Below are 288,358 nucleotides of genomic sequence, written 5' to 3' on the forward strand. Positions count from 1 at the left end.
CAAAACTCATAGTGCCTGACAGTGAAGATGCTTTAGGTGGGATTCCGTTTGTGGAGGAAGACTAGCCATGAGACATTTATGAGAAAAAGTGAGAGGGATTAATGGTGGGATCATAACTTTGAAGTTAGCTCCTATAAAGGAAGTCTGGTTAGAAAATTTACCTCCTGATATGGACATTGATATACAATCCTTGTATGGGGATTATGGTTCTGAAGTATCAGGAATGTTTAAACCATTGACTCTAAAAACATTACCGTCTTACTTAGGAGACAACGAAGATGAGTCCATAGTGTGCAAAACCACTCAGGTAAAAAGAGCAGAACAGAATCTGGAGGTAGAGAACATCCATTCAATCATGTCAACACCCACTCAATGTACTCTTATCTTGGGAGAACTTTTAAAAATCAGACCATATTTATGGAATGATGTACAGAACACTCTAGAGAAGGTGGGGATAATAGGGCTAATCGCAAAAAAATTAGATAAATTGAAACATGAATTGGATAACAAGGAGATTAGATTCATCCCTATGAACAAAGTTGGAGAATACTACGAAGGGAAAGAAGGAAACACAATCCTTCTGGTGAGCTATAATGATGTAGAAACCATGGCAGTACTGGACAGTGGGGCAGGCATAATGTGGCAGCCACAAAACCAGTGGGAATCATGGGGAAAACCAACCATTAAACAGACTTGAATGAAATTACAATTGGTGGATGGCCACATAGAAAAACCCCTAGGATTTCTTGAAAAAGTGATAGTTAGTTCTTGTGGAATTGATTATCGACATACTTTTGTGATAGTGGACTTTGTTAAGAAAGTTAATTATGAAATCATCTTGGAAAGGCCATTCATGCAGCTAGTGCGGCTCATTCAAGATTAGGGAAACAAGTGGGGTCAATCAGAAGGGTTATTTTGAAAGATCACACTTATAGAGATGTAATAAAAACACCCATTCAAGATTTTGACTCAGTCTCTTTAGCTGAATCAAATCTTCCATCTTGGTTAAACAAAGACACACATATTTGGATGTGTGGAGCCTCAAAAAATGGGAGTTTAAAATGAGAAGAATGTATCTTAGAAAGGGATTGCACAAATGAAGCATATATACCTGAACCCTTTCCGGAGCATTTGTTTGAGCCATTTGAATGGACTCAAATTTTGGCAACAATGGATGTCTGTGTGTGAATACATCTATGCCTACTCAATTTTGCAATGAGGATGGTTATGACATAATTCCCATACAAATGATCTCAGCCCTTCACATTGAAGATGAAGTTCAGGAACCCAAGGACTTATTGAAACCTGAATAAGTTTTTTTAGACCTCTATTATGATGCTACTGACAAGTTTGAAGAACATTCAGCTACATCCGATGATTCTCGATCAGAAAAAGAACATGTGAGAGCCCAACTACTCATAAAAGGAGGAGAAGAAAAGTTTTTTGACTTTCCAAACCAAAAAACAAGAAGACAAAAATGGTATAGAAGAAAAAGAGAAACAAAAAACTTGAAATCTAGACCTATGCCATTAGTTTCTAGCTAAACACAGCTTTTGATGCAAATAGATGCACATGATTTTGTCAAAGAAAAATCACGAGTAGATATCCTTCAGACAACAAGCAAGAAACATCAAAAACATCAAGAAAAATGAGAAAGGAAACTCGATCAAAACCTAAGCACCAGGATGATGAATCGTCCATGACACGAGTTGAACAAAAGAAAAAATATCAAGAGTTGAAGAAAACTCTAAAGTGTATACCACACTAAAATGGAGGAAGAGAGTAAAGATAAAATGAGTGTTCCATCCCATTACAAGAAATATACCCTCCAAGACCGAAAGATCATAGTCAAACAACCTATAAGGGAACTAGGAAAGTAGGGTGAGTCATATGAAGGACCTAAAAATGCAAAGAAAATAGATTTAATGGAACCAAGAGAAGAGCCCAGACCTGCCTGCTAACGACTTGACTGAAGAAGAAGAAGAAGAGATTTTGTTAAAGTATCTTTGCTTGGTCTTATAAAGATCTCAAGGGGGTGGATCAAGAAATTTATCAACATACCATACCTATGAGAGATGATGCAAAACCAAGTAGACCACGGCCATATACTTATAATGAAACATTTGCCAAAAAGATCAAAGAAGAGATAGAAAAGCTCAAGGAATCCAAATTCATTTATGAAACTAAACACACAGATTGGGTGTCTCCAATTGTGGTGGTACCCAAGAAATATGGAAAATTAAGAGTATGTGTCAATCTCAAAAAAGTGAATGCAGCTACCATTAGAGATAACTATCCTCTCCCAATCACCAAGCATGCTTTAGAACAAGTTGCAAGAAAAGAAGCTTATATTTTTTTAGATGGCTTTTCAGGGTACAATCAACTTTTGGTTGATCCCAAAGATTAGCATAAAAATGTCTTTGCAACTGAATGGGGTATTTTTGCCTATAGGGTAATGCCTTCTGGGTTAACTAATGCTCCTGCCACCTTTCAATTTTTTATGAGCCATGCTTTCAAAGAATATCTCAAGAATTTCTTGGAAGTATATATGGATGATTTATGTGTACATTCATCAATTTGGGCTGATCATTTTGAACATCTCAAAAAGGTATTCGAAAAATGTAGACTTTATAGGATTTGCTTAAATCTTAAAAAGTGCACCTTTATGGGCAGACAAGGAAAATTTCTTGGACATATAGTGTCTAAAAATGGCATAGCAACCAATATAGATAAATTCATGTCATTGTTGAATGGCCTAGACCGACAACAGTCAAAGGGCTTCAAGCTTTCATGGGACATTGTGGATATTACAGACGATTCATTTACATGTATGCTATAATAGCAAAACCCATGTATGTCCTAATTACACTCTTTGTATGGACTGATGAGTGTGAAGAATCCTTCATGAAGCTTAAACAAGCTCTCACTTTAGCCCCAATATTGATGCTTCCAATTTGTCCAATGGGTGTATATTAGCTCAACTAGGAGACGAAAAAATTGATTTTCCCATTTCTTATGCTAGTAGACAGCTGAATGTGGGAGAGAAGAACTATACAGCCACCAAAAGAGAAGGATTAGAGATGATCTATGCCGTAAAAAAGTATAGAAATTACCTTCATTGTGTTCTTTGTGGACCATTAAGCTTTATTGTACTTGGTCAATAGGCCATGTAACACAGGGAGATTAGTGAGATGGTTCATCATTCTTTTGGAATTTGATTTCATTGTAGTTGTAAAAAAGGGCACCACACACCAAAGAGAACATCATTTATCAAGGATTATTTCAGGAGAACACCACCAAAAGGGATAAACAATGATCTACCAGATACATATCTGTTCTCCGTGGAAATGATACCCCATTGGTCAAAAAATATGGTTTCATTGACGACTATAGCTCAAATGGATTCTCAAATACCACTTCCTATTACACCAGGATTCATTGGGCAATCGGCTATGTATCATTGGAAGGCTATACAAAAGAAATCGTGATGGAATATTGCTTTTGTGTCTTAATCCTTAGGAGAAAACTCAATACCTAAATCAAACACACATGACCATAGTAGGACTTCGCTTTGCAGAAGACCAAACTATGCAACGGATCATGAGACTTGGGGTAGTTTGGCCAACCATGAGGAGTGATGTTCACTCATTTTTGAAAAGTTGTCTTCAATGCCAAAAATAAACACCCATACTCATGTGACATTATTTCAAATTTCACTCGTTCCTGTAGGTGGAGTAACTATATAGTTACTTACTTACCAAGCAGAACATTTTTGGAGGATATGAGTAAACACCGCCAAAGAGCTATTGAAACTAAAGCAAGAGATTATGCTCTTATTGGAGACCAATTGTATCGGAGAGGAAAGGATCAACATTTGTGTCTCTATGCCAATGAAGATGAATATATAGCCACTTTAGAACAAGCACATGTTGGATTAGCTGGAGGTCACTTTTCTAGTGAAACCACCGCCAGAGCAATTTTAATGCCAGGCATATGGTGGCCAACACTTATTGCAGATGCCAAAGAATATGTTCAAAGATGTGATGCATGCCAACGAGCAAAAATTCCAACAAGGGTAGATAGCATGCCTTTAAGACCAATGATGGGGGCTAGAGCTTTTGCAAAATGGGGCATAGATTTTGTCAGTCCAATACAACCACCTGCTTATAGAACTCAAGATCAATATATCATTGTAGCTACGGACTATTTGAACAAGTGGACAGAGGCTAAGGCAACCAGGAAAAACGATGCTAGAACCATAGAACCGCATTCTTGTATGAGTGTTACCATATACATGTGGTAGTGATGTGTGTGAACACACCAGGACCGCCGGGGCATTTTTTCCCTATTTAGGAGGTTTTTTCCCCTGTGCATTGTATATACGCCCATCACTCTAGGGCTATCTATCTTTCCATTGCACACTAAGTAATACACTCTCTAATGTGTGCCTTGAGCTTCCTTGTCTTCTCCAAGCTGTGTGCATTTCTCTGCAACCCTAATTCCAACAATTGGTATCAGAGCAGGTTCCATCCTCCCGGGCTTAGTCACCAGCAGCTCCAACACACGCCTGCTCATTTTCTTTGATTTAAGTGAGATTTAGCAAGCGTTCACAGGTCGACAAAAAATTTGGGAGAGCTCATATATCTCAGTCTACTCAGATTTCTAATTTGGGCTCATTTCGGCCTCCGTTCCCACTATAGGCAGTACTACACATGCTATTTCGTCATTTTGTGTAGAATTTTTGTCAGTGTTGTTTTTTGCATAACAGGTGCCTTACAATCTTCTATGGGTTGTGCTATATAGCACGTGTTCTTCCCGCTTTGTTTCTCCTCTTTTAGGGCAGTTTTCACATCAGGTACAACATTTACCATGGCTGAGAACAACACAGATGTGTTCAAGATGTTTGCTAATAAGGACAGATTGGATGGGGACAATTACCCTATGTGGGATTACATGATGCAACATGTTCTTGTGTCAAAGGGCGTCTAGAATATTGTGCAGGGCATTGATGTACGTCCTAGTTCTGAGAATGTAGGCAATGTTGAGGATGTGGCAGGTCTTGCTGCAAGGATTGCTGCTATTAGAGTTGTTTTGCCTACGACAGAAGAATCTTGTTGGGATGTAAAGGATGCGCAGGCTCATGCATTGATTGTGTTGTCTGTGAAGCACACCATTGTTCCTCACATTCGTTCAGCAAAATCTGCAAAATAGGCTTGGGATATTTTGGCTGGTCTTTATGCAAGTTGCAATGAGGCTAAAATTGCTTTGCTGCGTAAAGAGCTGGAGTCAAAGATTATGCATGAGGAAGATGATATGGAAACTTTTCTTGCTGGTGTCTAGGATATCAATGAGCAATTTATTTCTGCAGGTGAAGTCATTATAGACAGTTCCCTTGTGCAGACTGTTCTTGATGCCTTACCAGATTCTTACCAGACTTTTGCTAGTACTTGGAGACTTATGACCCAAGGAAATCCTGAAGTTATCAAGTTTGATGCATTATGCACATGCTGTTGCAAGAGTCACTTTCCAAAAAAAACAAGACTAGACAGCGTGCAGTTGAACATGCTTTTATTGCTTCTCAAAGAAAGGGTGGTAACAGCAATGCAGCCACTTCTTATGGTTCTGCTGGGAGTGGCAAAACTTCTGTTCCCAATGCTTCTGCTGGCAGCACTTTGTCTGGAAATTGTGGTGATAAGGGCAAAAAGAAGATGCATTGCCATTATTGTAAAGCTAATGATCACTTGATCAAGCAGTGTCCTAAGTTGAAGGCCAAAGAGGCTAAGAAGAAAGAGGGTGGTTCCACTGTAAATGGTGGTTCCACTACAAATGCAGCCATTGTTGAGTTTTTTGTGAAAGGAGACTGTGATGCTGATGTTGATGCAGCATGGTCTTTTAGTGCAGAGTGCACTTACAATCCTATTGTCCATTATGCATGCATGTTAGTTGCTGCAGATTCACATGTGTGGTATTTTGACAGTGGTGCTACAAAGCACATTACCTCACATCATGAATTGTTCGCCTCTCTCGAGTATGTCCATCATGGGAATTCAGTCACCTGTGCCAACAATGCCTCTTATTCGGTTCAGGGAGTTGGAAAGATTGTGCTTATTGCTGCAAACGACTGTTCTTTTACACTTGTTGATGCATTTATGTACCTGGGATCGAGAAGAATATTTTGTCTCTATTTGCACTTGCTAGACTTGGACTTGTAGTCAAATTTGTGGATGACAGATGTACAGTTCATGATCTTAGTTTTGGTGATAAAATTGTTGCATCTGGGGTTTTGTGTCGTGGCCTGTATAAGCTCACTTTGTATGACAAGTGTGGACAAAATTTTACAAATGCAGTTGTAGATTCAAGGGCTATTTCAAATGCAAAACTTTGGCTTGCACGTTTTGGTCATCTGAATTTTGCCAGTTTACTGCGTTTGCAGAAATCTGATATGGCTGCTTCTTTGCCACCTCTTGAAGCACATATCAAACATGTTTGTGAAGGCTGTATTTTGGGTAAGATGCAACATTCTAAGTTTCCAAAGATGGTTCACTTAGGGCCACATGCACGTTGCAGCTTGTGCATAGTGATGTTTGTGGGCCCATGCAAACTCCTTCCTTGGGCAAATACCTTTACTTAGTGACTTTCATTGATGATTACTCCAGGCATGCATGGGTATTTTCGCTTAAAGCGAAGTCCAAAGTTTTTATGTGCTTCAAACAATTTTTGGCTATGGTTGAAAATGTCTCAAAATGTGCTTTGGGCGCCCTCTGTTCTGATCGAGGGGGGAGTATATGTCTCATGAATTTAATGCATTTCTAGCTAGTCGTGGGATAAAACACCAATGTACAATGCCTTATACACCTCAACAAAATGGTGTTGCTAAGAGGAAGAAAAGGTCACTTACGGAAATGTCACGATGTATGGTCAAAAGTCAAGCTTTGCCGCATTCTTTTTGGCTCGAGGCCATCATGTGTGCCACTTATGTACTAAACAAGTGTCCTACAAAAGCTTTGTAGTCTATTACTCCATATGAAGCATGGCATGATAGAAAGCCTTCTATTGAGCACATGCGTGTTTTTGGTTGTTTGGCATATGCTTTGGTGCCACAAACACAACACAAAAAATAGGATGATAAGGCTGTCAAATGTATTTTTGTTGATTATAGTGCTGAAAGCAAAGGTTACAGGTTATATCATCCGCAAACAAAGCGTATTCTGGTTTCACGAGATGTAATGTTTGTGGAAGATTTTGTTCAGCCCTTGCTATCATGTACTAGAGACAATAATGTAAGCTCACACAACATTTATGACACTTTGTTGCCTCTTTTCAGTGGTGGAAATACAAATGTAAATTCCAATGAGGCAAATGTATAGTCTATGGGGGTTTCTAAAAATGTTACAGATCAGCATATTATTGATGTAGATGTACATGATGTACTTGATGAGGAAAGGGTTGAAAATGAGCAAACTAGAGGTATGCCCAAATGGCTGGTGCATACATTGTGTGATAGTAAATTGGATGCACCTTTGTCTAGTCGTACTCGTTCAGGATCTTGTTGCAAAGGGTTATGCACAACAAAAAGGCATAGATTATGAAGAGACATTTGCTCCCACTTGTCGTATGACTATTGTGCATTTTCTATGTACATTGGCAGCTCCATTTTGGTTGGGATGTTCATCAATCAGACGTTGTTACTGCTTTCTTGAATAGTGACATATTTGAGGAAGTTTATGTAACCCAGCCTCGTGGTTTTGTCAAGAAAGGACAAGAGGACAAAGTGTGCAGATGTAAGAAGGCTTTGTATGGGTTGAAGCAATCTCCTTGTGCTTGGTATGAGAAAGCTGACACTCATTTGGTCAAACAAGGCTCCAACAGAAAGCACATTGTATGTAAAGCATGAGGGTGATGTACTTTTCATTGTGGTGATTTATGTAGATGATTTGCTGATCACTGGACCAAATGAGAGACATATTGTTGAATTTAAGGCTGATTTGAATGCTACTTTCAAGATGAAATATTTGGGGATGTTGGATCATTACTTGGGTATACAGTTTAAGCAATGTGATGGTGGTATTTCCTTGTGTCAGAAAAGTTACATAGAGACATTGCTATGTAAGTTTGGACTTGAGGATTGCAAACCTATTACAAACCTATTACCACTCCCATGGAAACAGGTTTGAAATTGAGTCTTCATGACGCTGGTGATCCTGCTAATGTCACTCTTTACCAAACTGCTATTGAATGCCTCATTTATCTATGCAACACAAGGCCGATATTTAATTTGCAGTCTCACAAGTCATTAGATTTATGCATAGCCCAGGGTCTAAGCATTTCAGGCTGTCAAGAGGATTTTTCGCTACCTTAGTGGCACTTTACATATTGTCTTATTTTATATCAACGGGATCATTGCTGCCAGATTTACATGCTTTTTCGGACTCGGATTGGGCTGGTTGTTTTGACACGCGAGTGTCCACAAGTGGTTCTTGTTTCATGCTTGGTAGTTCATGTATATCATGGTGAGCAAGAAGCAACCTATTGTGGCCACTTCAAGTTGTGAGGCTGAGTACAGGGCAGTCTTCATAGCTGCGGTTGAGTGTGTATGGATCAGACGCCTTATGGCTGATTTGGGTGTTGGACAGCACACTGCCAACACTATCTACACTGACAGTCAGAGCGCATTGGCAATTGCGAGGAACCCAATTTTCATGCTCGCACAAAGCACATTGAGGTGCATTAGCACTATGTCAGGGAGAGGCTCTCACAAGGAGAGATCAGCTTGGCTTATGTGCGAACACAGGACAACCTTGCAGATCTTTTCAAAGGCATTGTCTCGTGAGAAGCTCGAAGATTTCCGCAAAGCTTTGGGCTTACTCCCCTTTGTGGACTGATCATGTCCTCAGGGCATGGCACTTCCCTTTACTCATGTCCCAGCTCTCATTCACCGAATCACTCCAGGGGGGATTTGTTACCATATACATGTGGTAGTGATGTGTATGAACACACTAGGGCATTTTTTTCCTCTTTAGGAGGGTTTTTCCCCCGTGGATTGTATATACGCCCATCACTCTAGGGCTATCTATCTTTCCATTGCACACTAAGTAATACACTCTCTATTGTGTGCCTTGAGCTTCCTTCGTCTTCTCCAAGCTGTGTGTGTTTCTCTGCAACCCTAATTACAACAATGAGAATGTATTCACAAGACATGAACTTCCAATAGATCTTGTCAATGATAGGGGAACTCGTTTACTCAATGAGGTAATTGAGTATCTTTTGAATGAATTTATGGTCATCCATATTAAATCCGCTCCATATCATCCACAAGCGAATGGACAAGCTGAGCACACAAATAAAATTCTTAGTGCGGTATTGACTAAAGTGGTTAGTTCAGGATTAACTAACTGGGAAATGAATCTACATGCCACTCTATGGGCTTATAGAGTTTCATTCAAGATAGCTTTAAATGCTACACCCTTTAACCTTGTTTATGGTCTTGATGCCATACTACCGATAAAATTTCTATTGCCAACACTAAGGATATTGAGTGGACCGGACATGAATTATTAGAGAGGCTTGAAGATTTAGAAAAGCTTGATGAACAAAGGCTAACAACATTAGCTCACATCTGTGCACAAAAACAGAAGCAAAAACAATTTTTTGATTCACATCTAGTCACAAAAATCTTCAAAAAAGGGGACCTAGTTTTAGTTTATTCCCTTAAGCAACAGATTCCCAAATTCAAGAAAAAGGGAAATGGACCGTTTGTCATTGAAGGTGTATCTCCAAGTGGAGCATTTAAGTTTTCCACTATAGATGGTGAACCAATGGCTAACTGGATTAGTGGATGCCGCTTAAAGAAGTACCATTTGTCACTGATTTGCCAACCAAAATGCATGCAGCAAAGCAGAGAAAGATTAAACGACAACAAGTTATTGATGAATCGCAAGAGGAAGATCGACTTCAAGTACTCAAAAGGATTGCAGAAATCGACAAACACCTATTCCTATCAACACTTTGGAACTAGATGAAAGGCTATGGGAATCACAGAAGGATGCATTATCAACGGATGATGAATGGTTGGATAGAATTGACCTTTGCATCACGATACAACTAAAAAATCATAGCACAAATGCATTAGTAGATACCGGTGCTGGAATGAATGCAATCAATCATTCAATTTACAAGAAAGCTACGAATCAATCTTTAGCATCGGGAATCTCTGCTATCAAAGGATGCAACAAAAACCCCAACACCGGCATTGGGAGCAGTTAACTTGAATGTGATAGTGAATGGGTTTGCATGCCCTCATCAATTTATATGCATACCAGATGAACATATGAATGAAACGATGATTCTTGAAATCTCATGGATACAAGGCAGTACCAGATTGAAACACCAATCAACTCAAGCTATCACTTAAAGGAGGACAACTCTTAGTTCCAATTGCATCGAGCAAAGAGGAAGGGAAAAGAGGTTGCCAACAAAAGAAACCAAGGAATAATCAATATACGGCAACCTCTAGACCAGCAAATGCTACAAGCAGCATGCAAGGAGTCAGGCATATTTGGGTACCAAAAGCACAAATCAAGGACAGTCTGTCTCAAATTTGGGTACCCAAAAACTCATCTACAATACTGAAGAAAGTTTCACATCTAACAACTCAAAGAAAAAAATCTTTCAGAAGAGAAACTAGAACTCAATTGGTTTGGAAACCAAAGGAGCATTTATCTTCTCCACAAACTGTAAAGCCAATGAATGAGAGGAAAGTTAATCTCAAAAAACTCCACAACGACAGTTCATCAACGGAAAACCAAAATACCAATGGAGAATTAAATCTCAGCAACATCCATCATTGACACCTACAGAAACTTGAGAAATCAGTGTGCCAAAGCATCCAGATGGTACAATCAGACAAAGAGCACATAGATTACAAAATCTGTTATTTAGAAAACATCAACAAGAAACCTTGACCACGGAAACCCTTGAGTTAACTACTCAAGACCCAACTCTTGCACCGCATACTCATTTGAATTGCATTGACCTTCAAAGCATGATAGAGCCAACCATGGCTATGCATAGACACGATTGTTCAACCCATGCACACAGTCGTCCCAAAGTACTCCATCTAGGATGGGTGGAAGGAAACTTCATTAATTAAGGGCAATGTTTGAAGAGAGAGGAAAAAGTTGGAGGTTAGTGTGTGGTTTTTTGCAAAATTACCTAGTAATGCCCTTAAAAATCATCAACAGGGAAATTTCAGCTATAGAATCTCCTCGATGAGTGTAAATAGTGTATATACTATCAAAAATTACATTAAAATTTGACTTTCTAGTTTATTTTCATCAATTTTTCTCGATATTGGACCTTAAATATAGAGAAATCCACCAGAAAGTAATAGAATAGTGTTTTTTTGGATTTTCTTATTTGTTGACCTTTCAATTTTCTTTTTATTGCAGTTTATTATTTTCTTTGACTTTTTTAATAAACATATCAAAAATTAATAATAAATAGCAAATGAGCTCAAATGGAGAAACTGAAGATACACTGATGATCAGAAGAACAAGACGGACCGGCACAAAAAATTTCAATCAAAATGACAAACAGAAGGGGGAGGCCTAAATTAGGGCGCCAAAGGTTGTTTTTGCAAATTCTTGCAAAATAAGCTAACGGAGTCCGATTGAGGAAATTTTCAAGTATAACATAGATTTCACGGCCTATTAGGACTAGCAAGGGAATCTGGAGAAAAGTAGTTTGGGAAGTCCGAGTATCGATATCTTAGGTAGTCCAAAATCACCTCATTTCCACTAGTCACTCTAAGAGAAGAGAGCTCTCTACCTTCTTTGCGCGCGATTTTTGGAGTCCACAGTCACCAATTTTCAACACCGTTTCACACGAGACATGAGGGATAAGTTCTAAACTCATCAAAGAACATTTCTATTCAGTGAATAGCAGGTCTAGGCCCAGGAAAAAACCCTAGAATCCCAGCTGTGTACAGATTCCTAGAACACAAAAACGACCATAGCAGCATGTCAGCTCAACCAAATTGGACAAGACTTGAATTGTAGCATACCCCTAGACATTAGAACACTTCTATACATTAGATGACCATTTGATAGGGGTAGAGGGGGTCCCCAAGAAAATAATCTAGGTTTTTGTAACATGTCAGAATTGAATTCTGACTCCATGGGCAGCTTATAGACAAGGTCTATACACAATGTACCTAGATGGTTTCAAGAAAGCAGTCAAGGTAAGCTCTCTAACAACAAGAAACAACTCGAAGACTACAAAGCGTCAATTTTGACATATGGAGTCAAACTGACTCCAAATGAGCCCAAACTCGATAAGCAGAAACAGGACTATGTAGCGGACAAGTCCATGGCTTCAACAAGTGACCAAACAACTCTACACACCAAGTGGTAACAAAAAACGGTGATTTCATAGTCGACAAGAGCACAAAGTGATGTCGGCATGACCAAATCTTACCAAACTCATTTTAGGACTTTTTTTAGATGTAATGAAGATGTGTAAATCATAAAATTGTCTTTTCAAGCAAAGAATTCAACTGTTGTAAATAATCGTATGTGCGATCCTTGCCGCACTGTCGAAGCAAGGGACTTGCCGATACACCGTATGCGAGCCACAAACGGCTCCAAGCACACAACAAGCCTAAACTAGCAAGCTCAAGAAAACAAAGGGTGTGTCACTCACCGCTCTACGCTCACCTTCGTGGTGGATTCCTCGCCGCGATGAAGAAGAAGCTGCAGTCGTGCCGCGCTCAACCGCTTCGCCGTCGTCGTGCCTTCGTAATGCTCGATCGCACACACACTCTCCCTCTCTCTCTCTCTCACACACACACACACACAAGGAGGTGAAGAAGAAGAAGAAGATGGAGATGGAGCAAGAGCACTCTTCAATTGCACAAATGAGAGAATGAGTAAAAATTAGGTTTAGTTGGCTTTTATAGGAGCTCACCCCATTCACACTTGGGCGCCCATGCTTAACCAACTAATCCCTTGAATGTCCAAGTTAAAGTGCGCCTCTCATCGGCGATCACTCTACCTTTCCCTATTGGTCCGACAAGCCCGGTACCTGACTCTACCAAATACATAATACATGTCCGTCGTAGGTGATCAGGTGTCCGTGTGCCGTGAGGGTTAACATGCCCCCCTTCCTGATGTAGATTCCGTCCTCGGAAGCTATTGAGTTGAAGCTGGTTCGTCGAGGTGGAAGAGCATTTGAGATGAATGTCCTTAGCCTTCTTCAGTCACTGCAAAATCAAACAACATTGGCACAGTAATTGCATTCTCTTAAAAAGCATATGCAGTTTTAGGTAGACAAATTGATTGGTAAAAGAATTTCAAACAATTTGTTAGCAATGAACATTAAATTGCAATGTAATCAAAGGCATAAACTGATGTAAAGGCAAAAAATTAAACAAGTCTGGGGTCGCTAATTTGACGGTCGAAAAGCACTAGAGATCGAATATTAATACCATGGGTAAGCTTCTTAATTTTCTGTGGTCAATTAAGTTGTTTAATCGCGAGAGCCAAGTATTCATGTTCAAGGGCTGACTAGAGGCTATATCTAGAAAACCTTGTAGTTAAGCTACCATAAAAGGAATTTCTCATGAAATCATCGCCTGACTGATTACTTTTTCTTTGACCCCCCAAGGTCTTTTCACAATGATTCAATTATGATGTGTGTGCTTATTTTGTATGCCTTGGGTTTTTTGCTTTTCAAGGAAAAGCGCCCACACTGGGAACCTCTAGGGCTCTAGTACCATAGGCGATACATGTGAGTGAAGTACCAAATCAAGCTGAGATTTCTCTTCCAGCTTAAAATTTTACATTGTGGCACTTTGATTTTTTGTTTGTTCATTTTCATCATTTTAATTTTGTAACTTTGGGGGGTCATATAACACTGTTACCCTCCCCAGGCTCATCACATTAGTAAACTCCCTTTATAATACTTAAGCTAAAGGTCAATAGGGTCAAGCCCACTAGAAAGCCCTAGTACATTTCATACAATGCTGCCTAAATCGGATTAAGAACCTAAGTAACCATTGCTTATTAGGAAGGCATTCCCCATGGTATTAAGAGAAGATTTCTAATACCTAGCTTGGTCAAACTAGCTTAGTCGGACTGCTTGATTTTTACACCTAAACAAGTGATTATGACAAAACATTACATTGAATTAAATGTTTGATACTAAGCCAATGCGCTAAATATTATGCTACCAATCACAATCAAAGCAGACAAACATAGATGCAAAAAGATAAAGGCAATGCTAATGGACAAGAAACACCTGTTTGTGTTGATGGTCGCGCTTGATATGAAGGTTCCATGAAGGTCCAAATCCTATCAATAGCAACACGCTCCTGTACACACTAGGAAACAAAAACAATACCTCTAGGAGGCACATCAGTGGGAAAAGAGAACTTCGCTAATCTCTCAACTCTAAAACAGAAACACTCCTATCGTACTAATCTTACCTACCCTCCATCACTCAAGTGATGAGGATCAAAGGTGTTTTATGGCATAGGTTTCTGTTTCACTGTACCAAATGTGACATGTATAGTTCTGAGTCAATGTTTTGACTTTTAATGTGCATACTCGTTTGCTAATTGCTCTTGCTCTTTTTTTTTTTTTTTTGTGAGTATAAAGCTTTATATGTACATTCCCTAAGATTGGAATTGAGAGGTCAGGGAAAAAGGTTGAGAGGGAAACAAGTGAATAATGACTGTCAGCAAACACTCCCCCCTTCCTTGGGTAGATCATACCGTTTGAAATGAGCTTGTCACCCTTTGAAACCAATTGTTCCAGTTGGTAATAGGTGAGGATTTTTGCCAGTAGTTTTCTATTACCCTAGGTGCCTCGTCAAGTTGCAAGGGTGGTAAGGTACTCTCCCAGGATCGAACTTGAAGTGGTTCATCAGGTGATTCTTGAACACTGGGAGGTGTGGATTCTTTTGTAGCTTCATGGAGGTCCACTACTATAGATGGAGGCTGTGTAGAAGCTTTTACCTCTATGGATGTATTACATGAGGAGCTAGAATCTTCATGGGACTCCCCCCTTCCTGAGCTAGGTGGAACAAATCGTTCTTTCTTTGGTACCCAAACTAGCTCTGGACTAGGTGTGTAGCATTCTGTGATTTTTTTCTTTCCATGATCATTGATTCGTTTTGGAGCTACGGGATTGGGCTCACTTGGGTCAGGTGATAGGTAAGAGCACAATCTACGTTTGGGCACCCAGATTTGATCATTTCCTTGATAGTAGCCTTGGGCTTCCAATAGTCGTGTAGGGATCCATCGCAACATTTTCTTACTTTTCTTGGAGTGAGTGGTACGGTTCTTGCTAGGTTTCCGTTTTTTTGCATCAACCATGCTCACTACAGAGGTTTTAGGGACCCACTTATATGTTTTCTCTGTTATATTAGGATGGTTCTTGTGTGTCTCAAGCTTTCTTTCAACTACATTAGTTGAAGCTCTAGAGAGTTGGGCTATGGGGACGTATGGTTCAACCTCCTGGACATGCAATGTCTTGGGTTTTATTTCCTTGGGCAATATCTCAGGGACTATGGCTTGAGTGGTAGGGCTAAGAGTTGGTTTTTGCGTTGTAACACCCCCAGTCCCCCAATCAATAGTGCATTTGGTGGCTATCATCCACGTGCGGCCTAGGTTTATATTACCCTCCATAGTTCCAGTAGGCATGACCAAAAAGTCTTGAGCTACCACCCCATTGTCATAACTGACAGAAGTGTGCCAGATTCCAAAAACCGCAGTTTTTTTCTTGTTGACACCCTTGACTTGGATAATACTCTCAGATAGAGGTGGCTTCCCTAACTGACACCACACCCCATAGGATAGCAGATTGTATTTAGCACCCGTGTCCAATAAGGCGTTATATAGCACTTTTCCATAAGCACTATTTAACTCAATGGGGTATCGTAGAGGTGTGTCAGAGTCCAACCCATCCTCTTCGTGTGCTCCATTTGCATTAGGTTCCGAGCGAGTAGCTCTACCTAATTTTTCCATGAAACGGCTAAACATACTAGTACTAGGCTGTGGAGCTTCGGGAGGTGCATGGCCTTCTCTCACAGTGTTTTGGGTAGGGTATGCTTCCATGATTTCTGAGTCGGAGGAGGAATCACTAGCGGCTATTTTAGGGTCTTGGGTGGTGCTACCTTGTGTCCTCGCTGAGGGTCTAGAGCTTATCGTGGATGGGTAATGGGTGTCCGTATGAACAGAGGCACCCTCAATATGCTCGTGTTCTAACACTCGCCCAGAGCGTAAGTGCATGTGCTTTTGATACCCTAAGGTGTCAAAAAGCTGCTCTAGGAGGCCTTATGACTAGTTTTTAGCGTGTCTTTTGTTTGTTTTTTTGCTAGATTTTTTTGAGCGTGTCGTGGAATGGGCCGTGTGATAGCTCAAAACGAGCGTATCGGTCAGAGGGTCGTGCCGTGCTTTACAGCCCTCCGTTTGGTCACTCTATGCCCTCGGAATCCCTAAAACTGTCAATTTCCAGTAGGGAACTAGGCCCAAACTAGAAAGTCTAAGGGTGCAAGTGGGAAGAGAAAGGAGGAGAGTGGATGACTTGTCCCACATGCTCTCATTCTCTCTTGAGGGAGTAGGGTATATATATAAGAGTGAGTCTAGTATATATCATAAGACTGAGGACTGGGCTTGGGCTTGGGCTTGGGCTTGGGAAAATGATCCCGATCCCGATCTACCTTTTATACAAACCAACCCGTACGTTTTAAGAGTCGTGTTTTTTATTTTCGAAAAATATCGCCGCCCACTCGCTCGCAGAAAACGCAGAAAAAACGCAGAAAATACAGAAATTGTAGAAAAAACACAGAAATTGCAGAAAAAGCACAGAAATTGCTGAAAATGCAGGAAAAACGCAGAAAATGCAGAAAAAACGTGGAAATTGCAGAACTTGACAGAAATTGAAAACGCCGAACTTGAAATTGCAGAAATTGAAAAACGCAGACAATAGCAGAAATTGAAACTTGACAGCAAATGTAGAAAACGCAAAAAACAGAAATCTCCACACACCCCTTCCCTGCCTTTCCTATGATACAAATTGCACCACAAGGAAGCGTAAAGTGCTAACCGAGCTTAGTGTAGGGCATATCCCCGGCAACGGCGCCAAAAATGTGCGCTCCTTGCCGCACTGTCGAAGCAAGGGACTTGCCGATACACCGTATGCGAGCCACAAACGGCTCCAAGCACACAACAAGCCTAAACTAGCAAGCTCAAGAAAACAAAGGGTGTGTCACTCACCGCTCTACGCTCGCCTTCGTGGTGGATTCCTCGCCGCGATGAAGAAGAAGCTGCAGTCGTGCCGCGCTCAACCGCTTCGCCGTCGTCGTGCCTTCGTAATGCTCGATCGCACACACACTCTCCCTCTCTCTCTCTCTCTCTCTCACACACACACACACAAGGAGGTGAAGAAGAAGAAGAAGATGGAGATGGAGCAAGAGCACTCTTCAATTGCACAAATGAGAGAATGAGTAAAAATTAGGTTTAGTTGGCTTTTATAGGAGCTCACCCCATTCACACTTGGGCGCCCATGCTTAACCAACTAATCCCTTGAATGTCCAAGTTAAAGTGCGCCTCTCATCGGCGATCACTCTACCTTTCCCTATTGGTCCGACAAGCCCGGTACCTGACTCTACCAAATACATAATACATGTCCGTCGTAGGTGATCAGGTGTCCGTGTGCCGTGAGGGTTAACATCGTAATTATTTACTTTTGTGCAATATTGGCTTGAAAATCATCATTTTGCTTCACCTATCACTTGTGCACATCTATCTCATGCCACGTGTCAAATATGAGCCCAAAAGATCAAGTAAATCTCAGATTTTGTCAAAAAATGCACTAAAAGCTTTTCAATCCAAATTTCAAGTTATTTGTCACATTTTTTGATCCAAAATCTCCCATATTTCACATAGAGGGTCTATAGCATGTCTAGAACCAATTTGCAAAAAAAAATGTTCAATTTGATGAAAATGTTAATAATCGTGATTATTTACGTTTTTGCCAGAATGAACTCAAACTTCATCTTTGACCTTATGGGACCAAAGTACACAATGTGACAAGCCCACCAATCAAGTTTGATCACATTTGGATCTCAAAAACCCAAAATCCCTTCATAGCTATTGTTTCACAGTATGAAGACTAAATATGGCACCATTTCCACCCTATACACTCAAATGAGCCCACACTTCACTCAGAGTATTTAAATCACATGTTCTTTAAGCCTATGAAGTCAAAAGTGCAAAAAAATGGAAAAAAAAATTGCAGTAAATAATCGCGATCATTTACTTTGCTTGCATTTTTTTCCTGATTGAATGGTTTTGATCTTTACATGTTTTTATGAATCTATGCATGCTCCAAAATTGATTTGAAGCAAAATGGACATCATTTGCCAACAATTTAGACACATGGCATTTCAGAGTAAAATTTATGGAATTTTCTAACTTTGAAACTGTATTGTCCTAATAGGTGCAATGCAAGCTGCTGAGAAAGCAAAGAAGAGAATGTCCCAAAAAGAAAAGCTGCAGCCGAGTTCTGTGAAGATGGCCAAAGTAACCTACATGTCATAAGAACAGCTTGAGGAGCACAACAGTACAATCTTCACTGGCAGATTCAAAAGTGAACATGGAAATCAGGTAGAGTTGCAATTGCTACCCAAGAAGTCTATGATGTAGCAGCTAAGCCAGCAAACGAAATAAGCCAACACGAGGTTAGGACTTCGAGAATTTTACGATCAAGAACCATGTGGAGTAGAATTCCAAAGAGCTTATGAACTACTGTCAACAATCAAAGAAGCCTTGGATCTGCCCAGATCACAGATCAGCAAGGACAGAAGGTTGAAGTAGTCATTAACAAAGACATAGTGGCTGAAGCACTAAAGATTCCCATTGAAGGTATGACAATGATAGCCAGAGATAGGAAGATAGCTGGTACATTCACCAAGAGTACGATTTTCGCCACCTTCTTCGACCTTATACTAAAGCAAGTAGAGGATCCAACCCGTCTATATCACCAGCACTTCCATTTCCTTGCCAAGAAACCACCAAGATACACTACCCCAAATCATGCAGTCGCAACCACCTTCATGCAGGTATTAAAGTCAACAACAAGACAATCAATAGATCATGCTCAATATGTGCTTACAACACTCAAGAGCACAAAGAAGGAAGGAAGAGTAAAATACTTAGGAGCTCCAGAAGTTCTAAACCGAATTGCATACCATGCTATTGAGATGGCCGATAACTTGCCGCCAGCCCCAAATCAAAACACATGGATAATCACAACTCAACCCTCTCCATGAGCCACTAGATCAAAAAAGAAAGGAATTTATAAATCAGATGAGGAGTCAGCAGAAAGCTCACCTGAAGTCCCATCACAGTGAACAGAGTTCAGACAATGAGGAAAAAAGGGACTGAGAGAAGAGATGAAAAGAAAGGTAGTGTCCGCTCATCAGGAAGAACCTCAATAGAAAAAGGCAAGGTCTGAAAGAGAAAAAGAAGCTTATGGACAAAATCAACAAGTTGCAGAACAGGATCTAGAATCATGGAGTCTAAGGAACATCAAGGGTCCTAGAACCAAAAACCTAGAGAAGAAGATCCGAAGGACCTGCTCGAGAGGATGTATGCGGAAGCTGAAGCCCTAAAGATACAAGAGGATTTAAAAGTGCAAAGAAAATTCAGAGAAGAGTCGAATGCTCAACAAACACAACAAGCAAAATTTGGAAAACCAACTGAACCACAGCAGGAACAGGGAGAGATGTCTCCAAGACCACCCTCACCCAATACTGAACAAGAAGATCAAACTTCTCCTATACCAAGCCCTTCACTCACTGACCAATCACCTGAAGGTGGAGAAACAAAAGGAGATGAGAACAAAGAGGAGGAAGCCAATCAAGAACAGCCCAAGGAAACAAGCAAAGATGAGGCTGGTGGACCGTCTAAAGAGCCTCAAGCAAAATTGGTTGGACCTTCTAAAGAGCCTCAAGTAGAATCTGAAGAGTGGTAAACGATGGATGAAATGATCATCCAAGTTAATGAATATGCAATGCAGATGCAGATGATGACAGAGAAAATGCAAACAGCGGCTCTTAGTCGCAGTGCTAAATCTCGAGAGCTTGAATAAGTGATTGATGCTCTCCAAGGTGAGCTTGAAGATAGGATGAATATCATTGAAAATCTTCAAGGCCAAATCAAAGATCTCAAGAACGAGGTAGCACAACACCAAAGAATCAAGGAAAAGCAACAAAAGGAGATGGAAGAATTAGGGGAGCTCCTCACAAAGTTATCAGATGCCTGTAAAAACAAGGACCAACAGTTGGTTGAAGTAACAAATGAACTTATGAGCACTACTCAGTCAATATAAAAGCTCCACGTATAGTTGAATGTAGCAAATACCTCTTTGCAATACTCAGAACAGAGAATCAATTACCAAGTGGAATTTTTAAAGCAAATAAAAAAAAACCCAGGAGTAGCTTCACTCAAGGGGACTGATGAAGTTTACAAGACTTTAGAAAACAGGAAAAAAGACTTGGAACTTGAGTTGAAGTTGGAACAAGCACAAAGAAGGGACCTCGCCCTAATGCGTGTACAAAGAGAAGAACAATTGCTTAAACAGATAGCGGATTTAAAGAGAGCCAATCAGTTGCTGAGAGAAGGGAATGTGGAAACTCAAGAGGAGGCAAGTACATCTAAACAGTCAAATCTAGAGATACCATTAGTCTCCTTTGCAAAAATAGAAACACAACCAACTGAAGGGCAAACAGGGAGTTTTGAATTCCAAGTACCAATCATTGATGAGGAACAAGTGTCTATGGTCAAGCTCTCTAAAGCTGAAGAAGATGCACTTAAAGAGAAGATTTTTCACAAAGTGGATGCTGAATGGAAAGCGGTTATGGATTGGGAGTTGAGGGTTCTTCACTTTTCCAATGTAACTTAGCTCACTCCCAATCAAATCAATTCTCAATGGCATCAACAGTCTCTGCCTTATCCTTTGATAAAGGTGGAGCTATTACAAGTAAAAGTAAGACTCTACAAGGATATGCAAGAAGAGGGGTCAGATGCTCTCCACCCCAAATGGAGGAAAAATTGGCTCAACAAAAACTCAAGGTATCTCATTTTGTTTACAAGGGCACCTTCATTAATCCAAAAAGACCCAACATTCTATCATGTACCAAGGGTAAGGACATGGAAAGCACATAAATCACTAAAGAAGAAAAGGCCGACTTGGCTTAACTACCCAAAACTTTCAGGTCTAGAGCAAGGATCGGTAACTGAAGAATACATGGTGAAAAACCTAACGCGCGCCATAAACTTCTTCAAGAGCCTCCCTGACCTCTCGTGTGCAATGTTATTTAAAATCTGCAGAATGATGCTCACATGTATCCAAGTTTTTCATGAGCTTGAACAAGCAGGAGCCCCCTTGATGTCCTTTTTAGAAGGTAACACAAGGCTTATGCTATGATTTGAGTGGTCAAACTTCAGAAGAAGTCATTTACAGATTCTATGCCAGATGCATGTTCTTGCCATCAAGCAATATGGAATTTGTAAAGCTTTTTACAACGGGTTCTTCACATGGCGTACGAAGATTTTTGGACCAGTGATCAAATTGCTTATCTGATAGCAAGGTTCGTCAAATATTCAGCCATAGAACTCAAAAATAAATTTACAATTTAGTTTCTGCAAGTCCCTGAGAAAGAATGATGCATTATATATCAAAAAGCAATTCAAGCACTAGAAGACCGCCTCGCAAGCGTCAACCCGAAGACTATTTTAGTCCATGAAACTGTGTCAAGGGATGACACAAGCAAGCTAACCCATGTAACATTTTTTGGGAGCTTTATTGTAAAAACACTTATTCTTTTGATAAATTTGGAATATTGTAACTCCTATTGGACGAGTAAATATTGTAATCTATGAGCTGGAGCTATAAGCTTCCAGATTGTATCAAATTAACCTTAGTTAGAGCTCCCAAATAATTAGTTTTTGATCAAAGAAACCTTGGCTAAGGTATAAAAGCCGATTTTGTAAGGTTAATTTCAAGTTTTCTTGATAAAAAAATACACAGTATGAGCTTACGACGCTCACTTCTCCCCTTCTCATGCTTATATCTCCCTCGTCGATTGTCACATTGCAGTTTCATTTGTTGCATTCCAACCACAGGTAAGATCTCTATGCATTGACGTAACCATATCATGGTAAATCATAGCTTTTGACTTCGCCCACCCGCGGCCTAATTTTATCATAACTAGGAATTTAAGCTAGGAAATCACAAAATAAGCATAGGTGGATATTGGGGCATCATTGCTGAGCATTTAGATGCAATCAAGGTCAGAAACAACTAGGTCAAAATCTCAAAGTTGTTAATAATCTCATTTTTTGCACTTCATTGAAAGTGAGATTTGAGGCCATAAGCATGTGTGCTTAGGTCTTACATACTAGTTTCATAGCATTTAAATGTCGTTTGATGTTGTAATGATCATGGTTTGTTTGCCGATTAGTGACTAGCTTTTGATGGCTTAGGTCATTTGAGTGTAGCTTGTGTTAGATACGAGTTGTCTGTTGTTTCCCAAGAGATTGACACCCTCTTGTAGCCTCCATCTTGTAGCCTCCATGCAGTGTTTGGTTTGAGTTATGGTAAAGATTGAAGTGTTCAACAATGGCGTTGTAATTTCTTTGAATGTTTGTTTTGTAGTAACAAATGGCTCCCAGAGTGACGTTTGAATGCTTTAGCCAGGGGAATGAGGTTTGGGCCATAGTGTTCAACAATATGGCGACACGGTTTTCCAGGGATGAACGAAAATATTTTTACTTAGAAATCGGGACCAAAGTATTTGGCACGCTAAGAAGCATAAACTTGTTGGAAGACCGTTGACTGTAGTTACCTTACCCATCACCAAGAACCCTTCCATCAATTCTTTATCTGCATTGACAACAGCTGCTTTGCCAACCTCAAACTACTTCAACTCAGAATATGGTTAGGCCTAGAAGACATGTTCTACTACTTGGCAATGCGCTCCAAAATGCTAAGGATTGTCAAAGTTGCTAAGAAGTTTGAAGCTCTTGCAGCTGTCATAGGGAAAGAAAACCTAGAAGATAACTACAAACCACATTGTCACATGGGAGGTCTAAGAGAATACCCTATTATGAGAGTTAAAAGAATATTTAGGGAATTAGGTTCAAGACACCCATAATATTGTAAAGAAGTCATAAAAATCAAATTTTGATGAATAAAAGAAGCATAGGCTCAGTTTTGGTTCACACATGTACTAAGTTTCTCTCTCCTTGTCTTGTTTTAGATGGATCTTCCTGATTGTCTAGATAACTCTTGAGTGACTTTGCACAAAGAGTATTTTTCAATTATGCGATTGGATTCAGTCTCCATTGGGAAATTGAAGTGGTTTGAGTTCCAAAGGGGACTAGAGACTACCTTGTACCGAAAACTTACATAGCATGGGAGCTATATGTTGAAGCTCAGCCTGAACATCAAACGCAAGTACCTCATAGGTTTATGACCAACCCACAGCTTTGGGTAAAGGAAAAGATCCAAGAAGGCGACGTTAAAGTGTAAGGATATGTTCTCTTTTGGACATACCAAGTCAAGAACTCATACTTAGTAAGAAGGCCCTCATGCTAAACCAAAGATACGGCTTTTGTGGGAAGTCAAAATCAGAATATGGAAGGAGTCAAATGGTGGCAACAGATTCTATTATGTAGCCCAGGATTGGTTCAATAGAGTCTATGGACCTATTCTCAAATACAACCCCCACAATGTTATTGTTACCTTTGATGACTACGAGAAACCAAGGTGCATTAGTGACTTTGTCCAAGCACAACCAATGGTGGTGAACTCAAATAGATATTTCTACAAGATTGTTGTAAATGAACGGCATGCTCATGTAAACTGCTTTAATGGATTACCACCCACGAATGTATCACAAGGGGAGGAATGTTACAAAAAGGAAGACGTGAATTTCAATGCACAAGTTGAAGTGCTAAACTTTGATACTCGAGATGTGAACAAATATAGGGGTAGAACCTCGATTCTAGAAACCAAGAATTGGTTCATAGGACCCTTTCGTATTTATGTATCTCCCTAGAAACACTATGTACCTTTTTGGTCTTCTGCAATTAGAAAAATTTAATTTTGATGTAGCACATTTTTTTGAGGATATAATATTTGACTTTGAATCTTGCTTTTATAATCCTAACTAACTTGAGTGATGGGACGTATGTGTAGATGACTGACACCTTACCTCAAGGAATATGGGCGGATATACTCTCCCACCTTATGGTGGAGGAGCATTTCCAAACTAGAGTGGAAGTGCAAAGGCTTGTCACCGCCACGCATAATGGGGAAGAGAAGAAAAGATTGATGTCTGCGGATTGTATTGTACCTAATACATTTCAAGCTTGGTATCATTACGTTGCAGGAAACCCCAAGTTTAGACCGCCTGAGCATAAACCCTTGCCTGTTGGGAGTATCGAGTGGATACAATCCAAGTTTGGAAAGGAGATTGTTGTCACTAATCAAATATTGTACATAAATGCTTATGAACTTACCCTAAGACCGACAAAGGAAACATGGATGTCCAGAAACATACTTCATTTAGTAATGGCTGCGGGATGCTTTGACATGTTATGTTTAATGTATGGGGTCGTCAATGCAAAAACAACGATCAACATTCCTTTAGCCCGGTATCTTGGAAGTTGTTCTTTGACTTATTTGGAAATACACTAGTTACAATCCTCGCCATGTAAAAGTTTTATACAATGCCTACAACAGATTTCAATGCCTTGCAGATTGTGAAAATATACACAGCTCAGTTGGATGGGACACACCGGTGTGTTTCCAAGAGAATCTGCTTACTTCAATGATTACTTCGGGTACAAGGAGGCAATTATTCACACTGAAATGGGGGTACCTATAACAAACAAATCTCTTACTCAACAATGGTATGACTCACACGCCAATGAATAAATGGTCCAACCAAAGATCAAAAGGGATTATTAGGATCATTCGTCCGATATACTCAAGGAATGGGATAGCTATGCTCCATTGGTGAAAGGATGTCACAATGGATATTACCGAGTGCATTATGTCAGAGCCATTAGGATTTATTGGAAACTTTCAAGACACTTGTAGACTTTTTGAAAGCCCAAAGTTTTGTGATATAGAAATTGGGTTAAATTATTTGTTATTCTTTCTCCTATTTCTCTCATCTTATCTTCAACTGTCTATTCTATTTGATTTAAGGACTTTGAGCAGATTAGAATAATTTACAAGTATGACCTTGGTTGATATGGTGCAGTAATTTACCATGCCTCCTAGAGGAAATGCGGTTGTTGCTGACACAAATGCGCATATTGTTCCTCAACACACCATCAGTCATAGAGACATCGATGCTATGCTTCGCAAGTCTCAACCTGAAAAATTTAGCGGGGAAGGCAAAGATGTAGAGAAAGTTCTTGAAGATTGGATTGAGTGCATGGATGACTATTTTGATTTGGCTCCTTCGTCAGCAGTGAACAAAGTTATCATCCCTAAGTTCAAACTAGAGAAAACAACCAAACGTCGGTGGAGAGACCATTGCACAAGAAACAATGTTGATCCTAATGCTGCAACTTGGGATTATCTTAAAACCCATGTCAAGAAGAACTATCAGAACAAAGTTTATAATTCAGACCATATAAATGAGTTTCTTGATTGTACTCAAGGAACCAGAGCTCTAGAATCATACTATCAACATTTCTTAACCCTTGTCAAGTATGCTCCAGCATGGATGACTCAAGAGGTCAAGGTAGCTCGATTTGTGTCAGGGTTACATAATCCTATGAAGACTAGACTCTAGAGTCTTTGTCTTACCAATTTTGCAGATGTCCTTGATGCAGGCAAACCCATTGAAATAGAGTTATCTACTATCAAAAAGAGGAAACTAGAACCTGTTTGTGTTCGTGAAATCAAAAGGCCTTGTCCCAAGGAGGAACAAAGGTCTAGAAATCCACAGCAAATAAGAGAGAACTTATTACGTATGAAAGCCAGACAGGATCATTTGGGCTCCTTGTCTTGATCCTGGTCATCAATCCAGGGATTTTCCATTTAATAATTCAAGCTTCACAAGATTGGTGGACAATTATGAACATAGAAACTTCAATCCGAATCGGAATTTGGAAAATTTTAGAACCAAACCATCATTAATTTAGAGGAACTTCAATCAACAAAACTTTAACCAAAAGTAGAGACAACCTCAAAACCAAGGGAATTCTAGACCAGGCAATCCACCTTTTGTTCGGAATGGACCGCCTACCAACAATAACAACAATGAAAATGTTAACCGTCAATCTCGTCCAAGGGGAGGAGGAAATCAAAGACCTCAGGAAGACCTCAAGTTCACAGAGCTCAAGGGACTAAACGTGAAGGAAATCAGGCAAACACGTATGTTCATGCTACAATTGAGCATTAGGAAGTGAATGAATAATTTTCAATGATCCAAACCCCAGTGGAGTATCAAGGTAACCATTTTACCTTATTGATTGATTCAGGGAGTACACATTCTTTTATATCTCCTAAGTGTATCAAAAACCTCATTTTGCTTGAACACTCTGATACAGACCTTATAGTAGAATTAGCTACGCATAGAAAGGTTAGATCTTCTACTTCATTGGGTAACTTGGATTTTGTTTTGGATGGTCACAATACTTCTACAAACTTTAGAGTCTTATCCATAAAAATCTACAATGGAATCCTAGGAATGGATTGGCTCAAAGTCAATGATGCTCACATACATTGCAAAGACGCTTCATTGACTTTCAAAAATGACCAAAACTCCAGGCCCTACAGTTATTGGGAAATGGCAAAGCCTAAGCTCAAACTACTGAACTTTACTAAACTTATGAAGAGTCATAGGAAAAATGAAAGGATTTACATAGTAAAGCTTAACCCTAAGGAGAAGAAGATAGATTCACTTGAACCCGAATGGATAACAGAATTTGATGATGTATTTCCCAAACAACTATCACGGTCACCACCCAAGCCTGATGTTGATAATGCAATAGAGCTTACTCGAGGAGCTCAACCAGTTGCTTGTAGACCTTACAAAATGTCAGTACCTGAATCTGTAGAACTCAAGTCAACTCCTTGAACAAGGCTTCATTCGACCCAGTGTTTCTCTATGGAGTACTCCTATTCTCTTTAATTGAAAGAAGGATGGTACTCTACGTCTTTGTATTGGTTATCATGGATTGAACCAGGTAACAATTAACAATAAATATGCAATACCAAGGATTGATGAACTGCTCGACCGATTACATGGAGCTTCTATCTTCACAAAATTTGAACTTAAATCAGGGTATTACCAAATCCATATCAAGGAGGAGAACATACCAAAGACAGGATTTAATACTCGTTTTGGATATTATGAATTTACAGTTATGCCTTTTGGACTCACTAATGCTCTTGCAACTTTTAATCCTCTCATGAACCACATGTTTTGAGAGCATCTTGATGATTTTGTTCTTGTCTTATTTGATGATATCCTGGTTTACTCAAGAAATAAAGAAGAACATGAACAACATGTACAGAGAGTACTTGAACTTCTCTGTCAAAATCAACTTTATGCCAAACGTAGCAAATGCACCTTCTTCACTGACAAGGTGGAATATTTGGGATTTATTGTATCCAAGGATGGTGTTTCTACTGACCCAAGTAAAATTGAAGCTGTATAGCTTGGCCTACATCAAAATTAGTACAGGAAGTATGTGGCTTTCTTGGTTTAACAAGATGGTATCGTATATTTATTCAAGGCTACGCTAAGATTGCATCTCCATTGACTAATACGCTTAAGAAGGATAAAGTGTTTACTTGGAATGAACGTGCTCAAGCTAGTTTTGAGAAACTCAAAGAAGCTTTAGTGAATGCTCCAATACTACAGCTTCCAAACTTCTCAAAGACAATCACTGTGCTCACTAATGGCATTATCTCTCAAGAAGGAAAACCAATAGCTCATGAATCTCGTAAGTTACATAAACATGAGTTACATTATCCTACGAATGACTTGGAATTATTGGCCGTTGTGCATGCTCTTACAATATGGCAACATTATCTTCTTGGAAGGAGATTTGAACTACATACCGACCATAAAACCCTAAAGTGGATCTACACACAACCTGACGTTAATATGCGGCAACGAAGATGGATAGAGTTGTTGTGCGAATATGATTTTGGAATCGAATATAAACCTGGGAAGGAAAATCTTGTGACCGATGCCTTAAGCAGGAAGAGTATTGTAGCAGTTGTCACAACCTCTACTACTTCTTTGATTGGCCTTATTCGAGAAGGTATGGCTCAAGACCCCTATTACATAAAAATCTAATTTTTGATTACCTTAAATAATCGCACAGAGAAGCAAGAGAGGCAAATCAAAGGCTTCCACGTTGAAGGTGACCGTCTTTGTATTTCAAATCAAGGGGGAATCAAACTTCAAATATTACAGGAAGCTCGTGATATACCTATAGTAGGACATCCAGGATACATAAAACTTGTAAGAAAGAGTTTCTTTTGGTCAATAGTAAAGCGTGATGTGTTGAACTATGTTACAAAATGCTTAACATACCAACATATTAAATCTGAACAAATTCAATACCCCGGTGCGCTTCAACCTATTGCTGCTCCACAAATGAAATGGGAATGCATATCCATGGATTTTATTACAGGACTTCCTACATCTCTGAGATATGACTCTATGTTTGTGGTTGTTGATATGCTTACAAAAATGACCCATTCATTTCCTATCAAGATAACATTTACGGCTAAGGATATAGCTCAAGTCTTCATGAAAGTGTTTTCATGAAGACTTGAGCTATATCCATGGATTTTATTACAGGACTTCCTACATCTCTGAGATATGACTCTATGTTTGTGGTTGTTGATATGCTTACAAAAATGACCCATTCATTTCCTATCAAGATAACATTTACGGCTAAGGATATAGCTCAAGTCTTCATGAAAGTGTTTTCATGTATCACAGTTTACCTCGCCGGATACTTTCTAATCGTGATGCGAAGTTCACCTCTCATTTTTGGTAAGCCTTATTCTCAGCTATAGGAACCCAGTTAGCCTTCAGTACTGCTTATCATCCTCAGACTGATGGGCAGACAAAAAGAACAAATCAAATCATTGAAGACATGTTAAAAGCTTATTGTATGCATGAGCAGAGTAAATGGACTAGATATTTGTATCTGGTTGAATTTGCGTATAATTCCTCATTCAAATGCTCAATTGGAATGTCTCCTTTTCAAGCATTCTTGTACTCCACTCAAATGGACAGACCCTCTCATACAAGTTCAAGCATCCAAAGAAATGTTGGATGAAATGCAACTACAAACTGGTTTTATGCGACAGGATATTAAGACTACTCAAGATAGACAGAAGAGTTATGCTGATCCAAAACGATTTGTCATACTTTTTGAAGAGGGCGATATGGTATTTCTAAGAGTAAAACGGATAAGTATGAGAAGTTAAGTGCCAGATATTGTGGACCTTTTGTAATCACAGAGCAGATTAATGATCAAGCTTACAAAGTCTTGTTACCACCACACATAAAGGTACATGATGTTTTTCACGTCAGCTTACTCAAGAAGTATATACCTAATCCGCACCATATTCTTGATGATTCTCTATTATCTACCTCTACCGATGGAACTTTTGAAGTATATCCCAAAGTGATACTTCAAAGTAGAACTAAGCCTCTACGTAATCGGATCATTATTGAATACCTTGTTAAATGATCAACGTATTCTCAGGAAGATGTCACTTGGGAACGTGATGATGTAATGAGACTAAATTATCCAGATTTCATATCGAGGTGAGGACACCTCGAATTTTTCAAGTGTGGAAGGATGTAAGATCCCCAATTTTTGGATCTCTTCTAAAAATAAGAAAAATAGCTTTCAATATCCATCTTGTCAAATTTTGATTTAAGATGCTTGATTGAAAGTATTGTAAGGTTCTAAAGTGAAAAGCAAAGCCATTTTCATGTTGTAGTAGGTTAGACGGACGTTTGGTTTAGTTTTGGAAAATTCCGTTATTTTTAGCTCTTTTATGCTTTTTGGTGCTTTTTTGCAAATAGCAAGGTCAGATCCTTGATCTACGTGTTCCAGGGAAGATATGATTCAATTTTGTAAAAATCTACTTTTCGAGTGCTTTTTACGCTATTTTTAGCTTTTCATGACGTTTAGTGCTTTTAGTGAAAAGCGAGTCCGCTTTCTTATTCCAATGGACGAGGAAACCCGTGGTTCAATTTTGGAAAATTTTACTTTTTACGCTATTTTTAGCTTTTCGTGTTTTTCGCTGTTTTTGAAAAGCAATGTGCTTTTTAGGATGACCTCGACATAAAAATATTAATTTTAGTCTACGTCGGATTTAAAAATGATCACCCGAAGCAAAAACGGGACCAAACAGGATTTTTATGGGAATTATTCTTTTTGAAAAGCGGTACCATAAATACGCAGGGATAGTATGGGAAAGTCATAATTATGACGGGACATTACGGTGCGGCATAGTTTAGCTAAGGTTCCATTAGTTGGCCAGATACTGTTCAATTGGTCAATTTTGCTATAAAAATTGAATGGTAAGTGGGAAAGTTGACCACCAAAAGCAAAGGCATGTTTTTAGCAAAGTGCACAAAGAGTTGGAGCTATTCCTGGCCCAAAATCTAGCGCTAGTTTTTGGCTTGGGCATCACTCTGGTCTGTTGTACTTGCCTATAAATTGACAGTTAGTGCTTAGTTTTCAGTGCCATCTGTTGCGTCTACTACTGTAAGGCTATATGTATCTATTATACAGAGTGGTGCAAGCTCATAAACACCATCTCCATAAGTTCTTCTCTTGAGGAGGAGAAGAAGAAGATTCTCTCTCTACTTGCTTACTATCTCCTCTCTCGTTTCATGGTGTACGCGCTCTCTGGAAGCTCTCGTAGTGGATACCTCTACGAAGCTCTCATCACCGCTCTCTTGTGGCAAAGCAAGAGCTCTCTTGCGGCAAAGCAAGAAGCCTTTCAACAGCCCCTAATTGAATCTAAAGCGCAGTGAGAAGCTCTAAACTCCATAGCCATCATCATCTCTCTCTCTACGTCGTTTTTTTTAATAGTCACCCTCTTGGTGATTGTTTTTTCGTATACGAGTGCATGTATGGATTAACCGAGTATGTATGAAGTTTTTCCATGATTATGTAATCATGTTTAACACGTTGATTTATGCATATGATGTGTTTATGATCACGTGCGTGCATAAAAAGCGCTTTTCGTTTCACGTCATAGAGACGGTAGGAACACTGTTTTGATAATAACTCACAAACCGTTATGAATCAGCCCGAACCCTTTATAACAGAGATAAAACACATCATTTAGAACATTCTCTCTCTTTGGTGTCATCTAAAAATCATGCACGAGCTAAGAGATATGCTCAAAAAACAGCTTGCTACCCACTGCACAACCAAATTTTTTGACTCCAGGCTCCTTGGAGAACCACTATATAGATTCACCAGATGAGCAAACCGACTTAACCAATTAAAAGCTTGATAAAACTTGAGGATAAATGTATTTAGGTTTCCTTTATCACCTCGGGAATGCGAGTTATTAATCGTTCCATAACCGGTTTTACCTACACGTGTAGGGGTGCTACCTAGGGGGGGTACCATATGACGTCATGATTTAACCGAGCCGTTTATGTATGATTTATGGTTTGTTTTGGTGAGTTGAATTCAGCTATTAGATGCCCATAAACTTGTGTGAGGGTATATGGTTAGACATCCCAAACCGCATAGGTAGATATGATTAAAGTGGCTTTCTTTTTGGGTTACTGTTGGTAAAGTGATGTGATAGAGTGCTAGTTTATATTAGGGAGCTGAGCTTGATGCATTGGTTTGAGTTAAATACTTTCATTTGTATGTTTTGCATGCTCCGAAAATGCCAAAAAGTTGTTTTTTGCATATGTGTGAAGTTATGGTTTATGGTTGACCTAAAGGTCGGAGCTGTGTTGCATCATATTTATGGTGATGGAATGTTATCATATGACGTATGCAAAATTATGGATTGATGTGGATGCCTCATATACATGGTTATGATTGTTTTTCACCTTTCTAGGTCAAAAACTAGCTCTATGTGCTAGGGAGGTGAAGTGTAGATGTGATGCATCAACTTTGCATGGTTGGAGTTGTCAAAATTGGATTTTCATATCATGAGTAGTTGCTGGATCGGACTCTTTTTATGCATGAAAGAATCACGTCTTAAGAGTCACTTGTGTATGGACTCCGTTGCAGGGGTTATGTCAAACTCCACGTGGAGGAGTTGGTTCAGTGTGATTATGATTGGTGGTTAAGGGTTGAATTTCCCTCTTGGATTATGGTTGTGATTCTATAGTGAAATCCAATGTGGCTCATGGTTTTTTTTCTGGATATGGTTATACTGTCAAAATTTTTTGCAGCCATGTTATGTTCTAAAGTGGTTATGAGGAATGGTCATGCCTCACCCAAGTTAGGTGGAGTGCTCACCCGTGTGATATGATTAATTATGGTTTATGGTTTTTGAGATTGGCTCATGGAGTGATCTAGAAGGTTTATGGTAGACGTGTAAGGGTAGAGACCCTGTATAGTTTAACTGCTTGAAAAAGATTGTTTGTGCATATGAAAAGTGCTATTGTGATTAGACTCACGTGTTATGTTTCTCATGGCAGCGTCCCTACAAGACTAGGATCACCTACATCGCTTAGCCTTAGACTAAAGGGTCATTGACCTGGGGCTTTGCTCGATCGGAGGTGTTGCCTAGGTCTTCTTCTTTTTGTTAGGCTCATCTACACAGTTAGTGCGTCGGGTTTGAATGACCTACACGATTAACACGTCGGAGATTTTGTCTTGGCTTTGCCTAAACACCCGGTGCTGGGTATTGAAGAGGCATGGCACCTAAACTGATGTGGTTGGTGTTGATACCCTACCACCTACAAATACTTGGGATCCTTTTAGAGCTCGAGTTCATGGAGGGAGGCGAAGCGGCCTCAGCTTATGTCTGGCTCAGGTAGGTTGGAGGTGTTCTGGCTCACTCTCGACGAAGTGAAATTCTCTCTGTCCGTAGTAGAGCGGATGTGGATGGGTGGACCGGTCGATCCCTACACACAGGGCCTGGTGTTGTACTAGTTATTTTGTCATAAATTTTTTGATGTTATGGTATACCTAGATTTTATCATTGCATTAATACATGGTTGCCTATTTCATTTAGATGGGACATTTAAAGATTCTTTGTTGTCATTTTCTCATGTCTCTATACACTCTATTGAAGGAGTACGAGCGGAAGTGCGACGCGAGAGAGAGTGCGAGAAGAAGAGCACGACGATATGGTGAACTCGCTCTACTGTAATGTGTAGAGCATAGTGAGTTCTTATTAGGTTTTTACAAAAGAATATGTGTACATACCTGGCGGCCCGCCCACTTACCTGGGCGACCACATTGGGCTTTATACCCCAACAACCTCCCACTTAAAGTCCAATGTGGTACTTTAAGTGTGAGAGAAGCTACTATACAAGCTAATATACAAGAGATGTAGAGAAGTGATGTACTACCCTACACCTAACTGCTTGCGAAAATGCGCAAAGCTCTCTTAGGGAAGTCCTTTTGTAAGTAGATCAGCAGGATTTTCTGTGGTGTGAACTTTGACAAGCTGAAGTTGCTTATCCTCAAGCATTTCCCTGATGAAATGATACTTCACATCCACATGCTTTGTCTTTGAGTGATAAATTGGATTGCGAGCCAATTGTATAGCACTTTGACTATCACAATATAACACAAGCATTTCTTCTTTGATTCCCAAATCTGTTACTAGTTGATTAAGCCAAATTGATTCTTTGCATGCCTCTGATGCTGCAACATATTCAGCCTCTGTAGTAGATTGAGTAACACAATCTTGTAATCTAGAACGCCATGATACTGCTCCACCAGCCAATGTAAAGACATACCCTGACGTAGACCTTCGGTTGTCTAAGTCACCTGCATAATCTGAGTCTGTAAAACCCTTTACACTTAGCTCCTGACTCCCATAGCATATGCGCATAGTCTTTGTAGCTTTCAGGTATCTCAATATTCCTTTCACTGCCTCCCAATGTTTCTTGCCTGGGTTTGACATGTATCGACTTACTACTCCCACTACAAATGCAATGTCTGGGCGAGTAGCAATCATTGCATACATCAAACTACCCACTGCAGACGCATATGGAATCTTATCCATTTCAGCCTGTTCTTCCTCAGACACAGTACAATCTTGTTTGCTAAGTTTCACATATGGTGGCAATGGAATACTCAATGCCTTTCCCTTCTCCATATTGAAACATTGCAAAACCTTGTCAATATACTCTGTTTGAGATAGCCAAATCAAATTCTTTGATCTGTCTCTCTCAATGCGCATACCAAGTATATGACTTGCCTCACCCATGTCTTTCATGTCAAACAATTTTGCCATCTTTGACTTCAAAGCTGAAATTTCTTCCAAGTGCTTGCCAGCAATCAACATGTCATCCACATACAAAATAAGGATCAGCTAACTGGCATCCTTAGCCTTCTTTGTATATAGACAGTGATCGAACTCATTACGTTTGTAGCCTTGAGAAAGCATAAACTTATGGAACTTATGGTACCATGCCCTCGGTGATTGTTTTAAGCCATAAAGACTCTTTAACAACTGGAATACCAAATCTTCCTTGCCTTTCTCAACAAACCCTTCTGGCTGCTGCATGTAAATTTCCACATCTAAATCACCATGCAAGAACGTTGTCTTGACATCCATTTGGTGCAACACCAAATCTAATATGGCAACCAATGCAAGAAAGCATCTCAATGTACTCATCTTGACCACCGGAGAGAAGACTTCATCAAAGTCAATGCCTTGTTCTTGCTTAAAGCCCTTGGCAACAAGCCTTGCTTTGTACTTTGGCTGACTATCATGAGCGGTGATCTTATACCTGTAAACCCATTTACAAAGTAGAGCCTTTTTCCCCTGTGGTAATTTAACTAGCTTCCATGTCTGGTTTTTATGCAGAGCTGTCATCTCTGACTGCATGGCCAATTGCCAATTCCCGGAGTGCTTCATTTGCACTGCTTCCTTGTAACATGAAGGCTCATTGCAATCAGTCAACATGACATAGTTCATAGATGGAACAAACCTATCAGGAGGTCGCGTGATACGTCCAGATCTACGCACAATAGGTGGCTCAAGCTCAGCCACAACCTGTGGTTCCACTCTATCCTGTCCTTGCTCCTCTTGAGCCCTGACATTTTGTCTTGCACATGCAGGTCCATCTTCTTGGAAGACAACTCTTCTAATCTCCTCAACCCTCTCTGGTTTAGAATGATATTTGGCTTCATTAAAGTGAACATCATTGCTGCGGATAACCTTTCTGGATTCGGGATCCCAAAGTCTATACCCCATCTCACCAGAATTACCATAGCCTAGAAAGATGCACTTTCTACTCTTTGGCTCAAGTTTGTTCCTAAATTCCTTTGGAACATGAGTATATGCCTCACAGCCAAAGACTCTGAGATGCTTGTATGAGGGAATTTTGCCTGACCATACCATCTCTGCCACTGAATCCTTCTGCAAAACCTTGCTAGGAGATCTATTTATAAGATGAACAGCTATTGATACAGCTTCAGTCCAAAACCCATTTGGCAGTTGTGCATTAGACAACATACTTCTGACCTTCTCCTGTATGGTCCTATTCATCCTCTCAGCAACACCATTTTGAGGAGGATTGTAAGGAGCACTAAGTTCACGTTTTATACCTTTTGACTCACCAAAGTCCTGAAAGGCCTTTGAAACATACTCTCCACCATTGTCAGTGCGTAAGCATTTAAGCTTCTTGCCACTCTGATTCTCCACAAGTGTCACAAACGTTTTGAAAACACTAAACGCTTCATCCTTGTGCTTGAGAAAGTAAACCCATACTTTCCTCGAGTAATCATCTATAAATGTCATAAAGTAAGAAGCTCCCCCTAGAGATAGGTTAGGCATAGGTCCACACAAATCACTATGAACAAGTTCCAACTGTGTATCTCTTCTACTGCTTCTTTGCTTATGTGGCTGTTGTGTTTGCTTAGCATACAGACAATGTTCACAGAATTCAAAATCATTAAATGAAAAGCCAAGCAAATAACCAGAACGAGACAAGATTTCCATTCCCTTCTTGGACATATGTCCTAACCGGCTATGCCACAAAGAAACGTTCGGCTGCTCGGTTACATTGATTACATTTTTAGAGACATTTGATACATAAATCATGTAAAGTCCTCCAGACTTTACTCCATGTGCTACTGTCATAGAACCCTTGGATATCTTCCACATGTTCTGTCCAAAAGTGGTGACGTAGCCAGCATCATCAAGTAAACCTGTGCTGATCAAGCTCTTTGTAATTGCGGGAACATGTCTCACATTCTTCAGCGTGAAAGAAGAGCCATTCTGAAACTTCAATTGAACATCTCCAACACCTAAGATCTCACATGTCTGCCCATTGCCTAGCCGAACATGATCTTTAGTGGTCACATAAGAGGTAAACCACTCCTTGTTTGGAGACACATGAAGTGATGCCCCTGAGTCTATAATCCAGTCACTCAGTGCATTTCCATCAGATGCTGTAATAAGAGCTGAGTCCATTGTATTTTTCAAGAAGTAGATATCTCCTTACACTAGACTGTCATCCTCTGCAATAGTGTTTGTCACATTTATTTCTTGAATCTTCACTAAGGACTTGTTCTTCTCACGATGGTCTTCTGCTTTCTCTTTTCCTTTTTCTACTTTCCATTCTCTACAGTCTCTTTTCATGTGACCCTTCTTGCCACAATGGTAGCATTCTATGTCACTCTTGCCTTTAGCACTGCGGGACTTGCTACGAGACTGATCCCTCTTTCCACCTTTGTACTTTTCTTTGGTCCTTCCCCTGACAAGTAAGGCTGTTCCTTTGCCTTTGTCCATTGTCTTTCTGTTGGTTTCTTCAGTAAGCAGACTGCCTTCTACACCTGCTATGGTCAAACCATCTGGAGGTGCAGAATTACTCAAAGCTGTGAAAAAAGTGTCCCAACTTTCCGGCAATGTGATCAACAGGAACATAGCTCTAACAGGTTCATCAAACTTGACACCTTGAGCTGACAACTGACTATAGATTGTGTTGAATTCATTCAGATGATTGGACATAGGTGTCCCTTCTTTCATCTTCAAGTCAACAAGCTTCTTAAGCCAGTATACATGTGAAGCTGCACTCTGCTTCTCATAAAGATCACTCAGCTTTGTCCATGCTTCATAAGCCGACATCTCGTCTGCTACATTGAAGTAAACGCTTTCTGCCAAAGTCAGCATAATGGTAGAAAGTGCCAATTCATCCATTTCGCTCCATTCATTTTCGTCCATATCTTCTGATTTTATCCCCTTGAGCTTTATAGGTTTTATCTGCTTCTTTTGTACCAACACGTGCCAAATCTCCTTCTTCCACAATGGGAAATTGGTTCCATCCAGCTTCTTGATATTGTAAAGAGCAATGTCCTGTGATCCAGCCATAGCTACGCTTCACAGTAGTTTACTTTCCTGGGAAAAATTCAGCAGAGTTTCCCTTGTAAACTGACCTCTAAACCAATATCAACCTATCAAATGAACCAAGAAAGCTTCAGATTCTACATAAATTTCGGCAGAGTCTCCTTTGTAAAATGGCTCTGGTGTACTCAAAAAACAGACCAAAAACAGGTCAAAAAACCACTGTCTCTCTAACACTGTAAGCTGTGGGTAAACCTGTCCTCTGCCTGTACTGTCTCTCATTGTCCTGTCACTGTCGTGTAAGCATAGACTGCGACAATGCCTCAACGGCAGTAAAGCAAAGATGCAATCCCAACTGTCTAACTCACAGTCAATACATCATAGCTGCCTATCTAAGGGTGCTCGAGGGATCACTCCAAGACCTGTATCACCGAAGGGATCTCAACATTCAAGAATCCCCCAGCTCAATAAAACCTCACTCGACCCTCAACAAAGGCTGCAGTAAATCTGATAGTACATAGACTTCCCACAAAGTCATACATCCACAAATTTCCCACTATATGCTGTAACCGCTGCGGCGGTTGTTTGCTGCGTGACTCACAGCTTGCAAACCCTCAACAGACATACATCATCTCTGACAATACATCCCATGTGGAAGTACCTGCAATGTCAGGATGAAATCTAGAATATCAAGCAGCAAACACAAGCTACCTGATGAACTAGTGGATGTCGCCTACAATCTGTGTGTAGATGCGCCCGTGTCGTATGTGACACGTCTCCAAGAACTGTGAGCCGTCCTTCGATGTGTAGACAGCCACAAATCAGCACTCTGGGAGTGCCGATATCCTCAGCACCTGCAGCAGTCGTAGGCCGAAACCCCAAATTTGCAGAGTCGGATCTGCACCCGCCGAGACCACGTAGTCGAAAATGGCCTGCGCAGAACTTTGTCGAAGCCGAATGGTGGCCGACACGGATTTGGGGTCGTGTCTTCACCTGTCGAATCTCACTTCAATCTGAGCAGGTGACTCTGGCTACCTGCAAATGCTGCCCCGAGCCTCAATCTGAGCTTTGATACCAGTTGAAGGAGTACGAGCGGAAGTGCGACACGAGAGAGAGTGCGAGAAGAAGATCACGACGATATGGTGAACTCGCTCTACTGTAATGTGTAGAGCATAGTGAGTTCTTATTAGGTTTTTACAAAAGAATATGTGTACATACCTGGCGGCCCGCCCACTTACCTGGGCGACCACATTGGGCTTTATACCCCAACATCTATTTCACCCTCCACTACTCTCTCTCTCTCTCTCTCTCTCTCTCTCTCTCTCTCTCTCTCTCGCAATGCGGTGTACATATATATTCACCCTCCACAATGTTATATTTTTCTTGAGTACACTTTCATTCATAACATCCATTCAGGGGTAGCACTAGTCGCTAAGTGCCTTTGGATGCAGTCTGGCTCATGGACTAAACACCATGCTTGGTCCAACGCTAAGAGCTCCTCCCCTATGCAAATGCTTCTGCAACTCTGATGTATATTGAAAATTGTATAAAAGTGTAAGTTGTGTATTTATGCATAAACCCCCAGGAAGAGGTATCTCTCAAATTGAGACCAATGATATCCTAATCCATCAAGATATAGCATACACTGCTTATTCTTGTGGTATGGGACACTAGAATATGCAATACATGGATGATGACATGCATAAGCAAATGTGTTTCTTTACGTTTATGAATTTCTATTTTGATAAATGATGTTTTGACACATTATCTTAACTATTCATTTTGATAGGTATGATTTGCAGATTCTTAACTTAGCGATTGAGAACAATTGCTTTCCTAACAGAAAGGTATGTAATGGAAATTGATAAATACATATCTATTGCAATTGAAAGATGTAAAAAGCTTGCTTGATGTATAGACATTGCTAAAGGATAGCAAGTTTATGGATATCTTGTAATTAAATAGCTCTTTACAATCTATGGTCGTTTATGTTTGGACCAGTAGTCTTTCATTTTTGTGCATTGATCAATCTATAAATAAATGCGTGCAAGAGGGAAATGCTCACTCTTGCATGGGGGAAAATTGCACCCAATGTCTATGTCCTCCTTCTCTCTTCTCATCTCTCCTCTCTTGCCGTGTCGGTGTAGCACTTCGTTTTAAGAGGTGCATTGGCATGTCCTCTTCTTCTCTCCCTCTTGCTCTCTATATCTCTCAAATCGTGTATTGCTATCGATGATTAGTGTATGTGCGGTTTGCCATGTATGCAGATTCGATGGTTTATTGCTTATACATTGCTATTTTTGTATTTGGCAAGCCCTCTGTGCTCCCGACTATCGCAGCTATGACATACACTTGTTTTTATTTTTGCTTTTCTCCTCTCTCAACTCTCTCATACCCAAAGTCCCAATGCTTTCTCAGTCAACCTCAGAGGACCACGCACTCCAACAATAATGGTGTCGAATTCACCTAATTTGGAGAAAATGTTTTCCCCTTTGACTTGATGTGAAACCTTAGGAGCTTAGGATGAGACATTCCTTCATACATTGATCTAGTTTGCTAGTAGTGAGTCCCCCATGCATGGTACTTTTCATTTTTCATGTCCATGTTATTTCAAGTTCTATGAAGGCTTTTCCATAAACTATCTTTATCATTTTAACAAACAATTTTAAAGCCACCTTATGGAAGCCAAACAGGGAGATCAAGGTGAGACGTTCAAATTCTACAAGCTTTCTTCTTTTAATCTTGTTCTTTTACAAGTATATTGTCTAGCACCTTTAAAAACTTACATAGGTATTATTATACTCATAATCTAAGAATGGTGGATAGGGAAACCAAATTAGGTGGGAAGGCTCTAAGTCACCTCAAAAGAGTAAAACAAAAGAAAATGATGCCAAGCCACCTCTAAACAGTAGAGTGCTAATGCGCCTCAAGAAAGTAAATACAATGCCACATCCAAATAAGAAGGGAAAGAGGGTGGCAAGCCACCTTAAAAGAAAAAAGCAAGACAAAGAAAGAGACTAGGACGAGGTTCCAAAGGCAAAGTAAAATGCAAACAAAGAGAAAATAAATAGGGGATACAAAGGATAGGGAATAGACTCAAAGGGACAAAAAAAGCAAAAGAAAAAGAAGTGGTCTCTCATTTCCAACTCGAAGAAGCGTTCCACCCATAGGAAGAGTCAAAGAATCACATGCACGAAAATTTTGGAATAGTCCTAGGAATCATCCGTGAACTATGACCATACACATAGTCTTTTGTCGTGTTGTAGAAGAACATCTATACATGCATCGTGTACATCAATTTCAATGACTCTTTTATATAGCATTTCGTGGAGAAAGAATTAAGAAAATAATCATTTTCTCCGATTTCTTTTTTCTTTTTTTGGCCAACTTCACAATAGTGTGTGAATATATGAATTAAAAAACCAAAACAAGTTATAATAAGAACCTTGCTCCCTCGAGCCATGGCATCAACTAACAATCTAGTCACAAAAAGGCACATACATCAGCTAATAAAGGGCACCACCTTCTTGTAACCATACATCACCCACAACAAAGGGAAACTTAGATGGGCCTTGGGGTTGCCACCCAAGGAGTGAGGCCTGCCATAGCACACCCCTTGACCACCAAGCCAATGTAAAGGAACATAACAGTATAAAGAGAAGCAGCAAGTCTCACTTTTTCTTCTTCTTTCTTTTAAGCACACTAATAGTGTTGGTTGTAGATCTTGAGACACATACAATATGGCTAATGAGATCGAGTTTTGGGTCCTAAAATCCACCTACATTATTGTTGGGCTGGATGGATTCAATGGTCGTTTGAGCCTCTATGGTGGTCTAGTTTCTCTTGCATCTCATGTGATGGGCACTTAGTCTCTTTGTTTAGCTCATCATTGTTCATCTTATTGTCACTAACATCGTCCGTTGGCTTGTTGGAACTTGTAGGAGGCTTGATATCCCTAGAGACACACCTCCATTTGTCCATACCGCCAAATTGTGGACATTGTTAGGTTTTAGGACCCGTGGTCGGTTTTGGCCGTGCGCTCGCCTACTAACATTATTTTCTTATAATGGGAATAAGGAGTTGAGAGTCATTGCTCTCATGTGCTCCACCCAATATTGAGTACTCCTTCTCCTTCCCCCTTCTCTCCTTCCCTCTCTTGCACTCACGGATCTCCATCCTCACAAGTGGTATCAGAGCCCAGGAGCCCATCGTCATCCCCTCCCCATCCCGTGTGTGCAACCCTGTCATGAGGAGCTTGGCTTGGAAAGGGAAGCTCTACAGAATTGAATAGCTTGAGTGGAGGAAATCGGGTAGAGTCAAATAGCGAGTTGCAGCAGGGTGAAATTGAGCAAGGTACCTAAGAGGTCTGGCCTCCAGGCTTTTGACATTTTTGCAGAGAATTGAAGTTTTTTTAAACTTTGACTTACACAAACTTTCTGTGCAAGCTGTCGTTCCCACCAATGCCCTCGACAGTCTAGTCCCAGTCACACACATACGAGAGGTAGTGAGAGAGCTTGAGAGATAGCGAGTCAGAGAGAGAGACTTCCTCACTGTGAGAGAGAGGAACTCTCAGATCAAGAGAGAGAGAGAGAGCAAGGTTTTGACACATCAATTTGGGCATGGACGACACATGTCATTACGAGAGGCGGATTTTCGACATCCGACCCCGACGCTAGCGTTCCAACGGACCAGCGTTTCTCGTGGACAGCTATGCTTGACATGCTCGGGTGAGATACCTCTATCATAGAGGAGTGACACCCGGCATCGGCACCAAGCACATCAATTATGCTCTACGGCATAGTTTTTAGCTTCAACTTCTTTGGTGGTTATTTGACTAGCACATTTCTATCCGACGGAAGAAATCAGTACTAACATTTCCATTCTACATTATCACGTAGGTTTACAGGGGAGCCCACATACGACAATTTCTCGAGGTTTTTTGACGTTTATAGGCACAATGCCTTTCAGGTGGTTTTGGCAATCATTTTGATGGCAGTTTCTGTGCGGATAGATACGTTGACAGTTGCATGTTTGTTTGAGTAAACATAGTGCTATTGAGCTCTTTTGAGAGAAAATATCCCCATAGGGATCCTTTTTACTACACGCAGCAGTTCTTAGTGCATGTTCGTGTGCGGTCACTCATGTACATTGAGTTGCTACTACTACCTTTGAGCCCTTTATGAGACTATGGCTAGTTGTTTTGAGTCTGTTTTAGCCTTTGGAGGGCCGTTGTGTGAGGTTTTCTTTGAGCTAGAGTATTCTCAAATGTTGAGATACCTTCGGTGATATAGGTAGCTGGAGTTCCCCTCTTATGGTACCCTTGCCATAGGATATGTATCTGGATGGTTTCTTTTGCCTTTGATGCCGAGTTGGCGGTCACACGGCAGTTGATTTTGAGAAATTTATGGCCAGTGGTTGTTTTGAGCAGTTTATGCGCTTACTTTTGTCCTGTCGGGTTTGGGAGTTTGCTCCTTGTACAGAGGAGACTCTGCTGGATTTTTCTCGCGAGTCCATTTTATGCATTCTTGACACATTTGGTTGTCCTTACACAGTGATTTTACTACATTTGGTTTGAGTTTTTGCTCCTATTTTAGGGAAAACTCTGTTGAGATTATCCCAAGAAATTTGCCATAAAGTTTTGTTCCCATTCTCTTGAGTCATGGCTACGAGTAGTGCTTCCAAAAGATAAGAGTACTACATCAAAAAGTTTGATGGCACAAACTTTGCTATTTGGCAACAACGTATGGAAAAGATGTTTTGATCAACAAAGGCTTGATAGCACCCTTGCGTGAAAGAAGAGAGAATGTGTACATTGATGTTCAGTGGAAAAACTTGAATGAGCGTGCCATGGCGACCATTCGCATGCACCTTGGTGAATCCATTTACTTTACCATAATGAATAAGACCAATGCCAAAGATTTATGGATGCTCTATGTGTAGCATGGGATGGCAACAATGCCTCAAACAAGGTTTTCTTGATGAAGAAGGTTATGCGCATGAATATGAAACAAGGTGCTAATGTTAGTTCTCACTTAAACGAGTTTAACAACATATTTTCAAAGCTTACTTCAAAAGGTCTCAATTTTGATGATGAGATGAAGGCCATTTTCTTACTATGTTCGCTACCATCGTCATGGGACACTTTCAACATAGCCATAACCAATTATGCACCTAATGGCAAGCTAGTTTTTAAAGATGTTTCTAGCGTGTTGCTCATTGAGGAGATTCAACGTCAATCTCTTGATGCAAGTGGGTATGGTGATGCATATGTGGCTAGTGGCAGCTGTAACAAGCAAAGGCAGCATGGTCGTAGCCACAATCATTCTCAGAATCGCAGGCAAGGTCGTAGCAAGAGTTACGGCAAAGACATAAGAAATGTTGAGTGTTACTACTGCCATAAAAAGGGACACTTAAAGAAAGATTGTCGCACATTGCAATATGACAAGGGCAAGGAGAGAGCGAAGTCTGACAAACCTAAAAGCAGCGTGAAAATTGAAGAGATCATTGTGGTTGAGTCTCCAACCATTGAGACAGTTTTTGACGTGCCAAATGATGTGTTGATTTTCACATTGAATTTGAGTCATGATGCATTGTTAGAGCTTGAAGAGTGTTATGCGCAAAATTGGATTGTGGACTCATGTGCTAGATTTCACATGACTCCTCACAAGGAGTGGTTTTCTTTGTACACTGCCATGCATGGCACGGTGAAGCTAGGCAATTCTTATGAGCTTGAGATATGCGATGTCGGTAGCATCAAGTTTTCTATGCGTAATGGCACTGAGTTTATGCTACATAATGTCAGACATGTACCCAGATTGACAAAGAGTTTGGACAGCTGGATGATTTGGATTACACTACCATATTTGCTCGTGGATCATGGATTATCAAGAATGGGAATCTAATCATGCTTAAAGGGCAGAATTTTGGCTCATTGCACTCACTTTATGTCTCATCTATGAAAGAGAATCTATATGTGTAGGCTGTCATCTATATAGTTGTGGCATAGCCAACTAGGTCATATGAATCAGAAGAGAATGAGAGTCTTGTAGCATTTTGGTTATATCCATGTGTTAGATCACTCTTTCTCTTTATGTGAGCATTGCATCTATGGCAAACAAACTAGGTTGACATCAACGCCTTTAGACAAGGAGTTAGGAAGTCCTCTAGATATGTTCATAGCAACTTGTGTGGACCTATGACAATCAAGTCCCTAGGGGGAGCATTATACTTCCTGACATTCATAGATGATTCTACTAGAAAGGTGTGGGTTTATCTCTTGAAGCAAAAGAGCGACATCTTTAGTGTCTTCCATAAGTTCTTAGCCTTGGTAGAGAACCAATCGGGTAGAAAGCTTAGATCTTTGCGAAGTGACAATGGAAGGGAGTACATCTCCTTTGAGTTCAAGGAATTTTGCAATAAACAAGGCATTAGAAGACAGTTTACCACACCTTACACACCCAACCAGAATGGTGTGGCTGAAAGAATGAATAGAACCATTGAGAAACGGGTCACTTCTATGTTGTCCAGGCCAACTTACCTCAAGAGTTTTGGGACATATGTTATATCGGCTTCTTATTTGATCAATTTTTAACGTAATATACCACTAAAGTACAAGATTTTAGGAGATGTGGATGGGCAAACGACCCAATTATGACAAATTACGTGTGTTTGGGTGTGAGGCATTCTCACATGTGCCAAAAGCGCTTAGACAAAAGCTGGACCCAAATCACACAAGTGCATATTGATTAGATATAGTGTGGATGGAGAGATGGGATATTGTCTCTGACACCCGGAATCTAAGAAGGTTATACAAAGCTCACAGGTGATATTCAACGAGTTTAAGATATATAGACAGCCAATAAAAGACTTTGAGTATAACAGAGTACGGTTTGAGGATGTTGCCTCACCACCACTTACACAGAATGTTGGACGTGCTAGTGATGTACCTTCCACTAGTACACACACACATGTTGCTCTAGAGAGAGCAAAATCCAGCAGTCAAGCACTTCAGAGATCTACTCGTATATCTCATGCACCTGAGCGTTTTGAGCCAGGATTGGACTATTTGCTAGTCACTGACTACGGTGAGCCCACTTGCTACAAAGAGGCCATTCAAATGGACAATAGTGTGAAGTGGAAGAATCTATGCAATCTTAGTATAACTCGATCTTAGCAAATGAAACCTGGGAATTACAGAGTTACATGTGGGTAAACAGGCATTGCCATGCAAATGAGTGTACAAGAAGAAGTATACCACACACGATCCCGAGCCTAAGTATAAGGCTAGATTGGTTTGCTCGGAATGTGCCAAACCTAAACTTGTGGATCATATTCATCCGACTCCATGTGACAGTGATATGCAAAACACTGTTTCGGGAGCCAAAAGAAGCAAAAACAAGTTGCAACACTTCTTGTTCTTGTGGTTTCTGTGAAAAATTCAGCAATAGCTTGCTATTCAAGCTCTATACAAGTTGAATATATGCCTAAGCTCAAATCTGACAATGTCCACTGCCTCCGAGATCAAGCTACCATAGCCAAGATCCGTCGCTTCCATCTCGCCGAGAAGCCGTCGCTCGTGCGTCGCCAAAGCTCTGACCAGTTGTGAGTGCGCGTGTGCACGGATGCGCGTGTGCACGATGCGTGCATGCGCGATGTGGTGCGATGCGTGTGGGGAAGGGAAGAACCACGAGATGGTGTGGATGGAGTAGCCTCAAGAAGTTTGAGTGAGGAGGTCCTTATTCTTATTATACAAAGAATAAATAAGTGTACACATGGTGGATGGGCGGCCGAACATCGAACGTTCGGCCCCGAGAAAAGGTGCAGCACCCTTACCCCAACACACCTCTCAAAGAGAAATTGAATGGGAGAGTACTTTCTACATATAAGGCAAAATTTGATGTGGCCCACCTCAAGGAGAGGAATATGAGATAACAATTGGAGCCCGACCTAGTAGCTGCAGTGGGAGCATTTGCAACAGCAGGGATTGTTAGTCGTACGGTGAGTGACACTAGCATGACGCTTTGTGAAGCTTTCTAGATCAAACAAAGTCGTCTACAAGATTTACATGCAGGCTATAGCATGGGTATGGACACTCACCTACCACCAGACCGATACGACTGCGTGTAGATTGATTGAGTGATTTAGTGGGCATAAATTGAGAGAGTCTCTCACCTAATTTCTTGTACATACTACTAATTTAGCTAGTAGGTCTCACTTATCGGTGCATCACCTTTAAGTGGGAGTTTGTTGGGGCAAAGGCGCTGCACCTTTGCCAGGGACCGGACATCCGATGTTCGGTCGTCTTCCCATCGTGTGTACACTTCCTTATTCTTTGTATACATAAGAATAAGGAGCTCCTTAATCAAACTTTTTGAGGTTGCTCCACCCACACCATCTTGTGCTTCTCCCCTTCCCTGCACGCACTGCACCACGCCACACACGTGCACTCACAAGGTGGGCATAACCCAGTCGTGATATGATCTTTATTAGGGAATTTTGGTGCTCCCTTTTCCTTCTATTTAGTGATCCCATAAGTCTACAAACTTACATTCATAAACTACATAATCAAACAAGCTATCTTGCGTCAACTCATACCACTTGCACCATAAGTTTCCATACGTCTCTCCACCCGAAACCATGTTAAGAAATCAATCGTTAAATATTAGACTTTATCATGCTTACAAAGAGCGAGGCATTTTACTACACCCTATCTTCAACCTTCATTAGCAATAAAAACACTCCCAACTTGCGACAAACCCTAGGGCCTGGGAAATCTTCACCAAGAATATTCAAAAGGCAATCAAAGTTGTTAGCTCTAGAAGGAAGAAATATCAAGTGGAGCGCATGAAGTAGCTAGCTGACGAATTAGAGCTACTAACCTCCAAAAATCAGCCTCAAAAGCCGAGCACAAAAGCTGGCTGGAAGCTAAATCTGACATATCCGAACAAAAAATTGAGGAGGTGAGGAAGGCTAGAATGTTATCTAGAGAAAACTACTTACACCCGGAGGAGGCCAATCAAGCACATTTCTTCAGGGAAGGTATTGTCCACTCGCTCACAGATGGGGAAGGGAACGATGTTAAGGACCCATATAAAACGGCTAAATTGATGATTGATCACTTGCGTCGAATTAAAGGTCAAACTGAGGCCCTCTCCCTAAAGTGGATGAAGCAAGGTCTATTCAAGAGTCTCAAAAAAATGATAACCCACTCAGATGTAGATGGCGTTCGACGAGGAGGAATGCTCTCTCGCGCTGCAAGCACTAGGCAAGGAGAAGTCTCCTGGGGGAACGGCTTGATTACTAAGTTTTTCAAAGGCTTATGGGATGATCTTAAGTCCCCGATCATGTGATTGGCTAACCAATCCCTAGTCGATGGAGTTCTCGCCTCAAGCATTGTAAGAGGCCTCATCAAGCCTATCCTCAAACAAGTTTGTTGCTCCCAACTAAAACATTGGTGCCCCATAACTATGATGCCAATGGCTTATATTTTGTGGCAAAAGGACATCAACTAGAGTCACGTAAAATCCAGAGTGTGTCAGCCCAATACAAGAGGAGTCAGAGTGTGGCTCTGACAATGGCACGGAGGCTGGTAATGAGATCGACCCGAACTTGGATAAGCAGGAGGCTGGGAAGCAGAAGGACTTTGAGCACTCTACAGGGTCCAGGCGTCCATGATTGGAGAGGGTACAGAGACACTCTCAATCCATTGAATCTTAGAAGAAGGATAAGGGAAAAATCAAAAAGCACACTAATGAGAGTGAAAGTACTAGAGGTAGTCATAGGTCACGACATTAAAAATTGAGCAAAAATTAGACCGTAACTGAAACAGATGATATGGCAAATGGGAAGCGATCATTACAGCAAGAAGAAGTCCATAGAGCGTAAGTCATATTCTAAAGAAAAGACCAGACACCATGGAAGCTCCACTTATTTGAAAATCACTTTTCCAGTATTCAAATGAGACAAGAAATATGACCCATATGTCAAGTAGTATGAGGAGCTCAAAAACATTGACAAAGATGAATAGAATATCCTCAAACATTGAATGATGCCGCTCGAAAATGGGGTACTACCATTATCCAACTTTCCAACTCCAAACTTACAGTAAATTGATCAAAGCATTCATGCTTGAATATTCAGATCACAGATAAAGATAATTTATACAAACTAGACAAAATCAAACAAGGTCTTTAGACGAGTCAAAGCTATGTAGAGAAGATTAAAGAGCTAACTAGATAGCTACATGAACCTCCATCCAAAAAGTGAATGAGGGCTTGGTTCCTTAGCTGGTTCAAAAGGGAAAAGCTAAGAGAACAGGAAGTTTCGGACTCGATAAAGAAATTCAATGATCTGATACAGCGAGCTCTGAAATTAGAACAACCAAAAAAGGGGAAGGGATACAAGAGCAGAAGGAATTCCAATGACTGTGAGACAACCATTGAAGAGTTTGAGACCACCTCTAGTTCCAGCTCATCTGATAGCGACTCAAATGATAAAGCTAAGAGTAAAAAGAAGGGGTCTTGGGCAAAGAAGTTAGAAGATATGTCCAAGCCTGTTGATATGATGAAAACTAGACCTTTAGTGAGCAAACTCAAAACCTACTATTCACATTGCAGATTGAGAGATCATCAATCAAATGAATGTCTCCAATGCACGTATTGTAAAGCTTATGGGCATGTGTGGAACAATTGCGGGACAAGGATTCATTGCTTCAAGAAAGAAGAGGATTTATCTATTATCACACTGAAGAATCCAAAACTAGTGAATGAAAATGGAGCAAGTGGCTCCAAGGAGAATGAGACTAACCAAGCCAAATACCAAGGGATATTGGTCGGGGTAGAGCAAGAGCCGACTTTGGGAGAAGGAGTTTAAATTGTTATACTTGTGGCAAATATGGCCATTTTGTAGCTTAGTTCCCAAACCAAAAGGATCTGAACAAAAAACACATGATCTAGTACCAGTAAGGGCAATAACAAGAAGCAAAGGTGTAGTCATTGAGGAAAATTCATAAGGACCTGAGAAGAAGCAAGCCGTTGAAACCAAGAAATGGGAGCAACGGTGAGCCACATGGAAGGCAAAAGGCAAACAAAAAGTAGTTGATGAATGACAGGAACAGCATTACAGAGAATCTAGAAAAGAAGATGCTAGAACAACCAGAGTGTTCAACTACTAGGATAATTAAAAAACTATAGCCTTAGCCTTCAGGGGCTCATAAGGAGAAACAACTCACGGAGTCAAGCGAGAAGAAAGCAACGACTAAATTGAATGAATCTATGATTGTTGATGTCAAAAGTTTGGTTGAAGAGGTTAGGCAAGTTAAATGGAACTTGATTGAGGCTGGGAGTACTATCTTGGTGAAAGATCAATCAGAGAATTCATCACAAGATCAGCTAGCTACCAGACAGAGGAAATCAACTTAGTGGAACTGTGAAGATAGCCACATGGAGGAAAGATCTTCTAGTTCAGATTGTAGTTTTGGTAATCAACAATATCAGATATATGTTAAGGTCTCTGAGAAAATCCAGAAGTTGACAATAGAACTAGATGACATCGGATGCACATTACCAAAAGCCACAAAGTTCATTAGACTGAAGAGAAAGGCAAAAGCTAAAGCAAGAGCAGTGGACTTGGAAGCCATAAAGGATGACGAGGTTCCAATCGTTCAAAACAATTACAAGCTCCAAAAGCAGTGGGAGTCATTTTTTGGAGTGATATTGGATGGGGCAGTTGGAGTTGATATCCTCGAAGAACATCTGTGACAAAAATTGGGGATTTACAATTTAAACCCAACACCATTCAGAGTATGAATCATTGACCATAGGATAGTTCAAGCCACATGACTACTTGGTAAGTCATAGTTGGTAAAGAGAAATTTAAAACCAGCTTCTTAGTTCGGGATGCACAGGGAGCGTATGGAATACTTCTAGGCTCATAACTGCTAGTGTAGTGTATCATTATGCCAACCAAACACTAACAATCTAGGGGCCCACAACAGAATCTAGATCAAGACAAACAATATGAGGAGTTGGAAAAAGGCTCTACGACCAGAGGAGGTTTGTAAGAAATATGACACCAAGGAAATTGAGAGGATGTTAGCCTCCATGAATATCTTCCGACTCGTAGAATTAGACACGACTACCATTTTGATGGATAAAGAGCAAGCTGATAGGCAAAGAAAGTAGAGCCTGGATCAATTTCACGGGCTTGAATATTAAGGAAACGACAATTTAGTTGGATAGGCATGCACCATAATAGTCGGGTTTGGAGAAGTTTGATCTCAGATCAGCAGAGTGGAGCCCGGTTTGACGGATACAAAAAGTTTAGATCAAGCTTTTAGAAGAACAAAGATGGAGGCTAGATTGGTAGAGCTAGGCAATCCACTTAATAAATATGGAGAATTTATTTATATTGAGAAGCAGAATCAGTGGCCAAGAAAAAAAAAGGGGTCTAAACTGGGTACTATGAGATGATCAGGAGGTGGAAGAATGAAATCTCGGCACATATGAGAACCCTAGAATGGTCAAGATCAACAAGCATCTGAAGCCAAAGATTAAAAAAAAGGCAAGAGATTTATTTGAAAAATACAAGGATGTATTTGCATGGGAACACGCTGACTTGAAAGGTGTTGATCTTGAAGTGTTTTAGCATAGGACACCACTAAAATCCGATGCCATACGAGTTAGATTGTAGAGATACAGAATGAATTTTAACTATACTAAGAAGTTCAAGGAAAAGATTGACAATCTCCTAAAGGCATGGTTCATCATTGAAAATCCAAGTAGTGACTGGTTATTCCCAATTGTAGTGGTTCCAAAGAAAAATGGGAACTTAAGTGTATGTGTCGATTACAAAAAGCTCAATGCTCAGACTATCAAACTTGTTTCCACTTCCATTTACAGATATGCTACTCAACGAGATTGCTAGCCACTAGATGTACAATTTTATGGATGGCTATAGTGACTACAATCAACTGAAAATTTCTCCGGAAGAGCAAAAAACGATGTTCATCATTGAATAAGGAGCATTCATGTACTTATTCATGCCATTTGGACAATGCTCCAGTCACTTTTCAGAGGTGTATGATGGAAATATTCAGTGAGTTCTTACACAAGTTCCTGGTGATATTTATCGACGACTTCATTGTCTTCTCCACTGAAGAAATGCATCTACTCTTTTTGGAAATGGTTTTTGAGATGCAAGGAGAATAGTTGGACTTCATGGGTCCATTCAAGAATATCACTCCTAAAAAGAATACGTACGTCATAATGGCTACTTTCTATGTGAGTAAATGGGTCAAAGCCAAGGCATTACCAGATAACACTGCAAAATTGACATCAATCTTCTGGTATGAGAACATCATTTGTAGATATGAGTGTCCCATCGAGATAGTCTCAAATCAGGGTACTTCACTCATGAATGAAACCATTCTCATATGTTTTTAATTAAGCATTGAAAATACACACCATACTATCCCAGATGCTATGGCCAGGCAGAGAGTAGTAACAAAATGACGAAGACAATCCTAACAAAGATAGTTCAGAAGGAGCCACATCAGCAGGATGCAAAGCTGTTGACAAGATTATGGGAAAACCACTGGCATGACACCCTTTAGAATGGTCTATGACACAAAGGAAGTTGTCTCGATGGGATTTGCAATCCCAAGTCTCAAGCTAGCGGTGGAGCAGGGTATGGACATTAACACAAATCTCAAGCAACACTTAGATGAATTATTGCAACTGAATGAGATTTGGCAACACATCATGCTAGAACAAGAAGTAGTTTAGGAATGCAAAAATCAATGGCATGACAACAAGGTCAGAGAGTTCAAACAAGGGGACTTATTGTTGTGTGCAAGGGTGCCACCAGCAATCTCAACTCCTCACCCCCCGACTCTCCGACTTCTCCTCCCCGAACACCCCGACTCTCGACAAGGGCTTGAGCAACAGTCATGAGACAAAGAGAGTTGTGAGAGAGAGAGACTTTCTCAAAGGAAAGCAAGCACGAGAGTTTGCTTTTTTGAGAGCGAGCGAGCGAGTGTGTGTGTGTGTGTGTGTGTGTGTGTGTGTGTGTGTGAGAGAGAGAGAGAGAGCAAACAGGTTTTTTCGAACTCCTCGGCATTGGCTTTCCTTTACTGGGCTCGGCATCGACGAGCTTGGCACTGGAGACTCTTGTCCAACGGTGGGAGGTGACATCGGCTTCTCTTTTGCGACATCATTGAGAGTGGCACCGACATTGGTGATTTGCCATTCTCAACATTACTCCTATTACGGGCGGACTTTCGACATCGACCTGACATCGGTTTCATGCAGATGACTCTTGCGATCTATAGTTGTGCTTGCCACACGCACGGGTGAGGTGCCTCTACCATAGAGGAGTGACACATGGCATCAGCACCGATTATGCTCTATGACACGGTTTTTGGCTACGACACCTTTGGCGGCTATTCGACTAGCGCATTTCCGCCCGGTGGCGGAAATCGGCACATAGCGACACCGACACTCAGGTTACATGTTATAAGGGTATTTTCAGCCCCTTTATTGTTGGAATTAGGGTTGCAGAGAAACACACACAGCTTGGAGAAGACGAAGGAAGCTCGAGGCACACAATAGAGAGTGTGTTACTTAGTGTGCAATGGAAAGATAGATAGCCCTAGAGTGATGGGCATATATACAATGCACGGGGGGAAAAAACCTCCTAAAGAGGAAAAAATGCCCCGGCGGTCCTAGTGTGTTCACACACATCACTACCACATGTATATGGTAACAAATCCCCCCTGGAGTGATGCGGTGAACGAGAGCTGGCACATGGAAGTGCCATGCCCTGAAGACAGGATCAGTCCACAAAGGGGAGTAAGCCCAAAGCTTTGTGGAAAGCTTCAAGCTTCTCACGAGACAATGCCTTTGTGAAAAGATCTGCAAGGTTGTCCTGTGTTGGCACATAAGCCAAGCTGATCTCTCCTGCTGAGAGCCTCTCCCTGACATAGTGGTAATGCACCTCAATGTGCTTTGTGCGAGCATGAAAAACTGGGTTCCTTGCAACTGCCAATGAGCTCTGACTGTCAGTGTAGATAGTGTTGGCAGTGTCCTGTCCAACACCCAAATCAGCCATAGGCCATACACACTCAACCGTAGCTGTGAAGACTGCCCTGTACTCAGCCTCACAACTTGAAGTGGCCACAGTAGGTTGCTTCTTGCTCAGCCATGATATACATGAACTTCCAAGCATGAAACAAAAACCTGATGTGGACACTCGCGTGTCAAAACAACCAGCCCAATCTGAGTCCGAAAAAGCATGTAAGTCTGGTGGCAATGATCCCCCCTTGGGATAAAACAAGCCAAGATGTAAAGTGCCACTAAGGTAGCGGAAAATTCTCTTGACAGCCTGCCAATGCTTAGACCCTGGGCTATGCATAAATCTGCTGACCTGTGAGACTGCAAACTGAATATCTGGCCTCGTGTTCCATACATAAATGAGGCAGCCAACAGCAGTTTGGTAAAGAGTGACATCAGCAGGATCACCAACATCATGTAGACTCAACTTCAAACCTGTTTCCATGGGAGTGGCAATAGGTTTGCAATCCTCAAGTCCAAACTTACATAGCAATGTCTCTATGTAACTTTTCTGACACAAGGAAATACCACCATCACACTGCTTAAACTATATACCCAAATAATGATGCAACAGCCCCAAATTTTTCATCTTGAAAGTAGCATTCAAATCAGCCTTAAATTCAGCAATATTTCTCTCATTTGGTCCAGTGATCAGCAAATCATCAACATAAAGAACCACAATGAGAAGTACATCACCCTCACGCTATACATACAATGTGCTTTCTGTTGGACTATTACGAAAGCCTTGTTTGACCAAATGAGTGTCAGCTTTCTCATACCAAGCACGAGGAGATTTCTTCAACCCATACAAAGCCTTGTTACATTTGCACACTTTGTCCTCTTGTCCTTTTATGACAAAACCGCGAGGCTGCGTTACATAAACTTCCTCAAATATGTCACCATTCAAGAAAGCAGTAACAATGTCTGATTGATGTACATCCCAACCAAAATGAGCTGCCAATGCACATAGAAAACGCACAGTAGTCATACGACAAGTGGGAGCAAAAGTCTCTTCATAATCTATGCCTTTTTGCTGTGCATAACCCTTTGCAACAAGTCGAGCCTTATGGTGATCGATCTCACCATCCGGCTTGCGTTTCAACTTGTAAACCCACTTCGTACCAATGGCCTTTTTGCCAGGAGGCAAATCACATAAAGTCCATGTGTCATTTTCTATAAGTGCATCATATTCTGATTGCATGGCAGCCATCCAATTTTCTGAATTTTGTGCTTCATCAAAAGTCAGAGGCTCCTCAACATCATGTAAGCTAGACACAGCCAAAGCATAATAATTTGATGCATAAGATGCATGGCAAGAGCCTGAACGAGTACGACTAGACAAAGGTGCATCCGATTTACTGTCACGCAAAGTGTGCACCAACCATTTTGGCATACCTCTAGCCTGCTCATTTTCAGCCCTTTCCTCATCAAGTACATCATGTACATCTACATCAGTAATAGGCTGATCTAGAACATTTTCAGAAACCCCCATAGGCTGTACATTTGCCTCATTGGAACTTACATTCGTATTTCCACCACTGAAAAGAGGCAACAAAGTGTCATAAATGTCCTCTGAGCTTTCATTACTGTCTCTAGTACATGACAACAAGGGCTGAACAGAATCTTCCACAAACACTACATCCCAAGAAACTAGAATACGTTTTGTTTGCGGATGATACAACCTGTAACCTTTGCTTTCAGCACTATAACCAACAAAAATACATTTGACAGCCTTATCATCCAATTTTCTGCGCTGCACTTGTGGCACCAAAGCATATGCCAAACAGCCAAAAACATGCATGTGCTCAATAGAAGGTTTTCTATCATGCCATGCTTCATATGGAGTAATAGACTGCAAAGCTTTCGTAGGACACCTGTTAAGTACATAAGTGGCACACATAATGGCCTCAAGCCAAAAAGAATGCGGCAAAGCTTGACTTTTTACCATGCATCGTGCCATTTCCATCAGTGGCCTGTTTTTCCTCTCAGCAACACCATTTTGCTGAGGTGTATAAGGCACTGTACATTGGTGTTTTATCCCACGACTAGCCAGAAATGCATTTAACTCATGAAACATATACTCCCCCCCTCGATCAGAACGGAGGGTGCCCATAGTACATTTTGAGACATTTTCAACCATAGCCAGAAATTGTTTGAAGCACATAAAAACTTCGGACTTCGCTTCAAGCGGAAATACCCATGCATGCCTAGAGTAATCATCAATGAAAGTCACGAAGTACAGGTAATTGCCCAAGGGCGGAGTTTGCATGGGCCCACAAACATCACTATGCACAAGCTGCAACCTGCATGTGGCCCCCCGAATTGAACCATCCTTTGGAAACTTAGAACGCTGCATCTTACCCAAAATACAGCCTTCACAAACATGTTTGATATGTGCTTCAAGAGGTGGCAAAGAAGCAACCATATCAGATTTCTGCAAGCGCAGCAAACTAGCAAAATTCAGATGACCAAAACGTGCATGCCAAAGTTTTGCATCTGAAATAGTTCTTGAATCTGCAACAGCATTAGCAAAAATTTTTCCACACTTGTCATACAAAGTGAGCTTATACAGCCCATGGCACAAAAGCCCATATGCAACAATTTCATCACCAAAACTGAGATCATGAATTGTACATCTGTCATCCACAAATTTGACTACAAGTCCAAGTCTAGCTAGTGCGGATACAGATAAGAGATTCTTCTTGATCCCAGGTACATAAAGTGCATCAACAAGTGTGAAGGAACTGCCATTAGCAGCACTGAGCACAATCTTTCCAACTCCTTGAACTGGATAAGAGGCGTTGTTGGCACAAGTGACTGAATTCCAATGAGGGGCTGACTCGAGAGAGGTAAACAATTCACGATGTGAGGTAATGTGCTTTGTAGCACCACTGTCAAAATACCACACATGTGAATCTGCAGCAACTGACAAGCATGCATCATGGACATTAGGATTGTAAGTGCACTCTGCGCTAAAATCCCATTCTGCATCAACATCAGCGTTACAGTCTCCTTTCACAAAAGACTCAACAATGGCTACATTTGTAGTGGAACCAGCATTTGCAGTGGAACCACCCTCTTTCTTCTTAGCCTCTTTGGCCTTCAACTTAGGACACGACTTGATCAAGTGATCATTGGCTTTACAATAATGGCAATGCATCTTCTTTTTGCCCTTATCACCAGAATTTCCAGAAGAAGTACTGCCAGCAGAAGCATTAGGAACATAATTTTTGCCACTCGCAGCAGAACCATAAGAAGTGGCTGCATTACTGTTACCACCCTTTCTTTGAGAAGCAATAAAATCCTGTTCAACTGCACGCTGCCTAGTCCTGTTTTTTCTAGAAAGTGACTCTTGCAACAGTAATGTGCATAATGCATCAAACTTGACAACTTCAAGATTTCCTTGGGTCATCAGTCTCCAAGTACTAGCAAAAGTCTGGTAGGAATTTGGTAAGGCATCAAGAACAGTCTGCACAAGGGAACTGTCTGAAATAACTTCACCTGCAGAAATAAGCTGCTCATTGAAATCCTTGACACTAGCAAGGAAAGTGTCCATATCATCTTCCTCATGCATAATCTTCGACTCCAACTCTTTACACAGCAAAGCAATTTTAGCCTCATTGCGGCTTGCATAAAGACATGCTAAAATATCCCAAGCCTGTTTTGCAGATTTTGTTGAACGGATGTGAGGAACAATGGTGCGCTTCACATACAACGCAATCAATGCATGAGCCTACGCATCCTTAACATCCCAACGAGATTGTTCTACCGTAGGCAAAACAACTCTAACAGCTGCAATCCTTGCAGCAAGACTTGCAACATCCTCAACATCGCCTACATCCTCAGAACCAGGACGTACATCAATGCCGTGCACAATATTCCAGACACCCTTTGACACAAGAACATGTTGCATCATATAAGCCCACATAGGGTAGTTGTCCCCATCCAACCTGTCCTCAGCAGCAAACATCTTGAACACATCTGTGTTGTTGTTGTCAGCCATGGTAAATGCTGCACCTGATGTGAAAACTGCCCGAAAATAGGAGAAACGGAGCGGGAACAACCTTTGCTATATAGCACAAACCGTAGAAGAATATAAGGCACCTGTTATGCAAAAAACGGCACTGACAGAAATTCTGCACGAAATGACGAAATAGCATGTGCAGTACTGCCTGTAGTGGAAACGGAGGCCGAAATGAGCCCAAATCAAAATTCTGAGCGAATGCTTGCCAAAGCTCACTGAAATCGGAGAAAGTGAGCAGGCGTGTGTTGGAGCAGCTGGCGACTAAGCCCGGGAGGACGTGACCTGCTCTGATACCAATTGTTGGAATTAGGGTTGCAGAGAAACACACACAGCTTGGAGAAGACGAAGGAAGCTCGAGGCACACAATAGAGAGTGTGTTACTTAGTGTGCAATGGAAAGATAGATAGCCCTAGAGTGATGGGCGTATATACAATGCACGGGGGAAAAAAACCTCCTAAAGAGGGAAAAAATGCCCCGGCGGACCTAGTGTGTTCACACACATCACTACCACATGTATATGGTAACATTTACACACTTATTCTCCAAGTTTCCAGACACAACGCTTTCACAGGTGATTTAGCAGTGTTTTTGACAGCAGTTTCTCTGCAGTCAGATGCGTTGACATATCCATTTTTGTGTGAGCCCACCTAGCGCTACTGAGCTCTTTTGAGAGCAGATATCCCCACAAGGATCACTTTTATTGCATGCATCAGTTCTTGGTGCTTGTTTGAGCGTGGTTCACTCATGTACGTTGAGTTGTGGACATTGCCCACTGTACTACGTGTGGAGCCATTTTTGGTAGTTTTTTGGCAGTCTTTGTTGGTCGTTTTTAAATCTCGGACCGGAAGAGCCCTTTCTGAGACTGTGGCTAGTCCTATTGTGTTTGCATTAGCCTTTGGAGGGTTGATAGTGTGAGGTTCTCTTTGAGCTGGGGTATTCTTGAATGTTGAGATACTTTTGTTGATACAGGTAGCTGGAGTTCCCCCATTCGGTACCCTCGCCATAGGACATGTATCTGGACGGTTTTTTGTGCTTTGACGCCGAGTTGGCGGTCACACATCAATGGTTTTGTGCAATATATGCCCAGTGCTTGTTCTTTTGAGCAGTTTATGCGTTTTTGAGTTGAGTTCTGACTCCTCATACGAAGGAGACTCTGTTGGATTTTTGTCGAGAGTCCGTTTTATGAGTTTTTGGCACTTCTAGCTGTTCTTATAACTGTACTACATTTTGGTTTGAGTTTTTGCTCCTATTCTAGGGAGAATTCTGCTGAAATTGTCCCAGGAAATTCACCATAAAGTTTTTGGCTACATTCTCTTGATCATGGCTGCGAGTAGTGCTTCCGAAAGAGAAGAGTACTACATTAAAAAGTTTGATGGCTCAAACTTTGTCATTTGGCAGCAGCGTATGCAAGATGTTTTGATCAACAAAGGCTTGATCGCACCCTTGTGTGAAAGAAGAGAACATGTCTACACTAATGATGAGTGGGATGAGTTGAATGAACGTGCTATGGTGACCATTTGCCTGCACCTTGGTGAATCCACTTACTTTACCATAGTGGATAAGACCAATGCCAAAGATTTGCGGGATGCTCTATGTCAGGCTTGGGATGGCAACAATGCCTCGAACAAGGTTTTCTTGATGAAAAAATTGATGTGCATGAACATGAAAGAAGGCAATAATGCTAGTTCTCATTTGAACGAGTTCAACAACTCACTTCAAAAGGTCTCAATTTTGATGATGAAATGAAGGCCATTTTCTTGCTATGTTCGCTACCATCGTCATGGGATATTTTCAACACAGCCATAAGTAATTCTGCACCCAATGGCAAGCTAGATTTTAGTAGTGTTGCTGGTGCTTCTCTCACTGAGGAGATTCAACGTCAATCTCTTGATGCAGATGGGCATGGTGATGCATATGTGGCTAGTGGAAATCGTGACAAAAGGGAATTTCAAAGGCGGTGTGGTCGTAGCCGCGGTCGTGGTCGTTCACAGGATCGCAGGCAAGGTCGTAGCAAGAGTCGCGGCAAAGACATGCAAAATGTAGAGTGTTACTATTGCCATAAAGAGGGACACTTGAAGAAAGATTGCCACACAATGCAGCGTGATAAGGGCAAAGAGAAAGCAAAGTCCGACAAACCTAAAAGCAACATGAAGATTGAAGAGCTTAATGTGGTTGAATCTCCAGTCATTGAAAAAGTTTCTGAAGTGTCAAATGTTCTGTTTATTTTCACATCGGATTTGAGTCATGATGCATTGTTTTCTCATGATGAGTGTTATGGGCAGAATTGCATTGTGGACTCAGGTCCTAGCTTTCATGTGACTCCTCACAGGGAGTGGTTTTCTACGTACACTGCCACACATGGCACAGTGACGCTAGACAATTCTTATGACCTTGATATATGCGGTGTGGGCAACATCAACTTTTCTATGCGTAATGGCACTGAGTTTTATGTTACATAATGTCAGACATGTACCCAAACTGACAAAGAGTTTGATGCAGTTGGACAACTGGATAATTTGGGTTACACCACCATCTTTGCTCATGGTTCTTGGATGATCAAAAAGGGAAATTTGGTCATGCTTAAAGATCAAAAGTTTGGCTCATTGTACTCACTTTATGTCTCTTCTGTGAAAGAGAATTCTATTTGTGTAGCCGAACTGCCATGTATAGAGTTGTGGCATAGCTGGCTAGGACATGAGTCAAAAGGGAATGAAAGTCTTGCAACATTTTGGTTATATCCCTATGTTAGATTATTCTAACTTCTCTTTATGTGAGCATTGTATCTATGGCAAACAGACTAGGTTGACATCATCACTGTTGGACAAAGTGTTAGGGAGTCCACTAGATCTCATACATAGCGACTTGTGCGGACCTATGCTAGTCAAGTCTCTAGGGGGAGAGTTATACTTCCTAACATTCATAGATGACTCTACTAGAAAGGTGTGGGTAGGTTTATCTCTTGAAGTAGAAGAGTGACGTCTTTAGTGTCTTTCATAAGTTCTTAGCATTGGTCGAGAACCAATCGGGTAGGAAACTTAAAGCTTTGCGTAGTGACAATGGAGGTGAGTACATCTCCTCCAAGTTCAAGGACTTTTGCAGTAAAAGAGGCATTAGTAGAAGACAATTTACCACGTCTTACACACCCGCCCAAAACGGTGTGGCTGAGAGAATGAATAGAACCATTCAGGAACGGGTCACTTCTATGTTGTCTACGGCCAACTTACCTCAAGAATTTTGGAGAGACGCTGTTATGACGACTACTTACTTAATCAATCGATCACCTAGTACACCACTAAAGTACAAGGTTCCGCAGGAGATGTGGACGGGCAAAGAGCCCAGTTATGATAGATTATGTGTATTTGGGTGTGAGGCATTCTCACATGTGCCAAAAGTGCTTAGACAAAAGCTAGACCCCAAATCACACAAGTGCATCTTCATTGGATATGGTGTAGACGGAGAGATGGGATATCATTTCTGGCACCCAGAATCTAAGAAGGTCATACGTAGCTCACAGGTGATATTCAACGAGTCTAACTTGCATAAAAATCCAGTGTAAGACGTGGTAAAAATCCAATTTACCACGTCTTACACACCCGCCCAAAACGGTGTGGCTGAGAGAATGAATAGAACCATTCAGGAACGGGTCACTTCTATGTTGTCTACGGCCAACTTACCTCAAGAATTTTGGAGAGATGCTGTTATGACGACTACTTACTTAATCAATCGATCACCTAGTACACCACTAAAGTACAAGGTTCCGCAGGAGATGTGGACGGGCAAAGAGCTCAGTTATGATAGATTATGTGTATTTGGGTGTGAGGCATTCTCACATGTGCCAAAAGTGCTTAGACAAAAGCTAGACCCCAAATCACACAAGTGCATCTTCATTGGATATGGTGTAGACGGAGAGATGGGATATCATTTTGTGGCACCCAGAATCTTACACTGAATGTTGGACATGCTAGTTATGTATCTTCCACTAGTACACACACACACGTTGCTTCAGAGAGAGTGGAATCCAAGAGTCAGGCACTTCGAAAATCTACTCATACATCTCGTGCACCTGAGCGTTTTGAGCCAAGATCAGACTATTTACTAGTCACTGATTGCAGTGAACCCACTTGCTACAAAGAGGCCATTCAAATGGATGATAGCGTAGAGACTATGCAATCTAAGTATAACTCGATTTTAGCAAATGAAACTTGGGAATTGACAGAGTTACGTACGGGTAAACAGGCATTGCCATGCAAATGGGTGTACAAGAAGAAGTATATCATAATCCTGAGCCTAAGTATAAGGACAAATTGGTTGCTAAAGGGTTCAAGCAAACGAAAGGTGTGGATTTCAATGGAATCTTTTCTCAAGTGGTCAAGATGACTACATTGCGTCTTGTGCTTGGTCTAATAGCTATCGAGGGCTTGGAATTGGTCAAAATGGATGTGAAGACAACGTTTCTTCATGGGGATCTTGAAGAAGGTGTCTACATGAAACAGCCAGAGGGTATTGCGATAAAGCATGAGAAGCCAACAAGCGCATAGCTGGTGTGTAGAATCAAAAAAGCTTTGTTTGGATTAAAGCAAGGCTCAAGGCAATGGTACATCAAGTTTGATAAGTACATTCAGTCCCAGAGCTACATACGGAGCCAAGAGGATCATTGCTTGTACAGAAAGAGGTTGAATGAGGGTTCCCTCATCATTCTGATTTTGTATGTGGATGACATGCTCATAACCGAGAAGTCAAAAGATGAGATTGCACTTCTCAAGAATGCCTTAAGCAAGCAATTTGCTATGAAAGATTTGGGTGATGCACATCACTTTCTTGGTATGCGTATCAAGAGAGATCACAAACGTGGTATACATGAACTTTCGCAGGAAGAGTATATCCACAAGGTCTTGCAACGCTTTGATATGCAAGGGGGGAAAGCATTAAAGTACCTCAATGGCAACATACGAAAAACTTAGCAAGCATGATTGTCCCAAATCGGATGCTGAAAAGGCAGAGATGGCAAAGGTGCCATATTCTTCGGCAATTGGAAGTCTCATGTTCCCCATGGTTAGCACATGGCTAGACATTGTCAGCAGGTTTATGGCAAATCCAGGCAGAAAGCATTGGGAAACAATGAAGCACATCTTGAGATACATCAAGGGCTAAGCTAGCAAGTGCTTATGCTTTAGGAACAATGATGCATCCATAGTTGGATACACTGATTTGGATTATGCGGGTTGTGTGGACACTAGGCGATCCACATCTAGCTACGTTTTCTTGTTCATTGGAGCGACAGTTTCTTGGAGGTCATGTATCCAGAAGTGCACTTCGTCTTCCAACATTTGTACATAGTAGCCCCTACATTCTTTAGCCACTTGGGCCACGTTGGCCTTCAAGTGGGAGATTGTTGGATTTGAGGCCCGTGGCCGGTTATGGCCGGCGGGCGGGAGATCGCGCACTTATTATTTGGTTCATAACGATAATAAGGAGTGTGAGAGTACTTCTCTCACAAGCTCCACCCCTACATCCCCTTCCCCCTTCTTCTTCCTCTCTCTTGCACACTCCGCACTAGCTTCATCACTTTCCCCTTCTCCATTCCTTTTCTTGCACACTCCAACCGCACCCATCACACTTGGGATCATAGCACGTGGTAGGAGATGTATCCTACCTCTCGTTGTCATGCAAGGAGCCTCTCACCATGCTACTTGTTGTTCAAAGGGAGGGATGTCATGTAAGCCATCTTGTCTCTTGTTATTGTCATCTTATTAGAGTAGCCATTCCATATTGTAATGGAAACGTGTACTTGGATTATTGAATAATGTCTACATGTATTTGGTTTACACTACGGGTATATTAACGATGGTATGAATTTATGATGACATTGTTATGGAGTTGATGTATAGTAGATCAGTGTGTTGGATATGTGCAAGGGGCGATGGCTTTTGGCTTTGCAAATGTGTCTCTACATTCTGGATACACTTGGTGAGCATTCTGTTGTGGTTAATTTATCACTTTGTTAGTACAAATATTATTTTTCACCATCTCTTATGAGAAAACCATTCTTTTCCATAGGTAGTCCGATTTCACCTAGTGCATTCTTTTCCATAGGTAGTCTGATCTCCCCCAGAGTGAAGGGCTCTTCGCCAATAGCCATAGCTTCTAAATGTAATGCGTGCACCTCGTAACCCTGGTCACAACATGTTACAACATGAAAAACATGAGTTGGCAGTAGTAGCTCAAGCATTTTCAGCTCTCACAAACCGGTAACAGCTACTATGAGGTGTTTCTCTACTCTAGGGGGTGGTAGAAGCACCCCCCAATGAAGATGCACATGAGGGACGTAGTGAAAGTAAGTGAAAATAGTGAAGCTGCAAGAAGGCTTATGGGGCAGCTTTCAATATGCTCAATGGCCCTCCATAGGCACCTCTAGCAAGCCTATGGGGGAGCTCTTTAACCCCCTACAAAAGCTCCTTCAAAACAAAAATTGGCAGGGGCAAAATTCTTGTTCGCACAAATAGAAAGCAGCCAAACTTGACATTGTAGGAAGATAATTGAAAACGTGAGAGTGCTTATGGCACATGAAGGGGAAGACAAGTGCGTCGAGGGCGAGGCGGGGCCGGGGGGGGGGGGGTCGGCACTATTTGACACCTCTTTTTCTGGAGAGGATCTACAAATTGTTGTTGATTATGGACCCTCCAATCTATTTGGAGGAAAAATATAAAGTGGGCGAGGTTTGACCTCATGACCTCCCCATCTTACGACATATGTCTTACCACTATGCTAACTCACGTGTTTCCTTATGGGAGCTCATAATGGGTTTACATTTGCCCAAGTCTACACTTAGTTTACATCAAGCTCAAATTCAAGATCAACGGCTGTGATCTTCATCGACACCTCTTGGAGCCGGGCCTCGTTACTATATGGCACGACCATATGGCTCAAAGGGGATCTAGGGCCCAAATTCGGGGGGCGAGGTGGCTTTAATCTCAGCCGTCGGATCATGCAATAAACTAGGGGTGAATTAAGAGTGAACTAGGGGCGGGTAAACTAGGGTGTGATCATGTGCCATGCCAACATGGGCAGCGACACGAGCTAGCGTGATGGTAGGGCATCGGCGTGGCAACCGGGATGTCTTCACCCCTTCATGCCTCCCAGCATTTACGGAGCCTTTTTGTATTACGCGGGAACACAATCCGCGAGAACATCAAAATGAAAATGGCGCCATAACTCGGACCTAAGTATCTGAGCAGACATCATGGAGGTCCATCTCAAGGTAGGTACCATCTCCTGTAATTGCTTGTGCTACTCTGCGTTCTTTTGCGACCATGGCCCATGCTGCAGCTAACTTCATAATGCTTGCATGCCCAATCCGGCTTTTGTCAAGCATCACACTTCCTCCCGCATGGTTTCATCCTTTTGCAGCCAGCGTCTTCACGCAAGCGATAGTTGGCTCAAGGAACGCTTAAGCGACTTTTCACAGACATGTGGGTGTCATTATTGTGACCTTTGATAGTATCGCTCGCACTAGATATGCCCTCAACAGAAAGCACAGTGTCGGGTTATTACTCATGGCAAGTGGAAATGATAATGCTGTTTCCATCCTCGAGTGAAAGATATGGTTCACTTTCTTTTCGCAAGGTGCAGCTGGGCAGCCTGGCTTGACCCGAATTTGCGTTTGCCTTCATCCGCAACAGCATAGATACACGTTTCTGCAAAAGTTAACTTATGAGATTTTAGATCAGAGACTTAGTTGAAAGGTCGCGTTTCTCTCTTAACGACTCTTTAAAGCAGCAGTAAACAGCATTTATTCATATCAGTGGCGCATATGGAGTAAATTTATCATTATTTTGATGAATAAATATTTTCACATTCGCCCCTCTGAATTGGAGGAGCGTTATGTGGCTACAAGAAGGTGTTAGGTAGACAATCAATCTAGAAACAGGGTGAAAGCAACATTTGGAGCGTAATTTAAGGAAGGTGTGTTGAATAAGCTGAGACTTGCAAATTACTTTATGATTGGAAACAAGATGGTGCAAAGTAGCTGTAGGAACATGACTAAAGCGAGTGCCAAAAAATACTCACATCATATAAGTATTCTAGTAGGAGAGATAATTGATGCAAATGTGGTAACAAAGTAGAAGAGAGATTGTATATGATAGAAGCAACCTTCTTGATAAGCATGAGCCTTTTTAGAGGGTGCTTCCGTCAATCACTTCATTATCAAAATAGACTCCAAAGACTTCCAGTCGTTGCTCTAGAAATGGAAGTGTTGACAACTTCTATATATGAGGCATATCATCCAAGACTTATTATGATTAGTCTCCTTATTGTGTGAGGCGTGTGAAATATGTGAGAGGATGTCTCACTATTACCTATGCACTAATTGTTGGGCTCGACCTCAAGCTCTTGTGAAGTAGAAATGCAATCACCACGAAAGAAGTTTGTGTGTGTGTGAGAGAGAGAGAGAGAGAGAGAGAGAGAGAGAGAGAGAGAGAAAATGAAATGAAATGTTATATTAATGTCTTCAAAAGGCCAAAGTGACATATGAGACTAGAAAGTTACAATGTGGTGGATCTGATACAAAGTCAGAGTAACAAAATAACAACATAGTAAAATAAAAAATACTATGGAATCCTAAGCTGCTCGATGTGAACTAAGCAAAGTAAGCAGCTGGCTGGGATAGTTCAATAGCCAAATCATAGGAGATCTAGCATCGGTCACTGGCGGATCTCATCAATCTCCTCCATGGTAGTAGTCTGATCGAGCGTCGTGCATGCCTGGCCAAAGTGATCAGAATCCTCTAATGCAACCTCCGTCGATGCTGTGTAGTCCTCTGTAGTTGTGGGCGTCTGGATCTCCCCAGCTCAATCGCTTGGTCGATCAGTGTGCCTTTGGTGCGAGACGAATCTGAGCTCTGCTGTGGTAGTAGCTCCTCTAGCTGTCAAGTGTTTGCTCTAAAGAAATCTGTGATCCGTCTCTGAGACTGGCTAGCCTCTTCTCTCATCAGGCTCTCTCTGTGTCTGCACAGCTCGAGCAAAACAAACCCAAGCATCTTTGATCCTCATACCCTATGACTCTGGAGAGTGGTCCAAAACCCTCTCTGAACAAGCAATGGAAGCGGCCTCGTATCTCGTAGTAAACGGGGCAGCGGTATGTGTAGTGCAACTTTGTCTCAGGCTCCATGTCACACAAGGGACATGTCCTAGCCTCTGCTGGTACTACGTTGTATCTCAATCCGCAGCTGGTGTGAAGATGTGTGTATCTGGCCAATAGCACATCGTATCCCATGAGACAAGTGGGTGTCCATGTATCTGGGTCTCGTCACAAAACCGTCCTCCGTAAGTTGGAGAAGATGGTCTTTGTAGAAAGCCATCTTCGTGCCCAACTCTTGTGCTGGTTGTATCCATGTCCTCCTGGCGTCTAGCTGAGTCAAGTCCTGGCAGATGAGCCTGGTGATCTCGGACTGTGTAAGAGTGAGAGATGGTGCATCCAGTGAGTACTGGAAGGGTGGCAATCTGTCTACGTTGAATCCATGCGCCTAAAACCATGATGTCATCTCCCCATACCAGCATGGTGTATCTCTCTGCATGGCTAACTGTCGAGAGGACTCAAGTGTAAGGCGGGCATATCTGTCTCTGGGAAGTTCCCACATGCGGTGTATGAAGGAGACTGATCTGGTGAGCGCCTCAATCACTAGTGGGGGGGCCGCTATCTCTGCTCGGATAATGGCACGTGGTACTGACTCCTTGGCTCTGATGAGTCGCGAGATCATAGAGACCAAAGGTTTCTCCATGTTCCCCTGTCCATCAATGCGAGCCAACCTCCCGTGATGATCCAATGAAGGTCCCCATATCTCAGCCCCATAGCGCAATGCAGAAGCAACCAAAGTGTCAAAGAGCCAGAGCTTCGTCTGAGGCTCCTGAAACTGAACCTGCGAACACATCCTCTCCAATCTATCCAATGTTGCATGGGCTCAGTCAATGTGGTCTCTGCTGCTCTCCTCAATGAAAATGCTGGTCCGCTAAAAACCACTCCAAGGTAAGTGTAAGCATCTGTATACTCCACTGTCTCTTGGCTGTGAATGTAGGTGCCGACCTCCTAATCCACTGTGGGGTGGTATTAAACAACATAACCTTGGTTTGGCCAAGGTTGACAGACAAACCACTTCTGTGGGCAAACCTATGCAAAGCAGCTAAGTGACGTTGCATCCCTTCCAGAGAGTCGGAGATCAACACAATATCATCAGCATATAACAATAGTGGAATCCATGTCCCTGCCAGCTGTGCATCTCTACCACCATCGCTCTCAATGTAGTCAGAAACCTCATCCACATATATACCGAATAGAGTAGGAGAGAGCGGGGAGCCTTGCTTCACCCCAATAGTGGAGTGAACGGGTGTAGATAGACCCTCTGAGGTGCGTACATGCCCCACTACTGACCTGTATAATGCCATGATCCCCCAAATGAGCTCTGTGGATACTCCCATCTCCTGTAGTCTGCGCATCAATCTAGCTCTGGGTACTGTGTCAAATGCTTTGCGGAAGTCGACAAAGCTACAATAGATCCGTCTCCCATGTGATCTGCCCTCCTCATTGATAGCTCTGAGTGTTAAGATATGATCAAGAGTAGAAAAGCCTCTCCTGAACCCTACTTGCCTGGCTGCGCGTGTCCTCTCTCTCTCTGCCCATCTACTGAGCTGTTGCTCAAGAATGGATGCGTACAACCGTGCCAATGTGTGTCCAATCATGGTAGTGCGATAATTCCGAGGCTCCATAGAGTCTCTTGACTTGAAGATAGGTACAATAGTAGATAGGCTCCAAGTATTAGGCAAGCCTTCACACATGGCACGGTTAAACATAATTGCTAGAAGCTCTGCTAGTAGATCTTTGGCATGCATGAAATGCTCAGCCACTAAGCCATCATGATCATATGCTCTCCCAGTTCTCATCCTGTCAATGGCCTTCTTCACCATCTCAGCGTGTGGGCATGGATTGGGAGGGTCGGGAAGGGGCGGCTGTCCAGGAACTGTGTACAAAGATGAAGCGTATTGGCCCCAGGCCTCTGTAGAGGTAATGGCAGGGGGGGAGAGTGCTCATGGAAGAGCCACCATGCCTCACGTGAGTCTTGACTCAAGAATAGCTGGTATAGATCTTGCTCTAGTCGAGCCAAAAATGCCCTCTTCTTCCGCCGCACTAGGCGTCGGAAGTCAATCTGACTGTCTGAGTGATGTCCCCCAAAAGAACCTCCCTCTGAAGTCTAGCTCTAGTCTCGCGGCATTCCGCATCATACCAATTGTTTTGCGGCATGCTCCCAAAACGACGTCTCTGCTCAGACTGAGTGTGTGGGTATGCCTCTACTACTGCATCATGTAATGTCTGTGTTAGTATAGTAGTAAGCTCCTCCAGAGGTCGCCCTGGCGCCTCAGTGCATAGCTGCCGTAGATCCCATCTATATATACAGAGTCCGTCCCCCGCATGAAGGTGTAGCGAGTAGGTGCTGCTGCCTGTGGACTGTGTGCTACATTAAATTGAAAAGAGATGATCGTCGACAGAAGGGCATGATCCACTGCCACCCCAACAGATTTGGGTCCAACCGTGAGATCTTGGATATTAGAAATGACGCTCGGCTCGTCTCCACATGATCCAGCTCTCTCAACATCTCCTAGCATTGAAGTTTCCTAGAATGATAATGTCACCATCTTTAGAAACTCCCATATGTCATCATCCAAAATAGAAAAGGGGGACTGTCCTCTGGATGATGCATAGACTGACGTACTCGGGGGAAAGTAGCAAATAGCAATGTAAAGATATTTGCTTGTCTTGCTCTCAATCTCACCCACATGTACCTAGCCTGCCCATCCTTGCTCTCAATCTCACCCACATGTACCTAGCCTGCTCATCCTTGTCTTGCTTGTCTTGCTCTCAATCTCACCCACATGTACCTAGCCTGCTCATCCTTGCGGGCTATATGTATCATTGGTTGCAACTCCTCTCTGAATAACACTGCCACTCCCCTGAGCCCCACCCTCTGTGCTCTGATCGTGTCTCCTGTCTGCAGGCTGTCTCCCATATGTATCCACTGATGTGAGGCATAGATTGCCCAAGGGCTTGATGTGTCTCAGAGTAGAAGATGATGCCTCTTCCTGTAAAACTATCCTCAAAAGCACCCACATCAAGGCGCATAGATCCATTACAATTCCAGGTGTCAACTTTGAGTGTGGTCCCATAGGCCTTGCACCGTCATGTGGAGCGTCGCTCCAGTATTACCACTCTTCCATCTCGGTAAAAGGCAATCTTTCCTTTTTCCCTTGCCGCTCTAATCTCCGGCATTACCTCTTGCATATGGGCGATCTGCGAGAGGGTAAGATCATCCCCGAGAAAGATGCCCGTCTTCTTAAGAGTTGGCCTTGTCTTCAAAAAGTCCTTCGCTTCCATGAAGGGAAAACGAAGGATGAGTGCCCTTTCTTTCGAGGTTTGCCCATTGCTTCCATTTTTCTTGCTGCCCACTCTCCAAGCTCTTGTGTGCATCGGCTCATGAACCCCCATCAAAGCCATGAGTTCTTTTACCTCTTCTTGTCACAAACTGTTGACGAGTCAAAGCCCTAAAGAAGGGAGCCAACTTACAGTGCCGGCTGAGGGGCCTAAACCCTAAGAATAACAAGTAATAGAAGAAGAAGTCCTACCAACTTATGGGGACCCCGTCCGATGGGGCCCCAAGTGACATAAAGGATTCAAATAAAGCTGGACTCTCACACACACACAAAAGACTTGCGTAAACTGATGACGTGGCAGATCTTCAAAAATTGCGCTAACATGATGACATGGCAAACTGTACGGATTTCCGCGTTTTGCATTGACTGTTGTACGAATTTTCGTGATTTACGTTGGCAGCTTTTTGGCATTGCTTTTGGACCAGAAGCTTTTGAGTTTGAAGGATTTTCATGTAAATTGCTTTTGGGGCCTAGGGCCTTTAAATATGTGCTAAGGGCTCATTCTCTGGCATGCTTCCTGGAGAAGGTGTAGAGTCTGGAGTACCGGCTTGTACTGTGTTGATGCAATATAAAGAAATACCAAAAGGGGCGCCAAGGTTTGGGGCCAATACTCTCTGGGGTGGAATTTTGCATTGCGTGTCGCGTGTCCTCTCTCTCTCTCTCTCTCTCTCTCAGTTCAGTTGTTATTGAAGTGCTAAAAGTCTGTTCAGTCTGTTGTTTTCTATTGGCATGTGGTGCCCGTCTTGTGACACTTCGTCTACATTATCTTTGTCTTTAAGGCTGCAAATTCTCACATGTAAAGCACGCATCCGTCTTCTTTGCTCCTCCTCTAGTAAATTCTTCTCACAAATTCTCCGTCTTCTTTGCTCCTCCTCTAGTAAATTCTTTGCTCCTCCTCTAGTAAATTCTTTGTTGCAAATTCTCACATGTAAAGCACGCATCCTTCTTCTTTGCTCCTCCTCTAGTGTCAGATTAATAATAGTAGGTGTGGACGTGGACGTTATTTCCTTGCCTTTCCTTTCTTGGCAACCTCAATCCATTTCTCGGCTTCATCTGCCTTCTGTTGAGTCTTTGTAATAACATCCACCCAAGAACTCGTCATTTCTTTGTGCTGCTCTTCTCCCTCTTTGATGACACGTACTTGCTCCTTGATCGTGTTGAGTTCTTCTATTATTGAGGGTTGCAATTCTCCCTCTTCAAGTGTGTTTCTTGATCGTGCTTCAGCGAGATCCTTCTTGAGTGACACAATGTCTTCATCCTAAGCTGTCACACGATCTTCCAGTGCATTTATCTTTCTTTCTTGGTGAATGTTTGCACTTTGCTCAAGATGAGTGCTCCGAACTGTGCTCAAGGTTCCTTTTGTTCTTATGGAAGGGAGAGCCTTCCGTTCTTAATGAGAGAATGCTATGATCACAAACAAAGTGAATGGACACTGTGCGTGCAAGTGTATGAGACTGAGAGATAGAGAGAGAGAAGAGAGATACGACACCAGAGACGTAAAACCCTCCTCCGAAGGCCCCACTCTCTATGGCGAGAGCAGTCTACTTATGATTGCACAAATCTCTACAATGCTTGGACTTGCCTACGATGTCGACGACAATGAGGACGACGACAAGACGGGCTGAAATCTGAAAACGCTAAGGATTGAAATCTGCAAAGGTGACGATGTCGATGACGACGATGCGACGACAATTCGCTGAAAACGCAGATGCTGAAATCTGCGTTTTCCGGGCTGAAACTATAAACCTTGCGGAAACTGACCGTGCGGCGAGGACTGCTGCGGGAAGGTGAGATCTGCGAGGTTCGGGACTTGATCTGCGGTTCTAACTGCTGAAAACTGAAAACGTTGATGTTGCTTGAGGTTCCGTCGTGGTAATCTGCAAAACGCTAAGGTTGGTCTGCAAATAAAAAATGCTAGGGCTGAATTCTGTGCTTCTGTAAAGACGCTAGGCTTCTGCTGTGTCTTGACGACGTTGGGGCTGATCTGCTGTGCACAAATCGCCAAGGCTGATCTGATGCAAAAACTCTAGGTCTTCTGGTGAGAGAAAACTCTAGAGTTGTCGCGGGGGTTGGTCTTGTTGAGAAGTTGCCTGTTGAGCAAGGTGCTCGTGCTGCCTCTTCTGCCATTTAGTGCTAGTCTAGGTTTGCTTATATACAAACTTACTCAATTTGCCCTACCTACTTTCCAACAAAAGTCACTTAAAAATAATAAGTGAAAAATGTCAAAAATAGGTAAAATAGGCTAAATGCACTGGAAAATTCCCCTGAAGGATTCTGATGGGAATGCTTATGATCATGCTGTGTGCAACCAAAGGATATGCATCTACACTAAGTGACTGGGCATGCACGGTCTACGAATAGACTCACAAAAGTGCCAGATCACTTCTAATCTAGACTGACTGGACTGACCGAACCCTGATCATGCTGTAGCTTGTCCACGGACACATAGGGTTGGATGTGTCACGTGACATCCTTCTTGAGTGACGCAATCTTTTCATCCTAAGCTGTCACACGATCTTCCAGTGCATTTATCTTTCTTTCTTGGATCAACACGCGTCCTTCGAGCATTTTTATTGCGCGCAATAGGTTGCGGTTCATCTTGCTAATGGTTTCTGTCATTTCTTCTTTGCACTTTTGGATGGCATTCTCTAAGGGGTCGATCTTATCATTCTACTTCCTCTTGCTTAATCGCCACCAAGAAAAGAAAAACGAGAGCCACTATGCGCACATATGTTTCCACATTATGCATACATTTTCCACTATGCGCACATATGTTTCCACATTATGCATACATTTTCTCCCGCATCAAGCATACATTTTGCGTATCCTCGTAATTCTGAAAAAAATCTGCAATTTGAAATTTTCTGGATTTTCTGAATTCCTTCAATTTCTGCTTGCAATCAAACTTTGAAACCGGCCTGAAGGGCGATAGACTTTGGCTTTCATTCGGAACTTTACTTTACTTGAACTCTAGGACACAGAAATCTTTACAATTAAACATGTGATTGGAATTTTCAATTAGCACTTCAAATGAACATGGCTTGGAAGCTAGAGCGCTCCAAGCAGACGCCGACACCCTATTGGCAAAGACTGGCGTCCCTTTCGGTATTTCTTTATTCTTAACAAAATGGGGATAAAACGTGCGTTTCCTTACGAGCTGTCTCGCATAAACTGGGCTGAAAAGACCTGTTTTGGCCTGATTTGGGCAACATAACCGTAGTAGGAAGCTTCACAGACAAAATCCCCACGCAATGAGTAACTTTCGTGGTGCATACGGGCACTTTCCCAAACTTGGCAAGAATCTGCAACACGCTGAATTCTCTGTTTTCTGTCTCGAAAATGCACCAGATCATATATACATCGATACCATCGCTTCCTCGAACCTCCTGGGGGTATAAGGGATCGATTAGGGCCAAAACCCTAAACCTGCAAAAATACACAGCAGGCTGTAATTTCCTATTTTGGGCTTCGTTTCGCGTGCCGATCTCATCCGTAACAAGCCCTCGTACTCCCGCACCTGTTGGGCTACTTGCCCTTTGAATTGGACGAGATCTCTCGCGTGAAATCTCTTCGAATTTACTTGTACCTTCGGGGGATTAGCAATTAGCTAATCCATTACCTGGACAAGAGGCTCTTGCCTTGGCATACATGCATGAACCCACATAACTGTACATACAAATGAATAGCCCTCGAGCAGGGCATCACGATTCTGTATTCAAAAGGGGAGAGAGCTGCGCGAGAGCGGAATCATCGCGCTACATAGTGCAAGGGAGAAGGCAAGCTTTCCATTAAAGCTTCATCACTTGCACCAACTACTCACACACACTCTGGAAGTCACTTAGTGACTCAAAATCAGCCTCCCCTCTTGAAATGGGCTTCCCCTCTTCATGCAAGGTGGGAAAACTGCCCAGGAGCCACCATGTGTCCACTTTGCCTCTTTTGAGCTAATTTCCTATTACCCACCAACTTATAAGTGTAGCGAGGTGGCCTTTTTGAGCTAATTTCCTATTACCCACCAACTTATAAGTGTAGCGAGGTGGCCTAAATGACTTTGAAGTGAGCCTAGACACCCTTTTACTGCTCGAATTTCAGTTCCGGTCGGCCCAACCAACTCGTGGCGACAAGACCTTCCCATGTGCGGGTGAAACTCTCGGTCGTCGGACGTTTCACACTGGCCATACAATGTTCGGCCATTTGGAACTTCAGAAAGAGGGTCCCAAAACTTAAATAAAATTCATTGGAAAGAAACCAACAACTAAGGTTAGCAGTTGCCACGTCCTCGTGACAGGACCCCTATTGCTAGGTTTTCCCGAGGTTAGAGTCTCTAGTGCTCTTCATTTTCCCTTATAAAATGTGGAGTGTGTCCCTTCAGTGACTTTACATATTTTATTAGATCTCGGCTTATATTTTTAGGTTGTGGGGCTTTATAGCTACAGGTAGGGTATTTTTCTCGGTTTCCCAAAAAAGGGGAGATGTCCTTCCCCCATTGTATGAGCATATCAGTTGTATAGCAGAGTTTGCCAGCGTTTGGATCACACTCTCTCTATAGCGCTAGTGTGTGGGAGCTTCACCCTCTCTAGCGTTTTTTCTCTCACCAATGTTTTTCTCTCCTAGCATTTTTACAATGATCTTTTCTTTCTTTCTCTAGTGCTAGGACTCTCCATTGCTCCCCCTCCCCCGTGCGCGGTTTGCATTGCAAATCAGGTGTCCGTGCTCGTTCGGTGGGTGGTACGCGATTGTAGGATGGTTTTGTGGAGGGCAATAGATCCAAGATTCCTTGATTGCCCGGTCTTGAGAGAGGTTTGCTCGCGGTTGTAGGTGGAATCATCACACGGTTCATGTCACTTGCACATTGCTCTGTGTGCCACGTGGACACGTTTCATGGATTTCTAGAGCCAGTTTTTCCCTTCTTCCTATATAGGAGTGTTTAGAATCCTAGGAGGATTAGTACTGATAATTTTGTGAGCCTGTTCGCAGGACCTACATGTTCGGACGAAGCCATTAGATTAGGTTTTCCAAATTTGGAACCCTCTTGCTTAAATGGTTTGTATACGCGTTTTGCTAGATGTTATTACACTACGGTGGGCACTTGGCATGGCGTGCATGTAGTTCTAGGTTAGAGGAATCCAACGAGCCATTCCCCACTTCGATTGGATTCTCGGGTGGGTAGATGTGCGACAGTTTCATCGAAAACTTACCCCCCGGCCAAACTTTCTAATAAATCATTTTTATGATTTCTTTGTTGGGTCTGGTGAACAGATTGCCCTACCTAAGACTAATAAATTCACAAGTCCAATTTCAGCCCTATAGAGGGAACCGGACAGCCAGGCTTTGGAGCATATGCAGATAGCGCTAGCAAGGAGCAGAGTGAGTTCTAGTGTTTTGCTCAAGATCAGCCTAGCGTTTTCAAAAGCCAGCAGCCAATTTTTTGCTCCAACACAGCAAGGTGAAGTCGGCAACAGTTTCAGACCTAGCGTTTTGCATAAAACGCTAGATCTATGCTAGTGCTACTGAGTTATGCAGATCAGCCCTAGCGATCCCAATTTTCAGCCCTTCCCTCGCCGGATCGAGACGGATCTACCGTCGCTAGCCATCCTCATTGCGGTCCGCCGGTACTTCGGCAGCCCATCAAGCCTCCCCTCGGCCATTCCCTCACTGGCATCGAGTGCTCCATTGCTGTTTATCATCGCCGTCATTGAGATCTACATTCTCAATCGTGCTTTACTCGAGAGATCTGCTGTGTTTTACGTCGCAGATCTGCGTTTTTGCAGCCAGTTGTTAGCCCTTCATTCCTCTCACATCGGAGCGCACTTTAGCCCCAAATTTTCCCTTTGATGGCCATCCACAACCCCACATCTAGAAGGATCCAAAGGTGCATCAAATTAACCCCAGAGGTGCCTCGTCTTGAGGAGTTGCCGCGGCGACAGTCATCATTCGAGCTAGTAGAGTTTGCATTTGAGGTATTGCATTGTGTGTACATTCCATTTACGCAATCTAAAGCAAATACCGCATCGGCAACTGTGTGGGGGGCCCTTAAGAGGGTTGGTTGGGACCCCATTGGGTGTCATTCTCCTCTTCTCTCTCTTTCTCTCTTCCTCTACACATATCTACCACACTCTCTCATTCCCTCTCTTCAGGGAAAAGTAAAAGGAACCATCATTCAAGCTAACAGGAATCACTAACGCAAGGAAAGAAAGAAAAGGATTTTGTGGAAGTGTAAAACCTAGATCTTCACCATTTTAGTTCCGCTGCACCTCACAGTTCACCCTTTTCCGCTACACCTTTGACAAGGGAGGCTATTGAGAAGCACTCCACACGTAGAGCTATTGTAGTTTTTGAGTTGGTTCACACTGACCTTTGTGGACCTATGAAGAATCCCTTCTTGGGTAGAGCTCTCTAATTTATTTTGCTGGTGGATGATTTCAGCCTCTTTACTGGGTATACTTTCTAGAGCACAAGCTAGAGGCCTTTGATACGGTGTGCTATTGGCCAGATACGCACATTTTCACACCAGCTCTGGATCGAGACTGGGAGATACAGCGGAGTGCCAACAGAGGCCAGGACATGCACCTTGTGTGACATGGAGCCTGAGATAGAGTTACACTACACATGCCACTGCCCCGTCTACTACGAGATACGAGGCCGCTTCCACTGCTTGTTTAGAGAGGGCTTTGGACCACTCTCCAGAGTCATGAGGTACGAGGATCAGAGATGTCTGGGCTTGTTTCTGCTCGAGCTGCGCAGACACAGAGAGAGCCTGATGAGAGGAGAGACTAGGCAGTCTCAGAGACACATCACAAACTTCTTTAGAGTAGACTCTGACACCCAGAGGAGCTACTACCACAACAGATCTTGTCGCCTCACACTAGAGGCAGATGATCGGTCGAGCGACTGAGCTGGGGAGATCGAGACGCCCACGACTGCGGAGGACTAGACAGCATCGACAGAGGCTACATCAAAGGATTCAAATCACTTTGGCCCGACATGCACGACGCTCGGTCAAACTGCTGTCCATTGAGGAGATTGATGAGATCCGCCAGCGACCGATGCTGGATCTCTTGGGACTTGTGATTGAGCTACCCCAGCTAGCTGCTTAGTTCACGCCTACCAGTTTATGATCCCATAGTACTTTTATTTTATCATTTTATCATTTTGTCATTTCATTTTGTTACTCTGACTTTGTATCAGATTCACCACATTGTAATGTCTGGTCTCATAGGTCATTTTGCCCTTTTGAAGACGTTAATATAACATTTCATTTCTCTCTCTCTCTCTCTCTCTCTCTCTCTCTCTCTCACGTGGCTATTTTTTAGGGTTTTGTCATTGGTTTTTACTGTTTTCAGGGTTTCGAAATCGTGTTTTGCTGTTTTTAAAGGTTTTGTCACTGTTTTTTGCCGTTTTTTAGGGTTTCGTCACTTTGTTTGTGTTTTTTAAGGTTTGAAACTGTTTTTTGTTGTTTTTTTAGGATTTTGTCACTGTTTTTTGCTGTTTTTTAAGGTTTTGAATCGTTTTTTTCTGTTTTTTAAGGTTTTGTCACTATTTTTTGTTGTTTTGAGGGTTTCAAAACTGTTTTTTTGTTGTTTTTTAGGGTTTTTTTCACTCTTTCTTGTTGTTTGTTAGGTTTTGAAACTGTTTCTTGCCATCTCTCTCTCTCTCTCTCTCTCTCTCTCTCTATATATATATATATATATATATATATATATATATATATATATATATATATATATATATATATATATATATATATATATATATATATATATATGATAGACATTTGAAAGGATCTTCCCCCTTTTTTCTTTTTCCCGGGATCTCGAAATGGCCTCCCTTGTCGTCAAGGCCTCTCCCATGGCGAGTAGGGTGAACAAGGCCACATTCATGGCTACCAACAACTGTCTTGCTGCCCTTGAAGAAAAATGTAAGCATGGAGAAAGGAGATGAACGTATTGCGGAAGGAGAAAGCGGCCATCCTCGAGGAAAGAGACATGATAAGGCAAGAGATTAGCATCCTCAAAGTGGAGGTCGCTTCTTTGCGAGATCGGCCATCATGCGAAGAAGGAGAAATTGTCGAAATGAAGGAAGCAATGAAGGAGGAGCTCACAAACACCATCACCGAAGCCATTGAGATAAAAACAAAAGCCATGGCCGACTCCATTGAGGAAAAGATGGATGCTAAGGAGGGATGGGTGGAGGTAGTACGTAAGAACCTCCGGAGGGAAGTCAAAGAAGAAGCCCAAAGAGATGAGCATCTCATTATACAAACAACAATTAAAGAGGAAAAGATGAGACAAGCACGGCATCTCAATGTTAGAGTGACAGGCATTATGGAGACAACCACCTCTACTCCCGAGGAGGATGCCAAAGGGCTATGTCTCAAGCTTCGCTACAAAAGCGAATCTCTCCCATTTGCCAAGGTTTGGAGAGTAGGGAAAGATACAACCAAAAAAAGAGCTCTCATTTTCCACTTCCCCAACGAAGAGGAGAGGATTACTTTCATGAGAAAGAGGGTAGCATTGCGTACTCTACAAGGGCCGCCTATATACCTTGATGACGATCTCACACACATGCAAGTTGAGCATCGACTAGCATGCATGCCTCGAGTGCTACAAGCCCGCAAGGAGGGTGTCATGAGGACGTGGCACCTGTTAACTATGTCACGAGGACGTGGCAATTGCTAACCTTAGTTGTTGGTTTCTTTCCAATGATTTTTGTTTAATTTTTGAGACCCTCTTTTTAAAGTTGCAAATGGCCAGACATTGTATGGCCAGTGTGAAACAGTAGTTTCACTCGCAGACGGAAAGTTGGTCGGCATTGGAATTCCAGTAGTAAAAGGGTGTCTAGGCTCAGTTCAAAGTCATCTAGGTCCCCTCGCCACACTTAATAAGTTGGTGGATACTGGGAAATTAACTCCATAGAGGCACAATGTCAAAATGGGGTCACCCAAAGAAAATCACCCGAGAACTGGGCTACATTGCATTTTTGGATGTGGTCCCAGTGGTGATGTAAGGTGCAGCGGAATGAATGTTGTATTTTCTCAAGATCAGTGATCTTTATTGCTCAAGGTTCCTTTTAGTTCTTAGGGAAAGAGAGAGCTTTCCGTCTTGTAGAGTGCTGTGGTCACGAACAAAGTGAGTGGATTGTGCGTGCAAGTGAATGAGACTGAGAGAAGGAGAGAGAAGAGATACGACACCCGAGAGGTTATAAAACCCTCCTCCGAAGGCCCCACTCTGGTCGGCGAGAGTGGTCTACTTTGATTGCACAAAGGTGTACAATGCGAATGCAATGGACTGATGCAATGGGACTATGCCGATGACGACGACGGTGATGACGACGACTCGATGGCTGAATCTGTAGGCTTCTAATCGCTGAATTCGGGGACTGTTTCGGTGGCTGAAAATGACTGTTTTGGCTGCGTTTTTATGGCTGAAAATGGGGGAACATCTGCAACCTTTCTACTGCTGTCCAAAAACGCTATGGGCTGAAATCTGCAAATCTTCTATTTGCTGAATTCTGACTCTATGTCGGTGACGATGTCGATGACGACGATGCGACGATGACGCGCTGAAAACGCAGATGCTGAAATCTGCGTTTTCCGGCTGAAACTGTAAACCTTGCGGAAATTGACCGTGCGGCGAGGAACTGCTACGGGAAGATGAGATCTACGAGGTTCAGGACTTGATCTGTGGGTACTAAGGGCTGAAAACTGAAAACGCTGATGTTCTTTGACCTTCCGTCGCGGAGAATCTGCAAAACGCTAGGGTTTGTAGTAGATGCAAAAACGCGAGGGTTGAAAATCTATAAATCTGATGCCGATTGTCTGCAAAGGCAAAACGCTAGGTTGATGTGCTGTCTGTTGTAGTTGCCGGGGCTGATCTGCTGTGCAAAACGCCACGACTGTTTCTTCATGCAAAAACGCTAGGTTGATGGATCTGCTCCAAAAACGCTAGGCCTCTTGGGGGGGTTCTGTTGAGAAGTTGGCTGTTGAGCATGTGCTCCTGCTGCCTCTTCTGCCAGAAAGTGCTAACTTGGGTTTGCTTATATATTAACTCAGCAAAATTGCCCTACCTACTTTTGTTGGAAAGTCACTTCAAAATAATAAGTGAAAATCCCAATAAATAGGAAAATAGGCTAAATGCACTGGAAAATTCCCCTGACTGATGCTAATGGATTCTGATGGGAATTTTGATGATCATGTTGTGTGCAACCGGAGGATATGCATCTATGCTAAGTGACTGGTCATGCACGGTATACGAATAGACTCACAAAAGTGCCAGGTCATTGCTAATCTAAACTTGACTTGACTGACTGAACCCTGTTGTGGTGTAGCTTGTCCACGGACACATAGGGTTGGGATGTGTCACGTGACATCCCCTCCTTTTCAAAGTGAGGTACTGGTACCGAACTATATGGCATCGAGGGAGATCGCCAACAGCATCCGGAATCCTGGAAGGGATTCTTCGCCGGCCCACTCTGATGTAAGAGTCGTGCGGTACTTGAACTTCATAAAGGTTTGCAACGCTTGCTTCTTTGGGCCGCGCCGAAAGCGACTCAAAGTCTTCTGTGGCTCCTTTGATGCTTCAACTTCTTCTAGAGACCTGCTTCCTTTGTCTTCAAGAATCTCCATGGCTGAAAATTCCTGAAACCATCTCCAACACAAAACCATGAACATACCCATTCCATGTAAAGTGAAGGAAAAAAATCTTGTCTTCTCTAAAGACTGTGTATGCAATGTAGATGAACATAGAGACGGAGTGACAACCCGTTCATCAAACACATGCAAACAATGCGATCGAATCTTTTTTGTTTGATCGAAATCAATGAACTGTGGCAAATCACAATGGAAATGCCCATGCTTGGTGCTCATACTTTCATGTGCTCTTTCGGAAACTGTGTCATGCCAAGGAAGAGACATGGAATGTGACTTCCTTACATACAAACTTTTCAGCTTTTCACGAAAAATCCGCATATATTCGTGCTCATCCATGAGAGAAACGTGCTCAACATGCAATATGTCATGCCTAGGAAAAGGGATCACATAACGATGCTGACTAAAATACAGGAAACCTTCATGAATGAAACACTCGAACAGTGCGTGCGTATCAATCATGCGAACACATAATACTTCCTGTGATGGTTCTTTGGACCAAGGCTCGAGAGCCAAGATCGCTTCTTGAATGAGCGAATCGTCCTGTGGGGGTTCTTTGGATCTCGATTCGAAAGCCAAGATCGGTTCTTCGTGATTGATCGAATCTACAACGAGGTTAGCTTCGCTAGAAAAAGCATCAACTAACACATCATCCTTGTGAACAATCACATCACCTTCATGCAATTCATCATGCTTGTCTTTTTCATCCAAATCATCATGCAAATCATTATCCATCAAATGATCATGCTTCTCATAATCATGCAATTCCTGTGTGTCATGTTGTGGAGAAAAAGAGACTGAGAGAGTCTCCTTATCTCGAATCCTTTCAACCTTGTCCTGCATATTAGCAATGAGAGAAGGAGAAGGAGAAGTATCCACTCCATGAAAGACAGTAGGAGAATCACTTTTGGCATTGAGAGATAAAGTGCTAGCCTCCCAATCAACGAGAGGGTTGATTTCACGAAACCATTTCATGCCTAAAATCATATCACATCCTGAGAGAGGAGAAACAACAAATCTTCTAGTGAAGGTAGTCTGTTGAATTGCAAACAACACATCAAGGCACTCCTTTGTGATGAGAGCGTCCATACCAGGACGAAAGCCAGAGACCTCGATCGGAGATCTTGGACTAACTTCGAGGCGGGCTCTCTCAACAAGAGAGGGGCTGATCACATCATGCATACTACCTGGGTCAAACAATATGACAAAACGGTGCCCCGACGTACGACCATAACATTTAATGAGTGAATCATCAATGGGAGGGTCCTGAGAAACTTTGGGCACAATCGTGTTATCATTCATTGCATTGACAGATGTAGTGGGTGCTGTGGGTTCTTTAGAGTCATTCGATTCAAGCTTAGGACATGTTCTTTTTATGTGACCCTTAATGTGACAATGAAAACAATGACCTTCCTTAGAATAAGTGCTTTGTTCTTCCGAAGTGATATATCCTCCTACAATTCCTTGTGCTACCTTTTCATCTGGAGTAAGCTTAGGTTTAGCAGTTGTGTTAGCTTTACCCTTAGATTTATTGGAAGAATTCTTTGATGAGAAGCTGTTGGTAGATTGGTTAGAAGAGTTATCATTTTTACCATTGTTACCGTTCTTACCGTTCTGAGGAGTCTGCGAGGTACTTGTGGAAGTCTTGGTCTCCTTAGGCTTTCCCTTGTTGTGCTTCATCTCCTGTGCGAGAGCAGTCGCTACCGCCTTCTTGAGATCGATTGGATCGAATACCTCGACATCGTACTTGATATACTCGTTCAATCCAAAGAGAAAAGCCTCTTTGCGCTCATCATCCGACATGCGTAATTGGGTACCTAGCTGCAAAACACGATTAGAAAAAGACATAACCGGCATACCATTTTGCTTGAGAGCACGCCAATCGTCCTTCAATGGTGCAAGGTACTGAGGTGGCATAAACCGCGCCTTGAGCTTGTCTTGGAAATCAGCCCAACTAAAAGAGAGGGGCGTGAAATCGTCGGCTGCCTCTAGGTGCGCGGCTAGCTGTGCCTCTTGCCATGCGTGGTACCAATTAATGGCATCATCGGCAAGGTACATAGCTGCCGTCAAAACTTTACTATTGCTTGTCTTCTTAGTTGTCGCAAAATAAGCATTAAATTGATGCAACCAAGAATGAATAACAGTAGCATCCATCTTACCGTCATACTTACTGAAAATCAACTTTTCTGTGACTGGGTTGTGTGAATCCGCATCGTGGCTTGCGCCACTTGACGAACTCACACGATCTTTGGGTGGTTCGGTCTTCGAAGCTAGGATTTGGGCTATAAATTCTTGATTGCGAAGCTCCCTTTGAGCTTCACGCTCGGCCTCCTTTTCTGCTTTGCGTTCTTTTCGTTTAGCGCGCTCGCGTTCGAGAGCAAGTCGCTGTTCTTCTTATTTTGCGGCAAGCGCAATGCGCTCACGTTTCTGAGCAAGGCGATTTTCTTCTTGTTTTGCAGCAAGTTTGTCGTTTCTTTCATCGCGCTCGCGGTCCTTGGCATCTTGTGCACGGTCCTTTGCTGCTTGTTCATCCACTTTGCTTGCGAGTTGTGCCAAGGCAACTCGATTCGTTTCTTGTTGTTGTGCCATCATGTCCAACATCGACTTGACCATCATCTCCATAGGAGTGAGGACAACTCGTGGCGTAGATGGCGAAGGGGGAGGGTTCGAAAAATCTCCTGGTGGGGAGAATCCTTACGAGCTTAAGACCCCAAGATCCTAGTGCATGGCCACACCCAAGTAAACTTGGGTTCGTGCGATCGCAACAAGCAAAAAAAAAAATCTTGTGGTTCTTTCCTTGAGTAATGCAGAACACTGCCAAAGCTTTGATACCAATGTAAGGTGCAACGGAATGAATGTTGTATTTTCTCAAGATTAGTGATCTTTATTGCTCAAGGTTCCTTTTAGTTCTTAGGGAAAGAGAGAGCTTTCCGTCTTGTAGAGTGCTGTGGTCACGAACAAAGTGAGTGGATTGTGCGTGCAAGTGAATGAGACTGAGAGAAGGAGAGAGAAGAGATACGACACCCGAGAGGTTATAAAACCCTCCACCGAAGGCCCCACTCTCGTCGGCGAGAGTGGTCTACTTTGATTGCACAAAGGTGTACAATGCGAATGCAATGGATTGATGCAATGGGACTATGCCGATGACGACGACTCGATGGCTGAATTTGTAGGCTTCTAATCGCTGAATTTGGGGACTGTTTCGGTTGCTGAAAATGACTGTTTTGGTTGCGTTTTTATGGCTGAAAATGGGGGAACATCTGTAATCGGCCTGTTAACTTCAAAAAGGGCGGTAGACTTTACTTCAAACCTTGATTTAGCTTTCACCCATTATTAGTCGTCTATTCTACCTGTGCTATAATGACACAAGAGAGGGGAATGGGATACAGATGCTAGAATGCATCTGTATGCGAGTCAGACACCAGACTTGCCCCTAAATTAGGCGCCCCTTTCAGTATTTCTTTATTCTTTAACAGAGGGAATAAAAGCTGTGGTTCCCTACAAGCTGCCCCGCACAACCTTGGCTGAATTTCAACTGTTCTGGCCCGATTTCGGCAACATAACTATACTAGGACCCTTCAAAGTCAGTATTCCCACGCATTGGATGACTTTCCCGACGCATACGGACACTTTGCAAAACCTGGCGAGAATCTGCAGCACGCTGAATTCTCTGTTTTTTGCCCCGAAAATGCGCCAGATCACCTGTACAGCAGTCCCCTTGCGTCCCCGAACCTCCTAGGGGTATTAGGGTCCGTTTAGGGCCAAAACCCTAAACCTGCAAAAATACACAGCAGGCTGTAATTCACTGTTTCGGGCTCCGTTTCGCGTGCCGGTCGCATCCGTAGCAAGTCCTCGAGCTCCCGCACCTGTAGGGCTACTTGCCCTTTGAATCGGACAAGATTTCGCACGTGAAACCTCTCCAAATCACTTGTACCTGCGGAGGATTAGCCGCTAGCTAATCCAATACCTGTGCAAGAGGCTCTTGCCTCAGCAATCGCGCATGAACCCACACAACTGTACATTGGTCAATTGAAAAGCCCACTAGTGGGGCATAACATACTGCCATAGGGGAGAGAGAGAGCAGCGAGAGGTGTGCAGGTCATGACATCTTGCACCTCACTGTACATAGAGGGTAAGCTAGCACTCCATTGAAGCTCTCCCACTTGTGACAGCACTCAAAAACGAGCTCACAGCTGAAAATCACGTTTTTGCCTTCTCTTTAAGTAGTAAACTGGCCTCAGAGTGCCAAGTGTCACTCATTTGTGCATTTTCCCGCTTTAGACCCTTGGGTCTAAAAATATCTCACTTGCAGCCTCTGTTGACTCGGCCACAGAGTAACAAAATGATCCCCATGTCAAACTGCACGTAATGACGCGAAGACATTTTGTCGTCCAAAAATAGCAGTCCCTAAAATTTAGGAGTTTCTGCCATTACATTCTTCTAGGTCATCTGACCCTCTTTGTACACTGCAGCCACACCCAGAACTGAAATGTAGCCTATGTAGCAAAGGATTCCGCTTTGGCTGGCCAATGACCCCACTTTGGTCTAACCATAGTCCTTGTCCAACCTTAGTGCTCTTTAGCCCTCAGGCCTGGACTCTCTTTGAACAGTTCCACACTGGCTATGCAATGCAGGGCAGTTAGATTTTCAGAGGGGTGTTTCCAAAAGGTAAAACAAACGAAATTCCCCAAAGAAAGAGAAAATAAACAAAAATGGAATTGCCACTTGCTGGTGATATACCCCCCTCTTGAAATTTCAAACGTCCTCGTTTGCACCTATGTCGTACATGCTTACAGTCAGCACTCGGGTGTCCGGACACCGTGTCGACACATGTACGACACATACATGCTCACAGTCAACACCTCGTTGACACATGTATTGCCTGCGTGTGAACCCTGTCCCAATGACATAGTGGAAGCGTCACACTTTGCCATTGCTTTGAGTCCATAACTTTCCAATGACAAAATGGAAGCGTCTCATTTTGCCACTGTCTTTTAGTACACGTTGGATTCAGTAACCTTTCGAGCATACCCAAACCGACAGTTCAAGAATGTAGTTACACATGTACTCTTCAATAGAAATAATTGCTGTACCCTTGACAAACTGACAAGAAATACTCACTTCTATAGCACTAAACAAACTTTTGGACATTCCATAAGAGCAATTGCCAAATTGACAATCTATACAACTCTAACATTCATGTAACATGCACTTCATTTGAGCTCACTGTAAGTAACATGTACATCATTTCTTTCAGAAGCGATTGTCACACTGGCAATCCATGTAGCTCTGAATCTCAAGGGGTCAAGTTAGGTTGCAAACCAAGGTTTTAAGTTCCCATACTTTTAGTGACTCTGCAAGCTCACTTTTTTCCATCCACTTGACATCCAGAGGTGAATAGCTTTTGAACTTTACCAAACAGCACCTTGCAACCTTGCCTTTTCTTTTCTTTTCTTTTTTTATGTGCCAAAATCTGTTCCGGGACCAAGATCTCGTCAAGTTCCTCGACTTCCGGCTGATCTTCAGCTGGTATATCTTCTGGCACATCACCCACATAGGGTCTGAGAAGGCTCACGTGAAACGCATTGTGAATCTTCCAACTCTCTGGCAATTTCAGCCTTTATGCAATATCACTGATTTGCATACTGAGCATCGAAAACAATCTTTCTCTGCTCTTCATCTTGATCTTTGGAGATTAACTTGTGATCTATCCTTATGCTGTCACTTTAATTGGGCTGAGAATTCTCTTTTTGACCCAATTTTGGCAGCATAACTGTAGTAGAAACCTTCACAACCAAAACTCCACATACCAAGTGATTATCCACATAATAGAGCACTTTTGCAAACCTGTCCTGGAAATTCAGCACGCTGAATTCTCTGTTTTTAGCTCCTAAAATGCTCCAGATCACTTGTATTACTGTCCTCTAGCTTCGCCGAAGCTCTTGGGACAAAAAGGCATCAAATAGGGTCAAAACCCTAAATTTGCAGAAAAATACAGCAAGCTGTATTTTCTTCTTTCGGGCTCTGTTTTGTGTGTCAATCGCACCAATTCGTTGCCTTTGATCTTCTGCATCAGTAAGACTACTTGCCCTTTGATTTACACGAGATTTCTCGCAAGAAATCTTGTTAAATCATCATGTACCTGTTTTGAATTAGCTTTTAGCTAATTCGGTACCTGTATGAAATCATTCCAAGTGGAAGGAGTCTGTCCTTGTAACAACAGTGTATTCCACCACTGACTTGCCTTGTGCCACCCCAAACTGACCTTGTGTGCCCTGAAATCCTGGGTGCAAACCAATGTTTGCATACATGGGGTTGGGCACCATGCCTTGCATACCCCTAAATATTGTTCCTGGCATGCCAAAACTGCCTTGAACTTGATGTGCTATTGATGAAGATTGTATGAACTCCATAAATCTTGGATTCTCCATCAATTGCTTGAACATGGTCACAGTAGTAACAACCTGCAAAGCTTTCTTTGCTTGGCTTGAACTCTCGCCAATTTCATGTGCAGTTGGAATAGGCTGTCTATCCTTTGAAGAGGAACCCTCTTCCTTGTTGCCATCCATCCTGTATCCAAAGAAAGACTCGTAGTCTTTCTCACCTGTATCCAAAGAAAGACTCTCGTAGCCTTTCTCACCTGTAAATCCAAAGAAAGACTCGTAGCCTTTCTCACCTGTATCCAAAGAAAGACTCTCGTAGCCTTTCTCACCTGTAAATCCAAAGAAAGACTCGTAGCCTTTCTCACCTGTATCCAAAGAAAGACTCTCGTAGCCTTTCTCACCTGTAAATTCACTCGATCTACTTTCAAATTCTGTGTTTTTTCAAGGTCATCCCAAACTCTCTCTGTGTCTTTAACCCAAACTGACCAAGGCTCACTTTTTGAGGAAAAAGTGATTTAATCCCGTCGATGGAACCGTGTAACCGGCCTGTTAGCTTCAAAAAGGGCGGTAGACTTTACTTCAAACCTTGATTTAGCTTTCACCCATTATTAGTCGTCTATTCTATCTGTGCTATAATGACACAAGAGAGGGGAATGGGATACAGATGCTAGAATGCATCTTGCGAGTCAGACACCAGACTCGCCCCTAAATTAGGCGCCCCTTTCGGTATTTCTTTCTTCTTTAACAGAGGGAATAAAAGCTGTGGTTCCCTACAAGCTGCCCCGCACAACCTTGGCTGAATTTCAACTGTTCTGGCCCGATTTCGGCAACATAATTGTACTAGGACCCTTCAAAGTCAGTATTCCCACGCATTGGATGACTTTCCTGACGCATATGGACACTTTGCAAAACCTGGCGAGAATTTGCAGCACGCTGAATTCTCTGTTTTTTGCCCCGAAAATGCGCCAGATCATCTGTATAGCGGTCCCCTTGCGTCCCCGAACCTCCTGGGGGTATTAGGGTCCGTTTAGGGCCAAAACCCTAAACCTGCAAAAATACACAACAGGCTGTAATTCACTGTTTCGGGCTTCGTTTTGCGTGCCGGTCGCATCCTAGCAAGTCCTCGAGCTCCCGTACTTGTAGGGCTACTTGCCCTTTGAATCGGACGAGATTTCGCACGTGAAACCTCTCCAAATCACCTGTACCTGCGGGGGATTAGCCGCTAGCTAATCCAATACCTGTGCAAGAGGCTCTTGCCTCAGCAATCGTGCATGAACCCACACAACTGTACATTGGTCAATTGAAAAGCCCACTAGTGGGGCATAACATACTGCCATAGGGGAGAGAGAGAGCAGTGAGAGGTGTGTAGGTCATGACATCTTGCACCTCACTGTACATAGAGGGTAAGCAAACACTCCATTGAAGCTCTCCCACGTGTGACAGCACTCAAAAACGAGCTCACAGCTGAAAATCACGTTTTTGCCTTCTCTTTAAGTAGTAAACTCGCCTCAGAGTGCCAAGTGTCACTCATTTGTGCATTTTCCCGCTTTAGACCCTCGGGTCTAAAAATATCTCACCTGCAGCCTCTGTTGACTCGGCCACAGAGTAACAAAATGATCCCCATGTCAAACTGCACGTAATGACGCGAAGACATTTTGTCGTCCAAAAATAGCAGTCCCTAAAATTTAGGAGTTTCTGCCATTACATTCTTCTAGGTCATCTGACCCTCTTTGTACACTGCAGCCACACCAAGAACTGAAATGTAGCCTATGTAGCAAAGGATTCCGCTTTGGCTGGCCAATGACCCCACTTTGGTCTAACCATAGTCCTTGTCCAACCTTAGTGCTCTTTAGCCTTCAGGCCTGGACTCTCTCTGAACAGTTCCACACTGGCTATGCAATGCAGGGCAGTTACATTTTCAGAGGGGTGTTTCCAAAAGGTAAAACAAACAAAATTCCCCAAAGAAAGAGAAAATAAACAAAAATGGAATTGCCACTGGTTGGTGACAACGTCTGCAACCTTTCTACTGCTGTCCAAAAACCCTATGGGCTGAAATCTGCAAATCTTCTATCTGCTGAATTCGGACTCTATGTCGGTGACGATGTCGATGACAACAATGCGACGATGACGCGCTGAAAACGTAGATGCTGAAATCTGCGTTTTCCGGCTGAAACTGTAAACCTTGCGGAAACTGACCGTGCGGCGAGGAACTGCTATGGGAAGATGAGATCTGCGAGGTTCAGGACTTGATCTGCGGGTACTAAGGGCTGAAAACTGAAAACGCTGATGTTCTTTGACCTTCCATCGCGGAGAATCTGCAAAACGCTAGGGTTTGTAGCAGATGCGAAAACGCTAGGGTTGAAAATCTGTAAATCTGACGCCGATTGTCTACAAAGCCAAAACGCTAGGCTGATGTGCTGTCTGTTGTAGTCGTCGGGGCTGATTTGCTGTGCAAAACGCCAGGGCCGGTTCTTCATGCAAAAATGCTAGGTTGATGGATCTGCTCCAAAAATGCTAGGCCTCTTGGGGGGGTTCTGCTGAGAAGTTGCCTGTTGAGCATGTGCTCCTGCTACCTCTTTTGCCAGAAAGTGCTAACTTGGGTTTGCTTATATATTAACTTAGCAAAATTGCCCTACCTACTTTTGTTGGAAAGTCACTTCAAAATAATAAGTGAAAATCTCAATAAATAGGAAAATAGGCTAAATGCACTGGAAAATTCCCCTAACTGATGCTAATGGATTCTGATGGGAATTTCGATGATCATGCTGTGTGCAACTGGAGGATATGCATCTATGCTAAGTGACTGGTCATGCACGGTCTACGAATAGACTCACAAAAGTGCTAGGTCATTGCTAATCTAAACTTGACTTGACTGATTGAACCCTGCTGTGGTGTAGCTTGTCCACGGACACATAGGGTTGGGATGTGTCACGTGACAGGTGAATTATGGTCAGATGACCAAGAGTCCAATGGAAGCATCTCCTTAAATTTAGGGAACTGCTATTTTGGGCCATGAAATTTGTTCGCGTCATTAGCTCCGGAATGACAAGAGGAACATTTCATTACTCTGCCGCTAAGTCAACTAAGCAACCGGTTGAGATATTTTTAGACCAGAAGGTCCAAAGTGGGGAATTAATGCATGAGTGTCGCTTGGCACATTTTTGGGTATTTTCTAACTTAAGAGAGAGAGAAGCATTGAAACAAAATGTGGGCTGCATTTTTCAGCCGTATGGTGGATTGTTGCAGGTACCAAAGCTACTGTGCGCTTGCCTACCCTCTATGTACAGTGAAGTGCAAGAACTGAAGCCTTGCACAGCATTCACTGCTCTCTCTCCCCCTCAGTGCACTTATGTGATGCCTCACAAGAGGGCTCTTTATTTGACCTATGTACAGTTGTGTGGGTTCATGCGCGATTGCCGAGGCAAGAGCCTCTTACATAGGTACTGGATTAGCTAGTTGTCAATCCCCCGCAGGTACAGGTGAATTCGGAGAGATTTCACGCTAGAAATCTCGTCCGGTTCAAAGGGCAAGTAGCCCTACAGGTGGGGGAGCTCGAGGACTTGCTACGGATGTGACCGGCTCGCGAAGCGGAGCCCAAAACAGGGAAATACAGCCTGCTGTGTATTTTTGCAGGTTTAGGGTTTTGGCCCTAAACGGTCCGTAATACCCCTAGGAGGTCCGGGGACGCGAGGGGACCGTTGTACAGGTGATTTGGCGCATTTTCAGGGCAGAAAACAAAGAATTCAGCGTACTGCAGATTCTCGCCTGGTTTTGCAAAGTGTTCGTATGTGTGGGGAAAGTCATCTATTGCGTGGGGATACTGTCTGTGAAGCATTCTAGTACAGTTATGTTGCCGAAATTGGGCCAGAACAGGTCATTTTCAGCCCGGATTATGCGGGACAGCTAGTAGGGAGTTTTATTCCCTCTTTGAATACATTAAAGAAATACCGAAAGGGGTGCCAGTCTTTGGGGCCAACAGGTGTCGGCGTTTGCTTGGTAGCGCTCTAGCTTCCAAGCCGTCTGTGTTTGAAGTATCAATTCCCGTTACAGGTTTTTATTTGCAAAGTTTCTCTGGGTCGTAAGGTCTAAAGTAAAGTTTCGGGTGGAAGCCTACGTCTACCGCCTTACGGGCCAGTTTCGGAGGGCAAGAGAGCTATCTACAGTGACGGTCGTGTCATCATTGATGACAAGGCTATCGACTAGGAATTTACGGCCTATGAGGCACCTCACTCAGAGCTACACATGGCGGTATGGAACTGCAATGGTTTCTTGTGGACGCATCCGGGGAGACTAGAAGAGGTGATGGAGGACCGAGATATCATACTTCTGACTGAGACACATGAGAGCCTAAAGAGAGGACTATCGAGGGTACAGGGATATGTATGAGAGTCATCGCACAGAAAGAGCATGCGTCAACACACTTCCAGAGGCTCAGGAGGGATAGCAGTATTATATAGATGAGAGCTACAGGGTAGGATACAAATTGTGACTAGAGATGCGGAGGCGCACCTCATGTGGATCAGAGCGGAGCTACATGAGAGGAGTTTTATCTATATTGCCTTATGCTATTTCGCCCCATTAGGATCGAGGTTTGCCACAATAAGTGGAGACATAGCAGGGGGTGACACAGAGTTTCAAGTGAGAGACGGAGAGGCAGGGGGAGATACATTTTCGCCTTCAGCATGCCTGATAGAGGGGATCATAGAGTACTCCAGCCTTGGCGAAGTCTTTCTCATGGGAGACTTCAACGGACGAACACAGAGCAGACAGTGTGAGACCTATGACACTGAGGATTCCGAGCTTCTACATCCACTAGATGAGGCAGGAGTGGATAGGACATCAACAGACACAGTAGCCCCCACACCCTATGGGAGACATCTACTCAGACTAGGGTCACAACATCGTCTCGTTATCTACAAGACTACAACGGGATGACCCAGTGGCGGAACTCAGGGGGCCTCACATGCATCCCCTCATCAGCACCATAGGGAGGGAGTACAGTGGACTATGTCATTGGATCTAGAGAGGCAACACACTTGATCACATCCCTTACCATCCCACCCATACCCATTGGGGTGTACCACACTTACATCTCACTCTCATTGGATAGCACACCCCCACTACACACGCTAGCCACCCACACACCTCACACCACTATCTACTTCACACATGATCTTTTTGACATATATACTCAGCACATTTATAGTGGCATATATCAGCTTGATCCATTTGCACCCCTCGATACACTTACTGCACAACTCTCATCTGATCTACATGACTCAGCACTCATCAGCTTCCCACATCACACACATTGATAGCACCGGGACCATGCCCCATAACAGATGGTATGATGACGAGTGCAGAGAGCTATACAGACGCCTACGCGGGTAGCAGGCCAAGCGAGATCACTGCAAGGGAGGCTCGTAGATAGATGAGGATCCTCACTGTCGTAAGAAGCGGGAGTTCGAGGAGGCACAGGAGCTAGATCGTTACCACTTACTCATGAGCCGGGATTCAACACTAGCTTGGCGCTGATTACGGGAACCCCACCCATCCACCCCGATTGAGGACCCCTAGAGATGGCATGATTATTCTCAGAGGCTTTATGAGATTCCAGGGCAGCCACCCATACCAAAGTCCCCAGGACCACACCCGATCACATCTACTTTCTTTACAGCAGGTATGGTGGAGAGAGCCATACGCCACCTACAGCATGGGCGCTCCATGGACCACACAGGTATGCAGAGTGAGCACATCATATATGCTGCGGATACACTTGCCCCTTTCATCGCAATGCTCTTCAATAGGGCATTAGCAGAGGGATTGCCATTAGAGTGGACTATGCACACTATGGTGCCTATCCACAAGTCCAGGGATCCACTTGACCCGGACAACTACAGGACTATCATGATTGGCCACACGTTGGCCAAGCTTTATGGAGCAGTATTGGAGGCAGAGCTGACTACATATGTTGAGCGCGAGGGTTTATGAGCACCAGGCCAGGCTGGCTTGAGACGAGCTTTCTCCACCATTGACCACATCTTCACTCTGCATTGTCTGATTGATTAGGCAAATGCGCGGAAGAGACGACTATACTGTTGCTTTGTGGATATCTGCAAATCTTTTGACATAGTCCCCCGCAATAGACTCTTCCAGTGCCTTCAGATACTAGGAGTTCCTCTAGAGATGATTTGGGGGATTTTCGCTCTCTATGAGCGTCTCAGCCAGAGTACGGTGTCCAAGAGGCACTTCACCATCTCTTGCTTGTTAGGTGCAGCGGAATGATTGTTTGCGCTTTGCTTAAGATGAGTGCTCCGAACTGTGCTCAAGGTTCCTTTTGTTCTTATGGAAGGGAGAGCCTTCCGTTCTCAATGAGAGAATGCTATGATTACAAACAAAGTGAATGGACACTGTACGTGTAAGTGTATGAGACTGAGAGATAGAGAGAAGAGAGATACGACACCAGAGACGTTGTAAAACCCTCCTCCGAAGGCTCCACTCTCGTCAGCGAGAGTGGTCTACTTATTGATTGCACAATCTGGTACAAATGGTATGCATGAGAGTGATGCAAGTCTAGGCTATGTCGACGATGACGACGGTGATGACGACAACGACTTTATGGCTGAAATCTGTGGTCTTCTAACTGTTGAATTTCGGGGCTGTTTCGGTGGCTGACAATGACTGTTTTGGCTGCGTTTTTGAGGGCTGAAAATGGGGATCTTCTGCAACCAACTAGGGCTGAATCTGCTGTTGTTATGGAATGCTGAAAACGCTGAGTCTTCTGTTGCAAAAGGGCTGAAAACAAAAAACGTTGGGTTGCCTGCTATAACGCTAGCAAAAACGCTAGGGTTGAGGAAAGGTTGACGATGATGGGGAGGCTGAAAAACGCCAGGAATCTAGGGGGTGCTGGTGAAGACCAAAATGCTAGGGCTGAGTATCTGGGGCGATCAAGCAAATCTGCAAAACGCCAGGGATGGGGAAGTGCTGAGGATGTCCAAAAACGCTACGCTATGGGAAGCTTGGCGCTTGAGGGTTCTTGCTGAGAAGAATGCCTGTTGAGCGGGAAGCTCCTGCTGCCTCTTCTGCCAGAAAGTGCTAACTTGGGTTTGCTTATATATTAACTTAGCAAAATTGCCCTACCTACTTTTGTTGGGAAGACACTTAAAAATAATAAGTGAAAAATGTAAAAAATAGGAAAAATAGGCTAAATGCACTGGAAAATTCCCCTAACTGAATCTGATGCATTCTGAAGGGAATATCGATGATCATGCTGTGTGCAACTAGAGGATATGCATCTACACTAAGTGACTGGGCATGCACGGTCTACGAATAGACTCACAAAAGTGCCAGATCACTTCTAGCTCTAGACTTGACTGGACTCATTGAACCCTGATCATGCTGTAGCTTGTCCACGGACACATAGGGTTGGATGTGTCAGGTGACATCCCCTCCTTTTCAAAGTGAGGTATTGGTACTGAACTGTATGGCATCGAGGGAGATCGCCAATAGCATCCGGAATCTTGGAAGGGACTCTTCGTCGGCCCACTCTGATGTGTGGGTTGTGCGGTACTTGAACTTCATAAAAGTCTGCAACGCTTGCTTCTTTGGGCCGCGCCGAAAGCGACACAAAGTCTTTTGTGGCTCCTTCGATGCTTCAACTTCGTCTAGTGTCATGCTTCTTTCTTCTTTAAGAATCTCAAGGACTGAAATTCCTGAAACCATTTCCAACACAAAACCATGAACATACTCATTCCATGTAAAGTGAAGGGAAGAAATCTTGTCTTCTCTAAAGATTGTGTATGCAATGTAGATGAACATAGAGACGGAGTGACAACCCGTTCATCAAACACATGCAAACAATGAGATCGAATCTTTCTCTTTTGATCTAGAGTAATCAACTGTGGCAATTCACCATGGAAATGCCCATGCTTGGTGCTCATACTTTCATGTGCTCGTTCTACAAATGTGTCATGCCAAGGAAGAGACATGGAATGTGACTTCCTTACATACATACTTTTCAGCTTTTCATGAAAAATCCGCATCTATTCGTGCTCATCCATGAGAGAAACGTGCTCAACATACAATGAGATCGAATCTTTCTCTTTTGATCTAGAGTAATCAACTGTGGCAATTCACCATGGAAATGCCCATGCTTGGTGCTCATACTTTCATGTGCTCGTTCTACAAATGTGTCATGCCAAGGAAGAGACATGGAATGTGACTTCCTTACATACATACTTTTCAGCTTTTCATGAAAAATCCGCATCTATTCGTGCTCATCCATGAGAGAAACGTGCTCAACATACAATATGTCATGCCTAGGAAAAGGGATCACATAACGATGCTGACTAAAATACAGGAAACGGTCACGAATGAAACACTCGAACAATGCGTGCGTATCAATCATGCGAACACATAAAACTTCTTGTGAGGGTACTTTGGACCTAGGCTTGAGAGCCAAGATTGGTTCTTCCTGAATGATTGAATGGTCCTGTGGGGGTTCGTTGGACCTCGACTCGAAAGTCAAGAGCGATCCTTCGTGATTGATCGAATCTACAACGAGGTTAGCTTCGCTAGAAAAAGCATCCACTAACACATCATCTTGGTGAACAATCACATCGTCTTCATGCAACTCATCATGCTTGTGAGAAATCACATCTTGATCATGCAAATCATCATGCTTGTCTTTATCATCCAAATCATCATGCTGATCATTGTCAATCAAATCATCATCATGCAAATCATTGTCATTCAAATCATCATGTTGTTCACAATCATGCAAATCTTGTGTGTCTTGCTTTGGAGAAGAAGAGATTGAGAGAGTCTCCTTTTCCCAAATCTCTTGCATCGGTGCCTGCACTTGAGAAAAGAGTCGCAAGAACTCTTCCCTTCTTGCTTTGATCTCGCGATCAAATTCTGCTTGTCTTGCTTTGTTCACTGCTTGTCTTTCTGCTTCGTCTTCTGCGTGTCTGCATTCCATTTCTGTTTTTCTTTCTTTGTATTCACGATCAAATTTGGCTTGTCGTTCTTTGGCTTCCAAGCGTGCTTGCTCGCGCTCACGCGCTATGGCTGCCATTCTTGTTGCATTTCTTGCTTCACGTTGTAAATTCTGTTCCATAAACAACAACTTCAACTCCTCCATTGGAGTTAGTGCAATCGTTGTTGTAGATGGGGAAGGGGAAGGGTCGGAAAAACCTCCTGGTGGGGAAAATTCTTCTTCGCCTCTCTCATGCTCATCACCTCCAAGCGAAGTATCCATTCCGCTTCGAGTGATGACCATTTTGCAATCGTGGGTTCTTAAGTTCATGAGGAACTTCGGTTCGTGTGGGTCTTGAGGTTCTTGAGGTTTTCTTTCGCTTGCAAACCGTGTTTGAGAAGGATCTCTTCACCCGAGTTCTACTCCTTTCCGCGGGCGCACCCCTTGGCGGCCTTGCGCTCACACCAAGGTTGCTTTTTCCCACCTCACGTCGATTGGCCGGCCGCTAAGTGCACGGTCTGCTCTCAATGAGTGAAAAGAGACACAAGGGGAGGTTGGACAAGCCCTTCTTTCTTGGGATTCCCGTCACTCTTCAACAAAACACGATTAGGAATCGACACACCCAAGCGAACTTGGGTTCGTGCGACTGCAACAAGCAAAAAAATTCTCGTGATTCTTGTGGTTCTTTCCTTGAGTGATACAGAACACTGCCAAAGCTCTGATACCAATGTTAGGTGCAGCGGAATGATTGTTTGCGCTTTGCTCAAGATGAGTGCTCCGAATTGTGCTCAAGGTTCCTTTTGTTCTTATGGAAGGGAGAGCCTTCCGTTCTTAATGAGAGAATGCTATGATTACAAAAAAAGTGAATGGACACTGTGTGTGCAAGTGTATGAGACTGAGAGATAGAGAGAAGAGAGATACGACACCAGAGACGTTGTAAAACCCTCCTCCGAAGGCCCCACTCTCGTCAGCGAGAGTGGTCTACTTATTGATTGCACAATCTGGTACAAATGGTATGCATGAGAGTGATGCAAGTCTAGGCTATGTCGACGATGACGACGGTGATGACGACTTTAGGGCTGAAATCTGTGGTCTTCTAACTGCTGAATTTCGGGGCTTTTTCGGTGGCTGAAAATGACTGTTTTGGCTGCGTTTTCGAGGGCTGAAAATGGGGATCTTCTGCAACCAACTAGGGCTGAATCTGCTGCTGTTGTGGAATGCTGAAAACGCCGAGTCTTCTGCTGCAAAAGGGCTGAAAACCAAAAACGCTGGGCTGCCAACTAACGCTAGCAAAAACGCTAGGGCGGAGGAAAGGCTGGCGATGATGAGGAGGCTGAAAAACGTCAGGAATCTGGGGTGTGCTGGTGAAGATCAAAACGCTAGGGCTGAGTATTTGTGGCGATCAAGCAAATCTGCAAAACGCCAGGGATGGGGAAGTGCTAGGGATGTCCAAAAACGCTACGCTATGGGAAGCTTGGCGCTTGAGGGTTCTTGCTGAGAAGAATGCCTGTTGAGCGGGAAGCTCCTGCTGCCTCTTCTGCCAGAAAGTGCTAACTTGGGTTTGCTTATATATTAACTTAGCAAAATTGCCCTACCTACTTTTGTTGGGAAGACACTTAAAAATAATAAGTGAAAAATGTCAAAAATAGGGAAAATAGGCTAAATGCACTGGAAAATTCCCTTGACTGAATCTGACGGATTTTGAAGGGAATACTGATGATCATGCTGTGTGCAACTAGAGGATATGCATCTACACTAAGTGACTGGGCATGCACGGTGTACGAATAGACTCACAAAAGTGCCAGATCGCTTCTAAATCTAGACTTGACTGGACTGACTGAACCTTGATCATGCTGTAGCTTGTCCACGGACACATAGGATTGGATGTGTCATGTGACATTGCTAGCACCATTGGTATGAAGCAAGGCTGCCCTCTCTCACTGACACTGTTAAATGTCAAAAATAGGGAAAAATGTCAAAAATAGGAAAAATAGGCTAAATGCACTGGAAAATTCCCTTGACTGAATCTGACGGATTTTGAAGGGAATACTGATGATCATGCTGTGTGCAACTAGAGGATATGCATCTACACTAAGTGACTGGGCATGCACGGTGTACGAATAGACTCACAAAAGTGCCAGATCGCTTCTAAATCTAGACTTGACTGGACTGACTGAACCTTGATCATGCTGTAGCTTGTCCACGGACACATAGGATTGGATGTGTCATGTGACATTGCTAGCACCATTGGTATGAAGCAAGGCTGCCCTCTCTCACTGACACTGTTTGGGCTATACATTGATGAGTTGTCATAGCACATTCTTCGAGATGGGGGCGAGGGCGTGGATTTAGCAGGTACACCTGCTCACATCATGTTATATGCTACTGATATTGTATTGGTATCTGAGTTACAGGAGGGACTATATCGACATCTTCAAATTCTGGATGACTTTTGCACCCAGAGAGGTCTTACTGTGAACCTTGGTAAAATCAAGGTTCTTATCTTCCATACTTCCAGATAGGTCAGGAGCAGAGCCACTTTCACACTAGCGGGAGGGTGAGTTGAGGTCACTTATTCATATGTATACTTGGGGATCACTTTTACTGCTGCTACAGGACGGTTCTCCATGGCGAGTGCAGCCAAAGATAGGATCACAGGAGGATATGCGGCATTAGCGATGCTAAAGCGTCGATGCCACCAGGCTTTTTTCCAGGAGCCCCGCATGAAGGGGTGGCTTTTCGACACATTAGTCACCCCAACTCTCATGTATACAGCACTAGTTTGGGTGCTGAGCCTTAGAGGTTCTTGGTGGGCACAGGTCGAGAGGGCACAAATTATCATGCTATCCCGTCTAATACGCAGGAAATCCTCAGTGCCCCACGACATCATCAGAGCAGGGCTAGCTACACCGCGTATGCTGGTAGAGGCCCTTTTCCAGACAGTATGCTTCATCCAGAGAGTGCGACAGCTTCCATCAGACAGATTATCATACAAAGCACTTGAGGCATCCTGCCAACTAGCTGCGACGACCGGAGAGAGTGGATCATGGTATGCACAGATGACATAGTGGTTTAGCACACATAGCTTGGATATCGAGCAGCTACCACCATTTTAGTACGACCCAGATTCACCATTCATTCGTCTCTCTCATGCGGAGAGGAATCAGGTCCTCAGACAGGATCTCTAGCAGCTATATATCAGATAGACATGGATCACACTGAGACAGCCTCTTCCACCGAAGATGTACTACAAGGATCAGTTCTTGAATACTTTAGAGGATGGCTTCATCGAGGGGCCTAGATACATGGATGTTTACATGTCTCATAGTGCTAGAGTAGCCATTGGACAACTTAGAATTTCATCACACATAGATTGGAGATTGAGACAGGCCGAGCATCACATACTCCCAGAGACCAGAGGATATGTAGGGTTTGTACAACAGAGGCGGAGAGCGAGGAGCATTATGTTTTTAGATGCCGAGCTTACCAGGATATCCGCAACCGCTAGCCTGCCTTGTTTTCAGGGCAACCTACACTCAGAGAGCTTATGGAGTCTAGAGATTAGAGACATCGTGGGCGCTTTCTCCTTGAGATTCAAAGACATAGAGACCTTGCACTACAATCATCCAATGGGAGTAGCCAGCCCCAGCTTACAGATTTCTTTCATCGAGCGACTCCAACACTACCTGCTACGGCTACACAGAGAGGGGTCACTCCAGCAGGCAGATGTGATCCGAGCCAGGAGACGACCCAGAGCAGAGGGATATCGTGCTCGACGAGCACACCAGAGGGAGATCTGCCAGATTCGGACACAACATGAGCATGCCAGATAGAGAGAGATACAACGAGTCTTCTCTGACCCGGCTGCCCATACTACAGGGGCTCTTCACACCCTACCCTCCAATGCATGATATCCTACACCCTCAATTTTCTACTGGATGGAGCTAGACATGTTTTGTCTCATAGGCCGAGTTCGGCCTCTAGAAGATGTTAATAAATCTTTCTTTCTTTCTTTCTTTCTCTCTCTTGTGTTTCAGCATGGACAAACTGCCTCCCTTCAAATATTCTTCGGAGGCCCCCTCTCTCACTGTGACACGGATAGAGATTACTAGACTTATCCGCCAGGACTTGATTCAGACACTAGGAGGACTTGGATAGAGCCTACTTAGGACTTGGGCACGAAGATGTCTTTTTATAGAGAACATTTTCTCCAACTCATGGTAGATGGCTTTGTAGTCAGGCCCAGCTATATGGACACACATTTATCATATGGGGTGCGATGTGCTATTGACCAGCAGATACACATCCTCACACCAGCTTGAGATTGAGATGGCAGATATAAAGGAGTTCCGGCTGAGGCCAGGGTACGTAGTGTATGCCATAGCGAGCCAGAGACAAAGCTGCATTACGTATGTCATTGCTCTGCATACTATGAGATTCGCGGGCAATTCCATTGCTTATTTAGGGAGGGTTTTGGACCACTTTCCAGAGTTACGGGATACCAGGATCAGAGATGCTTGGGTCTGTTCTTGCTTGAGTTGAGGAGACATAGAGATTGCTTGTTGAGATGACTAGAGAGACAAACTCAGCGGCAGGTTATAGACTATTTCAGGCCAGCCATTAGCACTAGACAGCTAGACAGATAGGTTCTACAGGAGAGTTCAGGCAGAGTTACCCGGAACGCGGAACGGGAACGGCGACGGGCCTCCCTGCGGAATGGGGGAACGGGAATGGGCCCGGAACGGGAACGGCGCGGAACGGCAGGCTAAAAAAACACCCAAATATTATTTTTTTTAGCGTTATGTGTTTGAATACAAGTAGTATTAGAGTCCTTTGACTCTAATACCCACAAAAAACACGATTCGAAGACCATTTAACCTTATTATGACTTGATTGGGATGTGAGGCGCCCAGAGTACATAGCCAGATGAACAACATAGCCAGATGAACAACAATGAGCAAACACAATGCCCATAGTACATACACAATGCTCTCAAATAATTGCAAGAGTAGTAGTCAGAGATAACACTTTGGAATTAATTATGGCTAACATAGTAACAAGCCTCAAGGGCCGCCAGCGGCCAAGGTGCTACAAAAAAACCAAAGGGGGGCAAAGTTCAAACCAGACTTCAGTGACCACAATACCAAAAGACTGAAGGTGACAAATACCATAAAGATGCTAGTAGCTACAAATGGCAAAGAGGGCAAGGCTCAAGCAGCCATACAAAAAGGTGGATAAATGGCAAAGACTCAAGACTCAAGAGCCACTAGCCTGAGAGGCCTCCCAATCCGTAGTAGCCGGCTGTAAATCATGCACATCCTCCCATTCCTCATCATCGAGGTCTAGGTCTGGCTCGATCTCAGCCACAGATGAAGTACCTGGTGTTGGTGGATGTGCATCTCCACCCGCCTGAGAAGCCTCTTGCTCCATCTCCCACTGTGTAAAAGGATCTGTCTGTTTGTCTGTACTCTTGCAAAGCATTTTCAAATTTGCGCTGACGAAGACAAGATCATTAGCCTTCTCCACTCCAAGCCGATTCCTCTTCTTGGAAGCAATGTGGCTAAAGGTACTCCACAATTGCTCCAAGCATGAGGTACTAACTGACTGGCTGAGAATACGGATCGCCAATCTCTGAAGCTCAGGGCCATCATAGCCATAGTCCTCCCACCAAAGCACTGAACCTATTTTCCTGCGATCAATCTGAGCATCTGGACTGCCAAATGACCCTCGCATCTCTCTGTACTGTCTCAGCTGATCTCTGACAATGCGTCGCCCATCTCTGTCTAGAACCATCTTGTTTAAGATCTCTGTAAATTGGTTCATGACTTCCCTATCTGTCTCTTGCCCTGCACCTTGGAACTCTGGATCCACCATGTACGCTGCCCCGTGTAAAGGAGAGGCATATGAATTCCACCTCGAGCTGCAAAGCGCATGGATCTCCTCATATCGCTCTGCGTTCGGCTCAAGCTGTGCAAGCTGCTCAATCATGCGGTCCATTGCCTCATAAATCTTACCAATGCAAGGATCCATGCCATCCAGAACTCGAAGCAAATGAACCACCGGTTTTACCTGTGCATCTAGACTCTTGAGCTCCTTCCAGAACTCAAGATCCTCTGCCTTATCCTTGCACAAAATCCCTGCAACTGTCTTTGCATAGGGGGAGGTGGTGAACTCATCACTGATGAAGACCTGTCGGACCGCATTTCGACATTCAGACAGCCTGCGTACAAGAAGAAAGTTGAATGCGAAGCGGGTATCTGAATACTTTAGAAGCACTTTGCCGCCCGACCTCTTGAGGTACTCACTCCGAACCAAGTTGTGATTGTTGATGAAAGTAACCATCTTCACTGCATCAGCAATGACTGGAGCAATCCAGTCTAGCTTGCCGATGTCTTTCAGAAGGTTGTTCAAGCAGTGTGCCATGCAAAAGCACATTGTCACATGCGGATAGTGGCCCTCTATGATAGCTGCTGCTGCCCTGTTTGATGCCTCCCCATCTGTGACAAAGGCCACCACGTGTTGCTCACCGATGGTTTCTATGGCCGCTGTCCACTCTGCAGAGAGGACATCGGCGGACTTGCCACTCTCAGTGGCATCATGAGAGTGCACAAAGTACATCTCTCCACTGGAGTATGCGACGAGACCATGGATAGATCTCTTCCTTGTATCGCTCCACCTGTCAGCAATGAGGGAAACGCCATGTTTTGCCCAAAGACGTTGAATGTTGAGGGTTGCTTGCTCCACGATAGCCTTCTCTCGATCGAGCAAGGTGGTTCGGAGAGCCTCTGAAGATGGCGGCACATAGCCGGTGCCATACTCTCCTATCTGTTGCACCATGACTTTCCAATACTCCGACCTATTTCGATCAAACATAGAAGAGGTTAGTATCAAAAAAGTGGAAACGACGATAACGGAAGAAATGAGAGAGAAGATTGATGAATCATAAAACAATGTACATACCTCGCTGCGACAAATGGGATATGGTCGTGATAGAAGAATCGGGCCACGGCCGCATCCACCTCTTCTTTCTTCTTTGGGTCCTAAGAGGTGGTAAGGGTCTTTTGGCGACGAATTGGACCTTTTGAAGATGCACCAACACCTACACCGGGTAGAGAGGAAGAAGGGAAAATGAGGGTCTTTGGATCAATACCTTTGCGTGCCGGCTTGGCTTTATGGTTGAATTGCCGATCCTTTTCCTCGAGCTCCTTCCTCTTCTCGATGGTTACGTTGGCACAAAATTTCACCTCATGTCCCGGCACTCGAAGAAAGTGTGCCCTCACTTTGTCATGCCCCCCTTTCCGCGTGTAAGAGCATAGCTTGCATCCCCATGCACGAGAACCTCCCGCCGCCGACAAGGTGCCCTCCGAGGTCACTTCATCCCACCACGACCATTCCTTCGCCTTTTGAGTGTTGCCCGCATGAACGGAGGGGGTTGAACGAGAAGAAGAGGCCATGGATTATCCGTGAAAGAGAGAGAGCTTGATCTTTGAGGATTTGAGAGAGAGAGATAGCTTGAGAGAGGGCTTGAGAGAGAGAGAGGCTTGATTCCGTTCTTGCTTGAGGCTTGAGCAATGAGAAGTTGAGATAGAGAGCTTGAGACTCGAGAGAGGCTTCACGGTTCACCTCTTGGAAGTTGAGACCGAGAGAGAGAGTTTGACCCTTGAGCCTTGAGGGTTAGCCCAAGAGAGAGAGAGGTTATGGCTTGAGAGCTAGAGGCTAGGCCCCTATGGCTTGAGAGTCGAGACTCGAGAGTTGAGAGCAAGGGAGAGATGGCCCCCTTCAAACTTCCTTGATGCTTTGGTGAAGAATGGGGGAAGGGGGGATTTATATAGGGCTGTAAAATTTAAATGGCCGTTGGCTGCCCAAATCTCCCAAACAGCTATATTTTTAAAAGATGAAAAACTGCCCGTTTCTGCCCGTTGCTGCCGTTCCGGCCGTTCCGCCCCGTTCCGGGCCGTTCCGCCCCGTTCCAGCCGGTCCGTTCTGGTGATGGCCTGCCTGTCGGAACGGCAGTCCGTTCCGACGCATTCCTTGAATTTTTGACCGGCCGGAACGCCGTTCCGGCGTTCCAAGGCCCCATATAGGCGTTCCCCGGTAACTATGAGTTCAGGTCCTACTTCCACTAGAGGCACAAGATCCAGACGTCCACGATTACAAAGGAGGGCATCCCGCATAGACGAAGATGCCTCATAATTTCTTTAATTGAGGCCTGATTAAGTACCAGAAGAATACAAGAGTAAACAACTTGTAAGACTGGCTCCAATGTGGAGTGGCAGATGTTGCTTGTGGATGGCTGTGGGAGACCAAGGTACAAGGTAGCCTGATCGCTGATCTACAGGGAGAAGAGCTGCCTGGGTCTTGACTGGTTCTGGCTCACTGGCCTTGGTTCTTCTTGTTGGCCACAACGCTCAGGTGTGATGGCTTCGAATGTTCGCTTTCTTCTTGGTTGCCATAGTGTATATGAAGCACCAGAGGAAAGGAGGGCTGTGATTGATAATTATCAATTGCCTGCACCTTGACAAGGCTTAGGGATTTCTAGCCCTACTTTTACAGACAAGTTTATGATGGTTAAGATCACTTTGAAATGTGTTAGACTACAAGTTGTTAAAATTGACTTTTCAAACTCCCTTAGTGAAATTGCCAACTCACCTTCAAAACTGTTAAGTGTATGCTCATGCTCACTCACCACGTGCTCCCCGATTCCAATCAGTTTGACGGCTGAAATCCTTTGTGCTACTAGTCCTAGGCTACATGTAGATGGTGCTGAATACCTTAAAAAAGGCTCTTATACTTGACTATGCCACATACAATCAATAAGCTGAAGAAATTATGTCAACATTCCTGTCCATAGAGTGGCAGTTAGTTCATTGGTCATGTCATATAGGCCACTTTGACTTTCTTCGAAGGTTGACATAAGTTTGTCTCGTTTGCTCCCTATCTGATAGAAAGTGAACTTTTAAAATGACTATTTTTTTGAATAGAGAGAGTGTACAAGTGACGGTGATGATTGAATTTTAATATGCATGTATTTTTATTGCAGCATTTTTTTGGCTTTCGCACATTCCGACCCTTTCAAAAGGAAGTGATTCAGAAACTATTGGGAGGGCAAGATTGTTTGGTTGTCATGGCAACTGGAAGTGGAAAATCCTTGTGGTATCAACTGTCTCGAACCTCTCAAGTTGATACTCTTTTATTGTATTTCTAAATGTAGTCTTTCTATGCAAACAAAAAGAGCTCTATGCAATCCATGTCACACGTGTAGATACATAAAAGTCATAATTTTGTACCATTCATCCATAAATATTTTAGGTGTGGTCATCAACATGAGGTTAAACAATTGTTTATGCATGATTTGATTCTTGCATCGTTGGAATCTATGCAATCCATGTTACATGTGTATACATAAATGCTATAATTTTCCACAATAATGTCTGCGAGCATTACAAAATCCATAAAATATTCTAGGTGTGGTCATGCACACGAGGTTAAATAAGTTGTTTTCTCATGATTTATTTCTTTGGTATTTATGTTTTTTCTCATCACATGGTCTCCCCCTTTTCCTCGGACAATATTTCTCATCACATGGTCTCCCCCTTTTCCTAGGACAATACCAACCCTGTGCTCTGTAGTCTTGCAATTTCTCTCTCCTCGTGGAATGTATCCTTTTCAGAAGAACGTTGATTGAGGCCAAAGGAAAACAGGCAAAGCAGCTAAAGGGAGAAAATAACAGTCACATGGGTGGTGCCTAGATATATGGAGGAGGGTGGTGCTGCATGGGCACAAACACGTGTCAAGTCAATGTGAGGCTATCTATATTAGAACCTAGTGTGTTGTAAGAAAGTATGAGTACAAGAGTAAAGTTGACATGCTTTCTTACAATGCATTGGCTTCTAATATAGATAGCCTCACATTCACTTTACATGTGTTGTGCCTATGGGGCACCATTCTCCTACATGTATCTAGTCAATAGAGGCGTAGATACTCTTTCCTCAAGACATAGGCAAGATCTTCAATTCTTTTCAATTTGGACCATAGACACATCATGTGGACATGCACCTCCCTAGTGGTTCATTTGGCTTTCCTCATGCATGCCACCTTGATGTACATATAGCTCTCACTTTGTACTCCTCATCTTGTATATTCTCTGGGTGATAGACCTTTGACCATCCCCAACGGTCTCTTTGTACACAGTGTGTACATACAAACATTTTTTTTTTATAGCAAAACCCACAATAGGAGGGTGGAAAGATTAGATTAAAGAAAAACCAAAAAAAATGCATCATCAGACCTGCTCAACCCGAGCAAGTCAACCCGAGCAAGGCCACCAACCGATAGAGGCAAGATCTAACACTCAAGGTACATCGGCTAGCAAGGGGAGCCACCCCATCGCAATACAACAGGATCGACTACCGACGTACAACGGCTAACAAGGGAGCTACCCCATCACACCACAGACAGACTGACTATCAACCAAAGGACGAAAAAAACAGAGCTTACAGCCGCAGAAGGCGGAGTCCAAGCCTCCATCACCAAAGGTCGGTAGGGGTTGCCACCATGAAACTCCGCTGTCACCGGAAGACATTATGACCCTGACCGCCAGACATAGTTACCAGGAACGGGAAAACGGAACGGGAACGCGGAACGGGGATGTGGAACAAAATGCCATTCCCTGTTACGGGCACTCACGTTTGAAACACGGAACGGGGATTCGGAACGGGAACTTGGAATGGGAACGGGGAACGGAGACCTGAAAACGGCCATTCCCTGTTACTATGCCGCCAGACCAACATATCCAAAAAAAGATGCAGTACTCCCAAGCCCGCTGAATCAGGACCTGTGTAGACCTATTACCATACAAAAGCATCTCTTGAAATCCTGATAGCTTTGCCCTTAGGCCGTCAATGATCTTTGACTTAATCTTCAATGCTTGTTGTAATGCAAAAATCGTAGCATCTCTATCTGCGATGGCACTCTCGGTGACTCTCAGAGATCCTTCCATAGCTGCATATGTGGCGGAGTGACGCTGGTGCGTGGCAGCTAGCTGCTCTGCACCTAGTTCTATGGTGGCAATAGCAGCCCTTGAGTCGTGAAGTAACTTCTCAGAAAGCTGAAACAGAGAAGTAGAGTCTGGCATCCCTGAAGATATATCAGATGCATGCGATGCTGGAGGACGCGTAAGTGGCACAGCCGGCGAGCTAGGAGTCGGTACAACGGGTGTAGTAGGTACCTCTGGGATGGTTGTTGTAGATGGAGAGTGAAATATGTTGACTGGAGTATGAGTGAAGATGGGAGAAGAAGGGAGAGGATCTTGTAAGGGCGAAGCGGCCATCCTGTCCTGAGGAGCGGAAGTACACACTGGCGCTGGCACACTAGAACGAGGGGTAGCAGTAGATGGAGTGTGACTCGGAAGATGCGTCACCCTAGTCTGCTGGCTCTATGAAACTGGCAAGGAGAGTAAAGACTACACTGTATCCTTCGCCACTTTTGCTTTGATCTTATTTTTCTTGGTAACTGTAAGGTCAGCCTGAATACTCACAGATTTTCTTTTCCCTTTCGAGGTTCCTTGTGTATCCTCATCCACTTCGTCGAGGCTAACATATATATTTATGACCCATGCCAAGAGAGGTGCTGCAAAACATTTGAAGCTTAATTGCACAGATTGCACTTGGGCCCGAAATCGTTTAGCCCTAGACTGTAAAGAGGTAAAGAGAATTTGGTGGAATCCACAGGGTATGGTGTGGATCAAACAGTAGAGGCCGTCGCAGTGGGAGAAGATAGTGGGAAGATCACCTTTTTCTTTATCTTCTTTGGCTTCTTTAGCGAGAAAGTAATACCTGAAGATTGCTAGAATCCGTTTGTTCCTTTCATAGTTTGGGTGATCCAAACTTAGCAGTTCTTGACATGCTTGAATTGTTGCATCCTTGGACAGCTTAGAAAAAGTGCATGTAGCCAGCTTCACAGATGGAAAGCTAGTCATACCCATGGCATGGCCAAGCCTTGTAGCTGTCAACTTGTGGCCCCTTACTTTGGGAAAATCTTTTAACATTTGATGTATCATCTCCGTAGGAACAGTGGTAGGTAGATCGGCATCGGCCAATGCTGTGAGACCCAGAGTTTGCAGCTGAGCATTGGAAAAGACCTCGCTCAGAGATGGTCGAGGCTGCTGTAAATAAAAATCCAAAGAGAACGCGGTGCGATTTTTGGATGTTGCAGGCCTCTTGATTATATGACTCATGATTGGTTGTTTACCTTTCTTTTGAGCTGATTTTGTATGGTCCTCTTGATCACTAGAAGCATCTAACTCGGAGTGTGCTTCTGACTCAAACGGTGAGTCCGCTTTGTAGCTTTCATCACTGGGGTCGTTGGAAGTTATGTCATCCAAGCCGTGGCTACTGCTTGTTGACATTTCCTCACTCTGATTCTGCAGCCACAGCTTTCTTCTTTCGCAACACTTCTTTTTGCTTGCTACCACCTTCTGTCTGTTTCTTGCTACCTCCTGCCATAGTGAGTACTGTTGGAAGAGTGTATCAGGCACGAGATCCCCGACACAAGCAGGAGGTTGATGACATGATGTAGAGAGCAGTAGATTCGATAGGCGTGCTTTTGAGATTTTGGTAGGGTCGAGTGTTAGTTGGGGCGATCCAATAGGGGCGAGGCACAAAGTGGTAGGAGGGCGAGGTTCAGGCAAGTTAGGACGAGCCAAAGGATATTAGGGCGAGGGGTGAGGTAGGGGTAGGGGTAAGGGGTGGATAGGTGCGAGAGGTGGGGGATTTGGTATGGGCGAGGGAGAGAGAGGGTAGGGGCGAGGGGGGCGAGGGTATAGGGTAGATGCGAGGGGGTGGGTAGGGGCGAGGGAGAGAGATAGTAGGGGCGAGGGGCTAAGTAGGTGCGATAAGGGATAGGGGCGAGGGGGAGGGTAGGGGCGAGGGGGAGAGAGGGTAGGGGCAAGGGGATTGGGTAGGGGCGAGAGCTTAGGGGTGGGATTGGTTAAGGGCGAGGTAGAGAGAGGGTAGGGAATCGGGAGCAGTGGCAGATACACTGGGAAGAGAAGTTGATGCTCGTAGAGTGGGAGAATTAAAGCTTGTGGAAGTTGAAGCTTAGAGAAAAGAAAGCTCGTAGGCAAGTAATAGGAGATTAAGGCTCGCAAGCAGTAGTAGGTGAAGGATCACAAGCAATTGAAACTCGTAACAAAAACTTTGAGCACAAAGAATGGCCCATTCTTGGAGCTCCAGGATGATGCATGGGAGGTGAATTGCAGTCACAGGACGACTTTGACTTTGAATTGCCTTTGCAGCATCATCTGCGCTCTCAAAATTCGCAAAACCGAAGCACTTTGATTTGCCATCGGCATCCCTCATAATAACCGCACTGCTAATGGGATCAAAGGTTTCAAAGACGCTCCTAAATTCTTATCTGACATAGACTCTGCAATATTCTCCACATAGACATTATTGAATTTTGAGCCTCGTCAAGTCCTTGATTACATATCATTCACTTTCTCAATCGCCATCTTGGCAGATTCCACTTGTTCAAAACTGAACAAAACCACGATCCTTGGAGACTCCAGACTAGAAGCTTAATTGGAAAGACCTTAGTACTTAACGTCAAATAACACTGAGGATAGAAACAATTAGAGAAAGAGTGTTTGGACTGAAGAAGTTCAACACCCAATAACCGAGACTGAGTGGAGAAAAGATACCTTAGGAGGAAAGGCGGAAACTTCTACAGACAGTAGAAACTGAGACAGTAATAGAACACCCATTCTGGTGGAAAGATAGTGGGGAGGAGAGCAGTAACTGAGACAGTAACAAAACACCCGTTCTGGTGGAAAGATAGCGGGGAGGAGAGAGATGGGATATAGAACCTACAGATGGCGGAATAGTTGCAGACCGTTTACTCAGAGGAGTAATAGCACTTGATTCTGGAGCCATTTACCAGAGGCAATGGAACACCGTTCAAAGTTACTAACTGGATTGCTCCTTGTGACAAAATTTCATGTACCCTAAATGGCCCTTGCCAGGCTGGAACCAGCTTCTTAGCTTTCCTTAGACACCTAGCTTGATAGAGTAGCACCAGGGAACCTTGCGTTATTTTCGGCCTTTGGAGATGGCGATCATGCCACGCTTTGCGACGAATTTGCTCGGCTTGGAGAGCATGTGAAGCTAACCTCCTGCTTTCTTCTAACATTGAGAGACGAGAGAGGTTTGCTGAAGCAATCCCAGCTGTGACACGAACACTTCCTGAAACCGGCCTGTTTAATCCAAAAAGGGCAGTAGACTTTACTTTAAACCTTGATTTAGCTTTCACCCATTATTAGTCGTCTATTTTACCTGTACGTTCAAAACACAACAAAGGGGAGAGGGATACAGGCTGCTAGATTGCACCTGTATGAGTAGACTGACACCAGATTGGCCCCTAACTTAGGCGCCCCTTTCGATATTTCTTTATTGTTCAAAAGAGGGAATAAACGCTGTGGTTCCTACAAGCTGCCCCGCACAAACTCGGCTGAATTTCCACTGTTCCAGCGCGATTTCGGCAGCATAACTGTACTAGAACCCTTCACAGTCAGTATTCCCACGCATTGATTGACTTTCCCGACGCATACAGGCACTTTGCAAAACCTGGCGAGAATCTGCAGCACGCTGAATTCTATGTTTTCAGCCCTGAAAATGCGCCAGATCACCTGTACAGCGGTCCCCTCGCGTCCCCGAACCTCCTGGGGGTATTAGGGTCCGTTTAGGGCCAAAACCCTAAACCTGCAAAAATACACAGCAGGCTGTAATTCACTGTTTTGGGCTCCGTTTCGCGTGCCGGTCGCATCCGTAGCAAGTCCTCGAGCTCCCGCACCTGTAGGGCTACTTGCCCTTTGAATCGGACGAGATTTCTGGCGTGAAACCTCTCCGAATTCACCTGTACCTACGGGGGGATTAGCCGCTAGCTAATCCAGTACCTGTGCAAGAGGCTCTTGCCTCGGCAATCGCGCATGAACCCACACAACTGTACATTGGTCAAATGAAGAGTCCACTAGAGGGGCATAACATACTGCCAAAGGGGAGAGAGAGGGCAGTGCGTAGCGTGCAGGGCATCACTCCTGGCACCGCACTGTGCATAAGAGGGAAAGCAAGCACTCCATCGCTCTTAACCTGTGACAAATCTGAAAATGAGGCTCTCCCCCTCCTAAATTCAGTGCCACTTCTTGTTGCATGAGGCAAGTCCACCAGAAGGTGCCACTTGGCACATTTATAAGCATTTTCCCGTTTCGGGGTTGCCGTCTAAAAATATCCCAACCGGTTGCCCAGTTGACTTCACGGCAGAGTAAGAAAATGTTCCCCTCGTCATTCCGGAGGTAATGACGTCAACACATTTTCAGGTCCCAAAATAGCAGTTCCCTAAATTTTAGGAGATGCTGCCATTGTATCTTTCTCGGTCATCCGACCCTCTTTGTACACTGCGGCCACATCCAGAATGTGAGATGTAGCCTCTGTAGCAAAGGATTCCACTTTGGCTAGTCAATGACCCCACTTGGCTAACCATAGTCCTTGTCCAACCTTAGTGCTCTCTTGCCCTCAGGCCTGGACTCCCTCTGGACAGTTCCACACTAGCTATGCAATGCAGGGCAGTTAGATTTCCCGAGGGGTGTTTCCAAAAAGTGAAAGTAAATAGATAATAAGAAAGAAATCAACAAAAAGGATAGATAGTAGTCACACGCTGGTGACATACCTCCCTCTTGAAATCTCAAACGTCCTCGTTTGCATCTATGTCGTACATGCTTACTGTCAACACTGATGTATTCAACACCTGTCGACACATATACGACACATACATGCTCATTGTCAACCCTGGTGTATTCAACACCTCGTCGACTCATGTATTGCCTGCGTGTGAACCCTCCCCCAATGACATAGTGGTAGCTTCGCACTGCGCCATTGCTTTGAGTCACTAACTGTCCAATGACAAAATGGTAGCTGCACATTTTGCCACTGTCTTATAGTACATGTTGGATCCAGTAACACTTTCGAGCATACCCAAACCGACAGTTTAAGAATGCAGTTACACATGTACTCTTCAATAGAAGCAATCACTGTATCCTTGACAAACTGACAAGAAATACTCACTTCTATAGCACTAACCAAATTTTTGGACATTCCATAAGAGCAATTGCCAAACTGACAATCTGTACAGCTCTAACATTCATGTAACAGGTATTTCATTTGAGCTCACTTTAAATACCATGTACATCATTTGTTTCAGAAGCCATTGTCACACTGACAATCCATGTAGCTTTGAAACTCAAGGGGTCAAGGTAGGTTGCAAATCGAAGGCTTCAAGGTAAAGTGATAACACAGTTGGTGACTCTGCAAGTTCACCTTCTTCCATCCACTTAGCATCCATTGGTGGATAGTTTCTGAACTTTACCAAGTAACGCCTAGCAACCTTGCCTTTCACTTTCCTTTCTTTGTGTGCCAAAATCTGTTCAGGGACCAAGATCTCGTCAAGTTCCTCGACTTCCGGCTGATCTTCAGCTGGCATATCTTCTGGCACATCACCCACATAGGGTCTGAGAAGACTCACATGAAACGCATTGTGAATCTTCCAACTGTCAGGCAATTTCAGCCTATATGCAACATCACTGATTATGTCGCATACTTGAAAAGGCCCATAGTAACGCATGCTGAGCTTTGGAAACAGTCTTTCTTTGCCCTTCATCTTCTTTAACCTTGCCTTTTCAAAGCGTAAAAGCACCCAATCACCAAGTGAATATACCACTTCACGACAATGACGATCAGCTGCTTTCTTTTGCTTTGCCTGAGTCTTTTCTAAGGCCACTTTGACCTTCTTGTACATTTCATCCATGTCCTGAACATACTTATCTGCTTCAAATATCTTGTCCTTTGTATGCAGTATGGGAGGAACTTTCTTGCCACCTTCAACTATCTCAAAAGGTGCCTTGCCAGTTGATGAATGCACTGTATTATTGTATGCATACTCCACCAATGGCAAATACTGCTCCCACTTTCCTTTATGCTCTGACACATAGCACTTCAGCAGATCTAGGACAGTAGAATTGGCCTCTTCTGACTACCCATCTGTTTGAGGATGAAATGACGAAGAGAATTTGAGCGTGGTGCCCATATTCTCAAACAAGCCTCTCCAGAACAAACTTGTCATGCGTGGATCACGGTCGCTAACAATCGACTATGGCATGCCATGATACTTGAAAATATTGCTCATAAATAAGCGTGCCATCTGATCTGGCTTTATCTTCTTCCTGACATGAATAAAATGAGCCTGTTTGCTGAATCTGCAAATAATGGTCCAAATACCATCATTTCCTGTCTGCGTTCTCGGAAGATCGAAGATAAAATCCATAGCAATACTTTCCCATGGTTTATCTGGAATAGGTAGTGGTTGCAATAACCCTGGTGCCTTTTGCCTGTCAAATTTGACCTTTTGGCATATTAGGCATTCTCGCACAAAGGCGTCCACATCCCTTCTCAATGTAGGCCAATAGAAGAATGTCTCAACCGCTTTAACTGTAGCATCGATACCACGATGCCCTGCATACGGTGGGACATGACTCTCTTCCATAACTTTGCGTCGCAATGGCTTTGTGACACACAATCTGCCATGCATCATCATGAACGCATCTTTGAGAAGATAGTGGTCATGACGTTGTCCATCCATTAGCTGCTCGAAGACCCTTGCAAAATCTTCATCATTTGCATACTGTTCTCTCATATCATCAAGTTCATGATGATAAGGAATCGACACAGCTGAAATTTGTGGCTTCCTTGACAAGGCATCAGCCACAACGTTCTTCTTGCCTTCCACATGCACAATCTGAAAATGGAACATGGACAAGATATTTGCCCATCGCATATGCTTCTCAGATAACTTTGTCTGTGTCAAGAAGTATCGCAAGGTCTGATGGTCCGTTTGGACAACAAAGTCTGCACCTAGCAGGTAGTGTTTCCAACTTAAGAGCGCATGAATCACAGCCAGTAACTCTTTCTCATAGACCTGCATGGTCATCTCTGGCCCTTGCAAAATTCTGCTCTCATAGGCTACTACCCTGCCATCTTGCATTAGCACTGCACCAATGCTACTACCGCAGGCATCACACTGGACCACAAATGACTTCCTAAGATCTGGCAACACAATGACTGGATCTGAAGTCATCTTGTCCTTTAAGAGATTAAAAGCTGAAATCTCTTTCTGTGTCCATCTAAAGGTGACTGCCTTCTTTTGAAGAGCATGTAAAGGTGAAGCAATGTCAGCGAAATTTCGGATAAACCTTCTGTAATAGGAGCATAGTCCCAAAAAGCTTCGGACATCATGCACCGTCTTCAAATTTGGCCATGACTTGATCGCTTCAACTTTTGCAGGATCCATTCTGACACCATCCTTTGAGACAATGTGTCCCAGAAAGTGAATCTCTTCCAGAAAAAACTCACTTTTCTTTGCATTGATGAGCAACCTATGACTGCGTAGCTCTTTGAACACAATGGCCAAGTGATGCCTATGCTCCTCTTCATTCTTTGAGTAGACTATCATGTCATCAAAGAATGTACCAACAAACTGCTGGTGTGGACGGAAAATTCTGTCCATCATCCTATTGAACGTAGCAGGAGCATTTGTGAGACCAAAGGGCATCACTAAAAATTCGTAAAGGCCAAATGTCGTTCTAACAGCAGTCTTGTGCACATCCTCTGATCTAATGCGGATCTGATGGTACCCACTCTTTAGAACCATCCTGCTAAACATAGTTGCTCCTTCTAATTTGTCCATAATATCATCAATTCTAGGTATAGGGAACCTATTCTTGATGGTATTCTTGTTCAGTGCACGGTAGTCGATGCACATACGCCATGAGCCATCCTTTTTCTGCACCAACAACACTGGAGAACAGAATGGAGATGAACTAGGCTGAATCAGCCCCTTTCCTAACAGCTCCTGTAGTTGGCCCATTATCTCTTTCTGCTGAGCCGCACTAACCCTGTACGGAGGATTATTTGGTGGGCTACTGCCTGGCACCAAATCTATCGCATGATCCTCGGGTCTCTCTGGCGGTAATTGAGACGGTAATGAATCGGAAAAGCAGTCACTATATTGTTGTAAAAACATTGACCTTTCTTTATCTAGCAGAGATAAATTTGATTCATCACAATCTGACACTTCACGTGCAAAAACCAAGTACGCAGAAAGATGCTTTTTTATTACAGAAGTAATAGCAGAAGCTGATACAGTAGGAATAGACTCCCCTTTAAGCTTTACATCCAGAATGTGAGTCTTTCCCGTGCTCTGTACAGTGATCTTTTTGTTGTAGGCATTCATGATTCCCTGTACACGAAACAACCAAGGAATACCTAACAACACATCACATCCGTCCAATGGCATGATGTAAAATTCTTCAGCATCTACATAGGACTGGATATGTAGACGCAACTTTCCAATGATGGGTGTCACAGCCTCTGTATGGCCAGGACATGCCAAACCTGCCTCTGCTGTATACCCCATCTCTTCAGGTCTGATTCCCAACTTTGAAGCCAATTCTGGGGAAATAAAGTTGGCTTTCGCACCTGGATCAAAGAAGATAAGCACTGTTTGATCCCTGACCTTTCCCCATGCTCTGCAAAGCTCACTTGGATTTGAATTTGGCTTGTCGCCCACCATATCTGGCACTAGACCAGCCATGGGCTTCTTTCCTTTCTCTTCTTCCTTGTCGTCAGAATCAACTGGCCTTTTCTTTATAGGACAATTGTAAGCAATGTGGCCAGGCTGCTCATATATAAAGCATTTGTTCTCTATCCTGAGGACCTTCTTTTGCTCTTCTGACTTGCGAGGAAAACGTCTTTTCCATTTCTTTGCTGGTCCTTTTTCTGATTCAGCCGTAGCTTTGTCTTTCTCTGCGTTGGCTGACTCCCGAGTCCCTTTAGGAGCCTCATTGGGAACGTGCTTCTTGGCTGAATTTTTCTTGCCTGATCCTGCCTTGACGCCAGTGTTAAATTCACAATCTTCTCCCTTGAGCAAACCATTGCCAGTGTTTGCTACCTCGATGAGCTGCGTCAAAGTAGTGACTTTTGTCTTCGTACAGTAGTTTCTCAATCCTTTAGGTAGGCCACAACAATATTTTTCAATCTGTTCTGTCAATGGCACAAACCTATAGGAAGCTACTGGAAGTAGAGCTTTCCAAAACTTCCGATTGTAATCATCCAAATTTCTGCAAAGTGCAGCATTTAGCTGGTGCCATTCTGTCATGATATCTGCTTCGAAATCATCAGATAACCATGCTGCTGCAAAAATCTGCTTAAAGTAAATCCATGTGGACGGAGCTTGCCCTTGAAGCAATAAAGTTGTCCACCATTGTCCCGCATTCCCTGTCAAGAAAGTGGCTGCCTTGCGGACCTTTTAAGCCTCTGTAAAGTTTTCCTCTGCGTAGGCCTTGTCAAACTGCTGGAGGAATGAAAGAGCCTTCTTCCTGTCATCAAACCCTGTAAAGGTCTTGAATGACACACCTTTGCCACCTTCTTTGTACGGAGTTGGCCTCTCCAGCGACGTTAAATTGTCATATGGATGTGACTGAAACATGGGAACACTATTAGGGTTCATCTGTGTTCGTTGGCCGCTATTAACTTGACCTGGAAATGCAATATTTGGCTGCTGATTTGTAATTCCAGCCATACCAAAATTTGCCTGTGGCATCCCAAATTGGCCCTAAGTGCTCTGAAACCCTGGTTGCATACCCATGACACTGTACATGGGGTTAGGCATCATCGTTTGAGCACCCCCAAACACTGTTCCTTGCGTATAGAACTGATTTCCAAGTGCATGACCAGCCATGCTCTGGAATACGGATCCACCTCCAAAATAGCCAGGGTGTACTGAAGGTGGTGGGAAGACCTGTTGCATAGCCTATAGGTTGCTTCCCTGCCCATTAGAACCAGCTATAGGCTGCTGAAAGGTGGAGGCCTGAACTGGTACAGCCGGAAAGACTGGCATCTCAGCCACCTGTTCTTGCACCTTAGGCACAGGTTGTGGAGACTGCATGTTCTCCGTCAAGTGTACAGGTGTTTCCATTGACTGTGCGGTATGAATCACCTGTGCTCGAGCCTTAACAGGCTTTTGAATATGATCCAGTGACCCAACTTGCTGAGACGGAACAGGAGGTTGCAGAAAGGCTAAAAACCTCGGGTTCTGCATTACTTGTGTGAACATAGTCACAGCAGTAGCCAACTGGGTCCTGAATATATCGTCATCTGTCTGTGGTGGTCTTGAGGACTCACCCACTTCATGTATCTGTTGACCCTGTGAAGAGGAAACCTCTTCAGTCACATCATCTGATCTGTCAGCCATAATTACAATTCCCTGTGTCTGGTCTATGATCCCCTGTGTCTTCAAGCCCAATCTGACCAAGGCTCACTTCTATGGGAAAAAGTGATTTAATCCCGTCGATGGAACCATGAAACCGGCCTGTTTAATCCAAAAAGGGCGGTAGACTTTACTTTAAACCTTGATTTAGCTTTCACCCATTATTAGTCGTCTATTTTACCTGTACGTTCAAGTCACAACAAAGGGGAGAGGGATACAGGCTGCTAGATTGCACCTGTATGAGTAGACCGACACCAGATTGGCCCCTAACTTAGGCGCCCCTTTCGGTATTTCTTTATTGTTCAAAAGAGGGAATAAACGCTGTGGTTCCTACAAGCTGCCCCGCACAAACTCGGCTGAATTTCCACTGTTCCAGCGCGATTTCGGCAGCATAATTGTACTAGAACCCTTCACAGTCAGTATTCCCACGCATTGACTGACTTTCCCGACGCATACGGGCACTTTGCAAAACCTGGCGAGAATCTGCAGCACGCTGAATTCTCTGTTTTCAGCCCTGAAAATGCGCCAGATCACCTGTACAACGGTCCCCTCGCGTCCCCGAACCTCCTGGGGGTATTAGGGTCCGTTTAGGGCCAAAACCCTAAACCTGCAAAAATACACAGCAGGCTGTAATTCACTGTTTTGGGCTCCGTTTCGCGTGCCGGTCGCATCCGCAGCAAGTCCTCGAGCTCCCGCACGTGTAGGGCTACTTGCCCTTTGAATCGGACGAGATTTCTGGCGTGAAACCTCTCCGAATTCACCTGTACCTGCGGGGGGATTAGCCGCTAGCTAATCCAGTACTTGTGCAAGAGGCTCTTGCCTCGGCAATCGCGCATGAACCCACACAACTGTACATTGGTCAAATGAAGAGCCCACTAGAGGGGCATAACATACTGCCAAAGGGGAGAGAGAGGGCAGTGCGTAGCGTGCAGGGCATCACTCTTGGCACCGCACTGTGCATAAGAGGGAAAGCAAGCACTCCATAGCTCTTAACCTGTGACAAATCTGAAAATGAGGCTCTCCCCCTCCTAAATTCAGCGCCACTTCTTGTTGCATGAGGCAAGTCCACCAGAAGGTGCCACTTGGCACATTTATAAGCATTTTCTCGTTTCGGGGTTTCCGTCTAAAAATATCCCAACCGGTTGCCCAGTTGACTTCACGGCAGAGTAAGAAAATGTTCCCCTCGTCATTCCGGAGGTAATGACGTCAACACATTTTCAGGTCCCAAAATAGCAGTTCCCTAAATTTTAGGAGATGTTGCCATTGTATCTTTCTAGGTCATCCGACCCTCTTTGTACACTGCGGCCACATCCAGAATGTGAGATGTAGCCTCTGTAGCAAAGGATTCCACTTTGGCTAGTCAATGACCCCACTTGGCTAACCATAGTCCTTGTCCAACCTTAGTGCTCTCTTGCCCTCAGGCCTGGACTCCCTCTGGACAATTCCACACTAGCTATGCAATGCAGGGCAGTTAGATTTTCCGAGGGGTGTTTCCAAAAAGTGAAAGTAAATAGATGATAATAAAGAAATCAACAAAAATGATAGATAGTAGTCACACGCTGGTGACACTTCCCACTCTTGCTGAACCTGAGTTTAACTCATACGGTGCAATCGCTTCTAAGCCCAAAGCTAGCTGGAATGGGGTGTAGTTAGTGGTTGCCTTGAAGGAGGTGCGATAAGCCCAAACTGTGCCAAGGATAGCCTGAGCCCAAGATGTTGGATGCAGATGACAAGCTTTCTTGAGAAGCGCGATTAGCACTTTGTTAGTGCTTTCAGCCTGCCCATTTGCTCGAGGATAGTAAGAGCAAGATTTGCGATGAAAAATCTTGTAATTCGTGAGGAGAGTGGAGATCAAGTCGTTGACAAAATGACTACCTCAATCATTGGTGACTTCTAGAGGACACCCAAACCTGCAAAAAAATATTTTCATACAAAAATTTTGCAACAGTGGCGGCTGTACAGTCGATGGTAGCTACCACTTCGGCCCATTTGGTTGCATAATCCGTTGCTATCAGGAGATACTTACGATTGCCTGGTTGAGCAGATGGAGTAACTGGACCAACAAAGTTCAAGCCCCATCGCTCAAAGGGCAACCACACTATAGAGACCTGCAGAGGACAGTTTGACTGCTTGCTTGGTTTAGGGCCACAACGCTGACATACATCACATACTTTTACACAGGCAATTGCATCCCGAAAAATATAGTGCCACCATAAGCCACACTGGAGAATCTTCTGGGCAGTGATATGACCAGGGTAATGGCCACCAGTGGGACCACTGTGGGCATCCTCCAAAATATACTCCACTTCATGAGGGGAGACATGTAGCAAACTTGGACACTCCAAGTCAAGAATCAACCGCGACAGCACCAAATAACCACTTCAAAACAATTCACAGATCACAATAGATTTGCACTGGCCCGGCGGAGTTCCGCCGGGCCAGTGCAAATCTATTGTGATCTGTGAATTGTTTTGAAGTGGTTATTTGGTGCTGTCGCGGTTGATTCTTGACTTGGAGTGTCCAAGTTTGTTACAAGACACACCGCCTCAGAACACCATCCTGTCCTGACTTGTACAGTTGGCCCCCAATCAGAGTGAATGGCCTAGACTTCAACAACAATCGTCTCTTCTGCAGTGGAGAAGCGTTCTCTGGGTATACGCCAGTAGAAAGCAGATGCAAAACATCTCCATACCATTCCGGAGTGGTATCCACCTTAAAGAGACTGCTATCTGGGAAGTCGTCAGCAACCCCCGTTGCTTCTTCATCCGTGTGAATGCAAGAGAGGTGGTCGGCAAGGACATGATGTTTGCCGGGCGTGAGTACCACTTCGAAGTCAAATTCTTGAAATAAGAGTAGCCATCGCCATACTCGACCTGCAACTTGCGGCTTGTTGAGCAGATAGCGCAGGGCATGGTGATCAGTAATAACTGTGAAGTGGACCCCTAATAAAGAATGCCGAAATTTTTGCAGAGCATACACAATAGCCAAACCTTCCCTTTCTGTGGTGCTATAGTTGTGCTCTGCCTTGGTGAGTAGACTACTTGCATAGTGAACAGGGCGATCCAGGTTGTACTCCTTACTAGGCTGAGTCAGCACAGCCCTCACAGCCAATTGACTGGCATCAGTATGCACATGAAAAGGGAGAGACCAATTTGGAGCCACTAAGATAGGCGCTTCAGTGAAGCGTTTTTTGAGATATGCAAAAGCTTCAGCCTTTGCATTCGACCATTGAAAGGGAACAATAGCACTGGTTAGGCGGGTTAGGGGTTGAGCCACCTGTGCATACATGCGTATAAACTGGCGATGATAGCCTGTATACCCTTTTGGGCTGATGGGAGGTGGTAACTTTAAGATTGCCACGATTTTCTCTGGGTCTGGTGCTAAGCCTTTAGCAGACACCACATGGCCTAGAAGTGTGCACTCAGTGACCAAAAAATGACATTAGTTAGGATTTAGCTTTAGGTGTGCCTCTCTGCATCTGAGAAAGACATCAGAGAGTTGAGCGAGGTGTTCCTCTAGATTTTCCACTGGGGTTGAACATTGAGTACTTGAGAAGGTCGAAAAATCGTCCATGAAGATGCGAAGATGATCCGTAAGCAGAGGACAAAAGATGAGATATACCGCCCGATTGAAAGAAGGTGGAGCATTTTTCAACCCAAAAGACATTCTAGTGTAGATAAAAATACCCCAGGGAGTCACAAAAGCCGTTTTCAGCTGATCACCTGGATGGATTCCCAACTGATTGTATCCACTAAACCCATCCATGAAACTGTACAAAACATGCCCTGCTACATCTTCGAGTACACGCTCAGTGAAAGGTGTGGGGAAACCATCTGGAATAGTTACCTTATTCAGCGCGCGGTAATCTACACACACACGAATTTTATTGGACTGCTTCTTACGCGCTATCAACATGGGTGATAACCACTCAGAGTCCTCCACATGTACAATGATCCCTGCCTCTTGCATTTTTTCGAGCTCTGACTTGACAGCCTCTGCATACTTTGGGTTGAGCGTATAAGCTCGGCCTCTGACAGGCTTAGCCCCTTCAACCAGAGGGATTGTGTGGAGACCCAATTCTAGTGGGATCCCTTCCAAATCCTTGTAGGACCAAGCAAAAACATGCTTAAAAGAGTGAATAAAAGAAACTACCTGATCAAGTAATGCGGGATGCTCCCATAACCAAGTTGCTAAGAGGACGTGCTGAGGGTTGTCAGGGTTGCCCAGGTTGACTTTTTTGACAGGGTCAGGAGGTGTAATTGTGGAGGGTACTTCAGAAGTTGAGAATTGAGCTGCCTCTTGGAGCTTCGAGACTTCATGTGCTGGTGTTTGATCGATTGGAAACTCCGCATACTCTTCTTGTAACCATCCTGGTGGAAGCTCCTCGAAGGGTAAATCTTCAGACACAGGTATAACCGAGTGCTTTTGAGGGGGCGGGGCATCCGACCTGGGAGATGTTAGAGGGAGGGGGGAATCATTGGCGAGTTCATGCAGAGGAGATTTTTCCCCCCTTCGGTGATGTGTTATAGGTTCCCCGAGGCCGAGCGCTTCCATAGGAGGATCATTTGAATCATGAGAATTTGGGGCTGACACACTTACTTCTTCGACTGGTCCACTGTTTGCTGTAGGACTACTGTCTGCTGTAGGACTTGGGGCATTTGTGTCTGCCTGAGGAGTTGGGAGAGAGAGTGTTACCGGCACAGGTGAGTTTTGAATAGAGACCACATAGCATGGCATCGAGGCGGTAGCTTCCAACCACTGCAACAGGTCTTCGTGAGACCCGTCAGGTGGGATGGGCTGCTCAGGGTCGAGATTGGACTGTACTGACAGTGAGCTGTGATGAACCACTGGATCCATACCTCCTTCGAGCCGAATTGGTTGCATGGGGGAGCCAGGAGTATGTATCCACATGGCGTTGTTTCCCCAATCGTGAAGTGCCTTAGTATGCCGCAAACATGGTCTACCAATCAACAAAGGAAATCCTCCCTCCACCTGAGGAAGACTGACCACCACAAAATCTAAGCTAAATGTGAAGTCTTGTACCATCAGAGGCCCCTTCTCTACTATGCCCACAGGGTAGATTGTCCTCTGGTCTGCCAATGTAACAGTGAATGGAGCAAGGCGGGTAGGCTGCAGACCTAAGGCCAACATAGTAAATTCTGGCATCAGATTGATCCCAGATCCACCATCCACTATGACGCCTGAGAATTGATGCCCAAGAATAGACACAGTGAGAAGAGTACTTTTGTAGTCGGTGAGGGGAGCAGCTGGATAATGATTTAGCTGGATATGAAATCATGTAGGACTGCAAGGGCTGCACAGGTAGGTGTCCGCCACTAGGCCCTGCACCAGGGTATAGAGACTGGATGATGGAAAGGGTGTCACTTCTAAAATTTGCATCAAGTCGAAGCATGTCGTACAGTGACATTTGTTGAAAAGTGTTTTTCAAGATAAACTCTGCTGTGGGCTTGTTTCCGTTGATTAGATCTTGCTCTGGTATCTTAAGCTTCTGCAAGTCCTCTACTGCTTCCATGAAGGCACCATCAATATCTGATAGAAGCGAGGCAGGTTGGCTCGACACTACCTGCTGGTTTGTCAGCTACTAATGGAGTTTGACTCATTTGTGTAACAGGAGATGGAAAGATTGGACCGCCAGGGAGGCTGAGGCCAAGAGCAGCTCTCTGTGCCCGTGTGAGCACACTAGCCGGCTCTTCCACTTGCTTCAACCCATCTCGAGAGGCAACTACAAGAGTGGAAGGCGGGGCCTGTGGAATGGAGTTTACTGTGATGAAGTTAAGCTTTGGGAATGTAAACTCCTGCTGGTTCTGGCTTGTGCTTGCAGATGTGGACGCTCGTTGTTTTGGACAATCCTTACTATAGTGATCCTTAGCTTTAGGGCAATGTCGGCAAGGAGGGGACCCTTCTGGTAAGGGACATTTGCTCTGATAGTGTCCATACTCCCCGCACCTGTAGCACAAAATTGGCCTATGTGAGGGGCGAGGTGGTCTGGGCCCTTGCTACATGGGATCGAATGCTGACGTGTAGAAGCTTTGGGGAACTGAAGGAGTACTAGCATGATAAAAGCTGGGGGATGTAAAGTTGTTGTGCATACCTTGCATAGGAGGTGTTGTCAGTAGAGGTGGCATCGGGTTTTGATGGCTATATGGTGACACCATGTTTGATGCAGGTGCTAGCCCTTGTTGGAGAGAAGGACCTAGACTTTGTTGTATCTGCCGTGATCCCTTGATATAGTAGCAATCCTTGTCTTCATGCCCAGACTTCTCGTAGAAGTGGCAATAAGCCCGAAGGGGACAGTCCTGTGGAGGATGTCCTGGAGAGCGACACGAGCTGCACCATACCATAGCCTTAGTCTCCTGTTGAGACCGAAGCTCTTCTAGCTCTCTCTTGATTTGATCCAAAGCCTCAAGATGTGGGGGTTTCTCCTAGCGAAGAGAGATATTTTTCTCGTCTTGAAGAGCGCGTTGTAGTTTTAGGGCTTCAAGTTCTCTACGTAAAGAAGTCAATGGATCAGCAGGACTTTCCGAAAACACAGAGGGGGTCTCTATGTGAGGGGAGTTGTTGAACAGCTTCCTAGCCTCCTCTATCCTAGTAGCAGCTGCGATGAACTCCTCCAAAGTGGCGTCGGGTCGGAGACTCTCTCGGAGTTTTTGCTGAGAAGTTTTGGGAAGCGCCTTCTCCACCCACTTCTTAACCATGAATTCATCGGGTTGCTAGGGAAGAAGTCTCCTCTGGCTGGAGCGCCATGTTGGCCAACTCATCCAACACCTTCTCCTGGTAGTCACCTGGCCTGAAAGCTGCACAAAACCCTTGTCTTAAGGCTGCCCAAGTTGCAAAATGGTTCTCTGCAAACTGGCTGTACCATTTGTCTGCTAAGCCATCCAAGGTGGATGGAAAGAGTACCAAATAAGCATCTTCCCTGTTAAGACCACGACCCCTACAGAGAGATACAAACCTCCTTGTATGGTCGTCAGCATCTTCTGAAGAGAGTCCTTTGAATGTAGGGAACTTGATGTTTACCTTGGCCAAAACACTAGCCAACGGCTCCATGGCCCCTTGCTGAGCCTGTTGCTCAGTAGCTTGCTGTAGCAGAATAGGAGAGAGATTTATTGGAGAAGGTGATCTGGAAGATGTGGAACCGGAGGGAGAAATGGGTGATGTCATATGTGGAGGTATGGGTGATGAGGTTGATGGACTTCTACTAGGTACCAAGGGTCGTCTTTTGTTGTAGTACTTCAAAGGACTCAGTAGTGCGCTTTGACGCTCGACTGACCTCCTTGAATGTGTCATGCAGCGATCACCAATCCAACCAAGCTTTGGGCAAGAAAACCTTGAACTGGCTGAAGATTGGTCTAGACTCTACTAGACTAGGTAAGTGGCTAGACCAGGCTGGACTAGGGACGAGGAGGACTAGACCAGGGTCGAGGAGAACTAGACCAGGGACGAGAACTGACTGGACCAGGCTAGAGAGACTAGACCAATTGGACCAGGGCGAGATAGGACCAGACCAGATGGACCAGGGCGAGAGAGGACCAGACCACTACACAGTGCCAGGCAAAGTAGGCGAAGCTAGATAAACCCAACTAGCTTCAAGATGTGCACCTCACAGAGAGTGAGACTTCAGTTGAGGTCCCATTGTGATCGCCAAAATGAGAGCACTTGTAGCGCAGATAGTGTGTCGTGCTCTCTACAGTGGGTGCTCCTCAATGCAATGTGCATAACAATCTCACTCAAACAGACTGAAAACAGGAAACAATAGACAATAACTGAGCTCACAGAGACAACAACAACAGTAGACAACAACAAATGACTCGACTAACTCAAAGAACTGATACAGACTTTGGCGTGGCAGCACACGCAGCTCCAGCCCAGGACTCTCAGGTACAATGGGGTGTTGAGGCTCAGATGTGCAGGGATGGTGAATAAGTGCTCTGTGTATAGACTCACTCTAAACGACTACGTGAAAGATAATACTAATGGCCCAAAACGACTACTCATAAGTACAACCATAAAGAACCACCAACGGCTCATAAATGTCCAGTCAGCTAAGTCTATCTCCAAACTAAGTGGTGGTGGTGACCTGGCCACGATGTCCACTAGACCATCGTCGGTACCCTGCCACATGTCACTCCCCAGCCCAGAGGGTCCGTCCAGTGTGAACCAGACCAACTGTAACCAACTGTCCAACTGTCTGTCTGTCCTGTGAAGTGACATTGTAGCCCTGCTATAGTAGCAAAAGAGCATAAATTCGGCCCGCAGAAATATCCCGAAAAGGCGTATCCTGAAGAGCCCAATCAAACATGCGATCACCATCAGGTAAAGGTGAAACTGGCAAAAAGTCATGCAACATACTTTGAAGTTCTCTCCAAAACTGACGGTAATGCATGCCCAATCCAAAACGGCGAGCGGCGAAGGGGAACTCAAAAGTATATCCAGCCTCATCGACTACATTCTCAACCACACGAATGCCACGGCCAGAAAGAAAATAAGCCTGGCGAGGAGAGCGGTCGATCAAAGTAAGAGAAAAAGCTCGGCTCCAATGGAGACTCTCCAAACGAATCGAACCACCTTCCTGTCGAGGATTCCATGAAAGATGAATCGTAACCTCTTTCCAGGCAGACTCTAAAGTGGAAGCAAGAGGACATCCAGGAATGTACCCTTCCATCTTGCCGAAAACCACCTCCCAGATAGATGGTTGCCATTGGCCAAAAGAGGAATTAACAACATGCTAACCAAGGTGTGCAACCATAAGAGTCCAAAGCTGAATTTGGTGCGCAAGAGTAGGCAACAACATAGCTTTCCGAGCAAGAACATGCCTGCGTAAATCCAAAATGTTAAGGCCACCCAGGCGTTTAGGAGTGCAAAGCTTTCCCATAGACATCAAGCGCAAGCCTTTTTTCTGTGCATAGGTCCGCCGCAAATGGGACATAATGTCTGACATAAGAGAATCAAGGCAACGACGAGGCCAATGCATCAGTGGCAAAAAGAACTGAACATAAGCCAACAGGATACTCTACGCAGATGAACATGCAATGGCCAAGTGGATAACTTCCAGTATTGCAATTTGACTTTCAAACGTTGCATAACCCAATCCACTTTCTGCGAATGAGTGACATTCCATCCGATTGGATAACCCAAATGCCTAGTAATCACGTTTGGAGAAACAATCTCACCTGGCCACAATAGACTGTGCCAATCACAAGAACGAAGAGGCAAAAGCTTCGATTTACAAAAGTTGACTTTAAGCCCAGCCGCAATGCCAAAAAGTTCCAATGCTTCCATAATCACTTCGACATCACCCTTTTGATTACGAGGCATAAACAACGAATCATCAGCGTAAGCCTGACCAACAAAGGTACGACCCGAAGGTAATTGCAAACCATGAAGAAACTTAGCCGAGGTCAAGTGATCAAGATCAATCAACAGTGGGTGAGTGGCTATAGCATACAACAAAGCACTAAGGAGGCAACCCTGCCTGACCGAACAACCAAGAGGCCAGGATTCTGTTAATTCGCCTTCCAAGATTCCCGAAGACGTGCTACATGCATACAAGAAATAAACCACATTGGCAATTTTAGGACCAAACCCTAGGCACCTCATCGTGGCAGCAATGAAATCCCACTGTACAGTGTCAAAGGCCTTTTCAATATCACTTGCATAACCAACACATCCTAATGAGTATACTTAGCATACTCCATGCCGATCATAACATTAGCCAAATTATCCAAAATCTGACGACGTGGAATGAAACCATATTGAGCCTGATGGAGTCCTGCAAAAAGATGGTCTTTAATGCGGTGCACCAGCATCTTAGCCAATATCTTGTAAATTACTAGCATCAAAGTAATCGGGCGCCAGTGAGAGAATCGCTCGCAAAGCGCTTGCTTAGGCAGCAATTTAAGTAAACCTTCTTTCCAAAATAGAGGCAAATCTTGTTTCTGCCATGCTGTATTAATCATGAAGAGCAATGGAAATTCAAGATCCTTCCAAAAGGAGAGGAAGAATTCCACAGTAAGCCCATCCCAACTGGGAGACCGGCAACGGCCCAAAGCAAGTAAAGCACTATGCAATTCCGCGGCAGTGAATGGGTCATGCATCCTGTGAGGATATGATCGGATGAACAAAGGAAAGCATCAATCGACGTGCATGGCAAACAACCGAGGATGCCTGAGAAGGAGCAACAAACACCTGTCGATAATGCAAAGCCATGGCATTAGCAAGTTCTTGCTTTGAAGAAGTCCAAACACATGGGGAAAGCATAACCCGCTTGATTGCTTGCAAGACCCTCGCATGATGCAAATGCTTGAAAAATTGCTTCGAAGCATAGCCTTTATCCATGAAAGCCTGTTGACGGGCACGCGCTTGCCATTTAGCAAGTTTACGCTTATCATTGTGCTGTATACACACATAGGCTTCGCACAACTCCGACATCTCAGAGTCAGACAAAGGCCGCAAATCAGCCAACATTTGCAACTGTTGACAAGCGTGCTTCGCATCCTTAACATCCCCCCCGAGTACATTGCATGTAATGCGTGCCATAGTCATAAATGACACTTTGCACTCTCATAACAAAGCGATACCACGCAGCATCAAGATCAAAATGTATGTGAGCAAGAAGCGGGGGAATAATATCCGAAATCATGTCACGAAAGGCCGCATGAGTGAGATAAGCATTGTTAATATGTAGCAAACGTTTCCTAGAAAGAGGTCGATCACAACGAGATTGCCCAAAACTCACATTCAACAAAACAGGGTAATGATCAGATAACTGTAAAGTGTAATCGATGCTGATCTCACATACAAAATCCTCATATTGTTGCAGATTAAGCAATTACCATCGATCCAACCACGCTCGAGAAGAAGAGTGAGCAACATGCTGAAAAGTAAATCCGGGGGCATTTGGGTGCAAATGCCGCCATAAATCAATCATCGGAGTAGCAGCAAACAGATTATCCCATTCTAGCCTTTCCGCAGACAATATGTGGGAAATACCTGTGGTGCTATTATCCATCGCAGGGGTATTATTAAAATCACCACAAAGGAATGCATTTTAAGTCCATAAACGAGAAGAGATGTCTCGCCATAGAGCAGCCCTTTGCCCAGATGCTGTATGCGCATAAACACCTCCAAATTCGTAAACTTGACTGTTCATCAGGCATTGAACTACCATCCAGCGGCCCTACGGATCATTGTACAAGAGTGCTGGCTGAAGCTCATGCCGAACCAGCATCAATAAACCTGAATAGTCTTGCAAACCAACATATGCAATCCAATAACCATCAAAATAAGAACACTGACCAGCAAAGTCATGCTAATTGTGTTCATGCAAAACTACTATATCTGCCTTACATGTATGTACATAGTGTCAGGTCAATCGCCATCTGTCAAGGTTACATAACCCACGCACATTGTATGTAATGCATTTAATGGAACTGTGCATGAGAAATCATATGTACATCGGCGAGAGACACAAGGATCAAGTCAAGATGCCCATATGGACATCTCCATCCACCACATCCATACCAGAACCCATTCGCTGAGTGAAAACAAGAGACTTGTTCATAGGATCTGCCTGAGAGGTAGAAGCCTCACCCAAAAGCACATCCTTATAAGAATGCATCGCTTTTTCCAAGCATCAATCAACGTGCGATTGTCATTGCAAGGAAGCTGCTTAAACGATACATTCTTGTTGGCATTAACCGGAGGAACATAATTACGGGAGGGGGTTGGAGTATGAATTTTCACTGTCTTTTTAGGCACCGCCCATGAGCTAACATCACCTGACCCAACATTCTTGCCTTTCACTGTATTTACATTCTAAACATTAGCAGACTGCGGATTTTTGTTTTTGCCTTCGTCTACATTGGGAATCACCTTCATAGTAGAAACTCCATTCAATTTAGCGTCACCAACAGATTTGCTTACAGGGGCAGGGGCAGAAGCAGAAGCAGGAACAGCCGAAAGAGGAGGCTGTAGAACTGGTTCAAGACATTCAGATTGCATGTGACCAAATCTACCACATCGGAAACAGGAGTTTGCAAATTTTCCCCATTTGAGTTTGAAAGGACGCTTGCCAACCCATGGATACCCTGAATCCACCATAATTCCATCTGGGGTATGTTTGTCCGTATCCCAAAGAATGCAAAACCTATTGGTATTCGCATCCAATTTGAGGGGGCAAATTACCTTGCCAAGCTGAGCAGCCAGCAACGGAAGAAAATGCCTCCACGTGCGAGGGAAATCAACTATTTCCACCCACACTGGACATTTATGACGAATAAGACTTTGATAGTCCTTCGTAAGTGACCAAGGTAGAGCATGAGTCATCTGCGTGCCAAAAAGAGCGGAGACATTTCCAGCAAAAGGTTTCTAGCTTCAGTGTCTACCAGTAAAACCTCATAGAAACCCCGAGCACCAAAATAAACGCCTCGGACAGCTTGGCGTTTAAGAAGGAAATCAACCCATTGTCTGACATCCTGCGCAATTGGCATTTTGCCCGGGAAAAACAAGATGACTGCATTCTTGGCGTATTGCGCTACCAGATCCATGAGGTCGTGTACTGGAATTCGCACCTCAAGGGCAAGTGCCTGGCCATTCCAGGCTTTTCGGGCTTCTTCAAAGTCTTCATATAGACAACTTTTGATTTGAGAAGCACTCCCGGAATCGTTACTCTGACATAAAGCAACCGGACCACGTCCCAAATTAAACGAAAGATTTTTTGTATTTTTGTTTTTTTAATCTATTCACAAGGCCGCAGAGATATATACATCAGCCACAGAAGATATACATCTTGCAAGGTAAAAGCCTGTACAATTGCAAACTGTGCAAATTTTAAAGCCTGCAAAATCTTAACTGTTATGTTCTGTACTGACTGCCTTGACTGTAGTGGCGCTGAGGATGCAGCAGGTCGTTGAATGACTGACAGGGGGCGAGCCCACAGTAGGGTTAAGCTGTGCAGGGCTGAGTACTAACTGCTACAGCAGGTCACGGACGAACAGACCACACAGTCTGAGGGGCGCCCAAAAGCTGAGGAACGTGCAGGAATCTCTTGCCCACACACACGCACGCACACACACACTCACATACACCTGCTGGCGCAGGTGCAGTGGGTTGCAGCAGCGCGCAGGAGTATTCGCGAACTGCTCACGCGCAAGAATTTCACGTGCAGGAATTTTCACGCGCAGGAATTTTTCTCTCACACACACACACTACACACACACACTTTTTTCTCTTTCTCTCTCTCTCTCTCTCTCTCTCTCTCTCTCTCTCTCTCACACACACACACACACACACACACATTTGTAGGTCTGCCAAAAGCTGGTTGCCGCCTAGTACTGCTGATGAGGGAAACAGCTCCAACAAGGACGCGCAGTGGGCAGAGGCCGTGCCGGGCAGATGAATGTGCATTATACACACACTTTTTTTGTTAATCTTGTTGATGTAAATTACAAGTGGGAAACCTCAAAGCAAGGAAAACCCACCAAGCAGAAAAGATACAAAAAGTGGAGCAGCATGGGGCTCCAAGGGCTAGAAACAGTCAAAATAAATCCTATAGGCATCAAGAGTGATGTCCCCAGCATCATAAGGCAAAATGCAACGCCTGACCGAGTGAAAATTTGAAGTAGGGAAAGGGGTCAACAGCAATGCCTTGAAACATCAAGGAGTTGCGATGGTGCCAAATGGTCCACAGAACCCAAAATCTGACCCAGCCAAAAAAGATTGCAAACTGAGACTTTAGAGACTGAAGCTCCCCAAAAAGCCAAAACCGTCTGTGGAAAGTGGTGGAGGGAAAATGAAACCTGCATTCCAGACACACACACACACACACACACACACACACACACACACACACAGGCATTTTTACCCACTGATCTCTTTTCCGAAATGTAATCAAATTTTTAACATGTTTTTTGCAGTTATCAGCTCCCACCTCTCATATCAAAGAAGTGTGCAATTGTCATCAGTCCCCTTATCAGTCTAATGCAGGATCAAGTAAGTGGAAATTGTAGCAGGGTCATGTACTCTTTGATAATAGCATAGTAGCTTGCTACCAAATCTCTACTAAACCTGTAATGTTTTTTTTAATGTAGGTCATGGGCTTGAAACAACGTGGCATTAATTCTGAGTATTTGGGCAGCTCCCAAAGTGATAGATCTGTGATTATCAAAGCCAGACAAGGACACTATGATATATTGTTTCTGACACCTGAGAAAGCCATGGGATTGCCAGACAGGTTCAAATTGATCACTACCCAGATGCTAAATTGATATCCTTACTATTGTAAGAAAGAAATTCTTGTTAGGTACACTGCTACCACTCAGAGGTGACACTGCTATCTCTCAAATCACATTGTTCTAGCTGCCTTACTTATGTTGTCAAGACTCACTACCTCACAAGATTAGTTGCAGATTTACCTTTGGGTGCCTCTTGAAGGCTTTTGTAAGCAGGGTCAAATAGAATGAAGGGCCTTCCCGAGTTTGTCTGCTCCTTGGGGACTTTCCTCCCTTTTGGTTTATAGTAGAAGACTGCTTTTGATGTCCTGGTCTCCTCAAGAGACTTCTCCTGTGTCTGCGCAGCTCTAGCAAAAACAACCTGAGGCATCTCTGATCCTGATACCTCATGACTCTAGGCAACGGTCCAAAGCCTTCTCTGAATAGACAATGAAAGCAGCCTCGTACCAATACAACTACTACAAGCTGGGACTGTATGGATGTGCCAGCTAATACAAAAGGTGCCCAGTACAATGTGTAGAACAATGAGAGAAGGCGGGGGGGGGGGGGGGAGATATGGTAGAGATCCATCCTCATCTCTACTCTGGACGTCGAGAAAGTATGGCTCGAATCCTCTGTTGTAGTCTCCGTCGATATTGTGCAGCTCCTCTCCTCAATCGCGGTCATCTAGAAATGAAATGAAATGTTATATTACTAAGATGATAGGTGTGAAAGGTGAAAGGCGTGAAATGTGTGAACCAAATAGTACAATGTGTAGACAATATGGGAGGGAAGTAGAGATCCATCTTCATCTGCACTTTGGACGACGAAAAAGTATGGCTCGAATCCTTTGCTGTAGCCTCCTTCGAAACTGTGTAGCTCCTCTTCTCCATCGGCGTCGTCTAGATCTCCCTAGCTCCAATGCTCGGTCTATGAGAATGCCAGTAGTGCGGGCAGACCTCTCCACTGTTGGCTGCTCCTCTGTCTGTTCTTCTAGGTGTACAATATCTAGTGTAAAGAAATCTGTGATCTGTCTCTGGGGTTGTCTCTCTTCAGCGGGTTGTCTCTCTTCAGCTCTCCTCAATAAAGTTTCTCTATGCCTGTGTAACTCAAGTAGATATAGCCCAAGACATCTCTGATCCTCATAACTCATGACCCTAGATAGAGGCCCAAAACGTTCTCTGAATAGACAATGAAAACGGCCTCGTATCTCATAGTACAATGTGCAAGGACATATGTAATGTACCTCTGTCTCTGGCTCTAGATGGCATAAGCAGCATATCCTTCTATCTGCTGGTGTCCCTTTGAATCTGCCAGTCTCAATCTTGAGCTGATGTGAGGACGTGTGTATCTGGCCAATGGCACAACGCAAACCATGAGAAAGATGCGTGTCCATATAGCTAGGTCGAATCACAAACCCATCCCCCGTGAGGTGGAGAAGATGCTCTCTGTAGAAAGCAATCTTTGTGCCCAACTTCTATATCGGCTCTATCCATGTCCTCCTCGTGTCCAGCTGGATCAGATCCTGACGAATGAGTCTATTAATCTCTACACGCGTCAGAGACCTCAAGGGTGCTTGTAGAGAGTATTGAAAAGGAGGCAACCTGTCCATGGTGAAACCATGTGTTTGAAACCATGATGCCATCTGTGCATACCAGCATGATGTATCCCCATTAAGAGCTAATTGTCTGGAGGACTCTAGAGCCACCCTGGCATATCTGTCTCTGGTAGTATCCCCCAGATTGTGTACAAAGGAGATTGATCTGGTAAGCGCCTCGATCTCCCTAGGGGGGGCAGCTAATTCCGCTCGAATGATATCATGCGGTACGGAAGCGTTGGCTCTAATTAGCCGAGAGATCATAGATACCAGGGGCTTCTCCATACGCCTCCAACCATCCCGGCCTACAGAAGGTCCCCATACTTGCACCCCATATAACATAGTAGAGGCAACCAAAGTATCAAAGAGCCATAACTTTGTCCTAGGTTCCTGGAACTGAACCTGCGAACACATCCTCTCCATTCCTCCCAGAGCTGCACCAGCTCTAGTTAGTCTAGTCTCTGCTGCTCTTCTCAAAGAAAATCTCGGCCCTGTAAAGACTACCCCCAGGTCAGTGTATGCATCTGTATTCTCCACAATCTCTTGACCCATTGCGGTGTGGTGTTAAACACCATAACCTTGGTTTTACACACAATCCACTATCCTCTGCAAAACTGCGTAGTGCATCCAAATGTCGTTGCATACCTTCTGGTGAGTCAGATATCAGCGCAATATCATCAGCATATAGCAACAATGGGATCCACGTCCCTGCCAGCTGGGCACCCCTGTCACCCTCTCTATCAATGTAATCAGACACCTCATCAACATACATACCAAATAGAGTAGGAGACAATGGGCAGCCTTGTTTCACTCCAATAGTAGAATGAACTAAAGCAGATACCCCTTTCGGAGTGCGTACATGTCCCATCACTGATCTGTACAAAGCCATAATCTCCCTAATCACCTCTATGCGCACCCCCATCTCATGTAGTCTGCGCATCAATCGAGATCTTGGTACCATGTCAAATGCTTTGTGAAAATCCACAAAGCTACAATAGATCCGTCTCCCATGTGCTCTGTCCTCCTCAATGATGGCCCTAAGTGTCAAAATATGATCAAGAGTGGAAAAACCCCTGCTAAAGCCGGCCTGACCCTTTGCTCGTACACCCTCGCCCTCTACCCAATTACTCAAGTGTTGCTCCAGAATAGATGCATACAACCGTGCCAATGTGTGTGCAACCATAATAGTGCGGTAGTTCCCATGCTCTGTAGGGTCAACAACCTTGAAGATGGGCACAATATGTTAGGTGCAGCGGAATGAATGTTTGCGCTTTTCTCAAGATGAGTGCTCCGAATTGTGCTCAAGGTTCCTTTTGTTCTTATGGAAGGTAGAGCCTTTCGTTCTTAATGGAAAATGCTATGATCACAAACAAAGTGAATGGACACTGTGCGTGCAAGTGTATGAGACTGAGAGATAGAGAGAGAAGAGAGATACGACACCAGGGACGTTGTAAAACCCTCCTCCGAAGGCCCCACTCTCGTCGGCGAGAGTGGTCTACTTTATGATTGCACAAAGTGGTACAATGCGTATGCAATGGACTGATGCAACTTGGACTATGCCAATGACGACGACGACTTGATGGCTGGAATCTGTGGTCTTCTATCTGCTGAAAATCTGCAAATCGTTGGGCTGTTTTGGGTGGCTGAAAATGACTGTTTTGGCTGCGTTTTTATGGATGAAAATGGGGGCTCTTTTGCATCCAACTAGGGATGAATCTGTTGTTGCTGAGGCTTGCTGAAAACGTTGTGTATCTGTTGCAGTTTGGGGCTGAAATTCAAAAACACTGATGCATGGCTGAGCGTTAGTAAAACACTCAACTTGGCTGAAAATTGCTGAGTCAAAAAGGCTGAATTGGCTGCCTGCAGTAGGGGGAAAACGCCAAGCAGATAAGCTTGATGGCCATGGCTGCAGGTGAGGAGAACGCCAAGGGGGAGAGATGCTTGATGGCGATACCAAAACGCTGATGGGCTGAAGGGGGTGGGTCTCACCAAGGGAGGCTTGGAGAGGGTCTTGTTGAGAGAGGGGAAATACCTGTTGCTTGGGGGACCTGTTGTGCTCCTTGCTCATCTGCCCAATTGTGCTAACTTGGGTTTGCTTATATATTAACTTAGCAAAATTGCCCTACCTACTTTTGTTGGAAAGTCACTTAAAAATAATAAGTGAAAATATCAAAAATAGGAAAAATAGGCTAAATGCACTGGAAAATTCCCCTGACTGAATCTGATGGATTCTGAAGGGAATACTGATGATCATGCTGTGTGCAACCAGAGGATATGTATCTATGCTAAGTGACTGGGCATGCACGGTCTACGAATAGACTCACAAAAGTGCCAGATCACTGCTAAATCTAGACTGATTGGACTGACTGAACCTTGGTCATGCTGTAGCTTGGCCACGGACACATTGGGTTGGATGTGTCACGTGACATCCCCTCCTTTTCAAAGTGAGGTACTGGTACCGAACTGTATGGCGTCGAGGGAGATTGCCAATAGCATTCGGAATCCTGGAAGGGACTCTTTGTCGGCCCACTCTGATGTGTGGGTCGTGCGGTACTTGAACTTCATAAAGGTCTGCAACGCTTGCTTCTTTGGGCCGCGCCGAAAGTGACACAAAGTCTTCTGAGTTTCCTTCCTTGCTTCAACTTCATCTAGAGTCATGCTTCTTTCGTCTTCAAGAATCTCCATGGCTGAAAATTCTTGAAACCATCTCCAACACAAAACCATGAACATACCTATTCCATGTAAAGTGAAGGAAAAAAATCTTGTCTTCTCTAAAGACTGTGTATGCAATGTAGATGAACCTAGAGACGGAGTGACAACCCGTTCATCAAACACATGCAAGCAATGAGATCGAATCTTTCCCTTATGATCTAGAGCAATTAACTGTGGCAAAACACAATGGAAATGCCCACGCTTGGTGCTCATACTTTCATGTGCTCGTTCGGAAACTGTGTCATGCCAAGGAAGGGACATGGAATGTGACTTCCTTACATACATACTTTTCAGCTTTTCATGAAAAATCGGCATACATTCGTGCTCATCCATGAGAGAAACGTGCTCAACATACAATATGTCATGCCTAGGAAAAGGGATCACATAACGATGCTGACTAAAATACAGTAAACGATCAAGAATGAAACACTCGTACAATGCGTGCGTATCAATCATGCGAACACATAATACTTCTTGTGAGGGTTCTTTGGATGTAGGCTCGAGAGCCAAGATCGGTTCTTCCTGAATGATCGAATCGTCCTGTGGGGGTTCTTTGGACCTCGACTCGAAAGCCAAAATCGGTTCTTTGTGATTGATTGAATCTACAACGAGGTTAGCTTCGCTAGAAAAAGCATCCACTAACACATCATCCTTGTGAACAATCACACCTTCTTCATGCAACTCATCATGCTTGTGAGAAATCACATCTTGATTATGCAAATCATCATGCTTGTGGGAAATCACATCTTGATCATGCAAATCATCATGCTTGTCATTGACATCCAAATCAATGTCATTCAAATCATCATGCATGTCATTCAAATCATCATGCTTATCATGCAATCATTGTGCTTATCATTGTCAATCAAATCATCATCATGCTTCACACAATCATGCGAACCCTGTGTGTCATGCTTTGGAGAAGAAGAGACTGAGAGAGTCTCCTTTTCCCGATCCTGTTGCATCTGTGCCTGCATTCGAGAAAAGAGTCGCAACATCTCTTGCCTTATTGCTTTGTTCTCGCGATCTATGGCTGCCATTCTTTCTGTGTAGTTACGCTCTATGGCTGCCATTCTTTCTTTGTGTTCACGCTCTATTTCTGCTTTTCTTTCCTGGTCCAACTCCTCCATAGGTGTTAGCGCAATCCTTGTCGTAGATGGGAAAGAGGGAGGGTCGGAAAAACCTCCTAGTGGGAAAAATTCTTCTTCGCCTCTCTCATCTCATCACCTGTAAGCGAAGTATCCATTCCGCTTCGAGTGATGACCATTGTGCAATCGTGGGTTCTTGTGGTTCTTGGGGTCTTGGGTTCTTAAGTTCATGAGGAACTTGGGTTCTTGGGGTTCTTGAGGTTTTCTTTTGCTTGCAAATCGCGTTGGAGAAGGATCTTCTCTTGACCCGAGTTCTACTCTTTTCCGCGGGCGCACCCCTTGGCGGCCTTGCGCTCACACCAAGGTTGCTTTTTCCCACCTCACGTCAATTGGCCGGTCGCTAAGTGCATGGTCCGCTCTCAATGAGTGAAAAGAGACACAAGGGGAGTCTGGACAAGTCCTTCTTTCTTGGGATTTCTATCACTCTTCAACAAAACACGATTAGGAATCGACACTCCCAAGCAAACTTGGGTTCGTGCGACCTGAACAAGCAAAAAAAAATTATTGTGGTTCTTGTGGTTCTTTCCTTGAGTGATATAGAACACTGCCAAAGCTCTGATACCAATGTTAGGTGCAGCGGAATGAATGTTTGCGCTTTGCTGAAGATGAGTGCTCCGAACTGTGCTCAAGGTTCCTTTTGTTCTTATGGAAGGTAGAGCCTTTCGTTCTTAATGGAAAATGCTATGATCACAAACAAAGTGAATGGACACTGTGCGTGCACGTGTATGAGACTGAGAGATAGAGAGAGAAGAGAGATACGACACTAGAGACGTAAAACCCTCCTCCGAAGGCTCCACTCTCGTCGGCGAGAGTGGTCTACTTATGATTGCACAAAGTGGTACAATGCGTATGCAATGGACTGATGCAACTTGGACTATGCCGATGACGACGACGGTGATGACGACGACGACTTGATGGCTGGAATCTATGGTCTTCTATCTGCTGAAAATTTGCAAATCTTTGGGCTGTTTTGGGTGGCTGAAAATGACTGTTTTGGCTGCATTTTTATGGCTGAAAATGGGTGTTCTTCTGCATCCAACTAGGGATGAATCTGCTGCTGCTGAGGCTTGCTGAAAACGCTGTGTATTTGCTGCAGTTTGGGGCTGAAATTCAAAAACGCTGATGCATGGCTGAGCGTTAGTAAAACGCTGAACTTGGCTGAAAATTGCTGAGTCAAAAACGCTGAATTGGCTGTCTGCAGTAGGGGGAAAACGCCAAGCAGATAAGCTTGATGGCGATGGTTGCTGGTGAGGAAAACGCCAATGGGGAGATATGTTTGATGGCGATACCAAAACGCTGATGGGCTGAAGGGGGTGGGTCTCACCAAGGGAGGCTTGGAGAGGGTCTTGTTGAGAGAGGGGAAATACCTGCTGCTTGGGGGCCTGTTGTGCTCCTTGCTCATTTGCCCAATTGTGCTAACTTGGTTTTGCTTATATATTAAATTAGCAAAATTGCCCTTTCTACTTTTGTTGAAAGTCACTTAAAAATAATGAGTGAAAATATCAAAAATAGGGAAAATAGGCTAAATGCACTGGAAAATTCCCCTGACTGAATCTGATGGATTTTGAAGGGAATATTGATGATCATGTTGTGTGCAACCAGAGGATATACATCTATGCTAAGTGACTGGACATGCACGGTCTACGAATAGACTCACAAAAGTGTAAGATCACTGCTAAATCTAGACTGATTGGACTGACTGAACCTTGGTCATGCTGTAGCTTGTCCACGGACACATAGGGTTGGATGTGTCACGTGACACAATATTAGACAACCTCCAAGTCTCAGGTAATCCCTCACACATGGCACGATTGAACAACACTGCGAGAACCTCCATCAGCGTATCCCTGGCATGTATAAAGTGCTCCGCTACTAGACCGTCATATGCCTTTCCGGTCCTCATCCTGTCGATGGCGCTTTGTATCATCTCAGGTGTAAAGAAAGTGCTCGTAGCTGGGCAAGGCTTGGTAGGGTCTGGAAGGGGTTCCTGTACAGGAACCGTATATAATGATGTCGCATATTGGCCCCACACATCAGGTGAAGTAATCACTGGGGGAGGGGAGTGCTCATGGAAGAGTCCCCATGCCTCTCTTGAGTCCCTACTCAAGAACATGTGATATAAGTCTCGCTCCATCTGAGCTAGGTAAGCTCGCTTCTTCCGTCGCACAAGGCGTCGGAAAGCAATCCGAGACTGTCTGTAAGTGATGACCCCATTAAAGAAGATCCCTCTGAAGCTGGGCTCTCATCTCTCTGCACTCCTCATCATACCAAGTATTCTAGGGCATGCTCACAGAATGTCGTCTCTTGCTCGGCCGAGTGTGTGGGTATGCCACTGATGCAGCCCCATGCAGTGTCTCAGTCAGTAGAGTGGTGCACTCCTCCACTGAGAGGCTTGTACCATTTTTGCCAGCTGTGCCTTCCAATAGACGGTCCCGAATCTCCTCTGTATAAACGAAATCATTCTCTGGTGTAAATGTATAGCGGGTGTGTGACCTGCCTCCTGATGTCTGGGTTGTACTATACTGGAATTTAACGGATAGTGTCAAGAGAGCATGATATGCTGCTATGCCCACTGGCCTGGGTCCCACTTTGAAATCCTGAATGCAGGGGACAAAGCTCGGTTGTGTCATAACATAATCCACTGTACTGGCCCCATGTCTGTGTGGAAAGCATGTGAAACCGGCTGCTCCAGGAAATCGCTTAAGCCATTAAGTATGGGTAATCCATGTGTAGTCTTTATTTCCATGAGGTATCTCCCATACTCCGTCTGCTCTGTGTCATTTGAGCATCTGTCAAGTCCCAACTCACCTACATCCAGCTCTCTAAGCATCTCATCTGAAGTGTCGTAGAAGACTGTCTGCGAGTTGCCCGTTCGGCATTGAAGTCCCCTAGGAGAATGATATCACCATCCCTAGAAAACTCCCAAATGTCATCATCTAGAATAGAGAAAGGCGACTGTCCTCTGGATGCAGCATACACTGATGTACTGGGAGGAAAGTAACATATGGCAATATATAGGAATCGACTTGTGTCAGCTCTCAATCTCACCCACATATATCTAGCATGATCATCTCTTCGTACAATATGCAGTAATGGTTGTAGTTCCTCTCTGAATAGCACTGCTACTCCTCCTGAACCTCTACTCCCATGCTCAAATCTCGCATTTGTCCTGTGAGCTGTCTCCCATCTATATCCCACCACATGTGGCATCACCTGTCCAGGGGCCTGATGAGTCTCTGAGAAGAATACAATATCGTTGTCTTTGAAATTGTCCTCAAATGCACCCACGTCCAACCTCATAGACCCATTACAATTCCAGGTAGCCATCTTCAGTGTGGTCCCATAGGTCTCGCACTGTCATGCAGTGCGCCGCTTTGAAATCACCACCTGTCCATCTCTGTAGAAGTCTATCTTTCTCTTCTCCCTTGCCGCTGTAATCTCTGGCATTACCTCTCTCATATGTGCGAGCTGTGAGAGAGTCAGGTCATCACTGAGGAAAATACATGTCTTTTTGAGATTAGGCCTCTTCCTCAAGAATTCCTTCTTCTTCCAACGAGGGGAAGCGTAGTATGAGAGCTCTTCCCTTTGAAGACTCTCCCGTGCCATCACTTTTCTTACCTATCCTCCATGCCTTTGTGTGCAAAGGCCTTTGAGAGAGAGAGAGAGAGAGAGAGAGAGAGAGAGAGAGAGAGAGAGAGAGAGAGAGAGAGAGAGAGAGAGACGTCTTCAAAAGGCCAAAATAATCTATGAGACCAAATTGATTCAATCTTGGTGGATCTAATACAATGTCTGGGTACAAAATAAAAACGAAGTAAAGTGAAAAACTAATATCATCACCGTCATCACCATCATCATCAATCATAGTAGCCACGGTATGGGAGGGGGGTTTAATATGCGTTGTACAATACGCGTACTAGACGTATTTTTGAGAATCAAAAATAAAATACTTCAACTTTTTTAGATATGATACTTTAATAAGGACAAATGACTCAGGTCATGCACCTCCTCAATGACTCTTCATCGTTTAATCATAGCATACATAAACAAGCACCATGAAGCTCTAAAAGCCACCTGATCAACAAGCAAAAGACATTAGAATAGAATACGTTATGAGCAAAAAATCTCTAGAATAGAAAACGCTAGGGGACATAATGTATGTTTCAATACGGGACGTCCCGTATTCTGAATAAAGTACGTGTATTATAGCTGCTATGTCATCAATGCTTGAGGCTGCCTGGCATTGGGCGTTGTCCGAGAAATGCCTGGCATTGGGCGTTGTCCGAGAAAGTATTGCATCGAGAGCATCGTCAATGTCCGTCTCTATAAATAGTCGTATTGGATGTCTCCCATGTCGTGCTAGAATAGTCTTGATCGTCTGATGGAGCCTCCGTCGATGTCGTGGTCGCCCTCGTAGACGTGGGGGTCTAGCTTCGCGAGCTCAATGGCTCTGTCAACTAATATACCTTTGGTATATGTGGCCTCTGAAGTCCGCTGTTAAACTTGCTCATCTGACTACCGAGTCCTTGCTCTAAAGAAGTCCCTTTGTGAATGTCTCCCATTGCCTGATCTTCTCAAGAGACGCTCCTTGTGTCTCCGTAGCTCTAGCAAAAACAACCCGAGGCATCTCTGATCCTTATATCTCATGAGTCTAGCCAACGGTCCAAAGCCCTCTCTGAATAGACAATGAAAGCTGCCTCGTATCTCATAGATACCGGACAATGAAAAATGTGGTGTAACTCGGTCTCCGGCCCTATATGACACAACTGGCAAATCCTGGCCTCTGCTGGTACTCTCCTAAATCTGCCAGTCTCAATCTCTAACTGATGCGATGAGGTGCGCATCTCACCAATAGCACATCGTATCCCATGGGGTAAATGAGTGTCCATATAGGCCGGTCTGATCACATATCCATCCTCCGTTAGTTGGAGAAGATGCTCTCTATAGAAAGCCATCTTTGTGCCCCAACTCCTGTGTCGGCTGTATCCATGTGCTCTTGGTATCTAGCTGAATCAATTCATGACATATGAGTCTAGTTGATCTCTGTCCGCCTGAGAGATAGGGAGGGTGCATCCAAGGAGTACTGGAATGGAGGCAGTCTATCTATGTTGAAACCATGTGATTGAAACCATGATGTCATCTCCCATACCAGCATGTTGTATCCCCTTGTAGTGCTAATTGTCGGGATGACTCAAGGGCTAGCCGAGCATAACTGTCTCTAGGGAGGTCCCATAAACAATGCATGAAGGATACCGATCTAGTAAGTGCCTCGACCACGAGAGGGGGGGGCAGCTAGCTCGGCTCGAATAATCTCATGTGGCACTAAGGCCTTAGCCAGAATCATCCGAGAGATCGTAGAGACTAAAGGCCTCTCTATACATCTGCATCCATCAGTGCTACCAGATCTGCCATGATTGTCCACTAAGGGTCCCCAAATCTGAAGCATAGCTGAAGCCACTAGCGTGCCAAAAAGCCAAAGCTTTGTTCTACGAGGTCCCGGAACAAGGACTAACTGTTGTATCCCCTTGTAGCGCTAACTGTCGGGATGACTCAAGGGCTAGCCGAGCATATCTGTCTCTAGGGAGGTCCCATAAACAATGCATGAAGGATACTGATCTAGTAAGTGCCTCGACCACGAGAGGGGGGGGGGAGCTAGCTCGGCTCGAATAATCTCATGTGGCACTAAGGCCTTAGCCAGGAATCATCCGAGAGATCGTAGAGACTAAAGGCCTCTCCATACATCTGCATCCATCAGTGCTACCAGATCTGCCATGATGGTCCAGTAAGGGTCCCCAAATCTGAAGCATAGCTGAAGCCACTAGCGTGCCAAAAAGCCAAAGCTTTGTTCTACGAGGTCCCGGAAATCGAACCTGGGAACACATCCTCTCCAATCCTCACAAGGCTGTGTAAGCTCTCGTCCGACGTCATTGTCTCTGCTGCTGCTCAATGAAAACACCGGTCCACATGAAGACTACCCCAAGATAGGTGTATGCATTTGTATACTCCACTGTCTTGGCCATATGTAAACGTGGGTGCTTACCTCCTGAACCACTATGGTGTGGTGTTAAACACCATAACCTTGGTCTTCCTGAGGTTAACAGACAATCCATTATCATGAGCAAATGTGTACAAAGCATCTAAGTGACGCTGCATCCCCTTCAGGGAGTCAGAAATCAACACAATATCATCAGCATATAACAATAGTGGGATCCATGTCCTTGCCAACTGTGCTCCTCTTTCACCATCTCTCTCAATGTAGTCAGAAACCTCATCGACATACATGCCAAATAGTGTAGGAGATAGCGGGCAGTGAAACCGGCCTGTTTAATCCAAAAAGGGTGGTAGACTTTACTTCAAACCTTGATTTAGCTTTCACCCATTATTAGTCGTCTATTTTACCTGTACTTTCAAGACACAACAAAAGGGGAGAGTGATACAGGCTGCTAGATTGCACCTGTATGAATAGACGGACACGAGATTGGCCCCTAACTTAGGCGCCCCTTTCTGTATTTCTTTATTGTTCAAAAGAGGGAATAAACGTTGTGGTTCCCTACAAGCTGCCCCGCACAAACTCGGCTGAATTTCCACCGTTCCAGCCCGATTTCGGCAGCATAACTGTACCAGAACCCTTCACAGTCAGTATTCCCACGCATTGACTGACTTTCCCGACGCATACGGACACTTTGCAAAACCTGGCGAGAATCTGCAGCACGCTGAATTCTCTGTTTTCAGCCCTGAAAATGCGCCAGATCACCTGTACAGTGGTCCCCTTGCGTCCCCGAACCTCCTGGGGGTATTAGGGTCCGTTTAGGGCCAAAACCCTAAACCTGCAAAAATACACAGCAGGCTGTAATTCACTGTTTCGGGCTCCGTTTCGCGTGCCGGTCGCATCCGTAGCAAGTCCTCGAGCTCCCGCACCTGTAGGACTACTTGCCCTTTGAATCGGATGAGATTTCTGGCGTGAAACCTCTCCAAATTCACCTGTACCTGCGGGGGATTAGCCGCTAGCTAATCCAGTACCTGTGCAAGAGGCTCTTGCCTCGGCAATCGCGCATGAACCCACACAACTGTACATTGGTCAAATGAAGAGCCCACTAGAGGGGCATAACATACTGCCAAAGGGGAGAGAGAGGGCAGTGCGTAGCGTGCAGGGCATCACTCCTGGCACCGCACTGTGCATAAGAGGGAAAGCAAGCACTCCATAGCTCTTAACCTGTGACAAATCTGAAAATGAGGCTCTCCCCCTCCTAAATTCAGCACCACTTCTTGTTGCATGAGGCAAGTCCACCAGAAGGTGCCACTTGGCACATTTATAAGCATTTTCCCGTTTCAGGGTTGCCGTCTAAAAATATCCCAACCGGTTGCCCAGTTGACTTCACGGCACAGTAAGAAAATGTTCCCCTCGTCATTCCGGAGGTAATGACGTCAACACATTTTCAGGTCCCAAAATAGCAGTTCCCTAAATTTTAGGAGATGCTGCCTTTGTATCTTTCTAGGTCATCCGACCCTCTTTGTACACTGCGGCCACATCCAGAATGTGAGATGTAGCCTCTGTAGCAAAGGATTCCACTTTGGCTAGTCAATGACCCCACTTGGCTAACCATAGTCCTTGTCCAACCTTAGTGCTGTCTTGCCCTCAGGCCTGGACTCCCTCTGGACAGTTCCACACTAGCTATGCAATGCAGGGCAGTTAGATTTCCCGAGGGGTGTTTCCAAAAAGTGAAAGTAAATAGATAATAAGAAAGAAATCAACAAAAAGGATAGATAATAGTCACACGCTGGTGACATACCCGCCTCTTGAAATCTCAAACGTCCTCGTTTGCATCTATGTCGTACATGCTTACTGTCAACACTGATGTATTCAACACCTGTCGACACATATACGACACATACATGCTCATTGTCAACCCTGGTGTATTCAACACCTCGTCGACTCATGTATTGCCTGCGTGTGAACCCTCCCCCAATGACATAGTGGTAGCTTCGCACTGCGCCATTGCTTTGAGTCACTAACTGTCCAATGACAAAATGGTAGCTGCACATTTTGCCACTGTCTTATAGTACACGTTGGATCCCGTAACACTTTCGAGCATACCCAAACCGACAGTTTAAGAATGCAGTTACACATGTACTCTTTAATAGAAGCAATCACTGTATCCTTGACAAACTGACAAGAAATACTCACTTCTATAGCACTAACCAAACTTTTGGACATTCCATAAGAGCAATTGCCAAACTGACAATCTGTACAGCTCTAACATTCATGTAACAGGTATTTGATTGGAGCTCACTTTAAATACCATGTACATCATTTGTTTCAGAAGCCATTGTCACACTGACAATCCATGTAGCTTTGAAACTCAAGGGGTCAAGGTAGGTTGCAAATCGAAGGCTTCAAGGTAAAGTGATAACACAGTTGGTGACTCTGCAAGTTCACCTTCTTCCATCCACTTAGCATCCATTGGTGGATAGTTTCTGAACTTTACCAAGTATCGCCTAGCAACCTTGCCTTTCACTTTCCTTTCTTTGTGTGCCAAAATCTGTTCAGGGACCAAGATCTCGTCAAGTTCCTCGACTTCCGGCTGATCTTCAGCTGGCATATCTTCTGGCACATCACCCACATAGGGTCTGAGAAGACTCACATGAAACGCATTGTGAATCTTCCAACTGTCAGGCAATTTCAGCCTATATGCAACATCACTGATTATGTCGCATACTTGAAAAGGCCCATAGTAACGCATGCTGAGCTTTGGAAACAGTCTTTCTTTGCCCTTCATCTTCTTTAACCTTGCCTTTTCAAAGCGTAAAAGCACCCAATCACCAAGTGAATATACCACTTCACGACGGTGACGATCGGTTGCTTTCTTTTGCTTTGCCTGAGTCTTTTCTAAGGCCACTTTGACCTTCTTGTACATTTCATCCATGTCCTGAACATACTTATCTGCTTCAAATATCTTGTCCTTTGTATGCAGTATGGGAGGAACTTTCTTGCCACCTTCAACTATCTCAAAAGGTGCCTTGCCAATTGATGAATGCACTGTATTATTGTATGCATACTCCACCAATGGCAAATACTGCTCCCACTTTCCTTTATGCTCTGACACATAGCACTTCAGCAGATCTAGGACAGTAGAATTGGCCTCTTCTGACTGCCCATCTGTTTGAGGATGAAATGACGAAGAGAATTTGAGCGTTGTGCCCATATTCTCAAACAAGCCTCTCCAGAACAAAGTTGTCATGCGTGGATCACGGTCGCTAACAATCGATTGTGGCATGCCATGATACTTGAAAATATTGCTCATAAACAAGCGTGCCATCTGATATGGCTTTATCTTCTTCCTGACAGGAATAAAATGAGCCTGTTTGCTGAATCTGCAAATAATGGTCCAAATACCATCGTTTCCTGTTTGCGTTCTCGAAAGATCAAAGATAAAATCCATAGCAATACTTTCCCATGGTTTATCTGGAATAGGTAGTGGTTGCAATAACCCTGGTGCCTTTTGCCTGTCAAACTTGACCTTTTGGCATATTAGGCATTCTCGCACAAAGGCATCCACATCCCTTCTCAATGTAGGCCAATAGAAGAATGTCTCAACCGCTTTAACTGTAGCATCGATACCACGATGCCCTGCATACGGTGGGACATGACTCTCTTCCATAACTTTGCGTCGCAATGGCTTTGTGACACACAATCTGCCATGCATCATCATGAACGCATCTTTGAGAAGATAGTGTTCATGACGTTGTCCATCCATTAGCTGCTCGAAGACCCTTGCAAAATCTTCATCATTTGCATACTGTTCTCTCATATCATCAAGTTCATGATGATAAGGAATCGACACAGCTGAAATTTGTGGCTTCTTTGACAAGGCATCAGCCACAACGTTCTTCTTGCCTTCCACATGCACAATCTGAAAATGGAACATGGACAAAATATTTGCCCATCGCATATGCTTCTCAGATAACTTTGTTTGTGTCAAGAAGTATCGCAAGGTCTGATGATCCGTTTGGACAACGAAATCTGCACCTAGCAGGTAGTGTTTCCAACTTAAGAGCGCATGAATTACAGCCAGTAACTCTTTCTCATAGACCTGCATGGTCATCTCTGGCCCTTGCAAAATTTTGCTCTCATAGGCTACTACCCTGCCATCTTGCATTAGCACTGCACCAATGCTGCTACCGCAGGCATCACACTGGACCACAAATGACTTCCTAAGATCTGGCAACACAATGACTGGATCCGAAGTCATCTTTTCCTTTAAGAGATTAAAAGCTGAAATCTCTTTCTGTGTCCATCTAAAGGTGACTGCCTTCTTTTGAAGAGCATGTAAAGGTGAAGCAATCTCAACGAAATTTCGGATAAACCTTCTGTAATAGGAGCATAGTCCCAAAAAGCTTCGGACATCATGCACTGTCTTCAAATTTGGCCATGACTTGATCGCTTCAACTTTTGCAGGATCCATTCTGACACCATCCTTTGAGACAATGTGTCCCAGAAAGTGAATCTCTTCCGGAAAAAACTCACTTTTCTTTGCATTGATGAGCAACCTATGACTGCGTAGCTCTTTGAACACAATGGCCAAGTGATGCCTATGCTCCTCTTCATTCTTTGAGTAGACTATCATGTCATCAAAGAATGTACCAACAAACTGCTGGTGTGGACGGAAAATTCTGTCCATCATCCTATTGAACGTAGCAGGAGCATTTGTGAGACCAAAGGGCATCACTAAAAATTCGTAAAGGCCAAACGTCGTTCTAACAGCAGTCTTGTGCACATCCTCTGATCTAATGCGGATCTGATGGTACCCACTCTTTAGAACCACCCTGCTAAACATAGCTGCTCCTTCTAATTTGTCCATAATATCATCAATTCTAGGTATACGAAACCTATTCTTGATGGTATTCTTGTTCAGTGCACGGTAGTCGATGCACATACGCCATGAGCCATCCTTTTTGTGCACCAACAACACTGGAGAATAGAATGGAGATGAACTGGGCTGAATCAGCCCCTTTTCTAACAGCTTCTGTACTTGGCCCATTATCTCTTTCTGCTGAGCCGCACTAACCCTGTACGTAAGCTTATTTGGTGGGCTACTGCCTGGCACCAAATCTATCGCATGGTCCTCGGGTCTCTCTGGCGGTAATTGAGACGGTAATGAATCGGAAAAACAATCACTATATTGTTGTAACAACATTGACCTTTCTTTATCTAGCACAGATAAATTTGATTCATCACAATCTGACACTTCACGTGCAAAAACCAAGTACGCAGAAAGATGCTTTTTCATTACAGAAGTAATAGCAGAAGCTGATACAGTAGGAATAGACTCTCCTTTAAGCTTTACATCCAGAATATGAGTCTTTCCCCTGCTCTGTACAGTGATCTTTTTGTTGTAGGCATCCATGATTCCCTTGTACACGAAACAACCAAGGAATACCTAACAACACATCACATCCGTCCAGTGGCATTGTGTAAAATTCTTGAGCATCTACATAGGACTGGATATGTAGACGCAACTTTCCAATGATGGGTGTCACAGCCTCTGTATGGCCAGGACATGCCAAACCTGCCTCTGCTGTATACCCCATCTCTTCAGGCCTGATTCCCAACTTTGAAGCCAATTCTGGGGAAATGAAGTTGGCTTTGGCACCTGGATCAAAGAAGATAAGCACTGTTTGATCCCTGACCTTTCCCCATGCTCTGCAAAGCTCACTTGCATCTGAATTTGGCTTGTCGCCCACCATGTCTGGCACTAAACCAGCCGTGGGCTTCTTTCCTTTCTTGTCCTCCTTGTCTTCAGAATCAGCTGGCCTTTTCTTTGTAGGACAGTTGTAAGCAATGTGGCCAGGCTGCTCACATATAAAGCATTTGTTTCCTGTCCTCAGGACCTTCTTTTGCTCTTCTGACTTGCGAGGAAAACGTCTTTTCCATTTCTTTGTTGGTCCTTTTTTTGATTCAACCGTAGCTTTATCTTTCCCTGCGTTGGCCGACTCCTGAGTCCCTTTAGGAGCCTCATTGGGAACGTGCTTCTTAGCTGAATTTTTCTTGCCTGATCCTGCCTTGACGCCAGTGTTAAATTCACAATCTTCTCCCTTGAGCAAACCATTGCTAGTGTTTGCTACCTGGATGAACTGCGTCAAAGTAGTGACTTTTGTCTTCGTACAGTACTTTCTCAATCCTTTAGGTAGGCCACAACAGTATTTTTCAATCTGTTCTATCAATGGCACAAACCTATAGGAAGTTACTGGAAGTAGAGCTTTCCAAAACTTCCGATTGTAATCATCCAGATTTTTGCAAGTGGCAGCATTTAGTTGGTGTCATTCTGTCATGACATTTGCTTCAAAGTCATCAGATAACCATGCTGCTGCAAAAATCTGCTTAAAGTAAATCCATGTGGATGGAGCTTGCCCTTGAAGCAATAAAGTTGTCCACCATTGTCCGGCATTCCGTGTCAAGAAAGTGGCTGCCTTGCGGACCTTTGAAGCCTCTGTAAAGTTTCCCCCTGCATAGGCCTTGTCAAACTGCTGGAGGAATGAGAGAGCCTTCTTCCTGTCATCAAACCCTGTAAAGGTCGTGAATGACACACCTTTGCCACCTTCTTTGTACGGAGTTGGCCTCTCTAGCGGCGTTAAATTGTCATATGGAAGTGACTGAAACATGGGAACACTATTAGGGTTCATCTGTGTTCCTTGACCGCTATTAACTTGACCTGGAAATGCCACTTCTTGTTGCATGAGGAAAGTGCACAAGAAGGTGCCACTTGGCACATTTACAACCATTTTCCCGTTTCGGGGTTGCCGCCTAAAAATCTCCCAACCGGTTGGCCAGTTGACTTCACGGCAGAGTAAGAAAATGTTCCCTTTGTCATTCCGAAGGTAATGATTCCAACACATTTTCAGGTCCCAAAATAGCAGTTCCCTAAATTTTAGGAGATGCTGCCATTGTATCTTTCTATGTCATCCGACCCTCTTTGTACACTGTGGCCACATCTAGAATTGAAATGTAGCCTCTGTAGCAAAGGATTCCACTTTGGCTAGTCAATGACCCCACTTGGCTAACCATAGTCCTTGTCCAACCTTAGTGCTCTCTTGCCCTCAGGCCTGGACTCCCTCTGGACAGTTCCACACTAGCTATGCAACGCAGAGCAGTTAGATTTCCCGAGGGGTGTTTCCAAAAAGTGAAAGTAAATAGATAATAAGAAAGAAATCAACAAAAAGGATAGATAATAGTCACACGCTGGTGACATACCCGCCTCTTGAAATCTCAAACGTCCTCGTTTGCATCTATGTCGTACATGCTTACTGTCAACACTGATGTATTCAACACCTGTCGACACATATACGACACATACATGCTCATTGTCAACCCTGGTGTATTCAACACCTCGTCGACTCATGTATTGCCTGCGTGTGAACCCTGTCCCAATGACATAGTGGTAGCTGCGCACTCTCCCATTGCTTTGAGTCACTAACTTTCCAATGACAAAATGGTAGCTGCACATTTTGCCACTGTCTTATAGTACACGTTGGATCCCGTAACACTTTCGAGCATACCCAAACCGACAGTTTAAGAATGCAGTTACACATGTACTCTTTAATAGAAGCAATCACTGTATCCTTGACAAACTGACAAGAAATACTCACTTCTATAGCACTAACCAAACTTTTGGACATTCCATAAGAGCAATTGCCAAACTGACAATCTGTACAGCTCTAACATTCATGTAACAGGTATTTGATTTGAGCTCACTTTAAATACCATGTACATCATTTGTTTCAGAAGCCATTGTCACACTGACAATCCATGTAGCTTTGAAACTCAAGGGGTCAAGGTAGGTTGCAAATCGAAGGCTTCAAGGTAAAGTGATAACACAGTTGGTGACTCTGCAAGTTCACCTTCTTCCATCCACTTAGCATCCATTGGTGGATAGTTTCTGAACTTTACCAAGTATCGCCTAGCAACCTTGCCTTTCACTTTCCTTTCTTTGTGTGCCAAAATCTGTTCAGGGACCAAGATCTCGTCAAGTTCCTCGACTTCCGGCTGATCTTCAGCTGGCATATCTTCTGGCACATCACCCACATAGGGTCTGAGAAGACTCACATGAAACGCATTGTGAATCTTCCAACTGTCAGGCAATTTCAGCCTATATGCAACATCACTGATTATGTCGCATACTTGAAAAGGCCCATAGTAACGCATGCTGAGCTTTGGAAACAGTCTTTCCTTGCCCTTCATCTTCTTTAACCTTGCCTTTTCAAAGCGTAAAAGCACCCAATCACCAAGTGAATATACCACTTCACGACGGTGACGATCGGTTGCTTTCTTTTGCTTTGCCTGAGTCTTTTCTAAGGCCACTTTGACCTTCTTGTACATTTCATCCATGTCCTGAACATACTTATCTGCTTCAAATATCTTGTCCTTTGTATGCAGTATGGGAGGAACTTTCTTGCCACCTTCAACTATCTCAAAAGGTGCCTTGCCAATTGATGAATGCACTGTATTATTGTATGCATACTCCACCAATGGCAAATACTGCTCCCACTTTCCTTTATGCTCTGACACATAGCACTTCAGCAGATCTAGGACAGTAGAATTGGCCTCTTCTGACTGCCCATCTGTTTGAGGATGAAATGACGAAGAGAATTTGAGCGTTGTGCCCATATTCTCAAACAAGCCTCTCCAGAACAAAGTTGTCATGCGTGGATCACGGTCGCTAACAATCGATTGTGGCATGCCATGATACTTGAAAATATTGCTCATAAACAAGCGTGCCATCTGATATGGCTTTATCTTCTTCCTGACAGGAATAAAATGAGCCTGTTTGCTGAATCTGCAAATAATGGTCCAAATACCATCGTTTCCTGTCTGCGTTCTCGAAAGATCAAAGATAAAATCCATAGCAATACTTTCCCATGGTTTATCTGGAATAGGTAGTGGTTGCAATAACCCTGGTGCCTTTTGCCTGTCAAACTTGACCTTTTGGCATATTAGGCATTCTCGCACAAAGGCATCCACATCCCTTCTCAATGTAGGCCAATAGAAGAATGTCTCAACCGCTTTAACTGTAGCATCGATACCACGATGCCCTGCATACGGTGGGACATGACTCTCTTCCATAACTTTGCGTCGCAATGGCTTTGTGACACACAATCTGCCATGCATCATCATGAACGCATCTTTGAGAAGATAGTGTTCATGACGTTGTCCATCCATTAGCTGCTCGAAGACCCTTGCAAAATCTTCATCATTTGCATACTGTTCTCTCATATCATCAAGTTCATGATGATAAGGAATCGACACAGCTGAAATTTGTGGCTTCTTTGACAAGGCATCAGCCACAACGTTCTTCTTGCCTTCCACATGCACAATCTGAAAATGGAACATGGACAAAATATTTGCCCATCGCATATGCTTCTCAGATAACTTTGTTTGTGTCAAGAAGTATCGCAAGGTCTGATGATCCGTTTGGACAACGAAATCTGCACCTAGCAGGTAGTGTTTCCAACTTAAGAGCGCATGAATTACAGCCAGTAACTCTTTCTCATAGACCTGCATGGTCATCTCTGGCCCTTGCAAAATTCTGCTCTCATAGGCTACTACCCTGCCATCTTGCATTAGCACTGCACCAATGCTGCTACCGCAGGCATCACACTGGACCACAAATGACTTCCTAAGATCTGGCAACACAATGACTGGATCCGAAGTCATCTTTTCCTTTAAGAGATTAAAAGCTGAAATCTCTTTCTGTGTCCATCTAAAGGTGACTGCCTTCTTTTGAAGAGCATGTAAAGGTGAAGCAATCTCAGCGAAATTTCGGATAAACCTTCTGTAATAGGAGCATAGTCCCAAAAAGCTTCGGACATCATGCACTGTCTTCAAATTTGGCCATGACTTGATCGCTTCAACTTTTGCAGGATCCATTCTGACACCATCCTTTGAGACAGTGTGTCCCAGAAAGTGAATCTCTTCCGGAAAAAACTCACTTTTCTTTGCATTGATGAGCAACCTATGACTGCGTAGCTCTTTGAACACAATGGCCAAGTGATGCCTATGCTCCTCTTCATTCTTTGAGTAGACTATCATGTCATCAAAGAATGTACCAACAAACTGCTGGTGTGGACGGAAAATTCTGTCCATCATCCTATTGAACGTAGCAGGAGCATTTGTGAGACCAAAGGGCATCACTAAAAATTCGTAAAGGCCAAACGTCGTTCTAAAAGCAGTCTTGTGCACATCCTCTGATCTAATGCGGATCTGATGGTACCCACTCTTTAGATCTATCCTGCTAAAGATAGCTGCTTCTTCTAATTTGTCCATAATATCATCAATTCTAGGTGTACGAAACCTATTCTTGATGGTATTCTTGTTCAGTGCACGGTAGTCGATGCACATACGCCATGAGCCATCCTTTTTTTGCACCAACAACACTGGAGAATAGAATGGAGATGAACTGGGCTGAATCAGCCCCTTTTCTAACAGCTTCTGTACTTGGCCCATTATCTCTTTTTGCTGAGCCGCACTAACCCTGTACGTAAGCTTATTTGGTGGGCTACTGCCTGGCACCAAATCTATCGCATGGTCCTCGGGTCTCTCTGGCGGTAATTGAGACGGTAATGAATCGGAAAAACAATCACTATATTGTTGTAACAACATTGACCTTTCTTTATCTAGCACAGATAAATTTGATTCATCACAATCTGACACTTCACGTGCAAAAACCAAGTACGCAGAAAGATGCTTTTTCATTACAGAAGTAATAGCAGAAGCTGATACAGTAGGAATAGACTCTCCTTTAAGCTTTACATCCAGAATATGAGTCTTTCCCCTGCTCTGTACAGTGATCTTTTTGTTGTAGGCATCCATGATTCCCTTGTACACGAAACAACCAAGGAATACCTAACAACACATCACATCCGTCCAGTGGCATTGTGTAAAATTCTTGAGCATCTACATAGGACTGGATATGTAGACGCAACTTTCCAATGATGGGTGTCACAGCCTCTGTATGGCCAGGACATGCCAAACCTGCCTCTGCTGTATACCCCATCTCTTCAGGCCTGATTCCCAACTTTGAAGCCAATTCTGGGGAAATGAAGTTGGCTTTGGCACCTGGATCAAAGAAGATAAGCACTGTTTGATCCCTGACCTTTCCCCATGCTCTGCAAAGCTCACTTGCATCTGAATTTGGCTTGTCGCCCACCATGTCTGGCACTAAACCAGCCGTGGGCTTCTTTCCTTTCTTGTCCTCCTTGTCTTCAGAATCAGCTGGCCTTTTCTTTGTAGGACAGTTGTAAGCAATGTGGCCAGGTTGCTCACATATAAAGCATTTGTTTTCTGTCCTCAGGACCTTCTTTTGCTCTTCTGACTTGCGAGGAAAACGTCTTTTCCATTTCTTTGTTGGTCCTTTTTTTGATTCAACCGTAGCTTTATCTTTCCCTGCGTTGGCCGACTCCTGAGTCCCTTTAGGAGCCTCATTGGGAACGTGCTTCTTAGCTGAATTTTTCTTGCCTGATCCTGCCTTGACGCCAGTGTTAAATTCACAATCTTCTCCCTTGAGCAAACCATTGCCAGTGTTTGCTACCTCGATGAGCTGCGTCAAAGTAGTGACTTTTGTTTTCGTACAGTACTTTCTCAATCCTTTAGGTAGGCCACAACAGTATTTTTCAATCTGTTCTGTCAATGGCACAAACCTATAGGAAGCTACTGGAAGTAGAGCTTTCCAAAACTTCCGATTCTAATCATCCAGATTTTTGTAAGTGGCAGCATTTAGCTGGTGTCATTTCTGTCATGACATCTGCTTCAAAGTCATCAGATAACCATGCTGCTGCAAAAATCTGCTTAAAGTAAATCCATGTGGATGGAGCTTGCCCTTGAAGCAATAAAGTTGTCCACCATTGTCCGGCATTCCGTGTCAAGAAAGTGGCTGCCTTGCGGACCTTTGAAGCCTCTGTAAAGTTTCCCCCTGCATAGGCCTTGTCAAACTGCTGGAGGAATGAGAGAGCCTTCTTCCTGTCATCAAACCCTGTAAAGGTCGTGAATGACACACCTTTGCCACCTTCTTTGTACGGAGTTGGCCTCTCTAGCGGCGTTAAATTGTCATATGGAAGTGACTGAAACATGGGAACACTATTAGGGTTCATCCTTGTTCCTTGACCGCTATTAACTTGACCTGGAAGAGTCTCACAGTCGGTTCGAACACGAGCTCGCTGTTGCTGTTGCGCTACCCACTCGCCATCGCAACCTCCCCCTGCCCCTCCCCCCCTGCCCTCGCGCGGCACCGCTGTCCATTCTCCCCTGCTCTCGCCGCCCGCACCTGCTGCGCGTACGCCAGCGCGTTGCCCAGCCTGCCCGCAGCCCTATGCCCGCCTTGGCCACCTGCTCGCCAGCTTTCCCCCACTCCCGCCTGCCGCCCCGTTTTCTGCTTCAGCCCCCCAGCCCCGCCTCCCAATCCTACCTCACGACGGCCATCCTGCTTGTCGGGCCTCGCCAGTACCAGTGACGGGTTCAGTCCTGCAAAAGCTTCGTTTTTCGACTACGTTTCTCCGCCCCTCCCCTACAGCAGCAGACACAAATGGAGGCTCCAGCTTCGCCACAGAGGGACTCTGATGAAGCCCCCTCGCCCGACCCCGCTGAGCCCACCATTCGACTTGCTCTCTCGCCTACAGAGCAAGCGAGCCTTGCCGCAGAGGTAGAGAGATTACAGGCGACTTCGGTCATCTGCAAGGTTCTCGGCACTCGACCTAGCAGAGGAGGGCTGCGAGACCTTCTCCAGGCCCGCCTTCTCTCAGAGGTGGGCAAGATGTTGGATGTCCAAATTCTCGGACGGGGGTACTACCAGATTGAGTTCGAGACTTCCGAGATGGCTTCCAAGGTCATTGCTATGAGTCCACTGGCCATCCGAGCATCACGCGCCCACTTTCGACAGTGGCGACATGGTTTTGACCCGACTTCGGATGTGCTAGTAGAGGAGGCAGACATCCCCATCTCAGTCTGCTTTCCGGGTTTACGGAGGGAGTACCTTCCACTTCTCTCCAGGATTGGCTCCGCCATCGGGACAGTCCTGGAGACACCTTGTACGGCAGCATCAGTGGCTGCCAAGGCGGCTGGCATCCCTTCAGTTCGAGTTTTGGTCAGAGATACCCACACGCTCCCGAAGGTCATCCTTTTGCCTCGGGTGAGTGGGGGTTGGTTTTGACAGAGTGTGGAGTACTCGGGTCTCCCGAACTAGTGCTTCATTTGTAGACAGATGGGCCACCTAGCGAAGGCCTGTCCACGGAGGAGACCATGACCCGCACCCCAGCCTCAGCCCCGACCTGCCAAGGCTGGGCCGCAGCCACAGCCAACGACACAGAGCACAGATTCAGCGCCACCCTCCGAGCCTGGGGCTCCAGCGGAGGAGGGGTGGCAGCAGGCCCGTGGCCGTCGACGCCAAGGGCCACAGCGTCAGCCTGGCACTCAGAGTGGTCCCCAGGTGCCTACTCAGCAGCAGTGGGTTCCCACGGGGAACCGCTTTGGGCCTCTTGAGCAGGAGGAGCCTCCTTCGCCAGCCTCCACCTCCGCTTCACCCTCGCCAGCCGCTCCGCCTTCCGATCTCCCCTCCTCCTCCTCATGCCCTCCCCCGCCCTCTGCTACCGCTCACCCCCCACCTCGCCCCCCCCATGTCTCTGCCGCCCCACCCCGCTTCTCCTCTCCCCCGCCCCCCCCAGCCCCTTCTCCCCCTCCTCCTGCTTCAGTACCTCAGTCGGCTCAGGAGACTGGACCCTCGCCGGCGGCTAGGAGATCTCTTGGCAGCGCCTTTGCCACGAGTCGCCTAGCGAGAGAGGGTCAGCCCCTCAAGCGGCCCCCTCTGCAAATTCAGACATCTTCTCTTGCAGCTATCCCGCGTGGTTTGACGAGCATTGACCTCCGACGCCGCTGGGATTTCTTCGATTACAGGTTTACTCGTTTTCTTGGCGACTCCGCAGCAGACCACGAGGCAGCCTGCTTCAGAGTCCACGCTCTGTTCCTCGCCGCTAGGGGGACAGAGGCCTTGGACTCAGCAGTTGGTTTCTCCTTCCCCCTCTGTGGCAGGACTGAGACAGAGTGGTCCCTCGACTCAGTGGTGGGATGGTTGCATACACAGGTTCTCGAGTTCTCTCACCACATGGGAGAACTTGGCGTTACAGATTTGCTGCAAACTTTGTGGCCACTGGCCAAGTTTGCGGTGACACCCCCAGACCTAGCAGGATGTAGACACATTGTGGTGTACTTTTTTGCTGATACGCAGTGTTTGCCTTGCTATGTATTCATTCATGAGGACTTCTGGACAGAGGAGGTTGCTTTACGCACGGCTCGCTCTGCTTGGGCTTGGACCAGGCACTCACTGCAGTCTCGCCTATCTAGAGGACGCTCGGATGCGGATTACTCCCCATCCAAGCCTGCTTCGAAGATAGCTCGTCTTGCTGCTGCGGCAGCATCTGTTCTCTCTCGCTCCCCATGAGGATCGTCTCGTGGAACGTGCAGGGACTCGGTGGGCCCCATTTTCAGCGACAGCGGGGCCGATTGCGTCAGGAGCTTCAGCGTTGCCTTGTGGGAGGAGAGATTGATCTCCTTATGCTTCAGGAGCACCATTTGTCTGAGAGCCGCATTCGGCGATGTGGTCAGATTTTGCGTGGACGCTATGATACCTTTTGGTCAGCTGCTTTTGGACCTGGAGGCATCCAGGGTGGGGTATGTATGACTATTGCGGACTCACTACAGCAGGCCATTGTGGGCAGAGGGATTATTGTACCAGGCAGGGCTCAGTGGATTACTATGCAGGTTCAGGGTAGCCTTGTGGGTTTCCTGAACATCTATGCGCCCAATGTGGCGAGTGCTCGTGCAGAGTTTTGGTCTCAGATTGTTGAGTCTTTGCCACAGGTTGACCAGTGGTGTGTAGGAGGGGACTTCAACATGTTGGAGGACCCTTCTCACAGGATCGGAGGCAGCCATGCTACTGTGCATGGAGTCGAGTTAGCAGCTTGGGAGAGGTTTTGTATGACGCTGAGGGTCTCGGATACATGGCAGCATTTTGGCTTTGTGAGGCCTCCAGAGAGTCTTGCCTTCTCTAGATCGGACCGCAGAGTGGGAGGAGTGAATCTATCGCGCATAGATCGCTTCTACACTAGTGACCACTTCAGTGACTTGGGGGGATCAGTGGGCATCCTAGCAGGGACATCCTTCTCGGACCATGCACCAGTGATTCTCACAGTGGCAGATAGGCAGAGGAGTGGGAGCACGATGCTTCGCATCCCAGACTGGGTCTTGTTGGACTCAGTACTCAGAGAGAGGGTCGAGGCTCTATGGACAGAGGGCATGGACAGCCAGGCTTCACCTGCAGACAGAGTGGCCTCAGGCCTAGCTCAGCTTAGCCACTTCTTTCTCCAGGAGTCTCTGGCTCGACGGGCTGCAGCGAGAGAGGAGCAGCAGCGTCTCAGACGAGGCATTGCTTCACTACAGAGGATGCAGGAGCAGCATCCAGACAGTCCATGGTTGGAGGAGCAGTTACAGCAGGCTCGACAGGAGCTTGCTTGCACAGAGGAGAGGCGCCATGAGTTTGCCTTTCATCGACAGGCATCTCAGTGGACTCAGGTGGGTGACAGGGTGACAGGTGTTTTTTTTGAGACAGTGGGACCTCGGCACTCGCATGCCAAGGTCAATCAGTTGAGGAGACCCGATGGGTCAGTTGTTTGTGAGCCTGAGGATATGCGTGCAGTCGCTACTGACTTCTACCGTGAGCTACTGTCGGCTGAGCCCGAGTCAGAGAGACAGGATGTATGCAGGGAGCAGGTTTGGGCACAGATGCCCTGTCTTGTGACTCAGGAGATGCGGCAGAGGCTTGAGTTACCTCTTCAGCTTGAGGAGCTGCACACGGCTCTTAGGGCCCTCCCTCGTGGTAGCTGTCCAGGTGAGGATGGGCTGACTCCCAGCTTCTTCTTGGAGTACTGGGACCTGCTTGGCCCAGATCTTTGTAGTGCCTTTCAGTACATTCTGCACACAGGAGTGATGCCGGATAGCATGAGTGAGGGCCTGATTTACCTCATTCCAAAGGAGGGTGGCTCCTTGGATGAGATTCGACAGTGGCGCCCCATCACCATTCTCAACTCAACCTACAAAATTCTTGCCAAGGCTCTGAGTTTGAGGATTCAGCCACTTTTGGAGAGCCTTATACATGGGACTCAGACAGGTTTTGTCAAGGAACGCAGTATCCTTGACAACATCTTCACTTTTTGGGAGGCTTCTGCCCTTGCACGGCTCCGTGGGGAGGACCTTGTGATTCTTCTTCTCGATTTTGAGAAGGCATACGACAGAGTCGACTGGGACTTTCTAGAGGGCACGCTACGCAGGATGGGCTTCTCAGAGGCTTGGATCAGAGGGGTGTCAGCTTTGTACAGATAGGCTCACAGTCAGGTGCTTTTGGCAGGAGGTAGAGGTGAGCGCTTCATGCTCACACGATCGGTCAGACAGGGTTGTCCTCTTGCCCCCTTTCTCTTTCTGTTCTATGCGGAGGCGATGAGCAGATTTTTGGTGTCACAGCAGGTTGGTTTGAGGGGCTTAGCACTCCCTCTACGGGGAGATGAGCTTCTGGACGCTGAGTTTGCCGACGACTCAGCCTTGTACTTAGAGGGCCAGGAGGCCAATTTACACAGATGTGGGCAGGCTTTGGAGACCTTCTGCTGTGCATCGGGCGCACTGATCAACTGGAGAAGACAGTGGCTTTCTCGGTTGGTAGTGCTCCTGTGCCAGATTGGATGCCAGGAGAGGGTTTCAGGTGGATTCCTCCAGGGACTGCAGTTCGGTACTTGGGTTGTCAGGTTGGTTTGGATTTGTCCCCCGAGCAGCAGATTGCTCCTCTTCTCCTGTCCATCAGGAGAAAGCTGTTACATTGGAGCTCAGCCCGACTTTCGTTGGCTGGTAGAGTAGTAGTTGCCAACCAGGTGTTGTTGGCGACTATGTGGTACATCACTTCTTGCTGGATCTTCTCGAGTTCTTGCATCAGCCAGGTACAGAGGCTGATCAGGAACTTCCTTTGGTCAGGTTGCGACACTCAGATTGCCCGAGCCAAGGTGGCTTGGTCGGTCATCACACTTCCTTGTTCTCAAGGAGGGCTTGGGATCATTGATCCAGCACAGCAGAGCAGAGCCCTTCTTGGGAAGTTCGTCGTCAGAGGACTTCTTCCAGGCGAGGAGCCCTGGAAGGAGTTCTTGTTGCAGAGGCTTCGTGCCAGGGTGCCTCAGTCAGGAGGCCCTTGGCAACCTTCGACCAGATGGATCTTTACAGAGTTGCGTCTAGTTGGTTTGAGCAGGAGACTGGAGGACCGATTCGTTGTGAGTCTGCTTCGTTCTTGGGAGCTATTACGGCGTGGCCTAGAGCAGAGACAGCCGACGTGCACGGAGGAGCGCCTACGGCAGCCCCTCGTCTGGAACCCCATGGTTAGCACTCAGCGAGGCCACTTGGTTGGGAGTAGGCCTCATGTTTCTTGGGGTCCCATGGCAGCAGGTCCAACGCTCTCTCTAGGTGACTGGCTAGAGTTCACAGGTTTGTCAGAGGAGGTGCAGGTTGTCCAGCTACAGGGCATGAGAGGGGTTCAGAGCATGTGTCAGGACATCTCAGAGTCAGTTCCAGCTGACTGGCTCACGCCTCTCGAGCCAGTGGCACCCCGGTGGATGGGAGCCTTCACACGACTGGAGGTTCTCATTTCAGTCAGGGCTTGCTCAGAGACTGTCCCAGCCCTGTTCTTCGAGCTTCAGGGTGGGGGACGACTACAGAGAGTTGCAGTAGAGGCCCCGCAGGTAGCAGAGTGTTGTTTCCAGAGGATCCGAGTTGTGGGCATCTGTGGGAGGACTTGCGTCATAGACCCTGACCCAGCAGCTCTTGAGACAGGACACAAGAGGCTATGGGCTTGGGAGTGCTGTCCACTAGCACGAGTACAGTGGGATCCTGGTGAGTGGCTATGGAGGGACCCATTCTCTTCTGCAGACCGCCCAGGAGTCCCTTTCTTTCAGTACACTGTTTGGCTTGGACGTCATATACTTGCAGCACAGAGTGAGGCCCACCCCGCTGCAGCACGTCATTGGCAGGAGGAGGGTCTCACAGTTGAGTTCTTGGCAGCTTTTTGGCAGAGGCTGTGGGACTCCAGACAGCCGAGGCGCGTCACCTTGTTCCAGTGGTTGGTTGCACACAGAGCCACAACAGTAGGGAGCTGGCTTGTACATAGTGGTCTCTCGGCCGCATGTACAACCTGTGACCAGTTGGTGGAGAGTCAGCGTCACTGTCTTTGGGACTGTCCCTCGGCCCAGCAGGTGTGGCTACGAGTTCTTCGATTGATGCCTGCCCTCTCCATGGCTCGACAGTACACTTGGGGGGCAGCGGCTTGGTCCACCCTCACGGGCCCGGCACTTCAGTTTGAGCTATCTTCCACCAGCAGGATGATAGTGATACAGGGGGGTCGACCTACACTCCAGCCTGCTACAGACCTTACTCCACAGGAGTGGAGCAGTGAGAGAGCGGAGTGTTGGGAGCTCATCAGCGGCCTAGCTCTCTGGTTCATCTGGCGGGCCCGTTGTTTCCGCATCTTTGAGGCTCGCCTTGTACCACCAGCAGAGACTGTTCGTGACTTTTGGCTAGAGCTGATCCATACTCTCAGAGGACAGCTTGAGGGACTACAGGGCAGCTCCGACCGCATGCGGGAGCGCCGCGAGGCTTTCCTTCGACTCTGGCGCCCTGGGCCGTTCTACTCCATGGTCCAGGGGGTGCTCAGATGGCACTACTGTCCACCTGTGTGGCTTTTCCCTCCTCCCATCTCTTGATTTAGCCCCATTGTACATATGCTGTTTTTTCATTGGGAGAGTCTCCCCACCATGCTTGTTGTAGCCCTCTCTTGCAGAGGTGGATGTAGCCCTATGGGCAGTTTTCATTAACTAATAGAAGGATCTTTTTCTATAAAAAAAAAAACTTGACCTGGAAATGCCATATTTGGCTGCTGATTTGTAATTCCAGCCATACCAAAATTTGCCCGTGGCATCCCAAATTGGCCCTGAGTGCTTTGAAACCCTGGTTGCATACCCATGACACTGTACATGGGGTTAGGCATCATCGTTTGAGCACTCCCGAACACTGTTCCTGGCGTGTAAAACTGATTTCCAGGTGTATGACCAGCCATGCTCTGGAATACCGATCCACCTCCAAAATAGCCAGGGTGTACTGAAGGTGGTGGGAAGACCTGTTGCATAGCCTGTAGGTTGCTTCCCTGCCCATTATAACCAGCTATAGGCTGCTGAAAGGTGGCGGGCTGAACTGGTACAGGTTGAAATATTGGCATCTCAGCCACCTGTTGTTGCACCTTAGGCATAGGTTGTGGAGACTGCATGTTCTCCGTCAAGTGTACAGGTGTTTCCATTGACTGTGCGGTATGAATCACCTGTGCTCGAGCCTTAACAGGCTTTTGAATATGATCCAGTGACCCAACTTGCTGAGACGGAACAGGAGGTTGCAGAAAGGCTAAAAACCTCGGGTTCTGCATTACTTGTGTGAACATAGCCACAACAGTAGCCAACTGGGTTTTGAATATATCGTCATCTGTCTGTGGTGGTCTTGAGGACTCACCCACTTCATGTGTCTGTTGACCCTGTGAAGACGAAACCTCTTCAGTCACATCATTTGGTCTGTCAGCCATAATTGCAATTCCCTATGTCTGGTCTATGATCCCCTGTGTCTTCAAGCTCAAACTGACCAAGGCTCACTTCTATGGGAAAAAGTGATTTAATCCCGTCGATGGAACCATGAAACCGGCCTGTTTAATCCAAAAAGGGTGGTAGACTTTACTTCAAACCTTGATTTAGCTTTCACCCATTATTAGTCGTCTATTTTACCTCTACTTTCAAGACACAACAAAAGGGGAGAGGGATACAAGCTGCTAGATTGCACCTGTATGAATAGACGGACACCAGATTGGCCCCGAACTTAGGCGCCCCTTTCGGTATTTCTTTATTGTTCAAAAGAGGGAATAAACGTTGTGGTTCCCTACAAGCTGCCCCGCACAAACTCGGCTGAATTTCCACCGTTCCAGCCCGATTTCGGCAGCATAACTGTACTAGAACCCTTCACAGTCAGTATTCCCACGCATTGACTGACTTTCCCGACGCATACAGGCACTTTGCAAAACCTGGCGTGAATCTGCAGCACGCTGAATTCTCTGTTTTCAGCCCTGAAAATGCGCCAGATCACCTGTACAGTGGTCCCCTTGCGTCCCCGAACCTCCTGGGGGTGTTAGGGTCCGTTTAGGGCCAAAACCCTAAACCTGCAAAAATACACAGCAGGCTGTAATTCACTGTTTCTGGCTCTGTTTCCCGTGCCGGTCGCATCCGTAGCAAGTCCTCGAGCTCCCGCACCTGTAGGGCTACTTGCCCTTTGAATCGGACGAGATTTCTGGTGTGAAACCTCTCCGAATTCACCTGTACCTGCGGGGGGATTAGCCGCTAGCTAATCCAGTACCTGTGCAAGAGGCTCTTGCCTCGGCAATCGCGCATGAACCCACACAACTGTACATTGGTCAAATGAAGAGCCCACTAGAGGGGCATAACATACTGCCAAAGGGGAGAGAGAGGGCAGTGCGTAGCGTGCAGGGCATCACTCCTGGCACCGCACTGTGCATAAGAGGGAAAGCAAGCACTCCATAGCTCTTAACCTTTGACAAAATCTGAAAATGAGGCTCTCTCTCCTTCAAATTCAGCGCCACTTCTTGTTGCATGAGGAAAGTGCACCACAAGGTGCCACTTGGCACATTTACAAGCATTTTCCCGTTTTGGGGTTGCCGTCCAAAAATATTCAAACCGGTTGCCCAGTTGACTTCACGGCAGAGTAAGAAAATGTTCCCTTTGTCATTCCGGAGGTAATGACGCCAACACATTTTCAAGTCTCAAAATAGCAGTTCCCTAAATTTTAGGAGATGCTGCCATTGTATCTTTCTAGGTCATCCGACCCTCTTTGTACACTGTGGCCACATCCAGAACTGAAATGTAGCCTCTGTAGCAAAGGATTCCACTTTGGCTAGTCAATGACCCCACTTGGCTAACCATAGTCCTTGTCCAACCTTAGTGCTCTCTTGCCCACAGGCCTGGACTCCCTCTGGACAGTTCCACACTAGCTATGAATTGCAGGGCAGTTAGATTTCCCGAGGGGTGTTTCCAAAAAGTGAAAGTAAATAGATAATAAGAAAGAAATCAACAAAAAGGATAGATAGTAGTCACACGCTGGTGACAGGCAGCCCTGTTTCACCCCTATGGTGGAGTACATACATGCCCCACTATTGACCTGCATAGAGCCATTATCCCCCAAATCAGCTCTATGGATACCCCCATCTCTTGCAGTCTGCGCATCAATCTAGCTCAAGGCACTGAATCAAAGGCTTCGCGGAAATCCACTAAGCAACAATAGAGCTGTCTCCCATGTGATTCCCCTCTTCATTAATGGATTTGAGTGACATAATATGATCAAGAGTAGAGAAACCCCTCCTGAAACCCACCTGTGTTGTAGCCCGTACACCCCCTCTCTCGACAGTTAGCCATGCAGGGAGATACAGCATGCTGGTATGGGGAGATGACATCATGGTTTCAAGCACATGGGTTCAGCATAGACAGATTGCCTCCCTTCCAGTACTCACTGGACGTGCCCTCGCTGACTCTCACACAGTCCGAGATCACCAGGCTCATTCGCCAGGACTTGACTCAGCTAGACACCAAGAGGACATGGATACAGCCAGCGTAGGAGCTGGGCACGAAGATGGCTTTCTACAAAGAGCATCTCCTCCAGCTTATGGAGGATGGTTTTGTGACGAGGCCTAGATACATGGACACCCACTTGTCTCATGGGATACGATGTGCTATTGGCCAGATACGCACATCCTTACACCAGCTGCGGATCGAGAGTGGGAGATACAGTGGAGTACCAGCCGAGGCCAAGACATGCCTCCTATGTGACATCAAGCCTGAGACAGAGTTGCACTACACATGCCATTGCCCCGTCTACTATGAGATACGAGGCCGCTTCCATTGCTTGTTCACAGAGGGCTTTGGACCATTCTCTAGAGTCATGCGGTACGAGGATCAGAGATGCTTGGGTTTGTTTTTGCTCGAGCTGCGCAGACACAAAGAGAGCTTGATGAGAGGAGAGGCTAGCCAGTCTCAGAGACAGATCACAGACTTCTTTAGAGCTGCCACTGGACACCCGGAGGAGTTACTACCGCAGCAGAGCTCGTCGCCTCACACCAGAGGCACACTGATCGACCGAGCGATTGAGCTGGGGAGATCCAGACGCCCACGACTGCGGAGGACTACACAACATCGATGGAGGCTGCATTAGAGGATTCGGATCACTTTGGCTCGACATGCACGACGCCCGATCAGACTACTGACCATGGAGGAGATTGATGAGAGCCGCCAGCGACCGATGCTGGATCTCCTGTGATCTAGCTATCCCAGCTAGCTGTTTAGCTGCTTAGTTCACACCTAGCAGTTCAGGATTCCATAGTATTTTATTTTTTCATTTTGTCATTTTGTCATCTTGTTAATCTGACTTTGTATCAGATCCACCACATTGTAACTTTCTGGTCTCATAGGTCACTCTGGCCTTTTGAAGACGTTAATATAACATTTCATTTCATTTCTCTCTACCCATCTACTCAACTGCTGCTCAAGGATGGATGCGTACAACTGTGCCAATGTGTGTCCAATCATGATAGCGTAGTAGTTCCCAGGCTCCATAGGGTTCCTTGACTTGAAGGTAGGTACGATAATAGACAAACTCCAAGTATCACGTAGGCCCTCGCACATGGCACGGTTGAATAGCACTGCTAGAAGCTCTTGTATGTATAAAATGCTCTGCTACTAGACCATTGTGATCATATGCTCTCCTGGTCCTCATCTTGTCAATGGCCTTCTTTACCATTTCGGCGGTAAAGAAAGCACATGTGTGTGGGCATGGCTCTAGCAGATCCGGAAGAGGTGGCTGCCCCAAAACTAGGCCACATTTTGCTGGAGTTGTAATAGCATGGAGAGCGCTGGTTATAGAGATTAGAGCTCGTGCCACAACCCTAATGTACACCCGTCAATACGCCTCCTCCATCTTGTACTCTATAATAGGGACGGGCACCATGTGCCAACGGAAAAGAACAGACTTAACAACTTTAAGCACTTCAAAATTCAAATAACAACTGAAGTGAACGAGATGCACGACACAAGACGGGGAGTGGCGGAGTTCCACCCCAAGAGAGCACTGGCCCCAAACCTTGGTGCCCCTTTTGGTATGTCTTTATATTGGTTGAAATCAGTACAATGCCGGTACTCGCGCTTTGCACCTTCACTTGGAAAACAGTGCCAAAGACTGAGCCCTCTGCACATATTTAAAGGCCCTTGGCCTATGAAAAGCAGTTACATGAAAAGTTTCAAACTCAAAAGCACATGCTGAAAATCAGCTAGCGTGATTTTAGGAAATCCGTACACCTGCCACGTCAACAGCCAGCAGCGTGAAATGCGGAGGTCCGTACAATCTGCCACGAGGTACTGTTAGCGCAAAATGTGGGCGTCTATACAACTGCCATGTCATCAGCAATTTTATGCCAATGTGTGTGTGTGTGTGTGTGTGTGTGTGTGTGTGTAAGGGTCTGGGTCTTGCTTTATTTTAATTCTTTAGGTCACTTGGGCCCCATGGGATGGGGTCCCATAAGTTGGTGGTAACTCTTCTTTAAAATAGGCCACTGGGCAAGATTTTGAAAGTTGGTAAAACTTCTTCTGCTTCTTCTTCTAGGGTTTAGGCTCCTCGGCCGGGATCTGCAGGTTGGTTCTGTTCTTCAGTGGCTTGACATGTTAGCAGTTTGTGACATACTCTTCCCATACCCATCCAGTGGGCACTGGGCAGCATGGGTGAGTGACAGTTTGGAAGAGTTGATGCTTGCAGATTCTGTTAGGTGATAGGCTTTTTCTGGCACAGGGTAGTTCCCTTTGACAAGGCCAGCCCGTGATTGTTAACATCAGCATCCTAAAGGTCTACTGGTGTTCTAGTACTGGGTGTCTTGCAGATGCTTCCTGACCTCAGAGAAGATACCACTCACCTGCTGCAAGGAGCTTGGATACAATGGAGCTTTGCTGGACCCTTTTAGACTGAGTACAGAAACGAGATCTCTTTCATTCTTGCTGAGAGAACTCCTTGCTGAGAGAACTCCTTGCTGATTGACCGTGACATAATAATTTGGCCCGCCCTTTGAAGGCATTAAACTGTGGTGCAGTTTGTGAGGAGACAGTCTGTTTATCAACATTGTTCTAGCAGCAGAAAGGTGTTGAAATAAAGGATTTATTTTCAGAATGGATTGCTATTGACTGTTAAGTACTGAAGTGCCATCATTGATGTTATTCTGTTCTGCCTGAGTGACGGTCAATAGAGACTTTGTTTAATCTTTGCAGTTTTTGGAAGGACTTAACAAATAAGGGCGTGTCTTTACTTGCGGTGGATGAGGCCCATTGTATTTCGGAGTGGGGACATGATTTCAGGTTATTCTTCGTATTGCCTGGTTTTTTGTTAGAGATTTCATGATGTTTCTTCCCATCAAGTTAAGTGTGCTGAAAATAACCATGAATGATTCTCCAATGTGAATCTTCTCTAGTCACTTTATCCTTTGTAAGACATTGCTAGGTTCTGTGGCATGAGTCTTGGTCAATGCCTAGACAAGTGAAGCCCATGTTTCAAGTAAGGTAGCACCTCCTGTACATTTAAATGATATTCCTCTATAAATTAGGTAAACACAATTTATACTTTATATTGGTTGTAACCTTTTTCATTTTGTACGAAGTATATTCAGTGACATTCAAGTTTAGTAGAGTCTTTAACTTTATAATCCCTCTTGAGGCTGGTGTGGTTAATACTGAACTTAATGGTAATCTTAATCAGTGTTAATTCTAATAGTGCATTTTCATTTTCTGATCAACGTTTATCAACCCTCAAAGAGCTGTGCTCCACAAAATAGTTGGTGTGATGATGAATATTGGTAGACTCGTGCTAAGCTACAAAAAGAAGTCACTCTTGGAATAAAAACTCATAAATAACCTTGTGTGACAGAAGAAGTGCAATTATCTAGCCAAGCTTGAGGCAGAGATCTATGAGCTATTTGTGAGTCAAGATAATAAGATGGCATGGAAATGGTTTAAAGAGAGACAAACTCCTACCCAATCTCATCATCCGATACCTGGCATGATTATGTGACGTCGTTGTATGATGTACGGGGTCAACCCCTCATTACACTCCCATTACTCGGGAGAAGTGTAGCAGTTGTTCCCTGGACAGAATGGTGCTTGATGCAATAGATAGATGCCATATATGGAAGGCCTAGGACCATGATGGCATAGCTAAACACTTTTTATATGCAAAAGGCACTTTTCCATCTAGTTGGACAGACGTGTGCCTTCGCTTATGAGTGGAGATCCTACTATGCGTTGTGATTATCACCCTATGATGATCGGCCACTGCTTGGCCAAAATTTATGGGTCTATTCTTGAGCATGAGCGAAGATGTATGGATATAGAGCAACGGGACAAGCTGGTTTTTGAAAGGGCTACACCACCTTGGACCATTTACTCACTTTGAGAGCCTTGATTAATGAGGGTCGTGCATGAGGAAGGAGAATATACTGTTGTTTTGTGATTTTTGCAGAGCATTGGACACCGTGCCACATAGGAGACTTATGAAGAGATTGCAAGATATTAGTGTGCTTGAGGAAATGAATGGGGTATATACATACTCTATACTGAGGGACAGGAAGAGTGCATTCTCCAGGGGGGTTTCAGATGCTGTGAGCTGTACTATTGGGTAAAGCAGGGGTGCCCACTCTCAGCCACACTTCTTGGAGTATACATAGTTGAGGTCTCGGACTAGGTAGACAGAACGGGAGGTCCAAGTATAAGCCTGGCGGGAGTGTTGACACCCATCCTATTATATTCAGATGACATTTTGCTTAATTTCAGACTCTTAGGAGGGATTTCTAGAGGCATTGCTAGCCTTTTTCTTGGATTGAGACGTCTCAGTGAACCTTAGCGAAAGAAAAGTTATGTTCAGCACCACTGAAGCATGGGTAACCAAACCACAACCACAATTCACATTGTGAGGGGAGCCAAAGGAGTATGTGAGATCCTGTGTGTACTTCGGAGGCACTTTCAAAGGGCTGTAGTTTTTAATTAAGGAGGCAGCAAAGGCGAGACTAGCAGATGGCTCTGGAGCTTTGGGGATAGCGTGTAGATATACAGTACGAAGAACCGTACACAAAGGTATGGTTGTTTGATCTACTTATTACATTGTCTCTTCTTTATGGTACTAAGATTTGGGGGCCTAGTCTCTAGCGTAAAGGAGAGAGCCATTGGCATGATGCAATGGACCATAAGGAGACTATTATGATGAATGGCAGCATATGGAAAGCTTCTTGTGTTGATGATTGCACGAAGGGTATTGATGTAAGTCATCAATACCGCATGAAATTGTGAGGCCAGAGATGGGGGACTGCTTCAGTGGGCACTGAGAATTGTCCTGAACAGTTACTGTCTTCACAAGGTATGGAAGCTATCCTTGGAGAGAGATCCCCTCTTAACAATTACATCTTCCAAGAAACTTGCTAATGAGGAGGATACACAGTGTTTGTATACCAAATGCATGTGGTTGGCCTTACATGGCTTGAATATCGATGTGCTCCCACATGTTGATTACGGCCTTGATTGCCCTTTGCTTGATCTCAGTCTCACAATTCTGAAACGGGTTGTTTGGATGGATATGTTGAAATTAGAGATATTGAGGGCATGGATCTCACCTGTACAGCCACCAGGCTCAAAATGACACGCTATCAGCGACACTTTCTTCACACCTCTTGGGACAGATTTATTATATGCCATACACACATGGACATACACCTTTAACATGGTATCAAGGGTGCCATTGTACATACCTGTACCTCTTCAACACACTTTAAGATTGGAGACAGGTGGATATGAGGGTGTATTAGAAGAAGATTGCATGTGTTATATGTCATTGAGGTGGAGTTAGAGGAGCACTGTATATGCCGCTGTATTGATTATAATGAGATCTGAGGAACGTACTGCTGCTTTTTTCGTGGAGGCTTTGAATTATTTCATGGGATCATGTACTTTGAATATCAGAGGTGCCTTCAGCTATTTTTAATGGAGCTTAGACATTACGGAGAGATTCTCTTGAAAGACAACAGAATGGTAGTGATGCCAACACAAAGAACCATCACGGATTTTTAAGTGGCAATGTTGTAGCTCCAGCCGCCTCTGCTCCATCATCCATTAACCTTCCCTGTTAGGAACTGCTCTCTTCTATCTAGAGGAGTAATATCGGACAAGGCCATTGCCATTTGCAGAGCAAGACATCCATGACCAAGAGGACCTCACTTATATGTCAGAACAATGCTTCACGTCTAAGTGATCTCTCTCTTTTGAGGCAACACTGATGGAGACACTTGCCGAGCACAGATCACGCCCACAACTTGCCAGTTTTACACTCTAGAGTCATTCAACAGTTTTTTCAGTTCCGGTCTAGCTAGGGATTTAGTTAAATTAGATATTATGTCTTATTGCATTTTATGATGAGAGATGCCATCATCAGTTGTACTTTGTTCTGGTTTCATGGCCATGTTTGGCCCTGGGTAATAGTTGTTAATATATCTTTCTTTCTTTCTTCTATCACTCGTCTGGACACTACCGGTTTTTATGTTTTGCAGAAAGGATTATCAGCAGCTCCAGAAACTTCGGAGAGTTTTACCACAAACACCAATGGTTGCTCTCACAGCCACAGCCACTGAAAGGTAGGGCCTCAGCATAGCTAACACGATTTTGATATTAAAAAAAAGCAAGGACGATGCACAGACCCTGCTTTACAGTTTTAGCTAGTTATCTTTGTTCAATGAGATTTTTAGTATTTTTTTCTTTATCTCCATGTGTAGAAACTGTTCATACTGCTATAGGTTTATGGAGCTGGGGACTTGGCATTTTATAGCTATAATCGATGATAACAACATTGTTGTCTTGTAGAGTGCGGATCGACATTAAAAAATCTTTAAACCTGACAAATGTATATGAGGTTGTCTCAACTTTTGATCGTCCAAACCTATTTTATGGTGTGAAATTCATCAACCGAACACATGCTTTTCGGGAAGAGCTTGCACAAGAGGTCATGAAGGATTGCCAATCTGGTGGCTCAACAATTATCTACTGCACGACAGTTAAAGATGTTGAAGAGGTATAAAGTCTCTGATTCTTTCACTCTTTGTTATTCTATGGTGATGGATTTAGCTCGTTAAACCTGAATGCTAGTGAAGCTAATCTCGAACACACTAAAATCATCTTATTGTTGTCATATGATATTTTGGTAGGTGACAGAGGCGCTGACTCTATCTGGAGTAGCTGCATGCAGTTATCATGCTCAAATGAATCAGAAGGATCGCCTGTCAGCTCACAGGTTTATTCTATAATTTTCTTTCTCCCTTAAAAAAATCATCATATCGAAAAGAAAAACCAAAAGAGCACATGCTCTGAGGCAAAAACGATGTTTTGCGAGAAACGTATGTAGCTAGAAGGTGTCATTAAACAACAGGGACAGAAGTGTAAAGGCAAGAGCTAACTGGAAGGTGCATTAATTAACAGGGACGTGTAAAAGCAATCCCAAGCTAGCTCTTGAATATTGCCTTTGTTACAAGTGCTAGGTGTATATTGAAGCCTAGATTATCTTCTAAGCTCCAGAGGGGCCTTTTCCTTTTTTAAAGCAGGAAATTCCCACTCATAGGCAAAGTCAATTCTTTCAGAGCCACCATCGATGGAAAAACCTGACTTGAGATTCAGCCAATCTGGCTCAACCTTCATTGGCCCGGATAGGTGAGTAAAAAACGAAGGGAAATTTGAAGAGGAGGTCTTTCTCTTGCAAGCCATTCTCAAAGAGCCTCTATCTTTCAAGTCTTTCCAGGCCCCTTGTGAGCCTTGCTTCTTCTAGCTCTCTCTGATTCTGATTCCTATTTGACTTTACAATCCCCAAAGAGTGTGTAGCAGGGAAAGTGTGACGTGCTCTCTACAATGGTGCTCCTCAGTGCATTATGCAAGAAACTCCAACAGAAAGAAAACATCACATAGAAATGGAACAACAAGCACAACAGACTCAGAACTCAGTGGAACTCGACAAACTCATAGCACCATACAGACTCTGGCTGGCAGCACACTCAGCTCTAAGCCCAGGACTCAAGGGTACAATGGGCCCTGGGGGTGTCGAGGCTCCAATGTGCAGGGGGCGCAGATGTGCGGTGCTGGACTCAAGACTCAAGACTCAAGACGCTCGACCATACAAAGTGGATGATGATCTGACGACTAGAACCAACCACGAATATACACAATCATAAAGAGCCACTAACGGCTAACAAAGTATCCCAATCCAGCTAAGTGTATCTCCAAAATCTGGTGGTGATGGTGTGACCATGGTGTTAACTAGACCACCGCCCGTATCCCTGCCACATGTCACTGCCCAGGCGAGAGTCCGTCCAATGTGAACTCTAGACCAACTGCAAGTAATTGCCTGTCGTGTGTCAATGTGTGGAATTGTGTAGGATATGGGTAGGGGGGTGAAAGTAGTGATTGGGGGCTATTACAACACAATGTGGGTGTACGTGTGGGAATATAATGGGTGAGAGTTGATACAAAGGCTGATACAAGATGAGCAGGGTGTACAATCCTCAAAAGAGCTAAATCACAAGAGATCCATCATCGGATGTTGGCGGATCTCATCAATCTCCTCCATGGTCAGTAGTGTGACCAGGCGTCGTGCATGTCGAGCCAAAGTGATCCTCCGCAGTCGTGGGCGTGTGGATCTCCCTAGCTTGGTCGCTCGATCGATCAACGTGCCTCTGGTGTGAGGAGAATGTGAGCTCTGCTATGGTAGCTGCTCTTCCGGCTGCCCAGTGTCTGTTCTAAAGAAGTCTGTGATCCGTCTCTGAGACTGGCTAGCCTTGTCTCATCAGGCTCTCTCTGTGTCTGCGCAGCTTGAGCAAAAACAGACCAGCCATCTCTGGTCCTCATACCCCATGACTCTAGAGAGTGGTCCAAAGCCCTTTGGAACAGGTAGTGAAAGCGGCCTCGTATCTCATAGTAAACTGGGCAGTGGCATGTGTAGTGCAACTGTCTCAGGCTCCATGTGACATAGGGGACATGTCTTGGCCTCTGCTGGTACTCCACTGTATCTACCAGTCTCAATCCGAAGCTGGCGTGAAGATGTGCATATCTTTCCAATAGCATATCGTATCCCATGAGATAAGTGGGTGTCCATGTATTTGGGTCTCGTCACAAAACCATCCTCAGTAAGCTGGAGAAGATGCTCTCTATAGAAAGTCATCTTCATGCCCAACTCTTGTACCGGCTGTATTCAAGTCCTCCTAGTATCTAGCTGAGTCGGGTCTTGGCGGATGAGCTTGGTGATCTCGGACTGTGTAAGAGTCAGAGAGGGTGCATCCAATGAGTACTGGAAGGAGGGCAATCTGTCCATGCTGAACCCAGTATCTCATAGTAGACTATGCAATGACATATGTAGTGAAACTTTGTCTCTGGCTCTGCATGGCATAACTGACATATCCTACTGTCTGCTGGTATGCCTCTGAATCTACCTGTCTCAATCCCAAGCTGGTGTGAAGATGTGCGTATCTGGCCTATGGCACATCGTAACCCATGAGATAAATGTGTGTCCAGCTGGGCCGTGTGACAAATCCGTCTGTCGTGAGTTGGAGAAGATGCTCTCTATAGAAAGCCCTCTTCGTACCCAACTCCCTTGATGGCTCTATCCATGTCCTCCTAGTATCAAGCTTGATAAGATCCTGTTGAATGAGTCTAGTAATCTCGATCCGTGTAAGAGCCAAAGATGGTGCATCAAGAGAATACCGAAAAGGGGGCAACCTGTCCATGCTGAAACCATGCATCTGAAACCATGAGCTCATCTGTGCATACCAGCATGATGTATCTCCCTGTAATGCCAGCTTTTTGGATGACTCAAGAGCAAGCCTAGCATATCTGTCCCTGGTGGTGTCCCATAAGCGGTGTACAAATGATACTGATCTGGTAAGTGCCTCAATCTCCATAGGTGGGACAGCCAGCTCCGCTCGTATGATCTCATGTGGAACTGAGGCCTTGGCTCTAATCAGCCTAGAAATCATAGATACCAAGGGCCTCTCCATATTACTCCATCCAACACTATCAACAGATGTTCCCCAAACCTGAACCTCGTAGTGCATAACTGAAGCGACCAAAGTGTCGAAGAGCCAGAGCTTTGTTCGAGGTTCCTGGAATTGAACCTACGAACAAATCCTCTCTAAACCGCCTAGGGCTGCATAGGCACGAGTCAATCTAGTGTCTGCTGCCACTTTCAGTGTGAACCTCGGTCCACTAAAGACCACCCCAAGATATGTGTATGCATCAATGTACTCCATACTGTCCTGACCATATGTGAATGTAAGTGTTGATCTCTTGACCCAAGCTTCCGCTGGATCTGAGCTCTCCTCTGTCGACACTCCTCATCATACCAACTGTTCTGAGGCATGTGCCCAGAACGACGTCTCTGACCAGGTTGAGTGTGTGGGTATGCCTCTATCGCTGCCCCATGTAATGTCACTGTCAGCATAGATGTGATCTCCTCCACTATATATACCGGCTCTGATGTGCATAAAAGTCTACGTATCTCTTCTGCATAGACTGAGTCAGTCTCTCTGGTGTAAAAGTATAGCGTGGATGTCTACCACCCCGTGAGGCCTAAGATGTATTGTACTCAAAGGAGACTGATAATGTCAAAAGTGCATGATCTACTTCTATTCCAACAGGCTTGGGCCCCACTGTAAAATCCTGAATGTGAGAGATAAAGCTCGGATGTGTTAGAACATAGTCTACAGTACTGGCCCCATGTCTGTGTGGAAAACAAGTAAAAACTGTAGATGATGGGAAGGTCGGTAAGCCATTTAGTATGGCTAAACTGTGAGTAGTCGTCATCTCCCTGAGGTATCTCCCATACTCTGTATGCTCTCTGTCGTGTGAGCATCTCTCAAGCCCCATCTCCTCTGGCTCTAGTTCTCTGAGCATCTCCTTTGAGGTGTCATAGAAAACCGTCTGTGAACTGCCTTTACGGGCATTGAAATCCCCCAATAGTATGATGTTTCCATTGCTGGAGAACTCCCAAATATCATCATCAAGTACAGAGTAAGGAGATTGTCCTCTGGGTGAGGCATATACTGAAGTGATGGGAGGAAAATAGCATATGGTGATGTACAAGAAACATCCAGTCTTTGCCCTCAACCTCACTCACATGTATCTGGCTTGATCATCTCTCCGAGCTATGTGCAGTAGTGGCTGGAGCTCCTCTCTGAAAAGAACTGCTACACTCGTGATCCTCTAGTCCCATGCTTAGATCTGGTGCATGTCCGGCAAGCTGTCTCCCATCTGGATCCTGATATATGCGGCATCAACTGTCCTGGGGCCTGATGAGTCTCAGAGAAGAAAACAATGTCTCTGTCTTTGAAGTTGTCCTCAAAGCCCCCCACATCAAGTCTATACGAACCATTACAGTTCCAAACTGCCATCCTGAGTGTGGTCCCATAGGTCTCGCACCGTCATGTAGGGCGTCTCTCCATAATGACCACTCTTCCTTCTCTGTAAAAAGCTGTCTTCCCCTTTTCTCTTGCGGTCCTAATCTCTGGCATGACTTCCTGCATGTGGGCAAGCTGTGAGAAAGGTGAGATCGTCACCAAGGAAGATACCAATCTTTTTGAGAGTGGGCCTCCTTCTCAAAAAGTCCTCCTCAATAGAGGGGAAGCGCAGTATGAGAGCTCTTCCTCTCAATGTTTCCCCCATGCCTCCACTTTTCTTACCAACCCTCCATGATCTTGTGTGTGTCGCTTTTTGCATCCCCATTAGTACCATGAGCTCTTGTACTTCCTCATCAATTTTGTCCTGATCGTTGAGGCCGGTAACCCTCACATGCAAGGCCCTCATATGTCTTCGTGTTCCTCCTCAAGTGTCATGTTGATGATGGTGGGAGTGGCGATTGATACCTCCATGCCTTAGCCCTTCTCTGTGACCGAAATTCACTTCTCCGCTTCCTCCACTTTCTTATGTGTTTTGGTAATCATATCTGTCCATGAAGACGTTTTTGCTTCTTGTTGTTTCTCTTCTTCCTTGATGGCTTGCATTTGCTCTTTGATTACCCTAAGTTCTTCTATCACTGAGGGTTGGATCTCTCCCTCTTCTAATCCACTGTTGGCTCTTGCCTCGGCTAGGTCTCTCTTGAGGGCTGAAATCTGATTCTTGAGGTCTTCAATTTCGGTCCGAAACTCCATCTTCTCCACAATTCGAAGCTCGGCCTCATTGATTTTCCACTGAAGAAAGATCGCCTTCTCCATCTTCCACTCTTCCATCTCTGTCTTGTACGCCTTCGTCTCCTTTTCCATGTTTGCTAACCTCTTGCTGGTAGCCATAAAAGTTGATTTCTTCATTGTTGGGGATGCCATTGCCTGCAAGGGGCTAGAGCTCTCGGGAACTGCTGGGGATGCCATTGCCTGCAAGGGTCTAGAGCTCTCGGGAACTGCTGGGGGAACAATTGCAAGCAAACCACGCAAGGGAGTAGCCCAACAGCACCAAGTATGTTTTCCACTCTATGTTTACCACACTATGCATACATAGTTAGCTGGTCCCCCATCAGGTATACATGTTTATTCCACAAGTAAAAAATACAATTTCTGCAGTTTTGAAAATCTGAGAATTTCTGTTCTGTTTTTGGGACAATTTCTGCAGGGAAAATCTGACTTTTTGCTCTGTTTTTTGGAAATGCACTTGCTGAATTTCTGGCCCTTTCCCCAATAATCTGCAGAATTTCTGATTTCCTGCGCGCTGGACAGAACCTCAAACCCACTGCTGCTACTGGTTGCCCACGTTGCTGGCTGCCCACGCGCTGAGTATGCACAGATGACAACGCGCAGACCTGCTGGGCTGCCCACGCGCTGAGTATGTGCAGATGACAATGCACAGACCTGCTGGGCTGTCCGACACAGAGAGAGAGAGAGAGAGAGAGAGAGAGAGAGAGAGAGAGAGAGAGAGAGAGAGAGAGAGAGAGAGAGAGAGAGAGAGAGAAAAGAAAGAAGAAAGAAGAAAGAAAGATTTTTAACGTCTATGTCAGGCCGAAATCGGCCTATGAGACAAATCAAATGTACATGGTGTGTATGTCATCCGTCTATCGGAAAGACAAATGAAACAAAACTGATACAAAACTGAACTGAATGTAGGTAGTGGAGTATCCGAGGAGGGATGGAGTTCTATCTCTAGGGGTGTATGCATGTCTATATGCTCAAGGTAGTACAATCATGAGAGTGCATCAAGCTATCTAGCTTCATCCTGTACTAATGGGGGGATGTAAGATGTGGTACATGGGTGGGTCTGGTGCCAAGGCTACCCGGATGAAGGCTGTCGGGTCGGCTCTCATCTGAGCCACTCGCTCCTCAGTGGCACGGCGCTCCCAGGCTCGGATCTCCTCGATCTGTCGGTGGTGGGAGCTCGCGCCCCTGTAGCCTGTGACTCGTGGTCGTCGTCTAGCTCGGTTCACCTCCGCCTGTGGGAGTGTCACTCCCCTCTGAGTGTCTGGTGAGGGAGGGGCGGAAATCCTCTGAAAGACGTCTGTGAGCTGCGACTGTCTCCCCTCTGTCTGTGTAGCTGTGTGTGGCTGCAGTAGTGTGTCCCGATGGCTCTGTATCTCTAGTAAGAAACGTCCGAGCTGTCTCTGATAGAGAGAGAGAGAGAGAGAGAGAGAGAGAGAGAGAGAGAGAGAGAGAGAGAGAGAGAGAGAGAGAGAGAGAGAGAAATGAAATGAAATGATATATTAACGTCTTCAAAAGGCCAAAATGACCTATGAGACCATCAGATACAAAGTGGTGAATCTAATACAACGTCTGAAGTACAAGTACAAAAAGTAATGAAAGTAAAAATTAAAACTGAAAATGAGTGTGAAATGTGAAATGTGAAAATGTAAAATAGACCCTCAATGACAATCTGGGTGTTGTGCTAGAATGCTTATGATCCTCTGTTGGAGTCTCCGTCGATGGAGTGTGCTCCTGTGTCTCGGTCGTGGTCGTCTCGATCTCCCGACCTCAGTCGCCCTGTCAATGAGGGTGCCTCTCGTATGAATGCGGGTACAACCCTGTGCTGGTGGTTGGTCTCTTGGCTCCCTCGATCCAAAGAAGTCTGTGATCTGTCTCTGCGACTGTCGTGCTCCATGTCTCCTCAACAGACTATCTCTATGTCGGTGTAGCTCAAGTAGATATAAGCCAAGGCATCTCTGATCCTGATACCTCATGACTCTATCTAGGGGTCCAAAACCCTCCCTGAATAAGCAATGGAAGCGCCCTCGTATCTCATAATACACATTGCAGTGGCATATCTAGTGTAGCTCTGTCTCTGGCTCTCTACCGCATAGTTGACATATCCTAGACTCCGGCGGTATCCCTCTGAATCTACCCGTCTCAATCTCCAGCTAGTGTGAGGATGTGCGAATCTGACCAATAGCACATCGCAGACCATGAGACAAATGAGTGTTCATGTAGCTCGGACGAGTCACAAACCCATCTCCCGAAAGTTGGAGAAGGTGCTCTTTGTAAAAAGCCATCTTCGTGCCCAACTCCTGCATCGGCTCTACCCATGTCCTCCTGGTGTCCAACTGTATTAGATCCTGACGAATGAGTCTAGTGATCTCCGTTCGTGTGACTGGCAGGGAGGGTGCATCTAGGGAATACTGGAAAGGAGGCAATCTATCCATGCTGAGACCATGCCTCTGAAACCATGAGGTCATCTGTGCATACCAACATGATGCATCTCCTTGCATCGCTAACTGTCTAGAAGACTCAAGAGCCAATCTAGTATATCTGCCTCTATGTGTATCCCATAGACTGTGCATAAAGGACACTGATCTAGTAAGAGCCTCAATCTCAATAGGAGGGACAGCTACCTCCACTCGAATAATCGCATGTGGTACGGAGGCCTTGGCTCTAATCATCCGGGATATCATAAATACCAAGGGTCTCTCCATGTTCCTCCAACTGTCATGATTCATATATGGTCCCCAAACTTGGACCCCATAAAGCATAGTTGAACTGTGCAAAGTTGTGCAATGCATCTAACTGTCTCTGCATGCCCTCTGGCGACTCTGATATCAACACAATATCATCAGCATATAATAATAAAGGAATCCATGTCCCTGCTAGCTGAGCGCCTCTATCACCCTCTCTGTCAATGTAGTCAAAGACCTCATCTACATACATACCAAAAAGTGTAGGGGACAAAGGACACCCGTGCTTCACTCCAATAGTGGAATGAACAATGTCAGAAATCCCCTCAAGAGTGCGTACCTGGTGAGTCATCACTGAGCCGTATAAAGCCATGATCCCCCATATGATCTCTGTGGGTACTCCCAACTTCAGTAGCCTGTGCATCAATCTGGCCCTCGGCACTGTGTCAAATGCTTTGCGGAAGTCCACAAAGCAACAATACATCCGTCTCCCATGTGCCCGACCCTCCTCAATAATGGAGAGAGAGAGAGAGAGAGAGAGAGAGAGAGAGAGAGAGAGAGAGAGAGAGAGAGAGAGAGAGAGAGAGAGAGAGAGAGAGAGAGAGAGAGAGAGAGAGAGAGAGAGAGATGAAATGAAATGAAATGTTATATTAACGTCTTTAAAAGGCTACAGTGACCTATGAGACCAAACTGATACAAAAGTGGTGAATCTGTTACAATGTCTCAAAAGTGTCAAAGTGTGAAAATAAATGCGATAAACTAAATACAAAGTATTAGATAAACATCTTAGGAGCATTCTGGGTGTCTGGCTAGAATGCTTCTAATCCTTTGTTGTAGTCTCCTCCGGTGAAGTGTGCTTTTGCATCTCAGTCGTGGTCGTCTCGATTTCCTAAGCTCAATCGCCTTGTCAATGAGGGTGCCTGTGGTATGAATGTGGGTACTCCTTTGTGCTCGCTGCTGGCCTCTTGCTTCTCCTTCCATTCCTGCTTCTCTGGATCCTAAGAAATTTTTGATCTGCATCTGAGGCTGTAGTGCTCTTTGTCTTCTCATTAGATTATCCTTGTGCCGATGTAGTTCCAGTAGGTACAGGCCTAAGCACCTTTGATCTTGGTATTGCATGACTCTATCTAGAGGTCCAAAGCCTTCTTTGAATAGTCAATGGAAACGCCCACGTATCTCATAGTATACGGTGCAATGGCATATGTAGTGTAATTCTGTCTCCGGCTCCATTCCGCATAACTTGCAAATTTTGCTCTCAGGTGGGATTCCTCTAAATTTGCCAAATTCAATTTCCAGCTAGTGTGAGGATGTACGAATCTGACCAATAGCACATCTCAAACCATGAGACAGGTGGGTATCCATGTACCTTGGGCGAATCACAAAACCATCTTCGGATAGCTGTAGGAAGTTTTCTTTGTAGTCGGCCATCTTCGTGCCCAATTCTTGTGTAGGGTCTACCCATGTCCTCTTAGTGTCCAACTGTATAAGATCCTGGCAGATGATTTCATTAATCTCCGTTCGTGTGATTGCTAGTGATGGAGCCTCAAGAGAGTATTGGAAGGGGGGTAATCTTTCCATACTGAACCCCTGTCTCTGAAACCACGAGGACAGTTGCGCATAGCAGCATGATGTATCTCCTTTCATTGCTAATTGTCGAGAGGATTCGAGGGCCAATCTAGTATATCGGCAATTATTTGTATCCCATAAACCATGTATAAAGGACACTGATCTGGTAAGAGCTTCAATTTCTATCGGAGGGGCAGCTAGTTCCGCTCGGGTAATCGAGTGTGGTACGGAGGCCTTGGCTCTAATCATTCGGGAAATCATAGATACCAAAGGTTTCTCCATTGACTTCCAATTATCCTGATCCAAATCTGGACCCCATAAAGCATAGCCAAAGCCACCACAGTATCAAAGAGCCAAAGTTTTGTTCGTGGTTCCTGAAACTGCACTTGTGAACACATCCTCTCCAACCCTCCCAAGGCCGCAGAGGCTCTGGACAATCTAGCATCCGCTGCTTTCTTAAGAGTAAACTTCGGTCCTGTAAATACCACACCAAGGTATGTGTATGCATCTGTGTACTCTTCTGTATCCGGCCGTATGCACATGTAGGTGCCGATCTCCTAACCCACTGCGGTGTGGTGTTAAACACCAAAAGTTTGGTTTTACCCAAGTTTACCGACAGTCCACTGTCCTCCGCGAATTTATGTAATGCATCTAGCTACCTTTGCGTTCCATCTGGTGATTTTGCTATCAATACAATATCATCTGCATATAACAACAAAGGGATCCATGACCCTGCAAGTTGAGCACCTCTGTCACCCTCTATCAATGTAATCTGATACCTCATCTATATACTACCAAATAAAGTAGGGGACAGTGGGCATCCCTGCTTTACTCCAACGGTGGATGAACAATGTCGGAATCCCCTTCTGGAGTACGTACATAGCCAATTACTGACCCGTATAAGGCCATGATCCCCCAGATAATCTCTTTGGGGACCCCTAACTCTTGCATTCTGCGCATCGATCTGGCCCTTGGTACTGTATCAAAAGCTTTCCAAAAATCCATAAAGCAACAATACATCTTTCTCCCGCTTGCTCTTCCTTCCTCAATAATGGTTCTGAGCGTAAGAATATGATCTAAAGTGGAATAACCCCTCCTGAATCCAGCTTGTCCTGTTGCTCTTATGCCCTCTTTCTCTGCCCATCTACTCAATTTTTGTTCGAGAATGGATGCGTACAGTCCGGTCAATGTGTGTCCCACCATAATGGTACGGTAGTTTCCGGGTATCATAGGATCCCCTGACTTGGAAATACGTACGATAGTAGATAATTTCCAAGATTCAAGTAATCCTTCACACATGACCTGATTAAACAGACGAGCAAGGACTTCTGAAAGTAGATCCCTTGCATGGATCAGATGTTCTACTACTAGACCCTCATGATCATATGCTCTTCTTGTCTTCATCTTATCAATGGCTTTTTCCACCATTTCCGTAGTAAAGAAAGTACTAGTAGTAGGGCATGGCTCTAGCGGATCTGGGAATGGAGGCTGTCCAGATAACCGTATATAATGATGTTACATATTGACCCCAAATCTCAGGAGAAGTAATTGTTGGAGGTGATGAGTGCTCGTGAAATAAACGCCAGGCCTCATGTGAGTCCTGACTCAAGAAGAGCTGATATAAATCCTTCTCCAGTTTGGCAAAAAATGCCCTTTTCTTGCGACGTACTATACGCCGAAGAGGAATGCGAGACTGCTTATATGTGATGATCCCAAGTGTAAGCTCTTTCTGGACCTCACAGAGAGAGAGAGAGAAAGAAAGAAAGCTTTATTAACGTCTTCGAAAGGCCGAGCTCGACCTATGAGACAATATCATATACATGTGTTGATGCTCTAGGCATCGGAAAATAAAAAAAAGGGTACAAACTGAGATGATCCTATACTATGCAAGAGGGTGTGGTAGGGTGGTGCATGTGGTGTACAATGTATAGAGTGGGTCCTCGTGTCGAGGTGTGCTCACGCATCATCAGGCTCAACTAGGGGCTGCAAGGTGATACCACCATGAGATGATAGGGAGGGTATCTAAAAACAAGCAACATATGTAGGGTAGAGAATGTGGTACATCGGTGGTGGCTTGCTCAGGTATCTTTGGAATGCTGGATCTCCTGGTGCTGGTACATGACTCTGCTCTAGATACTGATGGTGTAAGGTTAGTATCCTCGAGATCTCCCTCTGGTGACACCCATGTGTCTTGTATCCTGGGAGCCTCGGTCTCCGACGTGCCCTCTGAGACTCTGCCTGCAGAAGGGTAAGCCCTCTACTCTGTGTAGGTAGTGTGGGGGGGTTTGGTCCTGCTCGTCGGAAAAACTGTGTGATGGTAGTCTGTGTCCTGCTATCTTGACTCTGGCGTGGCTGTAACAACTGCTCTCGAACCTCTAAAGCCGCAACCAGGAACTGGCCAAACCTCCTCTGCTCTCGGCCTATCATATGCTGCTGTAATGAGTCTCCAATGCCATCTCTCTCTCTCAGCTCTGTATATGCTGGGCATCTCATGACAAAATGCTCCTCACTCTCCACCTCCGTCTGGCAAATCCGGCACGTACGCTCCTCTCGTGGTATGCCTCTGGCTCTGCCACTCTCAATCTCTAGCTGATGTGATGACACTCGTAGCTGGCCAATGTTGACCCGAAGTCGGTGTGGCATGTACTCTTGCATGTATGATGGAATCTCAATGAATCCCTGCTCTGAGAACCTCAGAAAATGCTCATAGTAATATAGCATTTTAGGAGGTAGGGTGTCTGTGGGCCTGCGCCATGTCCTCTGAATATATGTATGCCATATCTCTTGTCTGATGACCCTATTCCGCTCAGAGCGTGAGAGGGTATAGGTCGGGGCCTGGGTGTCATACTGGAGTGGTGGTAGTCTATCAATATCAAAACCGTGCTGAGCTAGCCAATCTCTTGTCTGGGCATACCATGAGCTAGTGTCCCCTGCCCGTGCCATCTCTCTAGATGCAATGAAGGCTCTATGAGAGATCCTATCTGGATCCATATCTTTGAATCTGCGAAGAAGGCAAACAGTCTGAAAGAGTGCCTCTACCAACATCGGTGGTGCAGCCAGCTCAACTCTAATAATGTCGTGTGGAACTGAAGGCTTGCTGCGAATCATCCTGGAGATCATAATAATCTGTGGCCTCTCTATCTGTGTCCATACTGAGTCTGCCAGTCCCGGTCCCCAAATGGCCGAGGCATACATGAGTGCAGGTGTGACCAGTGTGTCAAAGAGCCACCCCTTCGTCCGGGGCTCTTGGAAGTGGGCCTGGTGGCACTGTCTCTCCATCAGAGCTAGTGATGCGTATCCTCTGGTAAGTCTATCTTTGGCTGCCTGTGTCATGGAGAAGGTCCCTGATGCTGCGGTGAATGTAACCCCCAGATATACATATGAGCCTGTCACTTCTATATCCCCTCCAGCTACTGTAAATCTACTCTGTCGGCGAATCTGAGCCGATGTATGAAATATGAGAACCTTGGTCTTGCCAAGGTTCACCGTGAGTCCTCTCTGTGAGCAGAAATCATCCAGGGCCTGCAAATGTAGTTGTAGTCCCTGTGCCGTCTCTGACATCAGGACAATATCATCTGCATATAAGAGTATGTGTACAGTAGTCCCTGCAATATCCACACCCTCTCCACCCCTGTGCAAGATGAAGTCTACAATCTCGTCAATGTATAGACCAAAGAGTGTAGGTGATAGGGGGCAACCTTGTTTTACACCAATGGTGCTCACAAGGGTGTCAGATAATCCACCCGGGCATCTCACTCTGCCAGATACATGCTCATACAATGCATAGATCCCCCATGCCATCTCCTCTCCAATCCCAAGCGCATCCAGACATCGGAAAAGTGTCTCTCTAGGTACTGTGTCAAATGCTTTGCGGAAGTCAACGAAGCAGCAATATAATCTCCTCTTCCTCACCCGTGTCTGGTCGATCAGACAACGAAGGGTGAAGATATGATCAATAGTAGAGAAAGCTCGGCGGAAGCCTGCCTGTCCTGGTGTCCTCATGCCCTCTCCCTCTGCTAGAGAACTGAGTTTGGCCAGTATAGGACCAATCATGATAGTGCGATATGTGCTAGGATCCATGGCATCCCCAGATTTGTGGATAGGCATGATGGTGTGCGCTGTCCACGACTCTGGGAGTCCCTCTGAAAGCGCGCGGTTGAAGAGGTGGGCAATGAGTGGTGCCAATGCATCACAGCCATATATAAGATGCTCTGCCTGTAGGCTTGCCTGATCTCTAGCCCTCCCATGCTGTAGGTGGGATATAGCTTTCTTCACCATGTGGGTGGTGAAGAAAGTAGATGATGTGGGTCGGGTAGCCGATGGCATAGGTATGGGTGGCTGTCCTGGGATCTCGTATAAGCTCTCGGCATATCTGTGCCATGCCGCTGGGTCCTGAATAGGAGTGGATGGCCTGGGAGGTTTGATCCGACGCCATGCCTCAGCACTATTCTTGCTCATGAGTAAATGATAGATGTCCCAATACTGGTGCTCCTCCCACTCCCGTCTTTTACGACGGGTAAGTGTCTGCATCTTGCGCTGAGCCTGGCGATGTGTAATCTCCCCTCTGATCTCCAGTATATGTAGGTGTCTGTGTAGATCTCGACATTCGTCGTCGTACCACCTGTTTTGTGGCATAGTGCCAGTGCGTGGAGGGTGTGTGTGTATGCGATGTGGGAAACTTTGAGTGGCTGACTCATGTAAGATGGATGTAATGTGTGTGGTGAGTGTGTCCAGAGGGGCTGTGGGGTCTAAGTGTATAAGGTGCTCATGCAGGTGATGTATATAAACAGGAGTGAGCTCATGAGTGAAAGAAATGGTAGTGTAAGTGTGAGGGGGGGAGGCGGGGGGGTCAGCAAGCTGTGTAGCAAAAAGGGAGAATGTGAGATAAGTATGATCCGCCCCTATCGGTGTGCGTGCAACGCTGAAGGAGTGTATAAGCTCTGCTGTCTGGGTAGAGCCCAACAAATAGTCTACTGTGCTCTCTCCGCCACTGTGTGGGAAGCAAGTGAATCCCCCAGAATCTGGCCACCTCGCCATCCCGTTATAAATAACGAGATGGTGCCTGCTGCCAAGCTCAAGAAGGTGTCTGCCATATCCAGTGTTGTCCTGTCCCCCATCTGCAGACACTCTACTCACCCCCATGTCCTCTGCATCAAGTGCCCTCATGATCTCCGGCTGCTCCATATCATAGATCTCACACTGGCGGCTTTGTGTCCTCCCGTTGAAGTCCCCCATGAGGAGGACTTCCCCGAGTGATGTGTAGTGAGAAATGTCCTCCGACAGTCGAGAGTAGGGGTCCTGGATAGCATATCGTGATCCATGTGGTGAAAAGTAGCATATGGCAATGTATAGCCCTCTCTCGTGGGTGAGCTCTAGCCGTACCCACATATAGCATGCCTCCTCGTCTCTACTCATCACATGTATCCGGTTGTGTAAGCTCTGTTTGAATAGTATGGCCACCCCTCCTGACCCCCGAGCTGTACTCTGTCTGGTGATGGTCCTGTAAGTCGACTCCCACTGGAATCCTGTGACTACAGGTAGTCCTCTCTCTGGGCTCTCATGTGTCTCCGTAAAACATACAAAGTCATGCTCACTGATGATCTCCTCTAGGCGCTCCGGATGTGTCCATATAGAACCATTGCAGTTCCAGACTGCCCCTTTGAGTGGTGTCTCCTGTGCTAGTGTATGTGTCTCATAGGTCCCGAATCCCTATGAGATTGGGCGGCCGTCGATGAAGATTCTACCATCTCGAAAGAAGGCCTTTTTACCTTCTTTCCGTGCCTGAAGGACCCTGGGCATGCATGATTTCCTTTGCTCGATCTGCATCCTAGTGAGGTCCTCGTCCATAAAGATATGGCCGCCCTGGAGTCCTCGTAAGAGCACCCTTTTGCGAAAAAAGGTGGTGCGGTCCTCATCTCCTCGTAACTGCATGATCAACGGGTGAGCTCGAGTGGTGTCACGGCCGGCTCGCCATGCCTTTGTAAAAGGCATAGTCTCTTTGTAGCCTAGTTGGCTACAAAGCTCTCATGCATCCTCCTCTGCTGAAGGTCCCTCTTTAAGGCCAGTGATCCTAACATTGTGTTTCCTCATCTGGCGCAATCGCTCCTCCTCGAGAGTAAGCTGAACCCTCAAGTGCTCTCCCATGTGAACCTCCTCGCATACCTCCTTCTTGATATTCTTTTTAACTACTTCCACCCATCCCGATTGTTTGGCCTCCATTTCTGTCTGGATCTCTTCTTTGATGTCTGCTTTCCATTTATTTTTGATCTCTACTTCTATGTCTTCGAAGCTCGAGATTTCCCCCTCTTCCCTGGAGATCCGGAGGTGGTTGATGCTTTCTTGTATACGGTGTATCTCCGTGTTGGAGGTGTCACGGAGTTCTTCGAGTGCTTTCTTCCAGGCCTCCTTTTCTTCTGTGAGGCCTCTGATGTTATCCTCCATCTGCTTCATCTTTTCCGTCATCCTCCTTACTTCGGCGTTCAGTGCCTTGTCCGCATCTTTCTTGGCCTGTGTGATAGCTCTGGCTATCATGTCCTCCACTTCTTTCCTGTCAAGAGGTGCCATGGTCGAGCTCGAGGAGGCGAGGCTGAGCGCACGGGAAGCCTAGTGTTTACAGCCCATCCCCTTGAATGTTGAGAGAGAGAGTGAGTACCTGCGTGTTGCCCTGTTGCAAATTTCTGTGCAAGGCTGCAGCTGGGTGTGTTGTTGCTGCGGGTAGGCACGTCAGTCGTTGCAGGTGCTGAAGGTGCTATGCTGCCGCTGACCTTGCGACCCCACAGGCCCAGCGCGTTGCTCTCCACTGCCGGTCGTCACCTGCCCAGCGTGCAGCTCATCCCCAACAACAGCAGCACGTCGTCACCTCCACAGCACGCAACTCGTCACCTCAGCAGCACACACACACAGAGAGAGAGAGAGAGAGAGAGAGAGAGAGAGAGAGAGAGAGAGAGAGAGAGAGAGAGAGAGAGAGAGAGAGAGAGAGATGAAGAAATGAAACGAAATGTTATATTAACGTCTTCAAAAGGCCAAAGTGACCTATGAGACCAGAAAGTTACAAGGTGGTGGATCTGATACAAAGTCAGAGTAACAAAATGACATCAGTACAAAACAAAGATATATACTATGGGATCCTAGATTGGTCGATGTAAACTAAGCAAAAACTAAGCAGAAATGGGCGGCTTGCTGGGATAGGTGAATCACAAGAGATCTAGCATCGATCGTTGGCGAATCTCATCAACTTCCTCCATGGTTAGTAGTCTGACCGGGCGTCGTGCATGCCTGGCCAGCGTGCTCCGAATCTTCTGACGTAGCCTCCGTTGATGCTGTGTAGTCCTCCGCAGTCGTGGGCGCCTAGATTTCCCCAATTCAATCGCTCGGTCGATGAGTCTGTCTCTGGTGTGAGACGAGGGGGAGCTCTGCTGTGGGAGTGGCTCTTGCGGCTGTCCTGTGTCTGCTCTGAAGAAGTCAGTGATCTGTCTTTGAGACTGGCTAGCCTCGCCATTCATCAGGCTATCTCTGTGTCTGCGCAGCTCGAGCAAGAACAAACCCAGGCATCTTTGATCTTCGTATCCCATGACTCTTGACAGTGGTCCAAAACCCTCTCTGAACAAGCAATGAAAGTGGCCTCGTATCTCGTAGTAGATGGGGCAGCGACATGTATAATGCAGCTCTGTCTCAGGTTCCATGTCACACAAGGGGCATGTCCTGGCGTCTGCTGGTACTCCGCTGTATCTCCCAGTCTCAATCCGCAGCTGGTGAGAAGATGTGTGTAATTGGCCAATAGCACATCGTATCCCATGAGACAAGTGGGTATCCATGTATCTGGGTCTCGTCACAAAACCATCTTCCGTAACCTGGAGAAGGTGGTCTTTGTAGAAAGCCATCTTCGTGCCCAATTCCTGTGTTGGTTGTATCCATGTCCTCCTGGTGTCTAGCTGGGTCAGGTCTTGGCGGATGAGCTTGGTGATCTTTGATTGTGTAAGAGTGAGAGATGGTGTATCCAATGAGTACTGGAATGGTGGCAGCCTGTCTATGTTGAACCCATGTGCCTGAAACCATGATGTCATCTCCCCATACCAGCATGTTGTATCTCCTTGTATGGCTAACTCTCGAGAGGACTCTAAGTGCTATACGAGCATATCTGTCTCTAGGGAGTTCCCATGTGCGGTTTATGTAGGAGATTGATCTGGTGAGAGAGAGAGAGAGAGAGAGAGAGAGAGAGAGAGAGAGAGAGAGAGAGAGAGAGAGAGAGAGAGAGAGAGAGAAATAGAAATGAAATGAAATGTTATATTAACGTCTTCAAAAGGCCAGAATGACCTATGAGACCAAACTGATACGAAAGTGGTGAATCTGTTACAATGTCTGGGTATCTTAGTACTAAAGTACTAAGTGTGAAAAGTGTGAAAATAAATGTGAAAAACTAAATACAAAGTATTAAATAAACTTCTTAGGAGCATTCTTGGTGTCTGGCTAGAATGCTTCTAATCCTTTGTTGTAGTCTCCTCTCGTGAAGTGTGCTTCTGCATCTCGGTCGTGGTCGTCTCGATTTCCTAAGCTCAATCGCCCTGCCAATGAGGGTGCCTTTGGTATGAATGTGGGTACTCCTTTGTGCTGGCTGCTGGCCTCTTGCTTCTCCTTCCACTCATGCTTCTCTAGATCCGAACAAATCTGTGATCTGCCTCTGAGGCTGTAGTGCTCTTTGTCTTCTCATTAGATTATCCCTGTGTCGATGTAGTTCTAGTAGGTACAAGCCTAAGCATCTTTGATCTTGGTATTGCATGACTCTATCGAGAGGTCCAAAGCCTTCTTTAAATAGGCAATGGAAACGCCCACGTATCTCATAGTATACGGTGCAGTGGCATATGTAGTGTAATTCTGTCTCCGGCTCCATTCCGCATAACTTGCAAAATCTGCTCTCAAGTGGGATTCCCCTAAATCTGCCAAATTCAATTTCCAACTGGTGTGAGTATGTACGAATCTGACCAATAGCACATCTCAAACCATGAGACAGGTGGGTATCCATGTAGCTCGAACGAATCACAAATCCATCTTCAGATAGCTGTAGGAAGTTTTCTTTGTAGTCGGCCATCTTCGTGCCCAATTCTTGTGTAGGGTCTACCCATGTCCTCTTAGTATCCAACTGTATAAGATCCTGACGGATGATTTTATTAATCTCCGTTCGTGTAATTGCCAGTGATGGAGCCTCAAGAGAGTATTGGAAGGGGGGTAATCTGTCCATACTGAACCCGTGTCTCTGAAACCACGAGGACAGTTGCGCATACCAGCATGATGTATCCCCTTTCATTGCTAATTGTCGAGAGGATTCGAGGGCCAATCTAGTATATCGGCAATTATTTGTATCCCACAAACCATGTATAAAGGACACTGATCTGGTAAGAGCTTCAATTTCTATTGGAGGGGTAGCTAGTTCCGCTCGGGTAATCGCGTGTGGTACGGAGGCCTTGGCTCTAATCATTCTGGAAATCATAGATACCAAAGGTCTCTCCATTGACTTCCAATTATCCTGATCCACAGATGGTCCCCAAATCTGGACCCCATAAAGCATAGCCGAAGCCACTAGAGTATCAAAGAGCCAAAGTTTTGTTCGTGGTTCCTAAAATTGCACTTGTGAACACATCCTCTCCAACCCTCCCAAGGCCGCAGAGGCTCTGGACAATCTAGCATCCGCTGCTTTCTTAAGAGTAAACTTCGGTCCTGCAAATACCACACCAAGGTATGTGTATGCCTCTATGTACTCTTCTGTATCCGGCCGTATGCACATGTAGGTGCCGATCTCCTAACCCACTGCGGTGTGGTGTTAAACACCAAAAGTTTGGTTTTACCCAAGTTTACCGACAGTCCACTGTCCTCCGCGAATTTATGTAATGCATCTAGCTACCTTTGCGTTCCATCTGGTGATTTTGCTATCAATACAATATCATCTGCATACAACACCAAAGGGATCCATGACACTGCAAGTTGAGCACCTCTGTCACCCTCTCTATCAATGTAATCTGATACCTCATCTATATACTACCAAATAAAGTAGGGGACAGTGGGCATCCCTACTTTACTCCAACGGTGGAATGAACAATGTCGGAATCCCCTTCTGGAGTACGTACATAACCAGTTACTGACTCGTATAAGGCCATGGTCCCCCAAATAATCTCTTTGGGGACCCCTAACTCTTGCATCCTGTGCATCAATCTGGCCCTTGGTACTGTATCAAAAGCTTTCCGAAAATCCGCAAAGCAACAATACATCCTTCTCCCGCTTGCTCTTCCTTCCTCAATAATGGCTATGAGCGTAAGAATATGATCTATAGTGGAATAACCCCTCTTGAATCCAGCTTGTCCTGTTGCCCTTATGCCCTCATTCTTTGCCCATCTACTCAATTATTGTTCAAGAATGGATGCGTACAATCGGGTCAATGTGTGACCTACCATAATGGTACGGTAGTTCCCGGGTATCATAGGATCCCCTGACTTGAAAATAGGTACGATAGTAGATAATTTCCAAGATTCAGGTAATCCTTCACACATGACGCGATTAAACAGAACAGCAAGGACTTCTGAAAGTAGATCCCTGTCATGGATCAGATGTTCTGCTACTAAACCATCATGATCATATGCTCTTCTTGTCTTCATCTTATCAATGGCTTTTTTCACCATTTCCGTAGTAATGAAAGTACTAGTAGTATGGCATGGCTCTAGCGGATCTGGTAATGGAGGCTGTCCAGATACCATATTTAATGATGTTACATATTGACCCCAAATCTCAGGAGAAGTAACCGTTGGAGGCGCTCGTGAAATAAGCGCCAGGCCTCATGTGAGTCCCGACTCAAGAAGAGCTGATATAAATCCTTCCCCAGTTTGGCTAAAAATGCCCTTTTCTTGCGACGTACTATACGCCGAAGAGCATCCGAGATTGCTTATATGTGATGATCCCAAGTGTAAGTTGTTTGTGGACATGGGTTCTCGTCTCTCTGCATTCGTCGTCATACCAACTGTTTTGAGGCATGTTCCCAGATCCTCTCTTGTGATCAGGTTGAGTATGTGGGTATGCCTCTTGTGTTGCTCCATGTAGTATCTCTGTTAACTGAGAAGTAATCTCCTCTACAGTATATACTGGCTTAGCTGCCCACATCCTATTATAGATCTTTTGCACATAGACTGAATCAGTCTCTGGCGTGAAAGTATATCTTGTGTGTGCCTTCTTCCTTTGTACTTGAGAGGCATTGTATTCGAAGGAGATTGATAAGGTCAAGAGAGCATGATCCACTGCAATCCCAACCGGTCTTGGTCCCACCTTAAAGTCCTCGATACTAGAAATAAAGCTTGGTGAAGTCATGACATAATCCACTGTACTGGCTCCATGCCTGTGCGGGAAGCATGTGAATCCCCCAGATAAAGAAAATGCTCTAGACCATTAATTATGGCCAAACCATGTATAGTTGCCATCTCCATGAGATGTCTCGCATATTCAGTGTGTTCTTTATCCTGTGAGATTCTAGTAAGCCCTCTCTGTGATAAATCCACTTCTCTGAGCATTTCCTCAGAAGTATCATAGAATACTGCTTGAGAGTTGGCCTTTCTTGCATTAAAGTCTCCTAAGAGAACGATGTCTCCATCTCTAGAGAACTCCCATATGTCATTATCCAATATGGAGAAAGGGGACTGTCCTTTAGGTGAGGAGTAGACTGATGTACTTGGAGGGAAGTAGCATATAGCGATATATAGAAATCTACCTGTCTCGGCTCTCATTCTCACCCACATATACCTTGCTTGCTCATCTTTCCTAATAATCTGTACTAGTGGTTTCAGCTCCTCTTTAAATAAGACTGCTACTCCTCCTGAACCTCGGCTACCCCGTAGAGATCTCTTGTCTGGTCGACCAGTTGTTTCCCATAAATAACCCTTCACATGTGGCATACGCTGTCTCGGTATCTGGTGTGTCTCTGAGTAGAAAACTATGTCTCTGTCCCTAAAGCTGTCTTCAAAGGCACCTACATCTAGCCTATATGATCCATTACAATTCCACGCCGCTATCCGGAGCGTCGCCCCATAGGTCTCGCACCGTCATACTGAGCGCTTTTCCAGAACCACTACTTTCCCTTTTCTATAAAAGACGATTTTCCCCTTTTCTCTTGTTGCCCTGATCTCTGGCATCAACTCTTGCATGTGTGCCACTTGTGCCAATGTAAGGTCATCTCCCAGGAAAATACCGGTTTTCTTAAGAGTTGGCCTCTTCTCTAGAAATTCTTTCCTTATTTCTATATTCGGGAAGCAGAGTATAAGTGCCCTATCCCTCATATAGTTCAGCTCTGATTTGAGCATCACCTGGACCTTCTCCATCAGCAGCTCATCATGTATCCTGGAGGTTTTCCTAACTCGTAAGGATCTTGGTGAGAGTACAGTATCTCTGTTTCTCCGTTTGAAAGTAGCCGTTGTTTTTTTTGGGGTGGTGTAGCTATCTACGCCCGGCCCTTCCCCTTCGGTAGGCGGATCCATCGAACCCGAGCCACAAATGTGGGGTAGGGTACTAGCGTGAGGGACTGAGAATAAGGCAAACTTAAAGGTTTATCTTAAAGCTTAAAAACCTTTGCATGTACTGTGAGTGGCTTATCTCCTTTGAATTTATAATTATCTGCTGTTACGACTTGAATGGCTCACTGAAATATATAGGTAGAATAAGGCAAACTTAAAGGTTTATCTTAAAGCTTAAAAACCTTTAAACTTTAATGTAGGAGATCTTTGTCTTTCTACGCGTAGATGAAGGGGGGGGGGGGGGGGGGGGGGGGGGGGGGGGGGGGGGGGGGGGGGACTTGCTACGCATAGAAGAACTTGCAGAGAGGAGAGGGCTTGTGTGCGTACAGAGCAGGTCTCACACTGGGCTGGTTCGCACAGACGTAGGCTTAGGCACAGCTGCCTACGGGGTCACGTCCCCTGCCTCTGTCTGCGGGTTGCTGTGAGAGAGAGTCTGCGTCCCGTTGCAGAGGGAGAGAAACCTGCTCGTGTAGGACAGTAGCGGAGTAGGACAGCTCGCGTAGGGAAGCAGCTCATGTAGGAGGTTGCATGGGACAGCAGCTCGCGTCTTTAAACCCCTTCTTTATGTAGGAGAGGATGGAAATAATACGTCCCCAAAAGTTCAAAAGACCTGTCCCAGACAATCATATTTTTAACTTTGGTGTTCCGGATTCTGTCGTTTCGTGTTCCGGATGCCGTTGCGGTTCCCGTTCCAGTTGTGCCTAGGAAGGAAAGGACGTTCCGTTCCCGTTTCCGTTTTGAGGAGGCGGGCTTGCGAACGCGTTCCGGGAACGGGAGGGCCCCATTCCGCCTGTTCCTTGTTACTCTGGGAGGGTAGGGTTAATGGAGTTGGTGGACTTATACTTGGCACGAAAGGTTGGTGCTTTCGATGGTAGTACTTCAGAGGACTCTGTAATGGGCTTTGTCGATCTTTGGACTGCCTCGTATATGTCGTGCGGTAACAACAATCCCATTTAAGCTTTGGGCGTTGAGATCCTTCAACTTGCTGGATAGTCTAGACCCATTGGACCAGACCCGACTAGACTAGGCTAGACTTGGCTAGACCACTCTTGCTAGATCACTCTTGCTAGATGGGTGAGAAAGACTAGACCAGCTAGACCAAACTGGAGTGCAGCTGGTCTAGACCAAGTTTGACCACACAAGCAGACTAGACAGGTAAGGAGTTGAACTCGCTAGCTCCTCAACAAGTAGGCTCAATGGAGTGGAGTGAGACATCAGTTGATGTCCCATTGAGCGTGCCAAAAATGAGAGCGCTTGTAGCAAGGAAAGTGTGTCGTGCTCTCTACAGTGGGTGCTCCTTAGTGCAATATGCAAGAAACCTCACTCCAATAGAAAGAAAACATCACACAAAAATTGAACAACAACTCAAGCACAACAGACTCAGAACTCGGTGAAACTGGACAAACTCATAGCACCGTACATACTGTGGCTGGTAGCACACTCAGCTCCAAGCCAGGACTCAAGGGGACAATGGGGGTGTCGAGGCTCCAATGTGCAGGGAGGGCGCAGATGTGCGATGCTGGACTCAAGACTCTCGACGATACAAAGTGGATGATGATCCGATTACTAGAACCAACTATTAATATATACAATCATAAAGAGCCAGTAACAGCTAACAAAATATCCCAAGTCTGTCTCCAAACTGTCGTGGTGGTGATGTGGCCACGGTGTTGACTAGACCGCCACCCGTATCCGTGCCAAGTGTCACTGCCTAGGCGAGAGTCCGTCCAGTGTGAAGTCGTGACCAACTGCAAGTAATTGCCTGTCTTGTGCAAGTGACACTGTAGCCCTGCTACAAAGCGCTTGCTATGGATGTTGAAACTCTTTTTCTATTGTGTGCTGGCCACGTCTAAAGTTACCTTGCAATGAGTGTGTTTAGCAGCAATGTGGTCCTTCCTGCTGCATAAATTAGCGGGGCAATGTGGCTGGAGTACAAGTAGAGAACTTTCGTTACAATAGTTCTTTTGAATGAGTAGTGGGGGGAGAAATGAATTGAGATCCTTGCAATGGATGGGTAGAGAACTATCCTCAAACACCTTTTACCATCAAACACAAAACCCGTGAATACTCCTAAATTCTAATATTTTCTGCATGGGAACAATTTTGGAAGATGCCTTGGGAACCAGTTGGGTGACTAGAACACCATCCGGTGAGCAAAATTCATGCCATGTGGCTATTTAGTAAAAAGGCAACAAGAAAAGCAACATTCATTGGGCTTTGTTATAGAGCCCTATAAGCTTGGTCTAGTCGACATCTGATATCTGAAGTAGTCTTTTTAATGAAGGAGATATCTGAAGTAGTCTTTTTGATGAAGGAGGTTTTCTATTTTGAATATGTCATGTTACCATAGCCCTAATTGTAGCTCTCTTTTAATCTGTCAGAATATAAGTTTCTGTTAGGGTAAGCCCACGCTTGTGGCACCACATGGGAATGACCCCTTATCTACTAGGATGGATGAGGAGATGACACGGTCCAATGAGAGAAGGATGCAACCTCTCTGGCCAATGATGTAAAAGCACTAAGCCTACTTAAGAGGCTTCTTTCTAATTTATCACTTGCACTTTGAACATTATCATTGTCTCTCTCTCTCTCTCTCTCTCTCTCTCTCTCTCTCTCTCTCTCTCTCTCTTCTAGTAGCAGAGCACTTTATACATGTGAGAGATATGCTCGTAGATGTTCTTGCAGTGTTGTTCAATCGTGCCATGTTTGAGGGGTTACCTGAGACTTGGAGGTTGTCTACTATTGTGCCTATCTTCAAGGTAGGTGATCCTACAGAGCCTGGGAATTACCACACTATTATGGTTGGGCACACATTGGCACGGTTGTATGCATCCATTCTTGAGCAGCAGTTGAGTAATTGGGCAGAGGGTGAGGGTGTACGATCAAAGGGCCAGGCCGGTTTTAGGAGGGGTTTCTCCACTCTTGATCATATTCTGACACTCAGAGCCATCATTGAGGAGGGCAGGTCACATGGGAGATGCATTTATTGTAGCTTTGTGGATTTCTGCAAAGCATTTGACATGGTACTGAGAGCTCGATTTATGCGCAGATTGCAAGAGATGGGGGTGCCCATAGTGTTGATTTGGGGGATTATGGCTCTATATAGATCAGTGATGGGACATGTAAGCACCCTGGAGGGGATAACTGATTTAGTTCACTCCACCATTGGGGTGAAACAGGGTTGCCCATTGTCTCCTACTCTATTTGGTATGTATTTTGATGAGGTGTCTGATCACATTGACAGAGAGGGTTAGAGGTGCCCAGCTGGCAGGGACGTGGATCCCATTGTTGTTATATGCTGATGATATTGTGTTGATCTCTGACTCACTAGAGGGTATGCAGCGACAATTGGATGCATTACATAGTTTTGCAGAGGATAGTGGATTGTCTGTAAACCTTGGTAAAACCAAGGTTATGGTGTTTAACACCACACCACAGTGGATCAGGAGATCAGCACCGACTTTCACATATGGTCAGGAGATTGTAGAGTATACAGATGCATACACTTACCTGGGGTTGTCTTCACTGGGCCGAGGTTTTCTTTGGGGAGAGCCTTATACGGCCTTGGGAGGCTTCGAGAAGATGTGTTCGCAGGTTCAATTCCAGAAACCTCGGACAAAGTTATGGCTCTTTGATACTTTAGTAGCCTCGGCTATGTTGTATGCGGTGCAGATATGGGGACCTTCTGTAGGCCAAGATGGTTGGAGACGTATGGAGAGGCCCTTGGTATCTATGATCTCTCCACTGATCAGAGCCAAGGCCTCCGTACCCCACGTTATCATTCGAGCAGAGCTAGCTGCCCCTCCTATGGAGATTGAGGCGCTTACCAGATCAGTCTCCTTTGTGCACAGCTTGTGGGACACTACCAGAGACAGATATGTTAGATTGGCCCTTGAGTCTTCTACACAATTAGCTCTTCAGGGGGACACTTCATGCTGGTATGCACAGATGACATCATGGTTTCAGACGCATGGTTTCACCATGGACAGGCTGCCCCCTTTCCAGCACTCTCTTCAGGCACCCTCGATGTCTCTTACACGGGTGGAGATTACTAGACTCAGTCGTTAGGACGTGATCCAGTTGGATACCAGGAGGACATGGATAGAGCCGCCACAAGAGTTGGGCACGAAGATGGATTTCTATAGAGAGCATGTTCTCCACCCAGCTACATAGATACACATATGTCTCATGGTTTGCGGTGTGCCATTGGTCAGATACACACATCCTCACATCAGCTGGAGATTGAGACTGGTAGATTCAGAGGGATACCAGCAAACAACAGGATATGCTGTTTATGCCAGCTAGAGCCAGAGACAGAGCTACATTACATATGTCATTGCACAGTGTACTATGAGACTCGGGGCCGTTTCCACTGCTTATTCAGAGAGGGTTTCGGTCCTTTCTCTAGGGTCATGAGTTATGAGGATCAGAGCTGTCTTGGGCTATATCTACTTGAGTTACACGGATATAGAGACACTTTACTGGGGAGAGCTAGAGAGAGACAGTCCCAGAGACGGATTACAGATTTCTTTTCACTAGATATGGGACAGTCAGAGGAGCAGCCATCACTGCAGAGCTCCGCCCACACTCATTCGACCGCTACCGGCACTCTCATCGACCGAGCAGTGGAGCTACGGAGATCTAGACGGCCACGATTGAGGAGAGGGGCTACACAGCATCAACAGAGACTACAACTGAGGATTCCAGCCATATTCTCTCGACATCCAGAGTGCAGATGAGGATGGATTCTAGTAGTAGTAGTAGTATTTTTGTTCTAGTCTTTTGTACCCAGACATGGTATCAGATTCACAATTTTGTAATAGTTTGGTCTCATAGGTCATTTTGGCCTTTTGAAGACGTTAATATAACATTTCATTTCATTTCTCTCTCTCCCTCATATCTATGATCTCTCGGCTGATTAGAGAGCCAAGGCTTCCGTACCGCATGATATCATTCGAGCGGAATTAGCTGCCCCCCCTATGGAGATTGAGACGCTTACCAGATCAGTCTCCTTTGTACACAGTCTGTGGGATACTACCAGAGACAGATATGCCAGGGTGGCTCTAGAGTCCTCCAGACAATGAGCTCTTAATGGGGATACATCATGCAGGCATGCACAGATGGCATCATGGTTTCAGACACATGGTTTCACCATGGACAGGCTGCCTCCTTTTCAATACTCTCTACAAGCACCGCACCCTTGAGGTCTCTGACGAGGGTAGAGATTAATAGACTCATTCGTCAGGATCTGATCCAGCTGGACACGAGGAGGACATGGATAGAGCCAATACAGGAGTTGGGCACAAAGATGGCTTTCTATAGAGAGCATCTTCTCCACCTCACGGGGGATGGGTTTGTGATTCGACCTAGCTATATGGACACGCATCTCTCTCATGGTTTGCGCTGTGCCATTGGCCAGATACGCACGTCCTCACATCAGCTCGAGATTGAGATTGGCAGATTCAGAGGGACACCAGTAGATAATAGGATATGCCGCTTATGCCATCTAGAGCCAGAGACAGAGGTACATTACATATGTCATTGCACAGTGTACTATGAGATACGAGGCCGCTTTCATTGTCTATTCAGAGAAGGTTTTGGGCCTCTATCTAGGGTCATGAGTTATGAGGATCAGAGATGTCTTGGGCTATATCTACTCGAGTTACACAGGCATAGAGAAACTTTACTGAGGAGAGCTGAAGAGAGACAACCCCAGAGACATATCATAGATTTCTTTACACTGGATAATGTACACCTAGAAGAACAGACAGAGGAGCAGCCAACAGTGGAGAGGTCTGTCCGCACTACTGGCATTCTCATAGACCGAGCATTGGAGCTAGGGAGATCTAGACGACCCTGATGGAGAAGAGGAGCTACACAATTTCGAAGGAGGCTACAACAAAGGATTCGAGCCATACTTTTTCGTCGACCAGAGCGCAGATGAAGATGAATCTCTATGAAGATGGATCTCTACTTCCCTCCCATATTGTCTACACATTGTACTGCTTAGTTCACACATTTCACGCCTTTCACCGTTCACACCTATCAGCTTAGTTTAGGATTCCGCAGTATTTATATTTTGTTATCCTAGTTTAATTTATTTTTTTGTCAATCTGACTTTGTATCAGAGACACCGCATTGTAACTTTCTGGTCTCATAGGTCACTTTGGCCTTTTGAAGACGTGAATATAACATTTCATTTCTCTCTCTCTCTCTCTCTCTCTCTCTCTCTCTCTCTCTCTCTCTCTCTCTCTCTCTCTCTCTATGCTCTTGCTTTTGGCATAACCTAACCCTAATCACCATCTCTCTAATCCTAACCCCACCACCATGGTTAAGCTAAGGCTTCACCCTCCATAGCCTAATGCCAATCATTGGTGATTAGGAAGTACGTTTCCACATCAATTAACCCATCAAGTGGTATCAGAGCCGACGGTTTGCACCTGGGATTAATTAACCTCTCCCTAATCACTAGCATCACAAATTAAGCTTGGGCACGTTCTTGGCAATACCAATGAGCCACTACCCTTCTTAATTAGTGAGCTTGTGATTAGTGGCATTCCATTATTGCATGTGTATGTGCATTTTCAATTAGGTTGCATTGTCATAATCTTTCTCTAATCAAGCTTGCATTCACCATTAGGCGCTTTCTCCTTTGGGATTACATTAGTCAATGACCAATTGATGGTAGTAGCAAGCTAAATTAGTAATCATAATTATTCCTAACGTATTTTTGAATCTCATCGTGCTCAACTTTTTGCCAACTTTGCATCAATTTAGCTTTCATTATAACCCTCATTTCATTACGCAAGTTGTGTGTGTGTAAATTGCTCTTTGAAGGCATTCCGTGGAGTTCTCAAGAGCATATATTGCATATCATTTGGCTCTCCCATTGAGCTCCCAAAATAGCCCTCTGCCTCAGTTTTTTGGCAGGCCATTAATCCTCTTTTTTATAATTAGGTGTGTGCACTTGTGTATATGTGTGTGTCTAGTGGTGGGAACCACCTGTTAAAAAACCAAGGCTTTTTTTTTGGAGCTGTCTTCTTCTATCGACTACTTTCAACCGATTGTTATGTGCTCATTTGCCAGCTGGTCTTGCAAAACTGTTGCCCATTAGTACCCCTGCATCACCAAATGCTTTGCTTGCCGTAGTTCGAACCTCACTTGTAGCGGCGGACTCAAGCCTTGCCGGCCACCACTACTACTCACAGCCCTCTTGTCATCTGCTACCCGTCAAACCCCTGTAGTTTTCACCCCAATGGAGCTTGTTGTTGAAGCCATTGTCTTTAACCTTGTACCACTCGCTATCACTACTCGGCTCCTTCCCCTGTGTCACCTTCACATCATCGGCTGTAACTCCTTATCTTTACATTGCTCTCCGTTATCTTCGTCATCCGTTGCCCCAACCCTGCACACATTCAAAGCACTACCCTGTCGACTGCACGCACTAGAGTGCTACTTAGTGCTTGCGGCCCCCTTGCCCACATCTCAAGCTGCCCTACGCCTGCTCAAAACCTCGCATTCAACACTGTCAAATCGGCTCCTGCTGCATCTTAACCACACCTCAGCTCACCCGCTGATCATAATCAGCTACTGCTAGTTAATTACCGGCTCCTGCTACATCTTAACCACACCTCAGCTCACCCGCTGATCGTTATCAGCTACTGCTCATTAATTACCGGCTCACCTTCACCAGACTCGTCGGAGTGTCCAGATCCACATCAGCAACAGCCCCTCGTCAGAGCAATGGTCCTTCGTCAGTGTTGTGCCATTCCATTTTAACTTATTGGTATTTCATTTTTTGAAGTTTGCGTTCAAGGCACAAGCCCTTGTTCTTGCGGGTAGCTCCTACCTCCACTGACCAGAGCTCCAATCCACATAAGAGCATGCTCCCACATCCAGGAAGCATCAAAAGTCCCATAAAAGGATTTTCAAAAGCTTTCAAAGGCATGAAAGTTGCACTGTCAAGGAAAGAAAAGGACTCATTCTTATTGTGAAGAGTGAGTTCATTGCCACCAGTGAAAAGGTGCTTCACATAAATATGACATAAAAATCCCTTATTTTGCATTAAAAATACTTGCATCCAAGCACGATTTTTTGCCATATATAGATCACATACGCATGAAGTTCACATTGAAATGTATGCACATATCCATGCTTTGGCATCTTTGCACCATTGGCCACAAAGGCTGCATCCTTGCAAAACCGTACCAATGAAGGCGAACAACATGAAGATCATGAAGAGGACGTCGACACACGATGAAGCTCTCGACATGAAGACGAAGACGGTGAAGGGGGCGACATCGACAACCCTTCAAACTAAAACCCATGAATGAATGTTGTATCACCCTAGGTCATTAGAGAACCTACCTTAAGTCTCTTTTGTGAACCATAGTGATGAATCCGACAGAGAACCGCTATGATGTATCATGAGGCATTGAACCATGGTTGTTGAATCCGCTGAGAATTGCCACGATGTATCCAATTGGGAACCGTGAAGTATTAAATCCAGTGAGAACCAATATGTTGAATCAGCGTAGCTGAATCCTATAAACCTAGGAGTGTTTTATGACAAAAATAACAGATTTGTATTTTGCCCCAAGCGTTGGCTTAAGGAGGCGAAGGTAAGCCCACGCTTGTGGCACCACATGGGAATGACCCCTTGTCTACTAGGATGGATGAGGAGATGACATGGTCCAATGGGAGAAGGATGCAACCTCTCTGGCCAATGATGGAAAAGCACTAAGCCTACTTAAGAGGCTTCTTTCTAATTTATCACTTGAGCTTTGACATCTCAGCTATGCTTTATGGGGTCCAGGTTTGGGGACCATCTGTGAATCATGACAATTGGAGGAGCATGGAGAGACCCTTGGTATTTATGATATCTCGGATGATTAGAGCCAAGGCCTCCGTACCACATGCGATTATTCGAGCGGAGGTAGCCGCCCCTCCTATAGAGATTGAGGCTCTTACCAGATCAGTGTCCTTTATGCACAGTCTATGGGATACACATAGAGACAGGTATACTAGATTGACTCTTGAGTCCTCTAGACAATTAGCAATGCAGGGAGACGCATCATGTTGGTATGCGCAGATGACCTCATGGTTTCAGAGGCATGGTTTTAGCATGGATAGATTGCCTCCTTTTCAGTATTCCCTGGATGCACCCTCCCTGCCAGTCACATGGACGGAGATCACTAGACTCATTCGTCAGGATCTTATACAGTTGGACACCAGGAGGACATGGGTAGAGCCGATGCAGGAGTTGGGCACGAAGATGGCTTTCTACAAAGAGCGTCTTCTCCAACTTTCGGGAGATGGGTTTGTGATTCGTCCGAGCTACATGGACACTCATTTGTCTCATGGTCTGCGATGTGCTATTGGTCAGATTCGCACATCCTCACACCAGCTGGAGATTGAGACAGGTAGATTCAGAGGGATACCACCGGAGTCTAGGATATGCCAACTATGCGATAGAGAGCCAGAGACAGAGCTACACTACATATGCCACTGCACTGTGTATTATGAGATACGAGGGCGCTTCCATTGCTTATTCAGGGAGGGTTTTGGACCCCTAGATAGAGTCATGAGGTATCAGGATCAGAGATGCATTGGCTTATATCTACTTGAGCTACACCGACATAGAGATAGTCTGCTGAGGAGACATGGAGTACGACAGTCACAGAGACAGATCATAGACTTCTGTGGATCGAGGGAGTCAGGAGACCAACCACCAGCACAGGGTTGTACCCACATTCATACCAGAGGCACCCTCATTGACAGGGCGACTGAGCTCGGGAGATCGAGACGACCACGACCGAGACACAGGAGCACACTCCATCGACTGAGACTCCAACAGAGGATCAGAGGCATTCTAGTACGACACCTAGAGTGTCATTGAGGCCCTATTCTACATTTTCACATTTCACATTTCACACTTCATTTTCAGTTTTCATTTTTACATTCAGTACTTTTTGTACTTGTACTTCAGACATTGTATTAGATTCACCACTTTGTATCTGATGGTCTCATGGATCATTTTGGCCTTTTGAAGACGTTAATATATCATTTCATTTCTCTCTCTCTCTCTCTTTGTAGGCCAGGATGGTTGGAGACGTATGGAGAGGCCCTTGGTATCTATGATCTCCCGATTGATTAGAGCCAAGGCCTCTGTACCTCACGCGATCATTCGAGCAGAGCTAGCTGCCCCCCCCATGGAGATTGAGGCGCTTACCAGATCAGTGTCCTTTGTGCACAGCCTATGGGATACTACTAGAGACAGATATGCTAGATTGGCCCTTGAGTCTTCCAGACAGTTAGCTCTACAGGGGGACACTTCATGCTGGTATGCACAGATGACTTCATGGTTTCAGACGCATGGCTTCACCATGGACAGGTTGCCCCCTTTCCAGTATTCTCTTCAGGCACCCTCGCTGTCTCTTACACGGGTGGAGATCACTAGACTCATTCGTCAGGACCTGATCCAGCTCGACACCAGGAGGACATGGATAGAGCCGCCTCAGGAGTTGAGTACGAAGATGGCTTTCTACAGAGAGCATCTTCTCCACCTCACAGGAGATGGGTTTGTGATTCGACCCAGCTACATGGACACACATATGTCTCATGGTTTGCGTTGTGCCATTGGTCAGATACGCACATCCTCACATCAGCTCGAGATTGAGACCGGTAGATTCAGAGGGATACCAGCAGACAGCAGGATATGCCGATTATGCCAGAGAGAGCCAGAGACAGAGTTGCACTACATATGTCATTGCACAGTGTTCTGTGAGATACGGGGGCGTTTCCACTGCTTATTCAGAGAGGGTTTTGGTCCTCTATCTAGGGTCATGAGTTATGAGGATCAGAGATGTCTTGGACTATATCTACTTGAGTTACACAGGTATAGAGACACTTTACTGGGGAGAGCTAGAGAGAGGCAGTCCCAGAGACACATTACAGATTTCTTTTCACTAGATATGGGACAGCCAGAGGAGCAGCCACCACTGCAGAGCTCGTCCCACACTCATTCGACCACTACTGGCACTCTCATCGACCGAGCATTGGAGCTACAGAGATACAGACAACCGCGACTGAGGAGAGGAGCTACACAGCATCGACGGAGACTACAACAGAAGATTCGAGCCATACTCTCTCGACATCCAGAGTGCAAATGAGGATGGATCCTCACCATTTCTTCCATCTTTGTTTCACACACTGTTACATCCAGTTTACCGGGTACCTATTGTATCAGCTGCTACACCCACGTAGTTTTAGATTGTAGTAGTAGTAGTAGTATTTTGTTCCACTTCTAGTTCTTTTCTAGTTCTTTTGTACCCAGACATGGTATTAGATTCACTATTTTGTAACTGATTGGTCTCATAGGTCATTTTGGCCTTTTGAAGACGTTAATATAACATTTCATTTCATTTCATTTCTCTCTCTCTCTCTCTCTCTCTCTCTCTCTCTCTCTCTCTCTCTCTCTCTCTCTTTTCTCTTTCTCTCTCTCTCTCTCTCTCTGCTCTTGCTTTTGGCATAACCTAACCTTAATCACCATCTCTCTAATCCTAACCCTACCACCATGGTTAAGCTAAGGCTTCACCCTCCATAGCCTAATGCTAATCATTGGTGAATAGGAAGTACGTTTCCACATCGATTAACCCATCAGTTTCCAACGACTTTGCAAATGTTGCTCTATCTCTTCTTCAAGAAATGTTGACCAATTGTTGATTGAGTAGACTTATGTCCCTATTAACAACACCGTATCTCACTTCTTTCCTTCCATATCCAGAAAGCTGTATGCTCTAAAAGGAGCTTGTACAGTTTGCGAAGGGGTCTTCTTGAGTTGCCTCTCACTAGCACCATGGCTGAGAAGGATAAATACCTAACTTTTGATTAAAAGCATCCTGAATGCTAATGCTTAAAGCGGTTTCTTGAGAAAGAACCGCATGGGGGGAGCAAGGGTGGTTGAAGTCCCATTACGGTTCTCCTAGAAGGTTTTTCTAAGAGGATTGCCAATGTTTGCGGCAATTGAAGTTTCCACCTATGAAGTGCCGTCCATTAGTCAAAGCGCATGTAGAGGAAACAAGATGGCGTGCTTTAGAAAGAAATGCTATGCGGAAGGTGAAGGGCGGTCAGCAGACACTGAGGTGGTGGGCAATCTGAGTCTGGGGGTGTTCAGGGCAGGGTCACACATGACGGAGGGGATGGCAGGTTTAGATGGTGTCCCATGAGGGGGCACAACCAGGGTTGGAGTGATGTGGCGAGACAAATTCCTCTCCCACATGTCACAGGGACACGCATCTCAGTGTTGGATTTTGACTCTTCAAATACAGTAGCTGTCATGGTGTCAGATTCAAAGAAAGAAAACAGAATGTGGCTAAAAGAGTATAAGTTCAAAGAGAAAATCAGAAATGGAACTAGACAAATGTTAAAATTGAATGAGTCATCCTGTGTGAAACCAAAGCAATTTTTATAAATGAACATTTTAGGAATTTTGAGACCATCCTCTGGAGTTTGATACAAGCAGCCGAAAAGAACAAAACACAAATACCAGATAACAAGACGAGGAAAAAGAAAAAAAAATGTGAACCCCTTGACAATTTCTTTTGAGCAATAGAAAGTAAAAACATAAAAATCAGACAGAAAAGAAATAAAGACAGTTGTAAACCCCTCGTTGATTTCTTTTGAGCAAGTGGCATTATTTTCTTAGTCTGCAGCAGTGTAGCACGTGTCTTTGGAAATGAAAAACGTCAATCTGCTGCTTTTGTGTTTGTGTACTAAGCAAGAGCATTTAGATAAGTGTCCTTGTGACACTTTATTGGGTGTTTTCTTCCAGTGCATTTTCACGTGATGAGCTACAGATTATAGTCGCCACAGTAGCATTTGGCATGGGAATAGACAAGCCAGACATTCGGCGGGTCATACATTATGGATGTCCCAAGAGCTTGGAGTGCTATTATCAAGAAAGTGGTAGGTGTGGAAGAGATGGACTCCCATCAAGCTGTTGGCTGTATTACACACGCTCAGATTTTTCCAAGGGCGACTTCTATGCAGCAGAGGCTCAAACGGTTTGTGATGATGCTTGTGTGCCTTTATCAGTGGAATTTGGCGAATTAATGCTAAGAGAGTGCGCTTTGTCTATTTGATTCTTTATCTGAATTCTTTGTTTATATATTCAGCTATCCAAGTCACTTTGTGTTTTTGTTCTGTCATGTATCTGACTAGGAAGCTCGCAGAAAAGTGATCTTTGATGTTTATCAAGCAGCTGAAAGATATTGCAAAGCATCTGCTTGCAGACGGAAGTTCATACTCCAGTACTTTGGGGAGATGGTTTCTTTTGAGAACTGTGGTCTCTTTTTCTGAAAACTTCAGTATTGGCTAGTCATGCTTTTAGCTTGTCATCTTGTAAGAATTTGCTCCCTTGTTACAGTGGCTGACATAAACTGTGTTTATATCTACTTTCATCTGCAGGAAACTGTGATAATTGCACTACCTCCAAAAGTGTGGAGGAAAGGGACTTGTCAGAAGAAACACACCTGCTATTGTCATCGGTTGACCTTTGTGGTGGTCGATTTGGTATCAACCTGCCAATTGAAGTGCTCCGTGGATCTCGAGTAAGTGCTTTGTTCAGTTTCTAATCAGTAGTTTAAGCATCCATCACCACAATGCTCCTGAGCACCTGCCCTCTTTCTTTATTTTAAAGGGTGCTAAAACACAAGGCTAGGCATGATGGCTTAATTTTTTTCTACTTCTGTCTTTTCTCAAATGCCTCTTTATTGCTTGCCTCTATTATGAGGAAGAATTTTTTTTGCGTATCTTTGTACATGTATGAGTTTTGAAATATTACATAAAGGTGTATACACATTTGCATATGCACCATGCGTGTAACTTATTTTGTAAACATTCAGCACTTTTGTGGATGTGCACCATTTGCTTGCTTAGACCCACAAAGCAGAGTTTTTATTAAGAATAACAGACATTCCCTTTCATGCTTTTTGATATTATCTTGTGACATTATTTTTCAGTCTAAAAAGATTCTGGAGTACAAGTTTGATGAGCTTCCATTGTATGGACTTGGAAGTAGCAAGACTTCTAATTGGTGGAAAGCTTTAGGAGATGAGCTTCTTTCAAATGGTGTGTTTGCCCTTTGTTTCGTTTTCAGGGAAGATGTCAATTGACCATTTTGTGTCTTAATTTGCTAATTCTAAGTGGCAGTTGTTTTCACGCAGGATATTTGACAGAGACAAGACGTGACATGTACCGATTCATAAGGTAACCTGTTCATGAAACTTGTGGACATGCCATTTGAAGGTTAATAGTCAGATTGTGTCGTAGGCCAATTATCCTTGACAAACCATTTCATCAGATGTCTTCTTTTTTGTATTCTCATCAAGAACACCACTTATGCATACAGTGTATTAAGTTCTAGATGTAAGCATTGTATTGAATATTTTTCCAAAATTTGAGCTACCAAGCATGTCCCTTATGCATGCGATTTTGTGTGAACTGATGCATATCTGTTGAATCTCACATACAAGGTGATAATATTTGTGACTCTCATAAAAATCTGCCACATAATAAACAGCAACGATAGCTCTGAGGGCACAACTAATTTTCTCAGTTGTCTACTTTTTCAATGACGAACGTTATAATGTGGTACAACCCTACATTGTTTATGAGACTAGAAAGCTTGCATGCATTATTTCCACAAGAGGAGAAAATATTGCTTGTTTCCAGCTTTTGCAGCGAATCATATTTCATTAACATACACGCAAAAGCACAACAAAGACCTACCTTTTATCTTAAACACATTGTTTACATCTTTGGCTTTGTATTAGACATGCATATTTGGTCTGAGTGAAAGGCATAAATCTCCCCATGGGATATACCCATTCTCTTGCACCTCTTGAAATCAGTTGCAGTCTCAAAGGTTCAAACAAAAATTCCTAGAAGTCACAAAAGTCTTGCATATGTTGTTCCAAAGAGAAGCATCCCCATATGTGCCGCTGCCAATCTTCAATGCTACCTTCACATGAATAATTTACTTTTGTGGAATATTCAAAGGTTGCAGATGAACCAAGAAACTTTGCAAGAAATCTTTAAATTGCACTTCATTTAAGAGAGAAATAAAATGAAATGAAAATGTCTTCAAAAGGCCAAAATGACCTATGAGACCAAAAAGTTACAATGCGGTGAATCTGATACAATATCTGAGTACCGAAAAAAAAAAAAAAAGAAAAGGTACTAAAAAGGGAACTGCGTATGATACGAGCAGGGGAGGGGTGGGAGTAGTGAATGAGGGCTATTATGAAACAATGTGAGAGGGGTTGTCATGCGTATAGCTCCATAATGTGTCACACAATTGCAAGTAATCTATTTGTTTCTTCTTGGGATATTCAAAATATTACAGAAATGAGAAGCATGAAAACAACTAATGGACAAAACTTATGAGATATTTTTCTAAGGGGAAGGGGAGATTGCCAGAAGGCGTTTCAACATTGGGTGGAGCAAAACTGATGCAACATATGAGAGCACCTGTATGGTATTATGCGTTCTGTCTCAGATTTATCACATTTTCTCATTTTCAATGTGTATGCAACAAAGATAGCATTCATTTTTGTTTCGAACACGTAAATCTGTTTTTGGCATGCAGTGTACCAAATGTTTATTTCAATACGCTTAAGAGAGCACAATTGTATTTCGCTCAACAATATTTCCACTTATGCTGTGATATTATGGGTTTGAAACATACTTAATATGTGAATTTATCTCATTATAGCAAAGTGCTTGTCTTCTAATTTCACATTGTAGTACGTTGCTAATAGCCACCCCATGATTGCAAAGTTTGACTCATAAAAAAATGGTGCTCTTTGTTATTGCAAATCTCAGTGTGGGAGCTCTAGGAAAGAGATTTTTGCAAAGTGCATCTTCCAAACGTGTGCCTGTCATGATAATTCCAACTCAGGAGATGCTTGAAGAAGAGTCAAAAAGAGGGGGCCTGTCTATCAATGAAGGACTTACTTCCCATAAACACCAAGAAACAACCTCAAAATACTCATTGCAGTTGATGTCTGAGGTATTGGGCTGGTAAATTGTGAGAAGACTCATCATTGTACTGTGGCAAACATGTTCATTGTTCATGAATTTATTTGTTCGTCTTTGCAGCCAGAGGTGAAGTTGTGCGAATTTTTACTGAAGGAAAGAGCAAATATTGCCAAAAGGAATAACACTGCTCCGTAAGAGAACCCCCCCCCCCCCCCCCCCCGTGCCCCAAATACACACACACACACACTTTCTTTTGGTAAATTTTTGGGATTAATTTGCAAGTGGGAAACCTCAACGCGAGGCAGAAAGGATCACATACAAAAGCACCATCAGAGAAATGTTCATTTGTGGAAGAGGGCTAAAAGCATTGATAGAAAAGCTGATGCATCTCTGAGGCGATATCACCAACTTTTTTTTTCCGAGAAAAAGATCCTCCCATTAGTTAATAAAACTGCCCATATGGCTACAAACCACCTCTACTAGAGAGGGCTACATCAAAAGCATGGGAAGACTCTAAACAAAATATGGACAATGAGGCTAAATCACAAAATGGGAGGAGAAAAGAGCCACATAGGTGGCCGATACTGCCATCTGGGCACATTCTGAACCATGGTGAAGAAGGGCCTTGGGCGCTAGAGTCGCAGGAAAGCCTCTCTGCACTCCCCGCATGCGGTCGGAGCTGCCCTGAAGTCTCTTGAGCTGACCCCTAAGAGTATGCATCAACTCCAGCCAAAAGTCACGAACGGTTTTTGCTGGTGGGACAGGGCGACCCTCGAAGATGCGGCCCCACCAAATGAACCAGAGTGTTAGGCCACAAATGAGCTCTCAACACACCTCTCTCTTACTGCACCACTCCTGGGGGCTAAGCTCTGTAGAGCAGGTTGAGTGTAGGTTGACGCCCATGGATCACTATCTCCTGCTGGTGGAAGATAGCTCAAACTAGAGTGCATCGCCTGTGAGGGTGGACCAGGCAGGAGCACCCCTAGTGTACTGTCGCGCTGTGGAAAGATCTGGCATGAGCTGAAGAACCCAAAGCCAAACGTGTTGTGCCATGGGGCAGTCCCACAGATAGTGATGCTGACTCTCAAAGGATGGTCGCAAGCTGCACCCAGGCTGCCAAAAGGCCACTATGTACCAGCAAGCTCCCCACTGCTGTAGCTCTATGTGCAACTAGCCATTGGAACAAACTGACTCGCCTCCGCTGTTTGGAGTCCCACAACCGCTCCCAAAAGCCTGACAAGAACTCACTTGTGAGACTAGCAGGACGAGCCTCTCTCCGTGCTGCCAGTATGTGATGCCCCAGTCGAACAGTGTATTGAAAGAAAGGGATCCGAGGGTGGTCGGTTTAAGAGAAGGGGTCTCTCCAAAATCACTCTCCAGGTTCCCACTGCACTTGTGCCAAAGGGCAACTCTCCCAAGCCCAAAGCCTACAGTGGCCTGTCTGTAGGCCTGCTGGGTCAGGATCTGTGACACAGATCCTCCCACAAATGCCCACTACTCATATCCTTTGAAAACAGCACTCTGCAACCTGTGGAGCTGGTAAAGCCTCTGTAATGTCATGGCACATGCTTTGCACCCCTCTCATGCCCCGTAGCTGGATGCTCTGTACCTCCTCTGGTAAACCTGAAAACTGAATCCTGATGCTAGAGTGCGGACTGGGCCCTCTACCATGGGACCCCAAGAAACATGAGGCCTACTACCAATCAAGTGGCCTCTCTGAGTGCTAACCATGGGGTTCCAAACAAGGGGCTGTCTCAAGCGCTCCTCTGTGCAAGTGGGTTGGTGCTGCTCCAGGCCACTCCGTAGTTGCTCCCAAGAGTGATGCACGCTCGCAGCAAATCGATCCTCCAGTTTCATGCTCAGACCAACTATGCGTATCTCTGTAAAGATCCACCTGATGGAATGGCTCCAATAGCTTCCTGCATGAGGCACTTGAGCTCTAAGCCGCTGAAGCAACAACTCCTTCTAGGGCTCCTCCCGTGGAAGCAGTCCTCAGACAACTAACTTCCCAAGAAGGGCTCTTCTCTGTTGTGCTGGGTCTATGATCCTCGGCCTCCCTTGAGAACATGGTAGAGTGATGACCTGCCAGGCTACTTTGGCCCTGGCTAATCGAGTGTCATGCCCTGACCAAATAAAGTTCCTGATCAGCCTCTCTAACTGGTTGATACAGGAGCTCGAGAAAATCCAACAAGATTGATGTACCACATAGTAGCCAACAACACCTGGTTGGCCACTACAACTCTGCCTGCCAAAGAAAGCTGTGCTGAACTCCAATGTAGCAACTTCCTCTTGATGGACAAGAGGAGGGGAGCAATCTGCTGCTCAGGGGACAAGTCGAGGCCAACCTGACAACCCAAGTAGCGAACTGTAGTCCTTGGGAGAAGTCATCTCAAACCCTCACCTGGCGACCAATTAGGTGTAGGAGCACTGCCAACCCTGAAAGCAATTGTCTTTCTCCAATTGATCAGTGCGTCTGATGCACAACAGAACACCGCAAGAGTCTGCTCATATGTGTGCGGATTGGCCTCTTGGCCCTCCAAGTACAAGGCTGAGTCGTGTTACCATATACATGTGGTAGTGATGTGTGAACACATTTAGGACGCCAGGGCATTTTTCCCCTCACTAGGAGGTTTTTTCCCCCGTGCATTGTATATACGCCCATCATTCTAGGGCTATCTGTCTTTTTTTTTAACACTTAGGATCGCCAGGGCATTTTTCCCCTCACTAGGAGGTTTTTTTCCCCCGTGCATTATATATACGCCCATCATTCTAGGGCTATCTATCTTTTTTTTTCCAAGAAAAAGATCCTTCTATTAGTTGATGAAACTGCCCATAGGGCTACAACCAGCTCTACTAGAGAGGGCTACAACAATCATAAGGGGAGACTCTCCTAATGAATAAACAACATATGTACAATGAGGGCTAAATCAAGAGATGGGAGGAGGGAAAAGCCACATAGGTGGATGGTAGTGCCATCTGAGCACACCCTGGACCACGGTGAAGTAAGGCTCGGGGCCCCAGAGTCGAAGGAATGCCTCTCTACACTCTTGCACCGGTCAGAGCTGCCTTGAAGTCTCTCGAACTGTCCCCTGAGAGTATGGATTAGCTCTGGCCAAAAATCTTGAACAGTCTCTGCTGGTGGCACAAGGCGAGCCTCAAAGATGCGGAAGCAGAGGGCCCGCCAGATGACCCAGAGTGTCAACCACAGACGAGCTCCCAACACACCTCTCTCACTGCACCACTCCTGTGGAGTAAGCTCTGTAGCAGGCTTAAGTGTAGGTCGACCCCCTTGTATCACTATCATCTTGCTGGTGGAGGATAGCTCAAAGTGTAATGCAGGGCCTATGAGAGTGGACCAAGCAGCTGCCCCCCAAGTGTACTGTCGTGTTGTGGAAAGCATAGTTACCCGGAACGGGAAATCGGAACGGGGAACGGGGAACGGCAACATGCATGATATGCCATTCCCTGTTTCGGATACTCACGTTTGAAACACGGAACGGGGATTCGGAACGGGAAATTGGGATGGGAATGGGGAACGGGGACCTGAAAATGGCCATTCCCTGTTACTATGGTGGAAAGGGTTGGCATCAACAGAAGGACCCGAAGCCACACCTGTTGTGCCATAGGGAAGTCCCAAAGATAGTGACGCTGACTCTCCAAAGGATGGTCACAAGCTGCACATGCTGTCGAGAGGCCACTATGTACAAGCCAGCTCCCCACTGCTATAGCTCTATGTGCAACCAGCCACTGGAACAACGTGACTCGCCGCGGTTGTCTGGCATCCCACAACCTCGCCCTAAAAGCTGACAAGAACTCAGTTGTGAGACGCTTCTCATGTGAATGAGGTGCTACAACAAGACGAGCCTCTCTCCGTGCTGATAGTATGTGATGTCCCAATTGAACAATGTACTGAAAGAAAGGGACCCCTGGATGGTCGGCTGAGGAGAAAGGGTCCCTCCAAAACCACTCTCGAGGATCCCATTGCACCATGCCAGTGGATAGCTCTCCCAAGCCCACAGCCTCCAGTGGCCTATCTCAAGAGCTGCTGGGTCAGGAGCTATGACACAAGTCCTCCCACAAATGCCTACTTCTTGGATCCTTTGCTGAAAACAACACTCTGCAACCTCTGGGGCCTCTACTGAATCTCTGTGTAATCGACCCTCACCGTGTATCTCAAAAAACATGGAGGGTACAATCTCTGAGCAAGCCCGAACTGCGATGAGGACCTCCAATCGTGTGAAGGTCCCCATCCATCTGGGTGCTGCTGACTCGAGAGGTGTAAGCCACTTAGCTGGTACTGCCTCTGTGATGTCTGACACATGCTCTGCACTCCTCTCATGCCCTGCAGCTGAATGCTCTGAAGCTCCTCTGACAAACCTGAGAACTGTAGTCAGTCACCTAAAGTACGTGTTTGACCCTCTACCATGGGGACCCCAAGTGTAGCGCGGGTAATGTGTTGTGCTCTCTATAGTGGGTGGTGGGTGGTCCTCAGTGCAATGTGCGTGACAATCTCACTCAAACAGACTGAACAGAAAGGAAACAATAGACATCAACAGAGCTCACAAAGACACAACAGCAGACCAGAACATATGAATCAACTATCTCAAGACTGATACAGACTTTGGCGTGGCAGCACACTCAGCTCCAGCCCAGGACTCACAGGTACAATGGGGGTGTCGAGGCTCAGATGTGCTGGGATGGTGAAGACGTGCTATGTGTACCGACCCACTCTAGACGACTCCGTACAAGATGTGTAGAAGATGATGATAATGACCCAACGGCCCTTAAATGTCAACCACCTAAGCCAATCTCCAAAGTGAGTGGTGGTGGTGACCTGGCCACGATGTCCACTAGACCACCGTCCGGATCCTGCCTGCCACGTGTCTCAGCCCAGCCCAGAGAGTCCGTCCAGTGTGAACCAGACCAGACAGTTCACACCAGACCAACTGTACTAACTGAGTGTCCTGTGAAAGTGACACTGTAGCCTGCTACAGGTTGCCCGCCACAAGACCGCTCACCGTCTCGGTGAGAGGAAATATTGAAAAACTAGGAAATACTGAAAAACTGTGAAATAAGACCAGTAGGTACCGCAGTACATCTTTCTTGAAGCAGGTGCTTGGCCCAAGCATGCAAGAAATGATTGCAGCTGACACGCGAATACAAACACTTGGAGGAGGAGGTTTCTCTGCTCGAACACAGGATGGCGGATTCTTATGCAGAGATGATCATAGTTCAGGAGAATTCTAGGAAGTTCCAAGTAGAGTGTGAAGAGCTGCAGCAAACTCTTGGCACTTCTCGAGCTGAAAACCAATGAAGTGTAGTTGCTATGGAGGAGGCATATGAGAGGCTCCTGAAGGAGTTGCAGAGGCTAGTTGTAGTTGCTAAGGAAGAGCATGAAGGGTTCACGAAGCAGATTGGAATGCAGACTCGCGAAATTTCTTAGGTTGCAAAGGGAGCTTGAGGCTACTGAAGGCACAATGTAGATCAACTCGGTGGGGGAGATGAGGCTGAGGCTGAGAGGGGTGGGGAAGTTTAGATAGGGCAAGTGGTGGAAGGGGGTGGGTAGGCGCGAGGGGAAGAGAGGTAGGGGCGAGAGGGGTGGGGTGGGTAGGGGCGAGGGTAGGGGCGAGAGATTGGGTAGGGGGGAGGGTTGAGAGAGGGTAGGGGCGAGGGGTGAGGGGGTGGGTAGGGGCGAGGGTAAGGTGAGGGGGAGGGTAGGGGCGAGAGGGGGTGGGTAGGGGCGAGGGCAAGGTGAGGGGGAGGGTAGGGCGAGGGCGAGGGGAGAGGTGGAGGGACTAGGGCGAGGGCGAGGGGGAGAGGGGGAGGGACAAGGGCGAGGGCGAGGGGAGAGGTGGAGGACTAGGGCGAGGGGGAGGGACTAGGGCTAGGGCGAGGGGTAGTGAGGGGGTGAGGGCGAGGGTGAGGGGGTGAGGGTAGGGCGAGGGGTAGTGAAGGGGCGAGGGGGAGGGTAGGGCGAGGGCGAGGGGATGAGGGGGTAGGGCGAGGGGTAGTGGCAGGTGGTGGGTAGGGGCGAGGGCAAGGGACTTAGGGGCGAGGGTGAGTGTGCATGGGGACTAGGGGCGAGGGGGAAAAATGTAGGACTAATTGAAAGTTGATAGGCTACAAAGCGCGGCAGTTGATGGAGAGCAAGAGGATGTACCATGAGCAAGACAACTATCAAAAGGAGGGAATTCTTCAAGCAGGTCGGGCTCTGTGAAGGGAGTTCGCCAGACCCAGAGGAGAGCTTTGTTCTGGTCGTAGAAGCAGACACCACTGATGTTTGAAGGGGGGTGAACTCTTGTAGCGGGGATTTCTTTCTGCTTATATGATTCTTCATAGGCGTACCAAATTCAAAGGCGTCCACCAAGGAAACATTGGAAGAGGGTGTACCTACCGGCAAAGAGTGAATAGAGACTCCATAACAAGGCATAGTTTTGGTAGCATCCAACCACTCTTAACAGATCCTCATCTGACCCTTCAGGTGTAGTAGGCTGTTCTTGTTCAGGGTTGGTTTCCATTGACAAAGAAACTTGCTTCACCACGGGATCCATACCTCCTTCTAAGAGAATGGGTTGCATCGGGGAGCCAGAAGTATGTATCCACATTGCATCGTTTCCCCAATCATGAAGTGCTTTAGTGTGTCACAGCCATGGTCTTCCAATGAGCAAAGGAAATCCACCCTCAACCTGGGGAAGACGAACCACAACAAAATCCAAGTTAAAAGTAAAGTCTTGTACCTGCAGAGGCACATTGTCCACTATGCCCATTGGGTAGACCGTCCGCTGGTTGGCCAATGTAACTGTGAAGGGAGCAAGGCGAGTAGGCTATAGACCTAGAGCTAACATAGTGAACTCGGGCATCAGGTTGATGCCAGATCCACCATCCACTATCATTCCTGAGAATTGCCGATCCAAAACGGACACTGTCAAGCGAGGGCTTCTATAATCAGTGAGTGGAGCAGCGGGATTGGATATCATATAGGACTCTGATGGTCGCACTGGGAGGTGTCCGCCACTAGGACCTGCTCCAGGATAAAGTGACTGAATAACAGCAAGGGTGTCACTTCTAAAATTTGCATCTAGTCGCAGCATGTTATAGAGGGACACTTGTTGGAAAGTGTTCTTCAAGACTGTCTCTGCTGTAAGCTTCTCTTTTTCTACCTATTGTTCCTTTGGTACCTTGATCTTCTGCAGATCGGTAACTGCTTCCAAGAAAGCTTCATCAATATCGGAGAGCAAAGATTTGGATTCTTTCATGGCACTGGGGGATGGCTTGTTAACAGCTGCAGGCAGGGTACCCACTGGTGTGAGAATGTGTGGGGAAGTTGAACTTGATGGAATGCTAAGACTGAGAGCGGCTCTCTGGGCTCGGGTGAGGACGCCCGATGGCGCCTCTGCCAACTGCGGCGGCTTATTTTGAGGGGTAACCACGTGGGTAGAAGGGGGTGGCTGAGAAACGGTGCTCACTGCTATCAAATCGAGCTTGGGAAAGGCAAACTCATTCTGGCTTTGACTTGAGTTCGAAGCCGTGGATGCACGAAGTTTAGGGCAATCCTTACTGTAGTGATTCTTCGTTTCAGGGCAATGACGGCAAGGAGGGGACCCTTCTGGTAGGGGGCATTTGCTTTGGTAATGCCCATATTCCCCGCATCTGTAGCATAAAATGGGCCGATTCAAAGGGCGAGGTGGTCCTTGCTCTTGGTGCATTGAGTTGGAGGTGGAGGCATAGAAGCTTTGAGGTGATGAGGGAGCAAGGGTATGATAAAAGCTCTGAGACGGAAAAGTACTTGGCATACCTTGCATAGGAGGGGCTGTCAGCAAAGGTGGCATATGGTGTGGATGGCCACAAGGCGAAACCATGTTGGATGCAGGTGCTGGCCCTTGTTGAAGAGTAGGACCAAGACTTTGCTGTATTTGTCGCAATCCCTTGAGGTAGTAACAGTCCTTGTCCTCATGTCCAGATTTTTCACAGAAGTGGCAGTAAACCCGAAGGGGGCATTCTTGTGGAGGGTGCCTTGGAGAGCGGCATGAGCTACACCAAACCGGAACCTTAGTCTCTTGCTGACCCTTGAGCTCTTCTAGCTCGCGCTTGATCTGTTCCAATGCCTCGTGATGTGGAGGCTTCTCATGTCTAAGAGAGAAGGACCTCTCCTCTTGAAGAGCTCGCTGTAACTTTAGGGCTTCCAGTTCCCTGCGTAAAGAAGTTAAAGGATCAAAAGGACTTTCCAAAAACACAGAGGGGGTCTCTATGTGAGAGGGGTTGGTGAACAGCTTCCTAGCCCCCTCTATCCTCGTAGCAGCTGCGATGAACTCCTCCAGAGTGGCGTCGGGTCGGAGACTCTCTCGTAGTTTTTGCTCAGAAGTTTTGGGAAGCGCCTTCTCTACCCACTTCTTAACCATAAATTCACCTGATTGCTGGGGAAGCTTGGCAACCAAAGACTTGGTTTTCGTCATAAGTTCGGCAAATGTCTCCTCTGGTTGGAGCACCGTGTTGGCTAACTCATCCAACACCTTCTCCTGGTAGTCACCGGGCCTGAAAGCTGCACAGAACTGTTGCCTTAAGGCTGCCCAGGTTGCAAAATGGTTCTCTGCAAACTGGCTGTACCATTTGTCTGCTAAGCCATCCAAGGTGGATGGAAAGAGTACCAAATAAGCATCTTCCTTGTTAAGACCACGACCCCTACAGAGAGATACAAACCTCCTTGCATGGTCGTCAGCATCTTCTGAAGAGAGTCCTTTGAATGTAGGGAACTTGATGTTTACCTTAGCCAAAACGCTAGCCAACGGCTCCATGGCCCCTTGCTGAGCCTGTTGCTCAGTAGCGTGCTGTAGCAGAATAGGAGAGAGCTTTACTAGAGAAGGTGATCTGGAAGATATGGAACCAGATGAAGGAATGGGTGATATATGTGGAGGTATAGGTGATGAGGTTGATGGACTTCTACTAGGTACCAGAGGTCGTCTTCTGTTATAGTACTTCAGAGGGCTCAGTAGTGCGCTTTGACGCTCGACTGACCACCTTGTATGTGTCATGCAGTGACCACCAATCCAACCAACCCTTGGGCAAGAAAACCTTGAACTGGCTGAAGATTGGTCTAGACTCTACTAGACCAGGCGTGACTAGACTACGCTGGACCAGGGACGAGGAGGACTAGACCAAGGTCGAGGAGGTCTAGACCAAGGACGAGGACAGGTTGGACCAGGGCGAGAGAACAGTTGGACCAGGCGAGAGGAGAACAGTGCAAGGCAAGGTCGGCGAAGCTAGATAGACCCAACTAGCTTCAAGATTTGCAACTCACAGAGTGAGATTTCAGTTGAGGTCCCACCGTGATCGCCAAAATGAGAGCACCTGTAGCACGGATAATGTGTCGTGCTCTCTACAGTGGGTGGTGGGTGGTCCTCAGTGCAATGTGCGTGACAATCTCACTCAAATAGACTGAACAGAAAGGAAACAATAGACATCAACAGAGCTCACAAAGACACAACAACAGACCAGAACATATGACTCGACTATCTCAAGACTGATACAGACTCTAGCGTTGCAGCACACTCAGCTCCAGGCCCGGACTCACAGGTACAATGGGGGTGTCAAGGCTTAGATGTGCCGGGATGGTGAAGACGTGCTCTGTGTACCGACCCACTCTAGACGACTCCGTACAAGATGTGTAGAAGATGATGATATGAAGAAGATGATGATAATGACCCAACGGCCCATAAATGTCAGCCACCTAAGCCAATCTCCAAATTGAGTGGTGGTGGTGACCTGGCCACGATGTCCACTAGACCACCGTTCGGATCCTGCGTGCCACGTGTCATTGCCCAGCCCAGCCCAGAGAGTCCGTCCAGTGTGAACCAGACCAGATGGTTCACACCAGACCAACTGTACTAACTGAGTGTCCTGTGAAAGTGACACTGTAGCCTGCTACACCAAGAAACATGAGGCCTACTACCAACCAAGTGGCCTCTCTAAGTGTTGACCATGGGGTTCCAAACAAGGGTCTGTCTGAGGCGCTCCTCTGTGCAATTGGGCTGGTGCTGCTCCAGGCCTCTCCGCAGCTGCTCCCAGGAGCGAAGCAGGCTCATAGCAAAACGATCCTCCAGTCTCTTGCTCAAGCCAACTTTGCGCATCTCTGTGAAAATTCATCTGATGGAAGGTCTCCAAGGGTCTCCGCCTGAGGCACTCTAGCTCTAAGCTGCTGAAGCAAAAACTCCTTCCAGGGCTCCTCCCTTGGAAGCAGTCCTCTGAGAATAAACTTCCCAAGAAGGGCTCTGCACTGCTGTGCGGAGAGTGATGATCGGCTAGGCCACTTTGGCCCGGGCTATCTAAGTGTCGCGCCTTGACCAAAGGAAGTTCCTGATCAGCCTCTCTACCTGGCTGATGCAGGAGCTTGAAAAGATCCAACAAGATGTAATGTACCACATAGTAGCCAACAACACCTGGTTGGCCACTATAACTCTACTTGCCAAAGAAAGTCGTGTCGAGCTCCAATGTAACAACTTCCTCTTGATGGACAGAAGGAGGGGAGCAATCTATTGCTCTGGAGACAAGTCCAAGCCAACGTGACAGCCCAAGTATCGACGAAACTGCACTCCCTAGGGGGATCCATCTAAAACCCTCACTTGGCAGCCAATCAGGCGTAGGAGCACTGCTAACCGAGAAAGCCACTGTCTTCCTCCAGTTAATCAGTGCGCCCGATGCACACGAAACGTCTCAAGAGCCTACTCACACCTGTGTAGGGTGGTCTCCTGGCCCTCCAAGCACAAAGCTGAGTCGTCTGCAAACTGAGCATCCAGTAGCTCATCGCCCGAATAGGGAGCGCTAAGCCACATAGATCAACCTACCGTGAAACCAAAAATATGCTCATCGCCTCAGCATAGAACAGAAAGAGGAATGGGGCAAGAGGGCAGCCTTGTCTGACCGAACGTGTGAGCATGAAACGGTCTCCTCTACCTCCTGCCAAAAGCACCTGACTGTGTGCACGTCTGTAGAGAGATGACACACCTCTGATCCAAGCATCTAAGAAGCCCATCTTGCGTAGAGTGCCCTCCAAAAAGTCCCAATCAACTCTATCGTAGGCCTTCTCAAAATCAAGAAAAAGTATCACCAGATCCTCACCACGGAGGTGCGCGAGGGAAGAAGCCTCCCAAAAAGTAAAGATATTGTCAAGGATACTGCGCTCCTTGACAAAACCTGTCTGGGTCCCCTGTATAATGCTATCTAGAAGTGGCCGAATCCTCAAACTCAAAGTCTTGGCAAGAATTTTGTGCTTGATCTACCTCATTCCCAAGGAGGGTGGCTCCTTGGATGAGATTTGGCAATGGGGACCCATCACCATCCTCAACTTAGCCTCCTCACTCATGGTGTAAGGCATCAGGGCGCATCTCTCCTGTGTGTAAGATGGACTGAAAAGCGTTGCATAGGTTCAAGCCAGCAAATTGGGAGTCAAACCATCCTCGCCGGGACAGCTACCACGGGGAAGTGCTCTGAGGGCTGCATGGAGCTCCTCTAGCTGAAGAGGCAGCTCAAGCCTCTAGCGCATCTCCTCAGTCACTATACAAGGCATCTGTGCCCAAACCTACTCTCTGTATCATAGTTACCGGGGAACACGTTCCGCAGGCCCTAGAAGGCCGGAACGCCGTTCCCTCCCCCTCTGCCAAGCTGGAACGCCCCGGAACGTTTTGCCGTTCCGGGTGACCACCTGATACCGGAACGGCCGGCCGGAACGGCTCCGGAATGGTCCGGAACGGCCAACTCTCAAAAATGGGAAGAAATAGGCAGTTTTTTGCAAATTTGCAATGAACATTAGGTGTTTTTTTAGTGTGCAAGGACTCAAAAATTAAAATGCACCCCCTCACACCCATTCCCTTCTCAAGCATTATTTGGGTGTCTTTTATGCCTCCCGTTCCGCGCCGTTCCCGTTCCGGACCCCTGGCCGTTCCCCCGTTCCGCGAGGGTCCCCGTCGCCGTTCCCGTTCCGCGTTCTGGGTAACTCTGCTCTGTATGCAACCTAACGCTCTGACTGAGGCTCTACTGACAACAGGTCACGGTAAAAGTCAGTAGCAATTGCACGCATGTCCTCTTGCTCTGAGGCAACTAACCCGTCGGGCCTCCTCAACTGGCTGACGCTGGCGTGCGCATGCCGAGGTTCCACTTTCTCAAAGAACATCCTCGTCACTCTCACCCACCTGGGTCCACCTAGAGGCTTGTCGATGGAAAGCAAACTCATGATGCCTCCTCTGTGCTAGCAAGCTCCTGGCGAGCCTGGTGCAACTGCTCCTCCATCTAGGGACTGTCTGGTGTTACTCCTGCATCCTCTGGAAGGAAGCAACACCTTGTCGAAGACGTTGCTCCTCTCTCGCTGCAGCAAGGCGACGGGCCGTAGACTCCTGAAGAAAGAACCGACTAAGCTGAGCAAGTCCAGAGGCCACTCTGTTAGCAGGAGAATCCTGTGTGTCCAAGCCCTCTGTCCAAAAAGCCACCACTCGCTCTCTGAGCTCAGAGCCCAGCAAGATCCTCCTAGGGACACGTAGCATCCGCCTCCTCTGTCTATCTGCCACTATGAGGATCATTGGTGCATGGTCCGAAAAAGATGTCCCAGCCAGAATGCAAATTGTCCCACCCAAGTCACAGAAGTGGTCACTAGTGTAGAAGCGATCTATCGGAGATAGATTCACTCGTCCCACTTTGCGGTCCGAACGAGAGAAGGCCAGGCTGTCTGGGGGCCTCACAAAGCCAGAGTGTTGCCAAACATTTGAAACCCTCAAAGTCATACATAGCCTCTCCCAAGCTGCTAACTCAGCTCCATGCACAGTAGCATGGCTACCTCCTGTTCAGTCAAAGGGGTCCTCCAGCATGTTGAAGTCACCCCCAATGCACCATTGCTTTGCATGTGGCAGAGACTCTACATTGTGAGACCAAAACTCTGCACGTGCACTCGCCACATTGAACGCATAGATGTTCAGGAACCCCAAAGGCAACCTTGAACCTGCATAGGAATCCACTAAGCCCTTCCAGGCACAATAATACCTCTATCCACAATGGCCTGTTGCCAAGAGTCCGCAATAGTCATACATACCCCTCCCTGGATACCACCAGGTCCAAATGCAGTTGACCAAAATGTCTCATATGGCCCACGCAGAAGCTGACCACATCGTCTCTCACACAGATGATGCTCCTGTAGCATAAGAAGATCAATCTCTCCTCCCACAAGGCATCGCTGAAGCTCTCGACGTAATCGGCCCCTCTGGCGTTGAAACTAGGGCCTACCTAATCCTTGCACGTTCCATGAGACGATCCTCATGGAGAGAGAGAGAGAACTGATGCTGCAGTAGTAGCTAACCGTGCTATCTTTGAGGCTGGCTGTGATAGGGAATAATCTGCATCGGGGCGTCTCTGAGATAGGCGTGACTGCAAAGAGTATCTAGCCCAAGCCCAAGAAGAACGAGCGGTGTGCAGGGCAACCTCCTTTGTTCAGGAGTCCTCATGTATGTGTACATAACATGACGGGCTCTGCGTGTCAGTAAAGAAGTGTATCACAATGGTCTACATCCTTCCGAGTTTGGAGGTGTCACTAAGAACTTGGCCAACGGCCACAGAGTCTGAACCAAGTTTGTAACCCCTAGGTCTCCTATGTGGTGAGAGAACTCGAGGGCTTGTGCTTGCAGCCACTCCAACACCGAGTCCAAAGTCCACTCAGGCTGGTCTCTGCTACATAGGGGAAAAGAGAAGCCAACCGCTGAGTCCAGGGCCTCTATCCCTCTAGCTGCAAGGAACAGTGCATAAACTCTTAAGCAAGCTGCCTCAAAGTCTGGTAAAGGGTCGCCAAGAAAACGTGTAAAGTCATAGGCATAAAAGTCCCACCGACGACGAATGTCAAAGCTCGTCAGTCCACGAGGAATTGCTGCAAATGGAGACGTCTGCATCGAAAGGGGGGGTCGCAAGAAAGGTTTTCTCTCTCTCACCAAGGGACTCGTGGCAAAAGCGTTGCCAAGAGATCTCCTAGCAGCCGAGGATGGTCGTGCCCCTTGGGTCGGTTGTGGGGTAGGAGCGGGAGGAGATGTGGAAGCAAGGGGGCTAGCGGGAGGAGTGGGGGGGCAGGGGGCGGAGAAGGGCGAGGTGGACGGAGGAGGAAGGAGGCGGGGGGGGAGGGGTTGTCGGAGGTGAGGCTAAGGTGGAGGGTGGAGCTGGGGCCTCTTCCTGTTAAAGAGGGTCAAAATGGTTCCTTGTGGGAACCAACTGCTGTTGGCCTGAAGCTTGGGGACCACTCTGAGTGCCAGGTTGACGTGGTGGCCCCTGTTGACGTTGACCACGAACCTGTTGCCAGCCCTTCTCCGCGTGAGTCCCAACTCGGAGGGTGGCTCTGCCTGCGTACCCTGTGACTGTCTGCTGCTGCTGGCCAACCCTTGGAGGTTGGGGCTGAGCCTGAGGTGAAGGTCGGGGTCTCCTCCGCGGACAGGCCTTCGCAAGATGGCCCATCTGACGACAGTAAAACACTGATTCAGGAGGCCCGAATACTCCATGCTCTGACGGAACCAACCACCACTCACCCTAGGTAGTAGGATGACCTTCGGGAGAGTGTGGGTGTCCCGAACCAGAACACGTGTTGTGGGAATGCCGGCCGCCTTGGCAGCTACAGAGGCTGCCGGGCGAGGAGTCTCCAGGATAGTCCCAATCTCTGAGCCTATCCTAGAAAGGAGCGGAAGGTACTCCCTTCTCAAGCAGGGGAAGCAGACTGAGATGGGTAGGTCTGCCTCCTCGACAAGAACGTCAGTAGTTGGGTCGAAACCATGGCGCCACTATCAAAAGTGTGCCCGAACTGCTCGGATGGTCAAGGGGCTCATCGTAATGACCTTGGACACCATCTCGGGAGTCTCAAACTCTATCTGGTAGTAGCCATGCCCGAGAAACTGAACATTGAGAATCTTGCGACCTCTGCTAAAAGGCGGGCTTGGAGGAGATCACGCACCTCTCCTCTGCTAGGTCGGGTGCCGATGATCTTGCAGATGACGAAGGTTGCTTGGAGGCGCTCCACCTCTACGGCTAGGCTCGCTTGCTTTGTCGATGAGAGAGCAAGTTGGATGGTGGGCTCTGCAGGGTCGGGCGAGGGGGCTTCTAGAGAGTCCCTATGGGGCGGAGCATGAGCCTCCGGAGATCTGTGTCTACTGCTGTGAGTGCGGTGGATGACAAGAGCCAGACGACTTCCGAGGAGCTCCGACGGTGAAGGACAAGCCCTCAAGGTTGAGGTGCAAGAGAAACCGACGGCACAGGGGGGGTTTGCGCAAGGGAGAAGCGTGAGGGGGGGGGGGGGGGGGGGGGGTAGGAGGCAGCGAGTGGGGCATGATCAATGATGGCGGGGGAGCTGGAGGCTGGCATGTGGGGGCAAAGGAATGAGCGGGGGGAACGGGCTGCACGCGAGGGCGGGCATCCGAGGCAAAACGTAAAGATTGCCTAAGGGAAATTGTAAGGGATCTGCATCAAAGCGAAGGAACATGCAGCCATTACATTGACGCCATAGGGTCCAATAAGACTAAAATATGAGCCACAAAGAAGACTGCAAATCGCTGTAAGGAAGGCGAGAATGCCAAAACCCCAAAACCTATTGTGCTAGACATAGAGGGGAAACGGATCCGCATACTAGCTGCTATGCGACGAAGAAACCTGCTAGTAATGCAGCAATCCCAAAGCAGGTGACTAGCAGTCTATTCCGCAGTCGAGCAGCGAACACAACGAGGAGAGCAGATACGACGTCACAGAGAAAAGAGCCCATGGGAGAACTCCAAGCAAGCATCGCCAAAGAATCAAGCGTGTTTCAAAGGCAAGTGGCTCTTCCAGAGGGAAAAGAGTGTCTTCTTCTACTCATAGTTACCCGGAACGGGAACGGGAGGGTCCGGAATGGGACGGGAACGGGGGGGGGGGGAGGAGGGGGGGGGGGGGGGGGGGCGAAATGGGAACGGGGTCGGAACGGTCCACTAAAGTAAGGCTTGAATTACCTCCATTCAGCTTAGTCCCAAATAAACTCCTAAACAACCCCAAAGCTGCCCTCAAATCTGCCCCCTAACTTGCTCTCAAACTGCACCAAATATGTTCCCCAAACAACCCCAAAGCTACCCCCCAATGCCTACTTTTGTCCGTTCTGCCCCGCGTTTCGCCGTTCCGCCTCATGTTCCGCCTTGTTCCCCCCATTCCGGAACACCGTTCCGATTACATTCCGTTCCGGTTCCGTTCCCATCTCCGTTTCGGAACGTTTGGGCTGTGTTCCCCCCGTTCCCTGTTACACTGCTTCTACTAGGTATCAGACTTGTGCATTGACCATAGAAGGCGGGACTCTTTGAGAGTACGCCTTGCTGTCGACTATCTAGGCTTATCAATAGATGACATGCAATCCGTACTGATTGCTTGCATTCAATTCTTCCTACTGCCACAGTTCCTACCCATGGAAAAGAAAGCTATCCCAATGCATCACAGGGGGCTGAATAATTTAATGAAGTCATGCGAAGGCTTTGCGATTGTTAGCTATGGAAAAGGTATGTTTACGAGCCACCATGGTGGGCTGAATACATTCCTGTCTTAGGTGTGTACCTACTTTGCTGGTGGAATTTGCAGAACAAAGCAGCCTTGGATGCAATGCTGGCTTACATGTGTATTGCTTTTCGGTCATCTGCATTTGACAATTGGCATACCTTGTTGCGAAGTAGTATTTGCTAAGCTCTCAGGTTTCATGAAAGTCTGTCTATATGCTACTCATCCTTATTGCTGATGGAAAAAAAGTACCAAATTTATCTATTGGCATCCCACAATGCTTTGCTGGTAATTCTTCACGTTTAAAAAGTTGTATTGGAGTGTGGTTTGCCCAGCTGCTTTTTCAGAAATTAAGCCTGAGAAAGCATAATACTTGGCACAAAAAGGTGTAAACACGGTTGATGATATTTTATGTTCCTCCTATCATTATTGACTAGTTGAGCATAAAATTTCTAATATGCTTTAGCCTTTTGTGACGATTACTCCTTTTGAAATTCAAGAAAGAACAGCTGATTGGCATCTTTGTAGTCTTCCTTTACCTGAAATAATGGCTCAAAATACTTCTGCCAAGCTACAACCATGATCTTAGGTATTAGTTGTAGGTAATGTACTTTGGCTTCCTTAGAACATGTGAAGACCAACACAGAGTGTTTCTTGGAGGTGTCTTCGTGGAGTACTTGTCATGGGCAATGTGCTTGGGAAACACAAGATTTTGGATGGTTGGTGTTTGAATTGCAGGCAGTTAGCAGAGACCCATGTTCATTCTTTTGGGTCTTGCCCACATTCTCATGATTTCACGAGATGCTTCGATGTGAGTTTCCCCTGTCCCCAGTTTTGTATCTTAGGTATTAGAAGTACATAATGAACTTTGGCTCATGAAAACTCCTTTGCTTGCTTAGAAGATGTAAGGGCCATCTTGCACGAAAGAGTATTTATTTGGGAGTGTCTTGTGAGTACTTCCTATGGGGAGTGTGCTTACTAAACACAAGATTTTGGATGGGCGGTGTTGGAATTTCAGGCATTTTGCAGAGACCCATGCTCATTTTCTTTCGTCTTGCCCACATTCTCGTGATTTCATTTCGTGTTTTATGAGATGCTTCCAATGTGAGATTCCCCTTTCCCCTTTGGCCAGTGGTTCTGGAAGTTTGGCATCATTTCAGACCCTTCACAGGATGCCTCCAGTTGATCTCATGGGTTTGGTATTGGACCTCGTGGCTCATTTGGAGTTTGAAAAATAATCTGCAAACTCCGAGGATCCTTTTGCAAATGCTAAGATAAGTGCGGCAATTCTGCTTCTGTATTGGTATGATCTCTCTCGGACATTAGAAATATTCTTTGACTGTTTATAGTTGCATGCCATCTCTGCACCCTTTGGGGCCGAGTTATGGCTCATTAATTGTTCATGTTTTTGCTCGCTCTAAGGTTTCCCACTAGGACTATCTGTGTGTCTCAATTAAGAGGGGGAGCAGGTGTAAGATACCCTGGGCTATGGAGAGTTGATAGGTCAACTGTGTTCTCTTACTCTCTTCGAATGGAATGCTCTAAAGTCTGTTACATACTTACAGACCTTGATGGGTGTGAATCCATATTTGTAGTTAGCATCCTGTTTGTTTCCGAGTTCACATTGGAATATTCATCCTTCATCAAATAATAACTAATTTGAAGCAGTATATTCTCAAGATACAAAGCTTGGTTCTGATCATGAGCTGGCTTTTGTTTATATAGGTATGCAATATGCAGTGAATTAACCATTCAGAATCTTGCAAGAGTTCGACCGTCAAGCAGGGCCCGCCTTCTTAATGTTGACGGTGTAAATCAGGTAAATTGATTCTCTATTGAAAGTCTCTTGCAAACTGGCTGACACAAGATGCATAAGAATTTATAATCACTGTATGTTTTGGGATCGATAATGATCAATTTTGAAAAATCCCTCTGCTCTTACTGGCTGTTAGTGATACCTTTCTGGTAGCTGAAGAGGCAAGTTATGATGGCTACATGCACTTTACGCCTCTAAACTGTAAGAAAAGGCAGGAAATGTTGTCATCAAGTTATAAAAATTTGAGGGATGATAACTATTGGCAGAAAAAGATTTGGCATGCTATGGTGAAGCTCTGATGTAGCAGAAGAGGCATACCTACACACCCAACCCGGGCACAGACAATGTTCTAGGAGTATGCCTTAGAAGAGTTGGTATAATAAGGAGTGTAGAGAGATGAGAACCATACTCCAGAGAGAGGTGCTCCTAGGAGCCATTACTATAGACAGTCACAGATAGAGCCTTCCGATGCCTAGTGCGACGGAAGAAGAGGACTCATCTTGCTCGTTTAGAGGAGGAGTTGTACAAGCCATCTGTGTGCCAGGACTCAAGCGAGGCATGGAGATTTTTTCATGAGCATTCCTCCCCACCGGCTATCACATTCACTAAGATTTGGGGCGCCTATGCAGCATCTCTTTACATAGTTCGAGGGCAGGAGTCTCTACCCAACTCTCCGAAGCCATGCGCACAGACAACACTTTCTTTACCGTTGAGATTGTAAAGAAATCCATTTATAGGATGAGGACCAGGAGAGCATATGATCATGATGGATTGATGGCGGAGCACTTTATACATGCTAGAGATATGCTTGTAGGGCTTCTTATAGTAATGCTCAACCGAGCTTTGTATGAGAGTTTTCCGGATACTTAGAGCATGTCTACTATTGTGCCTATCTTCAAGGCAGGCGACCCCATGATACCGAGGAATTACCGTACTATCATGATTGGGCACACACTAGCTAGGTTGTATGCACCCATTCTTGAGCAGCAGCTCAGTAGATGGGCAGAGAGAGCAGGCATTCGGGCATCAGGGATTCGGGCCAGGCACATTTCAGGAGGTATATTGACACTCAGAGCTGGTTATTGAGGAAAGAAATCACATGGTAGGAGGATACCTTTGTGGATTTTTGCAAAGCATTTGATACGGTTCCGTGAGCTCGATTGATGCAAAGACTACAAGGGATGGGAGTAGCCACAGAGCTGATCTGGGGAGTCATGACAGGACAATCGTGGAGCAGGTTCATAGTCCCGAGGGGTTATCAGAGTATATTCATTCCACTTTTGGAGTGAAACACAAATGCCCACTCTCCCCTACAGTATTTGGTTTATATGTAGATGAGGTTTCAGGTTACATTGAGAGGGGAGGCAACGGAGGAGCACAGCTAGCAAGGACATGGATTTCATTACCATTGTATGCGGATGATATTATGTTGATATCAGATTCGCTCGAGGGGATGTAGTGACACTCGGATGCATTGCCGACATTTGCTAGTGATAGCCGCTTGTTGGCGAACCTTGGCAAGACCGAAATTATGGTGTTCGACACCAAAACACAGTGGGTCAGGCGATCTACACTGACCTTCACATATGGTCAGCAGACGGTTGAGTATACAGACTCATACATTTACCTGGGAGTGGTTTTCAGTGGTCCAGTATTCTCTTTGAAGCGAGCAACAGAGACCAGACTGACGAAAGCAATGCAGCTTTGGGGAGGATGAAACAATGCAGCTTTGGGGAGGATGGAGAGGATGTGTTCACAGATTCAGTTTCAGGAACCTCAAACAAAGCTCTGGCTATTTGACACATTGGTTACTGCAGCTCTTCTTTATGGGATACAGATATGGGGACCATCAGTAAACCATCATAGCCGAGATGGCAGAACTGATGGATGGAGATGCCTTTGTACCACAAGAGATTCTTTGTGTGGAGCTTGGTGCTCCCCTGCTGGTCATAGAGGCACTTACTAGATCTGTCTCTTTCACGCACACTATCTGGGATCTCCTTAAAGATAGGTATGCTAGCATAGCTTTGGAGTCTTCTCAACAGCTTGCTTCACAGGGAGACACATCTTGTTTTTGAGCTACATGGTTAGTATGGACAAACTACCCCCTTCCAGTACTTGCTGGATGCACCCTCCTTGTCCCTTACATGAACCGAGATTACCCACCTCATCATACATTATTCTATTCAACTAGACACTAGGAGGACATGGACAGTGCCGACCCGAGAGCTTCGCACGAAGATGCCTTTCTACAGAGAGCATCTTCTCCAGCTCACAGAGGATGGATGTATGATCAGACCTACCTATATGGACACTCATTTATCCCATGGGGTACGATGTGTTATTGGTCATATGTGCATCATCGCACCAGCTAGAGATTGAGACTTGCAGATTTAGGAGAGTACCAGCAGCGGCCAGGATTTGCCAGTTGTGAAAAGCAACCATTAGCGCCTTGATTTTGAAAGTGACAATAAGGAGGCCCTTTTCAGAAAACTGATTTTTTAGTGTGCTAAGCTATGATCCAAGTGATTCTTGAATTTTTAGGTAAAACAAAGCGTTGTCTATGGGCTGAAAACTTCGGGTTTTCAAGGGTGTTTTGTGACAAAAATGCAGCAGACAACCGTCAGCCCCTCTTTAGGCAAAACCACTGGTCCAAGGGTGGTTTCTGCGATAAAAACGCTTGACATATTATCTAGGGCTCCAATCTAGCGAAAATTTTAAACATCAAGTCCCACTTTGAGATATGATCGTGCATAATCTATAGAATTTTTCATCATACGGTCATATAGATGATTTTATGGGTGCTCCAGTTGTTATGGATATTGACAACAAGTTTGGACATTATACCCAATTTAGACTAATGTGTCAAATGGAAAAAGGAGATTCTGGTGTGTGCAATTTTGCAATGTAAAACATCTTCTACTTGTGGTTTATTGTAAAATCAATATTTGTCATCTTAATAGATAGCGTGTAGAAACATCATGATACAATTCAAGTTACACCCATACTGTGTTTTTTTTTTCCAGTGACTGGATGTTGTTTAAAAGGTAGCAAAAGGATTTTTTGAGATTCTTTTGTATGTACATTGCATTTTATTCAAAACGTAGCAAATTGTACTGATTTAGAGTTAACGTTGCAAGAGAGATGCCGAAGGGGCAAAATCAAGAAAAATGTATCTCGTATGTATTGTATGCATGGACCTACATTTGTGCGTGCGCACACAAAAACATATATCTTTTATTTTCAAAAAGTTGTCCATTTAAAACTTGCAAGTGTCTTGGTGATGAGTACAAGCAACAGCACTCTAAAGATCTCTTCTGCTAGAAATTTTACTTGGAGTATCCTCTATTTAACAACGAGGAATGTGTAAACTCCTTTTAACGTTTGAGAGATCTTTTTGTGGTACAATCAATGTATGTTTCTTTATTACCAGCTATGACACTTTATTAGTCTTTGTTTGAAAGACGTCTCCACTTGTAGTGGCTAGTTGGCAAGCATGGCGATGAGATATTCAAAGCAATCAAACAGCTATCTACAGAACTTGGGCTTACCTTGGACAGTGCAGAGAAATCACAGATGGAATCACAGACAGTGCCAAACTCTACTAGGCAAACTCAAGGAGCCGAAAGTAAGGCCACCCCTGCTAAGATCGAAGCGTGGAGAATGTGGCAAGAAGAAGGCATGACTCTTTCAGAAATCGCGGTTAGTGTTTTCTTTGGACTTCAATGTGCTTTTGACATTGCCTATCATGAAATCGATATAATTGTTCTTTGTAGAATCTACCTGACCGGCCAAAACCTATTAAAGAAGAAACAGTTGGAGAGTACATCGTCGAGTGTTGTAGGCTCGGATTTGAGCTGAATTGGCAACGTTTTAGTAAGGAGACTGGGTTTGACAAGGTCGTAAAAGAGGTACAAGCAGGAGTAGAGCGTGTCGGTTCCAAGGATAGGCTTAAACCAATCAAGGAGCAAGTTCCAGAACATGTATGGTTTTTCATCTCATAAGAAAACTTCAAGTAAAGACCTGATTTAGTATTTGTTTGGATTCATGCCACTTTGCGAATGCAGAAGCATGTGTTCAAGGTATAACCTACTTGGTGCTGCTTGCAGGTAAGTTACTTGCACATCAGAATGTTTTTGATGATGCAAGAGCTAGAACTTCCAGATCCCTCCATCTCTACCAAAGAGTCTAACCCAGAGAGTTTGCCTGATCATGAAGAACCTTCATCTCAGGCGGAATGCATAGTGAGAGAAAGTTTTGACGATGAGAAGGCAACAAATGGTAACCGTGCATGTGAAGAGCTCCATACCGAAACATCGCAAAAGAATGCAGAGCTTCCATGGTCAGATGAGAACTCCTCCGTTCCGTCAAGGCAGAAACGAGCTCCGATGTGGATGCGTGACTCTGACCGATATACCAAATGGTCTCGAAAACAGGAGCTGACGGAAGAATGCCTTATGGAGTGGTTAAGCGAAAAAAAAAATGGGGTGAGCAATGTCACACTCCTGTCTGAGCATACCGGTGTTATAATCATGAAAAAACTTTGTGGAATAAATTTTGTCCGTCTATCGAATGGCATAATTTTGTCTCCTTTCAGGTAACCATCCAGGCAATGCTGGCGGCTTTCTCCACAGATAAGGACTCCCTCCTCGCTCTCCTGACAAAACTTGAGGAGGATTTCCTGATATACAAAAGAAACGACCTGTACAGAATTATCTAATGTTCCATACAATGAATACCCACAGGCTTAAGTCTACAATATTTATTGAAAGCACAACCATTCTCATCCAAATCCTTCCACAATTTTGTAACACAGCCCCCACGGGAATTGCAGCTCAGTGATAACAGTTTGCAATACGCAAAACGAATCCCCTTTGGCGTCCCCCACAAAAAAAGAAAGTTTTTTGCACATCTTCTATATTCCAAGGATTGTGTTCAGCCCCCATCTCCTCTATTAATCCTTCTTGACATTTGAAATGTTATTTTCTTGTAGTTTTGAAAATGGAGAGTGGTGACATATAGAGACTCTTATCAACGATGCCATCAAGAAACAGGAGAAAGATGCATATAATGCAGTGAATACATGGATAGACACCCTGTAGATGGTCTTAAGAGACTCGAGCTGAATGTGCTAGTATCCTCAGAGCATGGTGGGCTACAAGAACATAGTAGACATCAGATTCCACAATAAAATGGACAAAGACACGAGATTCTGTAGCGCCAATAACCCATTACCACTGTCCACTCCTGCACCTCCGAATGGATAATAGACAAATAATAGGTGGGCTAAAAAATTGGATACAAGATTATCAAATATGTCATAATTGTCCAAGGATGTCTTGCTTAACATAGTTGGGAGTATATTGATTATTCTTTATTTGACGAGAAATATTTGGACATGGGATAGGGATGTCTACACTATTTACACTGGCATGTTTCAAATGGGATCTACGGTTGGGACCATGTGGGCTGTCCGATGCACATTTGTAAATTTGTGAAACTTAGCACAATTCAGGTAGGCTCATATATTCAAGTCATTTCACACACTACCAACTTGAACCCACAATCTCCCCCCGGGAATCCGATGCTTGGGCTCACACATTGGTTCTCCTCGTAATGGAGCCCTACTGTTCTCATGTTGGTGGAGTATTGAGGATATCCTTTTGGTTTCAGGGGAGTACGCAAAAGGACCTATGCATAAGATTGGATTTCAAGGAGTGTTGAATCATCTCATAAGCAAAAAGGGGGGTACTCCAATTCGAAGAGAGAGAATGGGATCCTGTCTTGCATCATTTTGAGGAATGTATGTCAAGAAAACGCATCTGGGAGGAAAGACCTATAGGATCATTCTAGGAATTGTAATTTGGGATTGTAATGAAGAATAAATGTTGAACTGGGGGCATTTGATGAGAGAGATGATTGCATGTTACTAGGGCTAGAGGGGGGAATATTGGTGTCTTAAACACGTCATTTGGCCTATGAAGGATCGACCATCCTTCATACTATAGTGAGGTATCCTTTGTAACCTAAGTTCAAGTGTTCCTTAATAGACATGAACCTAGCAAGGAATTGTTTACTTGCTCTACATTGCTCATCCCATGTATGCATAATTTTTGCACTCATCACATACGTGTCTCTCATATATCATGCATATTATCATTCTTATTAAAGCTTGTAGTAAAGGATGCACACAGCACAAGAACTATCACTTAATGTGCAAGAACAAAGATAAGGGATGTGTTACCACATTATGGGAGTGATAAATGTGAGCACACTTAGTATTGTTCGGGCACCCTATTTTACTTGTGAGGAGGTGTTTTTTTCAGCTTGTAAATACACCCATTCTAGAGTAAGCCAAATCTTTGTACTAGCACACTCAATAATATTTTGTATTGTGAGCCCTTGAGCTTCTCCTTCTTTTCCATCTTGCAAACCTCTTTCCAACAATTGGTATTAGAGTAGGCTTAAGCATCCGGGGCATTTTTGGTGAGTGTCCTAGATTGTCAAAATTTTGATGGTCTACTTAAGCCTTCATTTCCACTAATACAATAATGTGCAAGTGATTTTCTTCTTTTGCATAGGTTGTAAGGATTTTGGGCTTTATCCTATGCTTATGTGTAGCACCTCTTGTCTAGAGTTTTGAGCCAAGACACATTGGTGGTCCCAAAGATTGGCATCCCTTTTGGTATTTCTTTATTATTACTTCACACAAGTACAAGTCTCAAGGGTCCAACTCTCTCTCAAACTATATCTTGATGTTCTACGGAAGAGTGACCTCAAGGGTAGTTATAAACAGTACAAGGGACACCCAAAAGCAGAGCCCCAAAAGCATTAGATTCCAAAAGCATATGCTCAAAAGCACCATGTAAACTACTAGAATCTGTCAGCAACGCAAAACACGAAATTTCATGTAGCTTGCCATGTCAGTGTGAATAACGAGATTTTGTGCAGTTTGCCACATCAACATGTCAACGCAATTAACGGGATTTGCAGCCAATGATCAAGCTTTTAATATTTGGTGTTAGGTCCCTCGATCAATGCTCCATAAGTTGGGTAGCATTGGATTATTAAAAATCCCTAATCCTCTTCAATTTAGGCCCCTCAACCACACTTTCTTGGTTCAATTCCTTAAGCTTCATTTCCTCTTGTCCACTCAGTCATTTCTCTTCCAAACGGGCATGCCTCATCATCACTTTGTGCATTTTTCCCTCTTGAAAGAATTGTAATAAAAAACAGCTAAAGGATGAAAACTTTCTTTAGTAGACATTGACTCTATATACCCATGCACTCGACTCCATCAATCCAATACTTTTACATAGATATCAGTCATTGATCGATTACATTTCTATCGAGGATCTCCTATACAAATCATTGACATTGACTTTCTTTATTAGACATTGACTCTATATACCCATGCACTCGACTCACCAATCTAATACTTTTACACAGACATCATTCATTGATCGGTTATATTTCTATCGAGGATCACATATACAAATCATGATCACTGTAACCTATCTAGCAATCACATCTAGATCATGCTAGCACAAAAACTTTCTTTAGTAGACACTAACTCCATGTACCTATGCACCCAACTTTACCCATTCCAACACTTTTACACAGACATCGGTCATTGATCGATCACAATTCTGTCGAGGGTCTCATATACAAATCATGATGATTATAACCTATTTAGCAATCACATCTAGACCGCGTTGATCTTTTCATGGATGTCCTGATCTATTGAATTTTGTTACTATTAGATTCATTTCTTTTCTTTTCACGTTCCAATCAAGCAAACCATGCCTTTGACCATCCCGACAAGACAATACATCTACATAGCATGCAATTCACAAATAGCACTTAGTTCACATTGAATACTTATGTTTCAATCATTCAATCTAGCCATCTCATTCTATCCAAAACTCTTGACGCACCTAGATCATTGTGCAACCATCTCATCCTTTTGAAACTCTTGATGCACTCACACCAGTATCGAGTCATCTCATCCAGATAGACATCTTGATGCACTAGATTCACATTTAATTCACATTCACTTAGCCATTAAATCTAGATCTCATTGATCTTTAACAGATGTCTAGATGCACTAAGTTCAAGTCGTTCATTAGACTATGATGCAGACATTTCATCTTCTCTTTACATGTCTCTAGCAATTCACACATGAAAGAGCACACATCTTCAGTTTAATCAAGGAAATTTTCAAAACGTATTTATATTCATAAATTTATACTGAAAATTACTATCAGCCTCTCAATATCCTTAAAATCTCAAAGAGAAATTAGTGACTTTATTCAATTTAGGCAATCTATGACAAAGGAGTGGAGTGGCTTTCCCCTTGTCCATTCCATATTGCACGAGATTCAACCTGCTGATCAGTAACTTTTGGCATAGACACCGCTAATATTCCAAAAGCTTCAATGTATAGCTCTCTTTGAAGAGAATTTGGATGTTTACCTCGTCCATTGACTTTGCATCGAGGACCAAAAATATCCTTGACCAAATTATCTGGTGGACCTAGCTTACCTTTCTATTTTGTTCGTGTGCCTTGTGACCTATAGGTTGCCTTATTGGCCTCCCCTGTCCATTGGCACCTTAATCTGAATCTTCAAAATCTCTAATGAACTTTCATTTGGTTCTCATGGTTCATTCTCTTCATTGGAAGACTCTTGCCTTGTTGAGGTGGACACTGGCTTGTCCATAGGATAAGTCATTGAGTTGGCATGCATTTCAAAAACCTTGCTTGGAATGTCCCATAAGTCTCTGAATAGAGTCAAACTTCTGTTGTAGACAATACTCTCAAATCTCTTTTGGTAAACCACAACAAAACCATTGAATCTGGTCCCTCAAAGTGACCCTCCAAAAAGAGGACACTAGCAAAAAGGTATGCCAAAACCTTTGGCAGTAGTCATGCAATGTGTCTTTCGTAGTCATTCTCAGATGATGCCAAGCTGTGATGACATCTTCTTCATATTCTTTTGATATCCAAGTTGAAGTGAAAATTCTCTTGAATTTTACTCATTTCGTAGTTGCTTCCCTACATAACAACACAGTAGACTACCATGTCTATGCATTTCCTTTCAAGTAAGATGCCGCTCTTCGCACCTTACTGTATGAATTCAAGGGCTTTATGGGTGTCCTGGTAGCCTAAAAATGAGTCAAACCTCACTGCTTGATCCTCATCCTTAATCTTTGTAGCATGGATAATGTGTCGTGCTCTCTGCAGTGGGTGGTCCTCAGTGCAATGTGCGTGACAATCTCACTCAAACAGATCGAACAGAAAGGAAACAATAGACATCAACAGAGCTCACAAAGACACAACAGCAGACCAGAACATATGACTCGACTATCTCAAAGACTGATACAAACTCTGGCATGGCAGCACACTCAGCTCCAGCCCAGGACTCACAGGTACAACAGGGGTGTCGAGGCTCAGATGTGCCGGGATGGTGAAGACGTGCTCTGTGTATAGACTCACTCTAGACGACTACGTACAAGACTCTGACCAAACGCTACTACTCATATATACAATCATAAAGAGCCACCAACGGCTCATAAATAACATCACCTAACTCTATCCCCACTGGGTGGCGGTGGTGACCTGGCCACGATGTCCACTAAACCACCGTATCCCTGCCACGTGTCTCTGCCCAGCGAGTCTTTCTAGTGTGAACCGACCAAACCAAAGACCAACTGACCAAAGACAAACTGTAAACTAACTGTCCTGTGAAAGTGACACTGTAGCCTGCTACTACAGGTTGCCCGCCACAAGACCGCTGCCCATCCTGGAGAGCGGAACTGAAGAATTGAAATATCGACGATCTACTGTTGGTGGTCGGATGATGGAGGAGGAGGAGGCAAGTAGAAAGGTGGGTAAGGAGATGGAGGCCATGTGTATGGTGAGGGGTAGTGTCCATGAGGAGGGTACATTGGATATGGAATAGCCACCCCATGAGCAGCAGACTGAGTAGGGTGAGTAGGTGGAGCGGGTGGAAACCTAGGAAAAGACTGGTACGCTGAGAGGGTGGAACAGGTTGTTGGAATCCAGGGAAGCTGTAGAAGTGCTGAGGAAAAGAGGTGGACTGGGAGGGGGAGGCCATAGAGAGTCCATGAAATTGTGATGAAACCGATCCTGTTGGCTTAGACTCCATATTGGTAGGATTTGTTTTCTCCGCTGTTTGAGAATCCCCTAAATGGGCTTTGGAAACGTCCGTCTGTATCTGTGTTGCCATAGCAGGAACTTGCATAGAAATCGGGGTTGTAGCTATAGCTGTAACTGTCTGTGAAATGGCTACAGCTTGGTATTTGGCACATGAGGGACACAGTGTATGTACCACAGGAGAGAGGTCCTGAACTGCTACAGCCATATCATTTGCCTCTTTTAATTGTTTTTGTTGAGTGTGGACGATATGTTTGAGGTCCACTACCTGTTGAGTTAAGGATTTTATGCGATCTTGAGCCGTAGCAACTAACATGTCCCTATCCATCGCTCGTTGAAGATGAGCGCGCACTTCCCTTTGCATACTATCATAAACAGCGTGATGCAGACCGTTGGTACCTTGCAATGAGAGGGCTGCATTCATAATCGTCGAAATGGCTCTTATGTCCGCATCTAAAAGTCTGTTGGCTTGAGGTGCAAAATTCTCATATATGTCATGCTGATCAAATGTAGGTGTCCCAGAGCTAGATGCCCCTACAGTATCCCCAGGTGCCCCTGCACTAAGAGTAGTACGTGGTGCTGCTGACACAATTCGAGGTTGTGTTTTAGTGACTGCAACACTACTCACAAGAAGTCGTGTGAAAGTTGAGGTGGCCACAGAAGTAGATACAGGCACTGTTGGTGTTGCAGTATGGACGTTAGAGATTTTGACCTGTGATTTGGAGAAGGGTAGTGTTGCTAGCTGCTCAGATGAATATTTTTGTACCTTTGCCCTCTTGCGCAAGATGCCTTTCCCTTTGGCCATTTTGGAACGGCCTTGTTCTTGTTCTTTTGGATCATCTTGCAGGGTGAGAACAGCTGTTGCATCTGCCTTTTGCTGCATAATCTGCACTACCCAATACATAATAGGGGCTGCATAGCAATTGAACCTTTTCGCTTTCCCTTTACGTTGAGTTTGAAAACGCTTTGCTTTGTCCTGTAGCGCTTTAAACAGCAAATGGTGAAATGGATACGGCAAGCAGTGGTAGAGACAAAAAAAAAGCATCGCATATTGCTCGAGAACCTAGAGAAGATGGAACCGCTGTTCTTTCCGGTGCGCATAGTAAAAAATAATACTGTAAAACTGAATACAGCTGCTGACTCCTGTGATAGTCTGCATGCGAGTCCAGCAACAGTTCCTGGCAAGCATTTGCAGTTTCTTCTGGTGAGAGATTTGAGAAGGTTTTGGTGGCGGGCAGAGGTGCCAACACATTCAATATTCCCATAGCCTGTCCGATATCCTCCACTGTAAGTGTAGTACCATTTAGCTTTGGAAAAGTGAGCAAGAGGGAACTTAGCTTGGCAGTAGAGATTGTGCAGGACAAATCGGCTTGAGCCAAATTATGAAGACCCAAGTGCATCATTTGCTGCTGAGAGAACACATCCTTGAGTGCCGGGTTTGGCGCGTGTAAATGATATATCACTAGTAAAGGTACCTTGGAGAGGGAACTAGAAGGGCGAGGCACCTGGAGAGTGGTGACCCTGCCAACAGTGACTAATTGGGGTGAATCTTCCTCTGAAGATTCTTCTGAAAGCTGCTCTAAACTAGGAGTATAATCTGATTTACTGTTAGAGCTATCCTCAGAAGCAAAGGACTCTTCCTCTGACTGGAGATGCTTCTCTCTATTCCGAGTACGAACCATCTTGATAAACTGTGTTCGAGAATCTTCAACTGATTGATGAACGCGTACAAACCTGTATTGTTAAGTCTCACTGTAGCAAGAGAAGGTCGAGATCAGTTGTAGAGAGAGAGAGGAACGCCGTAGAGAGAACAACCGAGAGAGAACAACTGGCGATGGCCAGTAATGGAAGCTAACTGAATGGAGTACCAAAGCTTCAATTTATTGATGCTAAAGCCAATGGCGAGCGAGGGCCGTTTGGAAAGGAATGCGCGGGCGAGGGAGATGAGGGCGAGGGAATGGAATTTCGAGAGGAGAGGGCGATGGGAGGGGTAAGGGCAAGGGGCGAGGGGATAGAGTAGGGCGAGAGGCGAGGGCGAGGGGATAGCAAGGACGAGGTCGAGGGGATAGGGGAGGGCTAGGGTGAGGGGAGGGACAAGGGTGCGGGCGAGGGGATGGAGTAGGGCGAGAGGCGAGAGGCGAGGGGCAAAGGCGAGGGCGAGGGGCGAGGGGCTAGGGCTAGGGCGAGGGGCGAGGGGAGGGGAGAGGTGAGGGCAAGGCGAGGGGCTAGGGCTAGGGCTAGGAGCTAGGAGAAGGCGAGGGAGAGAGGAGCTAGGGGAGGGCGCGAGGCGCGTAGATAGGGGGAGGGCTAGAGGCGAGGGAGAGGGCTAGGGGAGGGGGTTGAGAGGAGAGGCAAGGGCGAGGGGTGAGGGAAGAGGTTTGAAAAAGAAGAAGAAGAGAGTTTTAACGTGTAGGAAACTATCCAAGAGACCTTAAAGATCTAGCTGAGGAGTTGAACTCAAGACTTGCTATTGAAGAGGGAAATGAAATGGCATAGCCAATCTACCACACTTGGTTGATAGAAAGGGCGAGTTAGGGCAACAAGGCTTTAGGGTGAGGGTGAGGTGAGGTGATATTGATATTTTCAAGGCACTCACAAGCAAAGAGAAGGAGTGAAAGGACATCAGAAGAATTACACAGGCAAAGGGACTAGCAAGGCACGAGCAGGAAAGATCCCCAGAATCGGAGATCATCTAACCCTTTGAAAGAATCCGGGGTAGATAAAACGCGAAGTAAACTTGTTGGTGAAAAAAATACCTTCATAAATACCCCACTCAGGAATACTAAGGTATTTATGCATAGCAAAAGAACTGAGTTTCACTTGAGACGTTATAGATCAAAGAATTTTGTGCTTTGGAAAAAAAAAAAGGGGCCTGAGTCGAGGTTGAGGAGGGTAGGTTATGCCCAAGACTAGAATCATTCCTACACACAACACAGAGAGGGGTTACATCGGATACAGACAGAGAGTGAAGGGTAGAGTTTATCCAATTCCAGAATCAAACCCATTGAACGCAACAGAGTCTGCAGAAGGAGAGTTGTATAAGGAGAGGGTGTATGAGATAGGATGAAAAGGAACAGTAGGGATGCCGAAGATAGTGATTCCGAAGTTATTTAAGGGTTCAGGAGTCGGTGAAGCTCAACACTTGATTGTAGACCGCTTAGACCCTTGATCGACAGCTTAAGCATGATAGCATTTGATCCTAGATCCATTGACTAAAGGCAGCGGAACTCCTTCGAGGGTGGCTAATTGTACAGCTCCGTGGGGTAGAATCTCCATCACCTTATATGGTCCTTGCCATGCTGGGACCAACTTCTTTGCTTTTTTCAGAAACTTGGCTTGATAAAGTAGCACCAGTGCTCCTTGCGTTATTTGCGGCTTTCTGAGATGGCGATCATGCCAGGCTTTACGACGAAGCTGCTCTGCTTCCAGAGCCAGTGAATCCAAACTTCGGATTTCATCTAGAAGAAAAGACGAGAGACAGATGCCGGCCCCAAATCTCCATTGGCACGCAGACTGCCCACTCGCGGAGATCCTGAGTTGCATTCGGAAGGTGCTATCGCTTCCAAATCGAAAGCTAATTGAAATGGGGTGTGATTGGTTGTGGCTTTGAAAGAAGTTCGATATGCCCAAAGGGTACCGTGGATAGCTTGAGCCCAAGTCGAGGGATGAAGATGACATGCTTTTCGCAGGAGTGCTATCAGAACCTTATTAGTGCTCTCTGCCTGCCCGTTTGCAAACCATTCACAAAGTGACTGCCAACTACAAGATTTTTCACCGAAAATCTTGTTCCTATTACCCTAGAGCAAACGGGCAGGCAGAGAGCACTAATAAGGTTCTGATAGCACTCCTGCGGAAACCATGTGATCTTCATCCCTCGACTTGGGCTCAAGCTATCCACGGTACCCTTTGGACATATCGAACTTCTTTCAAATCCACAACCAATCACACTGGAGAATCTTCTGTGCAGTAATATGACCAGGGTAATGGCCACCAGTGGGACGATTGTGGGCATCCTCCAAAATATACTCGACTTCATGAGGGGAGACACACCACCTCAGAACACCATCCTGTCCTGATTTGTATAGCTTGTTCCCAATCATAGTGAATGGACTAGAATTCAGCAACAGTCGTCTCTTATGCAGTGGAGAAGCGTTCTCTGGGTACACGCCAGTAGAAAGCAGATGCAAAACATCGTCGAATGGTATCCACCTTAAGGAGACTGCTATCGGGAAAGTGGTCAACAACCCCTATTGCTTCTTCACCAATGTGAACGCGAGAAAGGTGGTCGGCAAGGACATGATGTTTGTTGGGCCTGAGTACCACTTCGAAATCAAACTCTTGAAATAAGAGTAATCATTGCCATACTCTACCTGCAACTTGCGGCTTGTTGAGCAGATATCGCAGGGCATGGTGATCAGTAATAACTGTGAAGTGGACTCCTAATAGTAATGCCAAAATGTGTGCAGAGCATACACAATAGCTAAACCTTCCCTTTCTGTGGTGCTATAGTTGCGATCTGCCTTGGTGAGTAGGCGACTTGCATAGTTAACAGGGCGATCCAGGTTGTACTCCTTACTAGGCTGAGTTAGCACAGCACCCACAGCCAATGGACTGGCATCTGTATGCACATGAAAGGTAAGAGACCAGTCGGGAGCTACTAAGATAGGCGCTTCAGTGAGGCGGTTTTTAAGTTATGCAAAAGCTTCAGCCTCTGCATTTGACCATTGAAAGGGAACATCCACCTTGGACGACTTAGCAGACAAATGGTACAACCAGTTTGCAGAGAATCATTTTGTAACTTGGGCAGACTTAAGACAAAAGTTATGTGCAGCTTTCAGGCCAGGTGACTACCAAGAGAAAGTGTTGGATGAGTTGGCCAACATGGTGCTCCAGCCAGAGGAGACTTTTGCAGAGCTTATGACTAAAACCAAGTCTCTGGTTGTCAAGATTCCCCAACAACCCGGTGAATTCATGGTTAAGAAGTGGGTGGGGAAGGCGCCCCCCAAAACCTCTCAGCAAAAACTCCAAGAGAGCCTCCGACCCGACGCCACTCTGGAGGAATTCATTGCAGCTGCTACTAGGATAGAGGGGGCTAGGAAGCTGTTCAACAACTCTCCTCACATAGATACTCCCTCTGTGTTCTCGGAAGGTAGTCCTGCTGATCCATTGACTTCCTTGTGCAGGGAACTTGAAGCCCTCAAACTACAACGCGCTCTCCAAGAAGAGAAATCAATCTCTTTGAGACAAGAGAAACCATCGCACCTTGAGGCTTTGGATCAAATCAAGAGAGAACTAGAAGAGCTTCGGTCTTAGCAAGAGACTAAAGCTATGGTATGGTGCAACTCTTGTCGCTCTCGAGGACATCCTCCAAAGGACTGTCCCCTTCGAGCTTATTGCCACTTCTGCGAAAAATCTGGGCACGATTGTTATTATATCAAAGGATTGCCGCAAATACAACAAAGTCTAGGTAGGTCCTTCTCTCCAACAAGGGCTAGCACCTACATCCAACATCATCTCACCCTATGGCCATCAAAACCCGTTGCCCCCTGTGCTGACGACACCCCCTATGCAGCAAGGTATGCACAATAACTTTGCATCCCCCAACTTTTATCATGCTAGTACTCCCTCAGTTCCCCAAAGCTTCTACACCTCCACCTCCAGCTCCATGCAGCAACAAGAGCAGCGACCACCTCGTCCCCTGTTTCATCCGTCTAATCGGCCAATCTTATGCTACAGATGCGGGGAATATGGGCATTACCAAAGTAAGTGTCCTTTACCTGAAGGGTCTCCTCCTTGCAGACATTGTCCGGAGTCTAAGGACTACTACAGTAAGGATTGTCCCAAACAAAGGGCATCCTCATCTTCATGCCCGAATCAAAACCAAACAGAGTTTAAATTCCCGAAGATCAATTCTAATCACAGTGAACACCACCCCTTAGCCAGCACTTGCTACACATATAGTTCGGCCACAACAAGCAGCAGAGCCTGCTGGTGTGCTCACTCGGGCACAAAGAGCAGCCCTAGGTTTAAGTTTGCCACCAGGACCATCTTGTCCATCACTTCCGCAACCTCATCAAAATGACGAACCCGTAAGTGGTGAAAAGAATAGGCCAATCTCTATGCTTTCGGACATTGATGGAGCCTTCTTGGCAGTAGTTGGCTAACTTGCAACAGGTCAAAGTTTCTGAGGAGACCCAGATTGTAGGAGCTAAGCCCACAGTGGAAGCAATCTTGAAGAACACCTTTCAGCAAGTGTCTCTTTATGAGATGCTCCGGCTAGATGCAACTCTTAGAAGTGACACCCTCTCAATAAATCAGTCTTTGTACCCTGGTACAGGGCCTAGTGGCGGGCACCTACATGTGCAGCCCTTGGAGTCCTACATGATTTCATATCCAGCTGCTCCCCTCACCGACTATAAAAGTCCCCGTCTCACTGTATCTATTCTTGGGCATCAATTCTCAGGCGTCATAGTGGATGGTGGGTCTGGAATCAATCTGATGCCATAATTTACCATGTCAATCTTAGGTCTGCAACCCACCCGCCCTGCTCCATTCATTGTTACATTGGCAGACCAGAGGACAGTCTACCCTGTGGGCATAGTAGAGTGTTAAGTATGGAGCCTGATTTACCCTTGTAATTTTCTGTGGTAAAAGCGCACATTTGTAAGGCCCCCATTATGAGGAGAAGCCATCGTGCGTGAAGGAAAATCACTCACCGGAAACCAAAATTTTCACGGACAAGAATCAGGGGCAACTTTAGAGGCCTCCGAGACTTTTTCCGCCGGAATATTCCTTTTCGCCGGAATATTATGGCCGGACGGCGGTCGGAAAGTGGTCGGAAAACAACCGGTTAGTTGGCCGGTGGCCGGTAGTCAATGGTCGATGGCCGGTGGTCGGAAGTCAATGGCCGGTGGCCGGTGGTCGGAAGTCAATGGCCGGTGGCCGATGGCCGAATTCAATGGCCGGTGGCCGAATTCAAAAGCGGACTTGTCTTCTCAAGGGCGTCCACACATGGGCGGATTGGAGGGTCCGATTTGGACTTATTCGTACAAGGGTGGCTACACATGGCTGTCTCTCATAAGAGAGGGCAGCCCTTTTGGCCTATAAAAGAAGGCCATTTCTACACACATTTCATAGTGTGAAGTTGATGCAACAAGGTGAGTGTGAGGTGGTGAGAGTGAAGCAAGGCAGGAGCTCTATCAAGGGTTTAATCCCTTTGTAAACTACTTCTTCTTTTGAAGTGCTAAAGCCATTGAGTGGCTGCTTTCCCGTGGACGTAGCCCACATTGGGTGAACCACGTATATCGTGTGTACTCTCTCTCTCTCTACTCTATAATCTCTTGTGTGTGAAATCTATCTCTCTCCATTAAGTAATCTACTCAAAAATCTATTTAGCTACGCCTTATTTCCTAACAACTGGTATCAGAGCAAGGTTTGCTCGTAGCTAAATTATCTCAAGGAAAGGATTCCTTGAATTGAGTGGGAGTTATGGCGGAGGAAGGGAAGCTCAAGATTGAGAAGTTCAACGGCAAAAACTACCAACATTGAAAGATGCAGATTGAAGACTATCTCTACCAGAAGGACCTCTATTTGCCACTAGGCGGTCTTGCGAAGAAGCCCGCAACAATGGCAGATGAAGCATGGATTGTCCTTGATCGAAAGGCACTGGGAACAATCCGGTTAAGCTTGGCGTCAATGGTGGCCTTCAATGTTTCGGAGATGAAGACCACGAAGGACTTGATGAAGTCACTTGACGACTTCTACGAGAAACCATCGGCATCCAATAAGGTATTTCTTATGAAGCGCTTATTCAATCTAAAGATGGCAGAGAATGGTTCAGTTGCAGAACACCTAAATGACTTTAACACAAACATAAGTCAACTTCGATCATTGAAAATCAATTTCGATGACGAAGTGCGAGCTCTCCTTATACTATCATCTCTACCGGATAGTTGGGACAGCCTTGTGATGGCTGTAAGTAATTCTATCTCTGGCACAAATACTCTTAAGTTTGATGATGTTGTGGGTGTTCTCCTAAGCGAGGAAATATGAAGGAGAAGCACAGGAGAATCATCAAGTGCTGCACTATCAGTGGAAACAAGAGGAAGTCCTAAGGAGAGGTTCAAAAACCAAAAGGGTCGTGATCGCTCAAGGCGGAGCAAGTCACGCACAAAGTCAGTTCTTGAATGTTGGAACTGCGGCAAGAAGAGCCACGTCAAGACGGATTGCTGGTCTAAGAAGAAGAAGGAGACAGAGTCTCAAGACAACAAGACAACATCGGAGGCCAATGTGGCAGGTAAAGTAGAGCAAGATGCTCTAATTCTCTCATTAGACATTGTGTCTAATTCCTGGATAGTAGATTCCGGGGCTTCATTCCATGCGACACCACACAAGAAACATTGACAAGACTACACCAAAGGTAATTTTGGGTATGTATACTTGGGAGATGATGAAGCTTGTGAGATTGTCGGCAAAGGTACAGTTTCTGTCAAAACTGCTAACGGAAATGAATGGAAGCTTAAAGATGTTAGGCATGTTCCTTCTCTTCGCAAAAATTTGATCTCTACAGGACAATTGGACGATGAAGGTCACAACATTGCATTCAGAAACAAACGGTGGAAGATCTCAAAGGGATCTTTGGTGGTTGCCAAGGGAGAAAAAGTCGGTACACTTTACTTGTGTATTGTTAGCACGCAACCTTCAGCTTGTGCAGCAACTACAGAAGTTGACAGTGCGGTGTGGCACTACCGACTTGGGTATATGAGTGCCAAAGGAATGCAAATCCTTCAAACAAAGAAGCTTCTACCAGGTTTGAAAGAAGTGGACTTAGAGTTCTTTGAAGATTGTGTTTATGGTAAACAAAAGAGGGTAAAATTTCAAAAATCAGGAAATGAAAGAAAAAATAAAAAACTTGAGTTGGTTCATTCTCATGTTTAGGGTCCTGCAAGTACTCCGTCACTTGGTGGCTCATTGTACTATGTAACATTCATAGACGATGCGAGTAGAAAAACATGGGTTTATGTCATGAAGATAAATCCGATGTATTTCCCATATTTCAAAGGTGGAAAGCCTTTGTGGAGAATGAAACAGGTACCAAGGTTAAATGCCTCAAATCCGACAATGGAGGCGAATATTGCAGCCAAGCTTTTGAAAGCTTTTGTGCTAGCAATGGCATTCGGAGGCAAAAGACAACCCCAAGGACACCTCAACAAAATGGGATTTCGGAAAGGATGAACAGGACAATCATGGAACGAGCATGAAGCATGTGGCTACATGTAGGCCTATCGCTTGAGCTTTGGGCGGAAGCTGTAAGTACGTCTGTGTACTTAATCAATCGGTCACCCTCAACGGCATTGGATGGGGGAGTTCTAGAAGAGGCATGGACAGGTAAACCGGGGAATTATGCATTTCTCAAAGTGTTTGGGTGTGAGGCTTTCATGCACATAGATAGAAGCCTAAGATCAAAGCTAGATGCAAAGTCCAAAAAGTGTTTCTTCATTGGCTATGGAGAAGGGGACTTTGGGTATCGCCTATGGAATCCTGAAGATGGTAAAATCTTAAGGAGTAGGGATGTAATTTTTAACGAACAAAATATGTACAAAGATTACTTGGAAAGAAAACAAACAAAAGAAACAGGTGATGAGTACATGGAGCTTGAGGACGGTGAAGACTCAAGGACTGCAAACGGTGACAATGTGCAACAACGTCAACCAAATGAGGAGCCTCAACCTATTCCCCGAAGATCTACAAGAGCAAGTAGACCTCCAGAAAGGTTTGTTCCTTCCTTCAACCATCTCTTGATCTCAGATTCTGGAGAGCCGGAATCATACGAAGAAGCTATGCAACATGAATCCAAAGAAGAATGGACGAAGAGCATGCAAGTGGAGATGGACTCACTACATCGCAACCAAACATGGGAGTTGGTTGAGTTGCCTAAAGGTAAGCAGGCACTTCAAAACAAATGGATGTACAAGCTGAAGGAAGAAGAAGGTGGGAAGAAAAGTTACAAGTCTAGGCTTGTGGTAAAAGGGTTTTCTCAAAAGAAAGGTATTGACTTCAATGAAATATTTTCTCATGTTGTAAAAATGAACTCAATTAGGCTTGTCTTAAGCCTTGTGGTTGCTCATGATTTAAATCTCGAGCAAATGGATGTAAATACGGCATTCCCTCACGGTGACTTAGAGGAGGAAATCTACATGCTTCAACCAAAGGGGTATGAAGTAAAAGGTAAGGAGAAAATGGTTTGCAGATTAAAGAAGAGCTTGTATGGTTTAAAGCAAGCATCAAGACAATGGTACTTGAAGTTTGATCGATGGATGTTGGATCATGGATTCACAAGATGCAACTCGGATCACTGCGTCTACACGAAGAATTTGGGAGATGGGAAGTTCATCATACTAATGTTGTATGTTGATGACATGCTAATTGCAAGTGCTAACATGCAGGACATCAAAGACCTAAAAGAGGAACTGATATTTTTCTAGAAGGGTATGCTGATGCAGATATGGCAGGTGACAAAGATACTCGAAGGAGCACTACTGGCTATGTGTTCATGGTTGGAGGCACAGCAGTAAGCTGGGCTTCAAAGCTGCAGAAAGTGGTTTCACTTTCTACCATGGAAGCAGAGTATGTAGCAATGACGGAGGCAAGCAAAGAAATTCTGTGGCTTCACAGATTCTTAGAAGAGCTTGGATTCAAACAAGACAATTGTGTCTTGTATAGTGATAGCCAAAACGCTATCCATCTTGCAAAGAACTCAGCCTTTCATTCAAGGGCAAAGCACATTGAGGTGAGATATCACTTCATATGCACTCTTTTGGAAGAGGGACAGCTAAAGCTAGGAAAGGTGCATACAAGTGAAAATCCTGCAGACATGTTTACAAAGGTGGTCAACAAGGAGAAGTTGAGCTTTTGCTCATCTTCAATCGGCATTCAAGGATAAGAAGCTAGAATGGAAAGCAGTCACAGGTTTGGTTTGGAGATTAGTCTCCAAGTGGGAGAGTGTTAAGTATGGAGCCTGATTTACCCTTGTAATTTTCTGTGGTAAAAGCGCACATTTGTAAGGCCCCCATTATGAGGAGAAGCCATCGTGCGTGAAGGAAAATCACTCACCGGAAACCAAAATTTTCACGGACAAGAATCAGGGGCAACTTTAGAGGCCTCTGAGACTTTTTTTCCGCCGGGATATTATGGCCGGACGGCGGCCGAAAAGTGGTTGAAAAACAACCGGTCGGTTGGCCAGTGGCCGGTAGTCAATGGCCGATAGCCGATGGTCGGAAGTCAATGGCCGATGGCCGGTGGTCGGAAGTCAATGGCCGGTGGCCGGTGGCTGAATTCAAAAGCGGACTTGTCTTCTCAAGGCGGCCACACATGGGCGGATTGGAGGGTCCGATTTGGACTTATTCGCACAAGGGCGGCTACACATGGCTGTCTCTCATAAGAGAGGGCAGCCCTTTTGGCCTATAAAAGAAGGCCATTTCTACACACATTTCATAGTGTGAAGTTGATGCAACAAGGTGAGTGTGAGGTGGTGAGAGTGAAGCAAGGCGGGAGCTCTATCAAGGGTTTAATCCCTTTGTAAACTACTTCTTCTTTTGAAGTGCTAAATCCATTGAGTGGTTGCTTTCCCGTGGACGTAGCCCACATTGGGTGAACCACGTATATCGTGTGTACTCTCTCTCTCTCTCTCTACTCTATAATCTCTTGTGTGTGAAATCGATCTCTCTCCATTAAGTAATCCACTCAAAAATCTATTTAGCTACGCCTTATTTCCTAACATAGAGAAGGTGCCTTTGAGGGTACAAGACTTCACATTTAGCTTGGAATTTGTGGTGGTCATTTTCCTCAGGTGGAGGGAGGATTTCCTTTGCTAATTGGTAGACCATGGTTGCGGCATACTAAGGCACTTCACGATTGGGGAAACGACGCCATGTGGATACATACTTCGCAAATGCAACCAATTCGGCTCGAAGGAGGGATGGATCCAGTGGCTCATCATAGCTCATTGTCAGTACAGTCCAATCCCGACCCTGAGCAGCCCATCCCACCTGACGGGTGTGACGAGGATCTACTACAGTGGTTGGAAGCTACCACATCAATGTCGTGCTATGTGGTCTCTATTCAAAACTCATATGTGCCGTCGATAACACTCTCTCTTCCAGCTACTCAAGCGGACACTAGTGTCCAAAGTCCTTTAGCAGATAGTAGACCAGTCGAAGAAGTAAGTGTGTCATCCCCAAATTCTCATGCTTTGATTGACCCGCCGATGGAAGCCCTCGGTCTTGGGGAACCTATAACACATCATCGAAGGGGGAAGAAATCTCCTCTGCATGAAGTCACCAAAGATCTCCCCCTTCCTTTAGCATCTCTCAGGTCTCGGACGCCCCGCCCCTTCAAAAGCACTCTGTTATGTCTGGGTGTGAATATTTACCCTTCAAGGAGCTTCCACCAGGATGGTTACAAGGAGAGTATGTAGAGTTTCCAATCGATCAAACACCTGCACATGATGTCTCAAAGCTCCAGGAGGCAGCTCACCTCTCATCTTCGGAAGCACCCTCTCTAGCTATACCCCCTGACCCGGTCAAAGAAGTCAACCTGGGAGATCCTGACAACCCTTAGCATGTACTCTTAGCAGCTTGGTTATGGGAGCATCCCGCATTACTCAATCAGGTAGTCTCTTTCATACACTCTTTTAAAGATTTTTTTGCCTGGTCCTACAAGGATTTGGAGGGGATCCCACCAGAATTGGGTGTCCACACTATACCTCTGGTTGAAGGGGCTAAGCCTGTAATAAGAGGCCGAGCTTACAAGCTCAACCCGAAGTATGCTGAGGCGGTCAAGTCAGAGTTAGAAAAAATGCAAGAGGCAGGGATCATTGTACCTGTGGAGCACTCTGAGTGGTTATCACCCATGGTGATAGCGCCTAAGAAGCAGTCCAACAAAATTCGTGTGTGTGTAGATTACCGCGCTCTGAATAAGGTAACTATCCGAGATGGTTTCCCAACACCTTTCACTGAGCGTGTGCTCAAAGATGTATTAGGGCATGTATTGTACAGTTTCATGGATGGGTTTAGTGGATACAATTAGTTGGGCATCCATCCAGGTGATCAGCTCAAAACGGCCTTTGTGACTCCCTGGGGTATTTTTATCTACACTAGAATGTCTTTTGGGTTGAAAAATGCTCCACCTTCTTTCCATAGGGCGGTATATCTCATCTTTTGTCCTCTGCTTACGGCTCATCTTCGCATCTTCATGGACGATTTTTTGACCTTCTCAAGTGCTCAGTGTTCAACCCCAGTGGAAAATCTAGAGGAACACCTCGCTCAGCTCTCTGTTGTCTTCCTCAGGTGCAGAGAGGCACGCCTAAAGCTAAATCCTAACAAATGTCATTTTTTGGTTACTGAGGGCACACTTCTAGGCCATGTGGTGTCTGCTAAAGGTTTAGCGCCTGGCCCAGAGCAGATCGTGGCAATCTTAAAGTTACCACCTCCCATTAACCCAAAAGGGGTGCAAAGCTTTGTAGGCCACACAGGTCATCATCGCAGGTTTATACGCATGTATGCACATGTGGCTCAACCCCTAACCCACCTAACCAGTGCTACTGTTCCCTTTCAATGGTCAAATGCAGAGACTGAAGCTTTTGCATACCTTAAAAAACTCCTCACTGAAGCGCCTATCTTAGTAGATCCTGACTGGTCTCTTACCTTTCATGTGCATACAGATGCCAGTCAATTGGCTGTGGGTGTGGTGCTGACTCAACCTAGTAAGGAGTACAACCTGGATCGCCCTGTTCACTATGCGAGTCGCCTACTCACCAAGGTAGAGTGCAACTATAGCACCACAAAAAGGGAAGGTTTATCTATTGTGTATGCTCTGCAAAAGTTTCGGCATTACTTATTAGGAGTCCACTTCACAGTTATTACTGATCACCATGCCTTGCGATATCTGCTCAACAAGACACAGGTTGCAGGTAGAGTATGGCGATGGCTACTCTTATTTCAAGAGTTTGATTTCGAAGTGGTTCTCAGGCCTAGCAAACATCATGTCCTTGCCGACCACCTTTCTCGCGTTCACACTGGTGAAGAAGCAACAGGGGTTGCTGACGACTTTCCCTATAGCAGTCTCTTTAAGGTGGATACCACTCCGGAATGGTACGATGATGTTTTGCATCTGCTTTCTACTGGTCTGTACCCAGAGAACGCTTCTCCACTGCTGAAGAGACAACTATTGCTGATGTCTAGGCCATTCACTCTGAGTGGGAGCCAGCTATACAAATCAGGACAGGATGGTGTTCTGAGGCGGTGTGTCTCCCCTCATATGAAGTCGAGTATATTTTGGAGGATGCCCACAGTGGTCCCACTGGTGGCCATTACCCTATTCATATTACCGCACAGAAGATTCTCCAATGTGGCTTATGGTGGCCCTATATTTTTCGCGATGCAAATTGCCTATGTAAAAGTATGTGATGTATGTCAGCGCTGTGGCCCTAAACCAAGCAAGCAGTCAAACCGTCCTCCGCAAGTCTCTATGGCATGGCAGCCCTTTGAGAGATGGGGCATAGATTTTGTAGGTCCAATTATTCCCTCCACCCAACCCGGCAATCGAAAGTATCTCTTGGTGGCTACAGATTATCCAACAAAGTGGGCAGAGGTACTGGCGACAATGGACTGCACTGGCACTACGGTAGCCAAGTTTCTCTACGAAAATATTTTGTGCAGGTTTGGATGTCCCTTGGAAATCACCAGTGACAGGGGTAGTCACTTTGTGAACGAAACAATTTCAACCTTGCTTGCCAATCACAAGATTTTTCACTGAAAATATTGTTCCTATTACCCTAGAGCAAACGGGCAGGAAGAGAGCACTAATAAGGTTCTGATAGCACTCCTGTGGAAACCATGTCATCTTCATCCCTCGACTTGGGCTCAAGCTATCCACGGTACCCTTTGGACATATCAAACTTCTTTCAAATCCACAACCAATCACACCCCATTTCAATTAGCTTTCGGTTTGGAAGCGATAGCACCTTTCGAATTCAACTCAAGATCTCCGCGAGTGGGCAGTCTGCGTGCCAATGGAGATTTGGGGTCGGCATCTATCTCTCGTCTTTTCCTTTTGGATGAAAGCCGAAGTTTGGCTTCACTTGCTCTGGAAGCAGAGCATCTTCTTCGTAAAGCCTGGCATGATCGCCATCTCAGAAAGCCGCAAATAACACAAGGAGCACTGGTGCTACTTTATCAAGCCAAGTTTCTGAAAAAAGCAAAGAAGTTGGTCCCAGCCTGCTGCCAAGGACCATATAAGGTGATGGAGATTCTACCCCACGGAGCTGTACAATTAGCCACCCTCGAAGGAGTTCGGTTGTCTTTAGTCAATGGATCTAGGATCAAATGCTATCATGCTTAAGCTTCCGATCAAGGGTCTAAGCTGTCTACAATCAAGTGTTGAGCTTCATCGACTCCTGAACCCTTAAATAACTTCGGAATCACTATCTTCGGCATCCCTGTTGTTCCTTTTTATCCTATCTCATACACCCTCTCCTTATACAACTCTCCTTCTGCAAACTCTGTTGCGTTCAATGGGTTTGATTCTGGAATTGGATAAACTCTTCCCTTCACTCTCTGTCTTCAATTCTGTCTGTCTTCAATCTCTGTCCGTATCCTATGTAACCCCCTTTTGTGTTGTGTGTAGGAATGATTCTAGTCTTGGGCATAACCTACCCTCCTCAACCCCGACTCAGGCCCTTTTTTTTTTTCAAAGCACAAAATTCTTTGATCTATAACGTCTCAAGTGAAACTCAGTTATTTTGCTATGCATAAATGCCTTAGTATTCTTGAGTGGGGTATTTATGAAGGTAATTTTTTCACCAACAAGTTTACTTCGCGTTTTATCTGCCCCGGATTCTTTCAGAGGGTTAGATGATCTCCGATTCCGAGGATCCTTCCTGCTCGTGCCTTGCTAGTCCCTTTGCATGTGTAATGCTTCTAATGTCCTTTCAGTCCTTCTCTTTGCTTGTGAGTGCCTTGAAAATATCAATATCACCTCACCTCACCCTCACCCTGAAGCCTTGTTGCCCTAACTCGCCCTTTCTATCAACCAAGTGTGGTAGATTGGCTATGCCATTTCATTTCCCTCTTCAATAGCAGGTCTTGAGTTCAACTCCTCCGCTAGATCTTTAAGGTCTCTTGGATAGTTTCCTACACGTTAAAAATATCTTCTTCTTCTTTTTCAAACCTCTGCCCTCACCCCTCACCCTTGCCTCTCCTCTCAACCCCATCCCCTAGCCCTCTCCCTCGCCTCTAGCCCTCCTCCTATCTACTCACCTCTCGCCCTCCCCTAGCTCCTCTCCCCCTCGCCCTCACCTAGCCCCTAGCCCTAGCCCTCACCTCTCCCCTTCCCTCGCCCTAGCCCCTCGCCCTTTCCCCTCGCCCCTTGCCCTCACCTCTCCCCTCGCCCTCGCCCTTGCCCCTCGCCTCTCGCCTCTCGCCCTACTCCATCCCCTTGCCCTGGCCCTTGTCCCTCCCCTCGCCCTAGCCCTCCCCCATCCCCTCACCCTCGCTCTTGCCCCTCCCCTCGCCCTCGGCCTCCCCCATCCCCTCGCCCTCGCCCTTGCTCCTCCCCCTCGCCCTTTTCCCTCCCCTATCCCCTCGCCCTCGCCTCTCGCCCTTACCCCTCCCATCGCCCTTGCCTCTCGAACTTCCATTCCCTCACCCTCATCGCCCTCGCCCGCGCATTCCTTCCAAACGGCCCTTGCTCGCCAGCGGCTTCCGCCGCTTACTGTAACGCTAAAGCATAAATCAAAAGTACTTCCCAGCGAAAAGCAGATAGCGTCAATAAATTGAAGCTTTGGTACTCCATTCAGTCAGCTTCCATTACTGGCCATCGCCAGTTGTTCTCTCTCGGTTGTTCTCTTTACGGCGTTCCTCTCTCTCTCTACAGCTGATCTCGACCTCCTCTTGCTACAGTGAGACTTAACAATACAGGTTTGTACGCGTTCATCAATCAATTGAAGATTCTCGGACACAGTTTATCAAGATAGTTCGTACTCGGAATAGAGAGAAGCATCTCCAGTCGGAGGAAGAGTCCTCTGCCTCTGGGGATAGCTCTGAGATTATACTCCTACTTCAGATCAGCTTTCAAAAGAACTTCAAAGGAAGATTCACCCCAATCAATCACTGCTGGCAGGGTCACCACTCTCCAGGTGCCTCGCCCTTCTGGTGCCCTCTCCAAGGTACCTTTACTAATGATATATCATTTACACGCGCCAAACCCGGCACTCAAGGATGTGTTCTCTCAGCAGCAAATGATGCACTTGGGTCTTCAAAATTTGGCTCGGCCAATTTGTCCTACACAATCTCTACTGCCAAGCTAAGTTCCCTCTTGCTCACTTTTCCAAAGCTAAATGGTACTACACTTACGGTGGAGGATATCGAACAGGCTATGGCAATATTGAATGTGCTGACACCTCTGCCCGCCACCAAAACCTTCTCAAATCTCTCACCAGAAGAAACTGCAAATGCTTGCCAGGAACTATTGCTGGACTCACATACATACTATCACAGGAGTTAGCAGTTGTATTGAGTTTTACAATATTATTTTTTACTGCACGCACCAGAAAGAACAGGGGTTCCATCTTCTCCCAGTTCTCCAACAATATGTGATGCTTTTTCTCTACCATTGCCTGCCATATCCATTTCACCATCTGTTGTTTAAAGCGCTACACGACAGAGCAAAGCATTTTCAGACTCAGCGTAAAGGGAAAGTGGAAAGGACAAGGCCGTTCCAAAATGGCCAAAGGAAAAGGAATCTTGCGCAAGAGGGCAAAGGTACAAAAAGATTCGTCTGAGCAGCTAGCAACACTACCCTTCTCCGAATCACAGGTCAAAATCTCTGACGTCCATACTACAACACCAACAGTGCGTATATCTACTTCTGTGGCCACCTCAACTTTGACACCACCTCTTGTGAGTAGTGTTGCAGTCACTAAAACACAACCTCCAGTTGTGTTGGCAGCACCACGTACTACTCTTAGTCCAGGGGCACCTAGGGATACTGCAGGGGCATCTAGCTCTGGGACACCTACATCTGATCAGCATGACATATATGAGAATTTTGCGCCAATGGCCGACAGACTTTTAGACGCAGACAAAAAAGCCATTTTGACGATTATGAATGCAGCCCTCTCATTGCAAGGTACCAATGGTCTGCATCGCATTGTCTATGATAGTATGCAAAGGGAAGTGCGCACTCATCTTCAACGAGCGATGGATAGGGACATGTTAGTTGCTACGGCTCAAGATCGCATAAAAATCTTAACTCAACAGGTAGTGGACCTCAAACATATTGTCCACATTCAACAAAAACAATTAAAAGAGGAAAAAGATATGGCCGCAGCAGTTCAGGACCTCTCTCCTGTGGTACATACATTGTGTCCCTCATGTGCCAAATACCAAGTTGTAGCCATTTCACAGACAGTTACAGCTACAGCTACAACCCAATTTCTACGCAAGTTCTTGCTATGGCAACACAGATATAGACGGGCGTTTCCAAAGCCCATTCAGGGGATTCTCAAACAGCAGAGAAAACAAATCCTACCAATATGGAGTCTAAGCCAGCAGAATCGGTTTCATCACAATTTCATGGACCCTCTATGGCCTCCCCCTCCCAGTCCACCTCCTTTCCTCAGCACTTCTACAGCTTCCCTGGATTCCAACAACCTGTTCCACCCTCTTAGCCTACCCAGTCTTTTCCTGGGTTTCCACCCGCTCCACCTACTCACCCAACTCAGTCTGCTGCTCATGGGGTGGCTACTCCATATCCAATGTACCCTCCTCATGGCCACTACCCCTCACCATACACATGGCCTCCATCTCCTTACCCACCTTTCTACTAGCCTCCTCCTCCATCATCCGACCACCAACAGTAGATCGCCGATATTTCAGTTGTTCAGTTCTGCTCTCCGGGATGGGCAGCGGTCTTGTGGCGGGAAACCTGTAGTAGCGGGCTACAGTGTCACTTTCACAGGATAGTTAGTTTACAGTTGGTCTTTGGTCTGATCAGTTCACACTAGACGGACTCGCTCGGCAGAGACACCTGGCCAATGGGTTTTCTCGATCATTTGAGCTGAACGTCGACTTTTGAGTTGGTAAGTGAATCTAAGAAGCATGTTTGTTTCCTAGATTTTTTATTGTCTTCAGAGAGTTTTGACAGTTCGTCGTCCTCCTATCCCTAAGAGGATGCGAAGATGCGGAAGAAGTGGAGAGAAAGCTAGAAAAGAAAGAGAAGTGGATTTGGAGAAAAGTCTAGAAGGCATGGGAGGCCATCTAGCAATTTAGAGAAGGAGAGCTCACCCGCTTTTGACAGCGAGAAAAAGAACAAGAAGATTGTAGCAGGCTACAGTGTCACTTTCACAGGACAGTTCGTTTACAGTTGGTCTTTGGTCTGGTCGTTCACACTAGACGGACTCGTTGGGCAGAGACACGTGGCAGGGATACGGTGGTTTAGTGGACATCGTGGCCAGGTCACCACCTCCACCCAGTGGGGATAGACTTAGGTGATGTTATTTATGAGCCGTTGGTGGCTCTTTATGATTGTATATATGAGTAGTAGCGTTTGGTCAGAGTAGCTTGTACGTAGTTATCTAGAGTGAGTCTATACACAGAGCACGTCTTCACCATCCCGGCACATCTGAGCCTCGACACCCCCATTGTACCTGTGAGTCCTGGGCTGGAGCTGAGTGTGCTGCCATGCCAGAGTCTGTATTAGTCTTTGAGATAGTCGAGTCATATGTTTTGGTCTACTATTGTGTCTTTGTGAGCTGTGTTGATGTCTATTGTTTCCTTTCTGTTCAGTCTGTTTGAGTGAGATTGTCACGCACATTGCACTGAGGACCACCCACTGTAGAGAGCACGACACATTATCCGTGCTACAGGTGCTCTCATATTGGAGATCACGGTGGAACCTCAAATGAAGTCTCAGTCTTTGTTGAGATACAAATCGTGAAGCTAATTGGTTGCTACCTAGCTCCGCACACTTTGCACTATGTAGATAGTCTGCTGGTCTGGACCTCTCTCGCCCTGGTCCAACCAGTCTTCGTCCTCGTCCAAGTCCTGGTCTAGTCCTCACCCTGGTCCAGTCCTCCTCGTCCAGCCAGCTAGGTGGTCTAGTCACTAGTCCTGGACCAGGTGGTCTAGTCCCTATTCTCACTTGTCCTGGTCTAGACCAGTGTTGTTCAGTCCTCAGTTAGAGTCTTCTTGCCTAAAGCTTGGTAGGATCTCTTTTTTCGAGAGTGTTTTAAGCCTTTTCTTAATTGGTTCATCTTCTTTTCAAGAGCTCTATCCAGCTCTTTTTACAGTACAATTTCTGCTTTCATGCACTCAGCTTTACTTTCAGCTTTCTTCCCACCTTGAGAGGAGAATCAATGGCCTCTCACCATCTCGAGTGAATCTCATCAATCGGGAAATTCTTCAAATACCTCACATATATTCTGTATTTGTGCTGCTTGATCAATCTTTTTACATACTTGTCAACCTACAGTTGACGTCTGCACTCTACTCGCAAAATTCCCTGCCAAAATTTTGCCTAGATCTTCGTTGGTTTCTTCAATTCCTATGTTGGGTGTTGTCTCTGTCAGATTCTCCGCGAGAACTCGTGTGTGCTACAGAAAGGATCGGATCCTCCGTAGAAGAAGAATCGTTGGGATGTATAGGTGGCATAGGACCATGTGGTAGCATGTGGAAAAAGCACCTAAGGGGTGTGGATACCCATGGGGTTCAGGAATCACCTAGAGATAGTTAAGTGCACCCACAAGTTTGCGAGTTGCTTGGGCTGATTTGGGGTCTCTATGTGATGTCATGGATGATGCTAGATAAGATGCCTACACTAGCTCTATATAATGAGCCTTTTGTACACACTTCGTGTTCAATCAATCAATCGAGTTTTGGATCTACATTCTCCTCTACTCTACTCTCATTGTGTATTCAAGTGTCACTTTGTCATGCCAATATCATGAATACCCTCCTTAAACTCTACAGTTGGTATTAGAGCCAATGATTACTCCTAGGCCATTCTGATAGATTACTCGTTGATAGCATGCTAGTTAATATTCCACTAATTACTTTCTAATTGACTATGTGAGAGCACGTTCTTAGTAGCCCCAATGAGCCACTACTCTCCATATTCAATGAGCATCAAATATGGAATGGATACACTTGCATGATTGGGCAACCCAGATGTTTTTCCTTTGAGCATTTCCATTAGGTTTGCCATAATATTTTTCATTATCCATGTGTGTGATCCCAAAGCTCCCTTGTCAAGCTCTCAGCCGGAGCCCCAAGATTCAAATTTGGAGCTCATTAGCACCCCGAATTAATTTTCCTTTTTTAGGTGTGTGTGAGTGTGTGGGAACCAGTAAAAAGATCTAGTTTAAGTATTTCATTTTCCAAATCTTTCACAAGGGAAACGCGTGGCTCAAGTGGCTAGGTGGGCTTTCTAAATTCGGGGTGTTCCACTAGAGGTCTCAGGTTCAAAACTGAAGAAGTGGCTTTTAACTCATAGATCATGGGTAGACCTCATACGGGTGCTGCAGTCGATTAAAGACGGAATCGGGTCTGCAAGGCATGCGGATGCTTCCCGCATGCAAGGCACCTAAATCAGAGTCGGATGTGGCCAAAAATCTTTGACATTATTTTTGCCCTTTTTTGGGTATGTAGGGGTAAGTTCTGATGCATACCTCTCGCCCAAATCCCACAAATGGTTGCTCCCTCATATAAGAGCCTAATCCACAGGCCGTAGCCTCCAGCCCCAAGACCTAAATATGAGTTTCACACCAAGTGAAGGCATTGTTAGCAATCAACAAAAGCCTTAAAGCTTTGAAAGGAGAAATCAAGAGACAACCACCAAACTTTGACGGCATTTAAAGAAAAGAGCTTTGCAAGGGCGTTCGAAAGGAGCTTCAAGCTTCAAGCTATGGGATGAATTCACTTTCAAGTGGAGAGGTACTTCACATAGGAATATTCAAGGGAAATTTTCTCTCTCCCCCTTTTGCATAAAAATAATTGAGCTTTAAAATTTTATGACCCAAGCACAATAATGTCTTGAAAATCCATACATATTGATATTGTGCAATTGTGTCGAGTTCAAAAACTAGCCTAATGGCATTGTTTAGAGGCATTGTTTAGAGGCACAACCATCAGAAATCGACAAAAGCCTTAAGGCTTTGAAAGGAGAAATCAAGATACAACCACCAAATTTTGACGGCATTTAAAGAAAATCTTTTGAGCTTACAAAGGAGCTTTGCAAGGGCGTGGGCGTTCAAAAGGAGCTTCAAGCTTCAAGCTAAGGGATGAATTCACTTTCAAGCGGAGAGGTACTTCACATAGGAATATTCAAGGGAGGTTTTCTCTCTTCCCCTTTTGCATAAAAAATTATTGAGCTTTAAAATTTTATGATCCAAGCACAATAACGTCTTGAAAATCCATACCTATTGATATTGTGTATTGTGAGAAGTTTAAAAACTAGCCTTGGCATTAATATCCAAGTGCTAAGAGCACTCCAAGGTGCAATTGAAGAGAATGGGCTTAGAAAATTTAACATAGAAGGCTTTCACACTTGGCAGACCAAGTTGAAAGGGTACTTAATGAAAAAAGGGTCGTGACAAGTAGTCAAGCTGACAATCACTGATCCCTTATCTAATGATGGAGGACACATACACATATTGGCTATGAGTGCTCAAAATTAGTCCAAAGATGAGCAGGCATTAGGAATCATAATCACTACAGTAGATGATAATTATGTACACTTTACGGATGATTATATGTACACTTTACCGATGATTGTGAAACCTCAACAGTCGCATGGGAGGCACTAGAGAGAGTTTTGGATCTAGGAAATAGAAGAGCAAAGTGAGCTTAAAGAAAGATCTATATAAATTAAAAATGTAACGTAGCAAAGACGTTGTAAGTGTTATCATATACATGTGGTAGTGATGTGTGAACACACTTAGGACCGTCAGGGTATTTTTTCTCTCTTTAGGTACTTCTTTCCCCATGCATTGTATATACATCCATCACTCTAGGGCTATCTATCTTTCCATTGCACACTAAGTAAAACACTCTCTATTGTATGCCTTGAGCTTCTTCGTCTTCTCCAAGCTGTGTGTGTTTTATTGCAACCCTAATTCCACCAATTGGTATCAGAGTAGGTTGCGTCCTCTCGAGCTTAGTCGCCAGCTGCTCCAGCACATGCTTGCTCACTTTCTTCGATTTCAGTGAGCTTTGGAGAGCGTTCGTTGGTCGACAAAAATTTTGGGAGAGCTCGAAGAGCCTAGTCTGCTCAGATTTTTGGTTCAGGCTCATTTGGCCCTTCGTTTCCACTACATGTAGTACTGCGCAAGCTATTTCGTCATTTTGTGCAAAATTTTTGTCAGTGCCATTTTTTGCATAGTAGGTCCCTCATAGTGTTCTACGGTTTGTGCTATGTAGCACGTGTTGTTCCTACTTTCTTTGTCCTCTTTTCCGACAGTTTTCACATTAGGTGCATCATTTACCATGGCTGACAACAACACAGATGTGTTCAAAATGTTTGCTGCTAAGAACAGATTAGATGGGGACAATTACCCTACGTGGGCTTATATGACACAACATGTTCTTGTGTCAAAGGGAGTTTGAAACATTGTGCAGGGCATTGATGTCGTCCTGGTTCTGAGGATACAGGTGATCTTGAGGATGTTGCAGGTCTTGGTGCAAGGATTGCTGCTCTTAGAGTTGTTTAAACTCGTTGGGATGTAAAAGATACGCAGGCTCATGCATTGATTGCATTGTCTGTGAAGCGCACTATTATTCCCCACATTCGTTCAGCGAAATCTACAAAACAGGCTTGGGAATTCTGGTGATCTTTACGCTAGTTGCAATGAGGTAAAAGTTACATTGGTGTGTAAAGAACTGGAGTCGAAGATTATGCATGAGGAAGATGACATGGACACTTTCCTTGCTGGGGTCAAGGATATCAATGAGCAACTTATTTTTGTAGGTGAAATCATTTCAGACGTTGGACCGCGGAGTGCGATCGTGCTTATGAGTTATTAAAAAAGGCCTTGATAAGTGCTCCCAACCTACGTGTGCCCGATTGGAATGTAATTTTTCATGTGCATATTGATGCATCTAACTTTGCTATTAGGTATGTTCTAGCTCAACCAAGAGAACATAGATTGGACTACCCCATTAGCTTTGCAACTTGTCAATTAAATGATGCTGAGAAAAACTACACCATTATAGAGCGGGAAGGTTTAGCTATGATTTACGAAATAAAGAAATTTTGCTACTACCTGCTGCGCCAACAAGTTTGTTTTCTCTATGGATCATCAAGCATTGTTGTATCTAGTAAATAAACCTTGTTCCACGGAAAGAGTACACGATGGTTGTTAATTCTTCTTGAGTTAGATTTTACCATTGTGGTGAGACCCAATAAAAGACATGTCATGGCGGATCATCTGTCTCGTATACCCAATGGTCAAGTCCCTATTGGAATAGATGATGAATTGCCCGATACTTCCCTATTCCTAGTCAAGACCATGCATGAATGGAGTGAGAAGATTGTGAACTTTTTAGTTAATGGTTTTCCACCCAAAGAGCTTCGTAAGGATATAGCTTGAAAACTATTAAAGGAATGTGAACCTTATTTTCTAATTTTTGCAGGGACTCTCTACAAGCTAGTGAAGGACGATATTCTTAAACGTTGTGCTCGGAAGGATGAGTATTTATACATATTGCAAGAAGCCCACATGGGTATAGCCCGAGGATATTTTTTAGGGAAACTAGCTGCTAGGAAGGTGTTGCAATCAAGCTATTGGTGGCCTACCTTATTCAAGGATGTGTCACTTTTTGCAAAAGGGTGTGATGAATGCCAATGTTACAAGATCACACAACGAAAGGATAAGATACCCTTACATCCTATTAAAGTGACTCAACCATTTGAATGCCCAATTAGTCTGGAAGCTCGTAACACTCAATCTCGATATATTATTGCTATGTGATAAAGTGGACGGAAGCCAAGGCGACACACAAGGCTGATGCAAGGTATACTGCTAAGTTTTTCTTTGAGAACATTATTACACGATTTGGTTGTCCCCTAGAGATTGTGAGTGACAACGGTACTCATTTTATAAATGGAGTGATAAAAGAACTCATGGCAAACTTCATGATAGCCCACCATAAGTCTACACCTTATTATCCACAAGAAAATGGCCAAGCTGAGAGCACTAACAAGATTTTAATTTCTATCTTGACCAAAATAGTGGAAGCTCATTGCACAAATTGGGATTTGAAGCTGCCATCAGCTCTATGAGCTTATCGTACTTACAAAGTGGCTATTAATTTTAAATAGCGTAAATGGGAAGTGCTATATAATTCCTTATTGGACACAGTGCTAAATATAATCTGCTATCATATGGAGTGTGGTGTCCATTAGGAAAGCCATCTCTAGATGAGAGTACTATCCAAGTCAAGGGTATCAACAAGAAAAAAACTACGATTTTTGGAACATGGCACACTTCTGTCAATTACGACAATGCGGTCGTAGCTCAAGACTTTTTGGTTATGCCTACTGGAACTATGGAAGGCAATATACACATAGGACGCGCGTGGATGATAGCAACCAAATGTACTATTAATTGGGGGACTGGGAGTTTCACAACATAGAAACCAACTCTTAGCATTGCCACCCAAGCGATAGTCCCTGAGATATCACCTCCTGATGAAATACAACCCAAAACATTGCATGTCCAAGAGGTTGAACCATTTATACCTATAGATCAACCCTCTAGAGCTTCAACTTATGTAGCTGAAACAAAGCATGAGACACACAAGACTCATCGTAATATAACAAAGAAAACATACAAATGGGTCCCAAAGCTTCTTTAGCGACCATTTTTTATGCTAAAAAATAGAAGCCTTGTAAGAGACGTCCCACTCGCTCCAAGAAATGTAGAAAAAGTTACACTGTATTCCTAAATGATTATTGAAAGCCCAAGGCTACTATGAAGGGAATAATCAAATCTGGGTGCCTAAACTTAAGTTGTGTTCTTACATGTCACCTATAGACTCATGTGAGTCAAATCTTGTAACAATAAAGCCGATTGAAGACCGTGGGAAGGGAAAGATCACAGAATACTATACACTTGATCCGGAGATAGTTTGGGTACTCAAGCGAGAACAACTTATATTGCTCGTCTCAAACATAGAAAAAATGAATGAAGCTTCTTGCTCTTCATGTAGTTCTTCTACAGAAACACAAGCTTCTTCACAACTTCCTCCTACCACCAAAATTGTACAGAAAAACAAAGAAAGAATAGCACCTCCCATTGTAAATCTATCACTTAAAGCAACATTTCAAGTAAAATCATGGGAGAGTACCTTACCACCCTTGCAACTAGATGAAACACCTAGGGTGGTGAAAAACTATTGGTCAAATACTTCACCCATTACAACTTGGAACAATTGGTTTCAAAAGGTGACAACATCGTTCCGAAAGGTATGATCTACCCCAAGAAAGGGGAGAGTGTTTACTGATATCCATTATTCACTTGCTCCCCTCTTTACCTTCCTCCCTGACCTCTCAATCTCCCATCTTAGGGAATGTATATATATAGCCCTATACTCAAGAAAACAAAAATAAAAAGTAAAAGAGCAAGATCCACCAAACAAAAAGCTTGAAACCTACAAATTCTAGTACATGACCAAAAAATCATAATAACACATTATGCACAAGGACACAACCTTTTGACATAACCCTTATGATATTTTCACACTAACCAAAATCTATCTGTGTGTACAGATATGGCTAGTACGCTAGAGTCATCCACTCCTACCTTGGGTGAGAGGTAACCTCTTTACTTTTCACAAGTGTTTTACATAGTCTGCCTGTGAATGGGATTTGGTAGATACACTAGCGTGTGAGAAAAAATTTGAGGAATTAGAATGGTTGATACGTCTCTTGATCACGACTGATCCCTACTTAGTAGAGAACGTCTCTCCAATTGCACAAGCTTACCCTTTTGAGCAAGATGACTATACATGCCTAGTGACATTCTTATTGAACCTATGTACATCTAATGATGAGGAAGATTTACATGATTACATGGATGGCATGTATGGTCTCACGGATGATGACTTCATTTTTCTTGATGATGACAAGGATAGGGGTTTAGATTTAGGGCTACCCATCCATCTATACAATATCATGTTCCCTTGACCTCTAGGGGGGTGCAAATACTTAGGTTAGGGTTATTTATGTTGTTTTGATTGTGTTCAATAGTTGTTGGTGCCTCTTTCCATTGATGTGCCTCCTAGAGGTATTACTTGTATTTTCTAGTGTTATTTCCTCTCATTCCAAAGTCGGAGAAAGACAATAAGAAACCTCTTACACAAGATTTATTCACAAAATCCCTTAACAAACAATGTTCAATATATACACAGGAATCATGAATCTGTCAGGCGTTTGAATTTGAACTGAAAATTGAATACGTAGGAAAACAGGAATTTGACATTGCACAGGGCGTCAATCCTCTTCTTCTTCTTCATTCCACACGTCCAAAATGTTTTAACTACCAAGGAATAACACGTTTTTTGATGTGAAGAGGTTTTGTCCCTTTTACACTACAAATCTTGACCATCTCGTGAAAAAACTACAAACACTGAACTGAAATTATAAAACTACACCCATTTTGGTTTTAACACCTAGCACAGCCCAGTTGTAGAAAGTTTTGTTCTACAACCTGGCACAGCCCAATTGTAGAAAGTTTTTCCCAACAAAAACTTTTGACTCGTTTCCCACAAATCCCTTGTTCAAAAAACTTAGTGCTAATAACTATATAGAGTGCAAAGTGAAGTGCCTAAAACTTAATCCAAGATTCACAAACTACACACTAAATAATCACTAAACACCGCCCATTGTCTCTCCAAAGGATTACATTGATATCCCAATTTGTGCACCACCTCACCATCAAGAGTGATTTACAAATGCACAATTTATTGGCAACATACCAGGGCTAGAAACCCATCAAGTAAATCATCATCCATGAGAGGTCATACAAAACAAACTTGTAGAACCAAAGTTCTATGATCAAGCTTTACTCCACGAACATTCAGAAAAAATAGCCGAATTTAGGTTTAGGATCCTCTACATCCCTGAAAGCTGCCTGATTAAAAACTGCATTCCTGCAAACTGCATCTCTTTGCAAATCTGAAATTCATCAAACATATCTCCAAAACATCTTCTCAAGAAAACAAATTGATTCCAAGAACCATAGGGAAACTGATCCAAATGCTCCACAAACATCTCCTCTTCAATATCCATCATTCTCAGCAAATCAAACTCAAAACAGTTCCCTCTTTGCAATTCAACCATTCCATTCATCAAAGTCTACAACTTTTCCAAGAAAAACATCCAAAAAATCAAATCCCTTTGAACTCCACAAAGCATTTTGCAAAATCAGGTTCAAAACCTTCATCTCTTGATCATCGTTTTGCAAAACCTAATCAAAACAATATGAGACTGACAAAATTGAATCATCAAAATCAACATCTTCCATCTGCAAAATCTAATTTGCATGCTCAAAATTCAAGAAATCTGAAAAATTCTTGTAAGGTTGAGCTTCATCTACTTCAGACACTTCACAATTTGGAGCATCTACAACTTTGAGCTCCGTAACCATCATTGCATAATTCAAAAACATCTTCACACTCAATGTTAACCACCAATTTTGCTGCAAATAGTCTTTTAGTTAAATCATATTTTAGTTCAAAATGAGATATGAACGGTTTGATATGAAAAAACACCTCGCAAACCATCAAACATTGCTTCGTCAACATCTCCAACACTTGTGGAAGAAGATTAGAATCAACTTTGAACTCCAATTTTTCAAAAACAAGCTTTCCCATATCATCTTCACTCATGTCAGGAAAAAAATAGCCAAATTGATCTTTGCTTCTCGCATCCGGCTTCAAATCCCTTTTACAAATCGGTAAACTCTCCTCTTCTTCAAGTAATTTCAGGTCCTCAGGTCCATTTTCAAATTCAGGTATACATTCAAGAACAAATTCAGTTTTCTTTTCATGTTCAAGTTCAGGTTCAGATTCAGGTTCAGTTTTATGTTCAGGTTCAGGTTCAATTTCACATTTCTCAAAAAAGACTAAAGAAATATTCAAGATAGAGGATGCAAACTTTGCAACCATATGACACTTCCTCTTGAGCACCTCCAATATCTTTGCATGTAGATAAAACACTTCAAAACTTGAATAAGACTCGTTATGCCAAAATAACTGATTTTCTTGAAAATCTTGATTCAAGAAGCACCAAAATTGATCTGCGTCTTCATCAAACTGACCTAATTCAAGGCATAAAAATAACAGGTTGAAATATTTTTCACACATAAAAAACACCACCAAGATGGTTTGTTCACATTTCTCCTCAAAAACATAAAGAAATCCACTTTTTGGCTGCAAAACACTCCAATCACTGATATCTCCCGGAAACTAATAGGTTTTTGGTTCATTTTCAAACTTCTCCCCCTCCATTAACACTCTAAAGTACTTCACATCAGCCTTTTCTACTTCAGGTTGCACAACTTGGCATTCAAGAAAAGACACATGATCTTTGATTTGAAAGATCTTTGCCTCCAATCCACCAAAATCAACTTCACTTTGGTTACCAAAGTCACTTTGCATCATAAAATGCAAGAAACTCCCAAAAAAATTGTCGTTGTGGATGTATGGACACTCAAGAAAACCATCATGAACTTCAATGTGAATTGCTTCGCTTTCTATTTCCACTTGAAAACCTCTAGAGAACTGCTTCTTATAGAGATTAGATAACTGCACTTGACCAATATGAAAACATTGGACTAAATAGACTTCAAGTGACTGAACCCTAAAACTTTTGACTTGTGCTCCTTGAATTTCCTTCCACTTCTTTGCTTCTTGCACAAAGCGTGTATAAATTATCTTTTCGCATAGAAAACAAATAAATCCATCAAAGCCATCATCGATGTCATTATCATGAACACATAAAACCATTGAGAGATAATGAGATCATCCATATCTCCTTCATCTGCAAAATCACATAGAAAGATAGAAGCCTCTTCAGGAAAAACTACTCGATGGTCATCAGGAACTTTCACAAAACTTGCATAATCATCAGTCAAAACCATCTCCTAGGGCATCAACAAAACCATTGACATCAGGAACTTGGTATACATCATCAAGAATATCATCAAGAAATTGCAATTTCTTAAAAAAAAGATGCACTTCCAATATCCATGACTGAATTTTCAAAATCACCAACATCATAAAGATCACTGACAGCAACATTATCATTTCAAAACACCTTCCATAACATCAAGGTCTGAAAGAAGACTTCATATTCACAATTTGAGTAAGTCCAAAACAACTAGCTTAAGAGCATCATTAACTTTACAACAATAAGAAATATGCAAACCGGCTTCAACTTGAACCTGAGAAAACTCCACCATCAATGATGCCTTTTCTTCTTGACTAATTTTGGAAACTGCTTCATTTGTTGCAACCATACTTGAATACCTCTCATTTTTCAACTCTTATGAGAGATTGTTGATCATCCCCTCTTGAGAAACAACAAGACTTTGAAATTCAGCAAATTCAGGTACATATCTTCTTTGCAAATTACCAATCTTCCGTTCAAGGACCTGCATTATGAAACTCTATAAATAAGGGACCTTCGATATCAAAACTTGCAATTAAAAGACCTGAAATTCAAGATCCTTGTCTTCACAACTTGAATAACTCATATCCGCTCTTCGAAATTGGTTTTCAATCTTCAAGACTCCAAAAAACACTTCTCCATCAACACAAACACCTTCCTGAGTGTCACTTGCAAGAAATTGGTTCATCACATCATCCTCATCATTAGCACACCTTATGTATTTTTATATCTTCCACTTCAATACATCGTAATCTGATCTTTCCTTGAATATCAACCTCTTCAAGATTGATGTCCAATGTCGGTATATAGGTTTGTATAAGATATTGGTGGCTTCTCTGGCTCACCCCCACTTGCATTCCCTTCTTCTCAATCACCAATTCTTCTTTCGGGTAACTTTCATTCTCTTCCTGCAAAGAGGTGAGTCTCTTTGCTGTGAGGTTTGGGGATAGTTGGCAATCCTCTTGGTCCTCTTGGCTCTTGAGTTGCTCTTGACTTCCTCCATCATCTTTTGGACTTCATCTCCCTTGTTTTGAACATTATCTCCTTCTTCAACCAACTATTTTTCTTCAGTAATCTGTATATCTACAACTTTGATCCCATATTCATCAAGAATATCAAAATCAAGTTTGAAACATTCAGGTGCTGAAAACTAGATTCAAGATTTGAAAATTCGGGTTTTAAAACTGCAGGTGCCTGAAAAACTACTGGTAACTGAAAACACCATTGAGAATCATTACCACTAAGATAATCATCAAACTCATCTTTATACTGCTCTAAGTAACAGTTTGTTGAAAACACCATTGAGAATCATTATCACTAAGATAATCATCAAACTCATCTTCATACTGCTCTAAAATACATTCACACGCTTCTTGCAACCTTGATATTCGCTTAACAGTTGAGCATGACTTTCTCTTCTTATCGACACAACTATTATGCCACTTTTGTGCATCATCAAGAACATCAAAAAACCAATCTAGATCCTCTTGAGCATCGCACATGTCTTGATGACATGATGCATTCTGAAAACATTGCATAATCCGATACAACTCTTTGGACAACTTTGGCATGAAATACTTGACACAAACCTCCTCTTTTGAACAAGGCTTACACATGTAAGGACATCACTTTGCATAATGCCCATGCTTTTGACAAAGAGAGCACTTCTTTTTCTTTTTCTTTTTCTTGTTTGCCGCCATAAATAAAAATCAAAGCGATAGAGAACAATAATAACGACATACTAATATAAGATTCAAAAGATTGCATAAAGTTGTGTACTGCATAATCTTCATACTTTCAAAAACTAAAAATTGCCTGCAGTAGTAAACTACAACTGCCTGCATTGAATTGCAACTGAACACACAAAAACTGCACAAAAAAGTGCATCGATTCTGCATAGAAATTGTCAGAAGCCTGCAAACACTTGAAACTGCATGCAAATAGTTTCAAAACCCTGAATCTCTAATTTTATCCATTGTACTTGTTTGTTCCACTTTAGCATTGTGGTTGTAAGATAAAAACTTGCTTATACCTCTTTTAGGTTCACTCCTAATCATGCTCAAGGTAGGAAACCACATCATAGGATCGCAAGTGTTATTGGGGGAAGAGAAAGAGACAACGGCGGTTAAAGCATGAGAGAGAAACTTTGTAGCATAACCAACTCACCATTCGCTATGAGATTATTGGAATTCGCTCCCATGTCCATTAGGACACGCACAGCAAGATCTCCAAGTGTTATTGCCTCTCATCTCAACGTGGGAGAAAGACAATAAGAAACCTCTTACACAAGATTCATTCACAAAATGTCTTAACAAACAGCATTCAATACATACACAGAATCATGAATCTGTCAGGCGTCTAAATCCAAACTGAAAATTGAATACGCAAGAAAACAAGAATTTGACATTGCACAGAGCGTCGATCCTCTTCTTCTTCTTCATTCCACACATCCAAAATGTTACAACTACTAGGGAATAGCCCGTTTTTTGATATGAAGAGGTTTTGTCCCTTTCACACTACAAATCTTGACCATCTCCTAAAATAACTACAAACACTGAACTAGAATTATAAAACTACACCCATTTTGGGTTTAACATCTAGTGTGTATAGGAATGCATTGCAGTAGTTGGGATTTTGAACTTCATGCAATATTTGTCTAGTTCACTCTTTGAATCGAGCGCGATCATCAACACAAACAGGTGTTTTTTGTCCATTATCATTGCCTCTTGTCTTTTTTAGCGTCCATGTTTGTCTGCTTTAATTGTGATTCGTAGCACAATATTCAACACATTTGCTTAGTATTAAACATTAGACTCAATATAATTTTATGTCATAGTCCCTTGTCTAGGTTTAAGAATCAAGAAGTTTGACTAAGTTAGTTTGACCAAGATAGACATTAGAGATCTTCTCTTAATACCATGGGAAATGCCTTCCTAATTGTCAATGGTTGCTTTAGGTTCTTAATCCAATATTATGAAGCATTGTGTGTAATGTACTAGTGCTTTTTAGTGGGCTTAATCCCTCTTGACCTTTAGCTTAAGTACTATAAAGGGAGTTTACTATTGTGATGAGCCTGGGGAGGGTAACAGAGACAATATGACCCCCCAAAGTTACAAAATTGAAATGCAGTGAAAAATTAATAAACAAAAAAAAAAGTGCCAAAAATATAAAATATTAAGCTGGAAGAGAAATCCGAGCTTGATTTGGTACTTCACTCATATGTATTGCCTATGGTACTAGAGCCCTAGAGGTTCTCATCGTGGGCGCTTTTTCTTAAAAAACAAAAAGCCCAAGGCATGCAAAATAAGCACACACGTCAAAAATTGAATCAATGTGGAAAACTCTTTGGGGGTTCAAACAAAGGGAATAATTCAAGCAATGATTTCATATGCAATTCCTTTTATCGTAGCTTAACTAAAAGGTCTTCTAGGTATAGTCTCTAGTCAGCCCCCGAACATGAAATACTTTGCTCTCGCGATTAAACAGTTTAATTGACCAGAGAGAATTGTGCAGCTTGCCCATGGTATTAATAGTTGACCTCTAGTGTCGCTGAACATTGAAATTAACGACCTTGCAGTTGTTATTTTTTTACCTTTACAAGTGCTTATGCATTTGCTTATATTATAGTTTGATGTTTAATGATGAAAATTGTTTAATATTTTGTTACCAATCGATGAACAAGCTTCAGTTCACTAGCTTCCGAGGACGGAATCTACATCAAGAAGGGGGGCATGCTAACCACTTACGAACACCCTATCACCTTTGATGGATGTCTTATCACTTTATTTGAGTCATGGACCGGGCTTGTCGGTCCTATAGGTGCATAGGTGACCGCCGATGAGAGGCGCACCACTTATCCCATTTTTACATGATTTTTCCTATGACCAACCACTGTAGGCGCCCATGTGTGAATGAGTTAGATTCATATAAAAGGTCCATTTTGACCGAAAATCCTTATTCTTGAGGTGCATGCTAAAGAAGTGCACTTGCTCTACCTCTACCTTCTTCTCCATCGTGTACTCAAGAGTGTGTGTGTGTGTGTGTGTGTGTGTGTGTGTGTGTGTGTGTGTGTGTGTGTGTGTGTGTGTGTGTGTGCACCTGCTTGAGAGAGAGAGAGAGAGAGAGAGAGAGAGAGAGAGAGAGAGAGTGTGTGATTGAGCATTGCAGTGACATCGACGATGGTGAGGCGGTTGAGCGCGGCAGCTGTGGCTCCCTCTTCTTTGCGGTATGAAATTCTTCACAATGGCAAAGCATTGAACGGTGAGTGACACACCATTGCCCCCTTGAGCTTACTAGGATAGTCTAGTTATGTGCTTGCAGTCATTCCAAGCTCGCACACAATGTTCGGCAAGTTCCCAGCCTTCGACACGTGCGATAGAAGTGCACACCCTCCCTGAACTTTACATAGGTTTTTCAAGAGTAGCATTTTGCAAAAGATACATAGTGTATTGTGGGTTGGCTACAATGCAGCAGTGTTTTTTGCAATTTCTCCTTTGCGTGCAGGAAACTTTTGCATCGGTGCAATCATTGATCATAGTTGACAACAATGATTTTTCTACATGTTTCTTGAGGAAAAATTGGATGGGAACATCTATGCACTATGATGCTACTTGCACTTGTTGCAAAGGACGTTTAGAACATTATGCAAGATTTTCATGGATATAGGTTGAGTGGATAATGGTGTAGTCTCTCTAGAAATATAGTTGCTAGAGTTATTGGATTGTTAGAATTATTTTCCCCAATGCTAAGTAGTCTCATTAGGATGGTGAATATGTGCAAGGTCACACACGGACTGTGCACTTTATTAAACATTTCACTGCTCTATGCAATCCCTTAACAAAATAAGCAATATGGATGTTTTCCTTACAGTGATTAGAGACCTCAAGGAGCTGCTAATTAGTTGATTGCTAATGGTGCAACCACTCTTGACAAATGTTTTATGCAGATTTTTCTTGATGCCTTGCGATATTCTTATTAGACTTTTGGGAAAATTACCAAAATACCCCTCTAATTTGTGGAAATTCCCAGAATACCCCTCAAATTTCAAAAATTCCCAAAGTACCCTCATAATTTGTCATAAATTCCCTTCAAATTTTCCAAAATTCCCAAAATACCCATGGTTGTGAGGTAAATTTCTCGAAAAACAAAAAAATTTGTAGCTTTTCATAAGAAGAGTGATTGTCTACCATACAGGATGCTAAAACTAAAATTTGAGTTGGTTATGTAGGCTTTGGAGATGAATTGCTTCATTATTTTTAGACATTATTTTTTTGCGAGGAAATTTGCAACAAATTACATGCTAAGGGCTCAAAAACTGATCTCAATTGTCAAACAAGAATAAAGATTAGAAATCTTGAAGAATCCAACAAAAATAGATACAAGGGTATTTTGGGAATTTCCACAAATTAGAGGGGTATTTTGGTAATTTTCCCTAGACTTTTTGCTCTATTTGGATGTTGTGACAAAGTAAACCTCATGCTATAAAGTTCGATGGTCTTCTTTGTTGCTAAATTCCACTTTAGAAATTTAAGGATAAGCAACATGCTGTTAAAAACATATTAACGAGACTGATCAATGCTATCTCTAATGCATCTTCGATGAACATATCTACAACAGATAATGCTTCTTCTTCAAATAGCAAGAGGTCTGAGAAGCTTGGTGATAAAGACAAGAAGAAGATGAAATGCCATTAATGTAGGGAAAATGATCACTTCATTAAGCAATGTCCTCAGCTTAAGGATAAAGACGTTCACAAGAAAAAACGGCAAATTTAGTAATTGAAAGTACTTCTTCAAATACTACTTTTGAAGGTATTAGCAATTATTGTGTAAGATGTTGTATGGGCTTTTAATGCACAATGTCACTATAACATATCTATCATGATACGTGTATTGTAGTCTATAGTGTCAAAGTTGATGATACAAAAGTGTCGAACTAAGGAGAGAAGCATGAGAGAGAGAGAGAGAGAGAGAGACTTTTGAATCAACCAACCTTGGCAATGAATTAGTGTATATTACAATGGGGGCTAGGTGTGCTTATATACTCATCTTAACAAATTTTCCTACCCAAGATTTGACAAATAAGTAAAATAAATACCTAAAGTCAAAATAAATATTGGGATCACATTGGGCTATTCACTTGAGATGCTATAAACTTTAATAGCCTCTTTGTAGCTTATAATGGACATAAATGGTGAGACCAAGTCGATGAAGAAGCTACCATGGACACTCCAGCAACAATTTTCATGTTGGATACACCTCAGACTTGCTATTATCAATGTGTCACCTGAGAAGAAGGTCATCTTGAGCACTAGTTGCCTCATAGAAAATTGATTGTATACCACACTACATCCGAGAATCCCCATTTGTGAACTATTCACACATCACATCCAAACTTGTTACCATACATATGTGGTAGTGATGTGTGTGAACACTAAACAAGCTTGGGATATTCTGGTTGGTGTTTATGCAAGTCGCAATGAGGCTAAAATTGCATTGTTGCGTAAAGAGCTGGAGTCGAAGATTAGGCATAAGAAAGATGACATGGACACTTTCATTACTGGTGTCAAGGATATTAATGAGAAAATCATTTCTGCAAACCAAGTCATTTTTTATAGTTCACTTGTGTAAATTATTCTTGATGCATTGCTAGATTCTTTTTAGACTTTTACTAGTCTTTGGAGACTTATGACCCAAGGAAATCCTGATGTTGTCAAGTTTGATGCATTATGCAGGATTCAGTTTCAAGAAAGAAGAGGGCTAAAATATGTGCAGTTGAACAGATTTTTATTGCTGCTCAAAGAAAAGATGGTAATAACAATGTAGTGAAAGGTTAGGAAGGATAACACAATGAGCCATTCATGGGTGAAAAATAACATGGTTAAGCTTCAATTCCTAATGAAAATGAGTACATGAGAGCTTCTTGTATAGGCATAGGCTATAGATTCTTGCGTGCATCATAGATGAGGTGTAAGAGGGTTCAAGAATCAGCCCAAAAGAGGACAAACAAGTGGAGAACATGTATGCACATTTTAAGGGTCTATTTTGACCTCCTTTTTGGCTTCATATGCATTAGGAAAGATGCTAGAAAGTTCCATTGGTCATATATACATGCATGGACATCATTTGGAATGTGTACATGGTCATGGAGAGCTAGGAAAAGGCTCCATAAGCTAGGATAATCTAGGCTTACCACAACACACACCCTCCTAATCGTAGATTATTCAAATGATTTGCCTCTAGGAATCTCTTTGATATATCTACAAGGTTCACATGATTCATCATGGTGGTTCTCAATTGGATTCATCATCAAGGTTCACTAGGATACATCATGTAGGCTCACAAATAGAGATCCTAGGGTTTGATTACATGCTCGATCACATATGTGTAGGTAATGAGAGAGTGCCCGGCGGTATCTTCATCTTCATGTTCTTCAATTAAGTTTACCTTTGTTTTGCCTCAATATTTGTATTGGTTGTCCATTATCCTTTCATTGCCGTTGTTTTGTCATTGGTTATTGTTCCTCTAAAAGCAGCGGAATGGTGAATGTCTTGTCCTTCCAAAATGTTGGCATTCTTTGACTTTGAAGCAATCCTTGGACTGGGGGTTGGTCCTACTGCAATGTCTACATTTCTTCCTTGAAGAGGTCAGTGCATCTGCCTTATTTGAATTCGGTTCCTTGATGCCTTTGATCTTCTTCTTTCTTTTCTAGAGAATTAATAACGTTTTTGAGTGAGGGTATTGGTTCCTTTTCCCTAAGCACAACTACAATTTGGTTATACTCTTGAGGAAGAGCCTTTGAAAGTACAGCTACTTGGTCTTCTTCTTCAACTAGAAACTCTATGTACACCAATTGTGTGCTAATGCTTTTAAGCCTATTAATGAGACTAGAGAGGTCCTCAACACTCCCCATCATGACCATACAACTGCACTTTTAGTGGGATCTTTGAGTGCTTCCCTTTTTCTCCAAATAGACTTTCTAGGGTTTGCCATGCACTAAGAGTGGTGGTGGCTTTATCTAAATAATGCACATAATTATCATGAGTGCCATGAGAATGATGGCAAGTGCTTGTTCATCCTTCTTTGGAATTGGAAAGTACTAGCCCTAATGTACACGGTTCCCATCACATTTTGGTTTCACTACACTCCATAGGCCTTTCTTCATAAGGTAACCCTTGAGTTTCTCTTGCCAAATGTAGAACCCAATAACATTGAACTTACTTAAGTCTTCTTTCCCATAGTGCAAGTGAGTGTGTGAGAGAGGGTCTTTCCAAGGGACTCTCTTGGTAGTGTCTACTCTCTAGAGTAAAAAATCAATTAGATCATACCCATGGGAATATTGCATACAAAGCCTTTGGATTTGATAAGATTTTTCAAGAGAAAACAAAACACTTAAGGCCTTGTTTTTGTGGTTTTACAATTTTTTGCAGTGGGACAGCACCCTTGCAAGGTCGTTGGCAGGCCGATCAATTGACTCTGTGGGATAGCCCCATCAAGTGAAGCTTGTGGTGGCAACATGGAAAACCACTTTATACTGGCAGTTCAAGGCAGCGTGGAAAAATCCCATCCTTATCATGGTGTGGTCGGAGGGTGGGAACAGGAACTCGGCTAACAGGATGACCAGAAAAGGGAAAGGCAACCGGTCAAAAAAAAAAATGTGCAGTTGGTGTCGTTGTTGGCGGACCCGACCAAATTATAAATTGGAGTTGACCACTTCTCGGTCATCAGGCTTGCCACATTCCAAAATTAGCGTAGAGTTGAACTCAAGACCCATAGTCAAATGCTCTATTTATGACACCCTAGACCATTTGGTAACGTGCCTTTGTACGTGGACACTCCCAAAATTACCATATATAATTCCGTCTCTATAGAGGTGCAAAATGGAATACACACTTAATAATAGCAAATTTTAAACCGGGCCAAAATATGAGCTTGAGGATGCATCAGGGAGCATTTGCAGAGGACTACCAAATGGCGTACTTGATGAACCGAGATGAGATTCCCAATGCAAATTGATTACTAAACAAAAAAGGCTTAAGGAGAGAGAAATAATGGCCTAATTACTCATACTAATTAAAATCCCATTAACCAGGAAGGATAGTGGCCGATTGGTTCTTCCAACAACTTGCCCAAACTTGATAAGGAGCTTTACTAGAGGGGAGAGAGGGGGAGTAAATTGAATAACAATCCGTGTGTGTGTGTGTGTGTGTGTGTGTGTGTGTGTGTGTGTGTGTGTGTGTGTGTGTGTGTGTGTGTGTGTGTGTGTGTGCATGCGCGCGCATGCATTAGATCTAGCATAGTGGTAGTAGGATGCTTAAGATGATTAGTAGGTGTTAATCATCACCAAGCTCTAATATCACATGAAAGGTTAGGGAGGATAACACAATGAGCCACTCATGGGTGAAAAAGAACATCATTAAGCTTCAATTCATAATAAAAATGAGTACATGAGAGCCTCTTATATAGGCATAAGCTAGAGCTTCTTGCTTGCATCATAGATGAGGTGTAAGAGGGTTCAAGAATCAGCCCAAAAAATGATAAACAAGTGGAGAACCCGTATGCACCTTCTAAGTGGCTTTTTGACCTCATTTTGGCTTCATATTAATTAGGAAAGATGATAGAATGGTCCATTGGTCATGTATACATGCATGGCATCATTTGGGATGTGTACATGGTCATGGAGAGCTACGGAAAGGCTCTATAAGCTAAGATAAGCTAGGCTTACCCCAACATGTAGCAACTTCTCACAGTTCTTCAACAAGTGGCAAGTCACATGTTCTTGATACTGTTGAAGATGATGAAACAGGAAACAGAACGAAGACAGCAACTCAGAGTAGGAAGAAGATGGAGAAGGAGAAGACACAGAGCTTGCGTACGAGATCTCTGTAGTCTCTCTCTCTGTATTAGAATACTAGTGTATATAAACTCAGAGCTACAAAGCTTATATGAAACCCTAAGAGATAAGGTGTCCTTTCACACCGGATGTCCAGGGGGAAAAACCCAGTGGGAGAAAAGTGCCCCTGGTGAAGCGCGTATACACACTAACACTACTACATGTCTAAAAATCCCCCCTGTATTGATAGTGTGAATCCGTACAAGGTAGCAGATCATCATGTGTATGAGAGTAAGCCCAAAGCTTTTCGGAAAGCTTCAAACTTTTCTCGTGATAACGCCTTCGTAAATAGATCTGCAATGTTATCCTGTGTAGGATAGTAATTTAGTGTGATCTCCCCTGCATGTAGCCTTTCCCTGACATAGTGGTAGTGAACCTCTATGTGCTTTGTTCTTGCATGAAATACTGGATTCCTTGCAACTGCCATAGCACTCTGACTGTCAGTGAAAATGGTACTGGGTGCCTGTTGACACTCACAAAGATTTGCCAATAACCTAAGTATCCATACACAATCAACTGTTGCCGTGAAAGCTGCCCTGTACTCAGCTTCACAAGTTGATGTAGCCACTGTGGGTTGCTTCTTGCTTAGCCAAGGTATACATGCATTTCCCAAGAAAAAACAATTGCCACTTGTGGAATGTCGTGTGTCAAAATCACCAGCCCAATCTGAATCGCTGTAACCAAGAAGCTGCATAGAACTATGCTTTCCATACATATCCCCCCTTGGAAAGAACATGGCAAGATTAGGGGTACCTGAAAGGTAACGAAGTATGCGCTTCACAGCCTGCCAATGATGCATACTGGGCTGTGCATAAATCTGCTTGCTTGTGAAACCCCAAATTGAATGTCTGGACGAGTGTTGCCTGCCAAATATATCAAGCAACCAACGGCTGCTGCATAAGTATGTACATCAAAAGGTTCTCCAGCATCGTGCATGCTCAACTTTGATCAAGTTTCTACGGGTGTAGAGATTGGCTTACAATTTTGCATTACCAAACTTGTCCAAAATTTTATGCAAATATTTTGCCTGCAACATGTATATGCCATCCTCTGATTGCACAAACTGAATACCCAAGTAATAATGTAGCAAACCAAGATCAGACATCTCAAAGGTTTTTCTCAAAGCATCTTTAAACGCTTCAATTTCATCTGCATTATTGCCTGTAAGAAGCATCTCATCCACATAAAGTGTTAGCATAATGAGAACTCCATCTCTCTTTTTGACATACAAAGTACTTTCTGTTGGACTATTCTGAAATCCCTGGCCAATCAAATAAGTATGTATCTTCTCATACCATGCTCTTGGAGCCTGTTTGAGACCATACAAAGCTTTACGCAATCTACATACCTTTTGCTCTTGACCTTTTACAACAAAACCACTTGGTTGACTTACATAAACTTCTTCCTGCAAATCACCATTCAAAAAAGCAGTTTTGATATCCAACTGATGCACTTTCCAACCATGATGAGCAGCAATTGCAACTAGTGATCTAACTGTGGACGCACGAGAAGTAGGAGCAAAGGTTTCATCATAATCTATGCCTTTCTGTTGCGCATAGCCTTTTGCCACAAGCCTTGCTTTGTACCTATCAACAATACCATCTTGTTTCCTTTTTACCTTAAAAACCCACCTTGTACCAATAGGCTTTTTACCTGTAGGCAAATCCACTAGATCCCATGTATGATTCTTATGAATAGAATCAATTTCTTGCTGCATAGCATCTTTCCACTGAACACACTCTAAATCTTGTTCAAACGAATCAGGCTCATCTGCATCACATAGAGTGCTAAAGCAAGCCAAATCTACTTGCTCTCTGCCAAAAGTAGTACCAGCACGTGTTTTTCGTGGCAACGGTGCATCCAACTTGCTATCCTGCAAAGTTTTCTGAACCCATTTAGGCAAGGTTCTTTCTTCCCTGAGAACTTCTTGCTCTTCACGCACAATTTCCTCTACATCATGAGGTGTCACATGCTGATCAAAAGATTGATCAAGATTATCAACCTGTTGTGATTCTTGATTCTCCACAAAAGAAGGAAGCAAACCTTCAAATACATCATGTGTCTGCATATGAGGTACATCAAAAGCAACCATAGGTTGAGCAGTAGTTTATGCAAAAATTACATCACGACTTTCAAAAATCTTATTTGTAGCAGGATTGTAAAGTCTATAACCTTTACTTCCACTACTGTACCCCACAAATATACATTTGATTGCCTTATCATCAAGCTTCCCACGTAACTGCTGAGGGATGTGAGCATAAGCAAGACAACCAAAAACACGAAGATAATTGACTGAAGGTTTTCTGTCATACCAAGCTTCATATGGAGTAATGGTCTTCAAGGCACGAGTAGGACACCTGTTCAAAACATGTGTTGCACAAGATACTGCCTCCATCCATAGCTTATGAGGCAAACTCTTAGCCTTGAGCATACATCTAGCCGTCTCCATTAAAGACCTGTTCTTCCTTTCTGCAACACCATTTTGTTGTGGTGTGTATGGCATAGTGCATTGGTGTTTAATACCTTTCTTTCCCAAAAAATCCTTAAATGCACCTGACATGTATTCACCTCCTTGATCGGTACGAAGAGTCTGTACTTTGCAACCTGTTTCATTTTCAACCATGGTGACATAATGTTGAAAAACTGCAAACACATTTGACTTTGCTTTGAGTGGATACACCCAACAAAACCTAGAAAAGTCATCAATGAAGGTCACAAAATAAAGGTTGTTTCCTATAGATGGCGTCCTCATAGGACCACATACATCACTGTGTACAAGCTGCAACTTTCGTGTCCCTCTAACTGAACCATCCTGCGAAAATGCAAATCTGTGCATCTTTCCAAGAACGCAACCTTCACATACATGTCTTGGTGGCATCTCCAATAAAGAAAAATCATGCACCATATTATGACGTTGTAAAGTCATCAAACTGCCATAACTAACATGCCCAAATCTAGCATGCCACAACTCAGCATCCTGCATGGCCTGAGTCTTTGTTTCTGCAATACATACCTGAATCTGCTTTTCATAACGATCTAGCACAAATAGTCCATTTTCCAGCGTACCTGTAGTGATAAGAGAATAACCATTCTCTCGATCTTGTACAACACATATGTCATCCTCAAAAATGACCCGAAGACCATTTTTTGCAAGAGAGGATACAGACAACAAATTCTTCTTGATCCCTGGAACATATAAGACATCTGGCAAGCATAAATCTGAACCATCTAAAATGGTAATCAAAATCTTACCAACGCCTTTGATTGGATAAGAAGCATTATTTGCACATGTCACCTTCTTTCCTGCTGGAGCTGCATCCAATGAACAAAACAAATCCTTCCTTGAAGTAATATGCATGGATGCACCACTATCAAAGTACCAAATCATTTGTGTTTTGTCAACACTGTAAGCAGAAAAATATGAACATACTACAAAAGCATAAGAATCCTGCACAAAGTTTGCACACTCTTCTTTAGCTGTAGAAGAATCACCAGAAGCTGAAACAACCAAACTTGACTCTTTCTTCTTTTCTTTAGCAATTCGCTTTTTACACTCACTAATGTAGTGACCAGGTTTCTTGCAGTAGTGACATTTACCTTTCTTCTTGGACTTGTCGGAATCACCTTTAGACTTCTCTGAAGATTGTCCTGCACTAGACTTGGAGTAATGAGCACTCTCTTTACCCTTGTTTTTGTTCTGTACAACAAGAGCATGATCCATACCATCCACCTGTAAAGACTTGTTCTTACGTGATTGATCCTCCTGCAATAGCAAAGCCACTAACTCTTCAAAATGAAGAGGCTCAGGATTAGCTCGCAAAGACAGAGTCAAAGAAGTCTGAAAAGTCAAATAAGATGGTGGTAGTGAATTGAGTGTTTTGGAAACCAAGTCCTTCTCTGGAATCACTTCATCAATGCTAAGCAATTGCTCTTTAAGATCCCTGATTTTTGTAAGATGCTCGACGATATCGTCACCTTCGTCCATCTGTATTTTGTCAAGTTGTTTCTTCAAAAACTCTATTCTGGCAGCGTTTCTTCCTCCAAACATAGCTTGCAGAGTGTTCCAAGCATCCTTAGAAGTTCTGCAAGATCTGATATGTGGTGTGATTGTCCTCTTTATGGTTAAGGCAATCACAGCCATAGCTTGTGCATCTTTAGTATCCCATCTCTTTTGCTCTGGAGTGACTTGTGAGGGTCCTGCACCAACAGCTGTACCACGACTAGGCGTGGCAGGTGCAATGCTAACTGGACGAACTTCATCTCCAGATACATAATCCCACAATCCTTTACCAACCAAAACATTGTTGGCCATAAAAGACCAAAGAGAATAGTTGGTACCATCCAATTTGTCTTTGGATGTAAACGCACCAAAAATCTCTTTCTCCGTAGATTGAGCCATACTGTGGATGCACACAAGAGAGCAAAAGAACCTCCAAGAGATTCACAAATCTCCTCTCCAATACAAGCAAAACTCTACACAAAATCTCAGCACAAAGCTAAGACAAGCTGCTTCCCAAAAGAACTATTTACCTGAAGAAAATCTGTCAAAAAGCACACCCTCTTGATCTAAACGCCTCCAAAAAGTAACTTCTGCTACGCTGCTCAGAACAAAATTCTGAGGGCTCGAACGGCTTCGAAAGGGGGGTAAAACTCCAGGTTGCCTGCTTGAATACTCCCGGAACGTCGAGGATGCTCCCACGAGCAAATTTTCCGAAAACTGCCTGAAAACTAAGATTGCGCGCGCGGACGTGAAAACGCATGTAGAGGCTCTGGAAATCACCTTGCTCTGATACCAATTGTTGAAGATGATAAAACAGGAAACAGAAGGAAGACAGCAACTCAGAGTAGGAAGAAGATGGAGAAGGAGAAGACACTGAGCTTGCGTACGAGATCTCTGTAGTCTGTCTCTCTGTATTAGAATAATAGAGTATACAAACTCAGAGCTACAAAGCTTATATGAAACCCTAAGAGATAAGGTGTCCTTTCACACCGGATGTCCAGGGGGAAAAACCCGGTGGGAGAAAAGTGCCCCTGGTGAAGCGCGTATACACACTAACACTACTACATGTCTACAGATACTTATATCGGTAGCACCTTGTCTAGGAATTCTTCTCAAAAGGGAAAGAAGAAGATATGTTTTCCATTACTGCAAAGCTAATGATCACGTGACCAAGATATGTCCTAAACTGAAGGCAAAAGAGGCCAAGAAGAAAGAGGCAAGCTCCACTACAAGTGAAGCTATTGTAGCATCATCTATGAAAGGAGATTGTGATGATGTAGATGGAGAGTGTGCATTTATAGTGCAGAGTACACTTATGATTCTTATGTCCATTGTGCATGTTTGTCAGTTGCTACAGATTCACATGTGCGGTACTTCGATAGTGGTGCTACAAAGCACATTACATCACATCGTGACTTATTTATATCTCTCAAGTCTGTCCATGGGAATGTAGTTGCTTGTGCCAACAATGCCTCTTATCTAGTCAAGGGAGTTGGAAAGATTGTGTTGACTAGTGAAAATGGTAGTTCTTTCACACTTGTTGATGCATTTTATGTACCGGGGATCAAAAAGAACTTTTTAAATTACATGCACTTGCTAGACTTGATCTTACAATTCATGATCTCAATCTTGTTAATGAAATTGTTGCATCTAGTATTTTGTGTCGTGGGATGTATAAGCTCACTTTGTATGACAATTGTGGGCAAAATTTTTCAAATGTAGTTGTGGATTCAAAGGCTATATCATATGCAAAACTTTGGCATGCCATTTTGGGCATCTAAATTTTGTCAATTTTTTGTGTTTGCAAAAATCTAATATGGTTTCTTCTTTGCCGCCTCTTGAAGTACCTACAAATCATGTTTGTGAAGGTTGTATTCTGGGTAAGATGCAGCATTTGCAGTTTCCAAAGGATGGTTCAATTAGGGCTACATACAGATTGTAACATACATAGTAATTTTTGTGGGCTTATGCAAAGTCCGCCCTTAGGCAATTACCTATACTTTGTTACTTTCATTGATGATTACTCCAGGCATACATGGGTGTATCTACTTAAAGCTAATTCCAAAGTGTTTATATGCTTCAAGCGATTTTTGGTTATGGCTGAAAATGTCTCTAAAGGTACTATGGGCACTCTTCGTTCAAATCGAGGGGGGGAGTATATGTCTCATGAGTTTAATGCATTTTTGGCTAGTCATGGGATAAAATACCAATATAAAATGTTGTATACACCTCAGCAAAATGGTGTTGCTGAAAGAAAAAATAGGTTGCTTATGGAGATGGCACAATGTATGGTCAAGTTAAGCTTTGCCACATTCATTTTGGCTTGAGGCCATCATGTGTGCTACTTATGTACTCAACAAGTGTCCTACAAAAGCTTTTCATTCTATGATTCCTTTGTGAAGCATGGCATGATAAGAAGCCATCTATCGATCACATGCTTGTTTTTGGTTGTTGGCTTATGCTTTGGTGTCACAAACACAGCGCAAAAAAATAGATGATAAGGTTGTTGAATATGATTTGCCTCCTCACAAAAAGGCCATTGGTGTGAAGTCAGTTTACAAGTTGAAACATAAGCCAAATGGTGAGATTGACCACTATAAGGCTCGACCTGTTGCAAAAGGTTATGCACAACAGAAAGGCATAGATTATGAAGAGACTTTTTCTCCCACTTGTTGTATGAGTATTGTGCCTTTTTTATGTGCATTGGTAGCTCATTTTGGATGGATGTACATCAATCAAACATTGTTATTGCTTTCTTGAATGGTGACATATTTGAGGAATTTTATGTAACTCAGTCTCGAGGTTTTTTTCAAAAAAGGACATGAAGATAAAGTTTGCAAATGTATGAAAGCTTTGTATGGGCTGAAGTAGTCTCCTCGTGGTTGGTATGAGAAAGGTGAAACTCATTTGGTAAAATGAGGCTTTTGTAACAGTCCAACAGAAAGCACTTTGTATGGAAAGCGCGAGGGTGATGTACTTCTCATCATTGTTCTTTATGTTGATGTTTTCTTTATCAATGGACCAAAGGAGACACATATTATTGAATTTAAGGCTGATCTAAATGCTACTTTCAAGATGCAAGATTTTGGGTTGTTGTATCATTATGTGGGCATATAGTTTGAGTAGTGTGATGGTGGTATTTCCTTGTGTCAAATAAGCTACATAGAGACGTTGCTATGTAAGTTTAGACTTGAGGACTGCAAACCTATTGCTACTCCCATGGATATAGGTTTGAAATTGAGTCTTCATGATGTTGGTGATCCTGTCGATGTCACTCTTTAACATAGTGTTGTTGGATGCCTTATTATGTATACAATAAGAGGCCCGATATTCAGTTTGTACTCTCACAGGTCAGTAGATTTATGAATAGCCCAAGGTCTAAGCATTGGCAGGATGTCAAGAGGATTCTTTGCTACTTGAGTGGTACTTTCCATTCTGGCTTGTTTAATCCCAAGGGGGGATCATTGTCTCCATATTTACATGCCTTTTCAGACTCAAATTAAACGAGTTGTCATGACATGTTGTCATGCATTTTTTGGATGATCAAAAAGCCAGTAGATCATGATAAAAAGCTTGCTAACTAGCCCCATGTATATATGTGTACATAGTGCTTCGAGTCTTGGGAGTGATCGTGTAAAAATTCATGTACAAAGGTTTGGTTTTTTTGGGCTTGCTTACTGGAGTTTTGGATGGGTTGAGTCTCCAAAATATGGTTTTTAATAAGTGTTTTTAGTCGTGCTTTATAGCTCGTGAATCGGGCTTGTATATCTTGAGCTATGTGCATGCAAAGTAGGCGGTCTCAACTTAGAAAGTGGTTGCAGATGCGTGCGACAAAGGCAACTGTGCCACTTTGATGATTTATATTAAATTTTGAGATTTCAAATTTTTGGAAGTAGCCAAAGTAATGGGCTCCGAGCCGTGCTTTACGGCATCGCATTTGGTGGCCGGAGCGGTGCACTATGCTTCTGGAAAGTTGGCTCGGAAAGAAGGTTGAGCTGAAAATTGTTAGTGGGGAGAGAAAGAAATTGGGAAGACTGTGGAGAAGGTGCCATGTGGCAGTGGGATTATCCCACATGGGAAGAGGGAAGGAGGAAATGGAGGGTATAAGGGGAGGATGGAGAGCTCATTAGGGTTGAATCAAAAAAGAAAGGAGCTCTCTCCCTCTTTGCTATGGGGGCTCGTGGGCTTCATGGGGGAGAAGATGGCACCTTTTTGGGTTCCCACCTGCCTGCCCAGGCACCTGGCAACATTTTTTGGTCCCCCAGACACTAGCCCCCACCCCTTCCCTTGGCCCAAAAGTCACCGACTACCCCATTTCCTACCCAAATGAGGCAAAAAATGGACCAACTAAATGGAGCCTTGCAAGAGAGCCTTGTCAGCTGAGGAGAGAGAAAATATCTCTTGGGATAAAAGATAAAAAGTGGCCCCATTTAATAGCTGCAATTCTCTAGAACACCTGCAAACTTTTGAGAGAGCTCATTTTTTATCATAAGAGAATTCCAAGCGTGCTTCATGCTAGAAGGGTTCTTCATAAAACTATATAGGTGCTTATCACAGGTGGTTTCAGCAGTGCAATAGTTCTTCTTTTCGATGGTGTGGCTTGTGCAATGCTATAGAGGCACTCGTTTTCCTTGTTATTTGCACGCTAACATCATTTTGGTGCCCCCATGGAGGATCAAGTGCTCATGTGCTTCAATTCATGTGAAATATGTCTATTTTGCAGGCAAAGAATGTAAAGGGGATGTGGGTCCTTATGGACAACCGCCTATGTATGTGCAAATTGTGGACAGCACTTCAGGCAGTCGTATAATTGGATTGCAGCCTTTGGAGGGTTGTGAGGTTTTGTGAATCCAAGCACTAGGGCTGGGTTACCCAATGTGACGTGGATTACGTACTGGAGCGATCCATCGACATCCCTCGAACTTACGACGTCACATGTAAGTGTTTTTGTGGCAATCGAACATGGCGGACAAGTTTCCACAGTTTCATGGATTGCCTAATGAGAATGTATGTGATTTTATTGAGAAATTGGAAGTTAATTTCTTACTACAAAATATACTAGATCAAGCTATATTATTGTGGTTGCTGCAATACAGTTTATAGGATGAGGTAAAAATTTGGTTACAAATTTATGAAGAGGTGGTACAGGCACAAACTCCAGGGGTGATTTTGGACTACAATCATGTGGAGTAGGTTTTTTTGGCACAATACCGGAGTATTGAAGTACCTGATGAAGTTTGGCATGAAGTTTTGGGGTATACTCAGAAGGCTAATCAAGATGTTGATCATTTTGTCATGCAGTTTACCCATTTATGGGATAAATGGGCCCGAGGTTTGGGAAATGAAATCACTCCAACCATATTAAAGAAGGACCATTTTGTGGAAAACTTAAAGGAAAGTTTGAAGTTCAAAGCTGAGGTGAAAAGGCTCGCCGCTACCTTTGAGGAAGCAGTCAATATCGCCAGGGGGGAGAAAGAATGGAAAGCTCAAAGACTCAATGAGTATGGGAAAGCGGTCCATGTGCAAGGTAATGGTGGCCAAAATGAGGAAAATCAGGCAAAGGCTAAAGCCCAACTTGCTCAAAGGGTTGCAAACACTAAACAGCAACAGCAAAATATGTGAGACATGATGACCATGATGTAGGAATTACGGCTCAGTGTTCTTGGAGGTGGTCGGGGTCAGGGTCGTGGTAGAGGAATGGCCCAGCCATATGAAGCTCAACCTAATGCTAATGTGGGTCTTGAACAATGTGTCTTTGAGCCACAAAGGAGGTTCATCCCTACCTTTTATAATTGTGGTGAACTTGGTCATATCAGCACTCATTGTCCAAGGCCAATACGGATGGGAGGTGATATGTTTCCACTTCCTGAGCAGATTCCTAACAGGGCTATTGATTATGCAATGGATATATGGGGATATCAAAGTATTGAAGAATAAAATCAGGCCTCAACCTCTGGCAGTCATGTGGGTATTGTGCAGGTTGGAAGGAAAGAAGCAGATATGATGCACGTAGGCAAAAGAGAGAGGGAAGGCTATGCTGCTCCAGGCCCTGAAAGGGAAAGAGAAAAAGGGTGAAGATGTGAAAGTTAAGAGGAAGAGAAGACCTTGTAGACAGTTTGAAGTAGCATTTACCTTTGGGAGAAGGTCAAATAGCTTACAGTTTGAAGGAAGACCAGATTGGGAGGAAAGTAGATTGTACTT

General features: G+C 44.6%; 3 protein-coding genes across 3 annotated transcripts; 1 reads left to right on the forward strand and 2 right to left on the reverse strand.

Moving 5' to 3' along the window:
- The first annotated feature begins 64,758 nt into the window (after positions 1-64,758).
- Positions 64,759-233,196, forward strand: LOC147460427 (uncharacterized). Its single transcript, XM_086507585.1, has 20 exons — positions 64,759-64,974; positions 105,238-105,350; positions 131,501-131,576; positions 131,675-131,817; positions 167,723-167,809; positions 171,040-171,123; positions 171,350-171,557; positions 171,691-171,776; positions 206,325-206,556; positions 206,714-206,837; positions 206,960-207,102; positions 207,514-207,622; positions 207,718-207,760; positions 209,378-209,564; positions 209,654-209,724; positions 227,774-227,867; positions 231,345-231,566; positions 231,641-231,847; positions 231,974-232,351; positions 232,462-233,196. Exons 1-20 carry the CDS (start codon positions 64,957-64,959, stop codon positions 232,582-232,584), a joined length of 2,748 nt encoding a protein of 915 aa, XP_086363711.1. The 5' UTR covers positions 64,759-64,956; the 3' UTR covers positions 232,585-233,196.
- LOC147460428 (uncharacterized) lies at positions 182,973-186,380 on the reverse strand. Its single transcript, XM_086509640.1, has one exon. The coding sequence runs from the start codon at positions 186,363-186,365 to the stop codon at positions 182,973-182,975; it is 3,393 nt and encodes a 1,130-aa protein (XP_086365766.1). The 5' UTR covers positions 186,366-186,380.
- LOC147460429 (uncharacterized) lies at positions 186,949-187,808 on the reverse strand. The gene has a single exon (XM_086507593.1). It carries the CDS (start codon positions 187,512-187,514, stop codon positions 186,975-186,977), a length of 540 nt encoding a protein of 179 aa, XP_086363719.1. The 5' UTR covers positions 187,515-187,808; the 3' UTR covers positions 186,949-186,974.
- Positions 233,197-288,358: the final 55,162 nt, after the last annotated feature.

This window comes from Adiantum capillus-veneris, chromosome 3 (assembly GCF_014529385.1).
Source record: "Adiantum capillus-veneris isolate H3 chromosome 3, ASM1452938v2, whole genome shotgun sequence".
In the NCBI taxonomy this organism is placed as follows: domain Eukaryota; kingdom Viridiplantae; phylum Streptophyta; class Polypodiopsida; order Polypodiales; family Pteridaceae; genus Adiantum; species Adiantum capillus-veneris.

Excerpts from the sequence above, each read along its gene's own strand:
- LOC147460427 (XM_086507585.1), top strand. Across the intron at positions 207,761-209,377 it reads GACATGTACCGATTCATAAG|TGTGGGAGCTCTAGGAAAGA; the intron begins GTAACCTGTTCA and ends TGCAAATCTCAG. Across the intron at positions 227,868-231,344 it reads ATGTTGACGGTGTAAATCAG|TGGCTAGTTGGCAAGCATGG; the intron begins GTAAATTGATTC and ends CTCCACTTGTAG.
- LOC147460428 (XM_086509640.1), bottom strand. The coding sequence starts at position 186,365 with ATGAGTAGAGACGAGGAGGCATGCTATATGTGGGTACGGCTAGAGCTC.
- LOC147460429 (XM_086507593.1), bottom strand. The coding sequence starts at position 187,514 with ATGGCACCTCTTGACAGGAAAGAAGTGGAGGACATGATAGCCAGAGCT.